General features: G+C 46.7%; 4 protein-coding genes, 1 long non-coding RNA gene, 3 other non-coding genes and 4 pseudogenes across 77 annotated transcripts; 7 read left to right on the top strand and 5 right to left on the bottom strand.

The window, feature by feature from the left end:
• Positions 1–3,036: 3,036 nt before the first annotated feature.
• LOC144580597 (ribosome biogenesis regulatory protein homolog) lies at positions 3,037–4,607 on the top strand (annotated as a pseudogene).
• Positions 4,608–10,340: 5,733 nt separating this feature from the next.
• SLC38A7 (solute carrier family 38 member 7) lies at positions 10,341–31,201 on the top strand. Of its 6 annotated transcripts, none has more exons than XM_008985969.5 (13): positions 10,341–10,375; positions 10,733–11,124; positions 13,492–13,627; positions 14,748–15,132; positions 16,439–16,637; positions 16,859–17,000; positions 17,861–17,959; positions 18,725–18,782; positions 18,999–19,113; positions 21,470–21,617; positions 23,021–23,220; positions 24,088–24,142; positions 28,471–31,201. In XM_008985969.5, exons 4-13 carry the CDS (start codon positions 14,863–14,865, stop codon positions 28,571–28,573), a joined length of 1,389 nt encoding a protein of 462 aa, XP_008984217.1. In that variant the 5' UTR covers positions 10,341–10,375; positions 10,733–11,124; positions 13,492–13,627; positions 14,748–14,862; the 3' UTR covers positions 28,574–31,201. The 6 variants fall into 6 exon arrangements, 5 of the variants coding, with proteins under 5 accessions (XP_008984217.1, XP_008984218.1, XP_035137612.1 ...); XM_008985970.5 differs by having other exon boundaries at positions 13,492–13,664; XM_035281721.3 differs by having other exon boundaries at positions 13,492–13,814.
• A 19,111-nt stretch (positions 31,202–50,312) lies between these two features.
• On the top strand, positions 50,313–53,635 carry LOC144580553 (uncharacterized). The gene is made up of 2 exons (XR_013530244.1): positions 50,313–50,562; positions 52,598–53,635. It is a non-coding gene; the product is annotated as an uncharacterized LOC144580553 (long non-coding RNA).
• Positions 53,636–57,897: 4,262 nt separating this feature from the next.
• On the bottom strand, positions 57,898–58,607 carry LOC100405087 (small nuclear ribonucleoprotein Sm D2-like; annotated as a pseudogene).
• Positions 58,608–70,928: 12,321 nt separating this feature from the next.
• CNOT1 (CCR4-NOT transcription complex subunit 1) lies at positions 70,929–162,599 on the top strand. 33 transcript variants are annotated; one of them, XM_078358352.1, is made up of 51 exons: positions 70,929–71,027; positions 83,941–84,127; positions 89,942–90,217; positions 93,039–93,146; positions 94,480–94,578; positions 94,924–94,992; positions 95,080–95,134; positions 95,583–95,786; positions 96,898–97,066; positions 98,651–98,734; positions 100,572–100,698; positions 100,848–100,958; positions 102,191–102,361; positions 103,168–103,295; positions 105,798–106,038; positions 108,430–108,549; positions 109,592–109,714; positions 109,965–110,116; positions 121,348–121,498; positions 123,332–123,533; positions 125,395–125,538; positions 126,511–126,635; positions 126,878–127,164; positions 128,680–128,758; positions 130,777–131,007; positions 131,323–131,463; positions 132,635–132,814; positions 135,046–135,162; positions 135,434–135,544; positions 135,961–136,038; positions 136,212–136,389; positions 137,205–137,335; positions 139,089–139,385; positions 140,410–140,550; positions 140,643–140,747; positions 141,351–141,470; positions 142,984–143,175; positions 144,048–144,190; positions 144,717–144,825; positions 144,923–145,092; positions 146,020–146,272; positions 148,483–148,731; positions 149,884–150,047; positions 150,204–150,321; positions 152,228–152,329; positions 153,910–154,083; positions 156,056–156,205; positions 156,841–157,021; positions 159,086–159,218; positions 161,219–161,353; positions 161,513–162,599. In XM_078358352.1, exons 3-51 carry the CDS (start codon positions 90,116–90,118, stop codon positions 161,589–161,591), a joined length of 7,233 nt encoding a protein of 2,410 aa, XP_078214478.1. In that variant the 5' UTR covers positions 70,929–71,027; positions 83,941–84,127; positions 89,942–90,115; the 3' UTR covers positions 161,592–162,599. The 33 variants fall into 33 exon arrangements, with proteins under 33 accessions (XP_078214478.1, XP_054104434.2, XP_054104433.2 ...); XM_054248459.2 differs by having other exon boundaries at positions 125,392–125,538; XM_054248458.2 differs by lacking the exon at positions 83,941–84,127 and adding an exon at positions 79,811–79,924 and having other exon boundaries at positions 125,392–125,538.
• On the bottom strand, positions 80,243–80,327 carry LOC118149819 (small nucleolar RNA U13; annotated as a pseudogene).
• On the top strand, positions 121,781–121,916 carry LOC118149801 (small nucleolar RNA SNORA50). The gene has a single exon (XR_004737517.1). It is a non-coding gene; the product is annotated as a small nucleolar RNA SNORA50 (small nucleolar RNA).
• Positions 133,891–134,025, top strand: LOC118149800 (small nucleolar RNA SNORA46). The gene has a single exon (XR_004737516.1). It is a non-coding gene; the product is annotated as a small nucleolar RNA SNORA46 (small nucleolar RNA).
• An 800-nt stretch (positions 162,600–163,399) lies between the features above and the next one.
• SETD6 (SET domain containing 6, protein lysine methyltransferase) lies at positions 163,400–167,465 on the bottom strand. Of its 5 annotated transcripts, XR_013530514.1 has the most exons (10): positions 166,894–167,465; positions 166,579–166,754; positions 166,355–166,499; positions 166,134–166,275; positions 165,791–165,985; positions 165,535–165,655; positions 164,872–165,004; positions 164,283–164,463; positions 163,984–164,126; positions 163,400–163,808 (listed from the first exon to the last, which is right to left on the bottom strand). XR_013530514.1 is itself a non-coding variant. In XM_017966811.4 (9 exons), exons 1-9 carry the CDS (start codon positions 167,078–167,080, stop codon positions 163,503–163,505), a joined length of 1,596 nt encoding a protein of 531 aa, XP_017822300.1. In that variant the 5' UTR covers positions 167,081–167,465; the 3' UTR covers positions 163,400–163,502. The 5 variants fall into 5 exon arrangements, 4 of the variants coding, with proteins under 4 accessions (XP_017822300.1, XP_078214495.1, XP_035137629.1 ...); XM_017966811.4 differs by lacking the exon at positions 164,872–165,004; XM_078358369.1 differs by lacking the exon at positions 164,872–165,004 and having other exon boundaries at positions 166,579–166,668; positions 166,894–166,979.
• Positions 167,466–168,621: 1,156 nt separating this feature from the next.
• NDRG4 (NDRG family member 4) lies at positions 168,622–218,135 on the bottom strand. 28 transcript variants are annotated; one of them, XM_054248467.2, is made up of 20 exons: positions 218,035–218,135; positions 216,616–216,709; positions 216,338–216,518; positions 192,215–192,309; positions 185,762–185,806; positions 180,161–180,250; positions 177,325–177,430; positions 176,961–177,081; positions 176,814–176,876; positions 176,601–176,661; positions 175,615–175,701; positions 175,475–175,531; positions 175,059–175,162; positions 174,229–174,285; positions 174,094–174,145; positions 172,966–173,013; positions 172,787–172,822; positions 172,623–172,674; positions 171,383–171,490; positions 168,622–170,644 (listed from the first exon to the last, which is right to left on the bottom strand). In XM_054248467.2, exons 2-20 carry the CDS (start codon positions 216,634–216,636, stop codon positions 170,490–170,492), a joined length of 1,539 nt encoding a protein of 512 aa, XP_054104442.1. In that variant the 5' UTR covers positions 216,637–216,709; positions 218,035–218,135; the 3' UTR covers positions 168,622–170,489. The 28 variants fall into 28 exon arrangements, with proteins under 28 accessions (XP_054104442.1, XP_054104443.1, XP_054104445.1 ...); XM_054248468.2 differs by having other exon boundaries at positions 171,383–171,421; XM_054248470.2 differs by lacking the exon at positions 171,383–171,490.
• On the bottom strand, positions 183,706–183,812 carry LOC118149856 (U6 spliceosomal RNA). Its single transcript, XR_004737565.1, has one exon. It is a non-coding gene; the product is annotated as a U6 spliceosomal RNA (small nuclear RNA).
• On the top strand, positions 195,330–196,690 carry LOC100390343 (replication factor C subunit 2 pseudogene; annotated as a pseudogene). The gene has a single exon (XR_013530517.1). The product of XR_013530517.1 is annotated as a replication factor C subunit 2 pseudogene (transcript).
• Positions 218,136–247,711: the final 29,576 nt, after the last annotated feature.

The raw sequence follows: 247,711 nt of genomic DNA, 5'->3' as shown, positions 1-247,711 counted from the left end.
GATCTGCCCGCCTCGGCCTCCTAAAGTGCTGGGATTAGAGGTGTGAGCCACCACATCTGGCCCAGTCTCAGGTATTTTATATATAGAGAGAAATATATATATAAACTATATGTATATACACCCACATATACATATGGTTTTATATATAGATATAAAACTACTTAGAGAAACCTGGATGAATCTCATATTTTTGACCAAAAGAAACTAGACTACAGTGAACAAATACTGTATAATTTAATTTATATGAAGTTCAGGAACTGGCAAAATGAATCTGTGGTGACATCAGCAAGAATAGTGGTTGCCTGTTCTAGAGGGGGATATTACTTGAGGCACAAAAGAGGCTTCTAAGATGCTGGAAACATTGTGTCAATCTGAGTGGTGGTTGCATGTGTATATAAACACTTGTAAAAATTTCTTCAATTAAAATTTATTACATGTGCTGGGTGCAGTGGCTCACACCTGTAATCCCAGCACTTTGGGAGGCCAAGGCAGGTGGATTACAAGGTCATGAGTTCAAGATCAGCCTGACCAACATGGTAAAACCCCATCTCTACTAAAAACATAAACATTAAAAATACAAAAATTGAGGCTGGGCACAGTGGCTCACGCCTGTAATCTCACACTTTGAGAGGCCGAGGCAGGTGGATCACAAGGTCAGGAGTTCGAGATCAGCCTGACCAACATGGTGAAACCCCGTCTCTTCTAAAAATACAAAAAGTTAGCCAGGCATGGTGGCACATACCTGTAATCCTAGCTGCTCAGGAGACTGAGGCAAGAGAATTGCTGGAACCCAGGAGGCGGAGGTTACAGTGAGCTGAGATCACACCACTGCACTCCAGCGTGAGGAACAGAGAGATTCTGTCTCTAAAAAAAATTTTTTTAAGTATATGTGTACATATATATACACTAAAAAAAAAAAAAATGAAGGCCATTCTCTCAGTGTCCAAATCTAAAAAAGGAAGTTACTCAATATCTAAAGATCTTTTTGGACCAATTCCTGGAGCAATGTGAAGGAATTTCAGCTGAATTTCTGTCAGGTTTATATTTAACCCTTTATTTACCTGGCACTTAAAAATGTACATGATTGGCCAGCCTTGGTGGCTCACGCCTGTAATTGCAGCACTTTTGGAGGACAAGGCAGGCAGATCACTTGAGGTCAGAAGTTCAAGACCAGCCTGGCCAACATGGTGAAACCCCATCATTACTAAAAATACAAAAATTAGCTGGGTGTGATGTTGGGCACCTGTAATCTCAGTTACTCTAGAGGCAGGGAGAATCACTTGAACCCAGAGGCAGAGGCTGCAGTGAGCCAAAATCATGCCACTGCACTGCAGCCTGGGTAACAGAGTGTGAAACCCCGTCGCAAAAATAAGAAAAAAAATGTACACAATCTTATTTGATGCCCATAGCAACCTTTAATAAACTTTTGTGAGCAAATACCATGGCAGGTCATTTGTGCTTAGAACTCGAAGGCACTGTTTATTTTTTTCCCCATCTTGGCTTTGAGACTATAGACTTCATCAATTAGGGCGCCTTTAGTTCCAAGTGCCAAAAGCCAGCTTGACTGGCACAAGAATAAAAAGGGAATTACTTCATGTACATGTTCTGGAGAACAGCCCAAGGCTGGTGTAACAGTGGCTCTAGCTGGTGGGTCTAACAGCTAGAGCCAGGTGCTCTGTGTTGCCAAGAATCCGTCTCCACTTCATTTGTCAGCTTCACTTTTACTGCTGGTGCTGGCGCTGGCTTCATTTTTTTTTTTTTTTTTTTTTTTTTTATTTTGAGACAGAGTCTCCCTGGATCACCCAGGCTGGAGTGAGTGCAGTGGTGCAATCTTGGCTCACTGCAACCTCCACCTGCCGGGTTCAAGCAATTCTCCTGTCTTAGCCTCCCAAGTAGATGGAATTACAAGCGCCTGCCACCACACTCAGCTAATTTTTTGTATTTTTGGTAGTGATGGGGTTTAACCATGTTGGCCAGGTTGATCTCGAACTCCTGACCTCAAGTGATCCACCTGCCTCAGTCTCCCAAAGTGGTGGGATTACAGGTATGAGCCACAGCACCTGACGGGTGCTGGCTTCATTACTGAGAAGGCCGTCCTATCAACAGTGAGAAGGGACTCACCAGCAGCTGCAGGAATTTTTTCTAGTAAGTCCACTCCCTCTCAAACAAAAAAAAAAAAAAGAGAGAATGAAAGAAAAAGCTTCTCTTTCTCAATTTCAACAAACGTCTCAAGACCTATTCTGAGTTGGCCCAGTTTAGCATATTCCATAGCAGATGCAAAAGCATAGTGGAAGGCCTGGAAACAAGTTAGAGCTTAAAAATTGGAGTAGCAAGAGATCTGCTTAGCAGGATAGGCAGGGCCACACCACAAAGTGCATTGTGTCTTAAGGAATGACTGGATCATGTAGGCAAAGGGGTTTAAGGAACAAAGTCATCTGCTCCATCTGATCCCCATCCAAACTCTTCATCAAAACTGGAGGAAGTGGAAAATGAAGAATGATTCTTGGCCAGGCTCACGCCTGTAATCCCAGCACTTTGGGAAGCCAAGGCAGGTGGATCACCTGAGGTTGGGAGTTCGAGACCAGCCTGGCCAACATGGTGAAACCCCATCTCTATTAAAAATTCCAAAAATTAGCCAGGTGTGGTGACAGGTGCTTGTAATCCCAGCTACTCAGGAGGCTGAGGAAGGAGAATCACTTGAACCCAGGAGGCAAAGGTTGCAGTGAGCTGAGATCACACCAGTACACTCCAGCCTGGGCGACAAGAACAAAAATCCATCTCAAAAAAAAAAAAAAGAAGAATGATTCTTATGAGAACATTTTTGAGGCCGGGCGCGGTGGCTCAAGCCTGTAATCCCAGCACTTTGGGAGGCCGAGGCGGGTGGATCACGAGGTCAAGAGATCGAGACCATCCTGGTCAACATGGTGAAACCCCGTCTCTACTAAAAATACAAAAAAATAGCTGGGCATGGTGGCGCGTGCCTGTAATCCCAGCTACTCAGGAGGCTGAGGCAGGAGAATTGCCTGAACCCAGGAGGCGGAGCTTGCGGTGAGCCGAGATCGCGCCATTGCACTCCAGCCTGGGTAACAAGACCGAAACTCCGTCTCAAAAAAAAAAGAGAGAGAGAGAGAACATTTTTGAAATGGCAGAATGTGGAAGAGAGAATCCTCTCTTTCATAAAAGCAATGATTAAAACTCTGGGAATGAAGCAAAGGCTTCCAACTATCCCAGGAGAGTTTATTCAAGAAAAATGACAATCTCCTCTTCCGGTTTGGGCATCCCGACAGCCACACGTGGTTATGTGGCCGGAGTTTGGGCTGCCACTGTGGGAAAAGTAACTTCAGCTGCAGCCCCAAAGCTAGTGAGCCTAGCTGGAGCCATGGAGAGCCAGAGCGTGGAGGAGCTGCTGGCAAAAGCGGAGCAGGACTAGGCAGAGAAGTTGCAGCGCATCACGGTGCTCAAGGAGCTGGAGCTGGAGTTTGACCTGGGCAACCTGCTGGCTTCGGACCGGAACCCCCCCGACAGGGCTGCGGTGCGCCGGACCCACGCCGGAGGCCGAGCTGCGGGCCCTGGCGCGAAACAACACGCAGCTGCTCATCAACCAGCTATGGCAGCTGCCCACGGAGCGCGTGGAAGAGGCAATAGTGGCGCGGCTGCCCAAGCCTACCACACGCCTGCCGCGAGAGAAGCCTCTGCCCCGGCCGCGGCCACTTACACGCTGGCAGCAGTTCGCGCGCTTCAAGGGCATCCGTCCCAAGAAGACCAACCTGGTGTGGGACGAGGTAAGCGGCCAGTGGCGGCGGCGCTGGGGCTACCAGCGCGCCCGGCACGACACTAAGGAATGGCTGATTGAGGTGCCCGGCAATGCTGACCCCTTGGAGGACCAGTTCGCCAAGCGGATTCAGGCCAAGAAGGAACGAGTGGCCAAGAACGAGCTGAACCGGCTGCGTAACTTGGCCCGCACGCACAAGATGCAGCTGACCAGTGCAGCCGGCTTGCACCCTACAGAACACCAGAGTAAGGAGGAGCTGGGCCACGCCATGCAGGTGCCACGGTCTCCACATCCTCTGTGGGGCGCTTCCAGGAACGTCTCCCCAGGGCGCCCCGGGGCTCCGGCAAGAAGAGGAAATTTCAACCCCTTTTCGGGTACTTTGCCGCAGAGCAAAAGAATCAGTTGGAGCTGCTTCGTGTCATGTACAGCAAGAAGGCTCAGCTGGATGTGATGAGGGCCACCAATAAGCAGATGAGGGAGGACGACCAGGAGGAGGCTGCCAAGAAGAGGAAAATGAGCCAGAAGGGCAAGAGAAAGGGAGGCCGGCAGGGGCTTGGGGGCAAGAGGAAAGGGGGCCCGCCAAACCAGGGAGGGAAGAGGAAAGGGGGCTTGGGAGGCAAGATGAATTCCGGGCCGCCTGGCTTTGGTGTCAAGAGAAAAGGAGGATAGCGTCCAGGAGGAAAGAGGAGGAAGTAATAGTTTCTCGCCGTCGTGTAAACCAAGAACTATAAATACTAAATGTTAAGTTCTAGGTACTTGTACGGGGACTCAGAAGGACCTGGTCGCTGCCTTCACTGAGCTTGAAGGGACAGGACTGCCCTCCCCTCAAGAGAGTAGTAAGTGTTGGACTGCACAAATTCATGTTTTTCCCACAACCGATACTTTGGCTGGAGATGAAGAAATTATGTGAGGATTTTAAGAATTAAGGAAATAATTTGGTGGAAACTGGGGAAGAGTTCTGTTCTTAAACAGCCTTTTTTCTTCTTTTTAACTTTGGAAATAGGGTGGGGGAAAGTTGGTCATATTTCACAGACTTAGATTGGTGTATATGTTTCTGCATTGTTTTTACAACAAGCTTGTACATCAGAGCAGGGGAAGGAAAGACAACAGTTTCAGAATTGAATAGGCAAGTGACTGTTTAAAAGGTTAAGTAATGAAGATGTCTTGTCTAAAAAAAAAAAAGGAAAGAAAAGTGACAATCTCAGTAAGAACAGCAAGAATTGTGGCATTTAACTTACCCTATTTCCATCCCCCTCCTCCCAGCTCCATGGTAGCCTTAAAAACCAAAAGACTCAAAACTGTATCAGGGATTGGTGCGGTGACTTATGCCTATAATCCCAGCCCTTTGGGAGGCCAAGGCAGGTGGATCTCTTGAGCTCAGGAGTTCGAGACCAGCCTGGGCAACACAGTGAAACCCAACTCTACTAAAAATACAAAAATCAGCTGGATGTGCAGGTGTACACCTGTAATTCTAGCTACTCAGGAGGCTGAGACACAAGAATCACTTGAACCAGGAGGCAGAGGTTGAGGTGAGCCGAGATTGTTCCACTGCACTCCAGCCTGGGTGACAGAGCAAGAGCTGGTCTCAAAAAAAAAAAAAAAAAGAAAGAAAAACAAAAGAAAAAAGCTGGGGAATGAATTGTCTATAGGGCCCTTTAAAAAGTTTTGAGTGGCTCACACCTGTAATCCCAGTACTTTGGGAGGCCAAGGAGGGTGGATCACTTGAGGCCAGGAGTTCAACAACAGCCTGGCCAACATGGTGAAACCCCATCTCTACTACAAATATGGAAATTAGGCCAGGTGCAGTGGCTCACACCTGTTATCCCAGCACTTTGGGAGGCCAAGGTGGGTGGATCACCTGAGGTCAGGAATCGGAGACCAGCCTGGCCAACATGGTAAAAACCCATCTCTACTAAAAGTACAAAAAATTAGCCAGGCATGGTGGCACATGCCTGTAATACCAGCTACTTGGGAGGCTGAAGCAGGAGAATTGTTTGAACCTGGGAAGTGGAAGTTACAGTGAGCCAAGATGGCACCTTTGCACTCCAACCTATGTGACAGAGTAAGACTCCCATCTCAAAAAAAAAAAAAAAATCTATATTCAATAATCTAATGTTCCATCTTAAGAAATTAATAAGTAAAAGATCAAATTAAACCCAAAGCAAGCAGAAGAAAGGAAAATAATAAAAAACGGAGCTTAATAAATGAAACAATTAAAAAAAATAGAGAAAATCAGAAATTTTTTTTTTAAGAATCAACAAAAGTGACAAAGCTTTAACTATACTGACCAAGACAGACTGCTAAAAATCGGGAATAAAATAGAAGCCATTAATACTGCCCTTACAGAAATAAAAAGGATTATAAAATAATACTATGAAAATTATATGCCAGCAAACCAGATAACCTACATTAAATGGACAAATTCCTAGAAAAATACTTCCAAAACTGGCTAGGCGTGGTGGCTCACACCTGTAATCCCAGCACATTGGGAGGCTAAGGTGGGCAGATCACTTGAGGTCAGGAGTTCGAGACCAGCCTGGACAACATGGCAAAATTCTGTCTCTACCAAAAAAGACAAAAAATTGTCTGGGTGTGGCAGCGCATGCCTGTGGTCCCAGCTACTTGGGAGGTGGGAGGATCACCTGAGCTCAGGAGACAAAGGTGCAGTTAGTCACGCTTGCACCACAGCCTGGGCAACAGAGACCCCCATCTCAAAGAAAAACATTACCAAAACAGACTCAAAGAGAAATAGACAATTTGAATAGTTAAGAGATTGAATGAAAAATCCAAAGACTTCCCACGAAGAAATCCAAAGACTTCCCACCAAGAAAAACTGAGGATTTGACAGCTTCACATAGACTATACCATCACCAAGAAGTGTTAACCCCAGGAATGCAAAACTGATTCAACATAGGAAAATCAATGTAATATACCATATCAATAAAATAAGTAGAAACATCACATAATCTCAAAAGAAGCAGAAAAAAAACCACCATCTGACAAAATCCAACACCCATTCATGATAAAAACACTCAACAAACCAGCAATCCACAGGAAATTCCTACCCTGATAAAACGCATCTACAAATAATCCACAGGCAACATCATACTTAATCATGAATCGATGAGTGATTGTCTCTTGAAGCAAGGAACAAAACAACGATGTCCACTCCCATCTCTTTTTTTTTTCTTTTTTTTTGAGACAGAGTCTTGCTCTGTCACCCAGGCTGGAGCGCTGTGGCAAAACCTCTGCCTCCCAGGTTCAAGCCATTCTCATACCTCAGCCTCCCGAGTAGCTGGGATTACAGGCACGCACCACCACGCCTGGCTAATTTTTTTTTTTTTTTTTTGTATAATTAGTAGAGACAGGGTTTTGCCATGTTGCCCAAATTGGTCTTGAACTCCTGAGCTCAGGCAATCCACCCACCTCAGCCTCCCAAAGTGCTAGGATTACAGGCGTGAGCCACAGCACCCGGCCACTCTCGTGTACTGGAGGTTCTAGTACAGTCAAGCCTAGATAATAAAAGGAATCCAGATTAGAAGGGAAGATGTAAAATGATCTCTATTTACAGATTGTATAATCTTATGTTGAATCCTAAAGATTCCACTAATAAAACTATTAGAGCTAGTAAATAAGTTCAGCAGAATTGTAGGGTATAAGATCAATACACAAAACAGTTGTAGGACGGTCGAGGTGGTTCACACCTATAATCCTAGCACTTTGGGAGCTGAGGTGGAAGGATTGTCTGAGCCCAGGAATTCAAGACTAGCCTGAGCAACACAGCAAGACCCTGTCTTTGTAAAAAATATATTTATACTCCACAGCTTCTGCACGGCAAAAGAAACAGTCACTAGAGTGAATCGGCAACCAACAGAATGGGAAAAAATTTTTGCAGTTTACCCATCTGACAAAGGGCTGATATCCAGAATTTACAAAGAACTCAAACAGATTTACAGGAAAAAAACAAGCCCATTCAAAAGTGGGCAAAGGATATGAACAGACACTTTACGAAAGAAGACATATATGAGGCCAACAATCATATGAAAAAATGCTCATCGTCACTGGTCATCAGAGAGATGCAAATCAAAACCACATTGAGATACCATCTCATGCCAGTTAGAATGGCGATCATTAAAAAATCTGGAGACAACAGATGCTGGAGAGGATGTGGAGACAAAGGGACACTTTTACACTGCTGGTGGGAGGGTAAATTAGTTCAACCATTGTGGAAGACAGTGTGGCTATTCCTCAAGGCCTTAGAAATAGAAATTCCATTTGACCCAGCAATCCCATTACTGGGTATATATCCAAAGGACTATAAATCGTTCTACTATAAGGACACATGTACACGAATGTTCATTGCAGCACTGTTTACAATAGCAAAGACCTGGAATCAACCCAAATGCCCATTGATGATAGACTGGATTGGAAAAATGTGGCACATATACACCATGGAATATTATGCAGCAATCAGAAATGATGAGTTTGTGTCGTTTGTAGGGACATGGATGAATTTGGAGAACATCATCCTCAGCAAACTGACACAAGAACAGAAAATGAAACACCGCATATTCTCACTCATAGGCGGGTGATGAAAAATGAGAACACATGGACACAGGGAGGGGAGTACTAAACACTGGGGTCTATTGGGGGGAAAAGGGGAGGGCCAGTGGGAGGGGGAGGTGGGGATGGATAGCCTGGGGAGAAATGCCAAATGTGGGTGAAGGGGAGAAAGGAAGCCAAACACACTGCCATGTGTGTACCTACGCAACTGTCTTGCATGTTCTGCTCATGTACCCCAAAACCTAAAATGCAATAAAAAATATATTTATTTATTTATTTAGAGATGGAGTTTCACTCTTTTTTTTTTTTCTTTTTTTCTTTTTTTGAGACAGTTTCACTCTTGTTACCCAGGCTGGAGTGCAATGGTGCGATCTCGGCTCACCGCAACCTCCGCCTCCTGAGTTCAGGCAATTCTCCTGCCTCAGCCTCCTGAGTAGCTGGGATTACAGGCACACGCCACCATGCCCAGCTAATTTTTGTATTTTTAGTAGAGACAGGGTTTCACCATGTTGACCAGAATGGTCTCAATCTCTTGACCTCGTGATCCACCCGCCTCGGCCTCCCAAAGTGCTGGGATTACAGGCTTGCACCACCACGCCCGGCCTCTTTTTTTTTTTTTTTTAAGACAGGGTTTGACCATGTTGGTCAGGCTGGTCTTGAACTCTCAGCCTCAGGTGATCTGCCCGCCTTAGCCTCCAAAGCACTTGGATTACAGGCGTGAGCCACCATGCCCGGCCAGAGTTTCACTCTTGTTGCCCAGGCTGGAGTGCAATGGCACAATCTTGGCTCACTGCAACCTCCACTTCCTGGGTTCAAGCAATTCTGCCTCAGCCTTCCAAGTAGCTGGGACTACTAACCTGCACCACCACACCCAGCTAATTTTTGTATTTTTAGTAGAGACAGGGTTTCACCATGTTGGCTAGGCTGGTCCCAAACACCTGACTGCAAGTGATCCTCCCACCTCGGCATCCCAAAGTGCTGGGATTACAGGTGAGAGCCACCGTGCCCAGCCAGTATGATTCAATTTATATCAGCGTTTTGGAGGCCGGGTGCAGTGGCTTGCGCCTGTAATCCCAGCACTTTGGGAGGCCAAGACGGGTGGATCACTTGAGATCAAAAGTTCAAGACCAATCTGGCCAACATGGCAAAACCTCATCTCTACTAAAAATACCAAAATTAGCCTGGCATGGTAGCACACGCCTGCAGTCCCAGCGACATGGGAGGCAGAGGCACAAGAATTCCTTCAACCCATGAGGTGGAGGTTGCAGTAAGTGGAGATCACACCACTGCACTCCAGACTGGGTGACAGAGACAGATCCTGTCTCAAAAAAAAAAAAACTGTGACTTGGGTTTCTAAGGATTCCCAGCGTGTCCTCATAGGTGAAGACCTGCATGGAGAGGTAGGTGCAGTGGAGAGCATATCCACAAGATAAGAGATGAGGCTGTTGGGATGTGGAGATTATGTGACAACTTATGAGTGACACACAGCCAAGAACAGAATCGGGGCTGGATGCCCATTTCTTCATTCAACAAATATTTACTGAGCACTTACAATGCCTCAAAAACTGTTCTAGAATCTAAGCCCTGGGGTCGTAGCCATGACCCCAGGGTAGCACACTCTCTTGCAGGAAAGAGTGTGGCTCAAGGTCCCCCACAGTACTCAGTAAAAAATCTCCAATGCTCTAGTGCTCTGGCAGTGGACGTGAAGGCAAGGACAGAGACTACGAGGAAAATGAGGTCATGTAGCTCTGGCCCACCACCCCAGGACTGGCAAAGACTCCAGATCTCCTAATGCTCTTCCTTGGAGGAAGGAGCAGTGTTTGATTTGGTCAAGAGGCCAAGAATAAAAGAGGATAAACACGAGCTGGCTGGAAATGAGGCTGGCTGAGGGCAATGCTTGGCCTGAAGACGCAGGGAGCAGGTGTCCAAGATTCACACTTGCGAAAACTACAACTCCCAGCGTGTTCCGCGGCCACCCCAGGCGTCATGTGATCCCTGCTCACGTGTCTCCGCAGCCGGCTCGGGAAAGAAGCCCCCAAGGTAAGTGGCCGGAGACGGGCTCTGGAGGGTGGAAGCGTTAGATCCCCGAGGATCCTAGAGCCTCTTAGCCCCCGCCACCGCGACGTAGCCCAGGCCCTTTCCCTGCAGGGCTCCGGATCCCGGCGTCCTTGCTTCACGCCCGCCCCTCTGTTGAGCCGGCTCTGCCGCGCCTTTGCCCAGCGGGTTTCCACCTAGTCCTAGGCCGGGATCCAGTCCCGGAACTCCTCCCCAGTTTACCACACAGTAGCCCACCCGCCTCGTTCCAGGCCTGGGAATCGCCCCGCTCCCCATCCCCGGCCTCCTGGCCCGGGTGTACCCTGGCCCATCTCACAATGCAACTCACCCTTTCTATTTCAGAGCTCCAACCCCAGACTGGACTGGGAGCACACTCCGGTTGGGATCTGAGGGGCCTACATCTCTGGCCTGAGCATGTAGGCATCAGGCTTCTAGTCTGGCTCTGCCAACTACCCACTGTGACCTTAGTCTAACCTCTCCCTCCTGGGCCTGCTTTCCTGTCTGATCTGAGGCTCCAGTCCGTGAGTAAGCGTGAGAGCTGTTCAGTTTCCTCCAGCTCTGCTGAAGCCAGCACAGACGTAGCCCAAACTCTTCCCTCTGCTGACAGCAAATTTTAGGCAGTCTTGAGAAAGAAGAAATTCGGGCCAGAGAGGGAAGTGAGGAGAATCAGATTCCAGACCTTTGGGGAGAAGGAGCAACCTTCTCTGGTGCAGCCCATCTGGGAGAAAGAGCAGGTAAGATGCAACAATGGGCCGAGTAATTTGCTAGTGAGCAGTGGGAATGCTGAGAGATCTTGGATAAATGCAGAGAGTGGTGGGACCACTCAGCTTCTGAGTTCCATGAGGACCCCAGCCTGAGTTCTCGTGTGGATGGCAGGAGAGGCTGGCAGAAGGTGCAGGACTTGGGCAGGGGTGCCCAAGGGAAACATTTTGGTTGGAGAGTCAAGAAGCCACAGCAAGCCTTGTGACCTTGGACAAGTCACTCTGTAGACCTCTGTGATGTGAGCAGAGGGAGGAGGTGGTCACAGCTCTGGCAGCACTCACTTTGCAGGGCTTTCTCTAGCTACACTAGAAGCCTGGGAGTCCCAAGACCCTGCCTTCACTGCTCACTGCTTTGATTTGCTGAGTTGCTGACTGGGTGACAGGATATGTAAGAGGAAGAAGCCCTGTGGCATCTGACAGATCTTTCTGGGTTTGGAGCCAGCAGAGGAATGTTTCCTCTGTTGCCGTGCCCCTTGGTTCCATGCTTGATGACAGATGTCTGAAAGCACATAAACTTTCCCCATTTCCCTCTCATGAGTGGATGGTCCCCAGCTTTGTTTGTCCATCATTAGAAGGAGCTGTGGGAAGTAACCCAAGGGGTCTTGTTAGCCATTCTAAACCCCAGTGGGCTGAAGGCATCAGAGAGGATGGCCCAGTGGTAAGGGCAGTCGTTATGGCTGAATCTGCTCAGTTCCCTTTTCTTCCCTCTGGGTTTATAAGCCAGGCCAGACGCTGTGGCTTATGCCTGTAATCCCAGAACTTTGGGAGGCCGTGGCAGCAGGATTGCTTGAGCCCAGGAGTTCAAGACCAGCCTGGGCAACATAGTGAGACCTCCTCATCTCTACAAAAAATTTAAAAAGTTGGCTGGCCGCAGTGGCTCACGCCTGTAATCTCAGCACTTTGAGAGGCTGAGGAGGGTGGATCATGAGGTAAGAAGTTCGAGACCAGCCTGGCCAAATGGCAAAACCTCATCTCTACTAAAAATACAAAAATTAGCCAGGTGTGGTGGAGGGCACCTGTAATCCCAGCTACTCAGGAGGCTGAGGCAAGAGAATCACTTGAACCCGGGAGGTGGAGGTTGCAGTGAGCCAAGATAGTGCCATTGCACTTCAGCCTAGGTGAGAAGAGCAAGTCTTGATAAAAAAAAAAAATTAAAAAGTTAGCTGGCTGTGGTAGCACACGCCTATAGTCCCAGGTACTTGGGAAGTTGAGGTGGGAGGATCACTTGAGCCCAGAATATTGAGGCTGCTGTGAGCTCTGAATGTGCCACTGTACTCCAGCCTGGGCAACAGAGTGAAACCCTATCTCTAAATAAAGATTAAACCAGGGAGGGATGAATGGAGACTAAAATGGAGTTTTGTATGAGTATGCTGGAATCAGGACTCAGGAATGAGGAGTCTGTAGGAGAAGGATTCTTTGGGTGGTACCCAGTTAATAGCAGCCTCTGGGGCAGACTGCCCTGGCTCCTCCCTGCCCCCTTAGTCCCTGCCCTTGTAATCTGGCCATCTTCCTGCTCTTCCTCCCATTAACTATTGTTACCTGGCCAGTAGCACCGGCTCTGATTTGGTTTGTTTGTTTTGAGATAAAGTCTCCCTCTGTTGCCCAGGCTGTAGTGCAGTGGTGTGATCACAGCTCACTGCAACCTCCATCTCCCAGGTTCAAGCACTTCTCCTGCCTCAGCCTCCTGAGTACCTGGATTACAGGCATGTACCACCACACCCAGCTAATTTTTAATTTTTAGTAGAGACAGGGTTTCACCATGTTGGCCAGGATGGTCTTGAACTCCTGACCTCAAATGATCCACCTGCCTCAGCTTCCCAAAGTGCTGGGATTACAGGCATCAGCCACCTTACCCAGCCAATTTTTGTATTTTTAGTAGAGATGGGGTTTCACCATGTTGGCCAGGCTGGTCTCAAACTCCTGACCTCAGGTGATCTGCCCACCTCGGCCTCCCAAAGTGCTAGAATTACAGGTGTGAGCCACCACACCTGGCCCCGGCTCTGGTTTTGATCAGTGTTCTGCTCTCTGCTTGCTTAGGGCCGGAGAGTCTCAGGCATGGTGATGATGGGCAACATGGAAGGGTCATCTGCAGAAATAACAGCAGCAGTGACCATTTATTGAGTGTTAAAACCTTACTGATATTAACACATGCCCCATAGGAACATATGATGTAAAGGCTTAGAGGGGTGAAGTGACTTGCCCAGCATCACGCAGATCAGCAATGGAGGAGTCAGCATTCTGACCTCAGAGCCTACTCAGAAACCCAGATTATAGCCCTGTCCAGGGCTGCTCTCAATCTAGGGATGCACTTGATTCTTTAGGACCATCTTTTCTCTGCAGGTCTCAGGATATAAGCTGAACCTTGAGAACACTGAAGGTCCTTTTTCAGGGCTGGGCTCCTCAGAGCCTTTCAAGATTCTTGGAAGAAAAAACTACATCTCAACTGTATACCCAGAGAGCAAAAAGAACCATTCAGGTGATAAGCCTGTTATCTGAGTTCAGCCATGCCCAAGGTACCATCTTGGACCCAAGAGTGGGGCACATACAAACAGATGGATGCCCTACAGTCAGACAAGCCTGGGTTTGAATCCCAGCTCCGCTATTGACCACTGTATGACTGAGGGGAGAGTGGTTATCCCCTCTGGGATCCAGCCTCTTCTTTGGTAAAATGTTGACTGTCATGTCTACTTTTTAAGAGTACGTTGAGGATTGAATGATAAAACATTCCATAGCCGCAGCAATAGTGGCTTATAGTAATAAACAGCACTGCATGTTTGACATTGGATCCTTGTAATGGAGAGCAAGCCTAGTGACCAGTGAGTTGCCAGCACAGGAGAGAGTACTGAGAAGAAACCAGCCTGAGTGGTGCTGGGGCCCTACAGGGACACTCATTGAGTGTCCCAGGAAATGGGGAAGAAATAGGACTGAAAAGGGTGGCTGGCATTCCAGGCATGGGATAAATCATTGTTTTCTTGAATACACAAACATGACAGGCATGGGGTGGCTTGTCATGTGGTAGAAGTCACATGGGAGAAGAGTTGAGAATTAGCCTGAATTTTGAAGGGCCTCAAAAGCCACAGAATTTAGACCCCAGGCCACTGGGAGGCATGCTGGACTGTAATATGTTGAATCCCAGTTCTTGGTAAGGGGTCTTTTGGGGACCTTGTGGTGTGGAAACAGGCTGGGAAGCCAGACAGATCTTGATCCAAATCTTGCTGTGCAATTTGCTAATATATGACCCTGGGTGAGTGATGGAATTGCTTTGAACCTTTTGACCACAAGACCGTCATAATGCTTGAATGAGATAAGGTCTATCCATGACACACCTGCCCGATATGGGGCCTCTCACTAGTGCTGATATGTTAATACCCATTTTATGTTGACATCTAACTGACCCTGTGGGTCTGTATGCTTGAAGCAAGCCTGATTTGCACCTGGTCTGTTTCCCTGTACTCTGGCACCCAGTGCACTGTCTGCACACAGGCATACCTGGGTTTGGATCCTACCCATGTGATCTTGTGAAAGTTATTTCACCTTTTTGTTCCCCAGTTCCCCCATCTCAGGGTAACAGCAGTGCCTGCCTTTGTCCCATCTAGGTTGAGAAGAGTGCTGGGCTAACAGCTCCAAACAGGTGGTCATTGCTCGGCTGCCTGGGGCATGTGGTTATAAGGCAGAACCCACAGACCTTGCAGGAAGAGGGCTCTCGGGGCCATGGCCCAGGTCAGCATCAACAGTGACTACAGCGAGTGGGGCTTGAGCACAGATGCTGGGGAACGGGCCCGGCTGCTACAGAGTCCCTGTGTGGACACAGCCCCCAAGAATGAGTGGGAAGCCTCTCCTGGAGGTCCAGACAGAGGCACCACTTCCACACTTGGGGCCGTCTTCATCGTCGTCAACGCCTGCCTGGGCGCAGGGCTACTCAACTTCCCAGCAGCCTTCAGCACTGCAGGAGGCATGGCAGCAGGCATCACACTGCAGATGGTGAGTGCACTGGCCGGGAGGGCAGAGGTGCAGTTCAGATGGGCGCTTTGCCTCAAAAGGGAGGCTTTGGGTCAGGGATGGCCAGTAAGTGATACATGATACATGTACCGCTCTCCCCGACTCACATATGGCAGACATGACTAATCTATTCTGGTATTCTTTCCTCTGACCCAAATGAGGCTTCAAAAGCCTTGCTTACAATCAGAGAAATTTGAACATCAACTACCTATCTAATTTTTTAGGCATAACACTGATTTTGTTCCATTTAAAAAGAAGGCCTTTATCTTTTAGAACTACATACTGAAATGTTTACTGATGATATGATAGCTAGCTCGTATTGGCTTCAAAATAATTGCAGAGTGGGAGGGGAGGGAAATGATGAAACAAGTTGGCCATGCATTAATCATTTTTGAAGCTGAGTGACAGATACATGCCAATTCTTTATACCATTCTCTTTACTTTTTTTTTTTTTTTTTTTTTTTGAGACAGAGTCTTGCTTTGGCCAGGCTGGAGTGCAGTGGCCAAATCTTGGCTCACTGCAGTCTCTGCCAACCAGTTTCAAGCAATTCTGCTGCCTCAGCCTTCCAAGTAGCTGGCATTGCAGGTGCCCACTACCACGTCCAGCTAATTTTTGTATTTTTCATAGAGATGGGGTTTCACCATGTTGGCCAGGATGGTCTCAAACTCCTGACTTCAAGTGATTCTCCTGCCTCGGCCTCCCAAAGTGCTGGGATTACGGGCATAAGCCACTATGTCTGGTCTATTCTCTTTGCTTTTGTATGTTTACAATTTTTCACAGAACTTTTTGTTTTTTGGTTTTTTGGTTTTTTGTTTTGAGACAAAGTCTCACTCTGTCACCCAGGCTGGAGTGCAATGGCATGGTCTCAGCTCACTATAACCTCCACCTTCCAGGTTCAAGCAATTCTCCTGCCTCAGCCTCCCAAGTAGCTGGGACTACAGGCACATGCCACCACACCCGACTAATTTTTGTATTTTTAGTAGAGATGGGGTTTCACTATGTTGGCTAGGCTGGTCTCGAACTCCTGACCTCATGATCCCCCTGCCTCAGCCCCCGCAAAGTGCTGAGGTGTGATCCACCATGCCCAGCCAAAAATGTTTTGTTTTTAAAGAAAATCTCAACTCGGCATCCTCTAGCAGTCTCTTAAAATTTTCCTTGTGAGATTTGCCAAGCCCGGTTTGGGCACTAGCCCGGTTTGGGCACTTGCCCAGTCAACGCCAGGCAAGCCCAGGGTGCCCTCTGCTGCCAGGCCTTTTCCACAAGCTCTCATTCTGCCTCTGCCTGCAGGGCATGCTGGTTTTCATCATCAGTGGACTTGTCATCCTGGCCTACTGCTCCCAGGCCAGCAATGAGAGGACCTACCAGGAGGTGGTGTGGGCTGTGTGTGGCAAGCTGACAGGTGTGCTGTGTGAGGTGGCCATCGCTGTCTACACCTTTGGCACCTGCATCGCCTTCCTAATCATCATCGGGGACCAGCAGGACAAGAGTGAGCTTTTCCCTCAGTTCCTACCCCATCTCTTCTTATCTGCCTCAGGGATCCTGGGGTGGAGGGAAAAGGCACTGAACACCTCTCCAGAACTTACCTGGGCCCAGCATTCATCTGGGAATCCTCCCTCCAGGCAGAGGGAGGTCCTAGGGCCCAGCAGAGCAGGAGAGCCACATCCTATGGTGGCCTGGCCTGACATTTCCTCCTTCCTCCTTGTGCAGTTATAGCTGTGATGGCGAAAGAGCCGGAGGGGGCCAGCGGCCCTTGGTACACAGACCGCAAGTTCACCATCAGCCTCACTGCCTTCCTCTTCATCCTGCCCCTCTCCATCCCCAGGGAGATTGGCTTCCAGAAATATGCCAGGTTTGGAGGCCCCAGCCTGGGTCAGACAGAAGCTGTGATCCTGGGCAGCTGTAGACCCAAAGGCTACTGTGGAATGCTGCTCCTCCATGTCACCTCACCTTGGGGAGCAAGAGTAGGCAAGGCAGGGCGGACCAGAGCTTGCAGGCTTTCAGATGAGACTACCCTTTTCTGTCTCCATCACAGGAGACAGCAGCCTTTTGCATCCGTGAGAGATTCAATTCTAAGTGTCCTTTCAAAGAAGGGACAGGTGGTATCTGGGCATGTGAAGGCAGCCTCCTGAATTTTCCTGGGAGGAAGGGATTTGGGTCTTTGAGATTGTCAGCATGGCAGCATCTTACATGCAGCTTGGCATGAAGGGAGGAGACTGGCTTCCTGTCTCAGTATCTGGAAAGCTATGGGATTCTAGGCTTCCCAGTCTGTAAGTGAAGGGGCCATGCTCCGGTCTCTCCAAGGCTCCCATAAATGTTGACACACATGCGTTTGTGCTCTCAACCCTCATACCTCTGGCATCTTGTAGTTCTCAAAGGCCAGGCTCAGAGGATGGGCTGCCTGATTCAAGCCCCAGGTGTGCTTTGGTGCCCTGCTCTCTGCACCATTTCTGAGCCATGGAGCCGAACCAGCAATTCCTGATGGCCAGAGATGCTGACTGGGTCCCCTGTTGCCTGACCAGCTCCCTCCTAGCTGTGGCAGGTTTCTCTGAAACTTATTTCTCAGCCATTTCCTGAGTCTTTGCTTGGCATAGTCCCCAGTTTGTTCAGTGGACACTTGTGGTCACTAGAGCTGAGGGTGGATGTCCCTAGGCGTGGAATCAGATAAGAGGCAGCTAGGGATGAGGATACTTAGTCTCTCCTTCCCGGCAGCTTCCTGAGCGTCGTGGGTACCTGGTATGTCACAGCCATCGTTATCATCAAGTACATCTGGCCAGATAAAGAGATGACCCCAGGGGATATACTGACCAGGTGAGGGTGAGGGCCCTGGGAGACATGGGGAAGAAACCGCCACTTGGGCGCCAGCAGGTGCTAGGTCAGGAACCAGAAGGCCACACACGTGCTCTTCTCAAGGCTCCTGAGCTCATGGATGCTGACTGTTCATTGTAGGAAGAAGGAAAGGGCCCTGATCTCTTGTTAATGGAGGGAAGAGCAAGAATCAGAGACAAGAGGCACTTTGCCTCTGAGGGATGAGCCAGTGTGAGGCTGGGCCTTGGTTGTGAAGGAACCTGAGGGTGGAATTGCCCATTTTTCCAGCATGTGCTTATCTTTGAGGGTGAATTTATCATTTTAAAAAAAAAAGTTGGCTGGGCATGGTGGCTCATGCCTGTAATCCCAACACTTTGGGAGGCTGAGACAGGTGGATCACCTGAGGTCATGAGTTCAAGACCAGCCTGGCCAACATGGTGAAACCCCATCTTTTTTAAAAAAATTAAAATAACATAAATTTTTTTAAAAAGTTTCCTTTTTTTTTGAAAGGAGCAAACCAGTAAAGCAAAAGCCCTAGTCCAGGAGCCAGGAATTCTGGATTTTGGTCCCAGGGGGGCTTTTCTGAACGTCAGTTTACTGGCCTGGGACATGGAGATATCTCTTCTCCGTTTCCAGACTTCTGTGGGTCGAACATATAAAATGCCAGTTGCTGGAGACCATGGTGAGAGGAATGAAGAGTGAGGGCATGGGGTGGCTTGGTGGCTCTGAGGGGTCCCAGGCGGCAGCATCTTGTGTGTTTGTTCACAGCCCGGCTTCCTGGATGGCCGTGTTCAATGCCATGCCCACCATCTGCTTCGGATTTCAGGTGCCAGTGCCAGTTGCAAGGTCCCTGCTGTCCCCTTAGGTCACCCCACCCCGGGATGGAACCCAGGCAGGATGGAGAAAATCCTGTGGGGAAGGTTGGAACAGGGACCTCAGGACTTCTCCCTTGTCCCTGGGGTCTTTGTTCCCAAGGTACCTTCCTCTGGAAACTGGGGATGAGATCATTTCCCCACCATGACCATGCCCTTCACCTGGACAGTGCCACGTCAGCAGTGTGCCCGTCTTCAACAGCATGCAGCGGCCCGAAGTGAAGACCTGGGGTGGAGTGGTGACAGCTGCCATGGTCATAGCCCTGGCTGTCTACATGGGGACAGGTGAGTGCTTCCCTCCTAGGGCTGGGACTAGAGTGCTCTCACTTCCACAGGAATCCCTAGGTCCTGGGGCCCAGCTTTCCTGGGAACAGCTTTGTATTCCCAGCATGACTTGCATAGGCATTGGCTTGAACTTGGCCTGCCTGGGGCCTCCCCCATTCATCCATTCATTCACCAGTTCTAAGCTGGTGCCTAGGAAGTGCCAGGAACTGTTCTCAGCGTCAGGGATGCCATGGAGATAGATAGGCCTGGTCTTACCCTCATGGAATTGGCATTATTGTTGGAGGGACAGTCATGCAGGATTAACTAGGGAATCAGTAAGGAAGTCCAGTGGCCAGGTGTGGTGGCTCACGCCTGTAATCCAAGCACTTTGGAGGCCAAGGCAAGTGGGTCACCTGAGGTCAGGAGTTCAAGACCAGCCTGACCAACATGGTGAAACCCCATCTTTAAAAAATAAAATAAAAGAATTCCAAATGGTGGCAAGCATCCTGATGACAGTGAAATAGGGAAGGTGTGTTTTGTTTTGTTTTGTTCTATTTTGTTTTGTTTTGAGAAAAGATCTGACTCTGTTGCCCGGGCTGGAGTGCAGTGACATAATCATAGCTCACTGCAGCCTTAACCTCCCGAATTCAAGTGATCCTCCTGCCTCAGCCTCCAGAGTAGCTGGGACTACAGTCATGTGCCACATGCCCAGCTAATTTCTTTTATTTTTAGCAGAGACAGGGTCTTACTATATATTCCCCAGGCTGCCCTTGAATTCCTGGGTCCAAGCAATTCTCCTGCCTCAGCCTCCCAAAGTTCTGGGATTATAGGTATGAGCTACCAAACCCAGCTTAAAACAAGGAAGGCGTGAATGGGTCTGGGTGGGTAGCTTTGGGAGTGGTTCACAGAAGGTTCTTCTCAGAGGAGGCCCACATGATGAGAAAGAGCCAGAAGAGGAGGAGCTGGGGGAGAAGGGTTCTAGCGGAGGAACCACAAAACACAAAATCACTGAAGCAGGGCCAGGAAGAAGGTCTGCATGGCTGGAGTGGTGTGAGATGAGGGCAGATGACAGGCAGTGAGGCCAGACAGGCACTGGCAACCAGATCCTGTTGGGCCTTAAGGATGGCTGGGAGTCAGAGAGGAAGTGTTGTAAGCAGGGGAGTGGTTCAGGGAAAGATGGCTCTGGCTGCGGTGTGAAGAGTGGCTGGGATGAGGGAGCAAGTCTAGAAGAAGAGTCCCCTGCGGTTCTTTCCACAGATGGGTCATAGGAGCTGCCTGGGCCAGTACTGTTCTGGCCTCTGAATACACAGCCAGGAACAAGAGAGGCAGACAGCCAAATCCCTATTCTCCTGGGGCTCATGTTGTGGCTGGGGAGACAGACAGTAAGCCAGTTAAAAAAAAAAAAAAAAATGGCCAGGTGCGGTGGCTCATGCCTATAATCCCAGCACTACGGGAAGCCAAGGTGGGCAGATCACCTGGGGTCAGGAGTTGGAGACCAGCCTGGCTAACATGGAGAAACCCCATCTCTACTAAAAATACAAAAATTAGCTGGGTGTGGTGGCAGGTGCCTATAATCCCAGCTACTTGGGAGGCTGAGGCAGGAGAATCGCTTAAACCCAGGAGGCGGAGGTTATGCTGAGCTGATATTGCACCACTGCACTCCAGCCTGGGCAACAAGAGCAAAACCCCATCTCAAAAAAAAAAAAAGGCCGTGGCTCACACTTTGGGAGGCTGAAGTAGGAGGATTGCTTGAGCCCAGGAATTCAAGACCAAACTGGGCAACATAGCAAGACCCTGTCTCTACAAAAATTTAGCTGGGTGTGGTGGCATCTGCCTGTAGTCCTAGCTACCTGGAAGGCCGGGGTGGGAGGATCACTTGAGCCAAGGAGGTCAGGGCCACAGTTAGCCATGATCACAATACTGCACTCCAGTCTGGGTAACAGAGCAAGACTCTTGTCTTTAAAAAAAAAAAGGAAAGAAAAATAGGACCGGGCAATGTGAGTGCCTGGGGTGGGGTCATTGTGATGGACTGGGAGGAAGCATTCTCTGAGGAAGGACAGCTAAGCTGAGACCCGAATGATGACGAGATGGCAGCCTGAAGCTCGGCCAGGCAGAACAGTCAGTGTCAAGGCACCGAGGTGGGAATGCACTGGGCAAAATCAAGATCGGAAAGCTGGGGGCTGCAGGGCTTCCAGCGAGGGGGGATATGAGAAGTCAGGGAGGGAAGCATCTGACCAGAGGTCCGACTACAGCTCTCAGCCTCCCTCTAAGCATCCAGAGCTGCTGTAGCAGCCTCCCAGATGATGTTGCCCCTAGGAAGACACCTCACTGCCCTCCCAGGATTGCCTTGACCCAGCCCACCTGTCCCTGCCCACAGGCATCTGTGGCTTCCTGACCTTTGGAGCTGCTGTGGATCCTGACGTGCTCCTGTCCTACCCCTCTGAGGACATGGCTGTGGCCGTTGCCCGAGCCTTCATCATCCTGAGTGTGCTCACCTCCTACCCCATCCTGCACTTCTGTGGGCGGTAAGCCCCTCCCACTCCCCAGGGTACCTCCAAGCCCCTGTGAGCCCTTCCAATGTGGTCCTTTGGCCTCATGTTCCTCCTCTGAGGACATGGCTGTGGCCGTTGCCTGAGCCTTCATCATCCTGAGTGTGCTCACCTCCTACCCCATCCTGCACTTCTGTGGGCGGTAAGCCCCTCCCACTCCCCAGGGTACCTCCAAGCCCCTGTGAGCCCTTCCAATGTGGTCCTTTGGCCTCATGTTCCTCCTCTGAGGACATGGCTGTGGCCGTTGCCCGAGCCTTCATCATCCTGAGTGTGCTCACCTCCTACCCCATCCTGCACTTCAGTGGGCGGTAAGCCCCTCCCACTCCCCAGGCCGCCTCCAAGCCCCTGTGAGCCCTTCCAATGCGGTCCTTTGGCCTTGTGTGGACCACATCCTGTAGAAGGAGAAACTGAAGCATGTAGAAAAGAGTCGGTGCGGCCAGGCGTGGTAGCTCACGCCTGTAATACCAGCACTTTGGGAGGCTGAGGTGGGTGAATCACGAGGTTAGGAGTTAAAAACCAACCTGGCAAGATGGTGAAATCCCATCTCTACTAAAAATACAAAAATTAGCTGGTCATGGTGGCTAGCACCTGTAATCCCAACTACTCGGGAGGCTGAGGCAGAGAATTGCTTGAATCTGGGAGGCGGAGGTTTCAGTGAGTCAAGATTGCGCCACTGCACTCCAGCCTGGGTGACAAAGTGAGACTCTGTCTCAAAAAAAAAAAGAGTTGGCGCCTAGGATGGGCCCCTATGTATCCCAGGCCAGGTCTCAGAAGTCCCCTTTGTCCCAAGGTCACAAGCACATTCCATGAATCCTGTTAGAATCTATCCAGGGCATGGCGAGGTGGTTCATGCCTCTATTCCCAGGACTATGGGAGGCTGAGGCAGGAGGATCACTTGAACCCAGGAGTTCCAGACCACCTGGGCAACTTAGTAAGACCCCATCTCTACACAAAATAAAATAAATAGCCAGCTGTGGTGGCATGCACCTGTGGTCCCAGCTGCTCAGCCACTTCGGAGGTTGAGGCAGAAGGATGGCTGGAGCCCAGGAGTTCAAGGCTGCAGTGAGCTGAGGTTGCACCACTGCACTCCAGCCTGGGTGAGACAGCCAGACCCTGTCCCAAAAACAAACAAAAGAATCTCTATCCAGATCCTTTCCTGAGCTCTCACATGGACACCCAGCCCTTTGGAGACCCCAGACAAAGTACTAAGCTCTCCACCTTCACCATCTCCTCTAGTCCCCATGGTAAACAGAGTGCAGGCTTTCCCTGCAGGAATGGGACTTTCCCCACAGTCTACCCAGTTAGGGGTCTGGCCCCTGTGAGCTAGAGGTGGGGGCCTGCTAGCAGGGATACCTCTAAGCTCCTCTCCATGTGGGCAGGGCGGTGGTGGAAGGCCTGTGGCTGCGCTACCAGGGGGTGCCAGTGGAGGAGGACGTGGGGCGGGAGCGGCGGCGGCGAGTGCTGCAGACACTGGTCTGGTTCCTGCTCACCCTGCTGCTGGCGCTCTTCATTCCTGACATCGGCAAGGTGATCTCAGTCATTGGAGGCCTGGCCGCCTGCTTCATCTTCGTCTTCCCAGGTGCGGACCCCTGGCGCCCCATCTCACAGCCCCATGGCACAAACTCCCAGGGCCTCCCTAGCCTCAGCCCCCTACCTGCTCATAACACGCAGGAGAGAGTAACCACCAGCACTAATTGGTCCCCCACCTCGCCTCTGTGCTAACCCCTGTCCAAGCACTATCTCCTGGAAAGAAGGTATGGTTCTTATCTCCAATTTACTGATGGCACATGGGGCTCAGAAAGGGCCACAGACTTGCCTAGCACTTAACAAACTCAACTAGTAACAAACTTTTTCCATCCCATGCTGTCTGGGTCCAGAGTCTATTCTCTTAACCCTTCATTCAAGTGTCTGCTGCACCCTGACTATTAGGTGTCTAGCTGATTCAGCACATTACAGCCCAGAGGGTAGTGGGGTCTGGGAGTGGCACCCTGACACAGACATCAGGGTACGTGGGTTCCAGACACAGATCTACCACCAGATACCTGGAAAACTGTCCTGTCTGCCCAGTCCTGAGTTTCACCCTTACCCAGCTTATCTCTATCCAGGAAGCCACCTTCAAAGCCCCAGCTACTTTGCTTGGAGCAGGGGAATCAGATATTCTGGGAAGTGTACTAGGAAAACCCCTAGGGTTGGGCCACCACTGAGTCGCCATTCAGTGCTGTCCCTTTAGCTCTGAATCTAGCATGCTGCTAGTCTTGTCTAATGCAGGCTGTCATGGGAGGGCAGATGCCAGACCTCCCCAGGTGGATGTGGTGTGGGGGCAGAGGTGGAATCTCTGTAAGATGGGCCTTTCTCCATCTAGCACTGCTTCTTGGGAAAGTGGGAGGTTAGGAGGGAGGGAGCCCTCTCCCCTCACAAATGCTCAGGGCCACTTCTTCTCTTCTAGGGCTGTGCCTCATTCAAGCCAAACTCTCTGAGATGGAGGAGGTCAAACCAGCCAGGTAAAGCAGGGCCCAGCCCTTGGTCCTCTTAGGGAGGCACTGGATTGGAACGTGGCTTTGTGGGGGCCTTAAAATAGGCAAAAATCACAGGCTTGTGTACTGAGAAATCATTCGTTTTTGGGTTTTCTTTGTTTCTTTTTGTTTTGAGACGGAGTTTCGCTTTGTCACCCAGGCTGGAGTGCAGTGGCACGGTCTCAGCTCACTGCAACCTCCACCTCCCGGGTTCCAGTGATTCTCCTGCCTCAATCTCTGGAGTAGCTGGGATTACTGGCACCTGCCACCATGCCTGGCTAATTTTTGTATTTTTAGTAGAGACAGGGTTTCACCGTGTAGGCCAGGCTGGTCTCAAACTCCTGACCTTAGGTGATCCTCCCATCTCGGCCTCCCAAAGTGCTGGGATGACAGGCGTGAGCCACTGCACCCAGCTGGGTTGTTTTTTTTTTTGTTTGTTTGTTTTTTTGAGACGGAGTTTTGCTCTTGTTACCCAGGCTGGAGTGCAATGACGCGATCTCGGCTCACCGCAACCTCCGCCTCCTGGGTTCAGGCAATTCTCCTGCTTCGGCCTCCTGAGTAGCTGGGATTACAGGCACGCGCCACCATGCCCAGCTAATTTTTTGTATTTTTAGTAAAGACGGGGTTTCACCATGTTGACCAGGAGGGTCTTGATCTCTTGACCTCGGGATCCACCCGCCTCGGCCTCCCAAAGTGCTGGGATTACAGGCGTTAGCCACCACGCCCAGCCTGTTTTTTTAAAATACTTTAGAAGATTGGGTAGTGTGCTAGTTGTTAACAATTTAAACATTAATAAAGGGCTTAACAGAAAAAGATGGAAGTCCGTCTTCTCCCACAACCCCCTCACCCCAGCATCCCTTCTCCTGAGATAGCTCCATGTTACCAGTATGGTCTGTGTCCTTCTCAACCACTGTTGTACCTGTGTGCGTGTCTGTGTACACATAGCTATGCTGATTATACACAGATGCAGGGCTCTTGTTTTGTTTTATGAAAAATGGTTTCAGCCGGGTGCAGTGGCCCATGCCCATAATCCCAGTACTTTGGGAAGCCCAGGTGGGTGGATCACCTGAGGTCAGGAGTTCAAGACCACCCTGGCCAACATGGTGAAACCCTGTCTCTACTAAAAATACAAAAAATTAGGTGGGCATAGTGGTGGGCACCTGTATTCCAGTTACTTGGGAAGGTGAGGCAGGAGAATCACTTGAACCTGGGAGTTGGAAGTTGCAGCTGAAATCGCGCCATTGCACTCCAGCTTGGGAGACAAAAGCAAAACTCCGTCTCAAAAAAATGGTTTCAGGTTCAGGTTTAGCTTTCCTGTTCTGGTCCCTTTGTTCCGGTTTCCAGTCGGGTCTCCACCCCTTGCAGTTCCATACCACATTCAAACAGGTTTTCTTAAAGCTCTTACCCCACCTTTCTCAGCCTACACCCCCATTGCCTCAGACCCAGACCCGCCTCCCCAGCTCCTGTAATTTGTCCCACAGCCTCTGTAATGATCCCCTGCCCTTCAACAGGACCTGGCTCCTGGGCTTCTCTCAGCCCTTTCTGGCTATCAGCTCTTTCCAGCCTCCTCTTCCACATCCCTCCACTGACCAATGCCAGTCCATACCAATCTGCTTTTTCTGGGCTTAAAATCAGTATTGTATAGACTCAGTTAATTCTCTTGCCTTCCCAATGCTTGTTCTTTTTCCCTCTTGTCTAGGTGATGAGCTCAGAGAGTCCCCCACCCCCTGTCTAAGAGTAGAACAGTAGTTACTGATTGAAGTAACCCACATGCTTTTTTTTTTTTTTTTTTTTTTTGAGATGGAGTTTTGCTCTTTTTGCTCAGGCTAGAGTGCAATGGCGTGATCTCAGCTCACCAATTTCTACCTCCCAGGTTCAAGTGATTCTCCTCCCTCAGCTCCCGAGTAGCTGGAATTACAGGCACATGCCACCACATCCAGCTAATTTTGTTTTTTAGTTTTTGAGACAGAGCCTCTATCTGTCGCCCAGGTGGAGTCTTGCTCTGTCACCCAGGCTGGAGTGCAGTGGCAGGATTTCGGCTCACTGAAACCTCCACCTCCCAGGTTCAAGTGATTCTTCTGCCTCAGCCTCTCAAGCAGCTGGGACTACAGGCATATGCTGCCACACCTGGCTAATTTTTTATGTGTGTTTTTAGTAGAGACGGTGTTTCACGATATTGGTCAAGCTGCTTGTGAACTCCTGACTGGTTGTGATCCTCCCGCCTCAGCCTCCCCAGGTGCTGGGATTACAGGCGTGAGCCACCATGCCTGGCCTAATTTTGTATTTTTAGGAGAAATGGGGTTTCACTTTGTTTGCCAGGCTGGTCTTAAACTCCTGACCTCGCGATTTTTCTGCCTCAGCCTCCCAAAGTGCTGGGATTACAAATGTGAGCCACCGTGCCTGGCCAGTTTTTTTTTTAACTTATGGACAGCTTAAAGGCCAGGAAAAAAAAAAGATAGTTTTGATCTTCAAAGGCCATATATAAAAACAAGGACTGAGCTTCCCCTCAACACTGTTTCACTGTTCTTCTTCCCAAGACAGGGTCTCACTCTGTTACCTAGGCTGGTCTTGCACTCCTGAACGCAAGTGATCCTCCTGCCTCAGCCTCCCAAAGAGCTGGGATTACAAGCCTGAGCCCCTCTGTCTGGCCTGCCACTTGCTTTTTTTTACTTACCTGCATCAGTATTAGAATATCTGCAGCTTTTAAAAATATTTTATTTTATTTATTTATTTTTGAGGGGCCGGGCACAGTGGCTCACACCTATAGTCCCAGCACTTTGGGAGGCCAAGGAAGACGGATCACAGGGTCAGGAGATGGAGACCATCCTGGTCAACATGGTGAAACCCCATCTCTAAAAAACATAAAATATTTTTGAGATGGAGTCTTGCTCTGTCACCAGGCTGGACTACAGTGGCGCAGTCTCGGCTCACTGCAACCTCCACGTCCCAAGTTCAAGCAATTCTCCTGCCTCAGCCTCCTGAGTAGCTGGTGCTACAGGCATGTGCCACCATATCTGGCTAATTTTTTTATACTTTTGGTGGAGATGGGGTTTCACCATGTTGACCAGGCTGGTATCAAACTATTGACCTCAAGTGATCCACCTACCTCGGGCTCCCAAAGTGCTAGGATTTATATATGTGAGCCACTGCACCCAGCCTATTTTATTTTTTTAAAGAAGATTGAATGACAGTCTTAGGAGACAAAAAAATTAAAAATTAAAAAAATATTTTTGGCCAGGCACTGTGGTTCACACCTGTAATCCCAGCACTTTGGGAGGCCGAGGCAGGTGGATCACTTGAGGTCAGGAGTTCAAGATCAGCCTGACCAATATGGTGAAACCATGTCTCTACTAAAACTACAAAATTAGCCATGCATGGTGGTGCACGCCTACAATCCCAGCTACTTGAGAAGCTGAGGCAAGAGAATCACTTGAACTCAAGGGGCGGAGTTTGCAGTGAGCCAAGATTTGCCATTGCACTCCAGCCTGGGCAATGAGAGTGAAACTTTGTCTCTAAAACAACCTTTTTAGGCCGGGCGCAGTGGCTCAAGCCTGTAATCCCAGCACTTTGGGAGGCCGAGGTGGGTGGATTACGAGGTCAAGAGATTGAGACCATCCTGGTCAACATGGTGAAACCCCGTCTCTACTTTTTTAGTACAAAAAATTAGCTGGGCATGGTGGCGCGTGCCTGTAATCTCAGCTACTCAGGAGGCGGAGGCAGGAGAATTGCCTGAACCCAGGAGGCGGAGGTTGCGGTGAGCCGAGATCGTGCCATTGTACTCCAGCCTGGGTAACAAGCGTGAAAGTCCATCTCAAAAAAAAAAAAAAAAACTTTTTTAGAGACAGAGTCTGACTTTGTCTCTAGAGTGGAGTCTCTAGACTAGAGTCTCAGTCTAGAGTGCAGTGGTGCAGTCATAGCTCACCGCAGCCTCAACTCCTAGGCTCGAATGATCCTCTCACCTCAGGCTCGCAGCTAGTGGCAACTACAGGCATGCACCATTATACCCAGCTACTTATTTTATTTTTTGTAGAGACAGTCTTTTACCTTGTTGCGCAGGCCTGTCTTAAACTCCTTGGCCTCATGAGATACCTACATTCGAATCCTGGCATGATGTGACCAATCAGTTACTCCTATTAAATCTTGGTCTTCTTACCTGTGGACTAGGGACAATGTACCTGGCCCCATATACCTCTAAAGTGAAGTCTTTGGGAGTAGGAAGTGCTCTACCAACAGGAGAAGTGGGATAATTATGGTAATTAACAGTTTTATATTGAAGTCGGGATGACTGATCAGACCTCTCTCACCCTGTTCTACAGCTGGTGGGTGCTGGTCAGCTACGGAGTCCTCTTGGTCACCCTGGGAGCCTTCATCTTCGGCCAGACCACAACCAACGCCATCTTTATGGATCTGTTGTCATAACCGCTGCCTCCCAGGGAATATATGGCCTTTGCCATTGGTCCCAGGAACCCATTGCTTAGCGCTATGGGGCCATTCTTAGTCCACGATCATTCCAGCTGGTGGGATGACATTTGGACATCCTCTTGCAGGGACTGGGGCAAACTCAGGCCCCATACCTCTGAACAGCTCAACCCAGTCCCCTTTCTGCTCTCCAGTCCTGGCAGTGCCGTGGATGGTGGCAGGAAATTTCACGTCATAGAGGAACCTTCCTCCTCTCCTGGTTCTCAGCTTTTCCATTCCTGGAATCCATGGGTGAAGACAGTCAGTAGATCTCATAAGAAAGAATCCAGTCTGACTTCCCTCTGGAGAACACTATGAACAGAAGGCCACCGTCCTCCACAGAGCACCCTGTCCTGAGTAGGAGCTGTACTCATTACCCCAGGGTCAGTGGTAGCTTCCTCTGGAATCTGGCAATTTCCAAAGGTAGCACTGAAGTCATATAAATGCACAGTCAGGTAGATTCAGGCCTTGTCCACACCTTCCTGGGCCTCCCCGTCATGAACCTGTCAGCTTCTTTCCCATAGCTAATGGACATTTCCCAGGCCTGTCAGCCTCTTTCCCATAGTTAATGGACATTTCCCAGGCTTGTCAGCCTCTTTCCCATAGCTAATGGACATTTCCCAGGCCTGTCAGCCTGTTTCCAATAGCTAACTGAACATTTCCCAGGCCTTGTGGAGCCTCACCTGTCTCTTTCACCAAACCTGATGGTCCAGGCTGCGCATACCTCTCCTCCTCCATCCCCAGACATCAGCAGGTCTAATGTTTACAAACGGTGCCAGCCCAGCTCTGAAGCCAAGGGCCATCCCGTGCCATGGTGCTGTGAGTATTTCCTCTGTTCGCTTTCCCAATAAGGTCGGGGAGCGTCTGCTTTTTTTTCTGAGATGGGCCCTTCTTTTCAGAGGCTCCAGGGTTGGTGATGGAGAAGGCTGGGAATCCTCTGTGTGGGTTAGGCTGCTCAGAATCAGGGTGTACCTCTCTGACACCTTTTTCAGTGATGGTTTCGCTTCTCCCTGCTTCCTTCCACACCAACCCTAGCCTGACCACCCAGAGATGAAAAAAAAACGGCAGGGCCAGGCGCAGTGGCTCATGCCTGTAATCCCAACACTTTGGGAGGCCAAGGTGGGCAGATAACTTGAGGTCAGGAGTTCGAGACCAGCCTGGCCAACATGGCAAAACCCTGTCGTTACTAAAAATTAAAAAAATTAGCCGGGTGTGGTGGCGGGCACCTATAATCCCAGCTACTTGGGAGGCTGATATAGGAGAAACACTTGAACCCAGGAGGCAGAGGTTGTAATGAGCTGTGGTCACGCCACTGCACTCCAGCCTGGACAACAAGAGTGAAACTCCATCTCAAAAAAAAAAAAAGCCGGGCACGGTGGCTCACGCCTGTAATCCCAGCACTTTGGGAGGTCAAGGCGGGTGGATCACAAGGTCAAGAGATCAAGACCATCCTGGCCAACATGGTGAAACTAAAATACAAAAATTAGCTGGGCATGGTGGCGCATGCCTATAGTCCCAGCGACTTGGGAGGCTGAGGCAGGAGAATTGCTTGAACCCAGGAGGCAACATGCAGTGAGCCGAGATCACGCCACTGCACTCCATCCTAGCACCTGGCAACAGAGAAAGACCCTGTCTAAAAAACAAAAAAAAGGCAACTGGGTTGTCACTGATGGGCAACATTTGAGCCTGCCACACTGGCCTGGAAGTTTCCCTTCCGGTCTGGATCTTGTCTGCTCCTTCCTTCCCACTTACCCCATCACCTCTTCACCTCCCATCCCATTTCACTGTGTAGCTCAGTCTCTCCCATGCACATAATTAGGGGCAGCAGGGGCTCTCTCATCAGACTCCTCAGCAACACATGTCCATTAGGCCTGGCCTCAGCAGCCAGCCACATTGATAATCAGACTGTGTGATATTCAGGCAGTGTGTAGAGATATGCTATCTCCCCACCTCCCACCTCACACTACATTCCCGTTTTGACCACCTAGCCCCTCAGCTGCCCCCTCTCACTTTGGCCAATCCCAGGCACCAGTCAGGCTTCCTCCTACACCTAGAGCCCCTCGCCTTTCCTTGGCCCCTCTTCCCCAAAACCTCTGTACAGGGTATGAGAGGGAGTCCCTGCCCAGCCTCCCACCACTCAGGGCAGGCCCATCTAAGAAGCAGAAGCTGGTTGGAGGCTGGCGGGTTTCTATCCAGTCCCCAGATGGATAAGCAGCCTTTTTTCACATCCATTCCTGGTGCCTGATCTCTGCCCCCAGGGCCAGACCCAGTGTGCTGCTGTCTTCTATCAGCCTCCGGCACAGCCCCAAGCTCTGCCAGCACCTGCCCTGACAGGGCCAGGAGGACAGCCTGGTCAGCAGGGCTGCAGTCCTCCAGTGCTGTTTCAGGGGTTGGGGGATGTTAAGGGAGTCATTGCACAGAGATGGACCCGTCGGGAAAAGGAGCTGGAATCTGACCTCTTGGCCTCACCTCAGGAGCTCCCTCACATCCTCTCCCCACCCTCCCTGTCGGGGTTCTTCACTGTTCATTTTCTACTTGTGCGTCCTCGGGAAAGGGAAGATGGTTAATAAAAGGGATTTGTGCTGCTGAGCTGTGTCCAGTGTCTGGTCCTGGGGACAGAGTCCAGGCCACTGCCAGGAGGAAGAAGGGCTGAGGTGGGAGGTATAGATGGCACATCATCATCTCTGACCCCCATCTCAGGAATGGCACCGCCATGCTCCCTTTACCAAGCAGGAACCTGCAAGTGGCTCTTGCCACCCCTGCTTTCTTCCCCATTCTACCTGTCCTTCCCCAATGACTTAGGAACATATCACAGTCCCAGTCCCAGTCCTGTGACCTCTGCCTTGACTCAAGCCCTTGCTATGTCTTTCCTGCGCCTTTGTGGCCTCAGACTGTCACTCTGACTTCAAATCTTAGCAAGAGCTTCAAACTCCTGAGTATCCACTGCCATCTTTTCAAAGGCCTGTGTTGATCAGGTCCCAGGTGCCCTGGTTCTGGAGCCAGCAGTCGCTACACTCCATGCTGGCAAGAAAACCAGTGAAGGCCAGGTGCAGTGACTCACTCCTAGAATCCCAGCACATTGGGAGGCCGAGGTAGGAGGGTCACCTGAGGTCAGGAGTTCGAGACCATCCTGGCCAATGTGGTGAAACCCATCTCCACTAAAAATAGAAAAATAACCCAGGTGTGGTGGCACATGCCTGTAATCCCAGCCAGCACTTTGGGAGGCCAAAGCAGGAGGATCATGTGATCAGGCGTTCAAGACCAACCTGGCCAGTATGGTGAAACCCCATCTCAGAAAGAAAGAGAAAAGAACAGAACCAGCAAAACAGATTCCAGCACTGCTCCCAGCCTAATTTTGGGAAGACGGATGCTAAGCAAGCAGTGACACAAATATACACCTCCAAATTGTGGTAAGTGCCACGGAAGGAAAATACAGTGTGTTACGTCTTGAACGTGTCTGGGGAGTCGAGGAAGACTTCCTGGAGGAGGTGATGTTTGAGCTAGCCTGTGAATGATGAGTAGGAATTAGTGAAGAGCGGTGGGGAGACTTTGCCAAGCAGTGGAAGCTGCATGTACAAAGGCCCTGATCTGGGAAAAACAGGACTACAGGAACTGAAAAATGGCCAAGGTGGGCAGACAGTGACTACATGTGAGAGGCTCCAGTGACTCCCCCTTGCCTTTAGGGTCAAGTCTAACAAGCTCATCTCTCACCACACTTCCCTTCTCTGCTCCAGCCACACTCAGATGAAGATCAGCATCCAACCCCTAGTAAAAGTGAGGGACTCACCCTGCAAGGAAGAAACACTTCAGAAGGGCCCCAAGGGTAAGTTGAGTTTGGGCTTTAGGCTTTGGGCCTGACTAGGGGGCAAATAACTGGAGGTTGGGTTTCACCTTCTCTGAACTGAAGGAAGGAAAGGATGCATCTATGCCAAAGGCATGCTCCAAGTGCAAACAGCCAAATTCATCCATTCCACCCTGGATGACAGAGCAAGATCCTGTCTCAAAAAAAAAGAAAATAAAAGGAATATATAAATTCATCTTCTTCCCAAAAGGACCCATGTTGGGGTTTCCCTGCCACCTCCTGGGAGTCAAGGTGTTTTTTTTGTTTTGTTTTGTTTTTGAGACGGAGTTTCGCTCTTGTTACCCAGACTGGAGTGCAATGGCACAATCTCGGCTCACCGCAACCTCCACCTCCTGGGTTCAAGCGATTGTCCTGCCTCAGCCTCCCGAGTAGCTGGGACTACAGGCACGCACCACCATGCCCAGCTAATTTTTGTATTTTTAGTAGAGACGGGGTTTCACCTTGTTGACCAGGATGGTCTCGATCTCTTGACCTCGTGATCCACCCCACCTTGGCCTCCCAAAGTGCTGGGATTATAGGCGTGAGCCACCGCGCCCAGCCGGAGTCAAGGTGTTTCTAAGGCTTTAACATATACACAAGTGCACACGATTATCGCAAATCCCCTGGGGGCTCTCCTTGAGCTACAAATTTTGATTCACTAGGTCTGGAGTGGGGCCTGAGGTCTGCATCGCTAACACTCCCAGAGATGCCAATGCTCTGGTGATTCCTGGGCCACATTTTTGAGTAACAGGTGCCTCGTGGACAGAATCCTTGGCATCCGACAGACCTGGCTTGAATCCTAGCAATGCCTCTTACAGTGTGAGAACTCAGGGAGTTACTTCTCTTCTCTGAACTTCCATTTTCTCCTATAAAGCGGGGCTGATGAAGCCCACTTTGTAGATACAGACATTAAAAATGCAAGAATGACGGCATAATAATCCATGCCAAGTGCCTGGCCGACAGCGGTGACTGTTAGTCATTTTGCTGAACTGCAGTAACAGGGGGTGTAAAAAGCCATTTCTTCCTTTGGTCAGTAGAGGTCACCTTTGCATAATCTCTGCTCATGAAAGTGGGAACCCTGTGGCCACAGAAGAGACTCCAGGCCTCTGAGTCACTGAGGCTCCTGGAGACTTGGCTGCTGCTCCGTACATCTGAGTGACACCCTTATACTAGGCAAGGCCACTCTCAGTCATGGCCCACAGCCTGGTGGGGGAACCAGACCAGTCGAATAATCACAGATGCTAATTATACAATTAGCATGAACTAGATGTAGATACACATATTACAAACTGAAATAATTTGGTAATAATGTTAGGTATGATATAATAAAGAAAATGTGGCCAGGCGCGGTGGCTCAAGCCTATAATCCCAGCACTTTGGGAGGCCGAGGCGGGTGGATCACGAGGTCAAGAGATCGAGACCATACTGGTCAACATGGTGAAACCCCGTTTCTACTAAAAATACAAAAATTAGCTGGGCATGGTGGCGTGTGCCTGTAGTCTCAGCTACTCAGGAGGCTGAGGCAGGAGAATTGCTTGAACCCAGGAGACGGAGGTTGCGGTGAGCCGAGATCGCGCCATTGCACTCCAGCCTGGGTAACAAGAGTAAAACTCCGGCTCAAAAAAAAAGAAAATGTGAGTAGATGTGGGGGAAGTTCAGAGACTTTGCAGGCAGGAAGAAGGTAGATGCCCTGTCCTCCAAAGTTGTCAAGTGTGCTAGGGGAAATAGACACAAGATTCATCCGTTTGATCCTTCTTCCATTAAAAACAAAATTGGGCTAGGTGCAGTGGCCCACACCTGTAATCCCAGCACTTTGAGAGGCCGAGGTGGGAAAGATCACTTGAGGCCAGAAGATCCAGAATGGCCTGGCCAGCATGGCGAAACCAGTCTCTACTAAAAATACAAAAATCAGGCCAGGAATGGTGGCTTATGCCTATTATCCCAGCACTTTGGGAGGCCGAAGCAGATGGATCACCTGAGATCAGGAGTTTGCCTGGCCAACATGTAGAAACACCATCTCTACTAAAAATACAAAATAATTAGCCGGGCATGGTGGCACATGCCTGTAGTCCCAGCTACTCGGGAGGCTGAAGCAGGAGAATCACTTGAACCCAGGAGATGGAGGTTGTGGTGAGCCAAGATTGTGCCACTGCACTCCAGCCTGGGTGAGTGCAAGATTCCATCTCCAAAAAAAAAAAAAAAGTACAGTGTGGTGGTAAACACCTGTAGTCCCAGCTACTCTGGAGGCTGAGACACAAGAATCGCTTGAACCTGGGAGATGGAGGTTGTGGTGAGCCAAGATCGCCCCACTGCACTCCAGCCTGGGCAACAGAGCAAGACTCTGTCTCAAAAAAAAAAAAAAAGATGCATGAGTTAAGAGGTGATACAGATAAACCCTAAAATCCCAGTGGCTTAGCACCATAAGCATTCATATCTCACTGGCATCACAGTTCAATGCAGGTGGTCCTGCTCAGGCACATGGAAGGCAGGGGTGAGGCTTGGGTCTAGCAGGTGGGTAGTTGAAAATTACACAAAAAAGAAAAAAAGACATCCCCATCCTAACGTCCCACATACTTGTAAGCACTTAGTTTGGGAGTGAGATATGGAGAAAGGCCCACTAACTCCTCCATCGGCTCCTTAGCTATGTGACCTCAGGTAAGTTATTTAACTTCTCTGGGCCTTTATTTTATCAGCTGCAGAAGCAGGAATAATATCATCTGATGTTTAGCTTTCTCATCTCTCCAGTTCTCTATTGTTGCATAATAAACCACTCCCAAACTTCAAGGCTCTAAACAAGTTTACTTTCTGTCGCGATTCTGTGGGTTGACCAGGATCAGCTGGGTGGGCCTGCACCGTTATCTGGAGCATCTGTACATGATCTCTCCATTTGGAATCCACTTCTGTGTGGTAGCTGCATTCTTTGGAGAGTCCCAACAGTGGTGTGATCTTAGCTCACTGCAACCTCTGCTTTCCTGATCCTCCTACCTCAACCTCCCAAGTAACTGGGACTACAGGGGCTTGCCACCACACCCACCTAATTATTTTTTGTATTTTTTTTTAGGAGTCTTCTGTATTGTTTTTGATGGAGTCTCACCATGTTGCCCAGGCTGATCTTGAATTCCTGAGCTCAAAGCAATCTGCCCACCTCGGTCTCCCAAAGTGCTGGGATTACAGGCGTGAGCCACCATGCCTGACCCAATAGATTTCAGGAGATTCAGAGAGAAGCATCTTCAGCTACAGGAGTCCCAGAATGCCACTTTTGTAGCATTCTCTTGGGCAAGTGAGATAGGACACAGGGTCCAACAAGATTCAAGCGGAGGGGAGCTAGACCCCACCTCTTTGAGAGAGAAGCGACAAAGAATTTGTGGCCATTTTATCTAGTACATAATCTGGAAAATATACACAAATACTTAGCTCAAAGTATTTGTGTTTTTTGCAAGAATTATATGGAATTTGTAAAAAGTACTTTGCCTACAATAAGGGATGATTAAAGAAATAAATGAAAAAATAAATACATAAGCCACTGATTTTTTTTTTTTTTTTTTTTTTTTTTTTGAGACAGAGTTTCACTCTTACCACTCAGGCTGGAGTGCAATGGTGGGATCTCGCTGCCTCCTGGGTTCCAGTGATTCTCCTTCCTCAACCTCTCAAGTACCTCCAATTACAGACACCCACCACCATGCCCAGCTAATTTTTGTATTTTTAGTAGAGATGGAGTTTCATCCTGTTGATCTTAAACTCCTGACCTCACCCACCTTGGCCTCCCAAAGTATTGAGATTACAGGCATGAGCCACCACACCCGGCCCAATTGTTATTATTCTTATTTTATTTTATTTTTGGGTGCTGTGACTCAAATTGTTGTTATTCTTTTAAAAGGTTACATTTGTCATCAAAGAGTACCTCAAGTAAATCAGGATGGAATTCTTCACATAAGAGGATTCACCTCACATCACTATAAATAGTAACTTCCCTAGTTCTTGGAAGAGAGGACCTGGGTCATGTGCCATTTCACTGACATGCCACTAACTACGGCTGCACCCTGCACACTCAATAAGGTCTCTTTTGAAGGCCCAACATGAAGAAAGACATTCTCTCTGGGAATGTGACCAGTTCCAGCTCCTGGAGAGTCAGAGGTTGTACCAGGAACCTGATTCCCAGCTACCAGCTAAGACTGAAGGACATGCTTTGAGCTTTGGTTGTCGGTCAAAAATGAGAATGGGACCAGGCGTGGTGGCTCACTCCTGTAATCCCAGCACTTTGGGGAGGCCAAGGCAGGCAGATCACAAGGTCAGGAGATCAAGACCATCTTGGCTAACACAGTGAAACCCCATCTCTACTAAAAAAAAAAAAAAAAAGGGCCAGGCGCGGTGGCTCACGCCTATAATCCCAGCGAGCACTTTGGGAGGCCGAGGCAGGTGGATCACGAGGTCAAGAGATGGAGACCATCCTGGTCAACAAGGTGAAACCCCGTCTCTACTAAAAATACAAAAATTAGCTGGGCATGGTGGTGTGTGCCTGTAGTCCCAGCTACTCGGGAGGTTGAGGCAGGAGAATTGCTTGAACCCAGGAGGCAGAGGTTGCGGTGAGCCGAGATCGTGCCATTGCACTCCAATCTGGGTAACAACAGCGAAACTTTGTCTCAAAAAAAAAAAAAAAATTAGCTGGACGTGGTGGCATGCACCTATAGTCCCAGCTACTTGGGAGGCTGAAACAGAAGAATTGCTTGAACTCAGGAGGCAGAGGTTGCAGTGAGCTGAGATTGAGCCATTGCACTCCAGCTTGGGTGATAAAGTAAGCCTCTGTCTCAAAAAAAAAAAAAAAAAATGAGAATGGGATGGGGTGCAGTTGCTCATGTCTGTAATCTCAACACTTTGGGAGACCAAGATGCACAGATCGCTAGAGGTCAGGAGTTCAAGACCAGCCTGGCCAACATGGTGAACCCCATCTCTAACAAAAATGTAAACAATTATCCGGGTATGGTGGTGCATGCCTGTAATCCCAGCTATTCGGGAGGCTGAGGCAGGAGAATCACATGAACCTGGGAGGCAGAGGTTGCAGTGAACTGAGATCACATCATTGCACTCCAGCCTGGATAACAGAGCAAGACTCAGTCTCAGAAAAAAAAAATAAATCTCAACCTTTTCTTTTTTGATAAGGATAGAAATTTTATTTATCCATGAAAGCTTCAAATCTGGGAACCTAATCTAATACAACATTCTTTTTTTTTTTTCTTTTTTTGTTTTTAATCCAACATTCTTATTAAAATAAGAAGATCAGGATGGGCACGGTGGCTCAAGCCTGTAATCCCAGCACTTTGGGAGGCCGAGGCGGGTGGATCACAAGGCCAAGAGATCGAGACCATCCTGGTCAACATGGTGAAACCCCATCTCTACTAAAAATACAAAAAATTAGCTGGGCATGGTGGCACGTGCCTGTAATCCCAGCTACTCAGGAGGCTGAGGCAGAAGAATTGACTGAACCCAGGAGGCGGAGGTTGCAGTGAGCCGAAATTGTGCCATTGCACTCCAGCCTGGGTAACAAGAGCGAAACTCCGTCTCAAAAAAAAAAAAAGAAGATCAATGGTTCACACCTATAATCTCAGCACTTTGGGAGGCCAAGGCGGGTGGATCCCCTGAGGTCAGGAGTTTGAGACCAACTTGGCCAACATGATGAAACCCTGTCTCTACTAAAAAATATAAAAATTAGCCAGGTGTGGTGGTGGGCGCCATAATACCGGCTACTCGTGGGCTGAGGCAGGAGAATCGCTTGGACCCAGGAAGGGGAGGTTGCAGTGAGCTAAGATTGCGACACTGCACTCTAGCCCAGGCAACAGAGTGAAACTCCGTCTCAACAATAATAATAATAAATAAAATAAAATGAGAAGAAAACTAAGGCCCAGCGAGGGAAGGTGACTTATCAAGGTCACCAGCGGTTAATGGCAGCCTGAAAGCCAGACCTACAGCTTCCCAGTTCAATGATTAATGTTTAGCTCGCTGAGACTCTGTCTCCTCCTATGTCCTTGATGCTCATTCCAGGCAATGGAAAGATATGGATATAAGGAGGAAGCCCTGGGATCCTGTGTCCTTTTTCCTCAACAGAACAGACTCAGCAGTGACCTATTTCAGAACCAGCACAAAACAGCAGCTGCCCATGGGTAGAGTTTGCGGAATCTACTCCTCTATTCCTCCAGTTCTCTCCCCTCAGGTAGAGAGAGACCCAGGTCTGTGGTCATGGGCAAAGGACTCACGGAGGAGCTGCCAGGAAAGACTGGTGGGACCTCCCTGGCGTGGAATCTCAGCTTAGAGGCCCTCTGCAGCCAAAGAGGCTAAGGTGAGAGGAAGACACTGCATTCTGTGAGGACCCCAGCTGTCAGCATTTGTAGACAAATGAGTATCTCCTTTCGTCATCCAAACTGAGACACAGCCATTCCCCACAGAACAAAGGTACCCACTTTCTGTAGCTACCATCAGGGTTCTTTGCACTGGGAACAGGGCCAAACAGGGGCAGAAGATCCCTTTAAAAAGAGTAAAAGGGCAAGATCCCACAAAGCAAATGCTCAGAATGTACGAAGCAGACCCTCAGAACTGAGGCAGATGCTGCACACAGCAGATGGGAAGACAGACAGCAGACCAGGCAAGTGACCAAGTCTGTGGGGCTGGTGCCATCTCCGTGAAATAAAGCGCCAGCCCTGCCTGTGGGAGAGCATGGCTTTTCCCCCCTGCCTCAGTTCCCCCATCTTCACTGCTGGGAAGTTTCTGTCTGTTTGTTTGTTTGTTTGTTTGTTTGTTTGAGACGGAGTCTCACTCTGTCGCCAAGCTGGAGTGCAGTGGCGCGATCTCAGCTCACTGCAACCTCCACCTCCCGGGTTCAAGCGATTCTTCTGCTTGAACCTCCCAAATAGCTGGGACCACAAGTGCACGCCACCACTTGTAGCGTGGATAATTTTTGTATTTTTAGTAGAGACGGAGTTTCACCATATCAGTCAGGCTGGGCACAAAATCCTGACCTCATGAGCCACCCACCTCGGCTTGCTGGGAAGTTCTTTACAACTAACTCCAATCTCTCTGGTGCAAGTCTCCCCCCACTAATTCAGCCTCAGGGACTGAATTCCTCCTTTTGGATGGAGCCTGAGCCCTGGCTTCCAGTACTGGCTCCAGCACTGACCACACCACCTGCCCTTGGGCAGGCCCCTCTGCCCTGGTCCCTCATTTGTGAGATGGTGAGATTCTGTGGTCCTTCCAGCTCTGGCTGATTAAATTGTCCTCAGCCTTCTCCTCCCCAGTTTCTCATCCCAGAGGTTGTAAATAGAAGGCTTTGTGTGCTGATGTTTCTGGAAAAATGAACGGGAAGAGAAGAAAGACTAAGAAAAAGAAAGAAGAGGAGGAGGAAAGTAGGGAAAGAGGAGAAGAAGGAGGAGGAGGGGCCGGGCGCGGTGGCTCAAGCCTGTAATCCCAGCACTTTGGGAGGCCGAGGCGGGTGGATCACGAGGTCAAGAGATCGAGACCATCCTGGTCAACATGGTGAAACCCCGTCTCTACTAAAAATACAAAAAATTAGCTGGGCATGGTGGCGCGTGCCTATAATCCCAGCTACTCAGGAGGCTGAGGCAGGAGAATTGCCTGAACTCAGGAGGCGGAGGTTGCGGTGAGCCGAGATCGCGCCATTGCACTCCAGCCTGGGTAACAAGAGCGAAACTCCGTCTCAAAAAAAAAAAAAAAAAAAAAAAAAAAAAGAAGGAGGAGGAGGAGAAAAGGAAGAGGAAGAGGAAGAAGAAGGAGGAGGAGAAGCATTTAAAAACTAAGATCTGGCTGGGCGCGGTGGCTCACGCCTGTAATCCCAGTACTTTGGGAGGCCGAGGCGGGTGGATCACGAGGCCAAGAGATCAAGACCATCCTGGTCAACATGGTGAAACCCCATCTCTACTAAAAAATACAAAAAATTAGCTGGGCATGTGGCTCGTGCCTGTAATCCCAGCTACTCAGGAGGCTGAGGCGGAAGAATTGCCTGAACCCAGGAGGCAGAGGTTGCGGTGAGCTGAGATCACGCCATTGCACTCCAGCCTGGGTAACAAGAGTGAAACTCCATCTCAAAAAAAAATTAAAAAATTTAAAAAATAAAATAAAATAAATAATTTTAACCTGTGCTAGAAATCCTTTCTTCTAGCCAGGTGTGGTGGCATGCACCTGTAGTCCTAGCTACTTAGGAGGTTGAGGCAGGAGGATCCCTTGAGCCCAGGAGTTTGAGGCCAATCTGGACAACACAGTGAGACCCATCTGTAAAAAAAAATCCTTTCTTCCTGAATAAAACTGAATCTTTCTTGACTGATTTAAGGTCTGGTACAGAGCTTCCTTTCTTCCTTTTCTGCAAAAGTTTTTTTTTTTTAATTTTTTTTTCTTTAAGATGGGGTTTCACCATGCTGGTCTTGAACTCCCAACCTCAGGTGATCCGCCCACCTTGGCCTCCAAAGTGCTTGGATTACAGGCTTGAGCCACCACACCTGGGCTTTTTTTTTTTTTTTTTTTTTTTTTGAGATGGAGTCTCACTCTGTCACCCAGGCTGGAGTGCAGTGGCCTGATCTCAACTCACTGCAACCTTCACCCTCCAGGTTCAAGTGATTCTCTTGCCTCAGCCTCCTGAGTAGCTGGGATTATAGGCCCGTGCCACCATTGCCGGCTAATTTTTGTATTTTTAGTAGAGACAGGTTTCACCACGGTGGTCGGACTGGTCTCAAACTCCTGACCTTGTGATCTGCCCACCTTGGCCTCCCAAAGTTCTGGGATTACAGGTGTGAGCCACCGTGCCCAGCCATAAAAGTTGTTTTTAAGCACCTATGACATGTCACCCCTGCATAGGTTTGAGGACCAAGATGGTGAAGGCAATGGGCGGGAGTAAGTACTAACCACAGAATATTCCTGAGAAATTGCCTTTCTAGACTACTTCTCATTTGTGTTTGTTTTTATTTTGATACAGGGTCTTGCTCTGTCACCCAGGCTGGAGTGCAGTGTGTGATCTCAACTCACTACAACCTCTGCCTCCTGGGTCCAAGCAATTCTCATGCCTCAGCCTCCTGAGTAGCTGGAATTAGAGGCACATACCACCACGTCTGGGTAATTTGTGTATTTTTAGTAGAGACAGGGTTTCACCATGTTCGTCAGGCTGGTCTCGAACTCCTGACCTCAAGTGATCTGAGCCTCACAAAGTGATGGGATTACAGGCTTGAGCCACCACACCTGGCCTATAGACTAATTCTAGTTTGAATGCCTTGCTTCCAGCCCTTACTTCCTGGCTCTAGGTCAACCAGAGCTCCTTAGGGACCTTCACTTCAGTACAAGCTCTGGCTTGTACTGAATCCTAGTTTGTGTCTTGAGGATTTGCTTTTTTTCCCCTAAGGATTGAAAGCTCAAGAAAAAAAAATCAAGCTAATTGTGAGCTCTAGATAGCTGAGTTCAAATTAATTGAGGTTTAACTTAACAGGGCTTGGGCACTGGGACAGTCTTATTTTTTTTTTTATTTTTTTTTTTTTAAGAGACTGGGTTTCACCATGTTGGCCAGGTTGGTCTCCAACTCCTGACCTCAGGCGATCCACCCACCTCGGCCTCCCAAAGTGCTGGAATTACAGGCATGAGCCACCATGCCCAGACTGGGACAGTCTTGATAACTGAAATAGAGTACAGAGTTAGAATTGGATATGCCTGAATTTGAATCCTGGTTTTACCATTTCCAGTCAGTAGGATCTTATCTAACTAACCTTTCTCAAACACTTACTATGTATGCACTTAGCATTGTATATAACACTTCCCATGCATTATCTCATTTGATCAGTGAGCTCTAAAAGCATTGCAAAAGAAACCTAGGTGACTTATCTCCTTGAGTCCGAATTTCTACATCTACACAGTGAAAACAAAAATAAGCATCTGACAGGTTTGTTGGGTGAATTGAGGGAGCTCAGTGTTGGAAAGCCCCCAGCACTGGGGCTGGCCCCGGGTGTGCATGCTGCAGGTGTGGCCACCAGAACACAGAATGCACCATTCTATCAGATGCATCTTGCCAGGGTGCTCTGCTGGGTAATCAGGTTTTTTGTTTTTTGGTTTTTTTTAGTAGAGACTGGTGTTTCACTATATTGGCCAGGCTAGTCTCAAACTTCTGACCTTGTGATCCACCAGTCTGAGCCTCCCAAAGTGCTGGGATTACAGGCATCAGCCACTGTACTTGGCCTGGTTGTTGTTTATGTTGATTTTTTTTTTTTTTTTTTGCCCAGGATGGAGTGCAGTGGCACAATCTCGGCTCACTGCAACCTCCACCTCCCAGGTTCAAGCAATTCTCCTACCTCAGCCTCCTAAGTAGCTGGGATTATATGTACACGCCATCACGCCCAGCTGATTTTTGTATTTTAGCAGAGATGGGGTTTCACCATGTTGATCAGGCTGGTCTTGAACTCCTGACCGCCTGCCTCAGCCTCCCAAAGTGCTGGGATTACAGGCATGAGCCACCACGCCCGGCCTGATTTTTATTTTTAAAAGACAGGGGCCTTGCTATGTTGCCCAGGCTGGTCTTGAACTCCTGAGCTCAGGTGATCCTCCTGCCTCGGTATTCCAAGGTGCTGGGACTACAGACATAAGCCACCATGCCTGGCTCAAGTTTTAGTATTTTTCTTAATTTTTACAATCTTGCCCCATCCTTTCTTCATTTTAAAGGGAATTTATGCACCTGTTTGGCTGGGCTGGGCTGCTTTGATTAAATCTCATGCAAGTCTGCGCCCAGACAGCAGAGATTCTGCCTCCAGGAGCTAAACATAACTCCACATGATTTAGTTAAGATGGGAAGAGTCTGGGCACAGTGGCTCACGCTTGTAATCCCAGCACTTTGGGAGGCTGAGGTGGGAGTTCAAGACCAGCCTGGGCCAACATGACGAAACCCCATTTCTCCTAAAAATACAAAAGTTAGTCAAGTGCAGTGGTGGGCACCTGTAATCCTAGCTACTCGGGAGGCTGAGACAAGAGAATCATGTGAATCCAGGAGGCACAGGTTGCAATGACCCAAGATTGTGCCACTGCACTCCAGCCTGGGCAACAGAGCAAGTCTCTGTTTCAAAAAAAAGATGAGAGAGGTCTTTCAAGTCTCAGCCCAGTACTAAATGAGCCCTCCTTCTTTTCACTGCTGATCTGCCCTCAGCAGGGTGTAGGCCATAAAGAAAGAACCCCTTTTTAAAGTCTAAACACCTACTTGCTGTGTAACTTCACACCACTCTCTTCCCTCTCTAGGCCTCAGGTTCCTTTTTTCTGTATTGGGAGGGTTACAGCTGACTGCTGAGGTCTTTCTGACTAGGAAATCCTATGGCTCAGGTTGAAGCTTGCCACTAAGGATCCTACAGACACCTCCCCCCATAGCTGCCACCCATGCCATATGGCTGGCGGGACTGAAGGCAGGCCAGGAACCAGCTGCAAGAACTAGGGCAGCATGAGTCCTCAGGGAGAACCCCATGAAACAAAGGGAAGCCAACGTTCTCTTGCCAACACGGGGCTGCCTCCCAACAGGCCCACTTCCAGGCAGCTGGGCAGTTTCCACAGTTCACAAAGGACTAGCTACAGAATATGCAGGGCCCTTGTTCAACAGTTAGGAAGAATTTAGGCTGGGAACGGTGGCTCACGCCTATAATCCCAGCATTTTGGGAGGCCTAGGCGGGCGGATCAGGAGTTTGAGACCAACCTGGCCAACATGGTAAAACAGCGTCTCCACTAAAAATACAAAAATTAGCCAGACAAGCCGGGCGCGGTGGCTCATGCCTGTAATCCCAGAACTTTGGGAAGCTAGCTGAGGTGGGTGGATCACCTGAGGTCAGGAGTTCGAGACCAGCCTGACCAATATGGTGAAACCCCATCTTTAAAAAAAAAAGAAAATTAGCCAGACAAGGTGGCAGGCACCTGTAATCCCAACTACTCGAGAGGCTGAGGCAGGAGAATTGCTTGAACCCAGGAGATGGGGGTTGCAGTGAGCTGAGATCCAGCCACTGAAGTACAGCCTGGGTGATAGAGCCTGGACTTGCTTGAACCTGGGAGGCAGAGGTTTCAGTGAGCCGAGATTGTACCACTGCACTCCAACCTAGGCAATGGAGTGAGACTCTGTCTAAAAAAAAAAAAAAAGGAATGCACAGAGTAGTGCCTGCCTCATAGGGTTATGGTGAATAAAGAAGACAATTAATGTAAAGGATTCAAGGCAGGGTTTGACACACAGTGAGTGCTCATTCAAGGTAAGTCATTATCATGGTCACCATCAAGTAGAGGCATTTACTTGTCCTTCCTTGTTTTAGGACTTTGGAATGAGAAACCGAATGACCAACTACTTACTAGCTGACCAGTGACATTGATGCAATTTGGTTACAGTGGCCTCATTGGCAAAGAGTAAGTCCTGTCTCCTTCTAGTCCTTTTCTCGGGCAGCTTGTGGTACATCTACCTTTCAGTCAGGTGGCTCTCTGCCATCCTTAAGCCAGAGACAGGTGATGCCGCCATGCAGGCCAATTTAGATATGGCAGGAAATGGGGTGACTTCCATAGGAACAGAGGTGGGTCCAGTGGCTTCCTGCTGTCACTATTCTGACTTTCCAGACCTCTGTCCACAGCCTCTGGGCATTCCTCACACCCACTGCTGCTCTCAGGACACCTGCAACTTCAGCAACACAGAGAACCACTGCCTGAGAGTGGGGACACCCCCTCTCCTCAGAGCCACAGAGGAAGGTTGGAATGAGGGTGTCTCTTTCTTTTTTCTTTTTTTTCTTTTTTTCGTGACGGAGTTTCGCTGTTGTTACCCAGACTGGAGTGCAATGGCACGATCTCGGCTCACTGCAACCTCCACCTCCTGGGTTCAAGCAATTCTCCTGCCTCAGCCTCCCAAGTAGCTGGGACTACAGGCGCACACCACCATGCCCAGCTAATTTTTGTATTTTTAGTAGAGACGGGGTTTCACCTTGTTGACCAGGATGGTCTCGATCTCTTGACCTTGTGATCCACCCGCCTCGGCCTCCCAAAGTGCTGGGATTATAGGCGTGAGCCACCGCACACGGCCGTCTCTTTCTTTTTTCTTCAATTGAGACAGGGTCTATGCTATGTTTCACAGGCTGGTCTGAAACTCCTGGGCTCGAGCAATCCTCCCGCTTTGGCCTCCCAAAGTGCTGGGACTATAGGCCAGGAGCTACTGCAGCTGGCAAGGGTGTCTGTTTCCTGTTCAGCTGTCAGAAGAGCAAAAGAAAAGAGGAGCTCAGGCCCGGCGCGGTGGCTCACACCTGTAATCCCAGCACTTTGGGAGGCCGAGGCGGGTGGATCACAAGGTCAGGAGATCGAAACCATCCTAGTCAACATGGTGAAACCCCGTCTCTACTAAAAATACAAAAAATTTAATGGGCATGATGGCGCATGCCTGTAGTCCCAGCTACTCGGGAGGCTGAGGCAGGAGAATTGCCGGAACCCAGGAGATGGAGGTTGCGGTGAGCCGAGATCATGTCACTGTGCTCCAGCTCTGGGTAACAAGACCGAAACTCCATCTCAAAAAAAAAAAAAAAAATTTTTTTTTGAGCCGGACGCGTTGGCTCATGCCTGTAATCCTAGCACTTTGGGAGGCCAAGGCGGGTGGATCAACTGAGATCAGGAGTTCGAGACCAGCCTGGCCAATATGGTGAAATCCCATCTCTACTAAAAACACAAAAATTAGCCAGGCTTGGTGGCAGACGCCTATAATCCAAGCTACTCAGGAGGCTGAGGCAGGAGAATTGCTTGAACCCAATAGGCAGAGGTTGCAAGGGGCCAAGATTTCACCACTGCACTCAGTCTGGGTGACAGGGCAAGACTTCATCTCAAAAAAAAAAAAAAAAAATTAGCTGGGCGTGGTGGCAGGCTCCTGTAATCCCAGCTACTAGGGAAACTGAGGCAGGAGACTCACCTCAACCCGGGAGGCAGAGGTTAGAGTGAACTGAGATCGTGCCATTGCACTCCAGCTTGGGCAACAAGAGTGAAATTTTGTCTTAAAAAAAAAACTTTTTTTGGGCGGGCACAGTGGCTCACGCCTGTAATCCCAGCACTTTGGGAGGCCGAGGTAGGTGGATCACGAGGTCAAGAGAGCGAGACCATCCTGGTCAACATGGTGAAACCCCGTCTCTACTAAAAATACAAAAAATTAGCTGGGCATGGTGGTGCGTTTCTGTAATCCCAGCTACTCAGGAGGCTGAGGCAGAAGAATTGCCTGAACCCAGGAGGCGGAGGTTGTGGTGAGCCGAGATCACGCCATTGCACTCCAGCCTGGGTAACAAGAGCGAAACTCTGTCTCAAAAAAAAAAAAAAACTTTTAAAAAAAAAGTTAGTGAGCGTGATGGTATGTGCCTGTAGTCCTAGCTGCTTGGGAGGCTGAAACTTGAGCCCAGGAGTTTGAGGTGGCAATGAGCTATGACTGTGCCACTGCGCTCCAGTCTGGGCAACAGAGCGAGACCCTGTCTCTAAAAAAAAGGAACAAAATTTGTGAGCTCTGATCCCTGCAGCATAATCAAGCCCACTGCTTTGGTGAAGCCAGCTGATGATACTTAGTAGCTCTCTCCTGGGTCGGGGAGGGCTGCAGCATCCCCCAGCTCCCTGTGGTATGGCATGGATGTGTCTCCTGGAGTCAGCTCCAAGACTGGCCTTCCCTCTAGGAAGCCACAGGGCACAAGCTCAGGTCCCACATGCTGTGCTGGCAGCTTCTATCATGTGGGATGTCGAGAAATTGAGAACTTGGTGTCAACTGGTGTTGGCCAGGAAGTACAGCAAGTTGTGTTTCACCTTCAACCACAGAAAGACTTTGGACTGATTCTTTTCTGCAGGTCCTAGAAGCCTGTGGCATGATTCAGGGCATTGGCCTCAACATTTACCACCTCTGCTTGCCCTGGTGGAAGGCATGTGGCTACCAGGGGCCTTACACTGCTGACATGAGCAACCTCTTCCAAAGATACCAGTTCAACGTGGCCACCTGGGTAAGTGGTTGGTGAGGTGGGATGTGGGATGGTGACGGCTGCATCCTATAATCTGGAGATAATTATTTTTATTTATTTATTATTATTATTTTTTTAGATGGAGTCTTGCTCTGTCACCCAGGCTGGAGTGCAGTGGCCTCAGCTCATTGCAACCTCCGCCTCCCAGGTTCAAGCGATTCTCCTGCTCAGCCTCCTAAGTAGCTGGGATCACGGGCACATGCCACCATGCCCAGCTAATTTTTGTATTTTTAATAAAGATGGATTTTACCATGTTGGTTAGGCTGGTCTTGAACTCCTGACTTTATGATACTCCCCCTTCAGCCTCCCAAAGTGCAGGGATTACAGGCAAGAACCACCACCCCCGGCCAGTCTGGAGATAATTTTTTTTTTTTTTGAGATGGAGTTTCGCTGTTGTTACCCAGACTGGAGTGCAATGGCCTCCCAAAGTGCTGGGATTATAGGCGTGAGCCACCACGCCCGGTCAGGAGATAATTATTACAGGTAATGCTTCTGTCTACCTTTGCAACTAGTCCAGTCCACCATCATCTCTTGCCTGGATTGTTACACTCTACCTCTAATTTGGAGATTCCCGATTCCACCCTTGTTCTCTTACAGTCTTTTCCTCTTGCAGCAGCCTTTACTTATTTATTTATTTATTTATTTATTTTTTTTTTGAGACGGAGTTTTGCTGTTGTTACCCAGGCTGGAGTGCAATGGTGAGATCTCCGCTCACCGCAACTGCCGCCTCCTGGGTTCAAGTGATTCTCCTGTCTCAGCCTCCTGAGTAGCTGGGACTACAGTTGCGTGCCACCACACCCAGCTAATTTTTGTATTTTTAGTAGAGATGGGGTTTTACCTTGTTGGCCAGGCGGGTCTCAAACTCCTGACTAGGTGATCTGCCCTCCTCAGCCTCCCAAAGTACTGGGATTACAGGCATGAGTCACTGTGCCAGTCCTATTTATTTATTTTTGAGACAAAGTCTGGCTCTATTGCCCAGGCTGGAGTGTAGTGGCATCGCATCAGCTCACTGCAACCCCCCACCTCCCAGACTCAAGCCATCCTCCAACCTCAGCCTCCTAAGCAGTTGGGACTACAGGCGTTTGTCACCCATGCTCAGCTAATTTTTGCATTTTCTGTAGAGACTGGGTTTTGACATGTTGCCCAGTCCACTCTCAAACTCCTGAGTTTAAGGGATCCACCCTCCTCAGCCTCCCAAAGTGCTGGGATTATAGGCATGAGCTACCACACCTGGCTGCAGCAGCCTTTTAAAACAAAGATCACTGGGTGCGGTGGCTCATGCCTAATCCTAGCACTTTGGTAGGCCGAGGTGGGTGGGTCACCTGAGGTCAGGAGTTAAAGTCCGGCCTGGCCATCATGGAGAAACCCCATCTTAAAAAAAAAAAAAAACAAAAAACAAAGATCAAGGACCAGGTGCTGGTGCTGTGGCTCGTGCCTGTAATCTTTGGGAGTCCGAGGTGGGTGAATCACGAGGTCAAGAGATCAAGACCATCCTAGCTAATATGGTGAAACCCTGTCTCTACTAAAAATACAAAAATTTACTGGGCATGGTGGTGCACACCTGTAGTCCCAGCTACTCAGGAGGCTAAGGCAGGAGAATCACTTGAACCCAGGTGGTAGAGGCTGCAGTGAGCTGAGATCACATTACTGCACTCCAGCCTGGTGACAGAGCAAGAATCCATCTCAAAAAAGAAAAAATGAAGATCATGCCATATTGTCCTGAGTACAAAACCCTCTATGGCTTCTCTCTCTTTTTTCTTAGCTATCTCCTACAGGAAGGATATTTTTTCTTTTATCTTTTTCTTTTCTTTTTTGAGACGGAGTTTCACTCTTGTTACCCAGGCTGGAGTGCAATGGCGCGATCTCGGCTCACTGCAACCTCTGCCTCCTAGGTTCAGGAAATTCTCCTGCCTCAGCCTCCTGAGTAGCTGGGATTACAGGCATGTCCACCATGACCAGCTAATTTTTTGTATTTTTAGTAGAAATGGGGTTTCACCATGTTGACCAGGATGGTCTTGATCTCTTGACCTCGTGATCCACCCGCCTCGGCCTCCCAAAGTGCTGGGATTACAGGCGTGAGCCACCGCACCTGGCCTTTTTTTTTTTTTAATAGACAGGATTTTGCTATGTTGTCCAGGCTGGACTTGAATTCCTGGGCTCAAGCAATCCTCCTGCCTCAGCCTCCTGAGTAGCTGGAACTACAAGCACATGCCACCACACCTATGGCTCCTCTTACTAAGATGAAAGCCTGTGTTCTCACATGGCCTACAGGGCCCCACATATTCTAGCTTCTCCCTGACTACATATTCCACCTGTCTCCTCCTCCAGCCTCACCTGCAGACTTGCCAAACCTCAACCTTGGGGCCTTGGCACTTTCTGGTCCCCTGCTTGAAACCCGCTGCCACCAGATATCTGCATGGCTTGTTTTCTCACTTCCTTCAGGTCTCTGCTGAAATCCTCTATCAGAGGGGACTGCTGTCTACCTCCCCACCCTCTCACTTCTTTCTGTTACTCCAGCACCTTTTCTCCTGCATCATGTTTCTTTTTTTGAGTTGGAGTCTCACTCTGTCGCCCAGGCTGGAGCGCAGTGGCACGATCTTGGCTCACTGCAACCTCTGTCTCCCAGGTGTTTGGAAAACTCTGCCCCTACCGCAAAATCTCTCTCTCTTTCCCTCCCCCACAAAGAGGCTCCCTTATCTCTCACTTTACATACCGGCCCTAGCCCTCCCGCTGCCCAGCTTCCCGCCCAGCAGTTCAAACTGACCAACAGTTGCCCACCACCTCGGCTTTTGGCTTCCCCACCCCCCAGCCCTTCAGCCCCCTATAAAACAACCCTGCCCCTCTGAGCGGCGCGGCCATTTTTCCTTTTCGTCCCGGCTGGTCCGCCCGGAGGCTCTTTCCTCTCAATAAAGCCTGAACTTAAGGAATTTCCTCTAGCCTGCGGTCCGGTTTTTTCCGAACGAGCTCAGTCTTCCCGCAGAGGGTAGGTCGGACAAATGGTGCCGGAAACCCGGGACGGGAGCTGAGGCCGTTGGCCCGGCCACGGCCCTGCTCCCCGACCTACCCAACACTGGCCCTGCCACCTCCACGTTCCGATTAAGGTAAGCCAAGTTTTTCTTGCTTTGCCTTCCCCCGCTTCCCGTCTCCTCTTCCTACGGCATGGTGCAGTTGCTCCCTCTCCGGCGTTCCGCACGGACTCCTTGCCTAGTCTCGGCCGAGCCAAGGTAGTCTTCCATTCCCGCTCCAGGAGCCTTCCGAGGGACAGCCGCCAGACGGGGGACGCCCCTCTGACCGCTTCCCTTTCCGTACTTAATTGTACTCCGGGGAATTTGCAACGAACGGGGACGCCTTTTCGTTGTATCTGCCCATCCGCGCCGGAGAGTCTGTAGCTGCGCCTGCCATGGGAAATTCGGAGTCCAAAATACCTCTGAGCACCCCCCTTGGGTGCTTGCTGCGAAATTTTACCAAATTGGGATATTCCCAAACCCTCAGAAAGAAAAAGCTTATTTTCCTGTCCCAGGTGGCTTGGCCCCAATACAAACTCAGTAACCAGTCACATTGGCCCCCGACTGGCACTTTTGATTTCAACACCCTCCGAGATCTCGACGATTTTTGTCGCCGTGCGGGCAAGGACAATGAAATTCCTTACGTCCAGGCTTTTTGGGACCTCCGTACCCACCCCAACCTATGTTCTTCCTGCTCCACCTACCAAATCCTCTTATCTCGAACCCCCCGTAAATCTTCCTCCACTACCTCTCCCCCTCCCTACTCCTCACCGGAGGATCTGCCTGAACATCTGTCCTCTCCTGCCAATCTCAGCAACCACTCGCCATCAACGGCACGCCCTTCCCCCACTCCCTCTGCACCTCCTACCTCAGAGGCCATGCCTCGCTCTCCCTCTACTCCCTCCGAGCCCCCTCCCTCAGAGGCTGCACTTCCTCTTGCCTCTCCGGTGGCGGCCCACACCCGCCCCCACCAGCCAGCTATCCTGGCCCCACTCCGAGAAGTAGCAGGTGCAGAAGGTTTAATCAGGGTCCATGTTCCTTTCTCACTCCAAGACCTGTCCCAAATTGAGACACGTTTAGGATCCTTCTCAGCCAACCCGTCCACATATATTAAAGAATTCCAATACCTCACTCAAACATAAGAAGCCCTAGTCCGGTACACTCGACTAGATCCAGCCTCCCAAAATGGGGCCACTGTATTAGCCTCCCATTTTATCTCCCAATCAGCACCCGACATAAGAAAGAAACTAAAGAAAGCAGAAGAGGGGCCAGAGACTCCCATCCAAGACCTGGTAAAAATGGCCTTTAAAGTATTCAATGCCAGGGAAGATGCGGCTGAGGCTGCCCGCCAAACTCGCATGAAGCAGAAGGCTGCCCTCCAGACCCAAGCCCTAGTGGCGGCTCTAAGGCCGGCAGGGAACCAGAAGCCCAAGGCCGAAACCCATGCCCCTCCAGGGGCATGTTTCAAATGTGGAAAGGAAGGACACTGGTCCCGAGCCTGTCCACAACCATGGCCACCAACTAAGCCTTGCCCTATCTGTCGGCTCCCGGGACACTGGAAGTCAGACTGCCCCAGCTTCCCCAGGGTGCCGGTTCCTCAAAACAGACACACTGGCGTTACGCAGCCGGCGGTCACCCTCAGTAGGGAGGAGCCTGCTTGCCAGGAGCCGACCTCCGAGGGAGCTCCGTTCCCCAGTCTACTAGGGCTGCTAGATGACTAGCGGGGCCCTGGCTTTCCGACTCCGGTTACCCTCGCCGAGCCTAGGGTCACAAGACATGGGGGCTACCTACTCCGCTCTTCCTTCTTATTCTGGCCATCTCACCCCTTCCCAGGTCTTAGTCATGGGAATCGATGGGACCCCAAGTATCCCCTACCAAACCCCACATTCCCTAGGCCGAAACGTCCCTAGCGATGGGACCCCAAGTATCCCCTACCAAACCCCACATTCCCTAGGCCGAAACGTCCCTAGCTGTAACAGAACTATACGGGTAACCACTAATATAACAGCCCCACGAGGAACGTTTTTCGGGTGTAACAAGACCTTAACAAAAACTCTCTACATTGGCCTTTCCTCATCTCTTTTATGCCTCCCAGTAACCCTAGTCCCTTGACTCACTATATATTCCCCAGCCGAATTCCAGATGCTGCAAACTCCCCATCGCTGCACCCGATGAGCTGCCTTCCTACCCATTGCCGTTGGAGTCTCCCTTGCTGGTTCAGCACTTGCAGCAGGATTAGGAGGAGGGGCACTAGTCCACTCTCACCTGGCCATAGCCCGACTGACCTCACAACTCCAAGCGGCTATTAATGACTCTACTGAGTCTTTAGCATCACTCCAATGACAGATCACCTCAGTTGCCCAAGTTGCCTTGCAGAACCGAAGAGCCCTGGACCTGCTCACTGCTGAACGAGGAGGGACCTGTATCTTCCTACAAGAAGAGTGCTGTTACTACATCAATGAATCCGGCCTAGTAGAAACCCGAATCGAGAGCCTCCAGAAACTCAAAACTAACCTGTAGAGTCAGAAGTTCTCGGCTGAAGCCACAGCGTGGTGGTCTTCCTCTATGTATACCCTCTTGTCACCATTGCTTGGGCCCCTAATAGCCGTTTGCCTAATCTTACTTATTGCTCCTTGCTTTCTCCAGTTCCTACAGCGGCTCTTTCAAGAACTGACTGGAGTCACCATCCACCAGATGCTGCTCCAACCCCACCCTGAACGAGTGCAAGAAACAGACCTCTCCCCAAACCTCCAGGCTCCTTAGGAAAAGAAACCTCTTCAGAACCCTCCGTCGACCCTTGTCAGCAGGAAGTAGCCAGAGAGACAACCGACGCCCCTGACCCCCTCTTTTTCTTTTCTTTAAGGAGTCGGGAATGTTTGGAAAACTCTGCCCCTACCGCAAAATCTCTCTCTCTTTCCCTCCCCCACAAAGAGGCTCCCTTATCTCTCACTTTACATACCGGCCCTAGCCCTCCCGCCGCCCAGCTTCCCGCCCAGCAGTTCAAACTGACCAACAGTTGCCCACCACCTCGGCTTTTGGCTTCCCCACCCCCCAGCCCTTCAGCCCCCTATAAAACAACCCTGCCCCTCTGAGCGGCGCGGCCATTTTTCCTTTTCGTCCCGGCTGGTCCCCCCGGAGGCTCTTTCCTCTCAATAAAGCCTGAACTTAAGGAATTTCCTCTAGCCTGCGGTCCGGTTTTTTCCGAACGAGCTCAGTCTTCCCGCAGAGGGTAGGTCGGACACCAGGTTCAAGTGATTCTCCTGCCTCAGCCTCCCAAGTAGCTGGGACTACAGGCGCAAGCCACCACATCTGGCTAATTTTTTATATTTGCAGTAGAGACCGGGTTTCACCTTGCTAGCCAGGATGGCCTCAATCTCCTGATCTCGTGATCCTCCCACCTCGGCCTCCCAAAGTGCTAGGATTACAGGCATGAGCCACCTTGCCCGGCCCCTTCATCATTTTTTTGTAGCAATTTTATTGCCTGGCATTATTTATTCATTCTTGTTCATTCCCCTCTATGCACTCCTCATTTAAAGGCAAGCTCAATTAATGCAGTTTTGCTGCTGTAATTCCCAATACTTGGCACATAGGAAGTACTAACACCTTTTTGTTGAATGAGTAATTCAATAAACTTTCTCTATGGGCTGGGCGTGGTGGCTCACACCTGTAACCTCAACACTTTGGGAGGCCAAGGCAGGCGGATCATCTGAGGTCAGGAGTAAAAGACCAACCTGGCCAACATGGTGAAACCCCGTTTCTACTAAAAATACAAAAATTAGCCGGGCGTGGTGGCATGCACCTTTAATCCCAGCTACTCAGGAGGCTGAGGCAGGAGAATCCCTTGAACCCAGAGGTGGAGGTTGCAGTGAGCTGAGATCATGCCACTGCACTACAGCCTGGGTGCCAGAGTGAGACTTTGTCTCAACAACAACGACAACAACAAAAACTCCCTCTACACTAGACACTGAGTATTTTACATACTTTATGTTATTTAACCCTCATGAAGATCCTCTACCCTGTGTCCTGCTCTCATCTCGTTTCACAGATGAAAGAACTGAAGCTCAGAGAGGCAGTGTCCTCGTGCAAGGTTACCTAAGGTAGAGCTGGAATGTGAACCTCAGGAGCCCGACACTTTTATTTATTATTTACTCATTTATTTTCCTTTTTTTTTTTTGTAGAGCTGGGTCTCCGTATGTTGACCAGGCTGGTCTGGAATTCCTGAGGTCAAGCAATTTTCTTGCTTCTGCCTCCCAAAGTGCTGGGTGCTGGGATTATAGGTATGAGCCACTACATTTGCCCGCCCCCCCTTTTTTTTTTCTGAGACAGGGTCTCACTCTGTTGCCCAGGCTGGAGTGGAGCAGTGTAATCATAGCTCACTGCAGCCTCAAAACTCCTGGGCTCAAGGGATCCCCCTGCCCCAGCCTCCTGAGTAGCTGGGACTATAGGCACACGCTACTATGTCCATCTAATTAGGAGTGTACTCCTGAGCCCAGACTGTAGTACTCGAGACCCCCTATTCTGGCTTCGCTGGAAGCATCCTCGGGGCCAGTTTTCAGCTGGGTGCTTTCCGTGCTGGGGTAGCCTTGGACTGGGGACAGCACAGTCTTGAACCTGAAGGCTGGGCATGGTGGCTCAGGCCTGTAATCCAAGCACTTTGGAGGCCAAGGTGGGTGGATCACCTGAGGTCAGCAGTTCAAGACCAGCCTGACCAATATGATGAAAACCCGTCTTAAAAAAAAAAAAAGGGAACCTGAACGGGATCAAGGTGTTGGGGTACTCAGGTGATGGAAATGAGGAACAAGCAGCACTTCCCCAGGGTCCCCTATCCAGGGCAGGTACACCCTGGCCTCTACCTCTTAGGAATATTGATTGGCAATGGAGGCAGAGAGGAAGGCATGCAGAAGGGCCTGGCTACCTCTTCTCTTTCCACCTCAGCTTTCCTGGGTTACTCTCCCTGAGAACTTTCATTTGGAGTACAGTGTGGACCAGGGGCTGCTGTGGGACTCAGACCAGTTCCAAGTGGAAAGGATTTAGAGATCATCCTAGCCGTTTTACAGAAAGATTCTGAGACCGACTGGGCCTGGTGGCTCACGCCTATAATCCCAGCACTTTGGGAGGCTGAGGCCGGTGGATCATAAGGTCGGGAGATCGAGACCATCCTGGCTAACACGGTGAAACCCTGTCTCTATAAAAAATAATAATAATAAATAAAAATTTAAAAAAAGATTCTGCAACTTAGAGAGGAAGAAAGACTTAGTCTATATGGGAAGGTCACAAGCAAAAGTGTAATTGCCTTGTGGGTTCTTCCTGCCTGCTACACAAACAAAACCAGTTCACCGAGACTGTGATCGTGCAGTAGAGAGTTTTATTAACTCAAGGCTGGCCATGCTGTAGATGGAGTTATTACACAACTCAGTGTCTCTGAAAAGTCAGAAGCTAGGCTTTTTTTTTTTTTTTTTTTTGTAGAGACAGGCTTTCACCAAGTTAGCCAGGCTGCTCTTGAACTCCTGACCTCAGGTGATCTGCCTGCCTCAGTCTCCCAAAGTGCTGGGATTACAGGCATGACCTACTGCGCCCAGCTGATGCTAGGCTTTTTATGGACAATTTGGTGGGCAGGGGACCGGGTTGGAGATGAAATCACAGAGATACGGACAATGGTCCTCCTGCACTGAGTTTGCCTCCAGGTGGGGCCACAGGACTGGCTGAGTTGTGAGTCACAGGTGGGGGCAGGATCAGCTGGTTGCCAGAAAATCTGGGGGAAAAAAATCTCAAAAGACAAATCTCCGCCAGGCGAAGTGGCTCACGCCTGTAATCCCAGCACTTTGGGAGGCTGAGGCGGGTGGATCACCTGAGGTCGGGAGTTCAAGACCAGCCACACCAACATAGAGAAACCCCATCTCTACTAAAAATACAAAACTAGCTGGGTGTGGTGACACATGCCTGTAATCCCAGCTACTTGGGAGGCTGAGGCAGGATAATCACTTGAACCTGGAAGACGGAGGTTGTGGTGAGCAGAGATCTCACCATTGCACTCCAGCCTGGGCAACAAGCTGGAAACTCCATCTCAAAAAAAAAAAAAAAAAAAAAACCAAATCTTAAATTCTACAGGTAACATTATCTGTAGGAGCAAGAGGAAGTCACAAATCCTGTTGCCTCTGGCCACCCGACTGCTGAGCATAAGGGATTATAGAAACTACGCCTACATTTAGCAGAATTCCAGCCCATCCCATATTCCTAATCTTGTGGCCTTTCATTAGTTCTTTTTGCTTTTCATGTTTTTTGGTGTGTTTTTTTTTGTTTGGTTTTGAGACAAAGTTCTGCTCTGTCACCTAGGCTGAAGTGCAACGGCTATGACAGTTCACTACAGCTTCAACGTTCCAGCCTCAAACCATCCTCCCATCCCGGCCCCCCACCTTGCTGGGACTACAGGTGTGTACCACCACATACAGCTAATTTTTTATTTAAAGTTTCTTTCTTTTTTTTTTTTTTTGAAACGGAGTTTTACTTGGAAGCCAGATTGGAGTGCAGTGGCATAATTTCTGCTCACTGCAACATCTGCCTCCTGAGTAGCTGGGATTACAGGCATGCGCCATCAAGCCCAGGTAATTTTTGTATTTTTAGTAGAGATGAGGTTTCTCCATGTTGGCCAGGCTGGTCTTGAACTCCTGACCTCAGGTGATCTGCCTGCCTCAGCCTCCCAAAGTGCTGGGATTATAGGTGTGAGCCACCACACCCAGCCTAAAAAAGTTTTTCTGAGACAGGGTCTCACTTTACAACCTAGACTGGAATGCAATGGCACAATCATGGCTCACTGCAGCCTCAATCTCTTAGGCTCAAGCAATCCTCCCACCTCAACCTCCTGAGTAGCTAGAAGAACAGGCAGGCACCACTGTGCCTGGTTTTTAAAATTTTTTTTCACAGAAATGAGTTCTTGCTATGTTGCCCAAGCCGGTCTTGAACTCCTGGGCTCAAGTGATCCTCCCACCCCAGCCTCCCAAAGTGTTGGGATTACTGGCATGAACTATGGCATCTGACCCTTAGGTGATTCTTTTTTTGAGACAGAGTTGCTCCGTTGCCTAGGCTGGCGCGCAGTGGAGCGATCTTGGCTCACTGCAACCTCTGCCTCCTGGGTTCAAGCGATTCTCCTTCCTCAGCCTCCTGAATAGCTGAGATTACAGGCGCCACCACACCCCGTAGAGATGGGGTTTCTCCATGTTGGTCAGGCTGGTCTCGAACTCCCAACCTTAGGTGATCTGCTCACCTCGGCCTCCCAAAGTGCTGGGATTATAGGCATGAGCTACTGTGCCTGTCCCTTTTGTCTCTTATCTATGGATGACCCTGACCTGGAAGCCCCCACTTTGAGCTGTCCCATCTTTCCAGATGGAACCAAAATACATCTTTTTTTTTTTTTTTCACTAGAAAAAAACACAGAGCTTTATTATTCTCAACACCAGCAACAGCGGTCTCTGCAGGACAGGGAGTGAGTTCTGTTGACTTGTAGGGATAGGTGGCTCCTACTTGCCTGTGATGAGCAGGTTCCACAGGACCACAATGACTGAGTCCCCTCGCAGGAACATCTTGGAGATGTAGCGGTCTTTGTTGACTGGCTTGGACTTCTTCTTGCCCTTGCCGCTCTTGGGTACCTCAGTCCACATCTCCTTCACGTTCTCCAGCACCATGTTGCAGTGCCTATCTAAGGCCCTCACACCGCCCAGGAGTTTCTTATTGTTGTGGCAGTTGATGAGCACTTGGGTGTTGTTCTTGACTGAGTGAGTACAGAGAGTGGACCCCTGTTAAATTCCTTCTCCTAGCCGGGCGCGGTGGCTCATGCCTGTAATCCCAGCACTTTGGGAGGCCGAGGCAGGTGAATCACCAGGTCAAGAGATCGAGACCATCCTGGTCAACATGGTGAAACCCCGTCTCTACTAAAAATACAAAAAATTAGCTGGGCACGGTGGTGCGTGCGTGTAATCCCAGCTACTCAGGAGGCTGAGGCAGGAAAATTGCCTGAAACCAGGAGGCAGAAGCCAGCCTGGGTAACAAGAGCAAAACTCCATCTCAAAAAAAAAAAAAAATTCCTCCTTTAGCTTCTGCAGCTCCTCTGTGGTCATCTCACTCTTGGGCTTGTTGCGGAAGCTCATGTTAGTCACTAAGTTCTTGGTTCACTCCCATTTCCTCTGCGTTGCTGCTGCCTCTTTTTCTTTTTTTCTTCTTTTTTTTTGAGGTGGAGTTTCACTCTTGTTACCCAGGCTGGAGTGCAATGGCACGATCTCGGCTCACTGCAACTTCTGCCTCCTAGGTTCAGGCAATTCTCCTGCCTCAGCCTCCTGCGTAGCTGGGATTACAGGCGCACACCACCATGCCCAGCTAATTTTTTTTGTATTTTTAGTAGAGACGGGGTGTCACCATGTTGACCAGGATGGTCTCTATCTCTTGACCTTGTAATCCACCCGCCTCGGCCTCCCAAAAGGCGTGAGCCACCGCACCTGGCCTTTTTTTTTTTTTTTTTTTTAATAGAGACAGCGTTTCACCATGTTGGTCAGACTGGTCTTGAACTCCTGACCTCGTGATCCGCTCGCCTGGGCCTCCAAAACTGCGGGGATTACAGGCATGAGCCACTGCTCCCGGCCACCAAAGTACATCTTACACATATTGATCGATGCCTTATGTCTCCCTAAAATATATAAAACCAAGCTGTGCCCCAGCCATCTTGAGGTCATGTTGCCAGTATCTCCTGAGGCTGTGTCATGGGTGCGTCCTTAACCTTGGCAAAATAAACTTTCTAAATTGATTGAGACCTGTCTCAGATAGTTTTGGGTTAATAAGGGAGAGACCAATGTCGCAGTTGGAGAGAACTTGGAGGTGAAGGTGTGGGGAGCCCAAGGCTCCAGGAAAAGGGTGTGGGAAAGAGCTGTGATCCTGGGAGGAGTGGGTAGGCCCATGTCTACTAACAACTCTGTGCTGGTTGGGAGGCAGAGTCGACAAGGGATCCTGGGAATCCCAGTTTCCAGTTTCCCTGATACCCAGAGTAGACATGGCCATCCTCAGTTGCTTCTCCATGCAGCCTCCCTCTGCTACCGACAGCTGACTTGGAGGCTGCATAGAGAAGCATCTGCCGTAGGGGAGCATCTAGAGGAGGAGGGCTGGGAAGATGATCAAAGAAGTACTTTTTCCTTCTCATTGGTGTCCAAAAGGAGACTTTGTCCCTTCAACTATCGGAAGGTGGGCTCCACCCAGATCACAAACAAGAGATAACTTCTTTCCCAAAGAGCTTCATTAGCATTTGAATGTGTGCTAATCTCTTCATCTTAAAAAAATAAAAAACCCTCTCCTCCAGCTATAGCTCTGCTTCCCTTTCCCAGACTCACAGGCCACTTCCATCTGGCTTTGGTCCCCCTCAATCCACAGAAAGGACTTTCTCTAAGGTCACTGTGGCCAAGCTGAGTTCTCACACAGCCCGAGGACCTTGTCAATCCCCTCCTTGCTTGGCTGCTCAAAAACACTGAGCTTCTCAGTTCTCTTAGCCTCCAGTAGCCCTCAGGCCTCTTGGGCTGGGCTGCTCTTCCACGCCTCTTTGCCAGAGGCTCTTCCACACTTAACCTTGAGCTCCAACAGGACTCTTTTCAGGCCCTGGCTTCTACTACCTGCAAACTCCGGAAGGGGAGCAGCTCTACCAGCCTGGCCTGTCAATAACCTCATCCCCTGTTTCCAGAGCCCCTCAGAGTGTTAGCTCCTTGTGGGGTCACTGGACATCTCCATTTGGGTGAATCCCAACTACCTCCAACACCTGCACTAAAGTCACCATCTCTTCTTCCAAACTTCCCCAGTTCTCCTTGTCTCATTGGGAGAAAGGCACCCAGGAGCAGGCAATCTTTTTTTTTTTTTTTTTTTTTTGAGACAGAGTCTCGCTCTGTCGCCCAGGCTGGAGTGCAGTGGTGGGATCTTGGGTCACTGCAACCCCTGCCTCCTGGGTTCAATCGAGCCTCCTGCCTCAGCTTCCCTAGTAGCTGGGACTATAGGCATGTGTCACCATGCCTGGTTAATTTTTGTAATTTTGTAGAGATGGGGTTTCATCGTGTTGGCCATGCTGGTATTGAGCTCCTGACCTCAGGTGATCTGCCCACTTCAGCCTCCCAAAATGCTGGGATTATAGGCATGAACCATGGCGCCCGGCCCCTTCATTTCTTTTCTCTTACATTTCACACTCCATCAGTTACCAAAGTCCAACAATTTCACTTCCCACATCTCTTGTGGTCCCAGTTCTCCCCATTCCCACCACACTATCTCCATGGAACTCTTACAGTAGTTTCCTGGTTAGTCTCCCAGCCCTTCCTCCACAACTCAGCCAGTGTGACCTTAAAAAAAAATGTGAATATAAACCTGTCAGCTACTCCACCCAACCCCTCAAAGGCTTCCCAGAGCTTATTAGGATAAAGGGCTGACGGCAGCAGCCCTAGATGGGCTTCTGGCTACCTCTCTGGGTTCCAGCCTTCCTGGTCTTTCAGCTCATCGTAGATGCTCAAAAATGCTAGTATCATCTCTGGAAGGCCTAGCTCTTTGCTGGAATGTAACTCCCTCCCCTCCAGTCTTCCTACGTAACTCCTACTCCTTTCACTTCCTTAGGGAAGTCCTTGAATCCCTAGACTGAGTTGCAGACATTCCAAAGCCCCCTGTGCTTCCCCTTTTATTAACATTTACCATACTCCTAAGTCTTTGATCGCCACCTGTCTTCCCTGCTAGTCTGCAAGCAACACCAACCAGCACAAGCACCTGACATATCTATACAGTTCACAGCTTCACAGCTGTGTTCCAGGTCACAGCGATGTTTAATCAATGAGCATTTGTTGAACAAATTAGGGTTCTCTCCTGATGGTAGAGGTGGTGGCTGCAGAACTGGGGGTTTGTGGCTCATAAGTACCTACCTGATGCTCCAGCTCCAAAGCCCCCTTTTCTTGCCCCCACCAGAGCCAATAGCTGTGTGGGAAAACCATTCCAATGAAGATCAGTTCGTCTCAGGACTGCTTCAAGGAGGAATCCCAGGCTGGGCGCGGTGGCTCACACCTGTAATCCCAGAAGGCCTCCTTTGGGAGGCCAAGGCGGGTGGATCACCTGAGGTTGGGAGTTGGAGACCAGCCTGACCAACATGCAGAAACCCCATCTCTGCTAAAAATACAAAATTAGCCGGGCGTGGTGGTGCACGCCTATAATCCTATCTACTGCGGAGGCTGAAACAGGAGAATCACTTGAACCTGGGAGGTGGAGGTTGCGGTGAGCCAAGATCGTGTAATTGCACTCCAGCCTGGGCAACAAGAACAAGACTCTGTTTCAAAAAAAAAAAAAAACGCTGTGAAGTGTAAACTGGGGGCTGAGATAGTGCCCAGGGAGATGTCTGACTAAATGAGAACTGTCTGCCAAGGCAGGGGCCCAGAGGTGTAGAGGATGGCCTGAAGGTGATAGGCTAGTGGTCTAGGATTTGGGCAATCCCTTGATTTTTCTTTTTCTTTTTTTTCAGTCTTGCTCTGTCACCCAGGCTGGAATGCAGTGGCGCAATCTCAGCTCACTCCAACCTCCGCCTCCTGGGTTCATGCAATTCTCTTGCCTCAGCCTCCCAAGTAGGTGGGATTACAGGCACCTGCCACCACACCTGGCTACTTTTTTTGTATTTTTAATAGAGACAGGGTTTCACTATGTTGGCCAGGTTGGTCTCGAACTCCTGACCTCAGGTAATCTACCCCCCACTCAGCCTCCCAAAGTGCTGGGAGCTACCCCACCTGGCCTGGGAAATCACTTTAAATATCAGGTCTGTACTCAGGGAGGGCACAGGAAATTGGAGCAGAGTCACAGACCCTTTCCACCTCTGAAGTCCATCAGTAGTCCTACGGAATGCTTATCTGTGTAGAGGCTGGGACGGTTTGTCAGACTTGCTTTAACTTGTTTGCAAGCATCCAATTTCAGATTACCCTGAACTAACCATGAGCCAGAGGAGATGCTATGTGACTTTTCTTTTTTTTTTTCCCAGCTGCTTTCTCTTTGTTCTCTCATTAAGAGAGGCAGAAGAAATAACGTTAAAAAAAAAAAAAGGGGGCCGGGTGCGGTGGCTCACACCTGTAATCCTAGCACTTTGGGAGGCTGAGGTGGGTGGATCACCTGAGGTCAGGAGTTCAAGACCAGCCTGGCCATCACGGTGAAACCCCATCTTTAAAAAAAAAAAAAGGGGGCCTGCGCAGTGGCTCACGCCTATAATCCCAGCACTTTGGGAGGCCGAGGCGAATGGATCATGAGGTCAAGAGATCGAGACCATCCTGGTCAACATGGTGAAACTCCATCTCCACTAAAAATACAAAAAATTAGCTGGGCATGGTGGTGCACGCCTGTAGTCCCAGCTACTCGGGAGGCTGAGGCAGGAGAATTGCTTGAACCCAGAAGGTGGAGGTTGCGGTGAGCCGAGATCGTGCCATTGCACTCCAGTCTGGGTAACAACAGCGAAACTCCGCCTCAAAAAAAAAAAAAAAAAGGACCAGGTGCAGTGGCTCATGCCTGTAATCCCAGCACCAGCACTTTGGGAGGCCCAGACTGGTAAATCACCTGAGGTCAGGAGTTCAGGACTAGCCTGGGCAACATGGTGAAACATCATCTGTACTATACAAAAATTAGCCAGTCATGGTGGCAGGCGCCTGTAATCCCAGTTACTTGGGAGGCTGAGGCAGGAGAATTGCTTGAACCTAAGAGGCAGAGGTTGCAGTGACCTGAGGTCGCACCATTGCATTCCAGCCTGGGCAACAAGAGGAAACTCCATTTCAAAACAAACAAACGCCAGAAGTTTTCTACATAGTCTTAGGACAAAAGTGCCCACTGAGGAAAGAATCTAAGAATTCAAATGTAAACTTTCCTGGAAAACACCACGCACAGAACAGTATTTTCTGAGCCTATCTCACTAACTTGTAACACCCTGTCAGACTATGCACTTCTCCTTGAGGTGTGGAAAACATCTGATCATGAAAAGTTCACTGAACATTACATTTGGGATGTTGGAGGGTACTTGTCAGGGGGGTTTCCAAACTATGGCCTAGAGTAGGGGTGTCCAAATCTTTTGGCTTCCCTGGGCCACAATGGAAGAAGAAAAATTGTCTTGGGCCATACATAAAATACACCAAAACTAGAGTGCAGTGACACAGTCTCAGCTCACTGCAATCTCGATCTTGTAGGCTCAAGGGAGTCTCCTGTCTCAGCCTCCCAAGTGTTAAAATGTGTGCTCTGAATGAAGAGACCCCCCAAACAGGCTTTGTGTGAGCAACATGGCTGTTTATTCACCTGGGTGCAGGTGGGCTGAGGTTGAAAATGGCATTAGCAAAGAGCAGTGGGATAGGAGTTGGTTTTATAGGTTTGGGGTAGACAGTGGAAAGTTACAGTTTAGGGCGGTTTTTTGCAAGCTGGGAGGGGGTCATAGGGTGTGGAGTCACAAGGTTGACCAAGGTCAGTTACAAAGTCCAATTGCCTTATCAAGTAGGGTGAGAATAAGGAACAATAGAGAATGTCTCAAAGTTAAGTAGAGGTCGCAGGGGTTGATCATTTCTTTCTCTTTTCATGGTCTTTCAGTTACTTTAGATTTTCAGGAACTCATCTGGAGTGTCCCTGCGGGTCACAGAAGTTAATGTGGTGTCCATGGCACCGTCAGTCAGCCTAAAAGACCTTTACACTAAGTAGCCGGGATTACAGGCATTCACTATCACCCCTGGCTAATTTTTTATTTTTAGTAGAGATGGGGTTTCTCCATGTTGGTCAGGCTGGTCTCAAACTCCCGCCCTTAGGTGATCCATCTGCCTTGGCCTCCCAAAGTGCTGGGATTACAGGAGTGAGTCACCAGGCCTGGCCAATCTTACCATGTTTCAGGACAGTTCTCAAATTTGTTTTTGGCCACATTCAAAGTTCTTCTGGGCCACATTCGGCCTGTGGGCTGTGCGTTGGACAAGCTTAGCTCAGAGTGTGGTGGCTAGGAATGTGGACCCTGAAGTCAGATAGCTTGGGTTCCTACCTTTGCTCTGTCACTGACTAGGTATGTGACCTGGGGCAAGCTACTCAACCTCTCTAAGCCCCAGTTTTATGATCTGTAAAAACGGTAAATAGTGGCTGGGCGCGGTGGCTCACGCATGTAATCCCAGCACTTTGGGAGGCCAAGGTGGGTGGATCACGAGGTCAAGAGATCAAGACCATCCTGGTCAACATGGTGAAACCCCGTCTCTACTAAAAATACAAAAAATTAGCTGGGCATGGTGGCGCGTGCCTGTAATCCCAGCTACTTGGGAGGCTGAGGCAGGATAATTGCCTGAACCCAGGAGGCAGAGGTTACGATGAGCCGATCACGCCATTGCACTCCAGCCTGGGTAACAAGAGTGAAACTCCCTCTCAAAAAAAAAAAGGTAAACAGTAACTTGTTTCTTACTTCACTGGGTCTTGAGGTGTGGATGAAACAAAGTATGTAAAATTGTACTTTTTAAAAAGATTGATTGATTTAGAAAAACAAAAACACATGCACATATATGAATTTCAGGATCCCACAGTGAGTCCCTGGCTTCCTAGGAGTCCACACTAATACTTGCCCAATATATTCACAAAGAGGAAAAACAGGCCGGTGGCGGTGGCTCACTCCTGTAATCCTAGCACTTTGGGAGACCGAGGTGGGTGGATCACCTGAGGCCAAGAGTTCAAGACCAGCCTGACCATGATGGTGAAACCCCATCTTTTAAAAAAAAAAAAGAGGAAAAACAAGGGCCAGAGAGAGGAAGTGACTTAACCAAGATCACAGAGAAATTTAGTGGCATAGACTGGTTAGGATTTAGGTTTCTGAATTTCATTCATTCATTGTTTTTTTTTAATAGAGAACCCACAGTTCAGTTTTATTCAGAGCAAAGAAAAAAGAAACTTTCAATCATACTAGAAGAAACTCAGCCATGGATTTGGAATCTGTACTGAAACTACACATGCAATGAGGACAATATTCTGCTAAAATAATTGACTTGCTGCTGCATTTGTCTACTGTTTGTCTAATTTTTTTTTTTAAGATGGGGTTTCACCATGATGGCCAGGCTGGTCTTGAACTTCTGACCTCGTGATCCAACCACCTTAGCCTCTCAAAGTGCTGGGATTACAGGCCTGAGCCACCTCGCCCAGCCTATATTTTTTATTTTACTTCAAGTTCTGGGATATAAGTGCAGAATGTATACGTTTGTTCCATAAGTATACATGTGCCATGGTAGTTTGCTGCCCCTATCAACCTATCATCTTGGTTTTAAGCCCCGAATGTATTAGCTATTTGTTCTAATGCTCTCCCTCTCCTTGCCCTCCACCCCTGACTGCCCCAGTGTGTAATGTTCCCCTCCCTGTGCCCAAGTGTTCTCATTGTTCAGTTCCCACTTAAGAGTGAGAACATGTGGTGTTTGATTTTCTGTTCCTATGTTAGTTTGCTGAGGATGATGGCTTCCAGCTTCATCCATGTCCCTGCAAAGGACATGATCTTATTTATTTTTTATGGCTGCAGGTATCTGAATTTCTCAGTGGATTTTTTGCAGTATGCCTTTCTGGACATCTTCTGAGGGTAGAGCTACCAATGTCCTACTAAAGTTTGAGTGCCCCAGGAATCAGAGGGATTAGAGCAAGATAAAATAAAGCTGAATTGCCTTTCCCTACTTCAGCCTGTCTTTGTCAGGAAAGTGGTTTGAAGCATGGCAATGGTAATGGGCTGGATTTAGAGTTAGGCTGTCAGTGGGCAGCTCTGAATAAGACAGAGAATCCTAAGGTAGTCAAAACTACTGTAAATCAAAGTTCCTGACTAACCAAAAAAATGACAGAGAAAAACAGAAATGTGAAATAATAAGACCTCATATTTATTGCATTCTTATTTATTTATTTATTTTTGGAGACAAGGTCTCAATTCTGTTGCCCAGACTGGAGTGTACTGGTGCAGTCACGGCTCCCTGTATCCTTGACCTTCTGGCCTCAAGGGATCCTCCCATCTCAGTCTCCTGAGTACTTGAGACTAAAAGTGTGCACCACTATGCACACTAAATTTTTCTTTTTCTCTTCTGTAGAATCGGTATTCTTGCTGCATTTCCCAGGATGATCTGTAACTCCTGGGCTCAAGCAGTCCTCCTACCTTGGCCTCCCAAAGTGCTGGGATTACAGGTGTGAGCCAACATGCCCAAAGTCACCTTGAAACATATTATAATATAGTTTGAATGTATCTCACCTTTCTATTTTTTTTTTTAATAGAGATGGGGGCCGGACGAGGTGGCTCACGCCTGTAATCCCAGCACTTTGGGAGGCCGAGGCGGGTGGATCACGAGGTCAAGAGATCAAGACCATCCTGGTCAACAAGGTGAAACCCTGTCTCTACTAAAAATACAAAAATTAGCTGGGCATGGTGGCGCGTGCCTGTAATCCCAGCTACTTGGGAGGCTGAGGCAGGAGAATTGCTTGAATCCAGAAGGCGGAGGTTGTTGTCAGCCAAGATCGCGCCATTGCACTCCAGTCTGGGTAACAACAGCGAAACTCTGTCTCAAAAAAAAAAAAATAAATAGAGATGGGGTTTCAGCATGTTGGCCAGGATGGTCTTGATCTCTTGACCTCATGATCCACCCACCTCAGCCTCCTAAAGTGCTAGCATTACAGGTGTCAGCCACTGCGCCTGGCCTCTCACCTTTCTTCCAAGCACCTTGAAACATATTATAATTTGCACATATCTCGAAGCCTCAAAATTCTTTGTCTTCTATGTATTTTTTGCTCTCCTCTCTAACCTAATTAAATAAGGCTTTTGTTTCCCAGCACTTACATTTCCCTCTCTGGGCTATTTTGGGAAACAGTGAAAGAGTTTTGTAAAATTCTTCCAGAGCCTGGGATGCAGTTAACTAGGGAGAAGTGAAGAACTGGAAGACTGCTAAGGAAAGAGGCCAGGAAAGTAATTAACAGCTGGCTAAAATATCCTGTTCCTAAATATAGTGTGTTGCTGAGTTATAAGGTGATTCAGTGAATCCTTTGTGAAGGTGTCTAGTAAAGTAGTTTGCCTGGGCTTGATTTCCAATGTCTTTTGTGTTTTTTTTTTTTTTTTTTGAGACAGAGTTTCGCTTTTGTTACCCAGACTGGAGTGCAATGGCACGATCTCGGCTCACTGCAACCTCTGCCTCCTGGGTTCAAGCAATTCTCCTGGCTCAGCCTCCCGAGTAGCTGGAACTACAGGCACTCACCACCATGCCCAGCTAATTTTTGTATTTTTAGTAGAGACGGGGTTGCATCTTGTTGACCAGGATGGTCTTGATCTCTTGACCTCATGATCCACCCGCCTCAGCCTCCCAAATTGCTGGGATTATAGGCTATTCAAAGGTGTATCAAGTGATCTACAGTATCCCTTCCAGTTTGTAAATATTCTGTGAGTCTTTCAGCTTTTCCGTAGGGATAGAAGCCACCCGGGATTCTGACAGATGGTTGAAGGACTTTGATCTCTAGGCCGTTGTGCAAATCTTCCAGGTACCTAGCTCAGGCTCCAAGACAAGTCAAATCCTAGAAGTGGTGTTGTAGCTGCAGGACAGGAGTTGGCAGTGGGCACAAAGGTCTCCTGAAGCAGTCTCAGTTTAAAGCAGCAAACCACTTTCCTGGCAAAGACAGGTTGAAGTTTGATTCCACATCCTAAAGCAAAAAAAAAAAAAAAAAAAAAAAAGACAGGCTGAAGTAGGGAAAGGCAATTCAGCTTTATTTTATCTTATCTTTATTTTTGGAGATCTGTGTTTGAGACCAGAACTAGTTTTAGAATTACAGAGTTGACCTTAGATAGCTGACCTCTACGGTATCACCTTCTGTCTCTTTTTTTCCCCCTTCTGTCTCTTAAAAAAAAAAAAAAATCTTAGGGTAGGGTGTGGTGGTTCACACCCGTAATCTCAGCATTTTGGGAGGCCTAGGTGTGGGAATCACTTGGGGCCAGGAGTTGGAGACCAGATGAGATCCCATCTCTACAAAAAAAGTTTTTAATTCATTTAAAAAATTATTTAAAATTATACAAATAATACATAGATACATCCTCTTTGTAAAAAGTTCAAACAGTGCCTGGGTGTGGTGACCCCCTGTAATCCCAGTACTTTGGGAGGCCAAGGCGGGTGGATCACTTGAGGTTAGGAGTTCGAGACTAGCCTGGCCAACATAGTGAAACCTCATCTTTATTAAAAATACAAAAATAAGCTGGGCATGGTGGCAGGCACCTGTAATCCCAGCTACTTAGGAAGCTGAGGCAGGAGAATCATTTGAACTCCGAAGGCAGAGGTTGTAGTGAGCCAAGATGGTGCCATTGCACTATAGCCTGGGCAACAAGAGCAAAACTCCATTTCAAAAAGAAAAGAAAAGAAGTATTTTTAGGATATTATGCTCAGTAAAATAGGCCAGTCACAAAAGGACAAATACTGCAGGATGCCACTTATATGAGGTATCTAAAGTAACCAAACTCAGAAACATAAAGAAGAATGGTGATTGCCAAGGACTAGGGGGAGGGGGAAATGGAAAGTGTTAACAGATATAGTTCCAGTTTTGCAGGATGAAAAAACTCTAGATTTGTTGTACAACAATGTATGTATATGTTAACACTACCGTACTCTACACTTAAAAATGATTGGACTGGGCACAGTGGCTCACACCTGTAATCTCAGCATTTTGGGAGGCCGAGGTGGGTGGATTTCAAGGTCAAGAGTTCGAGACCTGGCCATTATGGTGAAATCCCGTCTCTACTAAAAACTGAAAAATTAGCCAGGCATAGTGGCGCTCGCCTGTAGTCCCAGCTACTCCGGAGTATGAGGTAGAAGAATTGCTTGAACCCGGGAGGTAGAGGTTGCAGAGATCGTGCCACTGCACTGCAGCCTGGGTGACAGAGCGAGATTTAGTCTCAAAAAAAAAAAAAAAGGTTCAGATGCTAAATTTCATGTTTTTTTTTTTTTGAGACGGAGTTTCGCTCTTGTTACCCAGGCTGGATGGAGTGCAATGGTGCAATCTCGGCTCACTGCAACCTCCGCCTCCTGGGTTCAGGGAATTCTCCTGCCTCAGCCTCCTGAGTAGCTGGAATTACAGGCAGGCACCATCATGCCCAGCTAATTTTTTGTATTTTTAGTAGAGACGGGGTTTCACCATGTTGACCAGGATGGTCTCGATCTCTTGACCTTGTGAACCACCCGCCTCGGCCTCCCAAAGTGCTGGGATTACAGGCGTGAGTCACTGCGCCCGGCAAATTTCATGTTTTTTACCATCATTTTTTTTTTTTTTTCAGTATATATTTTTTTTTTTTCAGTATTTTTTTTGGCACAAGAGGTAATATGAGACAGATGGCCAGGCGATCACCTGCTAAGCCTAGCCTGAGAGCAGGGGTGAGCAGGGGATAGGTTTTAATTTCAAAAGGTAATAGAGTTAACCAGTCAACACTTCCTTCCAGTCCTTTCTCTTTTGGGTACAGGTGAGCATAAAATCTTACCAATTATCATAGTTAACAAACAAACCATAGCAAAATATGTCTCTATGCTTTTCCACTTGAGAGCAAAGGACATGGGTATCCTTTCTTAGACGGCTCCTAGGACTTAAGCCAGGAAGAACACTTGTGTTTCCTTCAATAGGCAGAATTAAAAGAGAAAATTCCCTTGACGAAAGCGAAGCAAGCGAGGACCAGGTGGCCACCTGTGTGACTACATCCCCCAGCATGTACTGCTCCTTCTAGGGCGCAGCCAGTGACGGAAGAAGACGCGGTACTTCTCCGATGAGAACAGGGTAGGGAAGCGCGACTACATATCCCAGGATGCAAGGCGCCCCAACTCTAGTCACTATCTGACTTGCTTTCTGGCTGGTGTTCCCCGCCAAAGGGACACTAGGGGGGCGGAATGTTTCGGTTGGTACTCCCCGAAGTCTACTGGACTGTGACATTTCGAAAGAGAAAGGAAAGTGGAGGAAGGCTGTTTCACTGTAACTCAAAGTAGTTCCTGCACAAAGTGGCGAGGAGCTATGGGTCCTTTCCATAATTTATTGTTCCTCAAAGGCAATGCCAAGCGCCACTGGTCGCAGCCCTCCAGGGCAGGTAGGAAGTCCATGAAGCCCCAAATCGAAGTTATCAGCGTCTCTCTATTGGCCCTCGCCTCGAGCGCAGGCGCGAGGGCTCCGACTCAGGTCCCCTGGGCCTGGTGAGCGGCAATTGGCTACAGTCCACGAAGTAGAAGTCTGGATTGGTAGTTGCTAGCAAAAGCCTGGTTTCTTCCTCGACTTCTGCAAGTGATAGAGTGTGATTGGTTTAAATCCGCGGGTAGCTGTCGGTGATTGGGCGGGAGCCACAGGCGGGGCGCGGCCATTGGCTGGCGCTGGGACCATCCCTCCTCGGGCGGGCAGCGAATGATGAAATGGGAACGGGGAGGGGAAAGGCCGCGACGTGAGCGCGCGACCTCCGGCGCCATTTTGTCGAGAAACAAGCGGAGTTAACCGAAGAGGGGGTTGAGGAGAGCTGGAGTCGGGGACCCAGGAGTTTCCTGTGTTCAGCGCTGCTGGAGCCGTCTGAGGTGAGGCGGGCTGGCGTCAGGGCCTGGGGTACGGTGGCGGTGTTAGCTTGGGGACGCCAGTGCCAGTGGGAGGAGGAACAGGGGTGCACCTGGGGCCACTGGAAGCGTTTCCCGGAGCTCCGGGGAGTGAGAGGCAGCCGGGACGGGCAAGTGGGGCGAGGCGGGAGACGGCTCTCGGAGGCTTCGCGCTCTGAAGATGAGGCCAGCGAGAAGGCTCTAGGAAGCGGAGGGTAGAGCGCGGGATGAGACCCGGGGTGGCCTCTGTCCCGGGCCTGGAGGCTCAGGGGGCGGCAGTGGCGGCAGTTGGTGTCGCTGGGCCTGGCTTCGCGCGGGTTGCATCCTCCTGAAACCCCCCCACGACCTCCTCAACTACTCTTTCTCACTCTGCACCCGGATGGGTGCAGTGGGCATCGGCTCCCGAGGCCTAGCGCTTCGGATGGGGGGAACGGTGTTTGGAGTTTTTGCACGTTTCCAGTTTTTCTCAGTGTGCTCGGAGCTGCCACTCTTCCCCCTCTTACGCCCCCTGCACATTGTCAAAGCCCCCCATGTTTCGGGTGTCCCCGGATGGGAAGGGCGGGCGGGAGCGAGCACTTCCTTATTACTTGCCACAGGTTTTGTTCCACTAGCGCGCCCGGGCGCTCACACTTTCTTTGAAGTCGGCCCCCACCTGCTCGGTCCGGTGTCTGCAATAGTGGCGGTCCTGTTCACCCAAGACAAGTGTCCCGCTAGTGAGCTGAGCACTCATAGGCCTGAAGGCTGACGAGAGATCCTCTGCAGGTCTTGTAGAGGTACTTAAGGCCAAAGACAAATAATACTTTTTTCAGTACCACCCTCTGCAGAATTCACCCAACAGGGCTCACAGATACTAACTCCGCAAGGAGTAAACTTTGTAGATGAAAAAAGAATGCTTGATATCTGTGCATTTGAAAATGTTATATTTAAAATAAACTTTATGACAAACTTTTCCCCTAAAGTTAAATGTCACGTTTCTTAGGACTGTAATAAATTAAAGGCAGTTTTCTTCCTGAAAACTGAGTAACAATAGTTAATCTCCCTGCCTGTTCCTCGACAATTTGATCGCCTGTGACTACTTGGATTTTTTTTTTAAGTGTATAATTGAGTAAATACAAGTAAACTTTTTGAAAAAAATGCTGAGCGTTTTCCTTATGACAGTCCCTTTGATAGGAATAGGGAATACATGGATTAAGAAACTGAGGGAGGGCAAGTAAAATATTAGGAAGAAGATCAAACAGATTAAGAACAAATTTTCTTTTTCTTTTTTTCGAGACGGAGTTTCGCTGTTGTTACCCAGACTGGAGTGCAATGGCACGATCTTGGCTCACCGCAACCTCCACCTTCTGGGTTCGAGCAATTCTCCTGCCGCAGCCTCTCGAGTAGCTGGGACTACAGGCGTGCACCACCATGCCCAGCTAATTTTTGTATTTTTAGTAGAGACAGGGTTTCACCTTGTTGACCAGGATAGTCTTGATCTCTTGACCTCGTGATCCACCCGTCTTGGCCTCCCAAAGTGCTGGGATTATAGGCGTGAGCCACCGCGCCCGGCCTCAAATTTTATTTTTCTAGAGGTACTTGGATTTAATAGTTAAGTGGTCTGTGGTCCAGGTTTGTATTCCTACCCAACAGAGGATTTTAGCTATTAAGAAGGTAGGTTGTAACAGTTTAAATAATTACGTTTTAGGACACTGCGAATTGTTACCTTGTCTAAGGAGAAAACACATTGATGATACATGGTTTTAGGTGGCTAGCTGTGCTTTGACTGAAATGATGACATGTTGATAAAACTTGTTTGGAGAGTTGGTCCCTTTTCAACAAATATGGGTCTTCTGAGTCTTAGTGGAAATAAGTCTAGAATTGATTGGGTGCTGTGGCTCATGCCTGTAATCCCAGCACTTTGGGAGGATGAGGTGGGTGGATCACCTGAGGTCAGGAGGTCGAGACCAGCCTGGCCAACATGGTGAAACTTCATCTCTACTAAAAATACAAAAACTGGCCAGGCGCAGTGGCTCACGCCTATAATCCCAGCACTTTGGGAGGCCAAGACGGGTGGATCACGAGGTCAAGAGATCGAGACCATCTTGGTCAACGAGGTGAAACCCTGTCTCTACTAAAAATACAAAAATTAGCTGGGCATGGTGGTGCACACCTGTAGTCCCAGCTACTAGGGAGGCTGAGGCAGGAGAATTGTTTGAACCCAGAAGGTGGAGGTTGCGGTGAGCCAAGATCGTGCCGTTGCACTCCAGTCTGGGTAACAACAGTGAAATTCTGTCTAACAAAAAAAAAAAAAAAAAAAAAAAAAAAAAGATCAAGACCATCCTGGTCAACATGGTGAAACCCCGTCTCCACTAAAAATACAAAAATTAGCTGGGCATGGTGGCGCATGCCTGTAGTCCCAGTTACTCGGGAGGCTGAGGCAGGAGAATTGCTTGAACCCAGGAGACAGAGGTTGCAGTGAGCTGAGATCGTGCCATTGCACTCCAGCCTGGGTAACGAGCAAAACTCTGTCTCAAAAAAAGAAAAAAGGAAAAAAAAAAATACAAAAATTACCTGGGTGTGGTGGCAGGCACCAGGAGGTTGAGGCAGGAGAATTGCTTCAACCCCAGAGGTGGAGGTTGTGGCCAGCTGAGATTGCACCACTGTACTCCAGTCTGGGTGTAAGAGTGAGACTCCGTCGTCCCCCCCCCCCCCCGCCAAAAAAAAAAAGGCTGGACGTGATGGCTCACACCTATAATCTCAGCACTTTGGGAGGTCGAGGCAGGCTTATCACCTGAGGTCAGGAGTTCAGGACTAGCCTGACCAACATGGTGAAACCTTTTCTTGGGGGAAAAAAAAAAAGAAAACCGGGAGCTGTGGCTCACGCCTATAATCCCAGCACTTTGGGAGGCCGAGGCAGGCTTATCACCTGAGGTCAGGAGTTCAAGACTAGCCTGACCAACATGGTGAAACCCTTTCTTGGGGAAAAAAAAAAAGAAAACCGGGAGCTGTGGCTCACGCCTATAATCCCAGCATTTTGGGAGGGGTGGGGGTGGGGAAGGATCAAGAGGTCAAGACCATCCTAGCCAACAGGGTGAGATCCCCCTCTGCTAAAAATACAAAAATTAGCTGGGCATGGTGGCTATACTCCTGTTCCTGTAGTCCCAGCTACTCTGGAGGCTGAGGCAGGAGAATCGCTTGAACCGGGGAGATGGAGGTTGCAGTGAGCCAAGATTGCGCTACTGCACTCCAGCCTGGTGACAGAGGGAGACTCCCGTTTCAAAAAAAAAAAAAAGACTAGAATCAAGGCACAAAGACATACCTATTTGTAACTGAAAGTATTTCCTTTTCTTACCTAAGATTGTAATCTTAGAAGTTTTAAGGTAGGGTTTTATGGCATTACGGTGAAAAGGAATTGAAGTACATTCTTCTTGGTTCCCAGCTTACCACCCTGGTTTCATTTTCTTTTTTTTCTAGTTTCTGAATTTCTCCTGGGGGTTTACAGCCTGGTCTCTTTAACATGGATGCTGTCAGGCTAAGTAATATGACATCCTTTTTTTTTTAATTTTTAATTTTTTTTTTCTTTTTTAAGAGGGGTTTCACCATGTTGGTCAAGCTGGTCTTGAACTCCCGACCTCAGGTGATCCGCCCGCCTTGGCCTCCAAAGTGCTTGGATTACAGGGGTGAGCCACAATGCCCGGCCTAATATGACATCCTTATTTGGAGTCAAGTCATTAAAAAAAAAACCTGTAAGGCCGGGCGTGGTGACTGGAGCCTGTAATCCAAGCACTTTGGAGGCCAAGGTGGGCGGATCACCTTAGGTGGGAGTTCAAGACCAACCTGACCAACATGGTGAAACCCCATCTTAAAAAAAAAAAAATTGTAAAAACAAATGTTTGTTATCTTTTCAAAACATACTTCTTTATTTTTTATTTTTGAGACAGTTTCGCTCTTGTTACCCAGGCTGGAGTGCAATGGTGTGATCTCGGCTCACCGCAACCTCCGCCTCCTGGGTTCAGGCAATTCTTCTGCCTCAGCCTCCTGAGTAGCTGGGATTACAGGCACATGCCACCATGCCCAGCTAATTTTTTGTATTTTTAGGAGAGACGGGGTTTCACCATGTTGACCAGGGTGGTCTCGGTCTCTTGACCTCGTGACCCACCCGCCTTGGCCTCCCAAAGTGCTGGGATTACAGGCTTGAGCCATCGCGCCCGGCTGTCCACAATAATTCTAATCGAGTGCTGTCATATTTTGAGACTGTAATTTTTTGTCCTGGGCAAGTGGCTCAGGCCTGTATCCTACCTCTTTGGGAAGATGAGGGAGGAGGATGCTTGAGAATAGGAGTTAGAGACCAACCTGGGCAACATAGTGAGACCCTGTTTTTACAAAACAGAGAACTAGATTTAAAATTAATTTTTTGTAAAATATTTGTTACCAATATATTGTTGCAAATTAACAAAAATAGTAGTCTGCCATTTTGAAATGCCATATTTTGTGAACTTGGTATAACTTTTTGTTTGTGTTGAGACGTTCTGTTGCCCAGGCTGGAGTGCAATGGTGTGATCCTGGCTCACTGCGACCCCTTCTCCCGGGTTCAAGTGATTCTCCTGCCTCAGACTCCCAAGTAGCTGGATTACAGGTGTCTGCCACCATGGCCAGATAGTTTTTGTATTTTAAGTAGAGAAGAGGGTTCATCATGTTGGCTAGGCAGGTCTCGAACTCCTGACCTCAAGTCATCTGCCCGCCACCTCCCACAGTGCTGGGATTACAGGCATGAGCCGCAGTGCCAAGCCTGAACTTGGTATATAGTTTTATGAAAAAAAGTCTATGTAGTTATATATATTAGCTGAGGCATTTCTTTAATGACCCTCTGACCAACCTAAACTTCCTGCTGTGAAGTTTCAAAATGGCAGGCATCCCATTGAGTGACTGTGTTTACAAGAATCTAGCAATTCCTTTTCTGTTTGCTCACAATTTTAAAGATGAATATTTGGAAGTTAAAAGGGGCTCAAAACCTTCTCCCCTCTGCCCAGTGTATGGCTTTTTTTTTTTTGAGACAGGGTTTCACAACTCCTAGGCTGGAGTTCAGTGGCACAATCACTGCTCACTGCAGCCTTGATTTTCTGGTTTCAGATGATTCTCCCACCTTAGCCCCTTGAGTAGCTAGGATTACAGGTGCTTGCTACCATGCCTGTCTAATTTTGTTTGTTTTTGTTTTTATGGAGTCTTCCTCTGTTGCCCAGGCTGGAATGCAGTGGCGTGATCTTGGCTCACCACAACCTCTGCCTCCTGTGTAGCTGGGATTACCTGCTGGCACCACCACGCCTGGCTGAATTTTGTATTTTTAGTAGAGATGGGGTTTCACAATGTCAGGCTGGTCTCAAAACTGCTGGCCTTGTGTTCTGCCTGCCTCAGCCTCCCAAAGTGTTGGGATTATAGGTGTGAGCCACTGTGCCCAGCCTTTTTTTTTTTTGGTGAAGGAGTTTCCCTCATTGCCCAGCTGGAGTGCATTGCCACAATCTCTGCTCTCTGCAACCTCCGCTCCTGGGTTCAAGCAGTTCTCCTGCCTCAGCCTCTTAAGTAGCTGAGATTATAGGCATATTCCACCATGCCATTCTAAGTTTTGTATTTAGTAGAGTCAGAGTTTCACCATGTTGGTTAGGCTGGTCTCAGACTCCTGACCTCAGGTGAGCCACCTGCCTCTGCCTCCCAAAGTGCTGGGATTACAGGTGTGCATTGCACTTAGCCTGTATTTTTAGTAGAGCTGGGGTTTTACCATGTTGGCCAGTCTGGTCTCGAACTCCTGACCTGAAGTGATCTACCTGCCTTGGCCTCCCAAAGTTCTGGGATTACAGATGTAAGCCACCATGCCCAACCTAATTTTTGTATTTTTTTATAGAGACGAGGCTTCATCGTGTTTCCCAGGCTGGTTGAACGACCAAGGCCTCCCAAAGTGCTATGATTACAGGTGTGAGCCACCATACTGTCCTATGATAGTTTTTTTTTTATTAATTACTTTTTTTTCCTTCAATATTTGCAGTGAAGTTTTTTTTTTCTTTTCTTTTTGGTGAGGTGGGAGGTGGCGGGCAGATGACTTGAGGTCAGGAGTCTTGCTCTGTCATCCAAGCTGGAGTGCAGTGGCACAATCTTGGCTTGCTGCAACCTCTACCTCCTGGATTCAAGCCATTCTCCTGCCTCAGCCTCCCCATTAGCTAGGATTACAGGTGGATACCACCATGCCCAGCTAATTTTTGCATTTTCAGTAGAGTCAGGGTTTCAGCATGTTGGCCAGGCTGGTCTAGAACTCGTGATGGTGATCCACCTGCCTCAGCCTTCCAAAGTGCTGGGATTACAGGATGAGAGCCACTGTGGCCTGGTGTTTTTTGTTTGTTTGTTTTTAAAGTGTATTTTTCACTTAAATTTGCAAGAATGTTACAAAGCAAATAAAACATTGTTCCTTGGAAAGCATAGTTTGAGAAGGCAGTAATTAGAGGTATAGACTTAATATGTTGAGATTTAAGGAAACATAGTGTATACATTTAAGAAATGTGTTTATATCTTTAATTCTGGAAAACACAGCATTAACCTCCAGGATACCTTATGGTTAACTGTTACAGTTGATACAGGGAAATTTCCTAAAAGTTGAATGCGATGTTCAAGTGTGTAGGAGAACTTTTTGTTGTTTCTGAGAATATAGAAATAAAGTTTTTCTTCCAATATATTCTCACAACAGGACATGTGTGGGTTTTTCCCCTAGACATCAAGCAAGCTCTTCAGCAATGGACACCACATGGGTATCTTCTAATTCACCTCAGATCCCATGGGTTGAAGGCTCAAGTCCCATAGACAGCCCCCAACTTCCAATGCTAATCTCAAGTCCCAGGTGGTTTTACCTGTGTTTCTGACAAACGGGTCATAAATTGAGGTTCCTACAACCCCATTCTTTTTTTTTCTTTTTGAGATGGAGTTTTGTACTTGTTGCCCAGTCTGGAGTACAGTGGCACAATCTTGGCTCACCGAAACCTCCACCTCCAAGGTTAAAGCTATTCTCCTGCCTCGGCCTACCAAGTATCTGGGATTACAGGAATGTGCCACTGGATGCCCGGCTAATTTTGTATTTTTTGTGGACGCAGGGGTTCTCCATGTTGGTCAGGGCTGGTCTTGAACTACTGACCTCAGGTGATCTGCCCGTCTTGGCCTCCCAGTGTTGGGATTACAAGCCTGAGCCACCATGCCTGGCCACGACTCCATTCATTTGTTCAGTTAACTTGCTAGAGTCTTATAGAACTCTGGGAAATACTTAGGTTTGTTTGTTTTGAGATGGAGGTTGTTCTGTTGCCCAGGCTGGAGTGCAGTTGCATGCTCTAGGCTCACTGCAGCCTTTGCCTTCGGGGTTCAAACGATTCTCCTGCCTCGGCCTCCCAAGTAGCTTAGATTATGGGCATGTGCCACCACAGCTGGCTAAATTTTTATATTTTTGGTAGAGACGGGATTTTACCATGTTGGCCAGGCTGGTCTTGAACTCTTTGGACCTCAAGTGATCCATCCTGTTGCCTCGGCCTCCCAAAGTGCTGGTTTTTTGTTTCGTTTTGTTTTGTTTTTGAGGCAAAGTCTTGTCCTGTCACCCAGGCTGGAATGCAGTCGCACTATCTTGGCTCACGTTAACCTCTACTTTCTGGGTTCAAATGGTTCTTCTGCCTCAGCCTTTTGAGTAGCTGGGATTACAGGTGCATGCCATCATGCCCAGCTATTTCTTTGTATTTTTAGTAGAGACAGGGTTTCACCATGTTGGCCAGGCTGGTCTCGAACTCCTGACCTCGTGATCCTCCTGCCTTTGCTTCCCAAAGTGCTGCAATTACAGGGTTGAGCCACTGCTCCCAGCCACCACTTAGGTTTTGGAGTTTATTATAAAGAATGTGGATGAGGAGGTACATAGGAAGAAGTAAGGGTCAGGGAGCTTCCAAGCCCTCCCCTGGCTACACTGCCTCAGTTATCTGGAAGCTCTCTGAACCCAGTCTTATGGAGGCTTCATTACTTAGGCACCATTGATTAAATCATGGGCCTTTGGTGTCACCTTAATGTTCAGCACCTTTCCTCTCCCTGGAGTTTGGGGGAGTGGGGCTACAAGTTCCAACTCTCTAATCTTAGTGTTTCGGGTGACCAGCATCCATGTAAAAACTACTTAGAAGTTGCCAAGCTATCAGTCAACTCATTAGCATACAAAAAGAAACTTAACATTCTAATCATTCTAAGGATCTTAGAAGTTGTATGCCAGGAAAAGAGATGAAGACCAAATGTGTATCTCACAATATTACAGTAATGTTGAACTAATTTGAAATAAAAAAGTGGGATGAAAGTATTTTGAAAGACTAATTTTTTTTTTTTTGAGTTGCAGAGTGCAGTGGTGCAATCTCAGCTCACTGCAGCCTCCACCTCCCAGGTTCAAGTGATTTTCCTGCCTCAGCCCCCTGAGGAGCTGATATTATAGGCACATGCCAACACGCCCAGCTAATTTTTGTATTTTAAGTAAAGACGAGGTTTCGCCATGTTGGCCAGGCTGATCTTGAACTCCTGATCTTGTGATCTGCCCACCTCGGCCTTTCAAAGTGCTGGGATTACAGGGTTGAGCTATCACACCATGCCAGGACTTGAGTTTTAACAGGTTATTTACCATCGTAAATTGAATTCTGAGATATGAGAGTTTTCTCTTGGTGTAGTTATTTTTAAAATAAAATAGCTTCAAGAAGGCTGCTCTCTGTTACTGTTTTGTTTTGTTTTGTTTTTTGAGACAGGGTCTGTGTTGCTCAGGCTGGAGTGCAGTGGCGAAATCATGGCTCACTGCAGCCTCGACCTCCTGAATTCAAGCCATCGTCCCACCTCGGTCTTCCCAGTGGCTGGGACTACAGGTGTGCACCATTATGTCCAGCTAATTAAAACAAGATTTTTTTTTTTCTTTTTATAGAGGCAGGGGTCTCTCACTATGTTGCTCAGCCTCAACTTGCACTCCCAGCTTCAAATAGTCCTCCCACCTTGGCCTCCCAAAGTGCTGGGATTACAGGCAGGAGCCACCAGGCCTGGCCTGGATTAGATTAATTCTTGTAAAATGCTTAAAACACGGACACAGGGCTATTAAATGTTACAAGTTATTGAAGGCACTCTAGTATTGAGTGAAAAAAATCTTGTTTAAAATGACATGTATATAAAAAGCAAGTCAACTCTTTTCATTTCAGACAGGTGACCTGCTGATGTAACAAGGTTTGAGGTTGGCACATCTCACACAGTCATTATGCTTATGAACTACAAAAGGTCAACTTTTTTTTTTTTTTTGAGACAGTATCTCACTGTGTCACCCAGGCTGGAGTGCAGTGGCGTTATCTCAGCTCACTGCAATCGCTGCCTCCTGTGTTCAAGTGATTCTCATACCTCTGCCTCCCAAGTGGCTAGGACTACAGGTGTGTGCCACCATACCCTGCTAATTTTTGTATTTTTAGTAGAGAATGGGGTTTTATCATGTTGACAGGTTGACTTTTTTTTTTTAAGACAGAGTTCCATGTGCTGCCCAGGATAGAGTGCAATGGCACATTCTTGGCTCACTGCAACCTCCTCTCGGGTTCAAGTGTATCTCCCATATCAGCTTCCCAAATAGCTGGGATTACAGGTGCCCACCACCACGCCTAGCTGATTTTTTGTACTGTTAGTAGAGACTGGGTTTCACCCTGTTGGTCAGGCTGGTTTCGAATTACTGACCTCAGGTGATCAGGCCACCTCAGCCTCCCAAAGTGCTAGGATTGCAGATGTGAGCCACCGTGCCTGTCTTGAACTCTTTTTAATTATTGTTTTTAGAGAAATAGTAGCTCAGTGCAATTTTGAACTCCTGGGCTCAGTCTTCCTGCCTGAGCCTCCTGAGTAGCTGGCTGGGATTGTAGATGCAAGTACACAATCCACCACAAAACAGTTATGCATAAACTCTTTTTCTAATAACTGTGGTAGCCACTTCACATAATTTACGTACCATCTTCTGGATTTAAGTTGTGCTTGGCTTTGTGTTAATGTGGAAAGTCAATTTTTTCTTTAATTTTATACAGGCAGGGTCTTGCTCTGTCACCCAGGCTGGAGTGCAGTTGATGTCGTGCTAGCTCATTAAAACTACAGAGTCCTTGGGCTACCATATCAGCCCCCCAAGTAGCTAAGACTATAGGCACCCGATGCCATACCCAGCTAATTTTTATTGTTGTAATTGTAGAGACAGGGTCTTGCTGTGTTGCCCAAGCTGGTCTTAAACTCCTGGTTTCAAGTGGTCATCCTGGCTCAGCCTCCCAAGTGCTGAAATTACAGGCATGAGCCACTGCACCGACCAAAAGTTAATTTTGAGGTGTTTACATTGAGGGCAGAAGGTGGATGTATCAGCCATTTTCTCAAGACGAGGGTACAATTGGCATTTGGGCAGGTAGTTAGTTCTTTGTTGGTGATACAGGTTGAATATCCTTTATTTTATTTATTTATTTATTTATTTGTTTATTTATTTACTTTTAAGATGGGGTTTCACCATGTTGGCCAGGCTGGTCTTGAACTCCTGATCTCAGGTGGTCCACCCACCTCCACCTCCCTAAGTGCTAGAATTACAGGCGTGAGCCAACACACCCGGCCTTAATTTTTATTTTTTAATGGCACTTTTGCAGAATAGTATCCTTTATCTTAAATGCTTGAGACTAGACATGTTTCTGATTTCAGATTTTGGAATATTCTCGTTATACTTAGCAGTATGCGCCAATGAATATTTCCTTTGAGTGTTATATTTGCACTCAAAACGTTTTGCATTTTGGAGTCTTTTGAACTTTGGATTTTCACATTTGGGATGCTCAACCTGTATTATCCCCTTGCAAGGTATGATTTTTTTTTTTTTTTAATTAAAAAATTTTTTGAGATAGAGTCTTGCTCTGTTGCCCAGGTTGGAGTACAGTGGTGCAGTCACAGCTTATTGTATCCTCGACCTCTTAGGCTTAAGTGATCCTCCCACCTCAGCCTTCTTAGTAGCCAGGACTACAGGTGCATGCCACCATGCCCTGCTTGCTTACTTATTTATTTATTTGTTGAGATGGGTCTCAAACTCTGGGTTCAAGTGATCCTCTTGGCTCAGCCTCCCAAATTGCTGGGGTTATAGGCGTGAATCACTGCACCTGGCATTTTACAAAATGTTTAATTTCATCCTTAATTCTTACTGAATGCCAGTAACTCTTACCACACCTAAACATTTCGAAGTGCTTTTGGAGATGATACAGCTCTTCAGTTTTGTTTTTTGGTTTTTTTTTGAGACAGAGTCTTGCAGTGCAGTGGCGCAATCTCGGCCCACTGCAACTTCCTCCGCCTCCTGGGTTCAAGCAATTTTCCTGCCTCAGCCTCCTGAGTAGCTAGGATTACAGGCATGCGTCACCATGCCCAGCTAATTTTTTTTGTATCTTTAGTAGAGACGGGGTTTCACCATGTTGGCCAGGATGGTCTTGATCTCCTGACTTTGTGATCCGCCCACCTCGGCCTCCCAAAGTGCTGGGATTACAGGCATGAGCCACCGCGCCCGACCTCTTCCTCTTTTTTTCCCCCTAGTAGATGCCTTCTAGAGGTTCAGATTTCTCATTACGGTTATTTTGTTTACTTTTAGATTCACTTATTCTTGGTATAAATCACAAGTCATTTAAAGTTATTTTAGTTTTACAATAATAGCACATGTAACACAAGACTACATGGGGCAAAAGAAATACCATGTTTCACTGATTCTGAAACAAAATTTCCATCTTTTAAAATCTCTGAAATTGGCATACACAGTATTGGAAAAAAAAATGCTGCTGAATAATCTAGTAGTAATATATAATCACATCATCATGAAAGGCAAACCAACCTGAAACAAGAATATAGAAAATTAGTACTACAATGGGTAGTGAAGGGCCCGAACTTTGACTATATCATGTTTCCCCTTTAAAAAAAAAAAACCAGCTGGTTGCTGTGGCTCACCCCTGTAATTCCAGCACTTTGGGAGGCTGTGGTGGGAGAATTGCTTGAGCTCAGGAGTTTGAGACCAGCCTGGGCAATATAGCAAGACCCCATCTCTACTAAAAATAAAAAATAAAAACAGTTTTTTTTCAGGTTGGGTGCCGTGACTCACACCTGTCATCCCAGCACTTTGGGAGGCCAAGGTGGGTGGGTCCCAAGGTCAACAGATCGAGACCATCCTGGTCAACATGGTGAAACCCTGTCTCTACTAAAAATACAAAAAATTGGCTGGGCATGGTGGCACGTGCCTGTAATCCCAGCTACTCAGGAGGCTGAGGCAGGAGAACTGCTTGAACTTGGGAAGCAGAGGTTGCAGTGAGCCGAGATAGCGCCACGGCATGCCAGACTGGGTGATGGAGCCAGACTCCGTCTTAAAAAAAAAAAGTCAGCCGGGCGTGGTGGCTCACGCCTGTAATCCAAGCACTTTGGAGGCCAAGGTGAGTGGATCACCTGAGGTTGGGAGTTCAAGACCAGCCTGATCAACATGGTGAAACCCCGTCTTAAAAAAAAAAAAGCCATTGCAACAATTTCTTCTTCCTTTTTTTCCTTCTTTTTTTTTGGTTGAGACAGAGTCTTGCACTGTTGCCTAGACTGGCATGTAGTGGTGTGATTTCGGCTCACTGCAACCTCTGTCTCCCGAGTTTAAGCAATTCTCCTTCCTCAGCCTCCTGAGTAGCTGGGACTACAGGCACACGCTGCCATGGCCAGCTAATTCTTTTGTATTTTAGTGAAGACTGGGTTTCAACATGTTGCCCAGGCTGGTCTCAAACTCCTGAGTTCAGTCAGTCCACCCACCTTGGCCTCCCATACTGATAGGATTACAGGTGTGAGCCACCACACCCAGCCAGCAATTTCTTCTTTTTTATGTTTTTGGTAGAGTCGATGTCTTGTTCTGTCACCCAGGCTGGAAGACTGTCCTGATGATAGCTCACTGCAAGCTTGAACATTTGGGCTCAAACAGTCCTCCTTCTTCAGCCTCCCACGGAGCTATGGCTACAGGCATTAGCCACTACACCCTGCTAATTTGAAAGAAAGTAGAGATGGGATTCTTCTATGTTGCCTAGGTTGGTCTTGAACTCTTGTTTCCAAGCTGCTCTTCCCTCTTGGCCTCCCAAAGTGCTGGGATTAGAAGTGCAAGCTACTGTGTCTGGCCTGTGGTTCCTTGAGTACATTCACCTTTCTTGTAACCTGATTGTTCCGCTCTTGGTATTTCCCATCATAAAGAGTAACTTTTGGCCGGGCGCGGTGGCTCACACCTGTAATCCAAGTACTTTAGAGGCCAAGGCGGGTGGATCACCTGAGGTCAGGAGTTTAAGACCAGCCTGACCAACATGGTGAAACTTCGTCTTTTAAAAAAAAAAAAGTATTTTTTTTTTTTTTTTTTTTTGTGAGATGGACTCTCACTCTGTCATCTGGGCTGAAATACAGTGGCGTGATCTTGGCTAACTGCAACCTCTGCCTCACGGGTTCAAGCAGTTCTCCTGCCTCAGCCTCCTGAGTAGCTGGGATTACAGGCACACGCCACTGTGCCCAGCTAATTTTTTTTTTTGTATTTTTAGTAGAGACAGGGTTTTACCATGTTCACCAGGATGGTCTCAATCTCTTGACCTCGTGATCCACCCGCCTTGGCCTCCCAAAGTGCTGGGATTACAGGCATGAGCCACAGTGCCCGGCCTATAGTTTAATTCTTTAAATCAAAATAACTTCCCAGATCATCTCTGTGATAAGATTTAAAATTCTGAAATGGATTCTCTATGTACTAGACAGGAAATCCACAATTTGGGTCACATTTGCCTCCAGATGACACTTCATCTCTGCCACTAGCTGGGCAAGAGTGTTAGGGGCAGTTCTGAAGTCTACCTGCAGGTTTAGTAATTCACTAGGAGGACACCCCAGGGCTATCTGCTTTTTTTTTTTCTTAAGAAGGAGTTTGACTTTTTTCTTTTTAAAAAAAGATGAGGTTTCACCATGTTGGTCAGGCTAGTCATGAACTCCCGCCTTGGCCTCCAAAGTGCTTGGATTACAGGCCTGAGCCACCATGCCCGGTGGAGTTTGACCTTTGTTGCCCGGGCTAGAGGGCTAACTGCTACCTGCAAGTGATTCTTTCTCAGCCTCCTGAGTAGCTGGGATTATAGGCATGTGCCACTACACCCGGCTAATTTTTGTATTTTTAGTAGAGATGGAGTTTCTCAGTTTTGGTCAGGCTGGTCTCAAACTTCCCACCTCAGGTGATCCACCTGTCTCAGCCTCCCAGAGTGCTGGGATTACAGGCAGGAACCAGTGCTTGGTGTTTTGTTTTGTTTTGTTTTTTAATAGCAAAGGATACAGGCCTGGTGCGGTGGCTGACACCTGTAATCCCAGCACTTTGGGAGACCATGGCAGACAGATCACTTGAGGCCAGGAGTTCGAGACCAGCCTGGTCAACATGGTGAAACCCCATCTCTAGTAAAAATACAAAAAATTAGCCGGATGTGGTTGTACATGCCTGTTGTCCTAGCTACTCCGGATGCTGAAGCAGGAGGATGGCATGAGTCTGGTAGGTGTACGCTGCAGTGAGCCCAGCTCGGGCCACTGCACTCCAACCTGGTCAACAGAGTGAGACCCTGTCTCAAAAAAAGAAAATACAATAAAAAGTATATTTCTGTGGCAAAGGATACAAAACAAAATCAGCAAAGGGAGATGGTGAATGGGATGAAGCCAGGAGGAAACCAGGCTCATGCTCCCAAGTGTCTTCTCCCAGTGGAGTCAAACAGGACACACTCAGTTCCTCTATCATGATGGAGTTGTGACCAGCACATGTATGTGAAATGATGCCTAGTAGGAAAGCTTTAGTAAGAGACTCAGTGCCTATTGTTATTATTGGTGGGACCTATTCGTGTAGGTAGGTACCCTCTGCCTACTACATAGTAAAATTTTAGGGTCTTACACAGAAAGCTGGTGTTCATCACAAACCACATTTGTTTGTGCACTTAATGCAGAATGAGTCACTCTTAGTAGCCCTGGGGATGGCGGGAACTCTTCGGAAAGTTATCTGAAGTTATCCAAAGGGCCAACTGTGCAAACCTTTTTAAGGACAGCAGGCTCAGGCCATCTATATTATCTCTTTTCTACAGTGAATTAGGTGAATTACTTCTATAGGTTGGGATTTTGCAAAGAGAGTCTTGGAATGTGCAAAGTTACTGGCGTAATATTTTGTTGGTTTTGATAGTTAATTTTCTACTTGAAAAATTCAATTCCTTTTTCAACTAATTTATCTAACTTTTCAAAAGAGTTTTTTTTTTTTGAGACGGAGTTTCGCTCTTGTTACCCAGGCTGGAGTACAATGGCGCGATCTCGGCTCACCGCAACCTCCGCCTCCTGAGTTCAGGCAATTCTCCTGCCTCAGCCTCCTGAGTAGCTGGGATTATAGGCACGCGCCACCATGCCCAGCTAATTTTTTGTATTTTTAGTAGAGACGGGGTTTCACCATGTTGACCAGGATGGTCTCGATCTGTTGACCTCGTGATCCACCTGCCTTGGCCTCCCAAAGTGCTGGGATTACAGGCGTGAGCCACCGCGCCCAGCCAAGAGTTATTTTTATTAGATACTTTATGTATGTAAGAACATATTTTAGACCACTGGTTTTTGAGACCAAGTTTTGCTCTTGTTACCCAGGCTGCAGTGCAGTGGCAGGATCTCGGCTCACTGCAACCTCTGCCTCCTGGGTTCAAGCAGTTCTCCTGCTTCAACCTCCCAAGTAGCTAGGATTATAGGCAAATGCCACCATGTCCAGCTAATTTTGTATTTTTAGTAGAGATGGGGTTTCTCCATGTTGGTCAGGCTGGTCTTGAACTCCCAACATCAAGTGATCTGCCCACCTCAGCCTACCAAAGTGCTGGAATTACAGGTGTGAGCGCACCTGGCCAACAGACCACTGTTATGTGACTCCCCTCCCCCCCATAGGTAATTTTTACTCTTTCTGGGTCCCTTTTTTTTTTTAAGTTATTACATAGTATGCCTTTTTTTTTTTAACATGCTTACCTATAGGAAGACATAGTGTGCCATTTTATGATTTGCTTAACCAGTGTCCTTTTGATGGATATTTAGGCTTTCAGTTGATAGTTTTTAAAGTTTGTTCATTGGCTGGAGAAAAAGTAATAGAAAGGTGACTCCTAAGTATTCAGTGCTGAGGTATAATGCAGATAGTCTAGGAATCTAAAACTCTTCTGTGAGGTTGGAGATACTTACTGATAACAGGAATTGGTATTATTTACTAGCCTGAGCAACAATTAATTACCAACCTGAGCAACATGGTAAAACCCCTTTCTTGCTCCCAAGTGTTTAGCTGGGCCTGGTGGCATGTGCTTGTTAATTCCAGCTACTTGGGGAAGGCTGAGGCAGGAGAATTGTTCAAACCCGAGATCACACCACTGCACTCCAGCCTGGGTGACAAAGCAAGACAAAAATTTAGACTTGTACAAATTGATTTTGAAACTATAATACATAAGTTACTGCTTTTTAAAATTTTTATTTTTTGCTTTTTTTTTAAATCTTACCTCTACTTGCTCAATATCTTCAAAATTATACTTACTATCTGAAAATTGAACTATTCCTTATCTTTAAAGTTGGAATAATAGTATCACCCTTGAATTCTTAGTGCTTAGAACAATTCTTAGTATTATAGTATTAATATTATAGTTGGACAAACCTGAGCAACATGAGACTCTGTCTCTATTTTTTGTTGTTGTATTTGAGACAAGAGTTTCACTCTTAACTGCCCAGGCTGGAGTGCAATGGCGCAATCTCAGTTCACTCTACCTCCCAGCAGTTCTCTCAAGCAATTCTCCTGTCTCAGCCTCCCGAGTAGCTGGAATTACAGGTGCCTGCCACCATGCCTGATTAATTTTTGTATTTTTAGTAGAGACAGGGTTCACCATCTTGGCCAGGCTGGTCTCAAACTCCTGACCTTGTGATTCACCCACCTTGGCCTCCCAAAGTGCTGGGATTACAGGCATGAGCCACTGCACCTGGCCTCTTGGTGAATTCTTTAGAAAATGGATATTGTGTGCATTTGTTTTTTTTACTTAGAAAAAAATAAAGATAAGGCCAGGTACAGTGGTTCACACCTGTAATCCCAGTGCTTTGGGAGGCAGAAATGGGTGGATCACTGAGGGTCAGGAGTTAGAGACCAGCATGGCCATCATGGCAAAACCCTTTCTCTTCTAAAAATACAAAAAGTAGCCAGGGTGCCTGGCTCCATGGCTCATGCCTGTAATCCCAGCACTTTGGAAGGCCAAAGCAGGTAGATCATCTGAGGTCTGGAATTCGAGACTAGCCTGGCCAACATGGTGAAACCCCTTCTCTTTTTTTTTTTTTCTTTGAGATGGAGTTTCGCTCTTGTTACCCTGGCTGGAGTGCAATGGTGTGATCTCGGCTCACTGCAACCTCCGCCTCCTGGTTTCAGGCAATTCTGCCTCAGCCTCCTGAGTAGCTGGGATTACAGGCACGCGCTACCATGCCCAGCTAATTTTTTGTATTTTTGGTAGAGACGGGATTTCACCATGTTGACCAGGATGGTCTCGATCTCTTGACCTCGTGATCCACCTGCCTCGGCCTCCCAAAGTGCTGGGATTATAGGCATGAGCCACCGCTCCCGGCCAAAATTAACATTTTGAAATAATGCAAGTGTTACAGGTTATCTTACTAAAACAAAACTCTTTGGTTGAGTGGGTTTTTTTTCAAGATGGAGTCTGCTCTCTTGCCCAGGCTGGCATGCAGTGGTGCGATGTTGACTCACTGCAACCTCCACCTCCCCGGTTCAAGCACTTCTGCCTCAGCCTCCCGAGTAGCTGAGATTATAGGCATGCGCCAGCATGCCTGGCTAACTTTTCTATTTTTAGTAGAGATGGGGTTTCACCATGTTGGCCAGGCCTGTCTCGAACTCCTGACCTTGTGATCCACCCACCTCGGCCTCCCAAAGTGCTGGGATTAGAGACGTGAGCCACCTCGACCAGCCACTTACTTTCTCTCTCTCTTTTTTTTTTTCTCCTAATTCTATTTCTTCTTGAGCCCCCTACCCCTCCACAGGTCCTGGTGTGTGATGTTCCCCTTCCTGTGTCCATGTGTTCTGATTGTTAACTGCCATTTATGAGTGAGAACATGTGATGTTTGGTTTTCTGTTCCTGTGTTAGTTTGCTGAGAATGTTGGTTTCTGCTTTATCCAGGTCCCTGCAAAGGACATGAACTCATCCTTTTTTATGGCTGCATAGTATTCCATGGCGTATATGTGTTACATTTTCGTTATCCAGTCTATCATTGATGGGCATTGGGTTGGTTCCAAGTCTTTGGTGTTGTGAACAGTGCTGCACACAGCACAGATACTTGTGCATGTGTCTTTATAGTAAAATGATTTGTAATCTTTTGGGTATATACAAAATGAACAGAATGGTATTTCTGGTTCTAGATCCTTGAGGAATCACCACACTGTCTTTCACAGTGGTTGAACTAATTTACACTCCCACCTACAGTGTAAAATGTATTTTCATTTTATACTTGCCCTGCCTAATTGAGAAACTTGGTATCTTTTATCAACAGTGGTTAAGCTGTTTTACTATCTTTTTCCTGTTTGTTTAAGTAGGGAGTTATTTTACTCCTTTTTAAAGAAGTGTAAGTAAAGAGCTACTTTACTTATTTTTTTAAGGTACATGATAGCATTTTAGGTACTAACACAGAGCCCAATTCTCTTAAAGGCAAGTCAGGGGAAGCAATGGGAGTGGCAAGGAACAAAGAAATCTGCAACTAGTTGTGATCAGTTAGTTGTAAATACCACTGCACTTGGACCAGCCACCCTTTTCCTTTAATTTAAAAATCTGGATGTGTGTGTGTATTTTTTTAAACAGGTGCCATGTTTCAGAACAGAGTAAGACCCCTGGTAAAGAAGAACTGAAGAACTTATACAGACACCAGATATAGCCTAATTAAAAAGAAAGCATTAACCTGCCTCTGAGGTGACTAAAGGGGAATAATGGTGATTTTGCGCCGGGCTCGGCCGCCTGCTTCCGCCCCAACCAGCAATGAATCTTGACTCGCTCTCGCTGGCCTTGTCTCAAATCAGCTACCTGGTGGACAATTTAACCAAGAAAAATTACCGAGCCAGCCAGCAGGAAATACAGCATGTAAGTAAACTAGCCAGAAAACAAGTGTCATTAAAGTAAACAGTGGAAAGAAAACCACAAATTTATGTGGGCATGTTGCATGAAAGGTAACTAACTTTTGCACATTATTTCAGGTGATATCTCTGATCATCATATGTAAAAGCAATCTTAGCCAATCATTTTTTTTTTCTTTTTTTGAGAGAGAGTCTCATTCTGTCAGCCAGGCTGGAGTGCATTGGCACAATCTCAGCTCACTGCATTTCTGCCTCCTGGTTTCAAGCGATTCTCCTGCCTCAGCCTCCCGAGTAGCTGGGGTTACAGGCGTCTGCCACCATGCCCGGCTAAGTTTTGTATTTTTAGTTGAGACAGGGTTTTACTATGTTGGCCAGTCTGGTCTTGAACTCCCGACCTCAAGCGATTCCCCCGCCTCGGCCTCCCATCGTGCTGGGATTACTGGTGTGAGCCATTGTGCCCAGCTCGATCTTTTTTTAATAAAGGTTTTTCACAACTTTTTATTTTCCATGGAAATTATAAAATTGGTTTGCCTGGGCCCTAGGCTTTCTTTTCTTCTTTTTTTTTTTTTTTCTTTTGAGACAGAATTGCCCAGGCTGGAGTGTAGTGGTGCAATTTTGGCTCACTGCAGCCTCCACCTTCTGAATTCAAGTGATTTTCATGCCTCAGCCTCCTTGTTGGCCAGGCTGTTCTCGAACTCCTGACCTCATGATCCATCTGCCTTGTTCTCCCAAAGTGCTGGGAATACAGGCATGAACCAGTGTGCCCAGCCTGATTTTTGTATTTTTAGTAGAGAGGGGGTTTCACCATGTAGGCCAGGTTGGTCTCAAACTTTCTAAACCTCCCAAGTACTGCAATTAGAGGCATGAGCTACCATACCTGGACAAGTTTACCGTTTTAAAATACATAACTTGGTAATTTTTTTTTTTTTTTTTTTTTTTTGAGATAGAGTCTTACTCTGTTGCCAGGAGCCAGGCTGGAATGCAATGGCAAGATCATAATTTCCTCAAACTCCTGGGCTAAAGCAGTTCTTCTGCCTCAGCCTCTTGAGTAGCTTGCTACAGGCATGTGCTACCATGCTTGGCTAACTTTTTTATATTTTGTAGACGCAGGTCTTGCTGTGTTGCCCAGGCTGGTCTCAAGCTCCTGGCTTCAAGTTATTCTCCTACCGTAGCCTTCTAAAGTGCTGAGATTACAGGTGTGAGCCACTGTGCATGGCCAGCACCTAGAATAGTGCCTAGCATATACTCAACAAATGTAGGTTGAGCAAGATTACCTTATTTTTCAAGGGTGAGAGATCTGGTTAATTGGATCATAGTTCTGTTCTTTTTTTAGTTTTTATTGAGATGGGGTCTTGCTTTGTCCCCTAAGGTGGGAGTGCAGTGCTACCATCATAGCTCACTTTAACCTTGAACTCCTAGGCTCAAGTGATCCTCCTGCCTCAGGCTTTTTTGTTGTTGTTAAAATTTTTTGTTTGTTGTTTAGAGATGGGGTTTCTCCACGTTGGTCATGCTGGTCATGAACTCCCACCTTCAGGTGATCTGCTGATCTCAGCCTCCCAAAGTGCTGGAATTACAGGCCTGAGTCACCATGCCTAGCTGAGATGGTCTTTCTTAACTCCCGTATTTTCTGAATAAGGAAAAGGGAAACTGAAATAAGCTAAGAACTTAGCCCGCTTTCTTGTACTTACCATGATACAGTGGGAAGATCATAGGCTCTGAAGTTGGACTATAAATCCAGATTTTTTGGCTCATAGTCTTGGATTTTAGGTTCAAGGAGGCTGTTTTTACTATGTTAACCCCTTATCCATGGGGGCAGAGTGTGGTAAATTTTAGCAGAGTTGAAGATTAAGCCAGGAAAGCTCAGTATAATATCTATCCCAATGAGTAGGTAGTTGTGGCTTTTAGTAAACATGATTATTCTGTATATAGAGTTTTCTCAACTCTTTTCTATACTAGATATTTGGAAGTTGACACAGCTACACAAAATTTTAATAAATTATCAGGTAGTGGTAAATGCTAATGAAAAAAGGTGAAGCAGAATAAGGAATGATGCTGGGCAGGTCATTGCTATTTTAGGAATAGTAATAAAGGCCTCACTGATAAGGTGGCTTTAGAGTAGAAATCTAAATGAAGTGAAAGAACAAACCATGTATAGCTCTCTGGAGTTTTCCATTTTGAGAGGATAACAAATGCAAACAAACATGGGTAAATTTGAGGAAGAGCAGGAAACTGAGCTCAAGGGCAGCATCTAAATCTCTTAAGTCAGACAGAGCTTCATTTAAGGCTGTGCCATATAGCATTACGGTTGTGTTAGCAGAGAGAATTTGAGTTACGTAAAACTTTGCCTTAAAACTAAAAAAAAGAAAAAATCTTTTTATTACACATTGATTAATATGCTTGATGTTTTTGATGTAGATGACAGAGTTGCATGGTAAAATCACTGTAGTTTTTCTTCTCTTCTTCATGCAAGCAACTCACTATAGGAAACACTTAAAAATACTTAATTACAGCTGGAAGCAGTGGTGTATGCCTGTGATCCCAGCTACTCAGAAGGGTGAGGTGAGAAGATGCTATGATTCCAGGAGTTCAATATCAGCCTGGGGAATACAGAGCTGATATTATATACTCTAAATAATCTAAAATACTCTAAATACTTAAAAAATTTTAATTGTAAATTAAGGGAACTTGCATCAATAATTCCTTTAACCTTAATTAAAAAAAGAACAATTAATGTAAATTGGAATTTTGCCTTGGAGGTTGATTTTCTTATTTGAAACCTTAGATTTTTAAAAATCTTCTCTTAAACATATTATTTTTGGTCATTTTAGATTGTGAATCGGCACGGTCCTGAGGCAGACAGGCATTTATTACGCTGCCTATTTTCGCATGTGGATTTCAGTGGCGATGGTAAAAGCAGTGGCAAAGATTTCCATCAGGTATTTGGGGCTTACGAAGTTCATGTCCACTTAACTGTAATTGTTCAAGGCATTGAATTTTGGGCATAGTGTGTATGTATCACATGACACATACAAAATCGCATCCAGAAGTAATTGTAGCTGGATGGTGAAAAGGTGTTAGATTTTTCTTTTTTTTTCTGTCTGTCTTTTCTGCCTGGCTGTAGACTGTAACAGCTAACTTGTTCAGGTTTATAGAGGCAGGGATCAGACCTGCCTGAAGGAAGCAGGAATGTCGGGGATTCCTTGCCTGTAAAGTTCGTAAGGCAGAGGGGATCTCGTGTCTTGGATTGAATCTCCTCTAGCTTGATTCCAAATCTGGCAAGAGTTTGTCATAATACTGTTTCTTTCTTTTTCTTTGAGTTGGGGTTTCACATATTGGCTAGGATAGTGTCGATCTGTTGACCTCATGAGCCGCCTGCTTCAGCCTCCCAACACTCCCCGCCATTCTTTTTCTTTCTTTTTTTTTTTTTTTTTTTTTTTGAGACAGAGTCTTGCCCTGTTGCCCAGGCTGGAGTGCAGTGGCACAACCTGGGCTTATTGCAACCTCTGCCTCCTGAGCTCAAGTGATTCTCCTCCTTTAGCCTCCCAAGTAACTGGGACTACAGGTGTGTGCCACCATGCCCAGCTAATTTTTTGTAATTTTAGTAGAGATGGGTTTTCACTGAGGTAGCCAGGATGGTGTTGATCTCCTGACCTCATGATCAATTACAGGTGTGAGCCACTGTACCTGGCCCACTATTTCTTAGAGTACTCTTGTCAGTGGGCTCTTACTTACTGGAAATTTTGCAGCTAAGAGACTTTGAGTAGTTTAATGAGATTTTTAAAAAATACCTCTATTTTTATGACTTTTACATTTTTATTTCCTGGTTCCTTTTACCTTGTGTTTTTGTGTGTGTGTGTGTGTGGGGGAGTGGGGGCTGAGTCTTGCTCTTGTCACCCAGGTTGGAGTGTAGAGGCATGATCTTGGCTCATTGCAACCTCTGCCTCCTGGGTTCAAGTGATTCTCCTGCCTCAGCCTCCCAAGTAGCTGAGTTACAGGTGCCCACAACCATGCCCGGCTAATTTTTGTATTTTTAGTACAGACAGGGTTTACTATGTTGGCCAGGCAGGTCTTGAACTCCTGGCTTCAGGTGATCCACCTACTCTGGTCTCTCAAAGTGCTGCTGGGATTATGGGTGTGAGCCTCTGTGCCTGGTGAGATTTTTAAAGAGCTTATTTTGATAATATATAGTATTAGATCACATTTTAATGTTCTGAGAATTTTCTTAGATGGTGATTAGTGCTAATGAGAATTCATTTTTTATTTTTAAAGACTCAGTTTCTGATTCAGGAGTGTGCATTGCTGATTACAAAGCCAAATTTTATCTCGACGTTGTCGTATGCCATTGATAATCCATTGCACTATCAGAAGGTTGGTATTACTATTATCTTTAATAGTCTAAGAATGTGATCTCTTCTTAGGCTTTCTGAAAAGGCCCTGAGCCTTGATCTCATAATGTGATGTCTTAATATAAAAATTTTTAGTTGTTACTTTGGTGTGTCTTTTATAGCTCTGTAACAAAATCAAGGCAGCTTATTTAATAATAACCAGAATCTTACTAAAACAAGATCATGGAAAGGCTTAAGTTGTCATTCCACAGTTCTAGGACATAGTGTAATAACTCCTATGTAGTAACATCCTTGGGCAAAAAGATACTGTTAAAAACTTTTTGAAAAAGCAAGTTCTCGTTTTAAAATAAAATTTCGTGTGTTTCAGAGTTTAAAGCCTGCACCCCACTTATTTGCCCAGCTGAGTAAAGTGCTCAAATTAAGCAAAGTACAAGAGGTGAGTGATTTAAGAAGAGAGATGCAGACAAAAACAAAACAACAAAAAGCCATTTGACTCTTTGGTTAATTTAACTTCTCATTTCAGGTAATTTTTGGCCTTGCCCTGTTGAATTCTTCCAGCTCAGATCTTAGAGGTTTCGGTAAGTTACTTTTCCAAAAATATCATGAAGAGAGACTTTAAAATACATGGAATTTTAATCATGAGGCTCTGTGGTTTAGACTGAGAGAGTAAGATAATCTGAAATTAATTTCTCTTTATCTGTGGTGAGAAACATGTAGTACAAATGTTACCCTCATAACCATTGTCAGTGTACTGTTCCACAGTCATAATTGTATTCACGTTATGTAATAGATCTCTAGAACTTTATTTTGTCAAACAGAACTATGCCCATCAGCAACTCTCCATTTTCCCCTCCCCACAGCCGGTCCCTGACCATTGATTTCTTTATACCTATCAGCTAGAGAAAGCATTAGGGAGATGGGTGAGCTGGTGAACAAGAAGGGTAATTAGCATTTTGATGGTATGTGATTTTTTTTACCCATTATGGTGCAAAAATAACATGTGGTTTTGGTTTATCGGACTTCTAGCTGCCCAGTTTATCAAACAGAAGCTTCCAGATCTTCTGCGTTCTTATATTGACGCAGACGTCAGTGGAAATCAAGAAGGTGGCTTCCAAGATATAGCGATAGAGGTCTTACACCTCCTCCTCTCCCATCTCCTCTTTGGGCAGAAGGGAGCCTTTGGAGTTGGACAAGAACAGATAGAGGCTTTTCTTAAGACGTTGCGCAGAGGTAAGGGACTCTTTGTAGCCTACAGTGGATGGTTTTCTTGGATGATCACAAACACATCACAGAAGCATTTTTTTTCTTTTTTAAAAAAGACAAGGTTGGTTGGGCATGGTGGTTCATGCCAATAAACCTAGCACTTTGGGATACCCAGGCGAGCATGGCACCATGCCTAGCCTGACATGCTGGTTTTAGCTTAAAATATTGGTCACTTTTAATATGTCTACTTCACCTCCTTGCCTACTGACCTTGTAATTTTAAGGTAAATCCTAGTTCTTTATTGCCTCTGAGCTTTCATATTTGAGAGAGAGAATTATTTTTAAAACAAATCTGTGATAATGGGTTAACAACCATTCTCATGGTTATTTTTATTTATTTCCTAATGTTTATATAGTTTAATTATAAGGTACGGACAGGTGCGGTGGCTCACACCTATAATCCCAGCACTTGAGGAGGCTGAGGCGGGTGGATCACTAGGTCAAGAGATCGAGACCATCCTGGTCAACATGGTGAAACCCCGTCTCTACTAAAAATACAAAACTTAGCTGGGCGTGGTGGCGCAGCCTGTAGTCCCAGCTACTCGGGAGGCTGAGGTAGGAGAATTGCTTGAACCCAGGAGGCGTGAAATAGACTAGTATTTTTTTTTTTTTGAAAGACAGGGTTTCACCATGTTGGTCAGGCTGGTCTTGAACTCCCAACCTCAGGTGATCTGCCCACCTTGGCCTCCAGAGTGTTTGGATTACAGGTGTGAGCCACCACGCCTGGCCTAGACTAGTACTCTAATTGTTTTTTGATGCTTTCCTTGTATGGGAATCATTAGTCCTACTGTGAAAATTTAAAGTAATATTTAGGGTGAGAATTGGTCAATAGATACTAGAATCCCAATAGCAAATGGTAAAGGTATACTGAAGAGCATTTTTTGTCATATAAAAATATTCAAATTTTGGAACTTTAGTTGAAATCATAACTTAGGCTTGTAGGCTGGAAAAAATGAAATAAACTTGGCTTTAAATAGAAACTTGTGAGAGAATTGGGTTTGAGGGGGCTTTTGGATAGGGCAAAAGAGGATTGCTTGTTTTTAATTAGTATAGCATTTATAACCTTTTTCCTTTCTCAGATTTTCCCCAAGAACGCTGTCCTGTGGTGCTCGCACCACTTTTATACCCTGAAAAACGGGACATTCTAATGGACAGGATCCTGCCTGATTCCGGAGGGGTAGCTAAAACCATGATGGAGAGCTCTTTGGCTGATTTCATGCAAGAAGTAGGCTATGGCTTTTGTGCAAGGTTGGTAGTAAAATATATTAAGCTTCTAATTATTCTCGTGCCAAACATGATGTCATTTTTTGAAACAAGTTTCTAAAATCGGACTAATTTTCTCCTCTTTGATCCCTACCCTCTGTCTTCACTCTGCCTTCATCTGTGGGTTCCTTCCTTTTCCACCCTTATATACCCTACCTCTTGAGTATTTTTCTCACTTGCATGAGGTACCAAAGGATATTGTTTCACACTGTTAGTAGCACTTAAGACTTTGATAATAGGGGAGGGACAGTGGGGGGTGGGGAGTTGGGGAGAGATAGCATGGGGAGAAATGCCCCGTATAGGTGAAGGGGGGAGGAAGGCAGCAAATCACACTGCCATGTGTGTGTGCCTATGCAACGGCCTTGCATGTTCTTCACATGTACCCCCAAATCTAAAATGCAATGAAAAAAAAAAGACTTTGATGCACTGGATTATTAGTTTTTATTTATTTATTTATTTTGAGATGGAGTTTTGCTCTTTCACCCAGGCTGGAGTGCAGTGTCGTGATACCGGTTCACTGCAACCTCTGCCTTAATGGTTTCAAGTGATTCTCCTGTGTCAGCCTCCCAGGTAGCTGGAATTACAGGGACCCGTCACCACACCTGGCTAATTTTTGTATTTTTAGTAGAGATGGGGTTTCACCATGTTGGCCAGGATGGTCTTGATCTCTTGACCTCATGATCTGCCCTCCTTGGTCTCACAAAGTGTGGGGATTTGAGCCTCGTTGCCTGGCCTATTAATACTTTTTTTTTTTTTTTTTTGATACTGTCACCCAGAGCTGGAATGCAGTGGTGCAATCTTGGCTCACTGCAACTTCTGCCTCCCGGGTTCAAGTGATTCTCCTGCCTCAGCCTCCCAAGTAGCTGAGACACAGGTGCCTGCCACCACGCCCGGCCACTCTATTAATACTTTTCTTTTTTTTCTTTTGAGACGGAGTTTCGCTGTTGTTACCCAGACTGGAGTGCAATGGCACGATCTCGGCTCACCGCAACCTCCGCCTTCTAGGTTCATGCAGTTCTCCTGCCTCAGCCTCCCGAGCAGCTGGGACTGCAGGCGTGCACTACCATGCCCAGCTAATTTTTGTATTTTTAGTAGAGACGGGGTTTCACCTTGTTGACCAGGCAGGATGGTCTTGATCTCTTGACCTTGTGATCCACCCGTCTTGGCCTCCCAAAGTGCTGGGATTATAAGCATGAGCCACCACGCCCGGCCTATTAATACTTTTCTGAGTGAATTATTAAGGGCATTGATGTGCTTTGCTTTGACTTAAAAATTTTTATGTTTTAAAAACTTAGACAAACCACATTCTCACTTATGTTTGAAATAGTGCATTTGTGTGTGTTGGACTTGTGCCTGGCATATAACTTGTTAAACTGTGGAATATGCATACTGAAAAGTTAGCATACATTTTCAAGGCTTTGTACATAACAGAATAATCAAACTCACTTTGAATGTTAAAATCTTAAGATTGAGGATAATTTTTGTCATTGTGAATGAGATCATTACTCATGAGTCTTACTTTTTTCCACTGATTGACGCCCCAAGACCGATTTTCGCTCTGTTGTCCAGGCTGGAATACAGTGGCGTGATCTCGGCTCAGTGCAACATCCGCTTTTTGGTTCAAGCAATTCTCCTGCCTCAGCCTCCACTCGGGTAATTTTTTGTATTTTTAGTAGAGACAGGGTTTCATTGTGTTAGCCAGGATGGTCTTGCTCTCCTGATCTCGTGATCTGCCTGCTTTGGCCTCCCAATGTGCTGGGATTATAGGTGTGAGCCACCATGTCTGGCTCTTCACTGATGTTTTGAAAATGGCCTTTTTTGTTTTTGAGGTGGAGTCTCACTTTGTTGCCAGGCTGGAATGCAGTGTCATGATCTCAGCTCACTACAACCTCCGCCTCCTGGGTTCAAATGATTCCCCTGCCTCAGCTTCCCAAGTAGCTGGGTCTACAGGCATGTGCCACCACACCTGGCTAGTTTTTTGTTCTTTATATTTCGTAGCCACCATGCCCAGCCTAAAATTGTTTGCCTTTTAAAAAAAGGTTTACTGGGCCAGGTGCGGTGGCTCACGCCTGTAATACCAGCGCTTTGGGAGGCCAAGGCAGGTGGATTGCCTGAGGTCGGGAGTTAGAGACCAGCCTGGCCAACACAGTGAAACCCTGTCTCTACTAAAAATACAAAAAAACTAGCTGGATAAGGTAGTGGGCGCCTGTAATCCCAGCTACTCAGCAAGGCTGAGGCAGGAGAATTGCTTGAACCTGGGAGGTGGAGGTTGTAGTAAGCTGAGATTGTGCCATTGTACTCCAGCATGGGCAACAAGAGTGAAACTCTGTCTCAAACAATTATTTTTATTTCAATAGTTTTTGGGGTACAGGTGGTTTATGGTTACATGGATAGGATCTTTAGTGGTGATTTCTGAGATTTTGGTGCACCCATGACCTGAGCAGTGTACTCTGTACCCAATATGTAGTCTTTTATTCTTCTCCTGTCCCCTTCAAGACCCCAAAGTTCATTGTATCAGTGGTCCACAACCTTTTTGGTACCAGGACTGGTTTTGTGGGAGTTGGTTTTCCTGTGGACTGTGGGTAGGTGGGGTGGCGGATGGATTTGGGATGACACTGTTCCCACCTCAGATTATCTGTTAGTACATTCTCATAAGGATTGTGCAGGCTGGGCATGGTGGCTCACGCCTGTAATCCCAGCACTTTGGGAGGTCGAGGCAGGTGGGTCACCTGAGGTCATGAGTTTGAGACCAGCCTGGCCAACATGGAGAAACCCGGTCTCCACTAAAAATACAATAAATTAGCCAGGCTTGGTGGTGCATGGTTGTAATCCCAGCTACCCAGGAGTCTGACACTTGAACCCAGGAGGCAGAGGTTGCAGTGAGCTGAGATTGTTGAACCCAGGAGGCAGAGGTTGCAGTGAGCTGAGATTGTACCACTGCACTCCAGCCTGGGTGACAGAGGGAGACACCCAAAGGATTGCACAACCTAGATTCTTCTCATGAGCAGTTCACAATAGAGTTTGTGCTCCTGTGAGAATCTATTGCCTCTGCTGATTTCTTTCTCTGTTTTTTTCTTTACGCTACTGGCAGGATCAACCAGGTAGCCTCTGCTGATTTCACAAGAGGTGGAGTCCAAGAGGAAATGCTGCTGTGTGGCTGTTTTCTAATAGGCCATCCGGGGGTTCAGAACCCTGCGGCATTAGCTTATTCTTATGCCTTTGCATTTTCATAGCTTATCTCATCTCCTATTTACCAAGTGAGAACATGCAATATTTGGTTTTTCATTCCCAAGTTACTTAGAATAATGACTTTTGCCATTTTCTTACTGAAGTAGATTATTTTTACATTTCCAGCTGTATAACAAGAAATGACACTTTCTGTTCTGCCTGTGTTAGTAAAACTAAGGATTTCAAAGATTATAATGCCAGAATTTCATAGTCTTGGTTTTGGGGCTGGTAGCATTTTTCTGAAGTCACATTTCTGTTTCAGTATTGAAGAATGTCGCAATATAATCATGCAGTTTGGTGTTCGGGAGGTCACAGCTGCCCAGGTTGCAAGGGTTTTGGGAATGATGGCTCGAACTCATTCAGGATTAACAGATGGCATTCCATTACAGGTGTGTTGAATTCAGCTATTTACCAAGTGAGTTAATGTCCTGTCCTCTTTATTTTATTTATTAAATTACAATGTGATTGGTTGTTCTACTGACCAGAAGTGAACACGTGGAATAGTTGGATTTGTTTAATTGAAGTCTTATTTCTACAGAGTATTTCTGCTCCGGGCAGTGGGATCTGGAGTGATGGAAAAGATAAAAGTGATGGAGCACAGGCACACACGTGGAATGTAGAAGTCTTGATTGATGTTCTTAAAGAGCTGGTAAGTATATGTGATGATGGTGTTTGATTTGTGATGTTAGGATGATATAGTCCAAAGAAAGCAAATTTTTAAAAATTCTCCACCTTCATTAACTCAAGAAGTAATAGTGTCCAAGTTGATTGTGTACTGGAGACAGTACATAACCAAATTAAATTTTTGAGGGGTGCTTCTGAGTTAATCTTGTTTATGGTGGATAAGAACAATGACTTGCCACTTCTACTTTTGCTGTAAACTGAATAAAAAATAAAGTACCTCTACTAAAATATTGGAGTGTTTAAGACATAAAGGAATTGAACTGTATTTATTTTTGCTTTAGCTATGTTGCCCATATTGGACTTTAACTCCTGGGCTTTAGTTAGTGATCCTCCCACCTCGGCCTCTCAATCGGTTGGTATTACAAGTGTGAGCCATTGTGCCTGGCCTGGAATGGAACTTACTTTTGTTTTTTGTTTTTTTTTGTGTGTGTGTGTGTGTGTGTGTATTTTTTTATTTTTTTAAGATGAAGTTGCCCAGGCTGGAGTGCAGTGGTGCAATCATGGCTCACTGCATCCTCTACCTCCTGGGTTCAAGCGGTTCTCCTGCCTTAGCTTCCCAGGTAGCTGGGATTACAGGCTTGTGCTACCATGCCTAGCTAATTTTTTCTTTTAATTTTTAGTAGAGGTGAGGTTTTATCCAGGCCTGTATCAAATGCCTGACCTCAGGTAACCTGCCCTCCTTCCAAAGTCCTGTGATTACAGGCACAAGCCACTGTACCCAACCCTGGAAAGGAACTTTTAGATATTAAAAGGTAGTGTGATAAGCTGGATGTGGTGGCTCACTCCTGTAATTTCAACTCTTTGGGAGGCCAAGGCCAGTGCATCACATGAGGCCAGGAGTTTGAGACCAGCCTGGCCAACAAGACGAAACCTTGTCTCTGCTAAATATAAAAAAAATTACCTGGGCATGTTGGTGTACTTCTGTAATCCCAGGCACTTGGGAGGCTGAGGCACAAGCATCGCTTAAACCGGGGAGGTGCAGGTTGCAGTTACCCGAGATTGTGCCGCTGCACTCTAGCCTGGACGACAGAGTTGATACTCTCTCTGGGGCAGGGAAAGTGGGTTTCTTTAAATTTCCTTTTAAAATTTTGTAAGTAGAACATCTAAATTGAATTTCAGATTTAATTTGGCCTTTTGGATAACGTATCAAAATATACATACATTCGTTAAATTTTAAACTGCTTTGGTCTTTTTTAGAATCCGAGTTTGAATTTCAAGGAAGTAACTTATGAACTGGACCATCCTGGATTTCAAATTCGTGACAGTAAAGGACTTCATAATGTGGTTTATGGCATTCAGAGGGGTTTGGGTATGGAAGTGTTCCCAGTAGACCTCATATATAGACCTTGGAAACATGCTGAAGGCCAGGTGAGTGGGTGGTATTTAGTTACAGAAGGCGTAATGAAACATGACGTATTCTTTATCCACTGCCATCTACCCATTGATGGAAACACTCTTGTAAAGTAGAATTTGTTATACATAGCACAGAAAAGCAGGGACTATCATAAGTATTATAGGAATATCTTCATAGTTTTAGTACTAGCCAGACACTTAAGGTGTACCAGTAAGGCTGTTTTCCCAATAGTTTAATAATGTTTGTTTCCAAGGTAACATTTAACTTTCCCTAACTGGCTCAAAAATGTCTTTTTTTTTTTTTTTCATTTGAGACGACGTTTCGCTTTTGTTACCCAGGCTGGAGGGCAATGGCACGATCTCGGCTCACCGCAACCTCCGCCTCCTGGGTTCAGGCAATTCTCCTGCCGCAGCCTCCCGAGTAGCTGGGATTACAGGCACACACCACCATGCCCAGCTAATTTTTTTTTTTTTGCATTTTTAGTAGAGACGCGGTTTCACCATGTTGACCTGGATGGTCTCGATCTCTTGACCTCGTGATCCACCCGCCTCAGCCTCCCAAAGTGATGGGATTATAGGCTTGAACCACCGCGCCCGGCCTCAAAAGTCTTTTAACAGTTTTCATGATTGAGAATCTAGACAGGGTTTCATTATGCACCTCTTGTGTCTGAATTTTGTGTGGTTTTCAAAGGGCAAATAATTAAGATTTTAAAAGGGAAATTGCCACACCTGATAAGATTGACAGTAGACTAATGAAAACATTTCAGATTTTTATAGCATTCACAATTATTAATGTGGTAAGCGGTTTCTTGTCATTGCAGCTCTCCTTCATTCAACATTCCCTTATAAATCCAGAGATCTTCTGTTTTGCTGACTATCCCTGTCATACTGTTGCCACTGATATTCTGAAAGCACCACCAGAGGATGACAATCGAGAAATTGCCACATGGTAAACACTTCTTTCCAGCATTCATTTAAAGGATTACGTCTTTTCTGAAATATAAAATTAGTAGTAAGCCAAGTATATAGTTAACAGGTTTAAATGAAGTAATGGTTTTAGTGACCCTACTTAAGTTTTTATAGAGAGGGTTTGGTGGATAAATTCTTTTTCAGTCCCTTATCATTAGTTATATCTTGTAGGATCTGTCCTTAAGCATCAAATCTGAAACTATCAAATTTTGGAAACAGGTTTGTACTTCTTCCATTCTGGCTTAGTGTTGAGATCCCTTTTCTGTAGTTTATTGCCTTTTTCTTTGTTAAAGTTGCTCAAGATGGCCCTCTCATCAAATCTAATAGTCTTCTCCTTTCCTCTTTTCCCTCCCCTCCCCTCCCCTGCCTGCCCTGCCCTCTTTTTCCCTCCCCTCCCCTTTTTTCTCTTCTCCCCTGATCTCCCCCTTCTCTTCCTCCTCCCCCTCCCTGTCTTCTCCCCTCCCCTTCCCTCTTCTCTCTTCTCTCCTCCCCTTCCCTCTTGTCCCTCTCTTACCCTCTTCTCCCCTCTCCTATTTCCCCTCTCCCCCCTCCTCTTTCCCCTCTCCCCTTCCCCCTCCCCTCCCCTCTCCTCTCCCCTCCCCTCTCCTCTCCTCTCTCCTCTCTCCTCTTCTGGGATGGAGTCTCGCTGTCACCCAGGCTACAGTGCAGTGGCACAATCTCAGCTCACTGCAACCCCCATCTCCCAGGTTTAAATGATCCTCCTGCCCCAGCCTCCCAAGTAGCTGGGATTATAGGTGCACACCACCGTGCTGGGCTAATTTTTGTATTTTTAGTATAGATGGGGTTTCACCATGTTGGCCAGGCTGGTCTCAAACTCCTGACCTCAAGTGAGCCATAGTGCTGGGATTGTAGGTGTGAGTCACTGTGCCTGGCCAAATCTAACACTTTTCAGCTCAAGTATCTACTTTGTCTTAGTTCTAGTTTCAGATTTTGGAGGTAGAATATTACTCCCCCAGTGTCTAGATCAGATTTTTCTTGGGGCTGTCTCCAGTCATTCCTCTCTGTGAATGTGTAAACACAGAATGGTATAAGTATTTATACCATTGTTGAAATACACAGGGGTGCAGGGAGGTAGCATGGCCTGAATTGTTCCCCAGAGAGATCTACTTCATAAAATATCTTCAATTTTTTTCTATCTATACCCTTATAGAACATGTTTCTGTTATTGATCAGATAATTGTCTTTACTTTTTTGGTAGTTGTGTGTCCTTAGGTGGTAGCCAACGTTATATTTGTAAGCATTTTTTTTCTCCTTATGAGTCTAATGTATATAGTAGTATTTCTTCTTCATTGAACAGATAAAGGCCTCTTTTCATTTTTATAAAACTTAAATACCATTATCACATTAGCAAATAACAATTCTTTAATATAGCTAATTGTTTATATTTAAGTTTCCCTAATTGGCTGGAAAATGTCCTATTTATTTATTTTTTTCTGAGACGGCATCTTGCTCTGTTGCCAGGCTGGAGTGCAATGGTATGATCTCGGCTCACTGCAACTTACGCCTCCTGAGTTGAAGCAATACTCCTGCCTCAGCCTCCTGAGTAGCTGGGATTACAGGTGCTCAACACCACGCCCAGCTAATTTTTGCGTTTTTAGTGGAGATAGGGTTTCACCATGTTGGTCAGGCTGGTCTTGAACTCCTGACCACAGATGATCCACCCACCTCGGCTTCCCAGAATACTGGGATTACAGGCATGAGCCACTGCACCCAACCTCTCAAAAATGTCTTTTAAGAATTTCTGTGATTCAGAATCCAGACACAGTCTATGGTTTCTTTTATCTCTCTTCATTCTGGCTTTTAAATTTAATTTTTGCTATTGGTTTGATGGAGAAATACAGCATTTGTTCTCTAGTCTACCACATGTTATTTTCTTTCTTCCTTTTTTTTTTTTGGAGACAGTTTTGCTGTTGTTACCCAGACTGGAGTGCAATGGCACAATCTCTGCTCACTGCAACCTCCGCCTTCTGGGTTCAAGCAATTCTCCTGCCTCAGCCTCCCGTGTAGCTGGGACTACAGGCGCGCACCACCATGCCCAGCTAATTTTTGTATTTTTAGTAGAGACAGAGTTTCACCATGTTGACCAGGATGGTCTTAATCTCTTGACTTTGTAATCTACCCGCCTCGGCCTCCCAAAGTGCTGGGATTACAGGTGTGAGCCACCGCACCCGGCCTCACATGTTATTTTCTTACCTGTTTTCTCATGGTGTTGACTTCATTCTCTATCCCCGTGTTTTTCATGGACTGAGGATAGTGTTAGATCTTCAGACTCAGTTAAAGTGAGCCAGATTCAACCTCTTGCCAAAAATTAATTCTTAAGAGAGTGCCCTGGACTTCAAACTTCGAATAAAACATGACACCAACTTGGTTTTGTCCTTACAAGCTAGCATCACTTATTTTGAAAATTACTATGTATACTTGTATTTTCATTGATAAAGCATCTTTCTTCCATTCTTGTTAGGAAGAGCTTGGATTTGATTGAATCTCTGCTGAGGCTTGCAGAGGTTGGGCAGTATGAGCAAGTCAAACAACTCTTCAGCTTCCCTATCAAACACTGTCCAGACATGCTGGTATTGGCCTTACTACAAATTAACACCTCTTGGCATACCTTGCGCCATGAACTCATCTCCACTCTGATGCCAATTTTCCTTGGAAACCACCCTAACTCAGCTATTATTTTGCACTATGCATGGCATGGGCAGGTAAGATGTGACTGTGTGCTTACCATTTTTTCGTCTGAATAATATAAATTTTTTGGAATGTTGAGAAAGCTTGATCAGAGAAATTTATTTTCCATCTTTGAATTATGACCAGAAGTCATACTGTCATAAAACTTGTTTTATCTTTTAGAATAATTTGAGCATTAAAAATACAAGATCACAAAGCAAGGAGGCAAAATCTTTAATACTTTCTTTTTCTTTTTGAGACTGGGTCTCACTCTGTTGCTCAGGCTGGAGTGCAGTGGCACAATCTCTGCTCACTACAGCCTCCGCCTCCCTGGTTCAAGTGATTCTCCTTCCTCAGCCTCCCAAATAGCTGGGACTACAGCCTTGAGCTATTGTGCCTGGTTAAGTTTTGTATTTTTTTTAGTAGAAATGGGCCTTCACCATGTTGGCCAGGCTGGTCTCGAACTCCTGACCTCACGATCGACCTGTCTTGGCCTCCTAAAGTGCTGGGATTATAAGCATGAGCCACTGCGACTAGCCTTCTTTCTTTTCTTTCCTTCCTTCCCTTCTTTTCTTTTGATGGAGTCTTGCTCTGTTGCCCAGGCTGGACTGCAATGGTGCGACCTTGGCTCACTGCAACGTCCATCTCTGGGGTTCAAGCTGTTCTGCCTCAGCCTTCCAAGGAGCTGGGATTACAGGTGTACACTACTACCACACCGGGCTAATTTTTGTATTTTTAGTAGAAGCTGGATTTCACCATGTTGGCCAGAATGTTCTTGAACTCCTGACCTCAAATAATCCACCCACCTTCGCCTCCCAAAGTGTTGGGATTATAGGCGTGAGCCCCCATGCCCCACCAGTGTTTAATAGTTTCAGTATTAAGAAATGTCTATATTGGTAGGGCATGACTTTCCTTTTTATACTAAGGAGCTTAAACATCTATCATGAAGGCAGAAGGTATTGATGTCATATTTTCATAGGAAATGAGAAGATTGCAGATCAATTGTAGCATTCTTTTCTAATTTATCTAAATCCAACATTTACATTTTATTTCAGTTTGTGCTGAAATGTCTTTCAAGCCCCTGTGCTTTTCACCTCTAATTTTGTAGAATGTATTTGGCAAGTAAGTATTCTTTTGTCCACTGATTGTTTTTTTTCCTTCCTTTTTTCTTTTTTTTTGAGAGAGGAGCTTGCCCTGTTACCTAGGCTGGAGTGCAGTGGTTCTGAACATTTCTCACTGCAGCCTCAACCTTCCAGGCTCAGTCAATCATCCTGTCTCAGCCTCCTGAGTAGATGGGACCACAGGCACATGCCACCATACCTCGTTAATTTTTAAAATTTTTTTGTAGAGACAGTCTTGCCATGTTGCCCGTGCTAATATCCTACACTATATGATAAATACAGAAAAAAATTATCTTCCCCTTTACCTCAAGTGCCCTTTTTAGCTACTTTTTCCTTTACCCATTCTTGAAATAGCTTATATTATATATACAAGTGCTTTTTACAAATTAAGGAAATAAGGCTCTTTATTATGAGTGAAAAATGTTAGCCTTAGTTCTAGGTCATTCAGTTAATTTCTCCTCCTTTCCTAGAAACTCAATTAACATTGTAGATTTACAGTTTACAAAATGTATGATAAACATTTAACCAAGCATTTGCAGTCCAGATGGTTTTTATTCCTTTCTCACCATAGCTGTGAGGTAGAAATGGCTAGTAATCAAGCTGCATCTCCTCACTTGTGATTGAATACTTGTTCTAGCAGACCATCTGCTACTCTAGTACAATTACTGGAGTATTACTTGAATATAGTAATAGTAATGATCTTGCTGTTGTTTCTGTGAGAAATACTGAGTTCCAGCTGTTTGCATCATTCATGGTTGTTTCTTAAAACCAGGCTACTTGGGAGGGGAGGGGGGAATGGAATTATAAAAGCAAACGTTCTTGTTTGTGGAAATAAAAAGATTTAGAATGTATGTACAGGCGCCACTCCCAGAAGTAGTGATACGGCCAGCGTTATACTGTGCAACACAAGAAATGGTTACCTTAAACTATTTTGTTTTTATTTCTATACCAGTAATTGTATTTAAAGTAATTATATAAATTTGATGTAATCTTATATTCACATAATCTTGTTCACATTTGGTTTTTGAAAATGTTAGGCAGACTTTAAGTAGGACATGTAAGTTTGTTGAATGACTGACTGTATGACCCAAGTCTAGCATCGGGCTTTATTTGGAAGATGTAGAAGTAACTTGGTTTTCCCATAAGGAACATCATGGTAATTGCGTAGTTTGAGACCAGAACTTAACGTCAGCACAGATATACCTGATTTTTATACACGTTCTAGTAAAATTAGCTGGGCATTTGTAATAGTATTTATCACATTGTTTAGCAGTATTGCTATTTGATCTTTCTTCCCCTTCTCAGGGACAGTCTCCCTCAATTCGCCAACTCATCATGCATGCAATGGCAGAATGGTACATGAGAGGGGAGCAGTATGATCAGGCCAAATTGTCTCGAATACTTGATGTGGCCCAGGATTTGAAGGTGAGTTCAGAGGGACAGAATGACACTGGGTTATTTACTAATGAGAAAAAAGATAAACGCTTAAGTAACAAAGATGCTCTAGGAATAATTCACATGTAACTAGCTCTTAGAATGAGTTGAAATTTAGAGATTTCTTGAAAAGGATAGGAAGGAGAGTTGCTTTAGGTAGTTAAACATGTTTTCATTTATTTTTGATTGGTCTTCCATGTATTGTAAAGCTGTTTTATAGTGTAAAGTTAGCTTTTCCCATAAGTTATCTGTCAGACAGAATTTTTGGGGAAACTAGGCATGTTTCTTCCCATTAGCAACTCTAAGAATTAACAGGATCTTCTGACATATATAATTGACAAACAACTCTATATATTTATTTTTTTTTTCCTTTTGGAGACGGAATCTTACTGTGCCAGCCAGGCTGGAGTACGGTGACACCATCTTGGCTCACTGCAACCTCTGCCTCCCAGGTTCAAGGGATTCTCCTGCCTCAGTCTCCCAAGTAGCGGGGACTAGAGGCACCTGCCACCCTCCCTGGCTAGTTTTTGTATTTTTAGTAGAGACAGAGTTTTACCATGTTGGCCAGACTTGTCTTAAACTCTTGCCCTCAGGTGATCTGCCCACCTCAGCCTCCCAAAGTGCTGGGTTTATAGGCATGAGCCACATGCATGGCCTAGACTCTGTATTATTAATCGCTAGGTGATTGGTGATGTAGTTGTGCTTAAGCCAATGTGTAGATTTTGAAAAATGGGTAGGGATAATTATTTATGCTTTGTGTCTTGTTCTGCTCTAGGTATAGTTATTTTTAAAAGCGCGGTAAAGTTTGTTTGGAAGGTAGTATCATGTATTCACCTTTAAAAAGTAATCTTATTTTAGAGAATAATGACTAATGTTACCCTGAATTGTACTAAGCTGTTTAAATTGTGACCAAGGAAATATTAGCAGTGTGTTTTATTTGAACTTGTTTGTGGAAAGCAAGAAGCAGAATATGGGACAGAGATAGTTACTTAATTGCTGCACTTCCATTTTCTAATATGGTTTTGTCCTTTAGGCCTTGTCAATGCTGCTAAATGGTACTCCATTTGCCTTTGTTATTGACCTTGCTGCACTTGCTTCACGGCGTGAATACCTCAAACTTGATAAGTGGCTCACAGATAAAATTCGAGAGCATGGGGTAAGCAGGATTTGTTCATTTATTTTTACTCTTAAATTTTGGTGGCTAAAATGGCTAAATTAACAACTTTTAAAATTTGTGTAGCAGTATTAAACTGAAATTAGAAAGAAATTTAAAAGGAACAACTTTTTAAAATGGCAATGAAGATATTATTTATTTTGGATTTTAGTCATAGTGCTTAGTAGTTACCTTTAACTTGATAACATTTAAGGTCAATTTAAAATCACTGAGAGACTTTTCTGTTCTTCAGGAGCCTTTTATCCAGGCATGTATGACTTTTTTAAAGAGACGATGTCCTTCTATTTTGGGTGGACTTGCCCCAGAAAAAGACCAGCCCAAAAGTGCTCAACTTCCTCCAGAAACTCTGGCGACAATGTTGGCCTGTTTGCAAGCTTGTGCAGGGTAAGAAGTGCATACTTGAATATGACTCTTCTTTAAATTGGATCATGTTGCTGTATCAAGTTGTACATTTGGGGAAAGAGGGAGTTCAATGAAAGTGACAGCAGTTTAAGACAATCCAATGGTTTTTAAGTCCTAAGTCCTATCCTACTTATGATACATATTAAATTCAGTGTGAGATAGAGGCCAAAGTTCATCTTTTGCATGTGAACATGCAGTTGTTCCAGCAGCATTTGTTGAGACCAATACCTTCCCTTTTGAATTATCTCAGAAAAAGCAATTGCCCTTAGTTCATGGGTTTGTTTATGGTCTCTTTTAAGTGGCAAGGTCTTGGTGCCTACTAGTTTGGAGTACAGTGGTGCAATCATAGATACTACAACCTCGAATTCTTGTCTTAAGCGATCCTCCACGTCAGTCTCTCAGGTACCTGGGACCACAGGCACGTGCCATCACTCTCAGCTGGTTAAATAATAATATTTTTGTAGAGATGAGGTCTCAGTATGTAGCCCAAGCTGATCTCAAACTCCTGGGCTCAAGTGATCCTCCTGCATCAGCCTCCCAAAGTGCTGGAATTACAGGTGTGAGTCACCACACCTGGGCTATTTTTGGTTTCTTAATTCTGTTGATCTGTGGCCAGTTCCACACTGTCTTGATCACAATAGGTTATCAGTAAGTTTTGAAATTGGGAATTATGAATTTCCCAGCTTTGTTCTTTTTTAAAATTGTTATAGCTCTTCTGGGCTCCTTGAATTTTCCTAAAAATTCTAAGACCAGCTAGTCAGTTTTTGCCAAAAAAAAAAAAAAAAAAAAAAAAAAAAAAAAAAAAAAAAAAGTAAAAAAAAGCCTACTGGGAACGTTGAGAGGATTATGTGGAATATTTTAGCTCATTGTGGGGAGTACTGCCACATTAATAACATTGTCTTTTTAATCCATGAATCTGGTAAGTTTTCTACTTATTTAGGCTTTTAATAGTTTTCTTTCTTTTCTTTTTTTTTTTGAGATGGAGTTTCACTTGTGTCACCCAGGCTGGAGTGCAGTGATGGGATCTTGGTTCACTGCAACCTCCACCTTCTGGGTTCAAGCAATTCTGTTGCCTCATCCTCCAGAATAACTGGGATTACAGGTGCCTGCCACATGCCTGGCTAATTTTCATATTTTTACTAGAGACGGGGTTTCATCACGTTGGCCAGGCTGGTCTTTAACTTCTGACCTTGTGATCCGCCCACCTGGGCCTCCCAAAGTACTGGGATTACAGGCATGAGCCACCATGTCTGGCCTGTTTAATTTTTTTCAATGATATTTTTTCATTTTCAGTGTACATCTCTCACTGATTTTGTTAAATTTATTAGGTATTTTATTTATTTAACTTAATTTTCTTTTTTGTTTGTTTGTTTTTGAGGCAGACTCTCACTCTGTTGCCCAAGCTGTAGTGCAGTGGCGCGATCTTGGCTCACTAAAACCTCTGCCTCACATGCTCAAGCGAGGTGTCAGACTCCTGTGCTCAAGCCATCCTGCCTCAGCCTCCCAAGTATCTTGGACTATAGGGTCACCCCACCACCCCCAGCGGATTTTTTTTTTTTTTGGAGACAGGTTTCACCATGTTGGCCAGGATGGTCTCGATCTCTTGACCTCATGATCTGCCCGCCTCGGCCTGCTGAAGTGCTGGGATTACAGGTGTGAGCCACTGCGCCCGGCCGATTTTTGTATTTTTATTAGAGATGGTGTTTCACCATGTTGGCCAGGCTGGTCTGGAACTTCTCACCTCAAGTGATCTGTCCAATTTGGCCTCCCAAAGTGCTGGGGTTGCAGGCATGAGCCACCACGACTGGCCTTAATTTTTGTGTGTGTGTATGTTACCCAGGCTAGAGTATAGTGGCATGATCATGGCTCACTGCAGTCTCTACCTCCCCACTTCAAACTCTGGAGTAGCTTGCATTGCAGGTACCCGTCACCATGCCCAGCTAATTTTATGTTTTTTTTTGTAGAGACAGGATTTTACTGTTTTACCCAGGATAGTGTCAAACTCCTGTGCTCAAGCCATCCTACCACTTGGCATCCCAAACTGCTGGGGTTGATTACAGGCATGAGCTACTGTACTTGGCCTATCTTTGTTGAATTGTTATTGAAAGTGGAGTATAGAAGTATTTGATTTTGTTTTTTAAATTAGTCACCCAGGCTGTAGTCCAGTGGTGTGATCTTGGCTCACTGCAACCTCTGCCTCTTGGGTTCAAGTGATTCTTCTGCCTCGGCCCCCTGAGTAGCTGGGATTACAGATGCCTGCCACCACACCCAGCCAATATTAAAATTTTTATTAGAGATGGAATTTCACCATGTTGGCCTGGCTAGTCTGGTATTCCAGACCTCAAGTGATCCACTTGCCTCAGCCTCCCAAAGTGCTGGGATTAAAGGTGTTAGCTACTGTGCCTGGTCTCCAATTATTTTTTAACTGTCTTTTTCTCCCTTCAGTTTTTTTCAGTTTTTCCTTCATGTGTTTTGGGGCTTTGTTTTTAAGTACATGAATTTTTTTTTTTTTGAGACAGAGTTTTGCTCTTGTTACCCAGGCTGGAGTGCAATGGCACGATCTTGGCTCACCGCAACCTCCGCCTTCAGGGTTCAAGCAATTATCCTGCCTCAGCCTCCCAAGTAGTTGGGACTACAGGTGCACACCACCATGCCCAGCTAAGTTTTGTATTTTTAGTAGAGACGGGGTTTCACCTCGTTGACCAGGATGGTCTCTATCTCTTGACCTCGTGATCCACCCGCCTTGGCCTCCCAGAGTGCTGGGATTATAGGCGTGAGCCACCATTCCTGGCCTGAGTACATGTATTTTTAAAATTGTTAATTTTTTTTTGAGGTTCAGTCTTGTGTCTCACTCTGGTGCCTAGGCTGGAATGTGGTTTTTGACTCACTGCAAACTCCATCTCTCAGGTTTGGTGATTCTCCTGCCTCAGCCTCTGGAGTAGCTAGGACTACTAGTGTGCACCCTAATGCCCAGCTAATTTTTTTGTACTTTCAGTAGAGACGAGGTTTCACCATGTTTCCCTTGCTGATCTTGCACTCCTGACCTCAGGTGATCTACCCGCCTTGGCCTCAAAGTAATGGGATTATAGGCGTGAGCCACCATGACTGGTCTTAATTGTTACATGTTTCTGATGGATTGACTGTTATTATAAAATGTCTTTGTCTGTTAACAATTTTTTCTTAAATGTTCGTTTTGTTTAATACTAGTATAACCCTTATAGTTCTCTTGTTTGCTTTGTATATCTTTTTTCCCCCCTAGCTATATGTATCTTAATCTGAAGGAAGTCTCTTTTAGAGAAGGTATGGTTGGAGTGTGTTTGTAAATTTCTGTGTGTGTTTACTACATTCTACCTATCTTGCATTTAATGTATTTATTGATACTGTAGGGCTCTTCTGCTGTTAATCTTTATATCTAGTCACTGTTGTTCCTCTGTTCTTCCATTACTGCCTCTGTTACTATTAATTAGATACTTTGTAGTGTACCATCTTAAGTTCTTTGTTTCTTTGACTTTTTATTTGTTTCTTAGTGGCTACCTTAGATATTAAAACTTAACATTTTAACTCATTCCAGTCTTTACTTATTAATATCAACTGAATTTCAGCACGATCCCAAAATTTTCTTTAGCATGGCTTTGTTTCCCCCCGCCTGACTTTTGCCATTATTGTCATGCAAATTAAACCTTTATACCTTATGTGATCACCAAGAGATTTTTTTTTTTTGAGACAGGGTCTTGCTCTGTTGCCAGGTGCCAGGCTGGAGTGCAGTGGCTCAATCTTGGCTCACTGAAGCCTCTGCCACCATGCCCAGCTAAATTTTGTATTCTTTTAGTAGAGATGGCGTTTCACCATGTTAGCCAGGATGGTCGCGATCTCTTGACCTTGTGATCCACCTGCCTCAGCCTCCCAAAGTGCTGGAATCACAGGCATGAGCCACCGCGCCTGGCCTAGAGATTTCTAATTCACGCTTCATGCAGTCGTTTTTTTTAGATGGGGTCTCACTTTGTTGTCCAGGTCGGAGTTCACTGTCAGGATTACGGCTCACTGTAGCTTCAACCCTCCAGGCTTAAAGCAGTCCTCCCAGGTTACTGGAACCACAAGCGTGTGCCACCACACCTGATACATTTTTTTATTTTTTGTAAAGTTGAGGCCACAGTATGTTTCCCAGTCTTGTCTCGAACCTCTAGCCTTAATTGATCTCATTTTAGCTTCTCAAAATGTTGGGATTACAGGCATGAGCCACTGCACCCAACCCAGTTATTCTTTAACTAGGAGATTTACACTGTCCTTCGTATTTACCTGTGTGTCTTTCTTTACCAGTATTTTTTTTATATGGATTCAAGTTAGTATGCAGTGTCTTTTCATTTACACCAGGATTCTTGAATATTTGTTTTAGCAGGACTGCTGGCAATGAATTAACTTTTTGTAATCTAGGGAATATCCTAATTCCTTCTGTGTCTTTGGGGATAGTTTTGCCAGATAAAGTATTCCTGGTTGGCATTCCTTTTCTTTGAACATTTTGAATATGCTCCCCCACTGCTTTCTGTCTTCCATAGTTTCTGATGAGACATCAGCTGTTAATTTATTGAGTATTGTATGTGATGTGTTGCTTCTATCTTGCTGCTGGTAAGACGCTCTCCTTGTCTTTTTTTCTTTCATCAGCTTGATTATGTCGGTCTAGGTATGAATCTCTTTGAGTTTATTCTACTTAGAATTTACTGAATTTCTTGGATGTCTAGATTAATGTTTTTTTATAAAATTTAGGGAGTTTTCAGTTATTATTTCTACAAACCTTTCTGCACCTTGTTCTTCTCTCTTTGTATTCCCATTATGTTTGTGGTGGGACACTCAGTGGTATTCCACATGTCTCTTGAGTTCTCCTCCCTCTTTTTTTTCATTTTCTCAGGCTGGATAATCTTAATTGATTGATCTTCAAATTAACTCTTTTGTCTTATTGAATGTGTGGTGGTCCGCCCATTAGTGAAACTTTATTACAGTTATTGTACTTTTTCTCTTCAGAATTGTTATTTGGTATATTGTAGAGTGTGGTGTCTGACACAGGAAATAAAATAATTTTTTTTCTGCTTATTTCTGCGGACATGCTCTTTGAGTTTTTTGTTTTTTGTTTTTTAAAGACGGGGTTTCACCATGTTGATTAGGCTGGTCTTGAACTCCCGACCTCAGGTGATCCGCCCGCCTTGGCCTCCAAAGTGCTTGGATTACAGGTGTGAGCCATGATGCCTGGCCAAGATGTTACTGTTGTTCTTCCCTTCAGTTGAGTTATTTTGATCTTGAACAGAGATTTTCTTAAACCTAATCCTGGGAATCAATAATTAGTTTTTGATCTGGGAGAGTCTTATATGTGCTTTGGGGCACACCCTTAGCACTAAGCCTGACATTTAACAGCCACCTTAGTCTTTACTTCCAAAATTTTTCTTTACAGATTTTTAGTTAGCCTGTGGTTTGCTCCAACTGTAGTAGTCTTCCACCTCAGCCAGGCGGAAAGTTTAATACAACTACATTTAAATGTTTTTACAAACACCTCATGGGGAAAAGGTTTTTGTTTGGGTCAGTTTTTAGGTCAAAGGAAGACAGCCTTGTCGTTGTGTTCTCACATGGACTCCTATACAGGTGAAATAATGACAATTCACTGAGAAAGAGGCTTTGAAGATGTTTTAACACTGTTTTGACTCACCTCTCAGGCTGCTGGTTTCCATTGTGATTAAGGGCTGTTAGCTTCTAAGCTTGCTGTGGAGCTGGAGATGGGAATAGGGCAAATTAATTTGCTAGAAAGCTCAGTAGTCTCTTGAATAAAAATTCCCCAGTTGTGGCTGGGCGTGGTGAGTCTTGCCTATAATCCCAGCATTTTGGGAGGCCAAAGCGGGCAGATTGCCTGAGGTTGGAGTTCAGGAGCAGCCTGACCAACATGGAGAAACCCTGTCTCTACTAAAAATACAAAATTACCCAGGTGCGGTGGCAAATGCCTGTAATCCCAGCTACTCTGAAGGCTGAGGCTGGAGAATTGCTTGAACCCGGGAGGCAGAGGTTGTGGTGAGCTGAGATTGCACCACTGCACTCCAGCCTGGGCAACAAGAGCAAACCTCTGTCTCAAAAAAAAAAATAAATAAATAAAAAAATAAAAAATCCCCTGTTGTTATAAGCCTTTGTTTAATTTCCAAATTTCTGAAAAAGTTGATTCGGACACTTATTTTCTAGTTGCTTTCATGAAGGGAAGAATATTTGAAAAGTCAGTCCATACCCTGTTGTTTTGTCTTATGAGAATGTGTTGTTTTAAAATTTTGAAACGTCGTAAAATGAGCACCTGTAATTCTACTGTGGAACATACACTGTTAGATGACTGATCTTTTTGAAGCTACCCTTGTCTTTCTCCCTAACCTTGTTTTCTTACCTCTCCTACATAGCTTTTAGATTTTATAGTGTCTTTCCTTGCTTTTTAAAAAATTTGAACATCATTATCACTAAACAAGTAGTTGTTTTAACCGAGGGTGATTTTGTTTCCTCAGTCTTTTGATTTTCTTTCTTTCTTTGCTTGTTTATTTATTTATTTTGAGATGATGTCTTGCTCTGTTGCCTCTGAGTAGGTGGGATTACAGGTGCACACCATCATGCATGCCTTTAAAAAATTTTTTTTTGGTGGAGATTGGGCTTTACCATGTTGTCCAGGGTGTTCTTGAACTCCTGAGCTCAAGCATTCCTCCTGACTTGGCTTCCCAAAGTGCTGGGATTACAGGTATGAGCCACCACACTCAGCCAACATTATTTCTTTTATTGTTTTTTGAGCAGTCTCGCTCTGTTACCTAGATTAGAGTGTAGTGGTGTGATCATGGCTCATTCATGGGCTCAAGCGATCCTCTCACCACTGCATCCTAAAATGCTGGGATTATGGGCATGAGCCACCTATACTCAGCGTCTTTTTATTTTTTATTTATATTTTTTGCCATGAGGTCTTACCATGTTGTTGAGTAGCCTGAAGTACAGTGTGTGTTTACAGGCACAATCATAGTTCAGTGCAACCTTGAACTCCTGGCTTCAGTCTTTCTGCGTGAGCCTTGCGAGTAGGTGGTCCTGTAGTGGCATGCAACCATGCTTGGCTTGATGGTCTTTTTTGTTGTCATTATTAGAAATGTGCCCATGATACCCATTACTGGCTAAACATTCCACAATGCACAAGACCGCTTTGGACAACAAATAATGTCCATTCCAAAGCACTCTGCTCTAATAAGCTCTAAGTGTTCTACAGTGTTAACTTTTAAAGTTTAGCCTTTTAGATTTATATATTTTTATCCATCCGCGGTGGAATATTCTGAAAAGTTAATTGCCTGTTAAAATTGCATAAATTATGTTTTTATTGTAAGTAAGAAGGCAGTTTACCTAACTCCTGGGTTTCAATTAATTTCTTCAACTGATCTATTAGCAGTACTTGTTTTGTTGAAAAATTGAATAAGATAATGTATCCAAAGTATTTTGAGTCCATACTGATGATGATAAATGCCAGAGAAGAAAGTCATTTTAACTTATAAAGATAGAGGTCATTATGATGGAATTGTAATCTTTAATGCATGCTAATAGTAATGGGTATATGTTTGAAGAGCAGGATAATTATGTAGCTTCAAAATATCTCCCCACAAATTATGCTGTATTACAAAGGGGGAAAACAACTTCAGTGAGAAACCTGTCAGATAAAACCATGTTAGTCTATTGATCAAAGGATCACCAGCTGAAACCTACATCATGTGTTTCATAAAATATACTGAAGAAAACAATGTAGTTTGTCATAGGGTTATAATACCTAATCTGAATTTAGAATACCAGAGAAATTCAAATCAGGGGACATTTCTGCAAAACAACTGACTTGTACTTTTTTTTTTGAGGCAGAGTCTTGCTGTGTTTCCCAGGATGGAATGCAGCAGTGCAAACTTGGCTCACTGCAGCCTCTGCTTCTTCAGTTCAGGCAATTCTCCTGGCTCAGCCTCTCCAGTAGCTGGGACTATCTGCACGCCTACCACACCTGGCCAATGTTTTGTATTTTTGGTAGAGATGGGGTTTTACCACATTGGTTAGGCTGCTCTTGAACTCCTGACCTCAAGTGATCCATCCGCGTCTGCCTCCCACAGTGCTGGGATTACAGTTGTGAGCCACTGTACCTGGCCCTGACTTGTAGCAAACAGGGGCCGGGCGCGGTGGCTCAAGCCTGTAATCTCAGCACTTTGGGAGGCCGAGGCGAGTGGATCACGAGGTCAAGAGATTAAGACCATCTTGGTCAACATGGTGAAACCCCGTCTCTACTAAAAATACAAAAAATTAGCTGAGCATGGTGGCGCGTGCCTGTAATCCCAGCTACTCAGGAGGCTGAGGCAGGAGAATTGCCTGAACCCAGGAGGCGGAGGTTGCCGTGAGCTGAGATCGCGCCATTGCACTCCAGCCTGGGTAACAAGAGTGAAACTCCGTCTCAAAAACAAACAAAAAACAAAGCAAACTAATTATTAAATTAAAAAGAAACTGTTCCAAAAAGACCAGTACCATGGGTTAGGAAAACAGGCTATCCAGCAGTAGATGGTAATTACATTATACTGCATTGAATCCAAAACACCTTCAAATGTATAAGCCACCAATATTTTATGTCCTGTGCAAAAACAAAAGGAATTCCACCAATTGTAATATATGACACATCACCAGTGGGACACATTGTTTCAGAAATGTTAAAGTAGAAATAAAACAGTGGGCACTTTAGAATAAAATATGGTAAATTAAAATGTCGCCTTTACTACTTAGGGATAAATTCTTATTTCTGACGCAGTTTCAAACGTTAGAAGTGGCAAGAAGAGGCTCTTTCTCTAAGACGAATGCTTTTGGTGTGATCATAGCTCACTACAGCCTTGAAGTCCTGGGCTCAAGCACTCCTCCCAGCTCAGCCTCCCAAGTAGTAAAGACTACAGACATGTGCCACCACACCTGGCTTATTTTTAAATTATTTCGTAGAGATGAAGTCTTGCTGTGTTCCCAGGCTGGTCTTGAAACACCTTCCTCAAGCAGTCCTCCCACAATCACCTCCCTCCCAAAGTGCTGGGGTTACAGGCGTAAGCCACTCTTATGTAGAGTTGTTGTTTTTTTTTGAGACGGAGTCTTGCACTCTCGCCCAGGCCAGAGTACAGTGGTTCGATCTTGGCTCACTGCCACCTCTACCTCCTGCGTTCGAGCGATTCTTCTGCCTCAGCCTCCTTGAGTAGCTGGGATTACAGGTGCCTGCCACATGCCTGGCTCATTTTTTTATTTTTAGTAGAGATGGGTTTCACCGTGTTGGCCAGGCTTGTCTGGAACTCCTGAGCTGCCTCAGCCTCCCAAAGTGATCTGCCTGCCTCAGCCTCCCAAAGTGCTAGGATTATAGGCGTCAGCCACCACGCCAGGCCCATGTAGAGCTTCTGAATACGAAGGATCCCACAGTTGTATGAGGGCAGTGCAGATTGAGTGTCCTTTCTTTGAAATGCGTGGGGCCAGAACTATTTTAGGTTAAAATTTTTTTTTTTAACTGTTTGCATTATACTTACTTGCTTAGTATATACCTAAAATTCAAAAATCCAAACTCCAAAATATTCCGAGCATGTCCTTTAAACACTGTCATTCAAAAATTTCAGATTTTGGAGTGTTTGGGATTTAGATTCTTGCTTTTGGGATGCTCAACCTGTAATAGCAACCTAAAACAGGAAAATTGGTTTAATTGTCAATTAATTATTTATCCTACTTGACATGTGTTTTAGATATCTGTCACTTCTTCATGTGCTTGTTAAAGGTAATTGCTGTGCATGGTGTTTTTGTAACTACATGTATGAAATACTAGTATAAAAATTGCTTACCTTTATTTTGGCATAATTTTTGACAAAGTGATTGAAGATACGAAATGTTTGTTGGAAAATTTTGAAATATTTTGGTTGTACTGTGTACAAGTTCTTTTCAGAGGTGCAGATTAGTTTCAAGAGAAAACCAGACTGAGTGTAGTGTCTCACACCTGTAACCCAGCACTTGGGGATGCTGAGGTGGACACATCACCTGAGGTCAGGACTTTGATGCTAGCCTGGCCAACATGGTGAAACCCCGTCTCTACAAAAACATAGAAATTAGCTGGACTGATGGCGTGTGCCTGTAATCCCATCTACTCGGCTGAGGCGGGAAAATATTGAACCTGGGAGGTGGAGGTTGCAGTGAGCTAAGATTGCACCATTACAACAGCCTGGGGAACAGGAAAAGATTCCATCTTGAAAAAAAAAAAAAGAAAAGAGAAAGCCAGTACTCAGAAAATTCTAATGATGACAGATGCAGAGGAAAGGGATATGGCAGAAATTTAGCCACATGTTCATTAAATTTTCTGTCTCTTTTCTTCCTGTCTGTTACCCAGGCCAAAGTGTTGCGGTACGGTTATAGCTCATTGCAGCATTGAACTCCTGGGTTGCAGTGATCCTCCTTCCTCAGCCTCCCAAGTAGCTGGGGCTACAGGCATATGCCATGACCCCTGATTAACTTTTTTTTTCTTTTTTTTGGAGAAGGAGTTTTGCTATGTTACCCAGGCTGGAGTACAGTGGTGCAATCTTGGCTTATTGCATCCTCCACATCTGGAGTTCACGTGATTCTCCTGCCTCAGCCTCCTGAGTAGCTGGGACTACATGCGTGCACCACCATGCCTAGCTAATTTTTGTATTTTTAGTAGAGATGGGGTTTCACCATGTTAGCCAGGCTGGTTTTGAATGCCTGGCATCACGCAATCTGCCTGCCTCGGCCTTCCAAAGTGCTGGGACTACGGATGTGAGCCACCACATCTGGTCTCAACTTTTTAATACTTACTGTGAAGATGAGGCCTTGCTATCTTTCCCAGGTTGGCTTTAAACTCCTGGCTCAAGCAATTCTCCTGCCTCAGCCTCTTAAAGCGATGGGACTGCAGTCATGACCCACTGTGCCCAAACCCAGCAAAGTTTCTTTTTTAGAAAATCAGATTCATACTCAGAAGGCTGGGGCAGGAGAATTGCTTGAACCCAGGGGGCAGAGGTTGCAGTGAGCCAAGATTGTGCCACTGCACTCCATCCTGAGCAAAAGAGTGAGATTTCGTCTAAAAAAGAAATAAAAAAAGAACAAAAATCTTTTTGGTTTACTTAGATGTTCCGGGGAATAGGAAGTGATATTTTTCACCTTATCCCCCTTTATTTTAGGAGTGTTTCTCAGGAGTTATCGGAAACTATTCTTACCATGGTAGCCAATTGCAGTAATGTTATGAATAAGGCCAGACAACCACCACCTGGAGTTATGCCAAAAGGACGTCCTCCTAGTGCTAGCAGCTTAGATGCCATTTCTCCTGTTCAGGTAAATGACTGCTACATTTGATACATGTTCGTTTGCCATAGACTCGAAATAGAATAAGCTTCTATGTTATTAGTAAATTGTCTGAATTTATTACATCTTAGATAACTGCATGTCTACCATCCACTAATTTTAAAGGAGATCTAAATAGGCGTTATAGCTAAGAATAGATTTTTAATCATCAAATAGAACGTGACTCTTAAGAGGAAATATATAAACCAACTTATTTAGGTAAATAAAAAGGGTTTCTTTTTAAAATAAGAATTACATAGACTCTTGAGACATAAGCACTGCCTTTGAACCTGATATGTCTTGTTTGTAGCTTCACGGGCCAAGCAACAGTGCTAGAGCATAACGACTTGTTATAACTGGGGCTCTTCAGCTCTCAACTGAACTGCTCTTTTAAAAACAAGGTACATTTAAGTTACTCCCTGACATCAACCACCGCTTTCTCTCTGGGAGCAACATATTGCGCTTCTGTTTTCAGATGCATTGAATGGCAGATTTGGGTTTTAAGGAAAGAAAGAGGCACTTAGTGATTCAGTGGCTACTTTATATAAGGCATTTGCTTTCATTTTCTATAGCCATGAGGTATGAAGTACTTCCAGAAACTTAAGCCTGGAAGTGCAGTTATTAGATGTTTTTAAAATAATATGTTTTGGTAAACAGCATACCTTGTTTTTGTTTTCAAAATTGGAGCTGATCTTCCCCCACTTCCAAAATCCCCAAATTTTGACTAAGTTTATTTTGACCGGGAGATTTGTTTCTAATTTCTGATACTTTTATTTATGTTTAAACAACTTAAATTTAGCTTGAGAGGTTGTTTTAAAGTGGCTTATTGGAAATTTTGAGGATTTATTAATATCTTAACTGTCCCATGTCACTGCTAAATGTTTAGTGGTACATTTACAAGGCAGTTCATCTTAAGTATCATTCATTGGGTTTTGTAGCCCTTTTTATGGCTCTGTTATAGGTTGAGCAACCTTTTTTTTTTGAGACGGAGTTTCACTCTTGTTACCCAGGCTGGAGTGCAATGGCGCGATCTCGGCTCACTGCAACCTCCGCCTCCTGGTTTCAGGCAATTCTCCTGCCTCAGCCTCTTGAGTAGCTGGGATTACGGCATGAGCCACCATGCCCAGCTAATTTTTTGTATTTTTAGTAGAGACGGGGTTTCATCATGTTGACCAGCATGGTCTCGATCTCTTGACCTCGTGATCCACCCGCCTCGGCCTCCCCCAGTGCTGGGACTACAGGTGTGAGTCACCGCGCCCAGCAGGTTGAGCATCCTTAATCTGTAAATCCAGAATGCTCCAAAATCTAAAACTTTTGGAGCACTGACATGACACACCACAAGTAGAAAATTACATACCTGATCTGATGTTACGTGTTCAGTCAAAACAGTCATAATTTTGTTTCATGCACAAAATCCTTAAAAATATTGTATAAGATTACATTCTGGTTATGTGTGTAAAGGTATATGTGAAACACATGAATTTCATGTTTCCAGTCCCATGATGGGATTGTTATACCTGGTTATGTATATGTAAATATTCCAAAATCCAAAATTGAAAACTTTTCTGGTCCCAAGTATTTTTGATAAGGAATACTCAATCTGTATTTTGTCAAAGGCAAACTCTTTAAACCTAGTCCATATATGACATAGTAAGAAAAGTAACTGACACACTTGACTTGGTAACTGAAATTTAAGTATCATGATTGAGCAGGTGTTAGAATTTGCTTTTTAAGAGTATGAAGAGCTGCTGTTAAAGATTGCTTTACCTGTGTCTGCCTTTCCTTGATGTATGTTTAATACATTTTTATAATGTTTTTCTTTAGATTGACCCTCTTGCTGGAATGACATCTCTTAGTATAGGTGGTTCAACTGCCCCTCACACCCAGAGTATGCAGGGTTTTCCTCCAAATTTGGGTTCTGCATTCAGTACCCCTCAGTCACCAGCAAAAGCATTTCCACCCCTTTCAACCCCCAATCAGACCACTGCATTCAGTGGTATTGGAGGACTTTCATCACAGCTTCCAGGTAAGGGGGAGGCAAATGAGAGCATGGATTATTCATAAGTTTCAGTATTCCTTAGTGTTTGGTAAAGGGTTTGGAAAGCTGCTTAAATGAAAATGTGAAGCCTGCTTTACTATCCAAAGTTGTAAAGAGAAAAACATATTATATTCAATTCAGTCTAATTGGAGTAAAGAAGTAGGATATTTGTAGTTGTAAAGTTAGTTGAATTATTTAGTAAGGATTTTATATTAACAAATGATAGTATAAATGGTAACTTGTGTTAATCACATTCTAAAGGGCTTAGATCAAGAACTCAGCTTTGTGAATTACTTCAACTTGGTATGATAAAGGTAGAAACTATTGTACACGTCAGGTTCAGGCATATGTTCTGCCTGCCTTACTGTGTTTCACCAACCTTGAAAATGATAGGACATCTCTAAAACATTTTCAGGTTTTTTTGTTTGTTTGTTTTTTGAGACAGGATTTTGCTCTTGTTGCCCAGGTTGGAGTGCAATTGGGCAGTCTCAGCTCACTGCAACCTCTGCCTCCCATGATTAAGTGATTCTCCTGCCTCAGACTCCCAAGTAGCTGGGATTACAGTTGCTCACCACCACGTCTTGCTAAGTTTTTGTATTTTTAGTGGAAACTGGGGTTCACCATGTTGGCCAGGCTGGTCTTGAACTCCTGACCTCAAGTGATCACCGATCTCAGCCTCCTGAAGTTCTGGGATTACTGGCATGAGCCAGCCACCCCAACTGGCCTCATTTTCAGTTTTTTCCCACCAGATATCGTGGCATGTAACTTTACGTTGAAAGAAAAGCTACATTTTTGTTGTTGTTGTTTGTACCTACTTCTTAGCCTCCTTTACCTTTTATGTTGACACCATAAGTTCAGGTACCAAAACCTAAGGACTTCAATGTTGTCATGACTCTAATATAGTTAACATTGCTACTACATAGTTCTAGCTTTGAAGATTGGTTCATTTAAATAAAGGTTAATGAACTTACTAGGCCTTCCTAACGAAGCTCTAATTATTGTAAGATTCCATTTGTCAGAGTTGAGAGGAATGAAGAGACTCATGATAATTAGGAGATAGTACCATGAAATTATCTGATTAGAATCATTGAGAAAAGCCAGCCAGCTCCTTTTTTTTTCTTGAGATGGAGTCTCGCTCTTGTTACCCAGGCTGGAGTGTTTTTTGAGACGGAGTTTCGCTCTTGTTACCCAGGCTGGAGTGTTTTTTGAGACGGAGTCTCGCTCTTGTTACCCAGGCTGGAGTGTTTTTTGAGATGGAGTTTCGCTCTTGTTACCCAGGCTGGAGTGCAATGGCGCGATCTCGGCTCACTGCAACCTCCGCCTCCTGGGTTCAGGCAATTCTGCCTCAGCCTCCTGAGTAGCTGGGATTACAGGCACACGCCACCATGCCCAGCTAATTTTTTTTTTGTATTTTTAGTAGAGACAGGGTTTCACCATGTTGACCAGGATGTTCTCGATCTCTTGACCTCGTGATCCACCCACCTCAGCCTCCCAAAGTGCTGGGATTACAAGCTTGAGCCACTGCACCCGGCCTGCCAGCTCCTTATTTTAACTACCTTGGGTATGGGAGTGTGTGCCTTGAAAATATATACATTAATTTTTTGCACATTATCAAGAATATAAATATTTCCAGATGCTGAAGAATTTTGGGATTATACGTTATTGCCTAGTTTACAGGCTCTGTAAAATTGAATAGATGTAATAAGGGAATTAACAAAGATTCTGACTTTTGAAATAAGAGTTATATGACTTCATTTTAAAAGTCAGTCTTATTAACATATGAGATGTGAATAAAATCAAGAATATGAATAATGATAGGATTTCTGGCTGCCTTCGTTTTCTCTAGTAGGTGGTCTTGGCACAGGCAGCCTGACTGGTATAGGAACTGGTGCTCTTGGACTCCCTGCAGTGAATAACGACCCTTTTGTACAGAGGAAACTGGGCACCTCTGGATTGAACCAGCCTACATTCCAGCAGAGTAAGATGAAACCTTGTAAGTCGTAGTGTTGTCTGTGATTGTGAAGTGTGACTGATATAAATTAAAAATGTTTAGTTTTATGTCTCATTTGTGTTAATATGGCCATATGTTGATGTGCTTCCTATACCAGTGGGAATAAATTAACAAATTTGAATTATTAAAATAAAAGTTAGCAGTATCCCTCCACTGTTGCTGTGGATTTCCAGAAAAAAGTCATGGTTAATAAGAGGCTGCATCCTGAGGATGTTTATCCTAAAAGTAAGAAGTAGGTATGATAAAGAGGAATTCATATGTTGTAGATAAACAAATGTAACTCTTGTACTTATCCTAAAAATGTGTTGGTTTTCTTTTTTTTTAAGCAAGTCAGGAATGGCAGGAAAAACTTCAGATTTCTGTTTCCAATATTTGTTTCACCTCCTTAGTAATTTTTTTATTTTAACTAAACTCATAGAAGTCATCTTTATAAATCCATAGGTATAACAGACTTAAGTCCTTGTCATTGGGACTGCATGGTCATAATACGAGGTTTGAAAGTATTCCAGCTGACTTGATAACGTTAGTATGAAAGGCTTGTCTGAATGTTATGTTTTGTAGCATGCTTTGTGTTCACATCAGTCTCATGCACATGCGTGATAATTCTTATATGTTAAATGTGATTTTTATTATAAAGTGATAAAAACTTGTTAACCTCTAATGAGGTTGTATTAAGGGTAAGTGCATTATGAGTTTGAACCAAGTTAACTTTTGTATTATAGTAAGTCGTGATGAAGATAGTACTAACGTAGAATTATGGAAGGCACTTTGTTAAAGATCTTTTATGTCTACCTTAGAACACATTAATTACTGAAACTTGACCACTTAATACTTTTCTGATTTTTAAATATTTTTCTTAAAGTTAGAACTACAGTTGTCTCTGGCTTCTCTGTGTTTTATGGGGAAGTAGAGGAACAGCTTAAATGCCCACTAATTGCTTTTTGTTTCCAACAGCGGACTTGTCTCAGGTGTGGCCAGAAGCAAACCAGCACTTTAGTAAAGAGATAGATGATGAAGCAAACAGCTATTTCCAGCGAATATATAATCATCCACCACATCCAACCATGTCTGTTGATGAGGTGAGTGTCTAGGATGATGTAAATATTTATTGTTTAGGCCAGACTTAAATAAATGCCCTTTTCAGTGTTTTTCAAAATCCAGTTCAAAGTGTTTTGATGTAGCTGTGTATCTTTTGAAACCTTAATATTTGTCTCAAGCTCATTTGGTAAATATTCTACTTAACAGTCTTTTGTCAAGCATATTTGAGAAAGGCTCTTAGTGTTTCCTTTATGTGTGCATGGTTTTTGTCTTGCTTTTCCAGGTATTAGAAATGCTGCAGAGATTTAAAGACTCTACTATAAAGAGGGAACGAGAAGTATTTAACTGTATGCTAAGGAACTTGTTTGAAGAATATCGTTTTTTTCCCCAGTATCCTGATAAAGAGTTACATATAACAGCCTGCCTGTTTGGTGGTATAATTGAAAAAGGACTAGTTACTTACATGGCACTAGGTCTGGCCCTACGATATGTTCTTGAAGCCTTACGCAAGCCTTTTGGATCCAAAATGTATTATTTCGGGATTGCTGCACTAGATAGATTTAAAAACAGGTAAGTGGATATGTTTCCTGTGAAGAGTCTCTTCCCTGACTGTCTTAACTCTGTCACCTAGGCTGGAGTGCAGTGATGTCATCTCTGCTCACTGCAGCCTTGACCTCCTGGGCTCAAGTGATCCACCCACTTCAGCCTCCTGAGTAGCTGGGACTGTAGGTGCATACCACCATGCTCAGCCTTTTATATTTTCTGTACAGACAGAATTTCATCATGTTGCTCAGTTTCTCCCACCTCAGCCTCCAGAAGTGCTAGGATTATAGGTGTGAGCCGCTGTACCTGGCGTAAAGCTTCTCTCTCTTTCATTCTCTCTCTCTCTCTCTCTCTCTCTCTCTCTCTCTCTCTCGACGGAGTCTTGCTGTCTTGCCCAGGCTGAAGTGCAGTGGCACGATCTGGGCTCACTGCAGCCTCTGCCTCCTGATTGTAAGCAATCCTCCTGAGTAGCTGGGATTACAGGCTCCATCTCCTGATTGTAAGCAATCCTCCTGCCTCAGCCTCCTGAGTAGCTGGGATTACAGGCATGTGCCACTGCACCTGGCTACTTTTTGTATTTTTAGTAGAGATGGGATTTCACTATGTTGGCCAGGCTAGTCTTGAACTACTGACCTCTGGTGATCCACCTGCGTCAGCCTCCCAGAGTGCTGGGATTACAGGCTTAAATCACCAGGCCTGGCCAAAGCTTCTCTTTTTTAATATAAGTAGGAAAACTAAAGTAGGAAGCTTCTTTTTTTTTTTTTTAATATTAGTAGCAAAACTAAAATGAGGACAGATTTTTTGATTGGTTATTTATTGAGATATACTTTGTATAGTAGAAGTCTTACCTTTTAGGTGTATAGGTCTTTGAATTTCGACAAATTTATACAGTTGTGTAACTGCCACCACAGTCAAGATATAGAACCCCTGGCCTCAAGTCATCTTCCTGTCCTGGCCTCCCAAAGTGATGGGATTATAGGCATAAACCACCATGCCTGGCTGATGCAGAATATTTTCATCATCCCTTAAGAAGTTTCCTTGTTCCCCTTTGTAGTTTGTCTCCTTCGTGACTTTCAATATCTGATAATCTCTAAAGTTTTTCCAGAATGTCTTTTAAATGGAGTCATACAAATAGGAAGCTTTTTGAGACTTATGTTACTGCATGTTTCAGTAGTCTGTTTTTTTAAATAGCTGTGTAGTAGTCTATATGGGTTGACTACAAATTATTTTTCCATCTGTTGGTGAAAATATGAGTTGTTTCCAGATACCAGTGACTCATTTTAATCTACTTTTAAGTAAAATAGAACCTTTAAAAATCAAAAGAAGTGTATTTTCTCATGTAAATCAAGTGAAAATCATAAGTATTTTCTCCCTGTACTTCTGTTTTTCCTTTGACATTTTCTTCAAATAAGTTATTCAAATGACTTTTTCTTCAAATAAGATGGAGAAAATGACCTAGATTAGCATTTGGACAGAAACTTTTTGTTAGTAGTGCTGCTTCTGTTCTGACATGAAATGATGGCAGAATGATTTTGTTGGCAGATTGAAGGACTATCCCCAGTACTGTCAGCACTTGGCTTCTATCAGTCACTTTATGCAATTTCCACATCATTTACAGGAGGTAAGTGCCCTCTGTACCTAAAATCCAAGTAGCTATGTAGTATTTGGAGAGTTTAATTTTTTCTTTTTTGCACACTTGATAGTAATAGCATTAAGATTTCTTAATAATTGGCATGATATAGGTTTACATACTAGTTGTCATTGCTCATTTTGTGGCTTTATAATAGAATATGAAAAAATGTCATTCTTGGATCATCTTTTCTAAGTAGCAGCCTTACTTGATTAATCAAAAATTTTTTACTAATTCTTTCAACCTGATAATCCAGTTGAAGAATAAACACTTTTACTGATACTAAGAGAATCTTTATCTTAAAGTATAGAAACCCTGCCTGATTCTAAAAGGGAATTGGATTGGGAATCTTGTATATAAAAATGTAAATCTGTTATGAGTTAATATGAGCGAAAGCTGTTACATATAAGACTTAGCCCATGTTTGTTAAAAATACAGGCTTCTTACCCCACCTCCTTAGATTCCTTTGAGGTGCTTTCTTTGAGATGGAATCTTGCTCTCGCCCATGTTGGAGTGAGGCAATCTCAGCTCACTGCAGCATCTTCCTCCCAGGTTTAAGCGATTGTACCCACTCAGCCTCATAAGTAGCTGGGATTACAGGCACCTACCATCATGCCCAGGTAGTTTTTGTAATTTTGCAGAGACGTGGTTTCACCATGTTATATTGGCCAAGCTGTTCTTGAACTTGTGATCTGCCTATCTCCGCTTCCCTAAGTGCTGAGATTACAGGTGTAAGCCGCCTGAGATGCTTATTTCAAAGGAGTCAGTCCCCGGGAAAATAGACCTAAGGAATATACATTTTAAACCATTTTATATGATGGTTATTATTATTGAGATTTGAGACCCGTTGTTTTAGTGACTGATTTTGGGTTAACTGGTAAGCATTAGTTATACTTGTGTCTTGGTTTTGGTCAACATCAGTTTATATATAACAGGAAAGTTGGTTAATTAACTTTATTTTTAATAATGCAGTGGACAAATAACTTTAGAAGATCGTATTTTAAGGCATGAGGAAGCTCAGAATTTGAACCTATTTGATATTCTGTATTTTAATTTAGTTCAGTGCTTTCTACTTTATCCTTCTGGGTTTATTAGGAGGGCAGCGTTATTGTAATGACTTAACCCCTGGGAATGTGGTGTATATTCATTCAAGTGAGTGGATTGAGAGAAATTTAGAAACAGGAATATGGAGCCTGAAAGACTTCTAACGAGTGAGATGGCAGGAGAGTGATCACTCAACACTAGGCCCTAGCATCTACTGTAAGCAAGACAGTGAGAGGGCAAGAGAGAAAGAGAGATCATCACTTTCTGTACTTTGTCAACACAAAGGGCTATTTTTCAGAGACTTTCTTTTTTACTTTAGAAATGTCCCTCTAAAAATAAAACTGTTGTATACATAATTGGTAGATTAGGTAAGGACTGTTGAAATAGGTTGAGGATCCTTATGTCAGCCCTCTAAATTGTGTGGGGATAGGAGGGAGTTTTATTATAGGTCTGTAAAATGGAAGGGATAACCTGCCCTAGAACAACACTTATTATTGGTGTTGCTTATCCTTTAGTTGGCTTGGCTATATAGTGAGTTATTATTTTTTTTGCAATAGCCTTATTGAGATAATAATTCATACTACCATGCTGTTTGTATTGTTTTTTAACGCCTTTGGTTTCTCATTGCTCATCTAATTAGAAAAGAGATGAGTTTACTATATAAGTTATTAAGACTTTGAAGGTTTGCATTTTTTAAGGAGTTAAAGACATTTATATGCATATATCTGGGTCTGCTTCTAGAAGTTGTTTTGCTATAGTTCTCTCATAAATACCTTAGCTTACTAAGATTTTATCTCTGAAGGAAATTCATGGAATCTACTTATTAGTGCCAGGATATGGGGCAGAGTATGGGAGCTAGATGAACCAAAAGCGTACTCAAATGTTTTTTACTCTCAGAAAAGAGGGAGATACAATCCAGGCTTAGCATTTAACGGTAACTCTTTTTCCTATCCTTACCCCTTTAGTATATCGAGTATGGACAGCAGTCGAGAGATCCTCCTGTGAAAATGCAAGGCTCTATCACAACCCCTGGAAGTATTGCACTGGCACAGGCCCAGGCTCAGGCCCAGGTTCCAGCAAAAGCTCCTCTTGCTGGTCAGGTTAGCACTATGGTAACCACCTCAACAACCACCACTGTTGCTAAAACCGTTACAGTCACCAGGCCAACTGGAGTCAGCTTTAAGAAAGATGTGCCAGTAAGTAGATCTATCTTTTTTGTCTTCCAGGATTTGTGATTATATTGTAATAAATCAGTAGTGAGCATATATTAGAATTTTATCACAACACATGCCTACTAAACAAGATATGAAAGACTGACATTTCTTCCTTTGTATCTCCCATCCTTATATTTTCCAGAGGCAAACATATTAATAGTTCACTGTTCTTCCTCAGATTTCTGATACACAATCATACCATGTGTATTTTTTAACACTAAATTTGTGTACATTATTGGATTTTTTTTCAAGGAAGCATTTCAACTTATTTGTTTTATGTACTTTATTTTTTTTTAGCCTTCTATTAATACTACAAATATAGATACGTTGCTTGTGGCCACAGATCAAACTGAGAGAATTGTGGAGCCCCCGGAAAATATCCAGGAGAAAATTGCTTTCATTTTCAATAATCTCTCACAGTCAAATATGACACAAAAGGTGAGCATGCTGTCACAGTTTATAAATTTCTCTTTTTTAATGGACAAATGGATATATTGCTGACCCCTTCAAATACTTTAAAGGTAGAGGTAATAAAATCAAAGCAAAGGGAATATGTATATCCAACTAGTGGTTTTGGTAGACATTAGTACCAGTTTTTAAAGTTTAGTTTTGCAATGATTTATAGGCTTTTTGAAATAAGCTTAATGTTCTCATGATGATAGAAAGTTTCATGTGCTAGTCATTAGTCATAACTCAATTTTTCCCAATGAATATTGAGAGTATTTATTACAAACTGGTAACTGAGGCAGACATTGTGAAAAGCATAAAGATTGCTACTTGACTTCTCAGATTATATGGTAAAAGAGTATAGTTGACCCTTGAGTAGCATGGGGGGGTTATGTTTGCCAATCCTCTATGTAGCCAAATCCTGGCATAACTTTTTACTCCCCCAGAACTTAACTATTAGCAGCCTGCTGTTGACCAGCCTTAGTGTGGTAACACAAATAGTTGATTAACACCTGTGTTGTATGCCTGTAATACTATATTCTTAGAATAAAATAAGCTAGAGAAAAGAAAATATTCTGAAGAAAATTATTAGGAAGAAAAATGTATTTACCGTTAAGTAGAAGTGGATCATCTAGATCTTTATCTTCATGTTGGATAAGCTGAGGAGGAGAAGAAGAACTCTTGTTGTCTCTGAGGTAGCGGAGGTATAAATAGAAGAAAATCGACATTTAATTTGACCCTATGTAGTTCAAATCCTTGTTCAAGGGTCAACTGTACTTGGAAAAGCCAGAGTTAGCCAAGGATTCCTAGAGATGGAAATTTAGGAAAACAGTTCTGGAACCATCTTTTCTTACAATGTAGGTCTTTTAATGGCAGCTTGTAGATTAGTAATTTACACGGAGATGGGGGACTGCACATATTTTGTAATTTTACAGCTGAAAATGACCATAGATGTTTCACTGCCAATCACCTACAGGTTGAGTTCTGATTGACTATGGAACTGAGCATACCCTTTTTCTTTGTAGCATCTATCTGGTGTGAAGGATAGTCGTGCTTTAGCATATAAGTTAGTTTTGCACGGAGCCAGGTGCTGTGTAGTATGGTTCATAGAAACCAAATCTTATTTTAATTCTGTGCTTCCCATGTCATATTGACCGGCTAGGTTGAAGAGCTAAAGGAAACCGTGAAAGAAGAATTTATGCCTTGGGTTTCACAGTATCTGGTTATGAAGAGAGTCAGTATTGAGCCAAACTTTCATAGCCTATATTCAAACTTTCTTGACACATTGAAGAATCCTGAATTTAACAAGATGGTTCTGAATGAGACCTATAGAAACATTAAAGTAAGAGTTGTTTCTTATATTTTCTTAAATTATTGTTTCAAATTTGGAAATAGCTGATGATATAGGTAGGATTTTTGCTATTTTCCCTTATATGTTATCAATATTAGGTACCTATGGAAATTGCTCTAGATTGTTTCTTACATGGAACTAAATTTTATGAAGAAGCATGCCCAGTGCATTTTCTTTGAAAGTAACCACTATTATGAATTGTTTTTGTCATGCCATGTATGATTTTAGAATTTTACCATTGTTATGCATAAATAGCATAATATTGCTGAGCATATTCTGTATGGCATCACCCTCTACATCCTTTTCACTTGCTTTTTTTTCCTACCCTGGATATTATTCATGATAATGTTCTTTGCTGTAGTCCCCTGGTTTTTTCTTTCATTTTTTTCTTGAGATTTGGGGCTCGCTATGTTTCCTAGGTTGGGAATACATTGGTGTGATCTCTGCTCACTGCAGTCTCCGCCTCCCAGGTTCAAGCAATTCTTCCATCTCAGCCTCTAAGTAGCTGGGATTACAGGCGCACCGCCATGCCTGGCTAATTTTTATATTTTTAGTAGAGAGATTTTTTTTCCCCCCATCCATATTGGCCAGGCAGGTTCTGAACTCCTGACCTTAGGTGATCCACTGTCCTGGCTCTTGTTTCAGAGTGCTGGGGGTTATAGCCATGAGTCACCATTGCCACCCCCGCCTCACCCCCCAGGTCCTCTTTTTTAAAAAGTAGAAAATACAGTCTGACAGAAAACCATTGGATTTGTATTGCTAGTGGGCATTTGAGTGGTTAATCACTTGAACTATTATGAACAATACGGTTCTGGATGTTTTTGTTGGTATCTTGTGGTATTCAAGTGCCAGATACCTTTAGACTCTAAATCTGTTTGTGGAATAGCTGCTGTCTAGGATTCTGTGCAGTTTAAGGCCAAACTCTACTGAGCTGAGGCTTATTCAAAAAAATTTAAGTATTTTACTTTCTAAACCATCACATATTTCTTAGGAAGAAAACATTCCAGAATCAGCATATAGCTATGGTCATTCTTTGCTCAATAACTTGGGATATTGGCTTAGAAACCAGCACTATATTTAAACCTGTGGATGGGAATATTCCCCATTCTTGGTTACGCTGTAGTGCAAAAGAATTCCTGGCTCTCTGTTGCACAGCTGACTTGTGCCATTCTGCTGTTGCTGTATGGAGTTAAGGAACATGACTCTATTTAGTATTTGTTATCTGATAGCAAGGGTGGTTGGGATACATAAAAGTTTCCACATATCTTCGATAAAGTTTCAAGACCTCATTTTTTAAACAAAAGTTTAAATATAGGCCGGGTGCAGTGGCTCACGCCTGTAATCCCAGCACTTTGGGAGGCTGAGGCGGGTGGATCACGAGGTTAAGAGATCGAGACCACCCTGGTCAATAAGGTGAAACCCTGTCTCTACTAAAAATACAAAAATTAGTGTGGTGCATGCCTACAATCCCAGCTACTCAGGGGGCTGAGGCAGGAGAATCGCTTGAACCCAGGAGGCGGAGGTTGCGGTGAGCCGAGATCGTGCCATTATACTCCAGCTTGGGCAACAAGAGTGAAACTCTGTCTCAAAAAGGCGGGGGGGATAAAAAGAAAAACAATAACTGAATAATCAGTTAAATTTTTTTTGTTTGTTTTTTTTAAGAAATTTGGAAAGAAACATATAAACAGTATTATACTGTGTCTCAGAAAGTTATCTTAGTTGGCTACAGAAATTTGTTAAGGACCTGGATATACTGAAGATGGCAATAGGAGGCTGATTTGATTATATTCCTTTGTATGCCTGCTGCCTTTAAAGACTTAACAAGCCTGGCTATCATCCTCATTTAAATTGAATTTTGCACTGGAAAATAGCTTTGCAGTTAGGTCTGCTTTAAACCTAGCTAGGGTTTTCAGAGTTGAAAATACATTTCTATGGGAGGATACCTGACACTTTTAACTTTGTGTTCTTTTTGAATTTTTGAATGTGTTTGCATTACCTATTTTGAAAAAATAAAATGTAAAGACTTCTTAAAGGTAAAAATGGCACTGTTGAATGATGAACACAACAAAATGATAATGATATATGGAGTAATTCTACTTTTGGGCATGTTCTTAGAAATGACAACTTGTCTTTAGAGTAGCATAATGGAATTCTCAAATACTTAGTTGAATTCTTTTTCATAAGCTCATTCTCATATCTTTCCTAATCTTACACTATTTCAGGTGCTCCTGACCTCTGATAAAGCTGCAGCCAATTTCTCAGATCGTTCTTTGCTGAAGAACTTGGGACATTGGCTAGGAATGATCACATTAGCTAAAAATAAACCCATCTTACACACTGTAAGTTTCAGCTAAATGTGTAAAAATTGAAAATCTTCATACAGCACGTTATGATGATTACAAGTCTTGACTGTTTGGAGCTATTTAATGATTATTGTGGTTTTATAAGATTTTGGCCCATGTTTTGAATTGTCGCCTCTTTTTGTAAGGCAAGGACTAGACATTATTTTGATTGCTGTTTTCGGGATGAGCTTGGCAGAATACTTTGGTTACATTATAATCGTTTCTGGGAGTATATTCCCAGCTTTTGAAAGTATTTTTCTTATTCTAGGACTTGGATGTGAAATCATTGCTGCTAGAGGCTTATGTTAAAGGACAACAAGAATTGCTCTATGTAGTGCCCTTTGTTGCCAAAGTCTTAGAGTCTAGCATTCGTAGTGTGGTGAGTAGATTCTAATATTTTATTCATGGCTAATTTCTAAGCATTGCTTTGTTTTAGCACAAGGTCAGGAGATTATATCTTTAGTTCTTGTGAGGTAAAGGTAGTTAAGTCTGTTATCCTTTCTGGCACTTGGAATTCCAATTGGAGAGGCTGGGTGAAATAGGAAAGATTGTAATGGTTGGCTTTAGGTTTTTCTTTTGTTTGTTTTGTTTTATTTTTGAAATGTGATATAGGTGAGAAGGCTAGGGGTTTTCTTATGGCTACATAGGTATTAAGTGTTTAATTTTGGTTATTTTTAAATTCTTGTTTTTGTTTCTTTTATTCCCCCTACCACTTTATGTTGTGTTGAATTGTTTTAAATAATCCAAATTAAAGGACACCTTTTGGGCCAGCTTAACATAATAGCTTTTCTTTAGGTTTTTAGGCCACCAAACCCTTGGACAATGGCAATTATGAATGTATTAGCTGAGCTACATCAGGAGCATGACTTAAAGGTAATTTACTGCTTCCTTGTCCTCTGGAACATTCTTTGCCTTCACATTATTGAAACTTATAGTGAAGGCAGGGTATGTTGGGGGAAATACTATAATAACTGCAAGTAGAGTAAATTATGAATAAAACTAAAATTTTGTTTTAAAAATTCTAATCCAATTCTTGAACTATGCAGTTAAACTTGAAGTTTGAAATTGAGGTACTCTGCAAAAACCTTGCATTAGACATCAATGAGCTAAAACCTGGAAACCTCCTAAAGGATAAAGATCGCCTGAAGAATTTAGATGAGCAACTTTCTGCTCCAAAGAAAGATGTCAAGCAGCCAGAAGAGCTCCCTCCTATCACAACCACAAGTAAGTGTGCTAATTAGTGAAGGAAGGCTTCTGTTAGCCAGGATATTCTCTTAAATGGTACACGTCCACCTATATAGCAAACTGTAATTTCTCACATAATGTAGTGGTGAACTTTGTATACTTTTTGGTGAGCCTTCTAATTATCAAGCAAAAGTAATGACTAGGCCTTGTGTTACCTTCTTAGATTCCATTCTGGCAGTTCATGCATAATACTAACTAAATGTGATTTAATCAGTTGCTTCTCATCTCTTTTGTTGAAAAGGAGGCTAGGTCAGGTTATCTCCTTTGTTGTGTGATGTCCCAGAAATAATTGCATACGATGATGGTCTGTTAACCACTCAAATCTGGGGATGGCCAGAGCTGCTTGATTTGCCAAGGGAATGGACTATTTTACAGGAAGAAGATGGGAGAAGGATGCAGGACAATTGATTGACTGGGAGTTGTAGTTAGAATAAATTGAGTTTTTCTTTCTTTCTCAATTCTCAGCAGCTCAGAATCCCCACATAAACCAAGGAACAGGCTAGGTTGAAAACAGACATCTGTAATATAGACTAAGTTTGTAGGACTTGGCTCTGATATTGTGGCATGGCTGCTCAGTGGTTTCTGTTCTGTGGGGCACTGTCACTGACATACTTTTACATGCTTCATGTCTATCTCTGTTAAAATAACAATTTCTCTTCCAGGGAGGGAAAAACAGTCCCGCTATATCCTCCCCTCATCCCCCTATTTAACTAGTTTAATTAGATAATGAGCTAATTTTATAGTAAAGTCAATAAATGTACTTTTAAAATCTCTTTTTATTACTTTACGTTTAGCAACTTCTACTACACCAGCTACCAACACTACTTGTACAGCCACGGTTCCACCACAGCCACAGTACAGTTACCATGACATCAATGTCTATTCCCTTGCCGGCCTGGCACCCCACATTACTCTAAATCCAACAGTAAGTAAACACTCCTTCATTTTCCCGGTTTCTAGTTTATGATAAGGTAAACTTTGGTTACCTTTTCTTCAGCTCTTTGCCTTTCCCTCTGGATTCCTAGGTTGTAGAGCTTGTCAGAGAGGATGGAGATCTAGAACTGCTATGTAGTTCAGCTGGGATTTTTCTTCTTCCCTTAAAAAGTAGAGTGATGAGATATAGGTTACATTGGTTCCCCATATTCAAACCCATGATACTAAAATTTAGCTGAATATAATCACACTCTTTAGGAATTCCTTACACAGAGTAAAAGATGTTTAATGTATATACCGTAGCTTTTTGCTTTTTATTTTCTTTATCATATCACTTTAGCCTTCTGCAATAAGCCATTTCCTCCAGCCAGAGGCTGAAAATGAGCTGATTGTGCCTGTGTATAAAATTTCTAGGCTAAGATCTTGAAGTAGGACTTAGTGATTTGAGTTATGTTACTGTGGCCTGGTTCTAGAAGGAGGTCTGATATACAGTAAGGTCATGTAAGATGACCTCTCATCAGTACTTTTCCCTATACTTAGTATTTGCTTTGTACATTCGAGGGGACATTTTATTGTTATCTTTATTTAGCCTTTTTCTACTTAAGAGAACATATAATCCAGAATCAGGTGAATGGAGTTTTCATGGTCCTTACATTTTTAGAAACTGAAAATGTTCACAAATACAAGAGTAACATTAATAAATACATACAACATTTTGTATTAAAACGAATTGGAAGGGTATCAGAGAAATTATTTTAACCTTTTCCCCCCAACTCCCATCCCTGTAGACATATTTAGTTTACAGAGTTGGCGTGGGAGGCAGTAGACACCTAGATCTAAAAATTGTGATTCATCAGTGATCTGAACGCTATTATATGCTGGTTTAATTTTTTTTTTTTTTTTAACAAATTCAGTAAGTTAAAGGGACCAAGTAAGTTTTGGGGCATAATTTATACCTGCAATAAAAGACTAGAAACAGTCTTTTTTTGAGACGGAGTTTCGCTATTGTTACTCAGACTGGAGTGTAATGGTACGATCTCGACTCACTGCAACCTCCGCCTTCTGGGTTCAAGCAATTCTCCTGCCTCAGCCTCCCGAGTTGCTGGGACTACAGGCGCGTACACCATGCCCAGCTAATTTTTGTATTTTTAGTAGAGACGGGGTTTCACCTCGTTGACCAGGATGGTCTCGATCTCTTGACCTCATGATCCACCCACCTCGGCCTTCCAAAGTGCTAGGATTACAGGCGTGAGCCACCACGCCCGGCCTAGAAACAGTCTTTCAAGTGAAGCCAAGCACTTCAGTGGGTACTGTAAAATGATCACTAATCTGATGAATTAATTTTAATTTTAATCGTTTTTGTAGGAAGTTTTTTTCTATAAACTTTATTCTTTTTATGTTTTCCCAAGCTAGTAGAGAAGTTGCTTTCTTTTAAGAATACTTGAGCCACAAATTTTAAGTAGGCCAGTAGCGTGTCTTTAAGTAGTTAATGCATGTTATAACAAACAGTTTATTCATTAAACTTGGATTAAAAAAAATAGACATACCTATTATTGTGTGTCACAGGGTATACTGAATACTGGAGCCCAATTTCTGTTACTTGAATTTTTCCATTGGTTAATTTTAAGTAGAAATTAGTAGTTTTTGGTTAACCTTGATTTACAGAATCATGAGTGTGATTGCCAGTAGGAATTGGATTGTCTTATTTAAACAAGGTGTTGACTTTGTCCTCCCCAACCCCCCAGATTCCCTTGTTTCAAGCCCATCCACAGTTGAAGCAGTGTGTGCGTCAGGCAATTGAACGGGCTGTCCAGGAATTGGTCCATCCTGTGGTGGATCGATCAATTAAGATTGCCATGACTACTTGTGAGCAAATAGTCAGGAAGGATTTTGCTCTGGATTCGGAGGAATCTCGAATGCGAATAGCAGCTCATCACATGATGCGTAACTTGACAGCTGGAATGGCTATGATTACTTGCAGAGAACCTTTGCTCATGAGCATATCTACCAACCTAAAAAACAGTTTTGCCTCAGCCCTTCGTGTAAGTTGGCTATTTCCTTGGTGTAGGTACAAAACTTATTACTGTTTGTAAGAATTTTTTTCTTTGTCTGTATATGGCACTGGGCATTAGCACTTTTTCTTAATACTCACCATATTTGTTTGATGTTTTTCGTCATCTTAGATTGTAATTTTGTGAGGCAAAACATCGTGTCTGGGTTTTTTTTTTTTTTTTTTTGGCTGTTATATCCTCAACACAGTGTTCGACAGATAGTAGATACCCAAATATTTGTTGGTTTAAGTAAAGATTTAAAAAGGAAATATATTATCTAACAATCTCATTTCGGTTAACCAGGAAGAATTAGATTAAAGCTGTTTGAGAAGGCCATTATAAAATGAACTAAAATGATTTTGCATGTGTACATACTTTCTTCAAATAATTCAGTTACTAGTTTTGACTCTCAGATACCATGGTTAATAATTCAGGTATCATGATTAATAATTTGTTTACTGCTTTATTGATTTTTTTGTTTGTTTTTAACATTTGTTTCATGAGATAGGATCTCACTCTGTAGCCTAGGCTGGAGTACATTGGTACAGTTTCAGCTCACTGCATCCTCCACCTCTGAGGTTCAAGTGATTCTCATGCTTCAGCCTCCCAAGTAGCTGGGATTACAGGCATGTGCTACCATGCCCAGATGATTTATGTATTTATTTAGTAGAGACAGGGTTTTGCCACATTGGCTAGGCCGGTCTCAAACTCCTGGCCTCACGTGATCTACCTGCCTTGGCCTCCTAAAGTGTTGGGATTACAGGCATGAGCCACCACGCCTGGCCTACTTTCTTGATTTTAAGGCGTATTCACAGTAAACTGATAAGGTGTATAGGGTATTTGTATCTTACAAGTGAGGAAGCAATTAAGACTATTTCAAGATCACAGCTGATTTATAAGTAGAGCCGCAATTTAAAATGCATTTGCCAAATGCACTGCTGCATTTTCTACTATCCTGTCTGTCCACATCAACTTTCAAGTCTTTTTCCTTCTATTTCCCCCTCCCCATTAATAGACTGCTTCCCCACAACAAAGGGAGATGATGGATCAGGCAGCTGCTCAATTGGCTCAGGACAATTGTGAGTTGGCTTGCTGTTTTATTCAGAAGACTGCAGTAGAAAAAGCAGGCCCTGAGATGGACAAGAGATTAGCAACTGTAAGTGTTTAGAATTTGCCTTTTAAGATTTTCTTTTTTAATTTAAGGAAGTGCCTTATAACAAGAACCTCAGTGACTTTTTTTGTTTGCAGGAATTTGAGCTGAGAAAACATGCTAGGCAAGAAGGACGCAGATACTGTGATCCCGTTGTCTTAACTTATCAAGCCGAACGGATGCCAGAGCAAATCAGGCTGAAAGTGAGAATTGGGGCTCTGTCTCTCCCCGCCCCATCTTTGCTTTATTTTTAATGTTCTTGTTGATTGAACTTAATGGGACTAGGACAGCAGGGTTAAATGTTGTTTATGAGAAAACATCTTAACTTGATAGCCATTTCACTAAATAGCTGCCTGTGGAGCAGGTATGAAATAGCTCTAAATGCCCCTGCTTCTCCAAAGTTGTTGAAGTCCTACTACTGTCAGGAGTCTATGTGTCTGCTAGTTTTCATGTTTCCCAGCTTGGGCTTCTCACATTAATAGTTGCTCATTATTCCCAATGAGACAGTGAGAAAACTAATAATGTTTACCAGCTCCAAGGGAGAATTGCACTGGCATCGTCCCATATGAGGCATTTTCCAAGAGAAACAGAGAATTTACAAATGCGGGTGACTCTTAGCAGGATTCAGGGAAATGGAAAGCCCTCTTCTGAACTGCGTTTGTGTGTGCATGCATGCTTAGTCATGCTGTTATATGTTGTAATGATTCTTGTGTCCCTGGGCTTACCCATATGCAGACTTCCACTTTCAAAACAATTTCTTTTGATTGTTGAGCGAATTCTGTCAAAATAGGTTTTCTTCTTTCAAGGTTGGTGGTGTGGACCCAAAGCAGCTGGCTGTTTATGAAGAGTTTGCACGCAATGTTCCTGGCTTCTTGCCTACAAATGACCTAAGTCAGCCCACAGGATTTTTAGCTCAGCCCATGAAGGTAAATGTGTATTAGATTAAATTGAGTATTTTACCAATTAATTTAAATGTTTTTGACATTTAATATATTTTTCACTTGCTTCCTCGGAGCATAATTTACAGGAAAAAAATACCCATAGTTGTTGAGTTGTAGGTATTCTTTGTGTCCAATTAAGTATGACATATAGGGGATTAAGGAAAAAATTGACATGGGTGATTTAACTTTAATGTTTGGGGAAATTAGGGGAATTTGCATGGTAACATCATAACTTCCTGTTTTTTGTTTTGTTTTGTTTTGTTTTTAATTTTTTTTTGAGACAGGGTCTTTCCTGTCACCCAGGCTGGAGTGCAATGGCATGATCTTAGCTCATTGCAACCTCTACTTCCCAGGCTCAAGCGATCCTCCCACCTCAGCCTCCTGAGGAGCTAGGACTACAGGCGTGTGCCACCATGCTCAGCTAATTTTTGTATTTTTTATAAAGATGAGGTTTTGCCATGTTGCCTAGGCTAGATATGAACTCTAACCTCAAGTGATCACCCACCTCAGCCTCCCAAAGTGCCAGGATTATAGGTCTGAGCCACTGTTCCCAGCCTTCCCCTGCTTTTTAAATAGAAGAATTTCCTAAAATTTTCAAAGGTGTTTATAGAAAGAAAACTTGGATATATAGGGAAAAAACATTTTCCCCCTGAACCAATTGGGAGTAACATGCTGACCTAATGTCCCCATCACTCCTGAATCCTTTGGTTTATATTTGTTTACAAAACCTTTTTTCTGTGTGACCATGGTACAACCATTAAGCACAGAAGTGAATACTGATACCTTACTCTATCTAATTCATAGACCTCATTCAAGTTTCACCAAGTGTCCCAGTAATGTGTACTAAAAGACTTGTTTTAGAATTTCACATTTCTTCAGTTGTCATATTTTTAAAGTCTCCCTCAGTTCTAGCTGGTGTAGATAACTCTTTTTTTTTTTTTTAATCGTTCATGACCATAACACTTCTGAAGATTATAGGCTAATTATTTTCTACATGGTTTGATTTGTTTCTCCAGTGTATTCTCGTGACTAGATTCAGGTAATGCGTTTTTTTGGAAATAGGAATAACTCAGAAGTAATCCTGTATTCTTACTCTGTCCTATCAGGCTTTGACAGTTGGACTGAGTATGATATTTTTCATGGTTTGGAATACTTATTTTCTTAGGATGTAGAGGTTTTAGTAGATGATACAGGTGGTGCTGCCCTCAGTCTGTCTCATTATTACTGATGATCTCTTCAATCACTTGATTATGCTGCTGTCTGCCAGGTTTTCCTGTCTCAAATGAAACACCTCTTCCCTTTTGCCTGCCTTATACTGCCCACCTGATGGTATTAATACTGAATAGCTCAGGAAGAAGGACTAGAAGAGGTCCTCCATGTTTGAATGTCAAAATAAGAAAAAGGAAGTAAACATATTAATAGACCTCCATTTGATACATGCAATAAAAAGCCTTAACATTCTTTTGTCTCTTCTTGGTTGTTTCCTTCTCTAAAACAGCAAGCTTGGGCAACAGATGATGTAGCTCAGATTTATGATAAGTGTATTACAGAACTGGAGCAGCATCTACATGCCATCCCACCAACTTTGGCCATGAACCCTCAAGCTCAGGCTCTTCGAAGTCTCTTGGAGGTTGTAGTTTTATCTCGAAACTCTCGGGATGCCATAGCTGCTCTTGGATTGCTCCAAAAGGTTGGTTCTTAAGCTGTTACTTGTATAAAAATGTTAGGTGTGTAAATGTTTAGTGACCTGCACCACCATCTGCATATTTATGCAGTAATGTTTAAGAATTCATAATAGAAATCAAGTTCTATAAGTAGGTGATCTTATTTTTTCCAGTGTAGAATGCAGTCATGGAAGTTTTGAATGGTAAAGTTGGAAATGTTTATATTTTTCTTAAAGATATTTTAGAAATGTGATTTTTAGAACCTTTAAAAGATAGCGCTTGAGAGAGAGAGAGAGAGAGAGAGAGAGTGTGTGTGTGTGTGTGTGTGTGTGTGTGTGTGTAAGAGACAGGGTCTCTCTGTCACCCAGGCTTGAGTACGGTGATGTGATCGTGGGCTCAAGTGAGCTTCCCATATCAGCCTCTTAAGTAACTGGGATTACAGGTGTGCACTGCCATGCCAAGATAATTTTTAATTTTTTTGTAGAGACAGGTCTTGCTTTGTTGCACAGGCTATTCTCAAACTCTTGTGCTCAAGCAGCCCTCATGCCTTAGCCTTCTGAAGTGTTGGGATTATAGGCATGAGCCAGTGAGCCCAGTGGCCCTTTAGATTTGCAGGGATAAGTTGATCCAAGAATTTGGATCAGGATAGGTAGGGAGCCTTGGGTTTTAACTATAGCAGAGCTTTTTATGAAAATGAAGAACACAAAATGAACTTAACTAGGTAGAATTTAGAGTATGTGTGATAGGCAACTGAAAAGGATGTTTGGAAAGTGGAAGGGACAGTCTTGAGGCTTTGGAAGGTATTTGGTAATGGGCATTGAGATTTGATTTCTGGCCTTGATAGTTGGGGCTGAGCACTGTATTTGCCATGGTTTTGAACACTTTCTTTCTCACATAGGCTGTAGAGGGCTTACTAGATGCCACAAGTGGTGCTGATGCTGACCTTCTGCTGCGCTACAGGGAATGCCACCTCTTGGTACTAAAAGCTCTGCAGGATGGCCGAGCATATGGGTCTCCATGGTGCAACAAACAGATCACAAGGTCAGTAGTCATCTTGGAAAAGTCGTGAGTGTTGGACTTCGATTGCCTTTCGACATAGATAACATAGATATGTCCAGGGGTTTCCCTTTTTTCTAGTAGGTAGATGGGAGGGACACTTGAACTTTCTACTTCTGAGAGGTGAGAATTGTTAAGTAGTTATTTTCCATCAGGTCTCTACCTTCTCCTCATGTTGGATATAGAAAAAACCAGTACCTTGTTTTGGGGAATAAATTGTAGGTCATTGTTTTAAAAGGTTTCAGTGATTTCTCAGACGTGGTATTCATGTATAAGTATTTTAATGTCTTAAATGGAATCCTCTGTTTCCTAGGATTTGAAAGCAAAGCCTGGGCTATCTGTTCTGTTCATTACTGGCTGTTTTTAAATTTGGACACTGATTTGCAGTTGAATCTCAAGGCATTCTTAATTTGGAGCAAATTTCCATTGAGTAAAATGAGTACTTTATTTTATACAGTATAGCCATACTGTATAAAGATTAGATGACTAAAGACATTTGAACCTTTTCTAGGTGCCTAATTGAATGTCGGGATGAATATAAATATAATGTGGAGGCTGTGGAGCTGCTAATTCGCAATCATTTGGTTAATATGCAACAGTATGATCTTCATTTAGCGCAGGTATGGAAGGAATTTACTTGCAAAGACAAAAGGACTCTGGGAATTATGTTTGTTCTTAAGTGTTTTCCCTCTCAAACTGTGTTTTCTGTGTTGCCAGTCAATGGAGAATGGTTTAAACTACATGGCTGTGGCATTTGCTATGCAATTGGTGAAAATCCTGCTGGTGGATGAAAGGAGTGTTGCCCATGTTACCGAGGCAGATCTGTTCCACACCATTGAGACCCTCATGAGGATTAATGCTCATTCCAGAGGCAATGCTCCAGAAGGGTGAGGATGAAATGCTTTGAGATCCCCGTGCATTTAGTAGTCTAGTATCTTTAGGAATGAATGTGCAGACTTACTAACATTACTTGTTATAACTGCTTTACCAACAAGCTGTGGGTGAGTAACTTTGGTAAGGGCAAAAGCTTAATTTACTGCCAAGCCTTTTTGGCATAGAGCAGTACATATGGTACCAGACTTAGTGTCAGAGTCCTGTGTTTAAGCCTTGGTCATGCCACTTAAAAGCTTTCTGATTTTAGGCAAATTGACTAACCCCCCTTAAACTTTTTTTCTTTTTTGGGACAGTCTCACTTTGTCACCAGGCTGGAGTGCAGTGGTACAATCTCGGCTCCCTGCAACCTGTTTCCTGGGTTCAGGTGATTCTCCTGCCTCAGCTTCCTGAGTAGCTGAGACTACAGTCATGTGCCACCATGCCCAGCTAGTTTTTCTAAAGAGACAGGGTTTCACCATCTTGGCCAGGATGGTCTTGATCTCTTGACTCGTGATCCACCCGCCTTGGCTTCCCAGAGTGCTGGGATTACAGACGTGAACCACCGTGCTCTAGCAATCTGTTCCTTATATAAAAAGGAAATAATTTCTCAAAGAATGATTGAAAATCAAGAGAAGTAATATAAAGAAAGTATGGTACATACTAGACAAGCAGTGAATATTTATTAACTCTGAACATCAGCTACATTTCAATGAACATATATTTTGGGTAAGAAGTAGCTAAACTGAGGGCAGCCATTTGCATGTTATGTACTCATAAGCAGATAAGAAGAGACGAAGGATAGTTTTGCTTCAGTTTGGAAGTGGTAAAGTGAAGTGGTAAACCACTCTTTTGGTTGCTGTTAAATAAGTAAATTATCCATCTGTGTCTGTAAAATCACAACTACGAGTAGACTGATTTTCACCATGGATTCATTGTATTAGGTTGCCCCAGCTGATGGAAGTAGTGCGATCCAACTATGAAGCAATGATTGATCGTGCTCATGGAGGCCCAAACTTTATGATGCATTCTGGGATCTCTCAAGCCTCAGAGTACGATGACCCTCCGGGCCTGAGGGAGAAGGCAGAGTATCTTCTGAGGGAATGGGTGAATCTCTACCATTCAGCAGCAGCTGGCCGCGACAGTACCAAAGCTTTCTCTGCGTTTGTTGGACAGGTAGAGCTTTTGGAAAGAAAGGTGCTTTTTATTCAACATAAGTAGGGTGTGATGCCTCCAGTATTAAAGCTCAGTATTACATCCCTGTTGTCAGACAGTTACTTCCATACTCATGCAAATACAAAATGTCATCATTATGTGGTTAAATTTATAGTCTGTTTTCTCATGGTTGATCACTAAGCAGTAAAGTCAACGTTTCCTGCCCATTATTGGTTCTGTATATTCCATTTCAGTTGTCACAGCTACAAAGTACAATGGGTCAGATAATGAATAATGAAACTACCAAATGTAATTTTACTAGCACTGATGGGACTGTGGGCTAATAAATATGTAAAATTCTCACAGTAGCCCACATTAAAAAAAAAAGATATAGTAAAACAAAATGCTTAACTATTGAAATGGTCGAGTGTTTTAAGGTATTTTCTAGTTTAAATATCTATTTAAACGTAGTGACATTTTTTTTTTGGACAATAATTTCCAGTATTTCTTTTCATTAGATTTAATGCAAATTGGACTTTGAGTTAAAGTCTTAAGAATAAAGCTCCTAGCTGAAAATCAGGTTTGGCAGTAATGTTTGTGAATAGGATGAACAGGAAAAGGGAGCCATAGTACCATTTAGCATTCTGTTTTTGATTGTCACTGGCTCCTTTCAGCGACTGTGAGGGAATCAGACCCAATAAGTCCATGTGTCCCAATTATAACTTGGCAAGAGTGGTACTTTAACTGAATTGACGTTGGAATTTCCTTTATTAGAATGCTGCAATTTTTTTTCAGGGTGAGTTGTCTACTTATTTCTGCGGATTGACCATTATATTTCTTCAAACTGAACCCAAAATTTAGGTATATTGCTAAAGAAAGGTGACAAATTAGGTCTCTTTTCAAATTAATGACAATTGAATGTGGAAGGGCTGACTTGAATTCTAAAAATTTACTTGAAATTGGATTTACTGTTCAAAATGAATGTTACTCAGTAAATTGTACTGAGTGTATTTCTCCCCTGAAAGAATCCAGGGAATTACAAAACATACCCTACTGAAAAGCTGTTACTGCATGTTTATAGTCTGATTTATAATTTGAAAGGAAGAAATTGGAATCCGTTGGTCTTTGTGACCATTGCTATTTCATGGGTATGGATGTGGCACCTGTCTCTGCCCTTCCTGTTGGCTTGTTTGCTTTCATTTCTTCTTTCTCTTCAAAAAGATAGTATATTACACTTTTCTGCTTCGTATCCTTTTGAAAATTCTTTCCTTCTTGATCACATCACTCTGTCCTTATTCCTCCCTCTCTGTTAATTTTTCAGATACCAATGTAGACAAAAAGTCCCTTTGCCATGCTGGCATTCTGTCCCAGCAAGGGTACGATATTTATCATAGTCTTAACCAGTTCAGTTGTCTTAACTGCTTATCAGGGACAGTTGTTTCAAAAATTTCAAGATAACCTTGAAGTTTTTTTTTTCTGAGCTTGGTTTCTTTCTTTAGTGAGTACTGACCTGTTCTTCCTCTGTAGCCTTAATGTGTATTTCACTGTTGTCTTTTTTTTTTTTTTTTAAAGGGATGATGGGAACTAGCCAAATAACAATTCCATCATGCTTCAGTTCTGGTGCATATGTCATATAGTTTCTCATTTTTCCTTTCTTTTAAATAAGTTGCATTTTCCACATTATTTTAACTTAATATAACATTTCATTACATTAAAATACTTAGACTAGATTTGTGCGTATTTCCATTTGGTACTTATCTATTGTACAAATTATTGATTTTTTTCCGGGGGTAACTTGTAGTTTCAAAAGCTTTGATATTGGTTAAATCAGTTTGTGGAAATTATCATCAAATCCTTGAGAAGTAAATTATCTTAAATTCTGTGAGAAAGTAAAATAGATGTAATTTAGTCTCCTCCTTGGGGTTCATAATCTCTTAATATGATTTAGAGAGTTACTAACAGTTGATTCTATTTGCATGGTTAATTTTCCACATTATTTTGTGATGACCTGATCCAAATTGCTGTATTATCTGTCAGTTTCCATCTTCTCTCTTCTAAATTAAACTTAAAACTGGAAGAATTCTGTCATGGCACCTTAATGGGAAAATAATTCTCCTGATGACACATTTTTTACAATGTAAGAATTAGAAATATGACAGTAGGAACAAAAGAGAGTATATATTTTAATATGAAAATTAAAGGTATATGTGTGTGTTGTCTCATTGTGTCTCTGTTTTTTGTTCCTGTGGTAGATGCACCAGCAAGGAATACTAAAGACCGATGATCTCATAACAAGGTTCTTTCGTCTGTGTACTGAAATGTGTGTTGAAATCAGTTATCGTGCTCAAGCTGAGCAGCAGCACAATCCTGCTGCTAATCCCACTATGATCCGAGCCAAGTGCTATCACAACCTGGATGCCTTTGTTCGACTCATTGCACTGCTCGTGAAACACTCAGGGGAGGCCACCAACACTGTCACAAAGATTAATCTGCTGAACAAGGTCTGAAATCTTTTCTTGCCTTAGTCTTGGTCTACATCTCTGGGCTTTTTTTTTTTCTTGTTTTCAAGAGAGTATCACTGTGTCACCAAGGATGGATGCCTCCCAAGTAGCTGGAAATACAGGCATTACTCTTGATGTCTGGAACGTTCTAGTTTTAGTAGAGACAGGGTCTCACCATGTTGCCCAGGCTGATCTCGAACTCCTGGCCTCAAGTGATCTGCTTGCCTGGGCTTCTGAAGGTGCTGGGATTATAGGCATGAGCCACCATGCCCGGCCACATCAGTAGTTCTTAACCCTATTGGGGCCAACCCTTCCTCAAAACATTTTGTTGATGCCTCTTTTCTGTGCTTGAATTAAATTCGTAGATAATACATAAACATATCTGCCATGTCTTAGAAATAGAATATAGTGCCTTAACTGACATATAAAAAGAAAGAGATCTTAATGTATTTCAATATGTTAATACTTGGTATTGACTGTAATACGAATTTGCCTCATACACAGAATCACTGTGAGTGAGTGGCTAGAAGTGCCTCCTGCTGATAGACTGGCAACTCAAGTACATGAGTGACATTAGTCATTGGCTTGATTTACACAGCAGAGTTCCTGAAAATTTGAATATTTAAACAGTACAAAAAATGCGTAAAAATGGACTTTGATTTTTGGATTTGGGAAATTAAGAGATGTGTTCTTCAAGTCCCTCACTGTTCAGTGGGCAAGTCAAGTGGAATGGGATCTCTGCAATAAACAGCTTATTGCCCGCTACCTACTAAACGCTAAGACAAGTGTAAATTATTGCCACATGTCAACTTCATGTCAGACCAGAAGAATTGGATTGTTATATTCTGTTAACATGGTGAAATATAAGGGGCCTTGCTGATTTCTAGAGCTGAAGAAAAACCATTGGCCATTGGTGGTGAATATTCAGGTGTGGTCCAAGGTTGTTGAAATTCAGAGAAACACACAAAACACTGAAGGCTGAGTAAAACCAATTTATGGCCCCATCGGCTACCAGCATGTAATTTTGTATTCAAATGGCATATATGCATTCCTTTTTGTCAAGTTTAAGAATACAAAGTTTAAAAAGCATGACTTCAAAATGGTGAGTGAATTATCGAATGATTAGTAAACTCTAATTTGTGTTTTATATAGGTCCTTGGTATAGTAGTGGGAGTTCTCCTTCAGGATCATGATGTTCGTCAGAGTGAATTTCAGCAACTTCCCTACCATCGAATTTTTATCATGCTGCTCTTGGAACTCAATGCACCTGAGCATGTGTTGGAAACCATTAATTTTCAGACACTTACAGCTTTCTGGTGAGTATTGTGTTTGAGATTTCGTGTTAAGGTTTGCTGGATTCATGTAGTAAAATTTTAGGAGTAGAACCCTTGAGCACTTTGAGCCTTCATTCATGTGCTGTTCACTGTTTTTAAGTTGGACTGTGCTTCTGACTAAGGTTTTTCTTCTTTCAGCAATACATTCCACATCTTGAGGCCTACCAAAGCTCCTGGCTTTGTATATGCCTGGCTTGAACTGATTTCCCATCGGATATTTATTGCAAGAATGCTGGCACATACGCCACAGCAGAAGGTGTGGCTGCAGTTTATCTCCTGTATAAGACTATAACTACCTGGGCTTATCAGCACTGCCTATAAATTTCTATTAGCATTTAGTAGTAATTGTACTTCTTCCAAACTTAGTTGGGAGTTCTATTTATTGTTCACTCAAGTCTTGAGAGAGGTTTAACCAAGTACTTGACTGCCTCTGCCAGAAAGCCATTCCTCAGTGATAAAGTGTTACTGCTTCAACTCAGTTGTGGGCCACCTGTGTCGGTCTCTCAAGGTTTTATTTATTTATTTTTTCCTTTCTTTTGCTTAAAATGTTTTGCTTCTATATGCACAGAATGATTTATATATTTGTCAGTAAAGGGTTTTTTTTTAGGGGAAGAGGGGGAAGGGGTATTGTTTTTACTTATTTAGAGACGGAGTCCTGCTCTGTTGCCCAGGCTAGAGTGCAGTGGCGCATTCTTGGCTCACTGTCCTCCACCTCCCTGGTTCAAGCACTTCTGCCTCAGCTTCCGGAGTAGCTGGGATTACAGCCGCCTACCACTGTACCTGGCTAATTATTGTATTCTTAGTAGAGATGGGGCTTCACCATCCTGGCCAGGCTAGTCTCGAACTCCTAATCTCCTGATCCACTTGCCTTGGCCTCCCAAGGTGCTGGGATTACAGGCGTCGGCCACTGTGCCCTGCCAGGTGTTTTTTTTAAAGTTAAAATCCATGTGTGCCCTCCTCAATATCTGAATAAATCTCTGGGTAATAGGGCTCTGGAGCTTGTTGGTTTTATAGATTCTCACTCTAAATGCTGAAGTTCTTAGACTAAGGTTGAGGTCTACTGGACTACTTTATGTTGAAGGATTATGATCAAGTTCTATTAAAGAGTTCTTAATTTAATTGGTAATACAACACAGTTAACATGAGAAGTTTTTTTCCCTCCCATCTTGGAATTAAATTGGCAAATGAATACTGCAGAAACTACCATTCTTTGGCCCTTCAGATCAGAAGAAATGTGACTGCTATGTAATATGGAGGGAACTTGACAAAAAAAGGAAGGTGAAATAGCCCTTTAATTAAGTTGGTTTTGTTTGGTGGAGCAGCATTCTAGGAGGAAGAAACACAACATATGAAATACAATTATCCAATAATTAATTGTATGGTTGGGAAAGGGTGAGCAAGCCAACTTTGATAATAGAGGATTCATGTTGTGGACTCAACAAGATTATTTGCCAAGAGTTGGGTTGCAAGAGGGAGAAGAAATGATTGAGACTCAATAAGGAATTAAGAAAACAGATTTCTTGTTAGTTTCTGCAGTTGACTATTTTGTGTTCTATCAGAAGTTTCCTCAAGGTTTCATCCTCTCCCTTTTTAAATTTTGCTACAAGCACACAGGGACCATTATGTCTTGAAATCTGGAGCCAGTTGTTTATTTCAAATACTATTTCTCACTATCTTCATAATAACTTAGGTCCTTTTAAATGCCAATTTTTTTTTCTTTTTTTGAGATGGAGTTTCACTCTCATTGCCCAGAGTGGAGTGCAATGGCATGATCTCGGCTCACTGCAACCATTGCCTCCCAGGTTCAAGTAATTCTTCTGCCTTAGCCTCCCCAGTAGCTGGGATTACAGGTGCCTGCCACCATGCCTGGCTAATATTTTGCATTTTAGTATACATGTGATTTCACCGTGTTGGCCTGGCTGGTCTTGAACTCCTGACCTCAGGTGATCCACCCACCTGCCTCAGCCTCCTAAAGTACTGGGATTACAGGCGTGAGCCACTGTGCCTGGCCTTTAATGCCAATCTTTAGTAGAGGTACACCGTTAGTATTCTCTACTTACATTAGCATGAAGAAAATAAGTCAGTGTAGCTGCTTGGGTGACTTCTAGTGGTTGAAAAACAGCTGAGTATAATTGTGACTCATGTACATTTCTTTCTTTCAGGGGTGGCCTATGTATGCACAGCTACTGATTGATTTATTCAAATATTTAGCGCCTTTCCTTAGAAATGTGGAACTCACCAAACCTATGCAAATCCTCTACAAGGTAATTAACTTGGATTTATTATAAATTAAAATAACTTTGAGATCTTAAAATACACTTCAGGAGTCAGGCCTTGTTTTGTTTTTATTAAGCATTTAAGGCAACATACATTCATTCAGAAAGTGCAGAAATCAAACGTATTTGCTTAACCTGCACCCAGATTGTACAAGTGTTTGTATGTTAGACTTTAGAAGATACTACAGTTTTACAAAGAGTTTGTACGAGTTTATACTTTTGAACAGCACAGAAGAGTTACTGTTTTTCTCACATCTTGCCATACTTGGTATTGTCTGTTTTTCATTTTAGCCATTTTGGAAGTTACACTGTGAGATCTCTTTGTGGATTTAATTTGTATTTCCTTGATGATCTCTCTCTCTCTCTCTCTCTCTCTCTCTCTCTCTCTCTCTCTCTTTTGGAGACAGAGTCTCTCACTCTGAAACCCAGGCTGGAGTGCAGTGGCGCAATCCCCAGTTACTGAACTTTTGCCTCGCAGGTTCAAGTGATAACTCTGCCTCAGCTTCCCTAGTAGCTGTGACTATACAGGCATGTGCCACCACGCCTGGCCAATTTTTTGTGTATTTAGTCGACATGGGGTTTCATCATGTTGGTCACACTTGTCTCAAACTCCTGACCTTAAGTGAGCAGTCCACCTGAGCCTTCTGAAGTGCTGGGATTATAGGCACGAGCCACTGCACCTGGCCTCCTTGATGATTTCTTAATGAGGTTTTCATGTATAGATAGCTGTGGATGTCACCATCACCTTTTTGTGATGCTCTTCTTCCAGTCTTTTGGCTGTTTGTATTTTTATGTACTAAATAATTCTTTATGTATTCTAAATACAAGCCCTTTGTTATTATGTATTCAAACATCTCCCACTCTCACTGCTTGCCCTTTACCTCCCTCAAAGGAAGGTTGAAGTGTTTTTTGAGGAACAGAAGCTTTAAAACTTATTTTAGTCAAAACTGTAGATTTTTAAACCTCTGTTGAAAAGTTGCTTTTTGTGACTTGTGTAGGAAATCTTTGCATGTCTCAACGTGCTAAGTTGTTCTGTCTTTCACCTATCTGAATTGTCAGATTTCCGGGCATAAAATCGTTTAATGTTCTAAAACTGTTTTTCATGACTGTAGGATCTGTAATGTCATTCCTGACATTAGTAATTTTTGTATTTTCTCTAGCAGTCTTGGTTAGGGTTTATCAGTTGATTAATCTTTTATAATAACTAACTTGGGCTTTGATTTCCTCCCTTTTCAGTACTTTACAAAACTTATTATATGCTTTTACTCTGCTTTTTTTTTTTTAGCTTCTGAAGATAGCTGCTTACATCATTGTATCTTTTTGTCCAGCCTTCTCTTCTAGCATTTCATTTCAGTGTATAAATTCCTGATGCCTAGTTTTTCATACCTAAATGGAAATATTTGATAAATCATCTGTGATAATGTTAATTAAAGCGTAAAACTTTTGAAAAAACGTTACTGAAGTGTATTTTACTTTTTTGGGGGGGTGGAGAAAACGTTAAATTCACAATAGGAAAATGTTAACTCCCTTTTCTTAGTGTGGCAATGTTTTTCTTGTTTTTAAAATAGGGCACTTTAAGAGTGCTGCTGGTTCTTTTGCATGATTTCCCAGAGTTCCTTTGTGATTATCATTATGGGTTTTGTGATGTGATTCCACCTAATTGTATCCAGTTAAGAAATTTGATCCTGAGTGCCTTTCCAAGAAACATGAGGCTCCCAGACCCATTCACTCCTAATCTAAAGGTAAAGTTCCAACTAGTTAAAGGAAAAGTTATGTCTTATTATTTCAGTCCTTTCTCTGATAGTAGGCTGTTCCAGCACTTCCCTACCCAACATACATGCACACTGTTAGTTAAGAGTACTCTTTAAAGGAATTAATCATGTTTTTAAGCCTAATACGTGGTATAATATTGATGCTATTGCTGTTGCTGATTCACAGCATTTTTCTAGTTGCTAGTTTTCGTATTAATTTTGATATTAAATTTAGCTCTATTTATAGAACCCTGGCTTAGGTGTTGGGGCAGGCATTTGCTGGGTGTGCCCACATGGCAAAGAATCACAGAACAAATAGACCTTTGTAATCTCTGTATTTCTTTTTCTTTCTTTGATGCAGAGTCTCACTCTGTGACCCAGGCTGGAGTGCAGTGGCACAATCTCGGCTCACTGCAACCTCCCCTTCTCTGGTTCAAGCGATTCTCCCACCCCAGCCTCCTGAGTAGATGGGATTACAGGCATATGCTACCATACCGGGCTAATTTTTTGTATGTGTTTAGTAGAGATGGGGTTTTGCCTTGTCGGCCAGGTTGGTTTCGAGCTCCTGACCTCAAGTGATCTGCCTGCCTTGGCCTTCCAAAGTGCTGGGATTGCAGATGTGAGACACTGCGCCTGACTGTAATCTCCGTATTTCACAGGTGTTTTGTGTGTCTGTGCACCTGTGCAGTTGTCCCTTGGTCCCTTGCTGTTCTTGGGGGATTGGTTCCAGGACCACTGGGACACTAAATTTTAAGTGTGCTTAAGTCCCTTATGTAAAGTGGCATATAACCTTTGCATAACCTCTTAAATGATACCTGTATTGCTTATGATACCTAGTATAGTGTAATGCTATGGAAATAACTATTTTAAACTATATTAATGAACTGTTTTTAAAATTTCTTATTGTATTATTATTATTTTGATATGAAGTCTCACTCTGTCACCCAGGCTGGAGTGCAGTGGAGTGATCTCGGCTCACCGCAGTCTCCGCCTCCCGGGTTCAAGTGATTCTCCTGCGTTAGCCTCCTAAATAGCTGGGACTACAGGTGCCCACTACCATGCCTAGCTAATTTTTTTGTATTTTTAGTAGAGATGGGGTTTCACTATGTTGGCCAGGCTGATCTCGAACTCCTGACGTCGTGATCCATCCGCCTTGGCCTCCCAAAGTGCTAGGATTACAGGCATGAGCCAGTGCACTGGGCCTGCGAGCTCATTCTTGAAGTTACTACTTTTTGTAGTCTACCCACCGTATTTTCGACTTGAGGTTGATTGGATGTGGAACCTGAAGATATGGAGAACCCACTATATGTTTTTCAGTTGTTGGAATAAAAGGAGAGAAAGGACCACTTAAAATCTCACCACCCTGATGTGGCTACTATAGTTTAAGAAACAGGCTGTTGCCCGGCTGAAGGGCAGTGACGGTTCACAGGTGTGAACATAGTGTACTCCAGCTTCAAGCTCCCATGCTTCAGCCGTCTTCCTGCTCAGCCTCTAGAGTAGCTGAAACTAGAGGTGCACACCACTAGAAGTACCCAGCTATAGTTTAAATGTAGTCTCTACTGTGTCACATGCATTTTTTCAAAAAGGACTAAGTGTGATGTCTTGTCTTGCTGAGGCTTCTTTTCAAAGAGTCGTAATGAGTGAGGAATCTTATTCTGATTTCTTGTTTTGAAATCCAAGTCCAGGAAAAATCAGTTAGTTTTGCAAATTAGACCTTTGCCCAAAAGGTATCTTCCCTCTGGAAAGGAAATACATTATAGAGTGAACAATTTCTATTGTTTTCTACCAGGATTCTTCTAATTAAAGAAAGACTGATTAAAAGTAATAAAATGTGGCACCTATGCTCTTCAAGGCATTTATAGTGTATATAGTTTTAGAAAAACTGTTCTACCACTTTTTAGCATAGGTGTAACTTACTAATACAAATGACTCTTTGTGATTCTTGCATTTTTGTCTGTGGCAGGTGGACATGCTGAGTGAAATTAACATTGCCCCCCGGATTCTCACCAATTTCACTGGAGTAATGCCACCTCAATTCAAAAAGGATTTGGATTCCTATCTTAAAACTCGATCACCAGTCACTTTTTTGTCTGATCTGCGCAGCAACCTACAGGTTAATTTGTTTGGCTTAAAATTCAGCTCTGTCTTCCATAGAAAGCTCTTTCTGTGTCTGTATGGTCCTATGTGTGGTCCATTTCAGAGTTAAGTCTTTATTGTCATTTCCATCAGTTGGGTGAGCTTAACTGGATTTATATATTTACGAGTTCATTTCATCAGTGATATTTTGCTAAAGCTTTGGATGAGACAGCCCTGTGAGAGTAGACCACTGACAGTCATTAGCTGTTTGTACTCTCAAGGTTTTTCTAAATAAATGGATGCTGATTCACATTTCTGTATAGGGTATTTTGAAAGTTGCATGTATTTACAATCTATGCTGTGCAACCACACCTTTCCAGATATTTCATTGGCACAGTGAATATTTTGATTTTATAAACTTAACTTTAGATCTGTGTCATGAGTACAATGATAGAAGCTTTGGCTTCCTGAGGGAGATCACACTTCTCTTATTGGTACAACCACGTTTGGAGCATCTGTGTATTTGTTAAAATAACCTCACAGATTCATGCAAGTGAATCATAATAAATGTTCAGCCTTTCCACAAAGGTGTAAGAAGGGCTTAGAAATACTGAGGTAGAATCAGTCCTCTGCAGGAGTAAGCATAAAGGGGTTCTGTTTTGCTCGTTTAAGGTATCCAATGAACCTGGAAATCGCTACAACCTCCAGCTCATCAATGCACTGGTGCTCTATGTAGGGACTCAGGCCATTGCGCACATTCACAACAAGGGCAGCACGCCTTCAATGAGCACCATCACTCATTCAGCACACATGGATATCTTCCAGAATTTGGCTGTGGACTTGGACACTGAGGGTGAGTGAAGCCTGCCAGTTCTCAGAGTAGAGTTCTCTGTGCTTTTTGCTACAATCTGATGGCAATTCTACAAATGCTTCAAGCCACAATAGTGAAGGACAGTTTTGTCAGTATATTCACAGGTCTGGCTGATTATTTTATCTTTAATTGGACATTATCTGCTCAGTGCAGAAAATATAAAAAAGCACAAAGGAAAGGCTTCTCTAGAATCCTGTAGTATCAGCTTTGGTGTATGTGACTGCAGTTTTTAGTGTGAAAATAAACTTCCTTTTATTTAGTAGTCCCTTTAAACATAGGCTCTTGTGGCAATGTTTTGTTAACCTGCCTTATATAAGCATTTTTATTGGTGTCTGTCTGGTAGGCATCCTGTTAAATATTTGTGTATAAAATTTATAAGACTCTCCTGTTCTGCAGAAAGCTCACAGTATAATTCCTGTTGCAGGTTGCAGCTTTCCTGCTTGAGCTACATTTCTTTTGGTGCTCTTCTTATATAATAGAGACCTCGGGTGCTGTCTAGTTGTACAGTCCTGTCCAGGTTTTGCATACATATACTTTAGCGGGGGACATTACTCTTAACTTTGCTACTGATTCTTAAGAGGTGAATTAGTGTTGCATATATGCTGATGCCTATATGTAGGGTGGATTTAAGACAGCTTAAATTCAAGATATAAAATTGAACACCATCACATCCAGAGCTCGGCAATAAAAGGATGGCAGCCTTTAGAGAAATGTGTCACTGTAATAGACTCACAAACATGAATAATTAGCAGAGGCAGATAATCAGACCCAATTAAGATAGTATTTATTCCAAAGTAGTTTAGACTAATGATTCTCAAAGTGTGATCTGTGTACCCTAGGGTGTCAAGACCTTTTTAGGAGGGTTGTGAGGTCAAAACTTTTTTGAGACAGTCTTGCTCTGTCACCCAGGCTGGTATGCAGTGGGGCAATCTCGGCTCACCACTATTTCTGTCTCCTGGGTTCAGAGGCAGTTCTCCTGAGGAGCTGGGATTACTTGCATGTGCCACCATGTCCACCTAATTTTTTTTTTTTTTTTTTTAAAGATGAAGTCTCACTGTTACCAGGCTGGAGTGCAGTGGCACGATCTTGGCGCACTGCAGCCTCTGCCTCCTGTGTTCAAGCGATCCTCCTGCCTCAGCCTCCTGAGTAGCTGGGACTACATGCGCCTGCCACCACACCCAGCTAGTTTTTGTATTTTTAGTAGAGACAGTGCTCCACCATGTTGGCCATGATGTTCTTGATCTCCTGGCCTCAGGATCTGCCCTTAGTCTCTCAAAGTGCTGGGAGTACAGGCGTGAGCCACTGTGTCTGGCCTTTTTCACTCTTGTTTCAGCAGAGCAGAGACAGGGCTTCACCATGTTGGTCAGGCTGGTCTCGAACTCCTGACCTCAGGTGATCCACCCACCTCGGTCCCCTAAAGTACTGGGATTACAGGTGCACGCCACTGCACCCAGCCAGTTTTTGTATTTTTAGTAGAGTTGCGGTTTCAGTATGTTGGCCAGGCTGATCTTGAACTCCTGACCTCAAGTGATCCACTTAACCTCCCAAAGTGTTGGGATTACAGGTGTGAACTGCTGCGTCCGGCCAAAACCATTTCCCTCATAAGACAACATTTGCTGTTTTGGATCTATTCTGTCATGAGTATACAGCTGAATTTCTCAGAGGTTACAAAAAATACACTGTAATAACAAGTTGAACACAGAAGCAGAAATGAGAATACAGCTGTCTTTTATTAAGCAAGAATTAAAGATCTACAAAATGTAGAAAAACTTAGTGATGAGTGTCACCAGAAAATATTTCATGTTACTTCTGTTAACATATAATGGGTCTCTGTTTAAAAATGAATAAATATTTTACAAATCTAATTTCGAATGTGGCAAATACTGAAATAAAACCTACAGAAATGAGAACTCGGGGGTCCGGAGAACCACAGCTTTAAACCAAAGATTAATTTGAAAGCCTCTATCAGAAACCCAAACCCTAAGCAGTCAGAACTGTCTTCCCGTGTTCACTTTTCAGACTAAGTCAAGGTTTCTTAATTTCTAGGTCGCTATCTCTTTTTGAACGCAATTGCAAATCAGCTCCGGTACCCAAATAGCCACACTCACTACTTCAGTTGCACCATGCTGTACCTTTTTGCAGAGGCCAATACGGAAGCTATCCAAGAACAGATCACAAGGTAAGAGAGCAGTTTACTTTTTAAATGCTTCAAAATGGTCCCCCGTCCTTTCATCTTAAAGTCTTTGGTTTTTGTTTTTCTATGCATTCAATGTTAAGTAAAAATCTTATTTAAAATTATTGTTTTTGATAAATAGTGTTGCTGTGTTGCCCAGGCTGGAGTGCAATGCTGCGGTATCAGCTCACTGCAACACCTGCTTCCTAAGTAGCTGGGATTACAGGCGCCCACCACCATGCCCAGCTGATTTTTGCATTTTAGTAGAGACAGGATTTCAGGATTTTGACCAGGCTGGTCTTGAACTCCTGACCTCAAGTGATCCGCCCACCTCAGCCTCCCTAAGTCCTGGGATTACAGGCTTGAGCCACTGTACACAGTCTTCAGTGAAAATCTTCTACATGTCCAATAATCTTTTAATTGTGGGATACAATTGTGAGCAAAATGGATGGTTCCTGCCCTCCTAATACTCATTCTGATGGACACATATCACAAGTAGAGAATTAGAAATCATAATCATTGCTTAATGAAAAGTAGTTTATGCCACAAGGCACATTTTGATTAAAGGTCAGAGTTTCTCTGGGGTGGTGGTGATAACTTGTCCTAAGTCATGTAGGCGTATGGAAGACTTTGGACTTTTCCTCATTAACTCTGGGTTGAAAGCAGTAGCAATAAGAGGATCATACTTGCATTTCCTTTTTTTTTTTGAGGCGGAGTTTCACTGTTTTACCCAGACTGGAGTGCAATGGCCCAATCTCAGCTCACTGCAACCTCCGTCCCCTGGGTTCAAGCAATTCTCCTGCCTCAGCCTCCCAAGTAGCTGGGACTACAGGCATGCACCACCATGCCCAGCCAATTTTTGTGTTTTTAGTAGAGACGGGGTTTTACCATGTTGACCAGGATGGTCTCGATCTCTTGACCTCATGATCCACCGGTCTCGGCCTCCCAAAGTGCTGGGATTTATAGGCGTGAGCCACCGTGCCTGGCCTGCATTTTCCTTACAAGAGTTAGCAGTCTGTTGCCGGATTGCCTAGACTATATATAGCATTGGAGAGATTGTTAGTGAGATAGATATATACACACTTACATTTTAAAAATTGGGCCAGACTCTTGAAACTTGCCCATTTGCCTAATTAAGTTGTACCTATGGTGCTAAATATGGTATTCCTTTGATTTGTGTACCAGAATATCTTATTGGATGCTTAGATGATGTGTTCCATTTTGTTTATATAAAGCTGCAGTACGTCTCCTTGCACTTTTGTTACGCTTCATGTACAGTTGGTACATGAAAGGACATAAAGTTAAGCCAATACTTACTGGCATTCAGAAAAATTCTACCAATTTACACATGCACTAGTAGTAGAATTCTTCCTAACTTTTCATTGAGAGCTCATTCTTTTATTTCTTTGAGGTGTAGTCTCTGTTGCCCAGGCTGGAGTGCAGTGGCACAATCTCAGTTCCCCACAACCTTCACCTACTTGGGGTTCAAGAGGTTCTCCTGCCTCAGCCTGACTGCTGGCATTACAGGCATAAACCACCATGCCTAATTTTTGTATTTTTAATAAGATGGCATTTCAAACTCCTGACCTCAGGTGATCCACCCAGCTTTGCCTCCCAAAATGCTGGGATTACAGGCATGAGCTACTGTACCGGGCCTGGGAGCTCATTCTTGAAGTTACTACTTTTTGTACTATGTGTGCCATGTCCTCTGGGCTTTATGTGGCTTCCTCTCCCTGTCACCCCTTATTCTGAACAGCTGTGAGATACATGCTGTTATCTGCACTTTACATTAATACGTGGTCTTCTAGGGCTAAGAACAGGGTTTCAAACCCAGTTATTCCAACCCATGCTATCTGGAGTGTACTGACTAAAGGTCTTTACCAAAGGTTGAAACTTTGGCATGTGGTTCAATAATCAGGGAGAAGTTAGAAAAAAAAAAGGTAATGGAAGAATAATCATGAATTTGTGTGCTTCTCTGTATTAACTAGCTCTTTCTCCCTTTTCAGAGTTCTCTTGGAACGGTTGATTGTAAATAGGCCACATCCTTGGGGTCTTCTTATTACCTTCATTGAGCTGATTAAAAACCCAGCGTTTAAGTTCTGGAACCATGAATTTGTACACTGTGCCCCAGAAATAGAAAAGTGAGTTAAAAGTAATTTTTAATTGTCTAGTAATGACAAGAGAATGAAAACCATTTGTCTCTAGGTTGGGTCAGTGATTAGTAGCTAAAGCAAATGCGATGCAAGGTATTGCTAAGCCTACTCTTTAATCACAAATTTGTAACTGTCTTTGACCTTCAGGTTATTCCAGTCGGTCGCACAGTGCTGCATGGGACAGAAGCAGGCCCAGCAAGTAATGGAAGGGACAGGTGCCAGTTAGATGAAACTGCATCTCTGTTGTATGTGTCACTCTAGCGGTCTCACTGCACCGAGTTCATAAACTGACTGAAGAATCCTTTCAGCTCTCCCTGACTTTCCCAGCCGTTTGGTTTGCGGGTATCTGCCCCAACTACTGTTGGGATCAGCCTCCTGTCTTATGTGGGCACGTTCCAAAGTTTAAATGCATTTTTTTTGACTCTTGGCCAAAATTTAGAAGATGCTGTGAATATCATTTTGAACTTGTGTAAATATATGAAAGAGAAAACCTTTGTCTGGAACTTCTTGAGTTTGTGCAAGCTGTGTCCAAGGCAAGTAAGTACATAAACTGGTACCTTGTAATAAAGAGGCAGCTGATGCCATGCACTTGTCTGAGGGCATAGCTTCATGTCGTCTGACATTCCTGGTGTCCCAAAGAATAGCAAAAAGCCAGTTTGAATATTATGTAACTTATTTTTTTAATGTGGACAGGGGACCCTGAAAAATCACTAAGTTATTAAAAATGTGGACGTGCTAGAATTTGCTATGTCTGGGAAGGGCTCACTAGTGGAATCCCTTGCGTTTTGTCTCTACCCAAACCCATTCTAAAGGTGACTGCATTGGTACCATTTTATTTCTTTTGGGGAATATATACCTCAGCCACGTGAGATGGGGGTCAGCTTTTTTATCTAAAGGGAAACCAGACCAGGCTTAAATCCCACTCCCTACCCTCACCCCTACCCCCGACATCCCTCTCCTGAAACCTTTATAAACTGTGGGAATACAGGAAAGGGAACCAAATCTCATGAACTGCCCTCCCCATTACTCCACTGAATGAATGGCCATACAGGCTAAGCTGAATACTGACAAAGATGAAAGGACCAATACAGCTTTTTTTTTTTTTTTTTAAATAAGGATTTTGAATGTTTTGCTAATGTATTGGTCCCTGTGTTGTATTTTGTAGCCTTTCGTGGGCTTCAGCTCCCTGTATGTGTATGCATACTGTAGCCAACCATTAAAGTCATGACACACATGTGAGTCCACTGTGCCTTTCTCAGTAGTAGCAGCAGCCAGTGCTGATGGTGAGGAGGAAGAGTGGACGGTTCAGCCTTGCAGAGCTTGGGGCCATTGGGAACCACCAACTTCCTGCTGAATATAGGTCATTCCCACTACTAAACTGGCATGCTTAAGAAAGGAAATTGTATTTTATTTCCTATTTCAACACTGGAAAATTGCTGGAGCAGGTTTCTCTGGTTAAACCAAATTTAAAATGCCCAGTTTTCTTTAATATCTTTACCCTTAGGTATTTTGGTATCTTTTTAGAGAAAATGAGTAGATATGTATTTTAAAACTTAACCCAAACTGGACTTACCTTTCATGACTGTCAAGTTTTACCGCCAGAGAGGACAAAAGATTCAAAATTAAATAAGTAAAGTCCTCCTTGAGTGATGTCTTAGGGTTTATTTCCTGAGGGGTGGTTTGTGCCATCTAGGGTGAACTTCAGGTAAGCGATCATTGAGTGCCAGTTACACTGCTTATTAAATCCTGAGTGTCTTTTAAAGGTTAAGTGACTTCCTCCAACTAGACTTAGATTTAAAAATAGGGTCTACCTCCAAAGTCTGTCCATATATATATATATATATATATATATATATATTAAATGCTCTGGAACACAACAAGACCTATTACCACCATATTTCCACTGGCTTTGGTTAAAACTAACCAAATAGTTGTAACATGTGTTAAGTAACAATTAGCAGTGATTGCCAAGTCCGCTGTTCTCAATCCTTAAACACATCCACCCTTACCTCAAGTTTATCCTGGTACACCACCTTTGCCTCTTTCCCTTTTGGTGTTTAATAAGATCCAGATTTTCCTCTTTTTCAAACATCAGTGAGTATTAAAGTTCTTATTCCATCAGGGAACAGGGAAGCCTCTAATTTGTCAGTTCTAACAACTGATGTAAGATCATCTTCTGACCATAGCGAACCTGTAGGGCTTGCTGTTCCCTCCAGCTGAGTTTAGCATAGACCTCCTTATTGCTGAGTACATCTTTGTCAGTTTTTAAGTCTGTGGCATAGGTTTGCAGGGTCAACAGAATGCTGTTTCGAAGCAGTTGTCTCCACGATGCTTTGAGCTTGGGAATGTTTGTGACTGTCAGGCTGCCCTCTTCCCTTTTATCATCTCCCCCTCCATCCTGGTCTTTAAACTCTCTGAACTCTTCAGCAGGCATGCACAGTACCTAGAAGCAACCACAGAGCCCTTTAATTAGAATGCACTACTTGCATACTTCTGAAATGATTCAGGAGACTAAACTCATCTTAGTATTTATTAAAAAATCTCACATTTCCTCTATCTTCTAGCTATTTTGCTTTAAATACTCAAATCAGCATTAAATGCCATCTTCAGCCTTTTACCTTTAGTGTGGTGGTCAGCTCCTCTTCAGTCAGCACCTCCTCCCTCCCTATCACAAAAGCTCCCTCTTCCCCTACCATCTCCAGTTTGCATAGGAAATCCCAGCGCTCATACAGTAGGAGCCTTTCAGCTTCAGTTTTTGTTCCTGTAGATGAAACAGCAATGTGAAAGTCTTAGTACACCTAAGGGCTCTTATCTTTACCGCCTAGTCCACAAAGTCAGCTGCTCTTTGGCAAAGCTATTTAACCGAGGCATGGGTACAGATACCGCCATCAGTGTCAAAGGTTAATGATACACTCACCCTGTAATGCTGCCTCACGAACTATCACCATCTGAATGTCAGCTGTGTCATCTGTGTTGTCAGGATATGGTTCAACAAAACCATACATATGAATCAGTTGCCAGTTAGCCATTTGCCCATAAGTGTTGAAAATCTCATGGCCTTTAGGAATGGGCTGAGTGGCTACCATCCGAAGACAATCCTGAGGTGAAAGGGAGAAGCTGGGGGCATGCCTTTCACAGGCCGGCCCCATAAAGATTACTTCCTTTTAAGAGCCTTCAGCCTGGTGTAGTTCAGCCATGGGAGTGATGCTGTTAACTACCAAAGTTCTACCTTTATTTCCTGTTAGACCCTGAACTGTGAAACAAAAAGGGTTAGGCTCACTTTAAAAGGCCAGCTTCATGTTTAACTGGGTGGATTTCTGCAGTCATCTTCAACTCTAAAAATGAAATTTCTGGCTGGGCGTGGTGACTCACACCTGTAATTCCAGCCCTTTGGGAGGCTAAGGTGGGCGGATCATTTCAGGAGTTATGACCAGCCTGGCCAACAAGGCAAAACCCTGTCTCCACAGAAAAAATAGAAAAATTTAGCCGGGCTTGGTGGTGGGCACCTGTAATCCCAGCTACTTGAGAAGTTGAGGCATGGAGAATTGCTTGAACCCAAGAGGCAGAAGTTGCAGTGAACAGAGATCGCGTCACCTCACTTCGGCCTGGGCAACACAGCAAGTTGGGGGGATGAAATTTCTGCAGATCAAAGTCGGAAAGGAGAATGAAGGCAAGGATTAAGAAATAACCATACTAATTTTTGATCCTACAAACATGCCATTTTTTCTTGCAACTTTCCATATAGAATAGGACTGGTATAAACAGCTTTATACCAGTTCTAGGATTGTCTTAGACCTCTGGCCTGTGAATATCCTCACCCCTCCAAAACAGAGACACTATCTGTTCCAGGCTGCTATCCACAGAGCCACACAGTCTAGGCTCAATGATATGAGCAGCCAGCAGGGAATGAAACATGGCTATGCAGACCACCAAATCGCTAGCACTAAATAAATGATGGTTACAGTTTATCAGAGGGTTAACCACAACTTAACTTGGAGGACTTTAAAATATTTTGCATTCAAATGATTCTTCAGTAAGATGCATACTAAAGGAGCATACAGGAGGAGCTGATTTCACCACTCATTTTGTAGCACTAATAAGAGAATAGAGCCTAAGTCACAATGGCTTGAATCATGTTCAATCAGTGCACCAGTAAGAACTCCACTCACCGCAGAGTATTCCAGATTGGCATTGTGATTGGCTAAGTGGTTTAGTATGTCTGCAGCGGGCACCATCACGGGGGAGTTGGGCTCCTTTTCATCCTCCTCTTCCTCCAGTGGTTCCTGAAAGCTGCCATTGAGAGAACCTGGTTAAGGCCCTGTCTTGGGTGAGCGACTGGGGGTGGGTTTCACTGTCTTTCCCCTTTTGTCCCTCTATAGACTTCTAAAGGAAAGGATGCCGTTCTCTGAGGCCCCAGTCACTGACCTATAGGCCATTACAAGGGCCACGAGCTGGAGGTAGAGTTCTAGGGAGTGAACCCTGAGGCTGAAGAGATCGGGGTGGGCTTCCATAAAGGGCAGCACAATCGAGTGGTACTCGCTACGGATGCTGTCCAAATCCTTCTCCACGGCTTCAGGTACGCCTGTGCCCTGCAGCAGGCGCCGGCGCTCCTCCTCTGGCCTGCAGGGACACCCATACCTAGGTTTTCCCTTCATCCCTCCACGCACTTTACTGGGTAGGACTGGTGCTGCGGGGGGTTGGGGGGAGAACTCTGTCCCTGCAGCAGGCTACGGTGCAGACGCTCCCCAACCCTTCCCAAGGCTCTCACCAGAACATAGGGTGCTTCAAGTGGCCCAGCTCGGGCCAGAGCGCAAAGTACGGCCTCCAGTGTGAGGCCGGGGCCTGCAGCTCGTGCAGCAGCGCCAGCAGCAGTGGCACCCAGCCCGACTGGCTCTGCAGTGCGCCTCGCTCTGAGGGAGACACAGGAGTGAGCGTCCCGGCGCAGCCTCTCAGACCCGCCCCAGCGCCCTCGCCCGCCACCGTGTTCACCTCGCTCCAACAGGCCGCCGATAGAGCAGGTGTACTGCGACAGGATCGCGGCACGCGGCACCACGAACAGCAGCTCTCCGGCCTGCACGCTCTCCCGGGCCACCATGCCATAGCCGGCCACCGTGCCCTGCCGGCTGACCTCCACCTGGGCAGGAGGAGGGCTGGTCAGGGCAGCCCGCGCTCCACCGCGGGTCCTCCGCCCGCCCGCCCGCTCGCTCGCTCACCTTGGGGCTCAACTCCAGTCCCACCCGCCGGCACCAACTCAAGAAGCCGGCCACAGGATCCTGGTCGCCGCAAGCTATGGGCTCTGCCATCTGAGATAAGTGCGCGCAGTGACCAGGCCCGACCGCCGAAGGCCCGCTGAGAACTAGAGGAGACCGCGGCGCGTGCGCAGAACGGGCTTTGGTGGGAAGAGGTGACAAATGGAGAGGGGCGCGAAACCCGCAGGAGGGAGCAGAGAGGGGGCACGCGGACTGCCCTGCGGGCAGAGAAGGGGTGAGGCACGGAGGAGAAGGCTGGAACCTGCGCCCACCACTCACCCGTGGGCGCTTCGCCTGGGTCGCCATGGTCTGAGCTTGAGCCGCCCCGCGGACCCGTAGGTAGCGCGGTCACTTCCGGCGTCTCTGGCCCCGCCCCGGCGCCGGAACCACGTGGTGCCTGTTTTGGCGTCTGCGCTGTGCACTGGCCCGGGTTAGCGCCAGCTGGAATGGTTCCACCTGAGAACATCTTGAATCCAGGGTCTCTAATAGCACTCGCGCGGTCCGCGTGCAGGAAGGAGTGTCCCGTGCGGCTTGGAGCTTGTTTCTGAGCCAGGTGCAACCCTGGCCTTTGGTCTGTCCAAGAGAGCTGAGGCTTCTTGCTGTCTGGATTGGAATCCGAGGGTCTGGCGGCCCGCGGGTAGTGAGCGCACGCATCTGGGGGGCCAGCGGCCTCCTGATCTCGACCCCTCGTTACCGATGGCCATCAAACCGTTTTACTGGTATTTGTTGGCAGAGCAGTTTTCGTGTGTGGATCCCCTCTGCCCTTATTTGCCAGTACATCCTCGTTTTTAATCTGCTGCATAGCACGTGGTGGGTTTTATTTGCTAAAGTAGTAGGGACTCAGTATCTACCTATTGGGTAAAGAATGAATTGAATAAAACAAATGGTGGTTAAACGTGGGGAAGTAGCATGCTGTTAATTTAAGAAAACGAGCCTGTGAATATTGAGGTTACAGGAATGGGCTTTGAAGCCAAGCAATGCCGGAGTCAGTCTGGTCTGTTAAGACAGATCCTTTTTTCTGAAGCTCAGTTGTCCTCACTTGCGAAACGACGATAATACCTACCCTGTAGGATTAACGTACGATTGGTATGTTGACCAAAGAAAAAAATTAACCTTTTAAAGAATTAAAGTTCGTTTTATTTAGGAGCCTTATTGAGGACTATAGACTGAGGCCTGTAGCCCAGAAGTAATCTTGCTCCATCACGGTATTTCAGTTGAGGTTATATACAGGTGAAGATTTAGTATGTGTAAAATCGTTATCAAAGTTTAGAGATAAGTATATCTGGTTATAGATTGCAGAAGTATAATCAGTAACCCTGCCAGACATGAGCTTATGTGTAGGAGAAGGCAAAGACCAGAGTTGATTATCTTTGAAGGAATGCAGTGACTCAGGCAAGAGATTTGGAGGGTAGGTGTGTTTTGTTTTGTCTTTAAGGCATATTTTTGTGGAGAGCTGTATTTTTTTTTTTTTTTTTTTTTTTGAGAGAGTCTTGCTCTGTTGCCCAGGCAGGAGTGCAGTGGCACCATCTCCGTTAACCACCTCCACCTCCTGGGTTCAAGCGATTCTCCTGCCTCAGCCTCCCAAATAGCTGGGATTACAGGCATGCACCACCATACCCAGCTAATTTTTGTATTTTTAGTAGAGATGGATTTCATTGTGTTGCCCAGGCTGTCTTGAACTCCTGGCCTCAAGTGATTCGCCTGCCTCAGCTTCCTAAAGTGCTGAGATTACAGGCCTGAGCCTCTGAGCTACACCTGGCCGAGAACTGTATTTTGTCACTGTTGGGTTTAAGCTGAAATGAGCACATAAGGCTTTTAATGTTTGTCATACTCTCCTCTCACTGATAAAATAATGTACGTGACTTGTACAGGAAGTACAAAGATGGGTGGAGACCATCCTCTCCTAGCACCCTCATCCCAAAACTGAAGCAGCACCAGCAGCCCCTGCCTAAACATTCTGTCTCTCCAAAAGCTTCCCACGGTGGGCATGGCATCACCACACTGGAATTCTTCTTAGGTTCTTTATTAGTTTTTCAGCACAGTTAACTCTTTCTACGTTGACTAGAGTTTTGTTTTACATTTTGTCATCTCATGACAGCAGCCACCAGAACACACAAATAGGCTCTTCACTTTGTGCAGAGAAGAAAATAAACATTAAAAGTTCACCTTGACCAAGGACAGACTCCGAAGGAACACCACACATGGGAGGACCCAATGCGCGCGCGCGCACACACACACACACACACACACACACACACTGTATAGAATATTTATAGATATCTCATCTGAAAACACAGCAAAAAAAACAAAATCCAAGATTTGCAGTGCTATCTACAGTAAGAGGGATTAATTCTACCAGCTTTCAAACAGTCACATTCAGTATTCAGAGGAAGCACGTGAAGGGGTAGAAATGGGGAGAAACTAACACATCACCGAGCTCGACATGGCTTCAGATTATAGAAGGGGGTGATGTGTGCAGAGGAAATATGCATCTAGGTGTCCTCTCCGCCTCAGAACACCTGCCACAACCCTCCCCGCTTCTCAGCCCTTCATTTTTTCATCGCTCTCTCCCCTCTTCTGTTTTGGGGTTTGTGACCATTGATTTAGGGTCCGAGACAAATGGCTCTGGTTTCTGGGCAGCAAGATTCTATGGGGTAAGGTGGGTGGATGGAAAGCATATGGCACAGTCCTGGGCTTCAGGTGGAAGGAGGGGGCTAGGGTGTGGGGAAGCCTTTCTACTCTACCTGGCCCGTGTTCAATGTCCAGAACCTTCAACCCCCAGCAAGCCCCAGCTGAGGAAACTATGCGGAGGTGGGACTGTGGAAGCTTTGCTGCCTTGGGCCAGTTGACCAAATAAACTCTCTCTTCCTTAATGATGCTTACAGGACACGCTAGCGCAGCCTGGCCAGAGCTCTGCCTGAAACACCACACTGCTACTGATGGCATTGCCCTCTGGGGAACCTGGGGGCAAAAAAGGGTCTCCAGGAACTCAGCTACCCCTGCCTCTGGCCACCTGTGGGCTCCCCAAGGCAGTCGCCATGAAGTTCTCAGGGGTACACACACCACACATAGGCTCTCTCCTCCTCTCTCACCCCATCAGGTCACTGTGGGGACAGAGGACCAGGTGACTTCTGCCTCAGGGAGGCCTTGGCTCAGAAATGGGACAGGGCCAGGAGGCGGCAGAGTGTGGGCTGTTAGGGACAGTCTGTGGGGTTCCTGCCCTCACAGTTCTCCATGTTCTGTCTTCCTTGGGCAGAGAAACCCCCTGACATCTCTGCCTGCCTGGCCCTACAGCACCAGCTGGCCCAGAGAGCACCAGGAAAGTGGCTGCCTGGTCCGAGCGCCCCCTTGTGGCTATTGTCCAGATGATTGTCACATGTGCTATGAGACAGAAACAGGTGTGCTTGGTGGAAGGCGGGGGAAGGGGCCTCCCAGGGCTCCCACGCCAGTGCCTGAGCTGGCCCCCCAGCCCCTGTGGGCCAAGCACCCACCCTCTCAAAGTCTCTGCCATCTGTAAACCTGCCTGCCCAAGGGCTCACCCAGGAATGGCCTGGATCCGTAGCAATCTCCCTCCCTGTGGCCCTGCCCTCCTGTGCCTGAGCTGCAGGGAGTGGGATGAGAGGGGTCAAATTGGCCAAGTTACCATGGAGAGTGAGATAGGGTGGGGAAGAGTGAGCCCCTCAAAACATCTGGAGTCTGTTCCGCCACAGCATCTAACATAGATCCCCTTATTTTTTTTTCCAAACAGAAGTAACCCCATTTCCTCCCCTTTGCCCTCACAAAAATAAACTAAAGGGAACATGAGCCGGCGCAAGGATGGCAGTGGGACCTCGAGGCGGGCGGACAGTTGGGTGTCGTCAGCTGGACTGAGGGCTTCAACAGGACACCTCCATGGTGTGGTTGACCTGGCCCAGCCCCTCGCTGCTCTCTGAGTGGGTGCAGGCCTGTGGGCGGCTGCCATCCACCGAGCTGGCACTGGTGAGGGACGCGGTGCGGGAGCGTGCCAGGCGGGTCATGCTGGCCGAGGGCACTGTGGACAGAGACAGGATGGGTGTGAGGACCAGCGGGCAGGGCCAGGCACCTCCGGTGGGAAAAGTAGGCTGCAAGCAAAGCGGCTAGCGAACCATTCCTCTAAGGCACAGAGGGCCTCTCCCGAGCCAAGAGGCTGGCGGCAGCTGTCAGGCCAGGGGCATGCAGGGCCGGCGACAGTGAGTGGGCCGAGGGGCTGCGGGCAGCAGGGCCCTCTCAGCGGCTGACCAGGTGCCGCGAGCTGGTGCAGGGAGGTGCTGGGTTTCCAGCTGTGCCTCCCTCAAGAGGATGTGGTGGAGAAGTAGGACTGCTTCAATAAAGGAGGACACAGAGGGTGGCCTCACACTGCCCTCAATTCAGACTCTGCCCTTATTCTTCGGACTTTCCCAAGCAAGGCTTGCAGGAAGCCAACTCTATCCTCCTGAACGCTCCCGGCCACCTCTGTGGCTCAGGCCCAGGCCTGGGCTCTACCTCTGAGGAGGGTCTGTTTCCAATCCCCAGACTTCTGGAAGCCACGAAACTCATGACAACCTAGAAGCAAGACTGCTCTGCAACCCAGCTGATCTACAGGCCCAGGTCTGCAGAAGAGCAAGAATCTGTGGGGTTTCTGAGTTGAACAGGACACGAGAAGGTTCTAAACCACAGCAAGATACAGCCTGGCTGCAGCACTGCGAGGAGGAAGGAGCAGGGAGCGGGAGGCTGGGCATCCATGCATCAGGGGAAAGGGCCGTGGGGCTACCTGCTCCTCCACTCAGCCTTCGGTCCTTCAAGTACGCAACTAAGAGAGAAGACAGAGCCGGAGAGGGGTGCAGGGGTGGGGGAGACACAACATGGTGAAGACCATGGACTGCCGAGGCAAGGGCGTTGAGATGACCCAGAGAGACGGGACAAGGGATAGGCACAGAGAGGCTAGGGGCAGGGTCACAGGCTCTGGAAGCCCACTCCTGCCCACCCACTCAGCAGTGGCTCCCCAGAAAGATCTCTGGCTCAAGGGAGCACTGACAGCAGGTGGGGTGCTTATCCTCTCACCATTCTGCTGGGCCTCAGTCTCCTGCATACAGAATGGGGGAGGCCTGCCCCCTCTGCACGCCTCTCAACTCAGGGCTGCCTGGTGGAGTTTCTCCCCAGGCCGACGAGAACGCATCTCAGCTCCTGACAAGCTTCCTCCGACCACCCCGCAAATGCTTGCTGTGCCCCAATCCCAGCCTCTGCGGAGCCTTCCTGTGGGCCCCAGGGCTCTGCCCTGCTCCAAAGAGCATTCTATTCCTGGGTGTCCTCGCCAGCCTTCCCACAGGCCACCCTCCTGTTTGTTTGCCCTGGAGATAGCAGCTCCAGAGGCTGACGTCTGGAGGGGAACAAAAAACAAACTGAAGAGAGGAAGTTTGCTTCCTGGCAGTGGGGGAGCTGGAGGAACAGTTATGTCTTGGAGGGAAGGGGGAGGTCAACACAACGTACGTGGATGCATGCATGCGTGTGTGTGTGTTGCTTTCAGCTCTCTGAATGCCCAGGCCCCCGGCACCAAGCCCACTCCTGTGATACCCCTGGGTGCATCCACCAGTTGTTTCAAAGGGCCTTCTCAGGTGCCGTAGGCCCAGCTCTGACCCCAAGCCCTGGGGTGGGTGAGGGGGGTGTGCTTCACCCCTAGACAGGCTTCCCTGGCAGGACCTGGCCCCAGGCCCTAGACCCCCAGCATGGAGAGAAGAGCCCCTTCCCCAGTAGGCCCAGCACTGCCATCAGAAGAGTGCCCCAAGTCCTCCCTGAGGGCAAAGGGGAGCTGGGCACAGCCTAGGATGCCCAACTTGCAACTCAGGTGGCATCGGTGTGGCCCAGCATCCAGGGCCCAGATCACACAAAGCTCCTATGCCTGTGGGCTCCCTGGTACCACCTGACACCATGTGCCAGCCCTGCAAACAGGACCCTCCATCCCAGCACTGCCTGCCTGCCTGTCTCTAGGTGGGGTGGGGTGGAAATGTACTCACTGTAGCCCATGCCTTGCAGGAAGTATTTGAAGGCTTCAGTCAGCTTCCCTGGCTGTGGAGGGGAGGACAAGCACATGCTTTTATTGGCTGCCTGGGATTAGCGGGGAGGGTGGAGGCTTCCCCCATCCCCATAGATGTAAGGGCAGGAGGGCCAGAAGTCTCACCTGTGTGACCTGGGGGAGCCCCCCGGAGTCCGCCATCTGCAAGGGAGACAGTGGGGTGACCTGAGCAGGGCCCTCACTCCAGGACAAGCTCCCACCTGGCTGGGACCCCAGGCAAGCCCCTCCCTGAGGTTGGCCCCATGCTAGGGAAGCTGGCCCAGGGCTGGGGAAGAAGGCCTCACCTTCAGGAAGGTTGTGGTGGTTGGGTCCAGTTTGGAATTGCACTCCACCTGGGGACAAGGAGCCAGCTTCAGCAACAGCCCCTGCCCCTGCACACCCCCATGGCCAAGGCAGGTTTGATGCCCCAAGCTGGGGAGGAGAGGGGGGAAGAGAGGCAGAGGGAGACCCAGCACCTGTGAGACTGCTCCTCCCAGGCTTTCTTCTCCCAGGGCTCCCCAAGTTCTTGAAGACCAGTTTAGCAGCCCCCTGAAGGGCCTGGGACCCTTGGAGCCCACTCACAACTGCTGGGAGTGGGAGTCAGGCAAGGGTTGGGCTGGCCCAGGAAAGCCCGGGGCCCTCGGCAGTGAGGTGAGGGGTGCTGAGGGTCTGAGGGAGACTGGGTGGAGGGGGCTGGCACATCCCACCCCCGCTTTTCCAGGCCTTCCCGGTGAGCATGGGAAAGCCTGGTATTTTCTGGACTCAAGGGCTGCTCTGGGCACTTCTGGACCCTGCAGCTTCCCAGCAGCTCTGTGCTGATGGGGCACCCTAGCCCAGCCCTCCTGCTCTCAGAGTTCCAGCAGGAGAGGTGACACAGAGCTCTCAAACATTACAGGCGCAGGTGATGGGGAAAGGGGGACCGAGCCGCTGTAGGCATTTGTGATTTACAATGACTTGATCACATTTTAGAAAAAAGATCATAGGTCCTGGGACTGAGGTGGGTAGGGACCAGGTTGGGGCTGCACTGCTAGGGAGGTAAGAGGGGGCCTTCAAGTGGCCCAGCCCTGGCCCTGGCTCTCCCCATTTCCAGGTCTCCCCCACCAGAAGGATGGGAGCTATGCCAGATGTGATTTGTGGCAAGACTGTGGGAAAGTGGAGAAGCCCACCACCCACTGCCGGCCCCTCCCACCACCCACTGCCGGCCCCTCTCACCATCCACTGCCGGCCCTTGAGGCTCCTCAGGGCTGGGTCAAGAATTGCCCCTACTGGTTCCACCCCAGACTCAGAATGTGTGTGTGTACGCATGCGTACCTGGTTCTACCCGTGACTCAGATCTTCAGGTGTGTGGTGTGTGTGTACACATGCGTACCTGGTTCCAGTGAGCCCCTCACCCCTACCCCCCACCCTCAGTGAGGCCACTGCCCCTCACTCACCACCCCATCCTCAGCGGGTGCGTTATCCCCGACCACCAGCATCACGGGGCAGCTGCAAATACAGAGGAAAAGGGCTGTCTGGCTGGGTCATGGGGGCAAAGACCGGGAGAGGCCAGAGGGCCAGGGGGCACTCACCGGAGCGTCTTGGCATTGGGTACCGTTCCAGGCCGGTTGATGTCCAGGTCTCTGCGGCTGTGGGGGAGGGGCAGAGGCAGAGGTGGGCACCCCAGGACAAGATGTTGGTCATCCCAAGCCCAACACTGCGATTGGTGAAGCAGGGAGGCGTGGACCTGCTCTGCATAATGGACCAGGGGCTCCCCTAGGCATGGGTTCTTGGACTCTCCAAGGCATACCAGGTGGGCTCTTTGCTTTCCATGCCCCTTGGAGCCATGGGAACCGCCACCTGTGCTGTGGGAGTTTCTGCTACTGGCCTGTCTCCTGAGCCATATGGGATGGCAGGCCCTGGGTCTCTTTATTCTCTATTGTTTTCCTAGCACCATGCACACAGCAGGTACTTAATATTTGTAGAAGAATGAGGAGGAGGACAGGTGAGTGAGGGGGCCTGGCCACCCCCATGCAGGGCAGGGCAGCCCCCAAAGAGGCTCCCGGGACATAGCTTGCAAACTACAGGCTCATCCGACCTCTCCCCCGATTTGCAGATGTCAACATCAAGGCTGGGTAACTGGAGTCGGGGATGTCACTGACACCCCCAATACTCCCACCCAGGAAGGCCCCAGGAGAGGAGGAAAAGTGGAAGAGCCCAAGGCAGGGAGTCTGAAGCCCTGCTCGATTCTGCCCCTCACAAAGCATGACCTTGTGCAGAAAAAGACTTCCTTTGATGCCCAATACCCTGCTCATCTACAAACTGGGGTAAGGGTGCTGCCTGCCTGCCTCCCTCAGCGGGCAGTGTTTGAGGGCCTCCGCCGGGGTGTACTGGGTCTCAGGGCTGCTGTCCCCACCCGCACCTGTTGTACATATTCCAGAAGAGCTGCAGGTTGGCCTGGTTCACCACGTTCCCAATCTGCTGCCGGTAGCTCTGCACCAACTCTGTGTTGTTCACCAGCTCCTCCTAGGCCCAGGGGGGTGGGTGGGGCCGTGCAGAGGGGCAGATAGAGGGATGCAGGCTCAGAGGGGGCCAGCAGATGTCACTGCCAGAGTGGCCCTTGCCCCATCCCAGCAGGGCAGGGGAGAGAGGGTGTGGGCAGGTAGGAGGTGGGGCCTTGGGAGCAGATGTGTCTCTTTCAGATGCTGCAGCATCATGGAGCTGCAATCTGGACTGAGCCAGGGCAGATGCCAAATACACCTGTCTGCCTCCTCTTGCTGGGCTGGGAGGGGCAAATCCCAGGGTGCCCCAAATCTGCAGAGGCCCCCACCCCCTCACCTGACTGAAGAGGTGAGAGAGCACCGTGTCAGGTAAAGTGCTGGTCAGGCCGGAGAGCTGCAGGGAGCAGGGCGCCAGCATGAGTGCTGCCCCTCACCCCACCCTAGGTGCACCCACCCCACCCCCGGTCACACACCCACCTTGGTGGCAGCCCAGTCTATCCAGCCTTTGCCGTTGGGGTCGATGTTCACCAGCACCAGCCCCTCCACCAGGTCGGGGAAGATGAGCTGCATGAAGAGGGAAGACAGGGCTGGGTGGGCCGGGACAGGTGCAGGCAGCAGAAACGCTCTCTGAAGTCTTTAAGGTGCCATCGATCAGCAGCCGGGTCCGCACATGCACACCCAGGTCCGGATGCCCTTTCCTGTCCTCTGTCACCCCAGCCCTTCACAGTTCCTGGATTTATTTAGAATCTCTATCACTGTTTCCAAATAAAATTTTTTGCTAAAAAAATTATTCATGTTGAAATACCATGGCAATTAGTGAAGGATGATCCTTATTTAGTGGCTAGAAAATTTAGTTGTATAGTTTGTTGCTATTAGAAATTCTGGCTTTGGATAATAGTTTAAGCAAGTTATAGTTTGTAGCCTTTTGAGAAAAATATATGGAGAGAGGAACCTGTTTTTTTTTTTTGAGATAGTTTTGCTCTTGTTGCCCAGGCTGGAGTGCAATGGCACGATCTCGCCTTACTGCAACCTCTGCCTCCCAGGTTCAAGCAATTTTCCTGCCTCAGCCTCCAGAGTAGCTTGGGTTACAGGCATGTGCCACCACGCCCAGCTAATTTTGTTTTTTTTTTTTTTTAGTAGAGACGAGGTTTCTCCATGTTGGTCAGGCTGGTCTTGAACTGCCGACCTCAGGTGATCCGCCTGCCTTGGCCTTCCAAAATGCTGGGATTATAGGCGTGAGCCACCGTGCCTGTCCCTAGGAACCTCTTTTTTTTTTTTTTTTTTTTAAGTTAACTTCTCTGGAGAAAAAAAGAAGAGGTTTCCTACATAAAGAGGTGGTGGAAGGAGGAGGAGGAAGAGCATGGACAGTTCCTCAAGGCTGAAGGGTTCCCCCTACTGCCCACCACCAGGAGATCCCTGCCCTGCCTTGGTGTTTGGGGTAATGGGAGCATGGGGAGACTCACTGCAAACTTGGCCAGCACATAGGCTCCGGCGCCCACTCCGATGCCAATCACGTACTTGAACCTGGTGCAGAGCAGGCTGGTTACTCTAGGGCTAAGGGTGCCATTTCCTATGCTGGTCATCCAGAGCAGGCCCTGTCCACAGCCTGAAGCCCTCAGCTGGAGCCAGGTAGCTCTGCTGTGGGGCCCAGGGGCAGGATCTGAGTGGGGACTCACCCGAAATGCTGCACCACGCTGGGGAGCATGGCAGCCAGCTGCTCCATGGAGGGGAACTGGTACCTGCAGGCAAAGCAGGAGGTCAGGGCCCAGGTGTGGCCTAGGGCGCACAGCTGGGGACAGGCAGAGGGGGCTCAGGGTACCTACCCCTGAGGAAACTGCGACGCCCCCACCTGCTGTCCAGGGGCATCCACATGACACACCACAAAGTGCTTGGTGATCTCCTGCATGTCCTCGAAGTTGAAGAAGGTGTTGAAGCATAGCTTGTCTGCAAAGACACACCTCCACTATGGCTGAGCAGAGGGGCTGGGGGACTGGAAGGGAGGCCTGCCCACAAAGGCAGGCAAGGCAGAAGCGTCAGCCTCGGGTCCACGGGGAAATGGAGACCCAGAGGGTGAAGGCAACAGAACTAGGTGTGAGTGGAATGAAGGGCCCTATGGGAAGAGTGGGAGCCTCACTGCTCCGGCTGATTGGAGACAGAGGAGGGCGACGGAGGCTGGGCTGCACTTACGGTTGAGGCCCACATCGTGGTAGGTGAGGATGGCTGGGCGGTTCCCCTTGGGGGAGCCCCGGATCACCACGTGTAGAAGGCCGTAGGGCGTCTCGATGTCATGTTCCTGGAGGGGAGAGACCGTGCTGGACATGCCAGGCAGCTCCCGCTCTTGGCTTCTCTGGGGAATGAGGTGGCGCCACCTGGGGCCTGCGGTGGAGCATCTACATGGGGCATCCTGTTCTCACCATCCCAAGAAGCCCCCAGAGAAGACCGACTGGATGGAACGCCTCTTCTCGGGACTGTTCAGCACACAGACAATGTGAACTGGTCTGCGTGGGGAAGTTCTGGTCCTCTCTGCAAACCAGGCAGCAACGTTTGTGCCACCACTGCCTAGCCCAGCCACCCCCTTGCAACTCGGCCCTTGAGGGTCCAGGGAGGCATTTTCTCCATTTTGCAGTAGCCTCTCCTGGACAGCTCTGCCTCCCCAGCCCAAGTCCCTCTCACACTCAGAACTCTCAGGTGTTTCCTGCTGCTGCAGGGCAATGGCCTCAGCAGTTGTGCCTGGAATCCTCAGTAAACACCTGGCGCCAGCCAAGCCTAGCCCCGACCCCCACTCCGCCCCCAGCTCCTACCCTAAGGCTTTTACACATGCAGTTTCTTCCACCTTGAATGCCATTCCCTGAGCCCAGCATCCCCGGAGGCTCCCTTCAGACAAGCCCTGGTCAGACCCCCATCCCCATCCCCTCTAGAGGCCTTCTGCAGAGCCTGCTGTGGGATCCTCTTGAGTTCACACCATTGGTTTTGCTGCTTGGGGTCATTACTTCCTCAGGAAGACCTGGCTCTACCCCTTACTTGTGACTCTGAGCATGTCACGTCACTTCTGCTGTACCTCAGCCTCTCCATCCAGAGCCACCTCACAGGGACTTTTCGAGAATGAAACAAGCCAATGTCTGTGGAGCATTTAGCACTTGGAAAAAGCCCCAAAAAGGGGGCTATTATACCAAGGCATCCCTGAGCCTTGGGGGGGATACCCTCCTTACTGGTCCCCTGGCAAACTGGGCATTCTTAGCCACTCAGACAGGCAAACTTCAAGAGGCGCCATCTGAGCTGAATAAACAGATCCTCTCTGCATCATGGGGAGTCCTGGGACCCACATGGTGGCCCAGTGAGTTGGAGGTAGGGCTGGGGTCAAGGACATGAAAGAAACATCAAGTAACTGAGCACCTACTGTGTGCCAGGCTTTTCCTGCATGTTTCCCAAGAGACAGGAAGCCTAGTGCCTGTTTTGCAGATCAGGACATGTTGGTTAAGAACGAACATTAAGTTCCTGCCTTGAAATGGGATAGGAGATGCAGGCAGCAGGAGACAGCTGCTCAGGGACCAGCCTTAGTGGGTCTGGTCTCAGAGGACTACTGTCCAGGCCTGTGTCTCCAGTTTGGAGTGACAACTGGCACCAACCTGGTGGCCAAAGGCTCCATCCACCCTGGGGTCCATGGCTTGGCTTGGGGGCCCTGTTTATTTTCCTGTTGGCCTCCAGGAGGGTCCAGGTAATGAGCCTTAGGGTGAGCCATGTGGCTAATTGTACCACCCACGGGTTGAGGAGGCCACACCAGGGCTGAGGGGACAGACCATACAGCTCTTCCCATCCCAGGCCTGTCCTTCCTCGGGGGCATCAAATCCAGGAACACTTCCCGGTCCCTGCCCGCTGGCCCATACTTCTCTCATTTACTCCCCACATGGACCCAGGCCATAGGGGAGGAAATTGAGGCTGGGAAAGGGGAATGACTGGCCCAAGGTCAACCCTGGGTAGGGAGAGCAGGCCCTGCCAGGGCCACTCTCCACGGTGGTGCACTGAGGCTGCATGTTCAGAGGAGATCAGGTTCCACCCGAGGGAGCTCCTGACCAGCCAGCCCCTTCGCAACCAGCTGTGGGTTCTCTGGGCTCTGGAGGGTGGGGCTGCAAAACAGCTGCAATGCGCTTCCTGCTGCATAAAGGACGGTTATCCTCCTGGGGTCAGAAGTCAAGCGCCCAGGGCAGTGTCTTCCAAATCCAGACACGTAGTGTGGGGGACGTGAGGGCTGTCTGCCCTCCGCCGCTAAGCAGGCCCCGACTGTCTCCCCCCAGCCCTGGTGTGGCCACCCCTGTCCCCATTCCCCATGAGGTGACGTGATCAGCCACAGGGCTGGCCCTACTAAGGCTCATCTCCCAGAATGGGAAGGGCTGGGCCTGGGCGTCGCAGGGCTGCCTGTCCTACGAAGCCCAGTGGCCTTGGATGAACCCTGCTGCCGACCTCCCTAGTGCCTCCTCTGACCCTCTACAGGGAGCTCAGGACTCAGTTCAGCTTGATCCAAGCCGAGCAACCGCGTCCCTCGGAGTGCTGCGCAAGGACAGCTCCCCGGGGGCCACAGCGCGGTGCATTCTGAGGCCCCCAACCCTCAGGGCCTCGCACTCCCATTGGCTCTGGGTGACGTCAGAGCCAGCCCCGCCTCCAGGTGGGCGCAGGCGGGAAGCACTGCGGCAGCCAGGGAGGGGGCTCTGGCGGCTCCTCTCGGCCTGTCTCCCCTCGCCTGTGACCTTGAGCACTGCAGGGAAGTCGGGGGCTCTGAGCCGGGCTTTGCGCCTGTGTGGGAGCTGGTGGTGGTGGTGCTGTGGTTTGGCCTGTCCGCCGCATCAATAATTCAGGGGACAGGGTCTGCAAGGGCAGGCAGGCGCTGACGTCGTCGCCTCTGTGCGTGCGGGGTGACCCATGGTCTGCGGAACGGCACGGCAGGCGTGTGGGGCCCGGGGGTGGGGGTGGGAGTGGGAGTAAGTGTGCCCCTGCCGCTCCCTCCTGAGGAAGAACGGGGCCGGGGTACCTGATGCCCCGGCGAGAGGAGGTGCCCTGGGCTCCAACTGGGGTCCCCTAGCCCTGCCAGCTTCACGGCTCCAGCGTTGCCTTCCCCCACCTACAAAATAAGGCACGCAGGCAACCCCTCCTCGCTCCTCCCCAGCAGGGACCCCCGCCTGAAGGCTGCCATTCCGGTATGGCCCAGACCTCCTCGCCTCCGCCCGGCTGGCGCTGCACAGCCCTGGGAACTGGGAGGCGACTCCTCAGGAAGAAGCTGCCTGTCCTTCCCGTGGCACTGGCGCAGCCATCCAAACAAGCTAGACGGCCGCCCATTCGGACGGCAGCCCCTGCACGCACAGACCCCGCACGCATACTGGGCGCACAGCCTCGGGGGCTCACCAAGGACACCCCCGCCCCCGGCCTGATGGCCCCAGGCACCACCCAGGCAGGCACCATCCAAGCGCACACCAGAGGGCACACGGTCAGTGGGACGTGCAGGCACTGGCGCACGGGTCCACACGGGCAACGCAGCCAGGTCAGACCATGCCTTCCCCGTTCCATTTCCTGCAGAGATGTCACCCACTCCCCATCCACACGCTCCACCCAGCCCCTGCCATGGGCTCTGACTAGCAGCTGCCCCCAACCCCTCCTGCAAACAGGGGCACCAGGGACCCTGGAGCCCTCTGACCGTGTCTCAGTGACCCCAGGGTGAGGCGAATGAAGGCAGGGCTGCCACCAGATGTGGGCTGAGGGGGGGCACTTACTCCCTACGGTGGGTCATAAGGATGCCCCATCCTCCCGGCCCACCTCGCGGCCCGCAGAGCCCTCACTCACCCCATCCCAGCACTCCGGCATCTTGCCGAGGGAGGGAACCCGCCTCGACCAGGAAGGACAAACAAAGGCCTGAGTCACTCGGGTCCAGAGGGAGGGGGCAGCTCGAGTGGGAGACGGTCGGCTCTGTGATGGGGCACAACTCCGGGGCCATTTATACCAGGATCCCGGCCCAGCCTAGCCGGCCCCTCCTTCCTGCAGGGTTTCTGAGCAGCCACTCGCTTATCCGGAGCCGCGGCTCCCAGATTGGTTGCTGGGAGACAAGCCTGGCTCCAATTGGCTTCTGAGGTCCTCCTGGCCCCAGCCCTGCCACTGCTCCTCCCACCCCAGCCACACATCATTCTTGCTGGTCCCCAGCCCCTGCATCTGCCCCCAGCGCACAGGCACAGCCAACAGCTCAGATGGCATCCTCAGAATACAGGAGCTGACGCCACATGCACACACCCACCCGTGTCAGGTATACACAGGGGCCTCACGGACATGCACAGCTCACCAACGTGGGGTAGGGCAGGGTGCACGGGCACTGCCCAGACAGGCAGAAACCTTGACCCACACCTTGGGGAGTACGGAGGGCCTGGGAGAGCCCCAAGCCCAGCATCTTGGGGACTAGACCCCCAGGCCCAGCCTCTCCATCAGGAAGGCCCCATCGCTTAACCTTGAGGCAGACTGGGGAGCTGCTGCTTTTTGGGGCAATCTGGGTTATCACCCTGCTTCAAGGGGCTGCTCCTCTGCCCACCAAGGATTTTCTCCCCCTGGGGAGCTCCTATCTTGTCCAAACAGAGGCAGGGGGCTTCCCCACAGTGCTGAAAGTAGAATTCGGGGGCCAGAGGCCCTGGGCAGAGGGCAGGGCCAGAGGTATGGTCTGACACACAACAGCTCCGCCCTCCCCACCCTCACCCTGCTGCCAGGGGCTCCAGGCCACTAGGGAGAGGAAGCGGGATAGGAGGCAGTTTGCCAACATTGATATGCCCACCTCTTGTAGAGCCACCCAGCCCTTATTCCTGTAGGCAACCAGTTTGGGGCTTGGTTCTCAGGTCTCTGGGGAGCAGGGCACTAGGGCCACCTCAGGCTCTGTGCCCTGTCCTCCTGGGCAGCAAGGATCTGGGTGGCGAGCTTGCTCGACTGAGGCCTGCAGGTGGAGTGAGCAGAGAAGGCAGGCCAAGAAGCATATGGGGAGAGAGGAAATAGGCCCGGGAGGGGAGCAGAGGAGGGGGCCCAAGGCTGGGAGAGCAGGAGCCAGAGAGAGGAAGGGGTGCTGCGTGCCTGTGCTCCCATTGTGCCTTGCGCAAGAAGGAACATGCCACTCACCCCCACCCACGCTGACAGCCCTGCACGCTGGCCGGCTGCTGTTGGAGGAGGTGGTCATCTCCTCATCTCTGGGTACCTGGTGACCTGGTCAACACCTGCTATATACACTATTCCTGGCCAAGTCCTCTGCCTGGGGGTACCTACTGCATCTCTCACCTCTCACTCTGGAGGCCCTGGGCAGACTGACAGGCCCTGTGCTCCCTAGGGTAGAAGGGAAGTGGAATGGGGAGTCCCCCTGGCCCCTCACCTCCTGGCCATGTTCCCCGTTCTTGCAGCCACTGTGGCATAGGAAGAGGCTTGGAAAACTGAGGCCCAGCCCTGCCCTCTGCTCTGCCCACAAAGCCCTCCCATGCCCCCAAGGCCTCACCGAATCTTATCCCCACTCCAACTTCTGACTCCTGAGTGGCCTCTCCTTACCTCTGGATCCAGGTGACACTGCTAACCTGCGACACTGCCCATTCCAAGCCACAGCCTCCATGACTGCTCAGCTCCCTGCCTACGAACCCACAGACCTGGGTTTAAGTCCCTCCTGGCCCCCTACCAGCTGGGTGAACTTGGGCAAGATTTTTTTAAAGCTCTCTGTGCCTCAGTGCTTCTAACTGTAAAGCAGAGACTGTGACTTTCTCACCAAGTTGCTGTGAGAATCAGAAAAAAACTGCATAAATCACTGCCGATCTGCCCAGGTCCTGGCAGGGGAGAAATGTGTGCTTCTCCAAACTGTTGGCCCCTTTTCTGGTGGTTGTACAGTTACGGTCGCCAAGAAGGCAGGCTCAGGTCTTGCCAGCCAAACCCTGGTGCCACTCATAGCTCTCCCACTTCTCTGCTGTGTGACCTTGGGCAAGTCAGTCAACCTTTCTGAACCTCCATATGTAAATGGGAGAAATAGCAGTGCCTACTGCACAGGCATTTGCAAGAATAATATACATAATCCTTATAAATTTGTGAAAAGGGATGAGGAAACTGAGGCACAGAGCGGTCAGGTAGTTTCCTCACTCGGCTAGTAAGCGGCGGCACTTACTAACTAGTACCTCAGCACTCTGGGTGGACCTGAGGTCTTAGAATCAAGAGTGGCGAGCACTTATGTTCAAACGTCCCCCATGTGCCAGGCTTTCTTCAAGCACTTTATGCCCATTATCTCACTTTATCCCTTTTTTTTTTTTGAGGCAGGGTCTTGCTGTTGCCCAGGTGCAATCTCTGCTCACTGCAACCTCCAGGTCCAAGCCATTCTCCTGCATCAGCCTCCCAAGTAGCTGAGATTACCAGCACCCGCCACCATGCCTGGCTAATTATTGTATTTTTAGTAGAGACGGGGCTTCACCATATTGTTCAGGCTGGCCTCAAACCCCTGACCTCAAGTGATCTGCCTGCCTCAGCCTCCCAAAGTGCTGTTATTACAGGCATAAGTCACCATGCCGAGCCTTTATCCTCTTTTTGGAAAGTATTTATTTTAAGTATGGAAGGCGGGTCATTCTTGTGCAAGGGTCATACTCATCTTCTCTGTATCATTCCAAGTTTGGTCTATGTGCTGCTGGGGCAAGCACTCATTTTATCCTCTTCATACCCTCTTTACAATGAGGCAAATAAGGCACAGAGAGGTCTGGTAACATGCCCAACGTCACACAGTTAGTGGGCACGGAGCCAGGAACCACACCCAGGTAGTCTGGCACTGACTCCATGCTCTGGTGGCCACTTGTTACGGTCAGCCGAGTATCCGTGTGAGGGGCCCATGGGCACCATCGCCTTAGACATACTCAGGAGGTCCATCCTGCCTGTCTCCATGAAAATGGGGTGGCTGAGTGGAGTGACTTGGGCTCAAGGTCATATGCGTGGAAGTGGCGGGGCCAGGACCTAGGTCTGTCTGGCTCATGTTAGTCCCTCTGCCATGCTGTCTCCCCCACTGGCTGTCCCCACTGAGGCAGGGGACAGTGACAACGCCTGCCATGGTGAGCAAGGGGTAAAATCTCTGCCAGGCCTTGGTCCGGATAACAGCCATCCATTCTTGTGGCTGCTTTTCTAAAACAAAAAACAAAAGAAACGCTGCCTCCTGTGGTGTGACAAGAGTGGACAGGAAGGTGACTTTGAATACAACCTGCTTTTACCAAGTAGAGGATTCTGAAAACCAGGGCCCCACACAGCCTGGGCCCCGCAACTCCGGGGCTGCAGGTCAGAGGGCTCGGTGGGCAGAGGCAGCTTTGCAGCAGCAGTTGGGTACCCAGAGGTGTGGTGGGGTCTCCTCCACGACTCCAGGACTCCCCTCTGCCCATCCCCCATGTCGTGGGCCTGTGTGCTGGGGCTGGCATCAGCACTGTTGGCATTGGCCTCCCACACCGTGGGACCAGTGTGTCGAGGCATTGCCTGGCTGCAATGGGATTTTACTTGGCCAACACCTTCCTCCAGGGCCCATTTGCCCGCGGAGCCCATCCTCATCTGCAGCATGGAGGACAAAGAAAATCCCCTGGCGATCCTGCTCTGATCTCCATCTGTCCCTTCCCACCAACCTGGGCCGGCTCCCGGCCACTTCCTTCCCATCCCTTTTCCTGGGATCTCATTCATTCCCCACTGCCAGAACCCAGCCTTTCCTCCCAGCTCCAGAGCCCTTTGTGCTTGGAGATAGCACTCCTGGGGATCTGAGCACACCTACGCTGGCTGCCCTGAAGCCTCCCCTCTTGTCCTTGGAGTGGCGCGTGACCAAGGGACAAGCACACAGGCCCAGATTCTCACACTGATCCTCACATTGCTCCTGCTGGGGGAGGAGCCGATGGGCAGCCCCACCTCTGTGTCACCCCTGTGTCCAGACCACGAGGTTGGTGCTGTCACGGGGCTTGGAGGCTGACCCAAAACCAGGTCAGGCCCAGATAAGGACAGTGGCCTGGGGGCTGGTTCCACCCTGCCAGGAGGAAGGATCGGAACTGGTTTGGCATGCAGGGATGGCCAGTGTGGCCTTAGAACCCAGCTGGGCTCCCTCATGTCTGCTGTCAGACATTTTCCAAGACCCAGAAATCAGTGGTCACTATGGGACTCAGAGGGGAGAAATGACTGGCCGAGTGAGCAGTATCATCACTCGGAGGAATAAAAACAAAGGGCGCTTTTAGTTTTCACGGAGAACCTGGCATCCACTAAAGAGGACAGGGTTGTCCTGGCAACAGCCGTCATGGAAACAGGAGCTATTTTAGAGTCAACCTGCCTTTCATTGGAGGAAAATGCTGATTCAGATGACAACATCCTTCACTCCCTTGTCCATCCTCACTCCCCCCAGAGACCCCCTCTCTTCCCTGCTGTTCACAGAAGTGTCAGTTCATCTCCAGCCCCAGCATCTCTCTGTTAGGCAGGGGGCAGGCAGGGCCGCTGTGAGCCCTGGGGGTGGTCCTGGCGACTGCTACAGGCTGGGGGCACACAGAGGGCTGTGACCCTCCTCTGGGACCTGGCCAGATGAGGCCAGGGGCTGGCCAGCTGTCAGTCCCACATCTCAGGGGTCTGAGCCTTGACCTACCTTCCAATCTGTGTCTGCAGCCAAGAGGAAGGCATCGGAGCTCTCCTAGGGGAAGGCAAACAGAGCGGGTGGCAAGTTAGTCTCTGGCTGGTCTAGGGGGCTCATGGGGCCTTAGCAGACTCAGTTTCTGGCCCCCAGGCTGTCTTTTTCTTAAGAGTCAGGGTCTCACTCTATCACCCAGGCTGGAATGCAGTGGCGCAATCACAGGTCACTGCATCCTCTAACTCCTGGTTCAAACGATCCTCCTGCCTTGGCTTCCTAGAGTGCCGGCATTACAGGCATGAAACACTGAGCCCAGCCCACCAGTCTGTCTTAATGTTAATGAAAGTGACCAAGGGCTCGCCAAAGTGCCAGGTACTGGCTGCCAAGTGCTTGGTGGAGGAGCCTATGAACCTACTCATCAAGGATGTGAGGCTCTCCATCTCACAGGTCATGAGGGTGAGGCTCGAGAGGCTGAGTCACAGGGCTAGAAAATGCTGGAATCTCCCCCTGCAAATCCTTGCTGTTGGTTACTTTGCCCTCCTGCTCCCACAGTTGTTTTCCATGGTCTGACCATCAGGGCACAAGGGTGGAGGAAAGGGAGGGAAGAGGAGGGGGGAACGTGACTATCATGCCTGCTGTAGGGATGGGGAAGCTGAGGGCCACCCAGCTAAGAGGAAAGAGGGGACTTTTCCAACCCACACAAAGGTATAGTGGCGGCTGCTCCCATCTCTCCAGGCCTGGCTGCTCTGTGCCTCAGCTCACTAGGGCTCACTTCACAGTGAACCATGTGAGTCTGGCTAGTGCCCGTTCTGCCCACCGGAGTGCGGGCACCACGAAGGCGGGACCACGTCTGGCTGTGCTCTCAATATGAAGCTGGCACGGAAGGGGCTCCCCAGACACCCACAGATCTGGATAAACAATCAGGCTTCACCAATGAGGGGAGAGGCTCAAAATGCGCCCACAGGTTACGAGGCTGCACAGATGGCCAGGGGAGGAGCGGGGGCTGGAACCCCGTGGCTGAGTTGCCAGGCTCTCCCAGAGGCAGAGGGGCCCGCAGACACTCTGCGGGGGCCTGGCTCTAGCTGTGCGACTCACCCCCTTTGGGTCCCCGTCTCTCCATCTGTAGAAGGCAGCCGGCCAGCTCAGACTCAGGCCACTTTCGGGCCTGGGGAAGGAAACTGATCAGGGAGCAGCACACATCCAGGTAAAGCAGAACTGACAGGTCCTGCCTTGCCTTCCCCTGTGTTTGCCTAGAGACCTCTCTGCCTGCCCCACTCTGCCAGGCTGTGAACTCCTGGGCAGTCACTCAGCCTCTGAGCCTCAGTGTCGTGAGGATTAGAGAAGCTCCGTGTTGCCCACCGTTCTGCCTTATGTATCCCAGCACTGGACTGTGCCTGCTACAGATCCTCCTGAGGAATAAATACATGGATTGGCCAGGCACGGTGGCTCATGCCTGTAATCCCAGCACTTTGGGAGGTTAAGCCGGTCAGATCACCTGAGGTCAGGAGTTTGAGACCAGCGTGGCCAACATGGTAAAACCCCGTCTCTATTAAAAATACAAAAATTAGCTGGGCATGGTGGCAGGTGCCTGTAATCTCAGCTGCTTGGGAGGCTGAGGCAGGAGAATCACTTGAACCCAGGAGGCAGAGGTTGCAGTGAGCCAAGACTGCACCACTGTACTCCAGCCTGGGTGACAGAGTGAGACACTCCTCTCTCTCTCTCTCTCTCTCTCTCTCTCTCTCTCACACACACACACACACACACACACACACAACAGGGCAGATAATGGCAGGGTGTGCTGTATGCTCTCTGGGTCTGGGGGCCCCAGGAGATGAAGGGTGTGGGAGGGGAAGGACCCAAAAGCCAAGAAAATCAGGGAGAAGAGAAGCCAACGCAGAGTCCCCTGATGTCCCATGGGAACTGGGTGAGCACTCGAAGGAGAGCAGGTGGCAGGACGGGCCCAGCTGAGGGAGGCAGAAAGGCCCAGGAGTGGTGTGTGGGAGGCGGGATGGGGACACAGGCACAGAGGGACCTAGCAGCAGTTCTTCCACAGACAAGCCAGACACTGGAATTTCCAAAGGCAAGCCAAGCTCCAGTGGCAGGTGGGCAGGATGTGAGTCAATGTGTGAAAATACTCACTTCCCACTGGACTGAAAGAATTTGCACCTGGAAAACTGCAGAACATTTAAAAAGTGAAAAGGATGCCCAGTGAAGTGGCTCATGATTGTAAGTGGTTACTTGGGAGGCTGAGGTGGGAGAACTGCTTGAGGCCAGGAGTTCGAGACCAGTCTGGGCAATAAATATAGCAAGAGTCCCCCATCTCTACAAAACAGAAAAGTTAGGCAGGCATGGTGATGAAAGCCCGCAGTCCCAGCTACTCAGGAGGCTGAAGTAAGAGGATCGCTTGAGCCCAGGGGGCAGAGGCTGCTGTGGTCACACCACTGCACTCTTGCCTGGGTGCCAGATGCAGACTTGTCTCTAAACAAAAACAAAAAATAAATAAAAAGTGAAAAGAATGGGGCTGGGGGCGATGGCTCATGCCTGTAATCCCAGCACTTTGGGAGGCCGAGGTGGGCAGACACCTAAGGTCACGAGTTCAAGACCAGCCTGACCACCATGGAGAAACCCCGTCTACACTAAAAATACAAAATTAGCTGGGCATGGTGGAGCATGCCTGTAATCCCAGCTACTTGGGAGGCTGAGGCAGGAGAATCTCTTGAATCTGGGAGGCAGAGGTTACAGTGAGCCAAGATCACACCACTGCACTCCAGCCTGGGCAACAAGAGCAAAACTCCGTGTCAAAAAAAAAAAAAGTGAAAAGGATGGATGCTTTCAACACTGTGGCTGGAAAAGAAGAATCTGCCTGTGAGAGCCACAGCCTGAGAGAGCCAAACTAGCTCTTGAAGGCAGAGAGCAGGGTAGGACTGCATGGGGGGTGCCATGCTGCAGCATCCAGGAGGCTGGGTCAGGTGTGGGGTGGGGCTTTTTTTTTTATTTTTTTGAGTCAGAGTCTTACTTTGTCACCCAGGCTGGCGTGCAAGGGCATGATCTCAGATCACTGCAACCTCTGTCTCCCGGGTTCAAGCAATTCTCCTGCCTCAGCCTCCTGAGTAGCTGGAATTACAGATGCACACCACCACATCTGGTTTATTTTGTATTTTTAGTAGAGACAGGGTTTCACCATGTTGGCCAGGGTCCTAGGTTCAAGCAATTCTCCTGCCTCAGCCTCTTAAGTAGCTGAGATTATAGGAATATGCCACCATGCCCATCTAAGTTTTGTATTTAGTAGAGTCAGAGTTTCACCATGTTGGTCTGGCTGGTCTTGAACTCCTGACCTCAAGTGATCCACCTGACTCGGCCTCCTAAAGTGCTGGGATTGCAAGCGTGAGCTACTGAGCCTGGCTGGCCTTTTTTTCTTTTTCTATTTGAGGCAGAGTCTTGCTCTGTCTCCCATGCTGAGTGCAGTAGTGCCATCTCGGCTAACTGCGAGTGATTCTCAGGTTCCCAGGTTCAAGCGATTCTCTTGCTTCAGCCTCCCAAACAGCTGGGATTACAGGTGCACACCATCATGTCCGGCTAATTTTTGTAATTTTAGTAGAGATGCGGTTTCGCCATCTTGGCCAGGCTGGTCTTGAGCTCCAGATCTCAGGTGACCCACCCACCTTGTCCTCCCGAAGTGCTGGGATTACAGGCGTCAGCAAACACACCCAGCAGGGATGGGGCTTTTAAGGTACCTTTGGAAAAAGTAGATGTGCCCAGGCTCAAAGCACAGGGCCCATGCTGACTTGTGAAGGAGGGAAGAAGCCTCCCCAGGAACTGAGATGGAGACCCTCATGCAGGGGCGAGGATGGCACGGTGGCAAACTCACTCTGGTCCTGGTGACGGGTAGAGAGAGACACCACGTGCAGTAGGGCTAGGCTGCCCAGTGGGCATGAGCAGGCAGAAGTATGCCCACTGAGTGAGAGAGGGAGGGGCAGTGAGGGCTGGGCCAGGCTAGGCAGAGAAGGGTGCCCAGCTGAGGTGGGCAGTGGAAGAGACAGGCACAGAAGTTATTACCCCGCACCAGCAGGCAGCACCTCCGTGCGGCTGTCCCGCAACCCACACACTTCAGCACTTGGGATGGGATGCAGGGGTCCTCAAGGGCCACCATCTGCCCTATCAAAACCTCACAGGAGGGCTCTGCTTTCATGCCTCAACAGACTGGTAGGCAGGCACAGTGGCTCAGGCCGCTAATCCCAGCCCTGAGGAAGGCTGAGGTGGGAGGATCACTTGCACCCAGACGTCCAAGACCAGCCTGGGCAACGGCGGAAGACTAATCTCTACAAAATGAAGAAATGAGCCAGGTGTGGTGGCATATGCCTGTGATCCCAGCCACTTGGGAGGCGGAGGCAGGAGGATCACTTGAGCACAGGAAACTGAGGTTGTAGTGGTCTATGATGGCACTCCAGCACTCCAGCCTCGGTGACAGAATAAGACCCTGTTTCAGAAGAAAGAAAGAAAGAAGAAGAAAAATAAAAGAAAGAAAGACACAGGCAGGAGTGGGGAGGAGGGACTTTTTAGAAAGTTCTGAAAACTTCTTTCTTCTGAGCTGAATCACCATCTGTGGCTTCCACTCAGCCCACATTTTTACTGAGAGCCAAGTGTGTGCTGTGTGGGGTACTGGGGAGACCAGGGGTGCAAAACAGAACAGATCTCTGCCCTGGGAACCTGAAGAGCAGGGCAGCCAGGCTAAGTGACAGAGCCAGGGCCAGATGTGTTGGTCTTTTAACACTAGACCCAGCGGTTAGAGAGGGCCTGAGGAGGGAGCATTTGAGCAGAGGCCTGAATAAAACAAGGAGAGGAGCCAGCCCTGCGAATTTCTGGGCTAGTACTACATCCCAGGTAGATGCACTGGGAATCTGAGGGGCACGTTCAAGGAGGCTAGAGAGAAGTCAGCTGGGCACAAGCTTGGGAGACAGGCTGGGGAGCTGGGACAGATCACACCCTGGGTCCCATCTCTGAGATGTCTCGTTAAGCAGAGAAATGACATGGCTTATTTTTTAATTTATTGTATGTTTTCAGACAGAGTCTCACTCTGTTGCCCAGGCTGGAGTGCAGTAGTGCAATCTTGGGGTTGAACCTCCTGGCTTCAAGTGATTCTCCCATCTCAGCCTCCCAAGTAGCTGGGATTACAGGTGCCCACCATCACACCCGGCTCATTTTGTAGTTTTAGTAGAGGCGGGGTTTCTCCATGTTGACCAGGCTGGTCTTGAACTTCTGATCTGTCCGCCTCGACCTCCCAAAGTGCTGGCATTACAGGTGTGAGCCACCATGCCTGGCCCATGGCTTATTTTAAAAGGGTACAGAGCAAAGGCAGAAGCAAAAAGACCAGCAAGCAAACTCCTGCAAGCATCCCAGGGCAGCAGCTGATGGAGGCTTAGACCAGGGAGCAACTAAACTTAGAATAAAGCGTTTGAAAAACAGGCAGTCACCACCCACCCCGATGGCTGTCCTCGGGTAGGCTGGGTCTTAAGATTCAAGGTTCGGTCTGTAAGATTCCCAGTACCCTTCTTGGGGGCAGGACTGCAACCTCATGTAGTTGGATCCCTGGAGCCCTGGCTGGCTGCGCAGTTCCAGTCCTGGCTGCTCAGTGGCTCCTGGGCTCCCCTCCTTGTGATGGGAGGCTGGGGAGGCAGGATGGGGCAGAGAACAAGCCCTGCAGATTTGAGGGGCTGGGCTCCTGACCTCCCCATCTGTAAAATGAGGGGGGCCCGGGCAGCATAACTTGCAGGGACCCCAGCCCAGATGCCTCAGAATCCAGCAAGCAGGGAACCCACACTTTTTTGCAAAGTGGTTCGTGTCACAGTCACTAGTACGATGACTCTGGGAGGGAGGGAGGGAAAGGGAAGGTGGACAGGGTGTGGTCACACAAAAAAAAGGGTGGCATGAAAGTCACTCTGGCCTCTAATGCCTTGTCCCCTGACGGGGGGGATCTTTGGGACAAAATCATAACCTGTGATGCAACCGTCCCACTGCCCAGGGTGGCACTGTTGGATAGGCCTGCCTGGGTGCCGCAGAGGCTTGAGAGGCAGATAAGTAGCACACAGATGGGGGAGCACCATTCCCTGCTGGAGCCAACACTGTCCAGTGCTTCTGGGCTGTCCAGAAATGGGTTGATACTGCCTCATTCCCCACTAGCTGTGTGACCCTGGCCAACTGGGGTCACCTCTCTGTGCCTCGGTTTTCTCTCATTAAAGGGGGATATAAGTCTCCTGCAGCGCCTCCAGCCCCAAAGATGGCTGAAGCCACCTTGAGGCTGGCTGGGTCTCAGTGGCACTCAGGCCGCCCAGAACTCTCCCCAGGCAGGGACAAGGCTTTTTGGAATGGCTGGCCCTGTGGAGGGTCGCCTGTAGGGAAAGCGCGCGGTCTCCCTCTTGGCCACAAGGTGGCGCGCTCGGCCCCAGGACCTCAAAGGCGCGACTCCCGACTCACCAGCTCGGTGGCATCCTGGCCCCGCAGCAGCGGCTTCTCCTCGGGGAATCGCAGCTCCTGCAGTCCGGCCATGGTCACGTCGTGGAGCAGGAGGCCTAGGGAGGGAGAGCGGGGTTGAGGCCTGCTGCAGCGGGGACGCCCGGGCCGAGAAGGACAGCGCAATCCAGGGCTGGGGCAGGAGCACGGGAACCACACGCACCGTCCCCCTCGTTCCTAAGCGCAGCCCACCCGGGCCCCTAGGCCTTCGTCTGCAAGACTGGCCTGTCTGGCTCGGGAGATGCCATTACAGTATTTGGTCTTTTTTTTTTTTTTGAGACAGAATCCTGCTCTATCGCCCAGGCTAGAGTGCCGTGGCGTGATCTCGGCTTACTGCAACCTCTGCCTCCCAAGTAGCTGGGATTATAGATGAGTGCCACCACCTCACTAATTTTTGTATTTTTAGTAGTGCCCGGGTTTCACCATATTGGTCAGGCTGATCTCGAACTCCTGACCTCAAGTGATCCACCCACTTCGGCCACCCCACGTGCTGAAATTTCAGATGTGAGCCACTGTGCCCAGCCTAGTATTTGCTCTGAAAAGTTAAAACATGTGGTCAGGTGGGGTGGCTCATGCTTGTAATCCCAGCACTTTGGGAGGCTGAGGCTGGCAGATCATGAGGTCAGGAAATTGAGACCAGCCTGGCCAACATGGTGAAACCCCATCTCTACTAAAAATACAAAAATTAGCTGGGTGTGGTGGCGTGTGCCTTTAATCCCAGTTACCTGGGAGGCTGAGGCAAGAGAATCTCCTGAACCAGGGAGTCAGAGGTTGCAGTGAGCCGAGATTGCACCACTGCATTCCAGTCTGGAGACAGAGTGAGACTCCAGCTCAAAAAAAAAAGTTAAAACATGTTTCCAAATAAAAGAGAAAAGCAACATGATGATTCCTAAAACAATTACAAGCAAAATTCTGCCTTTGTTTGAGAAGCAGAAGACTGTGTTAAGATGGGCCAGGGAAGGTTGGGAGCAGAGGCCCTGGTGGTGTGGCAGGCCAAATGTGATGTTGAAAGAGTGGGTGCAGGTCTCAATTCAGGCCACCAGCAGGGGGGGGTGACATACAGGGGCTGTTCAGCTCTGGAGCGTGCATCTGGGCCCTGATTTCTGGGAAAGCTCAGGGGTTTCTGAACCTCAGAGGAAGAATGGGTCATACATACAAGGGTGTGTGTGTGTGTGTGTGTGTGTGTGTATAGGAGTGAGTGGTGGGGAAGGAAGACAGAGGGTCTCAGGACCCCGCAATTCCTAAAGGACCAGCACCACCATCCTTTAATTTCAGGATGGCAGAGGTCAGAATGCACCAAGACAAAACCCAGCCAAGGACATGATCTGGAAATTCATAAAAGAATTAAAATTGGCCAGTATGTACATGGAAAACTATTTAAGCTCACTAGAAGTCAAAGACATTTAAATTAAGATATTTATTTATTTATTCATTCATTCATTCTTGCCAGGCACAGGGGCTCACATCTATAATCCCAGCATTTTGGGAGGCTGAGGCTGGAGGAGCGCTTGAGCCCAGGAGTTCAAGACCAACCTGGACAACATAACATGACTCCATCTCTACGGAAAAAAAAATAAAGTAGCCGGGTGTGGTGGTGAGAACCTGTGATCCCAGCTACTCAGGAGGCTGAGGTAGGAGGATCACTTGAAACCAAGAGTTTGAGGCTACAGGGAGCTTTGATTGCACCACTGCACTCCAGTGTGAGTGACAGAGCAAGACCCTGTCTCAAACAGATGGATGGATGAATCCCTTTCTTTTTTTTTTGCACTGGCAAAGCTCACACAGCTAGCAAAGGTGCACTAAAACAGATACCTTCTTATATGGCTTGTGAGTATATAAATGGACATATCTTTCTGGAGGGCAGTTTGCAAATGAATTAAAATTATTCAAAAGGTTCATACTCTCAGACTCAGCAATCCTCTCCCATGGAAAAACTTCCTAAGGAAACCAGAGAGGGCAGCAAATGATTTGTCTGTGAGAATTCTTACCACAGAGCCATTTATATATTATTAAAAATATTGGGGGAAAATGTCCATCAATAGGGCACAAGATTAACAAACTGTGGTCAATAATAAAAGATTATTTAATATAATGGGAAAATTCCTGTTACAATGAATAGAAAAGCAGTTACGAAATAAATAGACAATATTATCCCACGTATGAAAACTACAAATAGTCTATTTAAAAAAGCCTAAGGCTGGGCTCGGTGGCTCAAGCCTGTAATCCCAGCACTTTGGGAGGCCGAGGCGGGTGGATCACGAGGTCAAGAGATCGAGACCATCCTGGTTAACATGGTGAAACCCCGTCTGTACTAAAAATACAAACAATTAGCTGGGCATGGTGGTGTGTGCCTATAATCCCAGCTACTCAGGAGGCTGAGGCAGGAGAATTGCCTGAACCCAGGAGGCGGAGGTTGCAGTGAGCCGAGATGGCGCCATTGCACTCCAGCCTGGGTAACAAGAGCGAAACTCCGTCTCAAAAAAAAAAAAAAAAAGCCTAGGAAGCTGTACATTGGCCAGGCATGGCAGCTCATGCCTGTAATCCTTTAGTCTCTACTAAAATTACAAAAATTATCTGGGCATGGTGGTGTGCACCTATAGTCTCAGCCACTGGGAGGCTGAGTCAGGAGAATCACTTGAACCCGTGGGGGGCAGAGGTAGCAGTGAGCCCAGATCGTGCCACTGCACTCCAGCCTGGGCAACAGAGTGAGACTCCATCTCAAAAAAAAAAAAAAAAAAAATAGAAAAGAAAACAGTACATCAAAAAGTTAACAGGCATTGGCTAGGCACAGTGACTTACACCTGTAATCCCAGTGCTGTGGGAGGTGGAAGCAGGAGGATTGCTTGAGGCCAAGAGTTTAAGACTAGCCTGGGCAACATAGTGAGACCTCATCTTTACAAAAAATTAAACAAATTTTCCAGGTGTGGTTGCACATGGCTGTGACCCTAGCTACTAGGGAGGCTTGAGACAAGAGGATTGCTTGAGCCCAGGAAGTCGAGGCTGCAGTGGGCTATGATTGCACCACTGCACTCTGGCCTGAGCAACAGATCTATATCCTGTCTCTTAAAAAAACAAAGTTGGGGAAGAAGAGGCGCGAGAATGGAGGTGGAGGCCGTAGGTGATGGCGCAGGGGAGCGGGAGGCCCAGGACCCTGCCCCTGCCTCCAGCAAGGCCCCTGGGAGCGCTGGCCACTATAAACTGCCGTGGGTTGAAAAATATAGGCCAGTAAAGCTGAATGAAATTGTCGGGAATGAAGACACCGTGAGCAGGCTAGAGGTCTTTGCAAGGGAAGGGAATGTGCCTAACATCATCATTGCGGGCCCGCCATGAACTGGCAAGACCACAAGAATTCTATGCTTGGCACGAGCTCTGCTGGGCCCAGCACTCAAGGATGCTGTGTTGGAACTCAATGCTTCAAATGACAGGGGCATTGACGTTGTGAGGAATAAAATTAAAATGTTTGCTCAACAAAAAGTCACCCTTCCCAAAGGCCAACATAAGATCATCATTCTGGATGAAGCCGACAGCATGACTGACGGAGCCCAGCAAGCCTTGAGGAGAACCATGGAAATCTACTCCAAAACCACGTGCTTTGCCCTTGCTTGTAATGCTTCGGATAAGATCATTGAGCCCATTCAGTCCCGCTGCGCTGTCCTCCGCTACACGAAGCTGACCGATGCCCAGATCCTCACCAGGCTGATGAGTGTTATCGAAAAGGAGAGGGTGCCCCACACTGATGACGGCCTGGAAGCCATCATCTTCATGGCGCAGGGAGACATGAGGCAGGCACTGAACAACCTGCAGTCCACCTTCTCAGGATTTGGCTTCATTAACAGTGAGAATGTTTTCAAGGTCTGTGATGAGCCCCACCCACTGCTGGTGAAGGAGATGATCCAGCACTGTGTGAACACCAGCATCGATGAAGCTTACAAGATTCTCGCTCACCTGTGGCATCTGGGCTACTCACCAGAAGATATCATTGGCAACATCTTTCGAGTGTCTAAAGCTTTCCAAATGGCAGAATACCTGAAACTGGAGTTTATCAAGGAAATTGGATACACTCATATGAAAATCGCAGGAGTGAACTCCCTTTTGCAGATGGCAGGCCTCCTGGCCAGGCTGTGTCAGAAGACAATGGCCCCGGTGGCCAGTTAGAGCAGAGACTTCGCTGACTGACTTACAGGTGCCCTATCCTGAGATACAAGAGCTCATTCTTCTGATGGGGGAAAAATGCCACCCTAGGCTGGAGCCAGTGTGACTGCCCTTTAAACTCCCATGGCTGGCTGGGCGCAGTGGCTCACGCCTGTAATCCCAGCACTTTGGGAGGCCGAGGCGGGTGGATCACCTGAGGTCAGGAGTTCGAGACCAGCCTGACCAACATGGAGAAACCCTGTCTTTGCTAAAAATACAAATATTAGCGGGAAAAAAAAAAAAAACAAAGTTAACAGGTGTTATTCCTGGGTGGAGAACTAAAAACTGGGTCTATGATCTGAAATCAGGAAAGAAGCCTTTCTAAAAAAACCATTTGGTTGAAGATCAGTAACAACTCCTTATTCTTGCAAAGCATTTCACAGCTCACAAATTTCATTTATTTATTTAGAGACAGAGCTTCACTGTGTTCCCCAGGCTGGAGTGCAGTAGCATGATCTCGGCTTACAAGTTCTGTCTTTTGGGTTCAAGAGATTCTTGTGCCTCAGCCACCCAAGTAGCTGGGACTACAGGCATGAGCCACCACACCTGGCTAATTTTTATAGTTTTAGTAGAGACAGGGTTTTGCCATGCTGGCCAAGCTGGTTTGGAACTCCTGACCTCAAATAATTCTCCTGCATTACCTCCCAAAGTGCTGGGATTATAGCATAAGCCACAAAACTATTTTATTTCACCCCAATGGGAAGTGAGATGAGGAAACCAAGGCTAAAGGAGGTTTGATCACTTGCCCAGATGGGGCCAAGACTAGACTACTAATCCAGTGCTCAGGGTTCATTCTATAACACCACGGCCAGCTGACGTGGTAGGACAGAAGGACAGATTCCTTCCTCCCTCCTTTCCTGCCTCACTCCCCACTCCCTCTCCCCTCCTCCCTTTTTTTCTTCCTTTCTCTCCTCCCTCTCTCCCTTTCCAATACTATTTCTAGCCTTTCTTTTTTTCTTGCCTGCCTAATATTTGTTCTTTGAGAAAACGTATTTCTAGCCTTTGTTAAGGGTAAAGCCCCAGACTTCTCCTTCTGCCCTGAAGGACTGACAATCTTCACCAGCTGGTTGGTCAGAAGATACCCCTGCCCTTTGGCTTCTCCCTGGGCAGGCCCAGTGATTGGAGGCGAACCATGGGTACAGGGTCTCAGGTGAAAGCCATGTCTGGGGCAGGGCTGCTGTCGTGAGACCAGGGGGCAGCTCTGGACCCTCCCTGGGTTTCCTTTCGTCCCATCAGAAGCAAGAAGCATCAGCCCTCCAGAGTGCAACACAGATGGTATCTTGTCATGTGTAGGGGTCCCTGCTGGAGTCTAGTTTGGGGTTTGCATGTGCTAGGGCTGGACTGAAAGCTGCTGACTGCCCAGGCCCCACAGAAGCCTAAGTGAGGGCTTCAGGCCCTCACCTCCTGGAAGAGTTCTTGTCTTCTGTACCAGGGGCCAGGCAGGGCAGCTCCCGTTCGCCCAGGCCTAGGTCCCTGCACATGTGCCATGCTGGAGTCCCGGCTCCCAGTGGTTTCCGAGGAAACCAGCTAACACAATGCAGATGGGCTGTATTTTTAGAAAGGCATCCTCACGGCTCTCCCGCTCCCATTTCCATCCTTTCTGATGAGTGCACGCTCACCCATCCATCCAGGGTGGGGGCTGGGAGAGCTGAAAGAAGGGTCCCCTCCTTGGAAAACTCTTCCACATGAGGACATTTTAGCCACCTGCCTTTCTGCACACCCATCTCAATTAAATACCTCGGAAGCCCTGGGTGTCCCTGTGCCCCCTCCCCCAGCCTGTTATGAAACCACCCTGGACACCATCCTCCCCAAGGACCATGCTATTAAAAGGGCTGAGAGTGGGCAGTGCAGGGACAGATGGCCTGTGACGGAGGTGGTGGCGGGGAAGGGGGCAGAGAGAGACCTCATCATTCAGAGAACTGGGAATGTCTCAGCCCATGAAAAAAACAAGACAGTCCAGGGCTTGACTGGAGTTGTGGGGCTCCAGGACAGAGGCCGAGATGACATTCCCACAGCGGGGCGGCAGAGAAGTTTCTTCTAAAGAAAGTTATGATTTTTAAAAAAGTAGCTATGTGATAAGTTATAAGAAAATGAGATTCCTACTAATGAAGCCTGGTTAAGGTCTCCAAGGAGTTAAGTAGCACAGAGGTAGGGGACGCCAGAGTCTATGGAGCGGTCGGCAATGGCTCTTTCCACTCTGCCACGCTTTCCCCTTCTTGATCTCTTATTCCCTAAAGGGCCAGGAGCCGCCCTGCGCAGCCCTTGGTGCCGCTCTCCCAGGAGACGCATGTGCAGGGACCTGCTGGGCAGACAGAAGCTGTAAACACAGAATGGGTCTGGGATAAATCCCAATGCTTCTACTTCTCAGCGGTAAGGCCTAGAGCCACTGAAACCAGGCTGGCACTTCTCCTGTATCATTCAATGGCTGGCTTTATTTTGGGCAAATCACTCAAAGCCTCACTCATTTGCAATATGAGAGCATGCTGCCCACCTCAGAGAAGTTTGAGGTGCAATAGAAACAGTACATATGTAAATAACCTTTTTTTTTTGAGACGGAGTCTTGCTCTGTCACCCAGGTTGGAGGGCAGTGGTGCATTCTTGGCTCACTGCAGCCTCTGCCGCCTAAGTTCAAGTGATTTTCCTGCCTCATCCTCCCAAGTAGTCGAGATTACATGCACATGCCACCATGCTTGGCTTTTTTTGCATTTTTAGTAGAGACAAGGTTTTGCCATGTTGGTCAGGTTAGTCTTGAACTCCTGATCTCAGGTGATCCGCCTGCCACAGCCTCCCAAAGTGTAAAAATGATCTTGTTTCTTTGTTTAGAGACAAGGCTTGCTCTAAACAACCCCTGGCTCTGCTCTAAGCAAACTCCAGGCTGGAGTGCAGTGGCACAGTCATGGCTCACAGCAGCCTCTAACTCCTGGGCTCAAGTGATCCTCCCATCTCAGCCTCCCAAGTAGCTGGGACCACAGGTGTGTGACACCAGAGCCCCATTATTATTATTTTTTTTTCATCTTTTGTAGAGATGGGGTCTGGTCTCAAACTCCTGGGCTCAAGCAATCCTCCTATCTCAGCTTCCCAAAGCACTGGGATTACAGGCGTGAGCCACCATGCCCAGCCTAAAATGCCTTTTAAATGAAAGATTTTTGTACGTATTTGAATAAAACAAAAATCACATAGGTGATCAGGGTCTTCCTTGTCTTTCCCTGCCTATTTAAGATAACTTTGGAGTTTTGTATTTTTCCTCTTGTTTCTGTGAGAGCACAGATTCACACCTGCAGGCAGAGAGGCTAGGCTGATGTACAGAGGGGAGGGACGGTACAGGGGATAAGGGACAGGAAACAGCCCCTTTGGTGGGGGGACAGACATGTGAGAAGCTCCTCAAGGGCAAAAGAGCATGGGGAGTGTGGAAATGGTCTCCTTCGCCGTGTTAGTGTGGGCGGATTCCTCAAGAGGAATTGCATTTCAGTTTAATTATTTCTGGTTGCTGATTTATGTTATTTTCTCCTTTGCCTTAAAAAAAAAAAAAAGAAAAGGAAACAGGATTAAGAGATTCTACTTGTGAAAATAAAAAAAATAATTAAAAAGAAAATTGAAAAAAGAAAAAGAAAAAATAAATAAGTAAAGGCAAACAGGAGCACTTGGCTCTCACCGTGCAGCCGGCAGGCCCTCCCGCTATGCCTCTGTAACTGTGATTCTATGCCGAGACCCTTTAGAGGACTCAGGAGAAGCCAGAAATTGCCAGGCGAACCTTCTGATTTATTAGGGTTAAAAATAGAAGCCATGACTGGAACTATCCCATAAATGCTTAAATTGATCAGCAGTAGTTTAACACATCCTACAGAAAAAGCAATTGCTGAATCAGGAGAACAAATTCAGTAGTGGTAGGAGATGGTGGGGGGTTTTGAGAATACTTTGTGGGGCCAGGCGCAGTGACTTACTCCTGTAACCCCAGAACTTTGGAGGGCAAAGTCGGGTGGATCATGTGAAGCCAGGAGTTTGAGACCAGACTGGCCAACATGGCGAAACCCCATCTCTACTAAAAATTCAAAAATTAGCCGAGCATGATGGCAGGTGCCACTCAGGAGGCTGAGGCATGAAAATTATTTGAGCCCAGGGGTGGAAGTTGCAGTGAGCTGAGATTGCATCACTGCACTGCACTCCAGCCTGGGAGACAGAGCAAGACTCTGTCTAAAACAACAAATGAAAATACAAAATGAGAATCTGGGTGGTCTCAGTAACTAGGGGTCCTACATTCAATGCCCAGGGCCCACGGGTGAGAAGGGTCATGCAATGTGGGGACAGTGCTGCACATGAAGGACCACTCCCCACACCAAACCCCCACAGCCGCCCATCGAGAAGCACTAGGATTGAAGGAGAAGACAGCAAGTCATAAATGGAGTGAAGTTAGAGGACTCAGGAGAAGCCAGACGGAGGCACCAGACCTGTGGGACAGGAAGAGACCAAACAAGAAAAGAGGCAGAGCTGTGGAATGGCTGGTGTTCCTTCAGCCACAAGGGTGAAGGGGACCCACAGGTCAGGGTCAAGGTCCGATCCACCCTGCCTTGATGATGCAGCACTCCTGAGAGTCACAAGGTCTCATTATTATGAGAAATGCCACAGGCAAATGAAATGAGCCATAACCAGGCCTGGCCAGCTCCACCCTGGGGGAGGGCTCATACCATGGAAAAGGAATGAAGTGGCCCAGTGGGAGCTGTGACTCATGTCCAGGTCTGTGCACCCAGGTGCCGTGGGCCTGCTGTTTCCCTACTGCTTGGATCAGAGTCGGTGCTCAGTGAAACACAGGCCACCGCCCCATACCAGAGCCTGGTTGGAAAAGAAGCCCCAAAAATCTGGGGCCCCAGAAATTGGGGAATCACCCTCCAACTGCATGATATAGGGGGTCTGGAACTGTCCAGGGAGCTGGACCCTCTTATTCCTCTCTCTGTCCTATCCTGATCTCATAGGTCTGGGACAGCACTAATGGTGGGGCAGGGATGGGGCCTCCATCTTCCCGCAGCATTCCCGATTCACAGAGGAGAAAAAAGAGGCACAGGAAGGAGCAACTGGTGCAAGTCCTCCTGTGTCGGACCCAGGAGGGGGCCTCAGAGTACATGCTCCCACCCACCTACATTTGTTCTGCTTCCCTGGATGAGTGGCAGAACGGAGGATGCGGAGGACATTACTTTCTCCAGCCCAGGCTCCATTTCCCCTCTCTAGGTTCAGCTCCTTGATTTATACCAAACCTGAACTTGACCAGTTCTCCTTTTTCCTTGGGTTGAACATATGAATCCCTATGCCCCCCACCAACCACACCACCACCCTGCGTGTGTGCACATGCACACACGCGTGCACACACGCACACACGCACGCACACCCAGGACATTCCCACTGTCTCAGGCAGCCACATTTGGATCCTGGCACTCCTGGCTAAAGGCCAAGGCTGACTCAGTAGTACATCCTCCTCATGGGGATCACATGCCTTTGTTCGCGCTGTTCCCTGTGCCGGAATGCCTTTCCCCATCATATCCCTACAATGGGGGCAATGTGAAAAACAATCCTTAATATTACTGAATGCTACATTCCAGGCATTTTACATGTATAAGCTCATCTACTCCTCCTAACTCCTCACGGAGGTAGGGACTATTGTTGCTCTCAATTTGTAGCTGAGGAAGTGAGGCACACAGAGGTGAAATAACCACCCCCAAATGTTACAACTGGTAAGTGATGTAACCTGGATTTGAATCCATGATGTCTGGGTCTGGAGTCCATATGGTCATGTGTGGTCTCTACCATTTTTTTTTTTTTTAAAAGACAAAGTTTCACTCTTGTCGCCCAGGCTGGAGTACAGTGGTGCGATCTCGGCTCACTGCAACCTCCATCTTCTGAGTTCAAGTAATTTTCGTGCCTCAGCCTCCCAACACAGCTAGGATTACTGGCTTGTGCCACCACGCACATCTAATTTTTGTACTTTTAGTAGAGACGCGGTTTTGCCATGTTAGCAAAACCTGTAAGACATCACACTTCTGTTAATACTAAGCACACATGGAGAAGTGCTGGCGTCGATGCTGAGCAGCGGAGCATTACACAGAAAGATGTCCACGCTTAGGAGACAATGTGGGTGAAAGACACTGTCATACAAAACACATAGGGGAGTGGCACAGGAAGGCAGGTATTCGGTGAGTCGGTCGGTGGCGGCACTCCTCCTGCATCAGGCTGGGACTCTATCATCTTGCCAACCCACTGATGCATGCATGAGTGGTTTAATCTCCCTACTGTCACCTCCCAGAGGACAGTGACATGATCTTGTTCATCTGTCCGACCCCACAGAGTCCACTGCTGGTAAATTGGATGGAGGACAGATCAGAAATCTCCATGGCTGACCTGCCCAGAGAACCTATAGGAAGGCACAGGGTAAACATTTTTGTTGCTCAAATACTGCTGTTCCAATGTCACTTACAGGCATAAAGCAGTATTCAAATGCACACCATCAAGGTGTGAAGATCCTTCCGGGAGCGGCTGCTCTGGTATGAGGCTGCTTGATGGGACTTCCAGGGCAGTGAGTTTGGCCACAAAACTTGAAGGGAGCAGGGCAGGGCATGGTGGCTTATGCCTGTAATCCCAGTACTTTGGGAGGCTGAGGCAGGTGGATTACTTGAGGTCAGAAGTTCGAGATCAGTCTGGCCAACAAGGTGAAACCTCGTTTCTAATAAAAATTTAAAGATTAACTGGCCATGGTGGTGGGCATGGTAGTGGCAATCCCAGCTACTCAGGAGGCTGAGGCAGGAGAATCATTTGAACCTGGGAGGCAGAGGTTGCAGTGAGCTGACATAGAGCCACTGAACTCCAGCCTGGCCAACAGAGTGAGACTCCATCTCAAAAAAATGAAACAAAACAAAAACAAAACACAAAATACCAAACCAAACCAAAACAACAACAAGAAAAACTAGGGGGTGCAGATACAGCCTCAGCACCTCCTGTAGGTCGGCCTGGGCTCTCTCCTTCCTCTCAAATCCTACGTGTGTCCAGTCTCCCCACGGGGTTTGTCAAAATCCCCTAAAGGAGATAGATTTAGCAGTGCTCCCATTTTAGGGCTCAATAAGGAGAAAGAAAATATTATGGACTCAAGGGAAATGTGGGCAAAGATCTGGGATAGGAATTCAGAGAAGAAACTGCATGGGAAAAGCATCTGCCCTGCCTCACTGGCTATCAGAGAAATACAGGTGAAACAATGAGCAGTGTGACCTGCTCAGATCGAGGCTTCTCAGACACTCCTAGAGGACAAGGACATCTGTTTTGTTCGCTGGGATGTCCCCTGTGTCTATGACAGTGCTGGGCACAGACACTCAACATTTCTGTTCAACGAAATAAGTAAATGAACGAATCAATCATTCTTTATACAGACCACACATTACTAAAAGACTGATAATATGCAAGGTTGGTAAGGTTCTAGGAAAATGGGCACACTTATGCTGCTGGCTGGATGGGAGTGGGTTCAACTTTATTTGGAGAACAACTTGGTCGTGTGTTAAATGCAAATATCTGCCAGCTCTACAATTCTGTGTCTGGGTATGTATCCTAAAGAAAAACGCCCATGTGTACACTAAGAGGCAGCACACAAGGGTGCTCCCTGTGCAGCTGAGTGGAGGAATGCAATCTCAAAACTACCTCAATGAACATCAGGAGGATGGTTAAATAAATGACGGAACATCTAGGCCCTGGAGTACCATGCCGCCATTAAATAAATAAGGCGGCTCCACTCAAACAGAGCATGAAAGCATTCTAAAATATGCAATTCAGAAAAAAAGGCACATCACAAAATGATGTGTAACAATAATTACACATTATGGTGGTTCACGCCTGTGATCCCAGCACTTTGGGAGGCTAAGGCAGGAGAGTTGCTTGAACCTGGGAGGCGAAGGTTGCAGTGAGCCGAGATCATGCTATTGCACTCCAGCCTGGCCAGCAGAGCGAGACTTTGTCTCAAAAATTAAAATAATAATCCCATTTATGTAAAAAAAATATGCATTGAACAGGTACATATTTTGGCAACTTCCAAAAAAAAAAATCCTCAAATGATTCAGGGTAAACTGTAACCATGCTCATCTCTGGAGAAGGATATGGATTTAGAAGGGTGTAAAAGGGAGATTCTTTTTTAATCCTGTATACCAGATTTTATCAAATCTAAGATATCACTGATTACAAGTGACACTACTATTTTATGTATCAATAAGGGGAAAAAAACCACTGCCAGTTAAATTAAGACATACTTTCCTCCCTTTTAACTTCTTTTGAAAAAAATTTAGGCTTACAAAAAAAAAATGCAAAAACGACGACAACAACAAAAACCAAACAAAACTAGCACAGAAACACGGAAATTTCCCACATACACTTCACTCAGGTTCCCCCAATGTTATCATGCTACTGAATCATATTACAATTAGAGAAACCAGGAAATTAAACACTGATACATATTGTGAAGTAATATACAGACTTAATTTCACCAGTTTTCCCCAATAATGCCCTTTCTTGGGTCTAAGACCCAACCCCGGATGCCACATCATTTTTAGTTGCCATGTCCCTAGTCTCCTCCAAATGGGATAGTTCCTCAGTCCATCTATTATGACCCTGACTTTTTTTTTTTTAAGATGGAGTCTCACACTGTTGCCCCAGCTGGAGTGCAATAGCGCGATCTCGGCTCACTGCAACCTCTGCCTCCCGGGTTCAGGTGATTCTCCTGCCTCAGCCTCCCAAATAGTTGGGATCACAGGCACCCACCACCATGCTGAACTAATTTTTTTTATTTTTACTAGAGACGGGATTTCATTATGTTGGCCAGGCTGGTCCTGAACTCCTGACCTCGTGATCTGCCTGCCTCAGCCTCCCAAAGTTCTGGGATTATAGGCGGAGCCACCACGCCTGGCTGACCTTGACACTTTTGAAGAGTACCAGCCAGTTGATCAGTAGAATGCCCTCGCTTTGCGTTTGTCTGTTGTCTTCTCATGTTTAGACTGAGGTTATACATTTTTGGCAAGGATACGACAGCAGTGCGGTGCCCTTCTCAGTTTATATCAGCAGGCACATGATGTCAATCTGTCTTATTACAGAGGATGTTAACCTTGATCCCTTTGATAAGGAGCTGTCTGCCAGGTTTCTCCACTGAAATGTTACTATTTTTCCCTTTGTAAGCAATGTGGGAAGATACTCTGACACTATGTAAACATCCTATGTCTCATTATACTTCCCCACCCTCTATACCCCCTTTACTCCTGCTAATTTTAACAGCTATTGATTTTTGCCTACAGCAGTTATTACTTTGGTGGTTGCCTAATGATAATTCTTTTTTTCCTGCTGAAGAAAAGGAAGAAGATACTTTTCTATTTCCATAATCTCTTCTACACTTATTGGAATTATCCTGTAAGAAAGAGTTGTCCTTTCTCTTCCTTTATGCGATTACTTATTTACATCAATATGCATTCATGGATATTTATTTTACTCTGTGGATTAAATGCCATTGCTATTATTATTTGATTAATTGTTCAAACTGAGCCAGTTTTGGCCATTGGGAGCTCCCTTAAGGAGGCTCCTGCATGCTTTCAACATGTACCCATTATTTTTTGAGTTTCAAATATTCTAGCCTCATGACATGTTCTAAGCTGATCTTGTACTTTCTTTGCCTCAACCATGAAATCAATCATTTCTCCAAGGAGCACTAGTTCGCTTTCTGGAGGATGATGTTTAGAAACCAAGATCTGGAAACCAGGTGTGTTCATTGCTCCTGGGTGTCACTGGTCTAGGCCCTCTTGGCAGGCAGACCTTTGAATGTATGCAAGATACTAACACACACACAGTTTACGTGTCCCTCCCCCTCCCCCTCCCCCCCTCCCCCCATATAAGGAATCTGGAATTTATACTGGTAACTTTAATTCGACACCACAGAGTGCATTCTAGCTTCCCCCCTTTGATTGCAATTTTTTTCTTCAGTGGTGAGAAACCTTGCTCTCATTATCCATAATATTTTTGCTTATTTGCTCATTCCTGGGGATACACACAAAGTGGTGTCAGAACTGCTACCCCTGTGATGAGTTCCTATCATTCAGGGTTTTGTTTTTTTTTTTTGTACTTACTGAAAGAACTCTTTTAGAATATATTAGAACCAGATTTTTTTTAAAAGCATCTATTACTCTCGTAAATTTTTTAAAAGGAAAATATAATTGAAATAAATTGTTTAAGGTATTTCTTTTCACATTCTGAGTCCAATGTCTTTTAATCTATCTTCGGGTTTTTGATGCCTGTGCTATTCCACACAACCTGAGCTTCTCTGGCATCAAGGATGCTCTACTCTACTACTATCTCTGGGATTTCCTTCTGAGCTGCTGATGTCCACTCGCAAGTTCTGATGTTTATGTGATGGCAGTAACAGCATGGTGCCCCCTTGCCAACAGAGACTGACTGATGCATCCCAATCCTAGAAATGTTAAAGTATGGAAAAAAGGTGCAACTTAGAAAGGACATAAGTAGCCCTTTCATAAAGTAAGAAGCCGATGTACAGCACCAATGTGTATACTCTTGTTTCTCTACACAGCACGGCCCCAGGTGTTAAGCACAGTCATTACAATAGACACAATAAGGTTCTAATTCTAAGACCAAGGGGAAGATGGAGCTAGAATCCCAATCACACATTCCACTTGGGCAGCTTTTACAAGGAACCAGTGAAAGAGTACTACTGCAGCAAAGACTGCTAATTGTCCCCCCATGTCTGTTCTCCTCTTCTTGATAATAATCCCCATATTTTAGATGAGTAGGTGGATGATGGGAATAAACTTTATGATGATGTGATGTTCTGCCAGTGAGAGGAAAATGGAAGCATGTGGCTTTCAGGCAGTGTTCCTAAAAGGGGAGACATGGCCAGGCGAGGTGGCTCACGCCTGTAATCCCAGCACTTTGGGAGGCTGAGACAGGTGGATCACTTGAGGTCAGGAGTTCAAGACCAGGCTGCCAACATGATGAAACCCTGTCTCTACTAAAAATACAAAAATTAGCTGGGCGTGGTGGTTGGCACCTGTAATCCCAGCTACCGGGAGGCTGAGGCAGGAGAATCACTTGAACCCGGGAGGCAGAGGTTGCAATATGCCAAGATCATGCCACTGCACTCCAGCCTGGGTGACAGAGAGAGACTCTGTCTTAAAAAAAAAGTGGGGGGAGACATGCCATTCTTTGATTCTTCCTCCTGCCTTCTGGCTGGAATACAGATGTGATGGCAGGAGCCTGAACAGCCATTTTAGCCCCAAAGGCAGGATTCTAAAGGTGCAAAGTGGCGCTATAGAAAGAGTCAATGTACCTGAGAATCATGAAGCTATGATTTGGGAATCCTCTATTTTGGGATCGTGGTTATGAGAGAGAAAAATACACTTTAATCTTCTTTATTATCATCAGGGATTTTCTGTTACATGCAGTTGAAGCTAATCTGAACTTGGGATATTTTTCTTGGAGACTCACCCTATCGTGCTAAAGGAAGACAAGGAAAAAGGAAAGGGTGGGGCTTTCCCAAAGAAAACCAGGAAAATGTTAGAGCGAACCTGCAACTTCCTCTCTCCAGCAGGCAGCGTAGTTCATGAGGCTATTCTCTCCGGCGGTTTAAACCAGAGCTAGCCCCTCCTAACCCACACTCACAAGCTCACAATAATTGTACTGACATGGGTAACCATGACCTACATTAAAAGGTTAAAAGCTTAGTTTGGCACTTTTTGTCACAGATTCTCACATTTCTTTCACACAGGTGCCTCACTCAATTCAGCTGGGTATCTGCTCAATCTGGCAAATTTCCCAGATACACGAATCCTGGATCTTTGTGCAAGATTCAAACAGGTAAACTGAGGCAATGAACCTTCTCTGGCATGTCTACAATACAGTCTCCAATAAAGAAAGAGCCCAAGGAGCATCTTTCTTACTGGGCATTTTTCTCAAGGAAAGCCCCCTACTTCTCTGAAATGCCTAATTTATTAGCATTTGAGGAATGACATTCATCCAGCAGAGAGGGACCCCGTTCCAAGCAACTCCCAGAGCTTTCCTGCCTCAAATGCAATGTCTGCAGAGGGGGCTACCCGCATCGGTGCCCACCTGACAGCCAGGTCCTTTCTTCTAACAGCACCTGGGTTTCCTTTGGGGAAACCGCTTTCCCTGTTCTCAGGACATGTGGTTTGGCCCCAAATGACCATACCCAGGGGTGGCCCATGTCATTCATTCATTCATTCATTCATTCATTCACCAGATACTGATTTGGCGCCTACTGTGTTCTAGGACTGGAGATAAAATACTGACCATTATAGACAAACATTTCTACCTTTGGGAGCTTTCTGGGTGCTGGGCAGGGAGGCAAACAATCCACAAACCTAAGTAAATATACGGCATGTCAGACAACCTAGAGCAATGCAGGAAGCAGCTTCACAGGATGGGAGAGAGAGGGGTATGAAACAGGGTGGTAAGAGTGAGAAGCCACCTGCTGAGAAGGGGATGTGAACAAGACTTGAAGGAGATCCAGCAGTGAGCCTTGGGGATGTCCAGGTAGGGCACTCAGGGCAGGGGGAGCAGCAAGCACAAAGGCCAGGAGGCAGGCACCTGCATGCTTGAGCAAATGAAAAGAGGCTGGCCAGGCATCGTGGCTCACACCTGTAATCTTAGCACTTTGGGAGTCTGAAGCAGACAGATGGCTTGAGGCCAGGAGTTCGAGACCAGCCTGGCCAACATGGTGAAACCATATCTCTACTAAAAACATGTAAGTTAGCTGGGAGTGTGGCATGTGGTGCACACCTGTAATCCCAGCTATTTGGGAGGCTGAGGCAGGAGAATCACTTGAATGTCGAAGGCGGAGGTTGCAGTGAGCTGACATTGCTCTGTTGGACTCCAGCCTGGGTAATAGGGAGACTCTGTCAAGGAAAGGGAAAGGGAAAAAGAAAGGGAAAGGGAAGGGAAGGGGCAGAGTCAGGGTGGCTGCAGCAGGGTGAGCCAGGAGGGGAGGAGATTAAGACAGAGGTGGTAAGGATTGGGGTGCTGGTCCCATTCAACCCTAAAGGTTGTTAGGGAAACTCTGGCTTTTACTCTGAGTATAATCATGCACTGGAGGGTTCTGAGCAGAGGGGTGATGTGATATGATTCATCATGAAGGATCCCTCCTCCTGCGATGTGCAGAATAGACCTGGGGGTTAGAGTGTAAATGGGGAGATCAGTTATTGAGGCGCTGCTGGCTTGCCACACGGTGGCAATGCAGGAGGTGGCTGAAGTCCTCAGCTTCTGGGTGTGTTTTGAAGGTAAAGCGAGGTGGAGCCACAGATCCATCAGTCATGGCAGGGGAGGAAGAAAGAAGTTAGGGTGACTGGTGGAGCCATGGAGGGACAGAACTATCATTTAGGATTTAGGGAAGACCTTGGGAAGAAGAGGTTTGGGGGAGAGATGAGGGGTTTTAGACCTAAGCCAGGTGAAGCTTCCTGTGGGCAGGTAAGAGTCTGTGCTTCAGGTTGGCACAGTGGTTCAGGCCTGTAATCCCAGCACTTTGGGAGGATCGGATGGGAGGATTACTTGAGCCCAGGAGTTCAAGACTAGCCTGGGCAACATAGGGAGACCCTAGCTCCACAAAAATTTAAGAATTAGCTGGGCATAGTGATGCATGCCACAGTGGTCACAGCTACTTGGGGGTGGAGGCTGGGGTGTGAGGATCGTTTAAGCCCAGGAGGTCGAGGCTGGAGTGAGCTGTGATTGTGCCACTGTACTCCAGCCTGGGCAACAAAGACAGACCCTGTCTTTCTATATAAAGATATGAAGGGAAGAGAAAGGGAGGAAGAAAGAAGAGGAGCAGAGGGGAGGGGAGGAAAGGAGAATACATAATACAGTATTTATTTATTTTGAGACTGAGTCTCCCTCTGTCACCCAGGCTGGAGTGCAGTGGCAAGATCTCAGCTCACTGCAACCTCCACCACCCAGGTTCAAGTGATTCTCCTGGCTCAGCCTCCTGAGTAGCTGGGATTACAGGCACATGCCGCCATGCCCAGCTAATTTTTGTATTTTTAGTAGAGATGGGGTTTCACCATGTTGGCCAGGTTGGTCTTGGGAACTCCTGACCTCGTGATCTGCCCACTTCAGCCTTCCAAAATGCTGGGATTAAAGGCATGAGCCACTGCTCCAGGCCTATAATGCAGTTTTTAAAAAACAATTCATACTTCAGACCCTTGGGAGGAGCCACTTCAAAGATACCACCAAAGATAGACTAGATGAGGTCATCTAGGGAGTGGATGAGGACAGGGAAGATGTCCCAGCACTGAGCCCCAGAGGAAGACAATGAAGAGAGAGCAGCAAAGCGAGTGGGAAGCCACTGAGGCAGAAGACAGAGGAGTGGGGTGGCCTGGAAACCAAGTGGACAGACCCCTGGGCCCAGTCGCAAAGGCCTTTGCTGGAATCCTTGGGGAGGGAAAGCTCTTCCCCAGCAATGGGGTTTTCGGGAGGATGGTCTATAAGGCAGCAACCACACTGCCCCTGTGAGGAAGGGCCTGACTTAGGGCTCAGGCAATCCAGAGAACCAACTAATAGGAATGAGGGAGAGAAAGACAGAGCCCGATGGCCCTGTGTCCACTGTGCTGGCCGGGGACACCCATGTTCCTTTTTGTATCAGTCTAAGTTTGGTTTCTATCACTTATACCCAAGAGACCTAGCGTAATTTCTAAGTTATTTTCTCCTTCGTGGTGGGGGTGGGGTGGGCGGGTGAAGCCAGCATCCTGCCTCTCCCTTTGGCAATCACACGTGAGCCCAGCCCCAGTGTGGGGTCAGAGCTCCCCACATGCTTGACAGCAGGCCCTTCCCACCACACAATGGCAACACCATGGTCCAGTCCAGAGTAGTTCAGGCCTTTCCCAACCCAGGCACTTTCAGAGATAGACCCTAAGCTGTGACAGCCCGGAAGCCATTCTGGCCATCCTCCTGGGTGCTTGCCTTGCAGACTGCAGGAGATCTCTGGGTCATCCCTGACAACTGCTTCTCTGCTCCATCCCCATGGGTCAAGCACAGAGCAAATACTCTGCAGCTGGTGAGGGCTTTGGGAGCAGTGAGCTGGGCACCCTTTTATAATGGATGAGGCAAAGGCTGGTGCAAGAGCTCTCCCAACTTAAAGGGGAGCCCGCCGGCTTCCCCCTCCCTACCCTAGAGCCCAGGCCAAGCAGCACATGTATTCTCCAGAAAAACAAGTGGGCAATATTGTTAAAAGCCATTTCTGGCACCCCTAGAGCTGTCAGGAAACAGTTTGGGGTGCAGAGTATCATCCTAGGAACTGCAAACCTTGGACTTGGTTATGAGACTCCTCTACTCCCTGCTCTCTCTCACACACATGCTCTGGGGAGAAGATATCCCAGAAATATTTCCCCTGACTCCTCCAAAGAGGCTGCAGTCCCACCTTCCTCATCTCACTGCCTAGGATGGGGTCTATCAGCAGGCACACAGCACCTGCCCTGCTGTCCCCACCAACAGGTGAACTGAAGCAGCATCTACATCCCCAGGGGTATTTGTTATGACGCTTAAGACACCTGATCACTCTGGCTGGTGGATACATTTCACCTGTGGTTTGGAATCTAAAGCATTGAGGAGACCAGGTTTATGCTGGCTGGGTGGAAGTGCCCATCCCACCTAGGATTTGTGTGAGGCTCTTCAGTTTACAGAACAGTGTCGTGGTGCTCTCTCTGCTGATCCCAGCTGATCCCCAGGACTACCCTGGAGCTGAAGCCAGGCTCAGGTCAAGGTCGCACAGCCGGGACAATCAAGACCAGGCTTGCAGACTCCAACCCATGGCGCTGCCCTCAGTGCAGGCCAAGGCAGGAGTCTGCTCTGCATACACCCCTGCTAATTTCCTGTGGCTGCTATCATAAATAAAATTGGTGGCTTAAAGCAACACACATTCAAGCTGAGATCTTGCCACACTGCCCTCCAGCCTGGGCAACAGAGCAAGACCCTGTCTCAAAAAAAAAAAGCAACACACATTCATTCTCTTACAGTTTTGGAGGTCATAAGTCCAAAATCAATTTTACTGGGCTGAAATTAACGTGTTGGCAAGCTGTCTCCCTCCGGAGGTTCTAGGGAGAATCTGTTCCCTGCCTTTTCTAGCTTCCAGAGCTGCATTCTTTGCCTGGTAGTCCCTTCCTCCACCTTCAAGGCCAACAACAGAGCTTCTTGCTGAAGCAATCATATCGCCTCTTCTGTTTTTGAATATCCCCTGCTTCCCTCTTATAAGGACACATGTGGTTGCATTTAGAGCCCACCTGGGTAATTCAGGAAAACATCTCCAACTCAAGATCCTTAACCACACCTGCAAAGTCTCTTTTGCCACATCAGGTAACATTTACAGGTTCTAGCGATTAGGATCCATCTCTCTTTGGGGGCTACTATACAGCCCAGCACAACCTCCCTCCAAGGTTCCCATGGCTCCACCTTTGTCTCCATTTTTCACTTCACTGATTCCTCCTCCTTACACTTTAAGGAAAGTCAGTTTCGCCATCCACCTGGAACCACTACTCCTCCTGAGCCTTTCCCTCTGTCCACTGGACTCCAGCTCATATTCAGAATTCCCACAGGATTGGTTTTTTTCAGCATCTAGTGCTTTGCATTAATTTTTAGTTTTTTAAAAAAATTAGCCTTCCGATAGGAATGTTTTAGTTTTTGAAAACAGAATTTGAATCTCTTGTAACACACATTTACTGAGAAAAATGAGAAAAAAAGAAGACCAAAAAGAAGAATGTGAAAACCACATGGAATCCCGTTCACAAAAGGAGCTGCTGTAAATGTGCTGGTGCGTATCCTGTATTCATTCTCCAGTGCTCATCTAAACACTAAAGAGGATGTTTCTAAAACCAACAAAAAATATGTTTTGAAACATCTGTTGGACTCTGGAGTCAAGATATTCTGGTCCAAATTCCAGCAGGTCACTCACTATCTGTGTGCTCTTTGCCAAGTTACTTAACCTATCTGTGCCTCAGTTTACCTATCTGTAAAAAAGAAAGGAATGATAGCACATACCTCCTAGGGCTGTTATGATGATGAATTAACATACAGCATGTGCTTAAGACTGTGCCTGGCACACAGCAAATGCCATATATGTGTGAGCTGTCATCACCATTAGTATTACACTATTTAAGGAGACATCTGTTCAGATGGATAAATAACCTTTGGCAGTATCATTCCCAGCTACCTGGGGTTCTCTGGGATGAGTGCACTGCTGCTCTACTGTTAGGCATTTAGCTTGTTTCCAGTTGTTTTTTTCCTTTTTTCCTTCTATAAACAATGAAGGGATAATCCTTGAACAAACACCTTTGCAACACATCTTTATTTGTTCCTAAAAATTCAACTGCTGAGTCAGAGATCACACATATTTTTAAGCTTTTGATACATCATTGCCAACTTGCCCTTCAAAATCCTCTACCCAGCAGAACAGCGTGCCCCTCTCCCCACACCCACCCTCCCTGGGCACACCCAATGACCCTCATGCCTCCCCTCTCCTCCAAGGGACCACGCTTCCTTACTCAACCATGTGTGTGCCCCCACATCAACATCACAGCACCCCAGTGAAGCAGAGAAGCAGAGGAACTAGAAATGAGGACTCAGGGTCCTGTTTTCCGCCTCCTAGAGCAAACCTCTGCCTCAGTTTTCCCCATATGTAAAATGTGGGTCAACACATCTGCCAACAAACACTAAAATCGTCTATAAAATTGAGTGGGGTTAGATATTCCATGTATTCAAATGAAAACAAAATTCTAAACAACTGGTAAAACTTTTGTTTCTTAACCACACATCAAGTATATTTTAGAAAATTTCCAAGATCCACTACTCAGAGCCCAAATCTGCCATTTTAGAGCTCTGACTCCCAACCATTTTGGGAACATAGTGCTCCAGTGCCAGGGCGCAGAAACAAGTGCCTTCCTACTTGTGGACAGACCAGTGTCCCACTTTCACATATCACAAAAAAAGAACGCACCCGGCTACTGAAGGCCCAAGAATCTGCCCTCTGAGAACTGTAATGAGCTTGCATGCAGGTGTGATGGTGTCCTGGACTCCCTCCCAAGTATCATCTTGGCTCCCCACAATATATATATATTTGAGACACAGTCTCATTCTGTTGTCTAGGTTGGAGTGCAGTGGTGCAATCTCAGCTCACTGCAACCTCCACCTCTCAGGTTCAAGCAATTCTCCTGTCTCAGTCTCCCCAGTAGCTGGGACTACAGGCACACACACCACCAAGCCTGGTTCATTTTTGTATTTTTAGCAGAGATGGAGTTTTGCCCTGTTGGCCAAGCTGGTCTCGAACTCCTGACCTCAGGTGATCTACCCATCTAGGCTTCCCAAAGTGCCGGGATTACAGGCATGAGCCAAATGCTCTGGCCTCACAATGTTAATGAGGGCTACTCTTCCCATTTTACTGTTAAGACTGATGCTGAAAGAAGGTAAAAACTTGCTGGCCGGGCACGGTGTCTCATGCCTGTAATCCCAGTACTTTGGGAGGCCGAGGCAGGTGGATCACGAGGTCAAGAGTTTGAGTCCAGCCTGGCCAACATGGCAAAACCCCATCTCTACTAGAAATACAAAAATCAGCTGGGCTTGGTGGCATGTGCCTGTAATCCCAGCTACTTGGGAGGCTGAGGCAGGAGAATTGCTTGAACCTGGGAGATGGAGGCTGCAGTGAGCCGAGATCTTGCCACTGCACTCCAGCCTGATGACAGAGTGAGACTCCGTCTCAAAAAAAAAAAAAAAAAAAAAAAAAAAAAAAAAAATTCCCAGGAGCTGAGAAGCAGAGAGGAGACCCTAAAATTCACATCCTCTGATTCCAAAATCCCTGCCTTCCTTGTTCCTGTTGCAGCAAGACCCCCTCTCCACACACATAAACACATCTCAGAGAGGCCTGCACTGTTCTGAGAACCCAGAGAAAGAACTGGAACACCTTGGAGGAGGGAATCTGGAAACTGGAGCAAAGTGGGAGGAGAAGGAGCCCCCAGCACAGTGATGGAGTGCACTGGGAAGGCAGCCTGAGGACAACTGTCCTTTGCTGGCCACTTGCCGGAAGCTGCTCTGGACATCTTAAACGCTGTCACATCTCATTTCCAGAGGCCCCAGCCAAATAGGCACCACGATGATCCCATTTTACAGATGAGGAAAGTGAAGTGTGGAACAGCTATTAGACTGTCCCAAAGCCAGGCAGTCAGCATGCCATGGGACAAGGCCAGGTGTGGTGGCTCACGCCTGTAATCCCAGCTACTCGGGAAGCTGAGGTACGAGAACAGCTTGATGCCGAGGTGGAGGCTGCAGTGAGCCAACTGTGCCACTGCACTCCAGCCTGGGTGACAGAGCAGGATTCCATCTCAAAACAAAACAAACAAAAAACCCAAGTTGCTTTAAAAGCCTTCCCTCCAGGGGGTTAACAAGTTCATCGGTCTGGGTGGTTCCTTTCCAAGTCGGGTGATCAGGGCCTGCCTCAAGTGGGCTCCACAAAGAAAAAGTTGGCAAGGGATTGGAGAGGGTGCCAGCCCCATGGCTAACTGGGCTCAGCACTGGCACTTCTGTGCACACAGCCAGTTTCCAGTGCCCCAGGAACAGCCTCCACCCCTCCTTCTCTGTAAGTCTGTCATGAGCTATTGCTGATTTATTTATTTATTTTTTGTAAAGGTGGGGTCTCACTATGTTACCCAGGCTGCTCTTGAACTCCTGGCCTTAAGCGATCCTCTGGCCTCCGCCTCCCAAAGTGCTGGGATTACAGGTATGAGTCACTGCACCTGGCCTGCTACTGCTGATTTAATAAAACCTCGCCCAACCCCCACCTTCTAGCCCCCTCCCCCACAACACACACGCACATTCTAGGTCATCCAGCCTCCATACCTCTCCTAGTTCGAGCCTCTTTCACACTCCAGAGTATGGGCCAGTCCCTTGATCCTGCAGCGCATAACGCCATCTCCCTCTTCATTAACAGAAATTGTTTTTCCAGGTCTTCAAAAGCTGCCCCCGACTCGGATTCCACCTTGTTTCCTGAGTGCGCCCACAGACGGGTGCCCCTTCCAGCCTGGTAACAGAGCGCAGGGGCTCTCCTACCTCATCGGACATCAAGGTCCTCGAAGGCAGTGACAAGCCCCCTCCCCCAGGTGTCAGAGGACACTTACTGGAATCTGCTCATCCGACATACACGGAAGGAGCACCTATAAGTCCCAGGCCTGGAGGAATCCGGGCTGCTTTCCTTTCCTCCTGTCTGGGTCTCTCCACACCGGGGAGAACAGAGAAGTCAGTCCTCGGATCCTCCTGGGTCCCTGGCTCCCTTTCCCATCTCCTCTTCCTGGCGTTCTCTCTTGCTCTCCAGCCACTGCCCACTGGATGTGAGTTTCCAGCAGGCCAACTGATCACCTCTCCAGAGGGGCCCCAAGGCTGAGGGTCCCCAGTCAGCAGGGTCCAATCTGGCTTCCCACCTCCCAGGCCACTTGGCCTCCACTCCCAGCAAGAAACTTCTCCCCAAAGGGAAAGGCGGCTCAGATTGTCACAGGGGTCAGGAGTAAGAGGTCCATGGCGCGGGTCCTGCCAGAAGCCCTCAGGTCCTTTCTTAGGGGACAAGCGACACTGATTGGAAGGCAGGAGCCCTGAGCTAGATTTCAGGGTCCTGACCTGAGCTCTGCTTGTCGGAGACTCCATGACCCGTGCTACCCCAGCCCGGAAGCCGCCCCCCGACCGGTGCTCCCCTAGCCCGGACGCCGGCGCCAGGGACTCGCCACAGCCTCAAGTCCTCTCCCGGGGCCCGGCTCCGCACAGAAACAGGTAGCACAAAACTAGGAATGAGTTGGCGTCCGCACCCCTTCGTGCTCGGCCCAGAGCCGCCCGAGTCCCCGGCCGCGGCGCCTGGAGTCCGTTCCAAAGCGGAAAGTGGCGGGCTGAGGGGCAGGCGGGCGGCGGGCCGTACCTGTGAGCAGCTCCAACCGGTGTCCCAGCACCTTCATCTCGGCGCCCGGCGTCAGGGCAGCGCGCTCTGCCGAGCCGGGGAGAGGAACGCGGGAGACCCTAAGCTGAGCGGCGGGAGAGCGCGGAGCGAAGCGGGAGGAGCAGCTTGCAGCCAGAAGCGCTCTCCCGCCCCCTACACCGCGCTCCCCCCTCCAAAACAGTTTTAAAAAAATCCACCAATTGCACGGCCGCGCACCCCCAAAAGGCGCCTGCCGCCACCTGGTCCGGGTGAACTCCAGGAGGCGGAGGGAGGGCGCGGGGTGGGGGGTGCGGTGACACCGCGGGAGGGGGGTCCTCCGTGCCCGCCACCTGAACAAAGAGGACCTGCCGTCCCCGGGCGTCGCGGTTGGGGGGCACGGGCGGCGGTTGGGGGTCCCCAGCGGGGCCGGAAAGGCAAGGAGGGAGAGCGGGGAGCGCCGGGAGGAGGGGGCGTCGCCCCCACGCAGGAGAAATGTGGAGGGAGCGAGTCGGTGCTGGGCTTACGGGGATGGGGCTGTGCGCGGGGCTGGGCTGGGCTGGGGCGGAGACGCGCGCGGCAGCCCGGGTGGCGAGGGGAGCTGGCCCCAGGCTCAGAGGCGAGGGCGCCGCCGACTCACCGCGGAGATGCGGGCGAGACAGACGCGCAGACGGGAAGCGGGGCCTTGGCGCCGCCGACGCGCGGGTGCAGGTGCGGGCCGCCCGGAACCCCTCGGCGCCCGAGGCTGCCGGGGCGGAGGCCTGGCTGGGGGCGGTGCGCCGTGGGGGGCGTGCCCGCGTGGGTTTGGCCGGCGTGGGCCCTCGGCCCGAAGGGCGGTGCCGGGCCTAGGGCTGGCCCGGGACCGACCGCGGTCTCTCGCTCTTGGCTTCCGCCTTTTGCACGGCTGGGACGCCGGGTGGGCAGGTGGGAGGGCGAGCGGAGACCGCGAAGCCAGTCGGACACCCCGTCCGAACCGCGCCCCTGCCCGCTTCTCACTCGCCCCGCCGCGCGGACTGTGCTGGGTGCCCTGCGCTGCCCCACCCGCCTCTCCAGGCCCCCTGTAGCCGCGGGGCGTCGGGTTCCCGGGGGAGGGGACGGCTCTGCTCTAGTCTTTGTTTAGACTCCCGAGAGGAACCTCACCCTGCAGAGACACCCCCATTCCTCCCCACCCCCGCGCCGACCCTCGGGTCACCCTCCGTCGCCGCCTGGGAACAGTGGGAGAAAAGCCGTGGGGGACGGGAAGAACCTGGGGCTCAGGGGCCCTTGGGGCGTCGTCCCCCTCGTTTTTGGAGCCTGAGGGTGTCCTTGGGAAACTCGTGCAGGAGTGGGGAGTGACACCCTAGCACAGGTGTCCTGGGCCCTTAGGGCCCCGCCCAGAAAGTGGGGAGGTCCCTGCTCCCCCTAGTTCACCGGCATTATCTGAGCGGGAAAGGGAACATGTGGACGCGTGTCTTCCTCAGGCTCATCCTGCTCGGGGCCCTGGGGCACTCCTCCCTCCTGCCACTCTCCTCACCACCCCGTCTTTGTTCCCAAATGAAGTCCCACTCCGGGGAATATGGAAATCTGAGGGACTGAAGAAAATTTATTTGGACAAGACAGCTCAAGACAGGGCTCCTGGAAACCCGGGTTCTATTCAGGCTCCGCCGGTGACCTTGAGCGAGGCTCTCTGCTCCTCCTAGGTTCCAGCCTTTTCCATGCAGGGCTGTGTTGGCCCAGGTGATTTTGGAGGTCCAGGATGGCGGTAGGGTAGGGGGGTGCAGAGGGGCCTGCAGGCTTCGGGATCGATCCTTCCGCAGACCTCTCTCTAGGCTGGTTGGCAGAGAGGCCCTGGCTTTTTTTCCCCCAGCTCCAGGGGGCTGTGGCCCATCCACCAGTTGAGGAAGCTGTTAATTAACCCATCCACCAGCTGAGGAAGCTGGTAAGATTTTGGTGACCCCAGATGGGGCACATGTTCTCGCCTGGGTTACAGCTTTGTCCTTGGGTTACCCCTACAGCTTGGGGTGCAGTGTATAAATCTCACAGGAGGCAGCAATGTGTGTTCCTTGCCTTTCGGAAATCCCTGCCTCTCAGTTTCCTCCTTTGCAAAGGGGTGGGGGGAGGTCGGTGATGACAGAAGTGAACCTCTATTTCTGACACTTCACCAGGCTTAGTTCTATATATAGCAGCCAGGAGCCAGTCCTTAGGAGCTTCCTGGCTGTGGGATGTCTGGCAAGCTGCTTACCCTCTCTGAGCCTTCATGTCATACTCTGAAATTGGGATGATGCTGACCTCAGGATTCCTGTAAAGATTAACTGATAGAATAAAGAAAATACTTACCATAGTGTCAGACACATGACTTAAGTTTAAGTGATCAATAAGTCATCGCTATTACTGTTCACGATGAAATTATTATTACATGAGCGATTCTTTCAGACTTTCCTGAGTCTACTCTTTGTAGTCATTTCAGACCTTGTCATTGGACAAAATTGTTGATGCTCTAGTGACATAATTCGTGGGGCCTGGGCTGTTCTGCAGGCTGCCTAACAGGAGCTTTGACACTAGGACATGCCTGTCTGTGAGAAACAGTGTCTGCAATGGCCTTAAACTCATGTAGCTCAGATGATTCATGAACTCCTGTGAGCATTCCAGTGAGTCAGGTTGTGGATTTGAGGTCCTAAAAGTGGAGACAGTAGGGCTGGGCACGGTGGGTCATGCCTGTAATCCCAGCATTTTGGGAGGCCAAGGCAGGCAGATCACCTGAAGTCACGAGTTTGAGACCAGCCTGGCCAACCTATGAAACCCTGTCTCTACTAAAAATACAAAAATTAGCCAGGCATGGCAGCACATACCTGTAATCCCAGCTACTTGGGAGGCTGAGGCAGGAAAATCACTTGAACCTGGGAGGCAGAGGTTGCACTGAGCCAAGATCACACCATTGCACTCCATCCTGGGCTAGAGTGTCTCAAAAAAAAAAAGAGACAATAGATGAAGAAATGTAATTGTGAGAGTCCCCCGGGCTACTGCATTAAGCAAAGGTGCTTAAGGAATAGGCAGGTCAAGGAGGCTCTGACTCCTGGAAACATCAGCCATGCCAGGCAGAGGAGTCACTGCCGAGTCAGCAGAAGAGCAACCTCTGGGTCCCCTGTACAGCTGGGCTCTCTTCATCTTCAGTAGCCTGGGGAGGAGGCATGTTTGGGAGCAGGTTGGATTAACTGTGGAAAGTGGAACAGTGCAGAGGACCAAGCTGTTGCCTGGGACAGGAGGCCTCTAAGAAGTGTCCCCCTAGCCTTGCTCCTAATTACTTGAAACATGCTTCCCAAGTCACTGTCTTGTAAAATGGGCAGAAGATCTCTGGCCTGCACCTAGGTTGGAGATGAGATAACCTTTCTGAAGATCTCCAGTGAGTCTTCACTTCCTCATCTGTAATCTCGAGCTGATGTATCAGTCAGGGTGTTTAATTGCAAGAAATAGAGACCTAGTCTGGCTAATTGAAGGAAAAAAAGGCTTTGGTAAAAGGAGGGTAGGCCAGGCATGGTGTTTCATGCCTGTAATCCCAGCACTTTGGGGGGCTGAGGCGGGTGGATCACTTGAGGTCAGGAGTTCGAGACCAGTGTGACCAACATGGTGAAACCCCATCTCTACTAAAAACACAAAAATTAGCCAGGTGTGGTGATATACACCTATAATCCCAGCTACTTGGGAGGCTGAAGCAGGAGAATTGCTTGAACCAGGGAGGCAGAGGTTGCAGTGAGCTGAGATCATGCCACTGCACTCCAGTCTGGGCAAAAGAATGAGACTTCATCTCAAAAAAGGAGGGTGGGTGGCTCTTGGAATATCAGGTGCCAGGTCTGACACTGCAGTGTTGGCCTGATGTTAAAACCACCACTGCCATCCCCAGGCACAGAAGCTGCAGCCAGTGCCAGCCCTGGACAAGGTCACTGGGCACTGCCACCAGGATCTCAGCTGCTGCTTTCCCAATCCTCACCATCCATTCTGCATGGTTGTGGCTTCCTTGTGACACCAGTTTCTAATTAACAATCAAGAACAGAACATGCCTGGGTGCAGTGGTTCACACCTGTAATCCCAGCACTTCGGGAGGCGGAGGCAGGAGGATTGCTTGAGCCCAGGAGTTCAAGATCAGCCTGGGCAACATGGCGAAACCCTGTCTCTACAAAAAACACAAAAAGTAGCCAGTCATGGTGGTACACGCCTGTGGTCCCAGCTACTTGGGAAGTTGAGGCAGAAGAATTGCATGAACCTGAGAGGTGGAGGTTACAGTGAGATGAGATTGCACCATTGTACTTCAGCCTGAGTGACAGAGTGAGACTCCATCTAAATAACTTAAATAAATAAAAATAAAGAATGGGATGTCTGATTGGAGGACCCCAGGTCATATACTTTGGCAAAGCCGTAAGCAAAGCTGGGGAAAGATGTTTTCAGTTTCTCTAGTGGGAGGTGGGCTCTGCCTTGTAGAAAGGGTGTGTCAGCTGATGGGGGCCAAGAGTGACCAGTGACCACTTCAGATAACAATGGTCTTGTGAAACTGTTGTGAGATGCTGCACGTTGTCATTTCACTGGAAGGCAGGTGTGGAGGGAGCAGGGATCCCAATGACCCCTCATCGCTGAGATTCATACCACGCTGTACATGTAAACCGTTACTCCTCCATTCTTTAAATCTTCGATTTTTCAGCAGGCAAAAGACAAAAGGACCTTGAAAACAGTATGGCTTGCTGCCCTTCCACAGACAGAGGCAGCTCCATCCTGCTGCCAGGAGGACAGGTGACTGGGTTTTTCCATTGTGGTGATGAATTGGGCTGAGTCACATCCCCTCATGACCATGACTGGAAGCAAGTAAAAGAACCAGCTGATGGTCAGAGGTGCAGATGATGAACCTGGGGCCATTGACTCCTCATCCCTTAATAGGGATGGGGGAGGCAGGAACTGTTCCCCGTCCCCACCAACACTCCCTTCTCCTGAATCTTTAGCCACATGCCTCAGGGAGAGAAGAGAGGCTCCTTTCCTTCCTTTCATAGTATTGATTGATTGTCTCTTTGGTGCTGTGGGGTTCAGTGGACATTGACCTTGCCTTTAAAGTTCATGCAATGATGGAAACCAGCTCAGAGTCCTACAATCTCAGTACCAGGCAGACTCTGCTAAGATGAGTAATTGATGTTACCGTGGAGTGCAGTGGAGGCCTGAGGGACTCAGCAAAGGCTTCCTGGAGGAAGAGGCATCTGAGCCCCCAAGAGGTGGAAGATCAGCAGATGGAGATGGGGGGCGGGCGAAAGGAAGAGAGCATCCATCCATCCATCTGTCTGTCTATCCATTGGTCCATCCATCCATCCTGCATTGGGTCAGACAGGCCCTGTCCTGAGCTCAGTGAGGCACAGTGCTGAGCACACTGCAGCCCTGCCCCTCAACAGGAGCTCCTGAATTGAGGTGGAGAAGGCTGGGTATGCATGAGCAGATGGTGAGGAAGCTGGAAAGAGGAAGTGGGTGGGGGAGAGTGCCTGGCCCCAGCCCGGCTCTGGAATTTCACCAGTTACTAGATGATCTGCTCTCTGCTCCTGGCCCACTGTGGATGACTCACCGGTTATATTGCAATCCCCTTTCTCCCATGACAGGTAAGGGCCCTCCTCCCTGCAGGGCCAGCCCTTTGCTATCCTGGTAATTCTGGACATTATCTCCTCTGTTCCTGAGGACAGCAGAACCCCCTCCAGTGCCCTTTGCAAATATCCCTCCACCTCCCGTGGAAACTTTAGCAGACTCATGGAACCCCAGTTGGTGCTGAGTGAAGGCAAGAGGTGGAACTGATAATATTTTTTTTATAAATTACAATTGTTAATATATTCAAGCATAAAACTTATGCAGGGGGGGAAAATAAAAATCACTCATAATTCCACTGCCTACCAATAGCCAGTGTTAACATTTTGGGAGTATGACCTTCAACACTTTATACACACACACACACACACACACACACACAGTGGCACTCCACGTTTATGGGTTCTACATCCATGGATTCAACCAATCACAAATCAAAAATATTTTAAAAACCAGTAAAATAATATAACAACAAAATAATGCAAATAAAAAACAATACAGCATAGCAACTATTTACACAGCATTTATATTAATGGTTTTTTTTGTTTTGTTTTGTTTTTTTTTTTTTTTTGAGGCAGAGTTGTGCTCTTGTTACCCAGGCTGGAGTGCAATGGCATGATCTCGGCTCACTGCAACTTCCACCTTCCAGGTTCAAGCGCTTCTCCTGCCTCAGCCTCCTGAGCAGCTGGGATTATAGGTACCCACCACCACGACCGGCTAATTTTTATATTTTTAGTAGAGACAGAGTTTCACCATGTTGGCCAGGCTGGTCTTGAACTCCTGACCTGAGATGATCCACCTGCCTTGGCTTCCCAAAGTGCTGGGATTACAGGTATGAGCCACTGCGCCCAGCCAGTGTATCAGTTATCACGCATAGTCTAGAGCTGATTTAAAGTACGCAGGAGGATGTTCAGAGGTTACGTACAAATACTGTACCATTTTCTATCAGGGACTTCAGCATTCATGGATTTTGCTATCTGTGAGGGTCTTGAAACCAATTCCCCCACAGACACCGAGGGACAATTGTATTTTCTTCAAAGGAATCATGCTGCACATATTTTAGGGGATTTTTTTTAAAAAATCCAGGCTCAAGGATTTTTTTTTCACTTGCCAATATATCATGAACATTTACCCTGATACTTATTTTTCTGCAAGATAGTTACAACATCTACCATGTCTTTATTGTGTGAATGGATCTTGATTTTCTTAGCCAATCCCATATTATTAAGTATTTAGGTTGTCTTCAGTTTTTCATTATTGTCCACCCAAAACCTGCTGTACCTACATCTCTTGATTGACTTCATAAGGCCACCCTGTAGCCTCCCTGCTGGCTGCTTGGTCTCAGACCTCCTGCTGATGCAAGACCTTCTCCCCTCAGAAGGAGGCCAGTGCATGCCTAAAACATGTTTGACTTCATGCCTATACAGGGTGTGATAAGTAATAATGAGTGTCAATTTGATTGGATTGAGAGCTACAAAGTATTAATCCTGGATGTGTCTCTGAGGGTGTTGCCAAAAGATATTAACAGTTGAGTCAGTGGGCTGGGGAAGGCAGATCCATCCTTAATCTGGTGGGCACACTCTAATCAGCTTCCAGTGAATATAAAGCAGGCAGAAAAATGTGAAAAAAGGAGAGATGGGCCTAGCCTCCCCGCCTATATCTTCGGATGCTTCCTACCCTCGAACATCGAACTCCAAGTTCTTCAGTTTTGAGACCCGGACTGGCTCTCCTTGCTCCTCAGCTTACATGCGGCCTATTGTGGGACCCTATGATCATGTAAGTTAATACTTAATAAACTCCCATATATATATATACACATATGGGTGTGTGTGTGTGTGTATCTCCTATTAGTTCTGTCCCTCTAAGAGAACTATGACTAATACAACAGGTTCTTGGGGGAATCCATGGGAAGAAGTAGGGTTATCAGCCCCTACCTTCCTGGTTGTGCAAATCTCAGGTTAAAGCCTGAGGTTTTTATCTTGTATTATGGTGTGTGTGTGTGGTGTTTTTTTGTTTTTTGAGATGGAGTCTCCCTCTGTTGCCCAGGCTGAAGAGCAGTGGCTTGATTTTGGCTCACTACAACCTCTGCCTCCTGGGTTCAAGCAATTCTCTTGCCTCAGCCTCTGGAGTGGCCAGGACTACAGGTGTGCACCATTCGGCTAATTTTTGTATTTTTAGTAGATACAGGGTTTCACCATGTTGGCCAGGCTGGTTGTGAACTCCTGACCTCAAGCAACCCACCCACCTCAGCCTCCCAAAGTGCTAGGATCACAGGTGTGAGCCACCGTGCCCAGCCTGATCTTCGTTATGGTTATATAAGATGTTATCATTGGGGGAAATTGAGCAAAGGATACACTGGACCTCTCTGTGCTGTTTTTTTGCAACTTCCTGTAAATCTACAATCATTTCAAAATAAAACAAATAAACCAAAAACAAAACAAAAAAACAACAAACTGAGGCAGACCTGGGAATGAACATTTGACCTCAGTTTCAGAAGTGACTGTTTTAAAGTCTACACTTTGCAGAGGCCAAGTGCAGTGGCTCATACCTGTAATCCCAGGATTTGGGAGGCCGAGGAGGGTGGATTATCTGAGGTCAGGAGTTTGAGACCAGCCTGGCTAACATGGTGAAACCCTGTTTCTACCAAAAAAAAAAAAAAAAAGTATATATATATATATATTATTATATATATATATAATAAATAAACTCTACACTTCTTCACATGGACCAGAGCAGAGGTTTTCTTGTCTCAGTTTCTCTTGAAGGGTGGGAATTGGTCTAGGGAAAAGCATCCCTCATGGAGAGTGGTGGGTGACCATCCAGTCTCTCCTCCATCATGGTGCTCCTGCAGCTCAAGTGTGTGCTTGAGGGGTGACCTACCCTGCTCTCTAAAGGAGGGGAGAACACGAAGGGAAAAAGGGGAGGCACAGTTTCCATTGTGGGCTCCAGGGAGTTACAGAAAGATGGAATTTGCTTTTTGGAGCTGAGCAAAGCCTTCTCTTTCTTAAGGAAAACCTGTATGTTCAGAGAAACCTCTGTCCTGAAGTGGTAGAGAGGGGTCCCCTTTTGGCAGGCTCAGCCTTTTTGGAGTGTCATTGGCCCAGCCTCCTCTTGGTCCTGAGCTAAAGCCACCCACAGAGCTGGGCATGGGCCACTCCCCAGACCTGGGGTAAACTCAACCCTGTGGCTCAACACCCAGGGGCACTCTCAATTCTCAGGGGCTGCAGTTTCCCCAGCGTCGGGAGCACCATGACAGCAGGGTTGTCTTGAGGTTTCAATCAAGTTTCCAAATAATAGAAACTGGGAAGCCAATTTAGGATGCTGGCTTGAGAGTCGTTCCCAAGATCCCCCTCAGGCTTCACGATTTGCTAGGACTTACGGAACTCAGAAAAGCTATTGTATTCGTGTTTATCATTTATTGTGGTGTAAGGATACAGATCAAAATCAGTAAAAAGAAAAGGTATATAGGGAAAGTCCCAGGGACATCAGGTGCCTGCTTACAGGTGTCCCTTCCTAGTGGAGTCACATGGGAACGTGCTAATTGTTCCAGAAACGACGTATGACAACACATGCAACCAATCAGGGAAGCTCACCCAATCCTTGGTGACCCATGTGACCAACCTTAGCCACTAGCCTCCAGGCCCCCAGAGATCAAACTGATACAGTGGCCTCAGAAAAGTATAAATAGGCATTCATCACAGGTTACATTGTTAGCATAGACTCTGGTCAAACTGATACAGCCCAAGGCCCCAGACATAGGAAAACACTGTTATCAAACAGGATGCTAGAAAGTTATCTCCCAGGAGGAGTCAAGGGCCAGCCTCTTCTTTGGAATGTGCAGGGTTTGAGCAATGCCAGCCTGCTGAATGAACCCATTTCTGTTCAGATGCCAATCATTTATTTTGCCTAATACACACACAAATCATCTGTTATCACCATGATTTCATAAAAGAAAGATTTAATGCCATGAAGGTAGGTTGGACATCACGACAGTGGTGGGTGGAGGTCAGTGCTCGCCAAGAGAAAACAGTTGGCTTGATGTCGCTGCTATGAAAATGAAGGGACCAAAAGCCACAAGTGTGCACTATGAACCCAAGATGGGCTTTTTATTCTTGTTTGTCTGCATAGTTTTGTCTCCAGTCAAGGAAGAGATGAGCTGAGAGGCTCAGCCCTGGCTCTGCTCCTGTGCTGGCTCTGGGTCAGATGTCCTTGCTCTTGGGAAAGACCAGGCCCTGCTAAGGATGGGAGGGTGTGGTGTGGAACCCATCTCCCTTAAGCATCTAAGCCAGTTTGTCCTTTCTTTTCTTGGAACTCGATACTGTTACAACTTATTCTAGCAAGAAGGGAGTCTGTTGCTTTTAACAAGTGCTCTGGCCTCTGCCCTGCCCCTTGCTCCAGGCTCTGGTCCCTGCTAGGCTGACTCTAGAACTCTAGGATAGAACAGCTATTTTATTTATTTATTTTTTTGAGACAGGGTCTCATTCCATTGCTCAGGCTGGAGTGCAGTGGTGTGATCACAGCTCACTGCAGCCTCAACCTCCTCCTAGGCTCATTCGATCGTCCCACCTCAGCCTCCTGAATAACTGGGACTACAAGTGCATGTCACCACACCTGGCTAGTTTTTGTATTTTTTGTGGAGATGGGGTTCACCCATATTCCTCAGGCTGGTCTCAAACTCTTGGACTCAAGCGATTCTCCTGCCTTGGCCTCCCAAAGTGCTGGGATTACAGGCATAAGCCGCTGCACCAGGCCAGAAGAGCTATTCTTTTAAGGTCCCAACGCATCCTGCTTTCCTCGCCATATATCCTCCATGCATGGAGCTGAGCATCAAAGGCCTATGCTGCTGGCCTGTGCAGGCTTCATGGCTTGGAGTCAGACAGCCCTGGGTTCTACCATCCACTACCTGGGCGACCTTGAGCAAGTAGCCTAACCTTGCAGATCTCCTTGTTTCTCAGGTGGGACTAATGATAAAGCTTTGAGTAATTCGTGAGTGAATAATATAGCCCAGGCCTCGTGCCCAATTTGAACTTATCGATCAATAACTGTGAGGACAATGAATCACGTGGTTTCAGGTGCAAAGCGTGGAGGCAAAGAGAATCCTTGTGATGAGTGCAGTAGATGCGTTGACACATCCAGCTGTCTTGGAACTGGGTGCTGAGAAGTCAAGGGGGCCCTGGGGCTTTAGGACTTCCTGGGAGGGAGCACAACTCATGAACATGACAAGAAGAGACCTGGTGGGGTTTTGGGGTGTTGTGAGGATTGAGGGGCCTGTTCACCATGGGCTCTTTGCATGTGCATTCTGTCTGGGACCCTCTTCCTTTCATTTTCTTTCTTTTATTTTTGAGATGGAGTTTTGCTCTTCTTGCCCATGCTGGAGTACAATGTCGCGATCTCAGCTCACTGCAATCTCTACTTCCTGGGTTCAAGCAATTCTCCTGCCTCAGCCTCCTGAGTACCTGGGTTTATGGGCATGTACCACCATGCCTGGCTAATTTTGTAATTTTAGTAGAGACAGGGTTTCTCCATGTTGGTCAGGCTGGTTTTGAACTCCCAACCTCAGGTGATCCACCCGCCTCAGTCTCCCAAAGTGCTGGGATTATAGGCGTGAGCCACCGCGCCCAGCTCTTCCTTTCATTTTCTACACCTCCCCTGGCTAATCCCTTTGTCTCTGAGGTGTCCATTTCGATCTCAACTCCATTCCCTGACTCCCCTCCTCTGGGCCCCTTTGAGCCCAATCCTTAGTTGTGAAATAATCTGCCATTTATTGTGACAGGCATAACACTGAGGGCATGACCTATACATGCTACCTCATTTGACTCTCTCAGTATTTAGAGAACTAGCTGTAGCTTTATTTTTCTGATTTTACAGATGAAGAAACAGATCCACAGAAGTGAAGTAAGTGGCTCCACTGCCCTCCCTCACGCAGTCCAGTGGTTGTCGGTGTGCAAGTTCATCTCTGCCCTGAACGATGAGCTTCCTGAGAGCAAGGAAGCTTGTTCACTGTTTAGTCCCAGATACTTAGTATGGGCTCAGTAGATGGGAGCCCTCACCAATCCTTGGTGAATAAATAAATGAATGATGAGTGAGTAGACGAATGCAAGTTTGGCATACCGTGGACCATGGACGATAAACATGTATTAGTACCTGTGGTGGGCAGAATAATCCCCACCACCCCCCAAATCTTAATCCCTGGAACCTGTGAATTTGCCATGTTACTTGGCAGAGGGAAAGGAAGGTTGCAGATGGAATGAAAGTTGCTAATCAGCTGACTTTAAAATAGGGACATCATCCTGGATTATCTAGGTGGGTCCAGAGTAATCACGTGGGTCTTCAAAAATGGAAGAGGGAGGCAGGAGGGAACAAAAGAAATGGCTGGACAATGTTGCTGAATTTGAAGATAGAGAAAGAGCCACAAGCCAAGGAAAGCATGCAGCGTCTAGAAGCTGGAAAAGGGACGGAAGTGGATTCTCCCCTACAGCTGCCAAAAGAAGGGCAGCCCTGCTGACATCTTGATTCCAGCCCAGAGACCCATTTCAGACATAGGCCCTCCAGAACTGTAAGAAAATACATTTGTGTTGTTTTAAAGGCAAAAATGTGATTTTTTTTTTTTTTTTTGAGACGGAGTTTTGCTCTGTTGCCCAGGCTGGAGTGCAATGGTGCAATCTCAGCACACTGCAACCTCTACCTCCTAGGATCAAGTGATTCTCCTGCCTCAGCCTCCCAAGTAGGTGGGATTACAGGCATGTGCCACCACATCCAGCTACATTTTTTTGTATTTAGTAGAGTCCGGGTTTCACTATGTTGGTCAGCAAGTCTTGAACTCCTGACCTCAGGTGATCCACCCACTTCTACCCCCCAATGTGCTGGAATTACAGGTGTGAGCTGCTGCACGCAGCCCACAAACATGATTTTTGACAGTTGCCAAAAAAAAAATGAATATAATGCCCTATCCCCGATGCCAAGAATCCCATCTCACCTTAGCGGCCACTCCTCACCTGATGGTTGAATTGCACTGGGGTATTGCTATAAACACCCACTTACTATCAGGAAAGATGTGTAGGAAAAAAGTGCTTTTAAAAAAATTTATATATTGGAGTCTAATGGGGAGGTGTCAAGGTGGGACAGAATTTGGTCCTGAGACAGAACTATTGGTTCAGCAGGTTGGGCTGGGTGGATCACAGTGACACCAGGAGCCTTCTAGAGAAGGGAGTCACAGGCTGGTGAGTGAGCAGTGATGCTGAACAGGTAGACGTCAGCATCTTGGGACCACCTATGGCCTCAGGCTGGGGTCCCTGCATAATCGTTAGGGCCACCATGCATTGAATCTAGACCCTCTGCCAGACAGGATCCTAAGCCTCCCACAACATCAGCACAACAGTCCATTATGTAGGCCCCATGATGTGCCTGCCTGCCAGAGGAAAGAACAGTCAGCCCTCGTGTACTCCTCCACCGTGCCAGACACTGTTCCAAGAGTGGCACATCCTTAACCCATTCAGTCCTCATAACAGCCCCATGTGATGGCTCCCATCGTTGTCCCCAGTTTACAGATTGGGAAACTGAGGCCTAGAAAGGAAGTCACTTGCCCACTCGCACAGCCAGCAATTGGGTCTGAACAAAGGCAGTGTGGCCCTAGGCTCTCTGTTCTTTTTCTTTTTTCGTTTTTGAGACAGGATCTCCCACTGTCACCCAGGCTGGAGTGCAGTGGTGCAATCAGGGTTCACTGCAGCCTTGACCTCCTGGGCTCAAGCAATTCCTCCCGCCTCAGCCTTCAGAAGTGCTGAGATTACAGGCCTGAGCAACCGCACTCAGCTGTGGGTCTCTTTTCTTAACCACTATGCTTTACTGCCTCTTTAGATGGAATAATAATTATTTCATAATTATATATCTGTTAATATAATAGTTTAAAAATTGAATGGCCAGGCGCAGTGGCTCTCGCCTGTAATCCCAGCACTTTGGGAGGCCAAGGTGGGCAGATCACCTGAACTCAGGAGTTTGAGACCAGCCTGATCAACATGACAAAACCCCATCTATACTAATACAAAACATTAGCTGGGCCTGGTAGTGCATGCCTGTAATCCCAGCTACTCGGAAGGCTGAGGTAGGAGAATTGTTTAAACCTGGGAAGCAGAGGTTGCGGTAAACTGAGATTACGCCGTTGCACTCCAGCCTGGGCAACAAGAGCAAAACTCCGTCTCAAAAAAAAAAAATTAAATAATTATGGTACCAAAATATGCCATTTTAGCACATTGGTTATTTTGAGCTGAAGTCAACTGAGAAGAAGCAGATACAAGAAGAACTCTCTGGCCTCCCCCTATTTGCCTAAAAGCAGGATATAAATTTGTAAAGGTGTCTCTTCTTCGCTCTCTCCCAGGAAGAACAGAAGTTAATCAACATAGACAACTTTGGACCCTTAGCCAGAGGGCACCAGAGGAATCTACAAAACAAACCTGATTCACCCACCCCATCCTCCCTTAGTTTCTCCATGTATTTACCCTCCCACAACTTGCCTCCCTAGAAGCTCTAATTCTTTTCACTTTGTCTTGTCACTTCTCTAATAATTTATCGTTCTTCTGTCAGGATGCTGCATCAGCCCAAGTTCTAACCACTCCTTTGAGTTACTCATCCTTGTAACGTGTGTGTGATGCACATGTTCATACACTTCTGCTTTTTTTCTTGTTAATCTGTCTTTGTCAGCCTTGTTTACAGGATCCCGGCCAGAAATCAAGGAGGAGAGAAGGAAAAATCATCTTTCTTTTCTCCCCTACAATACCACCTCCCATTTGGATCAGGCCTTTCTGTTTATGACACATTCTCCTGTTTTCTCTTGTCATCCTCCCAGTGGCTGGTTATGATGATGAGTGCCCTTGGCTCTCATTTTGGGAAATAGCACAGAGAGGGAGACACTTAGTCATCCACAATCCGAGACAAGAGTGGGATTCCTTCTGGGGTCTCCTGCCTCCAAGTGCAGAGTCACCCGCTCCCACTGGCTGCCCGTGTCTTGTCCCAGTGCATTAATTATGGGCCATTACCTACCTCCTGCAGGTGCTCAGATGCTGCCTTCCAGAGCTGTGACCTTACTGTGTCCCTTGGAGAAGATCAATGGCACTTCCAAAACCCCCTGCCAGCCCCACTCTCTGCTCTCCTCTCTAGATACTGTCTCTTTGGGTCTGCAGGCTTCTGGTGTATAGCACAGCTTGTCCCCTGTACCACCAACCAGAACCACCTTGTGAGCACAAATTCCTCTCTGCCAAGCCAGCTGACATATTCAGCAGGCTCCCGACTTGCTGAGCAAAGCAAAGGTAGTGGCAAATTCCAAGCTTACCATGGCTTCACCCTGACATGTGCAGGGGTGGCATAGGGGTGTGGATGGTGTGTGTGCATGTGTGTGTCATGAGGAGTGTGTGTGTGTGTGTGTGTGTTGTATATTGGGGGGCAGTTTAAGCACTCATGGTTGAACCCATTTGCATGCCCTCTTCTGGGTCTCATAACTGAAAGTGTAACCAGCAAGGGTAATTTTCTTCTTCCCTGTCACTCAGCGGGGTGGGAAGAGGCACTTAGATCTAGAGTTAAGTTTGGGAGCAGGGCCCCTGAGGACCCTGGGAGCCCACAGCTTTGGAGCCGTGTGACGTCGAGCAAGTTGCTGAATCTCTCTGAGCGTTATTTTCCTTCTCTTTAACTACATTATTGACTCATGATGAAGATTCAGTGAGAGTGCATAGAAAGCAGTCAGCACAGAGCCTGAGAGACAGCAAACGCTGAGAATGAGCTTTTGACAGTGGATGTGTTTGGACCACAAACTCGTGGAAGAAAGAGCACTAGGAGGAGAGGAGAAGCCCAGGGTTCCACAGGCAGAATTCATTGGCTTTAGGCAGGAGTTGAGTCATCTTCACCTCAGTTTCCATGTCTATAAAACGGGCAGTAGCTGAATTGAGCAGTTGCTTAAAACCATGGCTAACACCATAGAATTCTAGAAAATAAAAGTGAAAACCACAGGTCATCGCAGAAGTTTCCCCTTCTTGAATTGAACTCTTCCCTCCCTTTTCCTCAGAATTGAAGGCATTTGGCAAGTGTTAGTACATAAAACCAAAGGACAGGCGTCTAGTTTCTCCTCCCTACTTTAAAGCCCAAAACTCCCAGGTCCTGAGTGACTGGCCGAAGGGTCTAAGAATCATCTGGAGATCTTGTGACTCACACAGCCCCTGAGTTTGGACCCTAGAACCCTGGTTGGTTGGGGATGAGGGCACCAAAGCATCTGTGTCCTTAAATTTCCCTAGTAAGTCCAGAGCGGGCAGCCACTGTGAGAGATTAGAGACCAAGAGCTCTGTTGAGGATTGTCCAGATGCCCCCAGGAGGAGTCCTAGACTTCCAGAGTCCTGTCTCCAGGCTCCTACTCCTCCATTCTAAGACCCTGAGAATTAAAGGAACGAGCTTTTTCAGACCTCATCATCTCTCACTTCTCCTACTGAGCATCTTTGATCTCTGTATTTTGATCAATTTCCAATCACCATAACTGTTCTTGGATCCAGGACAATTAAGGGTTCTGCAGATGCTGTGCCCTGGAGGCACAGGTAAGTGAAGCTGAATATACATCAAAGTCTTCACTAGACTCAGGAGCACAACTTGAAGAGCCCGCCGTTTGGGTAATTTGAGACAACCGAGGTAACGGTGTGATGAGTGTTCAGGAAGCCATGAGCCCCAAGTGCCAGCATTCCATCATTGCATCCTGTGCCTGGTTGGGCTAGTGGGTGCCCGGTAAATAGGAGGCAGAGGAGGGGAATAGTTTGTTTAGCTGACATATTGCAGCAATAGCTAACTGGTTTACCAGAAGCAACTCCCCCAAACCCCCACCTTTTCTTTCTTTCTTTCTTTTTTTTAATAGATGGGGTTTCACCATGTTGGTCAGGCTAGTCTTGAACTCCCGACCTCAGGTGATCTGCCCGCCTTGGCCTCCAAAGTGCTGGGATTACAGGTGTGAACCACCACGACCAGCCCTTATTTTTTTCTTAAGAGATTCTGGAGCCCAGCTTTGTCTGCTTTAAATCTCATTTTGTGATTTCTTTCCTATAGTGAATCAGCAAGAGTCTAAGGTCTCAAGTGATTTTGGTGACCTTGGCCACATTCAATGCCCTCTTAATCCAGAATCAACTGTGCCCCTTGTGAACACACACCTGCCCCTCTTCCAGCTCATTCTTCATAGGAACAAGCACAATAATCATCAGCAAGTCTCGAAGGCTCACCATGGACTGCAAATCCATCTGGAAGGTTCTATATAGTTGTCAGTACAATCCATCAGGTAGGAATTTAGATTATCCCCATTTTACAGATGAGAAAACCAAGGCTTGGGGAAGTTAAGACTTAACTTGCTGACAGTCTTACAGCTGGTCAGTGGTGGTGCAAAGATTCGAGCCTGGACCTCCAAGCCCACACCTTTAACCACTCTGCTGAAGAGCCTCTTCATATTGGCAGAAAGAAATGCCTGGTTTCATAGGACAACCCAAGGCTTCTTCTGCACACCCCTTCCCCAGGGCCACCTCCCAGCTAGCAGTCCTGCAGCCACTTCCCACTTGCAGTAAATGTACTCCATACCTGCCGCCTGGAGTTCATTCTTTCAAAAAGACATTTGGAAACTCAGCTCTGCTGAGTCTCATGTGCTCCCTTTTGCTAATTCAATAATTCTGTTTTTCAAATATGAGTGTGTTTTTTAAGCTTGTCATTGGACTGATTACTCAGCAGATATTATCCAATCACTGTTTTCTTCTTTGAACTCATGCTCACACAAGCCTGATGGATTTCAGGGCACAGACCTGTGATTTATGACTGGGGTGTCTGTTCACCAAGGGCAAGGCCTTGGCTGTCTGTATGGAGGCTCAGCAATCAGGCAGGGCATAGGAGGGCTAGTGTGAAACCCTGAAGAATGTAACATACCAACCAGATCATGACAGAAAGCAGCAGCTCGAGCACCTACTGTGCCTTTGGTTCACCAAATGCTGAGTGCTTATATCTGGGTGGTGGATTTTAAGGGAACTTTTAGTTTCTTCTTTATACTTATCTGTTTTATTTTCCACTGTTTTTAGTTTACAAAGTGTGTATAATTTTAAAAATAAAATAAGAATACATTTTTTGTGATTAAGGTGGGCACAGTGGCTCACACCTGTAATCCCAGCACTTTGGGAGGCCAAGGCAGGCGGATCACTTGAGGTCAGGAGTTTGACACCAGCCTGTCCAAAATGGTAAAATTTCATCACTACTAAAAATACAAAAAAATTAGCCTGGCATTTTGGTGAGCACCTGTAATTCAACCTACTCAGAAGGCTGAGGCAGGAGAATCGCTTGAACCCAGGAGGCGGAGGTTGCAGTGAACCAAGATAGCACCACTGCACTTCAGCCTGGGCTATAAGGCAAGACTCTGTCTCAAAAAGAAAGAAAAATTCATCATGATTAAAAATAAAGTTAATTCAGTAAGATAAATATGATCCTTTAGGCAAAGCTTCAGGTGAGTCTGACTTTTATGAACTTGGTAAAGCTACTCCCAGAAGCAGACCCCTTGGAAAATGAGCAGAACACGATGCAAAAAGAGAGAACGAGATCAAGGCTATTAATTATGTTCACATAGTTTAAAGAACAGAATGAAACTGGAGCTTTTAAAATGTAAACTTTATCGTTTGTTAGATCTTAGACATCACTTCTGTTTACCCTCAGGCATGACTTGACATAAATTTGCAAGTGGACCATAGGCTGGATCTGTTTCTGTGTGTTTTTCATTCAACAAACATGGATTGAGCTTCGCCCTATAAAAGTCAGTGTTCTAGGCTTAAAGGATTCGAGAAGGAATAAGGATGGAGCCTCAGGCTTGAGCACCTCCTAGGCTATGGGGAGACAGTTATGCAAACAGTTACACAATTTGACAAGTGCTCTAGGAATGCAATGGGGAAGCCCAAAGAAGGTAGTCTTTGCTCTGCCTGAGTAAGTCAAGCAAGACTCCACAGAAGAGGTGACTCACACTTAGAATAGGAGTTTTCCAGGTGGAGAGGGTGGGGATGACATTATGGGCAAAGGGGAGAAGATATGCACAATTCCCTGGGGATGATGGTGATGGGAAAAGCTTGTGTCCATGAAATAGCAAGTGCTGCTTGTGACTACAATTTAGAGTATATAGCATGCCTTTGTGGATGTTGGTTGGATGGGTAGAAGCCTTGAATGATGGACTAGGAGATTGACTTGGAGATAGAGAGCTATTAAAAGATTTCAAGCAGGGGAATGGCATGATCAGATTTGCCTTTCATTGATCTGACATTGATCATGTCTGGTCAATGGATGCATCAATGAAAGTCCACTTGGAAGACAGAAATCACGTGAATTATTTGGAGAGAGGGAATTTAATGTAAAGAATGATGAACTAGGTCTGTCTGTCTTTCTATCCATCCCACTCTCTATCACATGTCATTCATGAAAGTTCACTATTTTACCAGGTTTTTCTTTTTTCACTTTTATAAATTTAAGGGTACAATTGCAATTTTGTTACAGATATATTTTTTATAGTGGTGACATCTTGGTTTTTAGTATAACTATCGCTCGAATAACATATCAGTTATTATACCCAGTTTTTTCTTATAATGTGAACTTTACAAATGCAAAAATCCTACATATACATTTGCTAAGTTTTTACAGATGCATACACCTGTGTAACTAAAATCGCTATTAAAATAGGAGACATTACCATCACCCTAAAAAGATCCTTCATGTCCATTCACAGCCAATCCCTGCTTTCACAGAGACAACCACTATTCTGATTTTGTCCACTATAAATTAGTTTAGCTGAGGTTTCTCAACCTCAACACTATTGACATTGTGGCCCAAATAATTATTGGTTGTTGGAAATTGCCTGTACATTATTTGGCCTATCCTTAGAACTTCATATACATGGAATATACTTTTTTTTTTGGCTTTTTTCACTTAACATAATGTTGATGAGATTCTTCCATGTTGTTTTATACATCGCTGGCTGTTGTGTTTTTATTGCCGAGTGACATTTCATTGTGTGACTAAATCATAGTTTGTTTATCCATCCTCTTGTTAATGAACACCTGGGCAATTTCCAGTTTTTGCTTATTATAATAAAGTTGCTATGAATATTCATATACAATTTTTTTGCTTGTGAGCATATGTTTTAATTCTTACTCGCTAACTAGCTAAGAGGAATTTCTGGGTCATCAGGTAGATGTACAAATAGTTTAGTTTAGTTTTGAGACAGGGTCTCAGACTGTCACAGGCTGGAATGATCATGGCTCACTGCAGCATCAACCTCCCAGTCTCAAGCAATCCTCCCACCTCAGTCTCTCAAGTAGCTGGGACTACAGGTGTGTACCCCCACACCTGACTAATTTTCATATATTTTTCTAGAGGCGGTCTCTCCCTATTTTGCCCAGACTAACCTCAAACTCCTGGACTCAGGTAACCCTCCTGCCTCAGCCTCCCAAAGTGTTGAGATTACAGGCATGAACCACTGTGCCCAGCCTGTAATTAGTTTTATAAGACACCACCCGACCTTTCTCCCATTGAAAGAGAAGTGGTTGAATCATTTTCCGTTGCCATACACAAGTTATGAGAGTTCCAGTAGCTCCGCTTCCTTCCTAACATTTAGTCTTGTCAGTCTTTATAATTTAACTTTTCTGGGGAAAGTAACATAGTTTTTTATTGTGGTTTAAATGTGCCTTTCCCTGGTGAGTAATGATGTTGAGCTCTTGTCTCTATTTGCCATACATAGATCTTCTTTTGTGAATCCTTTGTTCGAATCTTTTCCTCAGTTTTTACTAGATCGCTTGAGACAGTTCTCACTCTGTCGCTTAGGCTGGAGTGTAGTGGCATAAACTCAGCTCACTGCAGCTCTGCCTCCTGGGATCAAGCAATTTTCCTACCTCAGCCTTCCAAGTAGCTGGGACTATAGGCACACACCACCACAGCTGGCCAATTTATGTATTTTTTTGGCAGAAACAGGGTTTCACTATGTTGGCCAGGCTGGTTTTGAACTCCTGGGCTCAAGTGATCCACCCGCCTTGGCCTTCCAAAGTGCTGGGATTATAGGCATGAGCCATTGTGCTGAATAAAGAGCGTTTTAAGTTTTTAAAGCTTTTTACATTGTATGATTAAGCCTTTGATCCATATATTCCACTTTTTTTTTTTTTCAAGACCAGGGTCTCTCTCTATTGCCCAGGCTGGAGTGCAATGGTGCAGTCATGGCTCAGTATAACCTCAACCTCCTAAGCTCAAGCAATCCTCCCATCTCAGCCTCCTGAATAGCTGGAACTATAGGTACATGCCACCATGACCAGCTAATTTTTATTTGTATTTTTTGTAGAAATACATTCTCACTATATTGCCCAGGCTGGTATTAAACTCCTGGGTTCAAATGATCCTCCCACTTTAGCCTCCCAAAGTGCTGGGAAGATAGGTGTAAGCCACGGTCCCTGGCCCATATAGTCCACTTTCTATGTCCCTCTTGGTTTCAGCCAGATCCAAGAGCACAGGGTCTTCTGGGTCAGGCATTTAAGTGATGTCTTTGCCAATTTTCTGTTGCTATAACTAAGTACCACAGACTGCGTAATTTATAAAGAAAAGAGGTTTATTTAGCTCGTGGTTCTGGAGTGTGGAAATCTAGGGTGTGATGGCAGTTTCTGGTGAGGGCTTTGGTAATGCATCATAACTTGGCAGAAAGTGGAAGGGCAAGAGAGCATATGTGAAAGAACTCACAAGAGCTAGCCAAGCTCATTTGACAACAATCCACTCTTGTGGGAATTCACTCCGTCCTGCAATAAGGGCATGTATCTATTTACGATTCATGTGGGCTCCACCCTCATGACCTAATCCCTTCCTAAAGTCCCCACCTCTTAATATTATTACATTGGCAATTAAATTTCCAACACATGAACTTCTGGGGGATGCATCCAAACCACAGCATGAGGCCTCCATCATCCCCCCACCCCCACCGAGTCTCAGAGCTGCATGGGTGACTGTGTCAGGATGTCCTCATTCTGAAGAGACATGAGCATTTAGCTGAGTCATCAAGGTGCAATTATGTGTCCACTCTGAAGGGACAGAGAATTGGTCTGCTCACCGTTGGCCATCAAACCCCCTCTCTGCCTTCCAGGTCTGGTTGAAAACTGGCTTTTGTTCTAGTCCTTATTAGACCTTGAGAAAGTCCCAGCCCTTATTGGAGCTGCCCCATCTGTAAAAGAAGAGATCTTTGACATGAAGCAGCTCAGCCTAGCAATTAATCATGAGGCTGTGGGTTCAGATTTCCTGCCTGGTTCAAATCCTGCTCTGCACCCATTGCAAATTAATCCATCTTTGTGCTTTGGTTTCCCCACCAGCAAAGTGGGATTAACAACAGTGCCAACTTCAGAGATAAGACTCATATAGCTCTGGCTCACAGCACTCAACAGTTTCTAGCTGGTTCTCCTGCCTGCAGCACATCCTTAATAAACACAACAGCCCTGGGTGGTCAGAACTATCATTAGTCCCATTGTACAAGTGAGAAAATCCAAGGTTGGGTACATTAGGGACTTATCCAAAGTCCTAAGGCTAAGAAGTAGCAAAGCTGGGATTGAGCTTCAAAGCTTGCAAAGCTCTTGGGGAAAAGAAATCTTTGAAAAAAGCTGTGCTGTATTATCCCACATTTTCTCCTCACTCCTTAGAATACCATAGCCAAGTGAAAATTAAGCCTAGAAGAATATTTAAGGTTTAATTTTACAGGCAAAAGAAACCAAGCCCAGAATCAGAGGAGTCACTGTCTTCCATAGCAAGATGAGGGATGCTCTGGAGATGGGAAGGACCCTGGGGGAGCCAGACAGGCTGGGTGGGGACAAACCAAGGTCAAGGCTGCCAACTGGTGGCCCCAAGTCTGCTGCAATCCAGGGATGCATTTATTTATTTGTACAGTTTAAAAAAATTTTACTATTAACATATTAATCTGCTTTAGTCAAAGTTTTTTTTAAAAATGAAGTGCAAATATTAAAAAAATCAGCATTTCCTTCTCATGTACATTGCACATACACATATACACATGCACACATGCAATCTAGATATCTGGCTTCTCCTGAAAGCTCAGAAGATTTGGCAGCACTGGGTAGCCATTGGCTGGAGCTGATAGCAGCTGGCTTTGTGAGGGATGAACACCTGGGTCCCCACAGTCCCCACCCCTTGCTGTCCTTTACACCTGGCTCACTGATGTCATCCGTCTGACCCTGGAAGGCACTGGGTTCTGGACCACTGACTCTCGGGTTTCAATGCTGCCATTCTCAGCTGGGGGCTTTCTCAGATACGGTTCTTACCCTGGTGGCCATGGGTAAAATGTGAGGGAGCCTGTGAATTTGGATGGGTGTACTAATCACGTTTCTGAAATTTTGACACCTGAGACTTTGCCGGCCCTGGGGAGACTCCCCCTTGCAGGGCCAGACAATTTCTAGTGAGAATAAAGGACTCTCCTTAACCTCCAGAGCCCAACACCATAGCTGCTTCCTGCATTCGGCTTTTACACACTGGGTCACTCTTCTCCTGCCCTGATCACCTCCAGACAACTAGAAACAGTCCCTGTGCCCTAGTAACCACTGAAATTATCCAAACTGGCAAATTCTAAGCCTGTGTATCCTGTCTCACCCATTCTTCCTGCAAAAAAACACAATAAAGGCTCTGGCTCAGTTTTCCTCCTGTTTGCTTTGCTTCCTGACCACCCTGTGTTGTCCTGGGTGGCGTGGTGGGGTGGCATGGTGTGCCTCCTCCTCTGGGATCTGTGAGTAGCAAGCTATCATTTCAACAGCAGTCAGCTCCTGATAACCATAGCTAAATAATAAAACCTACATTTTACACAGAAAAGTGTACATCTTTTTTCCCACTAACCTCTAACTGCAACTGAGAATTTCCTTAAATTATCATTGTAGCAACAAACCACAGTAGTATTAACAATGTCAGCTGTAAGAAAGAAAGAGGAAAGAAACACGAAAGGTGACTTGGCGGTTAAGCCAAGTTTATTTTAGAGAAACAACGCTGAGGGGTGTTTGGCCAAGTTAGGTTAGAGGTACACTTTTTTACAGACTAAGAGTTTTTAAGGATTTAGGGTGGGAGAGTTTATTAGGGGCTTGGACTGCTTTTGTGTTTTTTCTTGAGCTTATTAGGGAGAAAGAGTTGTGTATCTGTTCCCATATATTTTTCTGCAGCTGCAGGCATATTCCCTGAGCCTGCTTTTAGCTTTCCTATCTTAGTGTACCTAAAGGGAAAGGAATGTGCTTATTAAGGCCCACTGTTTTACTGGGGCCATTGTATGAGGGTGAAGTTTGGCAGTTACCCAAGAGACTTTTCGCCTACCTCCCTCTGTGCCCAAGCTGTTTTATCTGTGTTTTACTGTTTGCTCTTTCTGGCTGCTTGTAGTTAGAAGAGAAGTGATTTCCTTAAAATGCATAAGGCTAAGAAGGGAGCTGGAACTTAAAGTGGCAGTGTTTGTCTGAGATGACAGTGCTTCTGCTCTGTCCTCAGTGTCTTTGCTCCATAAATCAGCCTGGCACCATGGCGCATGCCTATAATCCCAGCAATTTGAGAGGCTGAGATGGGAGGATTGCTTAAGCCCAGGAGTTTGAGACCAGCCTGGGAAACATAGGGAGACTCCGTCTCTACAAAAAGTAAAAATTTAGCTGGATGTGGTGGCTCATGCCTATAATACCAGCTACTTAGGGGAGGCTGAGGTGGGAGGATCATTTGAGCCCAGGAGGTCAAGGCTGCAGTGAGCCATGATTGCACCACTGCAATCCAGCCTGAGTGACAGAGGAAGACTCTGTCTCAAAATTAAAATAAATAAAATAAAACAGGCCAGGTGTGGTGGCTCATGCCTGTAATCCCAGCATTTTGGGAGGCTGAGGCGGGCAGATCACCCAAGGTCAGGAGTTTGAGACCAGCTAGCCCAACATGGCAAAACCCCTTCTCTACTAAAAATACAAAAATTTGCCAGGTGTGGTGGTGCGCGCCTGTAGTCCCAGCTACTTGGGAGGCAGAACCCAGGAGGCAGAGGTTGCAGGGAGCTGAGATCATGCTACTGCACTCCAGCCTGGGCAACAGAGCAAAACTCTGTCTCAAAAAAAGAAAGAAGAAAGAAGAAGGAAGAAGGAAGAAGAAGAAGAAGAGGAGGGAGAAGAAGAAAGGAGAAAGAAGGAGGAAGGAGGAGAAAATGTCAGTAGTTGTAGAGGAAGACCAGAGATTCACTTGCAGCCAGGAAGAAGTCAGACACCCTGTCCTCCAAACATATCAAGTTTTCTAGGGGAAATAGGTACAAAATTCATGCATTTGATCCTTATTCTATTAAAAACAAAATTGGGCTGGGCACAGCAGCTCACGCCTATAATCCCAATCCTTTGGGGGGCCAACATGGGCAGATCACTTGAGGTCAGGAGTTCAAGACCAGCCTGGCCAACCTGGTGAAACCCTGTCTCTACTAAAAATACAAAAATTAGTCAGGCGTGGTGGCGTGCACCTGTAATCGCAGCTACTCAGGAGGCTGAGGCAGGAGAATCACTTGAACCTGGGAGGATGAGATTGTCATGAAACAAGATGCCACCACTGCACTCCAGCCTGGGCAACAGAGCGAGACTCTGTCTCAAAAAGCAATTAAAAAGTAAGGCCAGGTACAGTGGCTCACGCCTGTAATCCCAGCACTTTGGGGGGCTGAGTGGGCAGATCACCTAAGGCTGGGAGTTTGAGAACAGCCTGACCAACATGGAGAAACCCCATCTCTACTAAAAATACAAAATTAGCCGGGCATGGTGGCACATGCCTGTGATCTCAGCTACTGGGGAGGCTGAGAAAGGAGAATTGCTTGAACCCAGGAGGCAGAGGTTGCAGTGAGCTGAGATGGAACCATTGCACTCCAGACTAGGCAACAAGAGTGAAATTCTGTCTCAAAAAAATAAAAAAATAAAAATAATAAATAGAAACCACAAATCTTTTCATGACACATCGAAGTTGTTGCAGATAATTGGAAATACTGTTTGTTCTCATCACTACTTTGACACTACTGCAGTGAGCAACCCTGTAGTAAGACAGGGCGCTCAACAGGAGGGCTCTGGGCAACCCAATCTGGACTTCACAGACCAGCCACCCTCCTATAAAGAAAGAGGGAGACCTCCACCTAAGGAAAGCGGTAAGTGACGGTCCTAGAAAAGCACCCCTGAGGAATGGCAGAACGCTGCATCACACTGCCCCAGAGGCCACAGCCTTGGGACTGCAGGCCACAGATTTGCTGTGTTCTCCATTTCTGTACTTGAGTAAGCTGGCAGCTCAGGACATCTGGCAATATACAAGATGCACAAATGTGTTTAAGTGGATACCTTATGCTATTAATGCATAAATAGCAGTAAATCTCATGGTAAATATTCCTTCCATGCTGATTAGACCAAAGAGCAATCTCAGCATGTCTAACACCTCACTAGCTCTTGCTAATCCATTTTAACAAAGACAGACTGGCCTCAGGCTCAGAATCACTGCATCTGTGCTGCATATGTATTTCCCATAGTGCTATATTTATTAAGGAAGAAAAAAGTAGGTTACTAATAAAAATATTGTTAGTAGGTCAGGTGTGGTGGCTCATGCCTATAATCCTAGAACTTTGGGAGGGTGAGGCAGGTGGATCACTTGAGGTCAAGAGTTTGAGACCAGCCTGGCCAACATGGTGAAACCCCATCTCTACTAAAAAATACAAAAATGAGTTGGGTGTGGTGGCATGGGCCTGTGGTCTCAGCTACTTGGGAGGCTGAGGCAGAAGAATTGCTTGAACCCAGGTGGCAGAGGTTGTGGTGAGCCGAGATTGCACCACTGCACTCTAGCCTAGGCAACAGAGTGAGTCTCTGTCTTACAAAATATATATATATATATATATACATATATATATATATATATATATATATATATATATATATATATATAGTTAGTGAAGTGGCATGGAAATGTGGCAAAAATCTGAATCACAAACTTGGGGTACACTCTGCCAAATGGCATCCCAAAGTCTTGAGAAACTGCTGTGTCACAGCCATCTCTGTATGTTGCTCCTCTGAGAGGTCTGCCGCCCATTCCTTCATTCGTTCTTTTGTATTTATGAGAGCATGAGTCTATTGAGCACCTATAGGTGCCAAGTTCTGTTACTTGACTAAGAACAGATCTAGCTGCTTCCTGCCACTCCCCATCTGGACATGAAATTCCTTCTGTTGCTCTGCCAACCTTCTCTGCTTTCTTTGTCCCGCTCTTGATCTAAGAATCCCATTCGGGGTGGGTTTGAGGTGTTCATGCTGAGTAAGTGAGCCTGCCTGGACCTATGGTGATCCCAGACAGTTTCAGGGGTGGAGGTGGGGGACAATCGAAGGTCTCTAACCTCAAAGGTCCCTCGGGGGGGTGCATGGGGGTGTCTTCCCTTGGGGTTCCCAAGGACTAATCTGCTGGCTTGTGCAGCACCCTCAAAAAGGAAGCAGAAAAGGTCACACTGTATCTGGTAACCACAAAGCCACTTAGATGAGAAGCTCTTCTGTCTGCATTGAATAAGCTCCAACACTAATCACAAATCTGCCCCTTATCAACAAATCCCTCACCCACCATAAGTAACCAAGTGCAACCTGGAGATGCCATTGTCTTTTGCTCACACCCCATTTTTTTTTAGAAATCTGCACTTGATTTGTGTATGAACATGTATTAGAACTGTTGTGTGTTTAAAAATTTAAACTGGCTTATACAGAAACCAGCCTTAAAACAATACATCATTTAGTCAGTGAACTGAGAGGTCTGGGGATGCGTCTGTTTCAGGAGACCCTGGCCCAGGGAAGCCTTGGTTTCTCATCTCTGGCTCCTGCTTCTGTTGTGTTCACTTCAGTTTCAGGCTGTTTCATGGCCAGATGGAGACAGGCGTTCTAGTTCCTACCTCCTCTCTGGTTCCAGACAATTCGCACGTGTCAGGAATGTGACCAGTGTTCTGACTTGGTCATATGCCTGTACCCACCGTGGTTGCAACGGTTGGAGTTATTGATTGGCTTGGGGTGAGAGACATCACAGTTTCCTCCCCTGGAACGATCAGCTTCTCTGGGAACATGTGAACCAATGGGATGGATCCCCAGAGGACAACAGGGGTATAGTTCCCAGAGGGGTGGAAAATGGGTGTGGGCAGAAATGACAGCAGATGTTCTTGGCCTTGCACAGATGCTAAGTGGAGGGGCTGGGGTTGCACCGGGGGCTATGGACCACTAAGCCCCCATAGCCTGAGGCCTGTCTATATCCCAGAGCCCCTGCAGGGCCCGGCAAACAGCATGCCCTTCGTGCATTCATGCCTGCTGCGTGAGTTTCCTGTTGTTGTGTTCTGCACACCTGCCCATTGGGAGACCTTGTTTTTCTAGCTCATTCTTCTGGGTGGTCACCCATTGCCTGGCCTCTCTCCCTCCAGAAATGAGGTCTCATCCCTATGGGTGAGTCCCTCCCAGTCTCTCTCTGTCTTTTGCAGCAAACCTCAGTCTGAAGTGAAACATCCTTTAGTGTCATGGACACACACAGGGCCTGTAGGTTCTGGACACATTCTTTAGATGAGGGGTAATGGTAGGCAAGGCTATAGGCTGTCTAGGTCATATCTTTGGGGCCTGGAGGCCATGCAGCAGCTTCCACTGGACACTTGCCCTAGATCAGGGTATATGGGAACAAACCTGGGTTCAAGATCTCTTGTCAGTTCAGGGCTGGGCACAAGGAGCCTGGTATTAACTGGCAGATGAGGTGGAGGAGCTGGGAGCAGACGGGCCCCGCACTTTTTGGGGAAGTGCTGACAGGGGTGGTTGCGGCTTCCTGGCTGACTGGTGCCTGACCAAACCTAACGACGCACATAAACCAGGGGCTTCAGAAGTGTATGCCATCACAGCTCCTGCAGCTATGCTGTCCTAGCTCAGGTTGCTGTAATGAAATACCATAGACTGGGTGGCTTAACCCAGGAAAAATCTCTCACAATTATGGAGGTTGGGATATCCAAGATCAAGGTGCTGGCAAGGTAGGTTTCATTCTGAAGCCTCTTCTTTTGGCTTGTATGTGGCTGCCATTTTTTTGTGTGCTCACATCACCTATTCTTTTTTTTTAATTTTTTTGAGACAGAGGCTAACTGTCACTCAGGCTGGAGTGCAATGGCACGATCACAGCTTGCTGCAGACTTGACCTCCTAAGCTCAAGTGATCCTCCCACCCCAGCTTCCCAAATAGCTGGGACTACAGGCATCCACCACAATGCCCAGCTAATTTTGTAAAAAGAATTTGTAGAGACAAGGTCTCCCTATGTCACCCAGACTGCACTTGAACTCCTGGGCTCGAGTGATCCTCCTGCCTCAGCCTCCTAAAGTGCTGGGATTACAGGCATGAGCCACTGCACCTGGCCAACATAACCTCTTCTTTGTGCATGGGGGAGAGAGAGAGCACATGTGTGCAAGCTCCCTGGTGTCTCTTCTTATAAAGGCACTAATCCCATCATGAGGGCTCCACCCTCATGCCCTCATCTAGCTATAATCACCTTCCAAAGGCCCCATCTCCAAATCTCCTCACATTGGGGGTTAGGGCTTCTTCATATGAATTTTAGGGGGACATCATCCAATTCATAGAAGACGCTAAGTCCCTTCAGTCTCATTCAGTCTGACCTGCCTGGCACTCTGTGCTGTTTTACTGATGGGGAATCTAAAGCCTGAAGGGCAGAGTGACTGGCCCAGAGTCTGGGAGTGGTAGCGACAGGATTGGAATCCAGGGTCACTGGCTCCAAAGTCCATTCCTTGAATCATTGAGCTTTGCAGTTTTCCAAGGGACAGAAATCTACACAGTGGGCTTTTCAAAGCCAAGCAACAGATTACAGAAAACGGCCAAACTATAGGACATTACTAATTAGGTCAGCTGATTTGTTTGAGACAGAAAAACATGGGGGCAGTTACTTCACAGAAAAATAAAGCCATGAAGCAAAATGCTTATATTCTCTCCTTTGTTACTGATGGAGCAGGAGGTCTGACCTTGCTGTCATTGCGTTTCTGATGCCTCTTAGTGCTTGGTCGATATGGAGAGAAGGAGGGATGGAAGGAAGAGGGATTGAAGTGGAAGGATCTCATATCATGTGCTCCTGGGCCAGGACCAAAATTTCTTTTCTTTTTTTCTTTCCTTTTCTTTTCTGAGATGGGGATTTTGCTCTGTTGTCTAGGCTGGAATGGAGAGACGTGATCAAAGCTCACTGCAGCCTCCAACTCCTGGGCTCAAGTGTTCCCCCTGTCTCAGACTCCCAAGTAGCTGGGACTACAGGCATGTGCCACCATACCCGGCTAAGTTTTTAATTTTTTGTAGAGGTGAGGTCTCACTGTGTAGCTCAGGCTGGTCTGGAACTCCTGGCCTCAAGCAATCCTCCTGCCTCGGCATCCCCAAATACTGAGACTACAAGTGTGAGCCATCATGCCTGGCCGGTAGCCTAATTTTCTTAAACTCTAATTCATGCTTAAGGTCCAGAGAGTTTTGTTTCACACTATTTTTCCTTACTTCCCCCACCCCGGCACACTCAACTTAGAAAAATTGCAAACACAGAAAACTATAAAAAGCAAAAAACACCCACAGACCATAGCTGTCAAAATCTGTGGTTGTTTTCCTTCCAGTCTTTTTTAAATGCCTCAATTCATTATTTTTGTCTATAATTTTAACATAGGTAGACGCGTATATGCT

Source organism: Callithrix jacchus, chromosome 20 (assembly GCF_049354715.1).
Source record: "Callithrix jacchus isolate 240 chromosome 20, calJac240_pri, whole genome shotgun sequence".
NCBI lineage: Eukaryota > Metazoa > Chordata > Mammalia > Primates > Cebidae > Callithrix > Callithrix jacchus.
Note: the sequence above shows the minus strand (reverse complement) of the source record. Positions and strands in the feature narration are given on the sequence as shown.

Excerpts from the sequence above, each read along its gene's own strand:
- SLC38A7 (XM_017967025.4), top strand. The coding sequence starts at position 14,863 with ATGGCCCAGGTCAGCATCAACAGTGACTACAGCGAGTGGGGCTTGAGC. Across the intron at positions 16,638-16,858 it reads CGGGGACCAGCAGGACAAGA|TTATAGCTGTGATGGCGAAA; the intron begins GTGAGCTTTTCC and ends CTCCTTGTGCAG. Across the intron at positions 17,960-18,724 it reads CCAGGGGATATACTGACCAG|CCCGGCTTCCTGGATGGCCG; the intron begins GTGAGGGTGAGG and ends GTTTGTTCACAG.
- CNOT1 (XM_054248457.2), top strand. The coding sequence starts at position 90,116 with ATGAATCTTGACTCGCTCTCGCTGGCCTTGTCTCAAATCAGCTACCTG. Across the intron at positions 109,715-109,964 it reads ATAAAATTCGAGAGCATGGG|GAGCCTTTTATCCAGGCATG; the intron begins GTAAGCAGGATT and ends TCTGTTCTTCAG. Across the intron at positions 144,191-144,716 it reads TGCAACAAACAGATCACAAG|GTGCCTAATTGAATGTCGGG; the intron begins GTCAGTAGTCAT and ends AACCTTTTCTAG.
- SETD6 (XM_017966811.4), bottom strand. The coding sequence starts at position 167,080 with ATGTTCTCAGGTGGAACCATTCCAGCTGGCGCTAACCCGGGCCAGTGC. Across the intron at positions 166,755-166,893 it reads CCCAGGCGAAGCGCCCACGG|CCCGTTCTGCGCACGCGCCG; the intron begins GTGAGTGGTGGG and ends TTCCCACCAAAG. Across the intron at positions 165,986-166,133 it reads TTGAAGCACCCTATGTTCTG|GCCAGAGGAGGAGCGCCGGC; the intron begins GTGAGAGCCTTG and ends GTGTCCCTGCAG.
- NDRG4 (XM_054248467.2), bottom strand. The coding sequence starts at position 216,636 with ATGTCGGATGAGCAGATTCCA. Across the intron at positions 216,519-216,615 it reads TGTCGGATGAGCAGATTCCA|GCTGGAAGGGGCACCCGTCT; the intron begins GTAAGTGTCCTC and ends CTCTGTTACCAG. Across the intron at positions 170,645-171,382 it reads AAGGCTGAGTGGAGGAGCAG|TGCCCTCGGCCAGCATGACC; the intron begins GTAGCCCCACGG and ends CTCTGTCCACAG.